At 38.8% G+C, this 288,358-nt stretch overlaps 1 protein-coding gene across 1 annotated transcript; it reads left to right on the forward strand.

Annotated features, from left to right (window-relative positions):
* Window positions 1-7,697: 7,697 nt before the first annotated feature.
* PDGFC (platelet derived growth factor C) lies at window positions 7,698-142,946 on the forward strand. Its single transcript, XM_056326538.1, has 6 exons — window positions 7,698-8,346; window positions 86,363-86,558; window positions 104,998-105,178; window positions 134,634-134,841; window positions 140,445-140,662; window positions 141,289-142,946. The coding sequence occupies exons 1-6, from the start codon at window positions 8,229-8,231 to the stop codon at window positions 141,403-141,405; spliced, it is 1,038 nt and encodes a 345-aa protein (XP_056182513.1). The 5' UTR covers window positions 7,698-8,228; the 3' UTR covers window positions 141,406-142,946.
* Window positions 142,947-288,358: the final 145,412 nt, after the last annotated feature.

The following is a 288,358-nucleotide window of genomic DNA, read 5'->3' on the forward strand; positions in this document are numbered from 1 at the left end:
CATATGTCTTACTATTGATTCCCATCTCATAGTTGTCTTGTAGAATTTGAACTTTCTTATGGAAGTATACTGAAAGGTCTCCTCCAACGTATCCACAGTGTGGATGTTGGGTCTGTAGCACCGACCGATTCACTTCTCTAGCCTGTGCCAAACCAATCAGTGCAATGAAAGCCTGAGTACAGTTGTGGGAAACTCATTCGGTGACATGATAATGGGAAAAAGAGGCTGCCATGGTAAGCAAATCCGGGCTGGAGACTGACAGGAAATAAGACAGGGCAAAGTGCAAAGAGACAAATCTGAATGCTAGGGAGCATCGGAGAACCAGTTATGAAGGCAAGGAGGTGGACCAGGAAAGCTAGTACTTAGAAAAGGGTGGAGAGATAAGATTAGAAAGCCAAGACTTTCACTGAATAATTAGCGCAGTAGAAGTGGTAAATAAATAATTGAGAAGGGTGAAAGGGAAGAGGTGAAAAAGAAGACTAGGGTAGAGGCAGGACAAGGACAAATGAGAGGAAACATAGATGGTGAGTCAGAGTTAGGGAGGACTGATACTCCATGCATAGTCGAAGTACATTTGCTCCAGTGCCTCATCATTCCTGGGTGGTTGTGTCTGCTCTCCAGTTCCCATTACTCCTCTGCTCCTGTTAGGTTTCTGACACTCCTCTAACCTATGGACTTGCTTGCAGTATCTTCTTAGATGGATTTCATTAACCAATTAAACTGTAATCTCATCTTAGCCTTGAAACAAGTCTCCTTGGAGGCTGGTGCTGTCAATGTGATTCCTGTTCTTTTCTGCTGAATTTGAACTTAAATGAAGGCTCATAGCTATATAATTCTCTCAGCATTACTCCTGCTCTGTGTGGACTGGAGTACTGGAAGACTAAAGATGAAGTACCACAGGTATATAAAAAACCTAGTTCAATTAAACATACTCATGAGGCAAAGTTCTTAGTATCGATAATATTCTTTAGTAAACGTAAAACACTTACGACATAAAAGTAAATCAAGAAATGCTATTTTTCTCCTCTGAACTCAATAAATGTAAATATTCAACTTGAATAGCTAATGTGACTGATCTTAGTATCTCTAGGCAGTCTGCATTCAGCCTGTTAACTGCTAGGTACGTCACAGATATTGGTAGCAAAGTTATGCTGCCATCCCATAAATACCTTCAGCTGAGTTTCATTTCTCTGAAGAGTTTCAAAGTTTCCAATAGAATATTCGTATATAAACAGCTTTGAAATATTCAGCATGAAAATGAAAAAAGAAAAATTTTCTAATGCTTTAAGCAGTTTTTACCACTGTATGAAATAATCTGTTTATATCTAGGTGTGTTTTGGATCATACAGTTTACCTTAATTTCACTGAAACCGGATAGAAGCATCCAACTTTCTAACTGTGTGATATATACTATTTTTTGGAACCGCAGTGGTTAGTAATGCTTGGAAATGCTAGTTAAAATTTGTATTCTGATTGCAAACCTACACCTTGCAATTGTCAGTGAAAAGGAAACAGGTAGAAAGACCAAATTCAATAGTAACTCAGAACTCAAGTTATTTAGAGCTGACATAGAGACATGCCACCTTCAGTCGTGATCATGACAGGATTTCATGCATGCTGACAGAACGTAGGACATTATTGATCAATAAATGATGTCATCTGATTAAAAAGCAGCCAGAAAGCTTATCTGGCTTCTGACAAGCAAAGTCAACGTGCACATAGTTAAAATAAGCAAACATTCCTGTCTGCAAGCCTGTCATCTGGGCACAGTCCTTCAGGCACCTACTCCAGTGTGTTCTTAAGAGTGGAAGGCACTTGAATACTGAGGGGCATCTGAATCGGGGTATAAGCCTTAGAGATCATAGGAGTGTTCTACACTGAAAGCATACAGCGTAAAGTGAATGCCTTGAGAGAATACCCTCGTACCCAGAACGCTCCTATAGGCCCCATGGGAAAAATGCCGGCTCCGAGGCTGGCTGCTGCCGCCCTTTTAGGCCTCAGTGTAGTCTCCACACTTAAGTTCAGCAAACATGTTACATGGCCTAAGTGGCTTAGCTATGTTCCACCTTTTACATGTTGACTTTGGAAGCCCATCAAGACCCAGATGAGCTATCAGGTGCCAGAAGTGGGTAGCATTCTTTTAAATAGTTTGGGAGACCTCTAGTGGGCCTCCTTCCTTGTCTCCTGTTGTAGCTCCCACAGCCTACCTAATGCAAAGTTGCATTGCCACATAGCTTGGACTATGTACATGTTGTAGTTGATAAAATAATTGTAATTATTAACTGTGTCTTCTCTAAAGCAATGCTTATAAGTGGAAATCACACAAAAGTACAATAGGACTTGGTTCTCATGATTATTTAAGCTACTCAATGTTGAGCAGAACAACATTGATATGCTTAGAAGTCTGTGTTCAAATGCTTATCTTTAGGTATATTTATAAGTCCCAAGTCTCATTTTAGGATTTGAAAAATAGAAGTGGCACGTTGTTTAAATTTGTGGTTCAAGTGACCAAAGAGTTCAGAGCTCCTTCTTATCTGTTTGTGTCTGAGCAGTCCACACTGTATAAGCATCAACATAACTGAAGCCTCTGTGGACGTCACTCTTTTTCTTCATTGTATTTTTGAATGTAACATGGAAACGGGACCACAAATCTTCAACTTGTTGACAAATTCAATAGGAATGGACAATAAGGCTTAAATAATGAAATTTAGCGCTACCTCATTTACAAGAGTGTTTTCTAATGCAGGAAGGATTTTCTGTCCAATTCCACATGCAGCCTCTTCACCTTACATTAGTAAGATTACAAGTCATGTTTATTTGTACAAATGCCTCTTTTTCTGTTGCTCAGTGATCATGAGAGCAGAATATCGTTTGTTGCTTTCCTAAAAGACAATTAGTGTTTCTAATGTAATTTCTGTTTTCATATTTATCACTCATCCATAAAAGATTTTGTACAAACATAATTTTTAATAACCATTTAGGGCTTCTTTGCACAGCTAAAAATAGCTCCATAATATCAATGTGAGCATTTAAACATCAACTCTGTTATACCACAACCAGTTCTCTACTGAACACCTTGCACAAAAGCAGACACTTGTCTGTGTGTCTGGATAAGCAGACATTTATTAGTTTTAAATTACATGCTAAGCTTTGCAAATACTTTTTTTTTTCTTTAGTATGCTCTCACAAGGATTATACAGGTACAATCAGAATATATGGGAATATAAAAGTACATATCTATTAATTCCTTTTTTTCACCTGTTCATAACAGGAACTGGAACAAGCTGTGGGGAGAGAAGGGAATCAATCTTCTTTTCCTAACAGTGGGTCTTAATCCTGAAAATACAGTAAATGCTTAGCTCTGAGTCTTGTGAGACATGAATTTGATAGAAGTAATTGCATTTGTGGAGCTACACATCTCCAGAAGCATCTTGCTTTGGTTGTACATCCTGCCTAAAAATGGGTTTATATCTCAGCCTTTTCCTATTTTTCCCTAAAATACTGTATTCCTCACTCTATTCCTCCTCGGGAGAGAAATGCTTATCTCCTTGCATACCTTGGGGGGTGGGGGGGGAAGTCTTTCTGAAGAGAGCATATAGAAAAAAGGAAATAAAGAGTATGCTTCCTTGTAGAACTTGCTTGAGATATCTAAAGCCCCCTAAAGTCAGCCAAGATCTCTTGGTATCAGTTCAACTCATAAAGGGCAGTCTGTGAACACTTATGCATCCTGCCAATTCCAGCCCACTTCCAGAAGTAACCGTGGGGAATCATTGTTGTGAAGTGATGAAGGGACAAGTTGGGGGAGTGCATGTAAACTGCTCACCTCTGTCGGTGCTGCGATGATGTTATTTTGATTTTAGTCTGGGGAATTATTTTGTTGTTGTAAGTGAAGTTTATGAAGATTGTGTGATGAATGTGTATTTTAATGGTAACTCTTTAAGTTAATAAAAATCACAGTGAAAGCCTTTTCATTTCACGGATATTTATAGTTCAGGAGTACAAAGGCTATACACCATCACAGTAAGTCTCTGGTGTCCTAACAGGCCAAATTTCCATTGCCTTCTCTGGTGGCTAGGTCTCAGTAACAATAAATTCCTGTGGGATAATCCAGATAATTCAAATTTTATTCAAGTACAAGAAAAACTGCTTCAAAAAGTTCTAAATGAGGATGATGAAAAAACCAGTCATAAAACAATGTGAAAACTTGTCAAATCAGCATGGCTATTCTACAGAGCAAAGCCTGCGTCTCAAACTATTTCAAGATGGCAATTAATGGAGAAATGTCTGTTGCAATATTTCAAATAAAAAAATAACTGATGCACAATTTTATAAACTATATTACAAAACCTTTTGGGAAGAAAAGTCTTTGATACACCATCAAAAAGACTACATAGTGTAAACTAAGTAGTTGTGAGATGAGATATGGCATGGTGACTAATACAAGAGACAAAAGACTGAAGTGCAGTTCTCAGCAGGGAGAAAACTAGGAATACAAAGCTTTGTGTAGTTCAAAATATTTATTACAAACATAGAGAAAAATGTGAACATTGTGGTAGCAAAATACAGATGAGTCTTAACAATATACAGATAAATCTGTACTGGATGTTGGAGTCACCAGAACTCTGAGACGTATTGGGATTGCAGTCCCAAGTGAAATTCAGTATTGGCAATGCAGTGTGCACTGGCAGGATTAATCTGAACTACACATACATTAGTTTTTTATAATTATCTAACCATTCAGAATATTTCTTTAGTGTCAATACTTCTGTGGATGATTGCATGAGCAAATCCAATAAAAAGATAAAAGCATGCATAAGAAATAAAACATTCTATCTCATTCTGTCTTCACTACATATGTTAAGATTAGGCCTTCACTTAGAATGTCATGTTCTGTTTGTCCCACCTCAAATAATACGTAACAAAAACAGATGGGACTCTGAAAAGCTTTGAGATATAGAGGTATTCACATGAAGAATGTGGTAAAAATGCCTAGCAGGGAAGGGATGTGATAAGGCTATAACAGAGAAAATGAACAAGGTAGAGAAATTAAAGCATTTATATTTACCTATTTTCATAATTCAAATACATATATCTACCTGATGAAACTGAATAGCAACAACATTAAAAAGAAACATAGATAGCTGGTAAGAAATACTCAGCATGAATTTCAGAGAAGACTGGACATTTATAAGGATAGGGATTACCACACATGATATTTTGTATGGGATTAACAACAAAAGCATTTTTGAAAAGAAGTAGAACCTTAATGATCACACAATATATGTATTATGATATATATGATACACAAATATGTATCTTGAATTACAGGAGCTTCCTCCCCAGGCAGTGTTATTCCATACTCATCCACTATGTGGGTTCTGGCATTTTCCTTTGAAAAGTCAGAGCCAGGATCAGAGAATCAGGATCTTTTAGGCTGGAAAAGACCCTCAAGATCATCAAGTCCAACCATTAACCTAGCATTGCCAAACCCACTACTAAACCATGTCCCTAAGTGCTGCATCTACATGTCTTTCAAATACTTCCAGGGATGGTGACTCAACCAATTCCCTGGACAGCCTGTTCCAATGCTTGATGACCCTTTTGGTGAGTAATTTTTTCCTAATATCCAATCTAAACCTCCCCTGGCACAACTTGAGGCCACTTCCTCTTGTCTTATTGCTTGTTACTTAGGAGAAGAGACCAACAGCCACCTCGCTTACAACCTCCTTTCAGGTAGTTGCAGAGAGCAGTAAGGTCTCCTCTTGAGTCTCCTTTTCTCCAGGCTAAACAACCACAGCTCACTCAGCCGCTCCTCGTAAGGCTTGTGGTCTAGACCCTTCAACAACTTTGCTGCTTTTCTTTGCTCAAGCACCTCCAGATGTAACACTGGTGTGACAGAGCCTAGATTTTCAAAGCTATGGGAGGTGTCGGATGCTTTACCTTTCATGTACACGCTGGGAGTCATTAGGTCCATGTGTTCCAGAGGGAACTTGTCCTCAGTTCCCCAAAATACAAAGAATCCCACAAAATCTTCAGGCAATGAAGGTTAAGTTACAGTGCAATACTTCACCTATTTGATGAGAAAAACCCACAGCTTGTAACAATCAGGGTAGAAGACCTGGAAAGCAGTACATGTTATATTCATTTCCATTTAAAACTAACAACAGTGAAACCCAGGAAACAGTAGTTAATAATGGTAACAATAAGAAAAGTAACTACATAGTCTGCTTTGTGCAGTACATTTCTTCATGCTCTGTAAGGGAAGGGTTGCTATTTATGGTATGCTCCAAGTCTGCCTTTCAGAAGACAGCTCAGCTTGGCTGGACAGCTTTCAGTTGCTACTAGAAATATGTCACTTATTAGGAACAGAGGGGATGTTTATCACTGTCCCAAGGGTTACTTTGGCTGAGGCAACAAACCGGCTCAGTTATATAACGGAAAGAGCTGGTCAAAGGATAAGAAATTTATATAATGCATACTCAAGACTGCAGCAGTGCTGACTCAGTTTCCCTTCTGTGTATCTTGCACAGGCAGGGAGCGAGGACACAGCTCTTCCCATCCATCCTCACAACCACCTCAGAGCTATGGAGGCTGAAGTCACCATTAAAAAAAACTCTCCCAAAACTTCTCAGCCAAGAGAAAAAGATGTGTCCGTCCTACAGCTTCTTTTGCCCTCATGGCATCTAGTTTGCATTCAGTCTTGTTACCCAGACCCACCGTCTAGTTCGCAGTCTTGTTACGCAGCCCCACTGTGCTGCAACGGTTCAAACCCTCTTCCAAGCTAACTAGAAATGCCAGTTCTAGCTGAGAGGCTCAAACACAGCACCGTCTTAACGGATGCTGAACACCGTCTGTCTGTTTAGTCCTCACCAGCGCTAACGGTGGGACAGTCTTTGCCATAAATTCAGTTCTGATTTCTGGTGAAACTGCAAAAAGAAACCCCAACCCTGTCTAGTTGTGGACACCACCTCACTGAGCGCTGCACAGCACTTCAGCAAGAGGCACAGCTACAGACCGCTCAGCCTGTTCCAATCTGTTTCTGTAAATGCTGGACATCGCATTTCAGCATGGCCAAAACAGCAAGTATGCCACCAGAAAAAACCCTGCATCCAGAGTCTTCTTAAATCCCCCTCCCCACGTTTTAGTTCCCAATAGCAAGGGCATGCTTCAGATGACATGTCTCACTAACCATCACCTTTCCAAGCACGAGCCCAGTTACCATAATAACACCCCAGCGAACTAACACCAGTAAGTCAGCGCAATGCCTCAGCTTGACCACCGAACCCATAAACCAGCCCCGGACTGTGGCCCCCTACCAGCCGGGGATGGAGGGAGGGAGGGTGAGCCCCCTCTGTGAGGCAGCCCGGGGTGGTGGTGGGGTGAGCCCCCTCCGTGAGGCAGCCCGGGGGCGGGGGGGTGGGTGAGCCCCCTTCGTGAGGCGCCCCCTCCGTGAGGCAGCCGGGGGCCAGGCCGGCGGTACGCGGGCTGCCTCAGCCCCCCACGGGGCCGCCCACCGCCGCCCCGGCACCTGTTGCGCCGCCATTTGGCCATGAGAGAGGGGGCAGCGGCGGGGGCCGCCCCGCTCGCCTCCTTCTTCCCCACCAGCAACTTCCCGTGGCCTAAACGGCCGCCCCAGGTGCCGCCCTCACCCTGAGGGGACGGCGGGCGGGAGCCGCGAAACGCGGCCGGAGCTGGCAGCGCGGCTGCCGAGTTGAGGGCGAGGAAGGTGTTTGTGGGAGCGCGGCCCGCCCGCCGCCCGCCCCCCGCCCGCCCCCCGCCGGGTGCCGGCTGACAGGTGCGCGCTCCTCCGCGGCAGCAGCGGCCCCGCTCGCCCCCGCCTCTGCCGGCCCCTCTGCGTGCCCCGCGCCCTCACCAGCCCGGCTCCTCCGGCCCCCGCCCGGCACGGCCCCGGATTGTTTAGTCCTTGGGAAGCTGGTCTGGGTCCAGATTTTGCTTTGATCCTTTTTTTTTTAAAAAAAAAAAAAAAAAAGGAGAGAAAAAAAGAGCCAAAGAAAAACAAAACCTGGAGACACAGACAAGGGTTCTAGGAAAAAGTTTTGGATGGGATTATGTGGAAACTACCCTGCAATTCTCTGCTGCCAGAGCAGGCTCAGTGCTGCCTTCTCCCCAGCGGCGCAGCCCGCGCCGGGCGCTGCTGAGAGACGCCCGGGCCTCGGTGCCGCGCCGCCAGCTCCTGCAGTGCCGGAGCCCCTCGCCCCGCCGGCCCAATGCTCCTCCTCGGGCTGCTCCTGCTGACATCTGCCCTGGCCGGCCGGAGGCAGGGGGCCGCCGCCGAGTCCGACCTCAGCAGCAAGTTCGCCTTCTCCGGCGCCAAGGAGCAGAACGGTAAGGGCAGCAGCTGCCGCCGCCGCCGCGCAGCCCGGGGCAGGGGCAGGGCGGGGGCGGCCGGCCGGCGCGGAGCGGAGCTCTCCCGCCGGCGGAGCTGCTGGGCCCCGCGGGGGGAGCTCCGTGGCCGGGCCGCGGTGAGCGGGGCTCGGCAGCCGGGTGCTCGCCCGCCGCCTACCAGGGGAGCGCTGTGGGTAAAAGGGCAGCGGGCGGGCGGGCAGCCCAGCGCCGGCCCGCAGCCTCCCTCTGCGGCCGGGGGTGCGAAACGTCCCACCACCCCACCCCCCCCCAAAAAAAAAGAAAAAGAAGAAGAAAAAAAAAGCAACGACCCTCTCACCTTTGTACCCTAAATGCTTTTCTGTCGGGGGTGGGGGGGCTGTGGGTTTTTCTGTCTGTGCGTGAATGAGAGGTGTTTTGTATGGGCTGGAAACGAGGTAATCCTGCATAGGAAATGAGAATTACATTCAACTTTCATGTGTACCTGAAATGTTTAGAAAACTCTCAAATGCGAGTTCCCTTGGGCTGGGGCTGCGCAGAGCTGGAGAAAGGCTCCTTTCATACAGCGAGGGCAGCTCCGGGGTGTGTAATTTGCTTAGCCTCTGAACTCCATATGATTTACATTATTCAGATTTTTAAGCGCCTTTCCTCTTGATCTGCTATTATGAAGTCATTTTAAAGAATATTTTACAAACTGAAACATTATATACTGCATGAAACCACACTTAGCATAGAATATCTAAAATTAAGGCTGTTAACATACATTGATGGAAACGCTGGTGCTTAACATATGGGGGGGGGGGTGTCTGTGTGTTGAAAAACTTTGTGCTTCACATGTCAGCTAGAACAAGCTTTCTCCCTGGGCACAAACCAACACAAAAGGCCAAGCTGGGAGCCCTCAAAGCTCTCTGAACTGTAATCAAATAAAGCAGAAATTCAGATTTGAGGCTAATTCAATTCTCTCAACTTTGAACTTGGGACTCCCCAGGTAAAATTATTCTACCTCATGTCTTCTAACAGAAAGCAAAGTTTCAGAGACCTTTCTTTGCAAGTGCTCTGTGAATGGGTAGAATATGCAGTGCACTAGTGAATTTAGCAGGGGAAGATTAATACTGCTGTGGCCTGCTAATGTGATGATATATGGCACCTGCGGACTGCCAGAGCTGCTGATCAAAGAGCAGCATGGGGATCAATCTCTAATCAGAGCAACTGTGAAGGGCCAGAGGAAAGCGATCAAAAGACTCAGAGTCCCGGCTATTCTGACAGGAAACCAATCAGACTTTGTGCACAGTACAGGAAATTATTTGCTCTGTGTGAGAAAAGAAATCACTCACTTTCTACCCCTTCCCAGCTTACCCGGTGTTTAGAGGCTTTAGGGCACCAGTTTGTGACAAAGTGGACTTGGCACTAATATACAAAGTCTCGTGCTCTTATGCTGCCTTCTATTAAATTTGTGTGGTGTGCAGATGAAGCATATCGACACAGAGAGAATTATCATTGCTTTGCTTTGTCAGGACTAGAAAGTAACCTGCTATGCTGTCAGTTTGCCCTAAGACGTTTGTTACAGGATAATGCAGCTGGGCCCTGAAAGGCCTCCAGGGTCCAACAAGGGGAACACAGGAGTGTAAAAGGTAGATCATGCAGCATGGAAGCAAAACTGATGTAAATAGGTGTAAGTATATGTGACAACACAAGCTAGATTCTGTTCACATGTATCAGAAAAGCAGCTGCCTTAGGTCAGGCTTCAACTGGTTTGCAATGCAATTTGGCATGCTCCAAGATACAGTCACTACATCTTAGAACAAAAGCAAAGCCAGGAGTAGGTTGTTTTGGTTTTTTTTATAAATGTGCCCTCAAACTGTATTTTGTGGTAGTTTACACTTAGCAGACCAGGTTCTTCTTGTAGCTTACTTGAAGTTTGCTTTCTGGTTGTTCAATTGCAAAACCTATTTTAAAAATTAGCACAAGTTTAGGTACAGCTAAGTACCAACCCCTGACTTTCCTTAACTGATTTTAATTATTTGGGGGATCAGTAACACTGGTCAAACCAGTTCTTACTTGATTTAATTAGAGTGATTTTTACACTCTGCTGCAATCTAAAGATTGTATAGCTTTTAGCTAGAGGCAGGTTAAAACTCCCTGGAGTATGCGAATGAGATATTGCTGTTCACATGCCAAATAATCTCTGGTCAGGAGAAAGGGAGATTTTTCACTCACGCAGTCTACAAATAAAAATTCTGTCCTCTACTTGTAAAACTGCTAAATGGCCAAGAAGTTTTGCAGTAGAATGGATTACAGTGTTACTCAGCTGTGCACGTGGGTGCTGTAGCTTATTGCTTCAAGGTGATACTAAAGATGTCTATGATAGTTATTAAATCAGTGGGACTACTTGTGTTACAAAGGGTAAGCATGTGCTTAAATATTTATTTTTTCATAATTGGTATTTATTTATTAGCTAAATTACTATCAACTTCAAAATTACAATTTGATTAGATTTATTTACTAAATGTAGACATAAGGCTCTTGTTTCTGCTGCATAGTGAATGTCATTTTGGGTGGCAATTTCCTAGTGTAAATATGTCATTGTAATTATAAATTAAATATTCTTAGAACACACTATTTTGCTGCTCCCTCCTAGGAATTCAGTGTGATGGTTGTTGTGGGGCCAGTGTAGCTCCATTTGAAACCACTTAAAACTACCTCCTTGTTTTTATTGGCCTTCTGTTATAGTCAGATTTTCCTTAAGAACAGGTTTTATTTGTAACTCTGCTTGACAGTAAGGGGTTTTATGTGATTTCCTTGAAAAATTCGTATTTGTCTTTAATGTTTATATTTTATTCAACTGAGTAAATATTCATCTCGAGGATCAAAGAAGTTTATGCAACAATTTTCTGGAAGCTGAAGTAGCAGTAAATGGTGCATGTGGTGATGGCTCCCATTCATCTGTATGGACTTCATTTCCCCAATTCTTTGTCATATTGAAAAACAGATTATGCTTTGAAGGTTTTTATGTACTTAGGTGGCTTTATCAGTTCTGTTATGGCTGTCTGATTTATTTATTACCATTTTTCCATATTGAAGTGAAGAGTCACAAAAAATTGATCACTCCGTTTCTTTTGAGGAATAAAACTGAATCTCTTGCCATATTGAATTTGATCACTTGGGTGGTTTGCTTATTCCTTCTTTTACTTATAGTTCTTGCTACTTTTCCATCTGCTTTTGACTAGTGTCTTTATACAGTATCTTCATCCTGTTTCTGTAGTTTCAGCAATGTCTGGGGGAGCTATTGGTGGACTGAGTAATGTGAATGACTTAATTCTAATGACTTAACTCTGGTGGTCTGACCGCACCTGCCTATGTGATATTATTGGTTTAATCTAGGTTTTATTCTCCTGCCATCTCATGTTGTAATCTGAGGCTGTTTTAGGACAATATGTGATAAATATTTCATTTAATTTTCCTAAGCTATCAGCTGTTACGATTTCTATGAGAAATATGAAGATGCCTTTACAGAAAATAATGTAAAAACTACTACTGGGTGGCATAAACGATGAAGTGTATAGCGTATGTGACATGTACATTTAAAATGTAGTAATGAATGACTTCAGAAGGCCGAGAAACTGAGGTCAGTTAGCAACTCGCCATGACTAACTAGTTATTAACTTTCCTGGGGTCAGTTTCAAGTGTGAATGAACAGCAATTAATAGAGTTGCTGAGGTAAGTCTTAGAAAACCAAAGCACTTAATTGATTTCTGTCAATCCTGCAGCAAAGGTAACGTACTGGTGATGATCTGTCTTTTGACAGTTCTTAATTTATTTTGACTTGTTGTTTTTTTCTTCCTCCACACGAATAGAAAATCTTAATAATCAGTTTCACTAACTGATCACTTCGTAATGTATTTCTTAAACCTCCTGAAACGGACAAGGTTTATGTCACTTTCAGAACAAAACCAAAATTGAATGGGAGCCCTTGAGCTGAGTTTGAGGCTCATCTATCTCAGGCCATCCTCGGGAAAAGCTGGTGGATGCAGCTGGAACTGAGCAAGTATCTGAAGTGCCAGAGGGAGCTTCTCTCATCAGCTTGGTGTGTGCATGGCCTCACAGGCTTCCTCACCACCACCTAGAGGATTCCCCAGTTTGTGTATCTTCAAAGGGAGTTTCCAGCCTATCCGGGGATGGGGACAGCATTGCAACATAGAGTTTCTGATTAAGTTCATTTAACTCTGGCTGAACACCTGAAAGAAGGTGTGGATGTCCAAGTGATGCAGTGATCGAATCCTTGCGGATAGGAATGTCAGTGCTTTTGCCTGAGTGCAGTCATTTGACTGCAAAATGATCTCTTATAAATGAACATACTTTAAAGCAGTGGGAATTGGTGCCACCTCTACTGTCTCTTCTTGAATTGATGAGTGCCAGTACAGTCTGTTGACTACTTCTTGGTAGCAGAAATTTTCTTCATTTTGAGAAGATAAGGAATTATAAAATACAGGCACGTGTCATCTAAAGGGAAACTTGATAGCGATGCAATTTTTCTCAAGTTTAATCTATTTCTGTTTAGTCAAGACTTGTTTTGAAATGTTTTAAAGCCCTTTTCCTGGAGAGTGAAGAATTACACCACATCCTCTTTTGACTTTAAGCAAAAGATCGTGGCAAATTAGAGAAGTTCTTCAACACTGCAATATTATTTTTTTTTTTTGTTTAGAAGAAAGTTTTAAAAACTGGGGGTTTTTTTGCCTTTGTAGTTGACTTCTGGTATATTGTCTGCTACTCAGCAGAGTGCTGTTTTGGACTTCGCCTTTGTCCTGCTACTTCTCTCAGTTTCTTCTATTAGGTAAAAGTAAAGGGTTTTAAAAGCACAGACTATTTGCTATGAGTCCCAAATATGTAGTCATTCCAGCCTTCCTGCATCTTTGTTAAATATCTTGAATGGAATTTAAAGAAGAAACATGTAAAATCTTATTTTTGCAGAAACTGGTTATCATTATGTTTGCAGATCATACCTTAAAGCTTGATGTCATGTTGTTTGAGGGTTTTTAGTTTGTCTTTGTCGGGTACAGAGTTTTATGGTGGAGAAGAAACACAGGACATACCTTGAGACACTGACACCTATACTACCAAAGGGCTTATGCTGAACTTTGTCTGCACATAAACATCATGTCTTTTATTTATTATAACTTTATCCAAACCCTTGAAATCTACTTATTACGTAGTCAACATGTAATAGCAAAGTACTGGTTTGCATCCTACAGCAGTGGTTGCGCATTATAGCGGAGTGGTTTTGGGGGTTTTTATTGCTGTTGGGTAGCTGCTGCTTTTGGTTTTTGCTGTCTGGCAGTTCCTGATTACTAGAAGGAGGATGCACTGTGCAAGCCCACTTCCCTTAGCTGGAAATGAGCCTTTTCAGTTTCTTTATAGATAGCTCTTCCCTTTATCAGAGAGCCATGCCTTTGCTTTTTAGTCACAACGCACATGCCATGGAAAATACACTTCCTGGTGCATAAGCATCTTAGGAATTGGCCTGTAATTAAGTGGTATTTTAACAGGAACCTGTGGCACTTGGAAAAAGTTACAAAACAGAAAATGATTAAAGCTAACACATAGAAATGCAGTTATTTTAGTAGCACTTGGGTATCTGTGTGAGTGCTTAGTTTGTTCTCAGTGTTTATTTTTTATTTATTATTATTAATTTCTGAGAAATTAATTGTATGCTAAAACTTACTCAGTCCTGTCATTCCCTTTTGGGGGAAGCTTTTGCAGCTTGTGTTTTAATGTGAAATGCTTTTTTTCAGGTAGGTGAGTGAAAATTCATAATGTGCCATCATGAAGCTAAAATATAAACTTATGTTTTCTAGAGGCTTTGTTAAATTTTAGGATGTTATTATAAGTTGGCAGCACCAGGAAAATGTATTCGTGGCTCCATTCATAGACATCTTAGCCTTTAGGTTCATCTGTCTTCTCATCTGCTCTTGACAATCTTCTGTTGAGATTTCATAAACATATCCCCAATGTTACATTGTGTTCTTTGTGTTTAAATTCACGATTCCACATGATTTTAAGCAGTTTTGCTTTATGTGAAGGTGCCCCATCTAAAAAAGCATGTGTATGTGTACAGGAGCACCTCTACACGTTTTCATATCAGAATCAGTTTCTACAGAAGCTGGTTGGCTGGGTGAGGCAAGGTAGGACTCGACCCTCATGGAGAAAGTCTTATACACAGAGAGTATAAGAACTATTAAAAAATTAATGTAATTTAAGAGAGAGAGCCAGCTAATTCCTTGGTCTCCTGCAGGATTTCTGCATTAGGCTTAGCAAGGGATGTCTGTCTTCTGGGTTTCATTAGTTTTATTCCAAATACCCCATCTTTGTTAAGCATGCCCACAATTTTGGACTTTGACATGAATCTTGCGTAGGCATGACTGTACGTTTACACTGGGTTTGTAGGCTGCTTGGCTTCTTGTCACTGTGGATTCCATTGAAATCCTGCAAGTGTTGCCACCCCTTAACCCACGTCAGTGTGCTTTTACCTTCTCTGACTAGTCCATCAAGTGAGTTGACTGCAACTCAAGTTGAAAGAACTCATCAGCTGTTTAGTTAAGTCTCTTCGAGCCGCTAGATTATTATTCCCCTGTGTGGCTGTTCTCATTCAAACTGGGCTAATTTTGGGACTATGAAGGTTAAATCTGCAGTGAAGATGTTCACAGTGGTAGTTGCTACTTTTTTTCCTTTTTTTTTCTTTCCTTTTTTTTTTTTTTTTCCTTACTGCCATTTTCATATGCAGGTGTTTGGGAGTGGGGAAAAAGAATATGAATTAACCTCCCATGTACTGCAGTCCAGCATGATACAGGCAGAAGCAGCATTTGCACATGAAATAAGAAAATGTTCAAAGGTTATTTACAATGTAGTGGCATCCTTTTATAGTAGTGGGAATGGGAGAGTTGAAGGGAGTAACCAGTAACACCTTTTTTCAGTGGCAACGTGCCTTTTTGTGAATTAATCCTCATGAATTATTCATTAATCTTGCACTTTATGGTAAATTCATTCAGGGTATCATTATAAACACAGATGTTTTAAGGAGATTCTTCTAGGGCAAAGAGCACCTCTGTTTCTCTGCTTCCTGAAGGCCCCAAACACAAATTTCTCCTTGAGTTTGTTAAAGCTGATTATTAGCTGTACTAAAATAGAATGCAGGCGTGGCTCAGTTTGATCACCGTTGTACTGACTTCATTGCATGAAGGGCAAGGTATGTACAGGTTCTGAATAAAGCCAGGGGAAGGACATGGTGGCAGCAGGGAGGTCGAGGCTTTCCTCTGGTCATGCACCTTGCCAGGACTGGCTGGAAGCAGAAATCTTTGTTTTGAATTTTTTAGTACTCTATTTTCTAGATGAACAATGGCATTAGTTGGCTAGCTATCCTTTTACATTCCTTGTGATACTACAGTTCTACTAAAGGAAAGTGAGGGAGGTCTTCCAAGCTTTCAGCAAAAGTCTGGCGTAGCTGGTGATAACTTTGAGTGCTGGATTTAAATTCCCTTATCGCCCTTTTGTGGCTTTTCTTGAAATGTTAAATCTGTCTGCCTTGGAAAAAGCAAAGAATGTCTTGGGAAAAGGAAACAAAGCTGCTTGTGTTTCCTGTACATTTAATTCTTTTTTGCATTGCTTCTGCTGTAATATTCTTATTATAAATTGGCAATAAATTTTGTGAGAAGGTGGGGGGGGGCAGGAGGTTAGGTGATGAAGTTAATTAGGGAATTGGTCCTGTAATGTGAAAAATGGCCTTCATACTAGGTTCAGGCAGTAAAAGGTAAGGGAGTGGTACCCTTTTTGTAGTTTTGATATTCTACGTCTTTAAACTGTTACTCAGTTGCATATCAGCAAAGTTGTAATTTTCTGTGAAGGAGAAGTCCAGATGTAAAATACCAGGGAGTGTCATATTTGAAGAGTGGTTCACGCTGGAAAAATGGTTTTGGAGATGCTCTTAGCACACCTTCCCTGTCAATCCACAGCTGTTAATGTCTTTATGCAACTTTTAAAGCATCATTTATTTAAAAGCATGTGAAGTGGGAAAATTACTTTGCTGGAAGACGTACTGATTTGTGAAATAATGCATAATAATCGCTTGTTTTAATTGCTGTCTTTAGCTATAGTCATTTCCACAAAATTCACTTGTCCAGTCCTATATTAAACTGTTATTTGGGGAGCTCTGTTGGATGAACCATTGCATGGTAGCAACTAGAATATCTAAGAAGTTTGATTTATTTTGGTTTTTTTTTTTTTAATTATTCCCGCCCCCCTCAGTATACTTTATTGTGTAACCAACTGACTGCCTTCACCCTTGTTCAAAACAGTCAGAGGCATGAGTCCTAGGGGCTCCACGTTCTTCCTCAGATTGACAGGAAACCAGCACTCATTTTATACAATAGTTAAACATTAAAAAAGACATATGGCACAGGAAATTCTTTTGCTGTGTGTGAAGGTATGGCATTTCCAAACTGAAAGTGTTGTTCTGACTATTTCACCGGTAGTGGTGAGTTATATGAGGCCACTTCCATCTGCAGAAAGTCTGTTTCACTTGCTTGTGGTTCTGGGGCTCGTTCAAATGCTCTAAAACAAAATAAAAGGAATGGATGTAATAACTTCTTTATGGAAAAGTCATAAAAAGCTACAGGGCCGTGTAAACAAATTGGGTCATTTACAAGATGTTTAAGTGATGGATATTCAGTCCAAATTCAAAGGTGTGGATTAGGTTTTACAGTCATCTTGACTGAATTTTGCCCTCAACAAGACTTTCTTTTTCTGCCAGGAATGCCTTTGACACTACAGATGACAAATTCTCAGAAACTGTTTTCAAACATTTCAGTGCATTCAGGCTAAAGCTGAGAAACAGGAGAACAATTTGGTAGTATAATTTGATCTTTTTTTAGGTGAACGAGGGGCTTTCTTGATCCGCATGGTTACACTGTAAAGCCGTAGTGGAACTTTGTGGTGTTCATGGGGAAAATAAACTAAAAGATTTTCCCTTCTGGATGCAAACATGCCTGAACTAATTACAAAGCAACCGTTTTGGCTCTCTGCTCTGTTCGTATAAACAGGTTTGCACAGAACAGCAGCGACTGTGATCCAAGTTAAACTGCACTAGTCACAGAAACTTATGTCTCATCTAACTGAAGCATTGAACATTGTATCTGTGGTGCATCAACTCACGAGACCCTTGTGACTCATTTAATCATTTTTTGGAGAGTACTGAGAAAGTGGAGTGGAAAAGAGGATAACATACGTTTACAGATTAAAAAATATTCTGCAGAGTTTATGTGCTTCAGTGTAAATGCAAGCTTGTGTATGGAAAATGTTCTTACGTTCGGGGAAGGGATTGGTGTTAGCTACTATGGGGTGCTTTCCTTCTCATGGGATGCAGTTGCTCAGCTCTGCTACCAATGCAACTTCAACTGCCTTTCATAATTCTCCATGCACTAAAATCTGCAGACCTTTTCAGAACAAAAAAAACTTTACTCAGTGCAAGTTTGGAGTTAGTTGTAATTAACTGTACATGGGTGAGACTACCTGTTTGTATGTAGAGCACTACGTAATGAGCTGTTGGCTTATCTTTTGGGTGCTTGGTACTGTGCCTGTGAAGACAGTAGTTGTTACTTGGGAAGCATATCTGTGTGATTGATTATACAATATTTGAACAAGTCCATCAGAAAGTGAATAAATGAATGTTATATTGTAAAAGTTTTGTTTGTAAAACAAATTGTAAAAGTGTTGATTGTAAGAAGGTTTGTATTTATAGTATTGGCAATTATGTTTAAAAAATATTTTGGAAAGTGGTCTATCTTAATATCTCAAGGCTTCAGAGTCTTACTACTTAGTGTGTCTGTTACTCAAGGAAATCCATACCTGCAAACATTTCTGTTGCTTGTGTAGCTGTAGTGGACCTGAACGTGAAGTAAAGCCTCGTAACTGAAGAGCTAACAATTAATGGCTCCAAAACAAACATGATTTCTAGGTAAGGAGATGAAACTGTTGTATGTGATCTTACCTAAATGCTACTTTTAAAAATACAGCAAAGGATTCTTGTTAGGCCTGCTTTCTTTTGTTTGTGTCATACAAGGATACCCAGCCCCTGGGAGTGCTGCATGTCTATAGTCAGACTAGAGTCTAAACCTTGAAATACTCTTAAAAGTTTCTGCTAAGCACTCATTGTATTTCTCATAGTAGTTGCTGATAACGGAATTCACAAAGTACTACCTCTAGTGCTAATGCAGCCTTGTAGTTACTCCTTCTGAAGCAGAGATTGAATTTGTGATGAACAGCATCTTTACCGTTAAGGGTCTTTGCTAGTACAATCTTCCAGCAATCTTTACCTATTTTTGTAAGATCCTTTATAAAGATTGGCATAAGATGTTGAGAACAGCCACCTTTTTGATTTCTTCATTGAGGATCTTTAATTTATACCTGCAAGAACTACTGTGTGTGTGGGGAAGTGGGTGTCCTAGGCTGAATCCAAACTGGACAGGCAGACAGTTTTTGAGTTCATTAACTTTCATCTCAAGAGAGACCGTTGAGATCATCTTACCTGATGTCTCAAGAGCGCCACACCTCAGTGAAGTGAGTATACCAGTAAGGAGTGCTCTGTTACTTAAATATCTACACATTTGCAAAATTATCTTACTGCTTGTGGGGGAAGAGATGGTTTTGTATAGTTGTCAAGTAGAAATATAAACGTTTCTAAAGCACATGCTTGCCTTATCAGAGTTTTCTAAGATTCTCGCTGATAGGCCTCACTAGTCAAGATGCATGTGAAGGTACTGTGTAGTGATACTACCTAATGAAATAGTTGTGGTATTTTTGTGTTTTGTTACTACTTTTAATTAATTACCTTACCGAAACTCAGACCTGGTTAGTTCTTTGCATTAGGGAAAGAAACTGATGATGCGCTTGTAGTATATGAAACACTTCCGTTAGTTTTACAGGATGCGTAGCTTCTCTTTGAGATTAAGTTTGAGAATCTACATTATAGTTAAGAATACTGTTTCAGGGTAGGAATAATGCCTTGCATAAAGCTGATTTCTCTTGCTCGTTATTGAAAGAAACCCAGATCTTTTTAATGGTTCTGATTAATCTGAAATAGTTTTAAATATTTCACCATAGAATAGACAATTAGTTTTCTTATGGACAATTTTAACAGCACAACTTTTATTTCTAGCAGTAGTTGCTTAATAGATGGTCTTTAATTCCTCAAATTTATATGTATGTGCACTTCTCTGTGGTTTATTCTTTCATTTATGCATGTGGCTGTTTAATGTATGTTCTAATTCTGTTTAGTTAGATATTCTTGGGATAGATTGACTTGTTCAGATTTTTTCACTTTTAGGAAATATTTGGTAAATTTTATGTTCAGTATTTGCATTTCAGATGAGAAATATGTTCTCTGTAGTTTTTTGAAAAGCAAGAATCCCTTGTTACGAGTTGGCTTGGGCAAGCATTAGTGAATATTGGAGCTAAAACTATTTTGACTGAATTAAAAGTGGGCTATAGCATCATGTTAAACAGGTCCCCAAATGTTCAGTAATGAAAAGTGTATAATTTAAATAGTAATCTTGTTACCTAGCAGTAGTTGTTCTTCATATATACATACATGATAAATAATACATTTCACTTTCATTTTCTCAGATTTTGAAAGAAAGGAGTCTTCCCTGCCCTTTACGCATCAGCTGTTCATGCGTTCATTTAATTCCAGGCAGTAGGGGCTGTTGAACATGTGGATCCTACCCAACATGCAGCTTGCATGTGGCTGATGCACTCCGCAGAGGGATAATGCCTCATCTGTGTGGCTGCAACTGGTTCACGCCAGCTGGTTTTGGAATGTGCATGTGCACCCAGATGTTGCTACTGAATGCAGAATGGAGTAGCTATTTATTTCTGAGTCCTATCACCCCAGCCCTTCTTCAGGATCTCAGAAGACAACTCTGGAATATGTTTTTGGTTTTGTTTTTTTAAAGTGAATGGTTTTATTAATGAGTCACAGCTTTTATTTTCTTTTTTTTGTGTGTGTGTGTGCATGTGTGTGTGTGTTTCAATTATTGCCTCTGCTGCATTCCCTCGGTTGGCTTAAGACTTCAGGGACAGCTACAGTATGATGATGTTAACTTTTAGTTACAAGTAGCTGTTTTTTCAGTTATATTTGCTCCTTTCCATCATCTTTTTGTAGAATATTCATTGCTTTGAAGCTTGAGGTCCATCCTAAATGACATTCTGTAAAGTAATGTTTGCGATAATAGATTGTATTTCATTAACTCCTGCCCATGCTTTAGTCAAATCCTTAATACAAAGGCAGCTGTAAACTTGCTGCTTACTATAATCCATGCTATTCTATGAACTAGTGTTTTATTGTATTTACTGTTCCCTTAAGTATGAATAATTCCTTATAAATAATGTGTTACTAGCTGGCTAGCTCTAATCCCTAAACTTCCCCACTGGCAGTACTTTGGATAGGTGTAAAAGATGCAAAGGTATATTGAAGAGTTGTTCACTAAGGTACCCAAAAGTTTTTACTGTGTATGAGGGATTCCACTGAAGTTGAGAAATGATGGGATCTACTTACTAGGAAAAAATCACATGCTGCACATTTGCAAGGTCAAGCTGTTGTCATTAATTCAAAGCTTGGAGAAACGATCATCGGGCAAGGTAAAACTTTTTTCAAACTTTTGATTGTGTCCATAAAATGTGAAATTAAGTTCAGCAATTGTATTCATGTTTGCTATGGTGCTTGTGCCTGTCTAGCTGTAAAAATAATTTATATATTTATGTGCATGTGAATTGCTTTCTTCTCTAAAAAACCATGAAATTAATAATGGCTGAAGTTTATTTATGGAAAGTAGTATTTAAAATATAAAAGCTTATCATACTTTCATAATTTGAACATTATTTTACTTTCTAGTTCTTTCATTAAGTGCTCTTCCTAAGTAAGGAATGCAAGCTGTATGTAGAACAGCAGGACTTACACCCCATTTGCAGTAAAATATTGATGGACAGATATGGAAATCTGTGCTGTTGATAAGAATTTAAAAGTACTTTGATAAGAACTATAACAAAAGAAAAGCTTCTGCCTTTATGCTAAGGGTGAAATGGTCTTTTTCACAGTCGGAGAATAGTTGAATAATGTTGGATGTATTATAACATAGAGAAGTGGTATACATTGAGAAGTAAAGACAGAAAGGTGAAAGGGAAATCAGTGTTGAAAGCCATCTGGGGGGGCGGAGGTGTTAGCAGTAAACCACACTGCTGCATGGAAACTGTCTTTCTGTATATATTTTTTTCTTTCTGTAGTAGAAGGCTGAGTAAAAGGGCTCCAACACAGTAACACTGCTTTGATAACCAAATGTGGTTAATTATTTTGTCATACTTTTGTGCATATATATGTTATTTTATAAGTCTGCTAGATGGATATCACTTGATTCTTATATTATGTAAATGTATTGAAAAGGGGGGGGGGGGTTGAAGATTTTTTGCAGTGTAACAATCAGGACTTGAAGCTTTAAACAGCAAAGACTGCAATCTAGTTTTCAGAAACACTGCAATATACCGTCATGGTTTGTCCTTCTGCAGAATGACAGAGCCCTTTTTGGAGTGCTACTCCTCAAAATGTAGGATATGTGCGGTGGTGGTGGTTGTTTGAACAGGTAGGTCTTTATCTACCATTCAGCTGAAGCTCTGGTAGGCAAGCTTCTGATGCTTCATTAGCTATGTCCTGAGGCTGGTTTGTTACAAAGTAATATTGGAAAGTCATTGCCTTTGTATTTCTGTTATTAGCCCATCATGATCAGTGTGAGTGGAGGTTTATTTTTTCAGAGAAAGACATGTATACTGTGCCGTTTTTCTCTCTCACTTCATGTTAATCAGAGTTCATATCCAGGGAGTGAACAGAGAAACCAATACTTTCAGCTGTGATAGTTTTTCATCATAAAACATTCTTCAGTGTCATGTAAGCACTTATACATCTGATGAAGTACAGATAAATGTAACAGATTCTTAGGCTTTTTTATCAGTATTGGATTCTCAACATAAGCAATCTGTTTTTCCCTGTTTTCTCCTTGTGCACCAATATCAAAGTGTCAGCCACAATCTTTTGAATTGCTTGTCTTTTGTGCAACTAGGAAGTGTGGTTTTAAGAGACGGTTTTGTATCAATAACTGTCATTACTTTAAACGACAACAAATGATAATACTTGTATAAATCAAGATCAATGTGTTTAAAAAATGAAACTTAATGGCAATGGAAAAATCATACATATCTGAAAATTCTTAATATAATTTCTTTTCTGGCACCTGCTTATATTGCTGCTAGGAACTTGATCCTTAAAGCAAGAGAAGAGAACGTAACTATCTGCACAATGGCACCTTGGTGCCAAGATAGATTCAGTGCAACCATTTTTTTATTTTTTTTTTGTTGTTCCTTGCACTTTTGGAAAGAATGATTTCATAATGCCTGAAATGTTTCTGAGGAGAAACAACATTTTGCCACCAAGACTTTTTCTTTCTTTCTCTTTCTTTCTTTCTCGCTCTCTTTCTTTCTCGCTCTCTTTCTTTCTCGCTCTCTTTCTTTCTCGCTCTCTTTCTTTCTCGCTCTCTTTCTTTCTCGCTCTCTTTCTTTCTCGCTCTCTTTCTTTCTCGCTCTCTTTCTTTCTCGCTCTCTTTCTTTCTCGCTCTCTTTCTTTCTCGCTCTCTTTCTTTCTCGCTCTCTTTCTTTCTCGCTCTCTTTCTTTCTCGCTCTCTTTCTTTCTCGCTCTCTTTCTTTCTCGCTCTCTTTCTTTCTCGCTCTCTTTCTTTCTCGCTCTCTTTCTTTCTCGCTCTCTTTCTTTCTCGCTCTCTTTCTTTCTCGCTCTCTTTCTTTCTCGCTCTCTTTCTTTCTCGCTCTCTTTCTTTCTCGCTCTCTTTCTTTCTCGCTCTCTTTCTCTTTCTTTCTCGCTCTCTTTCTCTTTCTTTCTCGCTCTCTTTCTCTTTCTTTCTTTGGGGTGAAGAGCTCTGTTTAGAGCTTGTGTTACACATCATACTGGTGAACTTTAATTTTTTTTCCTGTGTGTACTTGAAAAAGCTGGAAAATAGAAGGAACATAATGTTATGCCCTCTTTCAAGAGTTGTGTTTACAGTTAAGAGTGCCTATGTTTATAAACTGTGGGGAGGCAGTCTTCATGGAAATAAATAATTGCTATTGTGGAGTGCAGAGAAGCTCATGAGATGGTAAACCAAACTAATTACTGAAAATTCTAACAACAGTTTTGTCAAAGTGAGCATTGCATGTCCGCTGCGTTGCTATCCTGATAGGCACAGTACACTGGAGTTTCTAGATATATAGGCAGGCAGTTGGACTAACTCCCTGTATTATTTTGTAATTGAAAGTAACAGGAGTATCTCATATAAAGTTTTAAACTATGATCTATCAAAAGAAGGGCCAATTTGAGCTTGACTTCATGTGTGATTGAAACCTGTCTCCTAGTTGTGTTGTACCAAATAACTGTAAAAGTCAGTGGGAGGTTTGGCTAAAGAGGGAGTAGTGGAAAACAAGTGCATTCCTGTGGTAAGATGATGTGAGACGGAAAATGAAGTAAAAGAAATGCAAGGGGAACCATTCTGCGGCTTTTGGAAAACCAGTGGTTTTAGCTTTAACGAATTCTGCGTTTTTGAGTTTTTTTGCATGGTTTTTTTTTTGTTTGTAGGTTTTTTGTTTGTTTTTTTGGTTGTTTGTTTTTAAATAAACTGAGCCCTAAGGGAAAGGGGTGTGATCCAGGCAGTGGTTAGTGTTGATTTTTGAGTAGAAAGGTCAGCAGCTTGCACCTGCCAGAAAGATTTTGTTCAGAAATGGTTAGATGTTTATTAACGTATGGATGGGGAAAGTGGGAGGAAGAGGAACTGTATGGATGGGGAAAGTGGGAGGAAGAGGAACTGTATGGATGGGGAAAGTGGGAGGAAGAGGAGCTTCAGTAATTTCCCTGTCTCTGAACAGTCCTGGAGCCCCTGGAATCACCTTTTGGAAAATGAAAGTTATAATGGTCAAGGTGAGGCTTAAGTGCTCTGTTGTTATCTGCTTTCTGCCACAGTTAGAAAAGGGCTAGAGAGAATGATCTTGTGCACAGCTGGAATGGTCTGGGATTCAGCTCCTGAAAACTGAACAAAAACCTAAACCAAAACCCAAATCAGTCCTCCTCTTCAAGATCACTTGATCCCGTGATGTTTACAGTGTATTCTTTGGTCTCAAAGGAGCAAGCTGTTTATGTTACTGCTACTTCTTGTAGTAACTAAGACAGTAACTCTGTATGAAAGCTTGTTAAAAAGAATTACAATGATCAGATCAAAACTAGAACATCGTCTTAGGGAAAAGAAAAAAAAAAAAAAAAAAAAAAAGGCTCCCAATCAAATGTTTGCCTTGTTTGGCAAATAATTTTTTTCTGGATCTTTTTCATGAAAGATATTGATGGTTTTCACCTAGGTGATGTAAATAGGTACTTTCTCTGCAGTCTGGGAAGAGATGCTAAGATGCCATCTTCCATAAATGCTGTCTTGAAATAGAAGTGACAGAAGCAAGGCAGAAGTAATAATATTATACAAAATTTAAGGATGTCATCAAGGAAATGAGATCCAACTTGAGGAATCTATTTTCATTCTCGGACAATTATATTTGTGTGTTGCTTTTAAGATGGGTGCCCTTCTCTGAAAATTCTGGAATTTCCTTTCCTTCTAGAACTGAATTCTTCTGCATGTAATTCAGCTTTCCTGAATTTTCTTCCTTTATAAAAAGAGTACCTGGTTTGTTGGTTCTGGGTACGTTTATTTTTAACTTTTTCAAACATCTATTTACAAATGCTGGTTCAAATAAGCAATATTCCATTCAAAGAGATTGTGTTCAGAAAATAACTCTTTAAATAGCTTCAGATACTTTATCATCTTTCTCATAGTGAAAATGTATTTCTGTGTTGTTAATTTCTCAGGCTTGGTACAATTGTTTTCTTTCCGTAGCTTTCTCATAAACATATAAATTACTTAAAGACCTCACTTGTTAGGAATTTAACATCTTAATTTAACTTCAGAGAGTTACCTGATGATGATGATTACACCACCAACAATTGTTTCATAACTGTTCAAGCAGTAGCTATATATTTGGCCTTAGAAAGTGTTACCAACTTTCTTGAAATACCTGCAGAAACCTTCCAGCATCATGAAGACCCTTTTATTGATTCCTTGATGGAAAAATATTGCCAGGGACTTCACTTAATGACAGTCTATCAATGTAACATTTAGTTGTCTTTCTTAATATCATGGCATCATTCGAGTAGGAATAAACCATGAGGAATTGAAAGCACAAGGTCTAGCTATTTGTCCTGTCCTGTTGTAGTTTACTTGAAATTGGGTTTAGCCACTACTTGAGTAGGCTTCCAAAGAAATAGAAAGTCTTAGATGAAGAGGGTTTGGAGACAGTGTGGTAGTTTTCCTTTTGTATTAGTACTGAATATGACATGATGGTGCTCCTCTAATTGTTTGTGGATTTTTTTGCTGTTTGTTTTGTTCTGGGTTTTTGGTTTTTGTTTTGGTTTTTTTTTTCTTCCTCTACCCCTACTCATGCTGGAAAGTTGAGATGGTGTCCGAGGTCACCTATCACTTGCTGCAGGAATAACACCTGCTTTGACCAAATTCACATTGGAGAATTGCTCTTGGTCTCCATAAATTCCTTCCTTAACACTTAATTTTCTTGCTCTACAATACTGCCTTTGGTTTAGAGCAGCCATTAATTAGCTACTTTGTAAGCTGTTTATCCCCTGTTTGGATCTGTAAGAATGTAACTGCCATTCTGTTCCCTGGTCTTACACTACTTTGGATATATGATAGTATTGTTTGGGATCTTTACATTAAAGTTGTGACTAAATGACCATTTAGTATGTTTCATTTTTAACTCCTGGGAACTGTAGGAAGAGAAGCTGTAGCAATTGTGGCACTGGGGTTTGAAAGCACAGCTGAAATCTTTAAGAAAGAGAAGGTAAACAGAACAGATTTATGGGCAGAACAATTACAAAGCTCACTCAGACATGGCTTCTGCTTACCACGAAAAAATTAGTTAAGAATTACAAAATTCCCTTCTAAATATGGAAATTTTTAAAGATGTAAAACTTAGGGTTAATTAGCTTATTAAATATTAGGCTGAGGAGAATTCAAGAAAAATATTCTGATTGTGCTCAAAAAGAAGTACTTTGTATTTGAGATGAAACAATTTTATTAAAGGTAGGCAAGGAGAGCTAATTAAAGATACGGAATAATATGTGCATTTTGAATATCATCAATGGTAATGAGGCCAAAAGGAAGAGATAAGGTTAAGTATAATGCTGTGATCTACAATACTGTAGATTAAAAGAAAGCACTACTAATGTAGCCTGTGTGCCAAGGCAACTCCCTGAGAAATATCTAGAAGGTAATACCAGCCATTCCAGGCCAAATGAAAGGTCTAGTTGGCTCAATGAATTGTGCCTGACAATATCCATTAAGGAACATAATGATGGTTCCCTCATCTATTCTCCTGCCTTCTAGCCTTTTAGTAGTCAGATTTTTTTTTTTTTTTTTTTAAGGTGCAGACAGAATTTTGTGGTTTGGTAGCCCAGTAGCTTTTCAAAACCTTGTAAACTTTTGCTGTCTACAGATTGTAGTGGTGAGGAACTTTGACTGCATAACAGGTAAATACTTTCTTTCAGTTGTCATACACACTATTGGATCATTTTATTCAATATTGTGTAGTTTTTTTGTTTTACCTGTGAGTTTTAGATTGAACCTGCTATTGTGGAGCCTTAACTGAGAGCTGGTCCAGTCTTTGGATCTGCCACATTGTTCGCCTGTATAGTCTTTGTGTGTAGTGCTTAGCGTGTAAGCTATACCTGTGTGTGGGTATAGGAGATATGAATAAAAATGTATGTACCCTCTGGTACAAGTATCAAAAAGTATTGGCAAGCAGTATTCAAGATGCGAGTACATTTATATATACATGTATATATTATTATACATTTATACAGTGATAATGTTTTCTCTGGTTCTCTGTGCTTTTGCTGCTGTTTCCTAAGAGTCACATTTTTCTTTTAGTAGTGTGATCCTGACCCAGGAGGACAGACAGCAGCTCTGCACATGAGAAAGATGCTGAGAAATTGCTTTGTGTTGTGCTCAGATCTGGGAGTAACGGGAACTGCAGTGAGATGAAGCCATGAATTTCACAGAGGCGAGCCGAATATTCCGGTGTTTTGCTTCAAGTATATAATTGTTAATACAGGTCAAAGATGTCATTCAAGTTGTGACTATAAAAATGGGAAATAAACTTTCTTAAGTCTTCTTTCCTGAGCATTAGGTTGTGATGGCAAGTGGTGTTCAAGTGGTGGTGTTTGTTACGGTCTTGGTTTTTGGTTTTCTTCCCATAGGGTGTTTTTTTTTTTTTTTTTTTTTTTTTTTTGTTGTAAACCTTCAGGTCCAGAATCTACTCCTCCATTAGGCCTCTGCCTAAGAAGAGTGGGGACTTTTTCTTCTATCTTACCAGCCTACAAAAGGAACAGGTCTAGCTACTGAGTGTACATGAAGAGCCCTTTTCAGTACTGTCATTGGCAGACTGCAGCTTTCTGCAGACGGAACGGAGGCTGTGAAGACTGTGATCCATTTGCCATTCATGTGAGGGAAGGACATGTACATGTAGGAAAGTTTGGTTTGCATTAGGTCTGGAGATGTTTGTCTGAGCGTCATAATAACAGTAAATTGTCCTCGCTGATAATTTTGGCTCCCTGGCTGAAGGGGAGCCTGTCCTGGAAGCAAGCAGGTTCTTCAGTGTAGCCAGTGATATTTAGATCTTGCAAAGGAATTGCTAGTCTCCAAACCTTTTTCTTGTCCTTTTCCTGACTTTTAATTTTATTTGTAAGAAAGTTTGACACTGGGTTTCACAGGTAACCCCATGTCTTTGTCTACTTGTGTATGATAGTGATTGATTTCCCCTCTCCCCGCCTTTTTAAACAGAATATTTTCTAGGGTTTCTAGGTTATTTCTAAATGAATAAAAACATATCCTTCAAAGTGCCAGATGCTTCACCTGACTGTACCTTTCTAGTTTCTCTTGATCAGTATTTCGATACCATTCTGCATTTAGGAATGGGGGTTTTTGACTGCAGCCAAAAGAAATAGGCTTTTCTAAGAACAGATACTTTTTAAAGAGCGAACTTGTATACCTCTGACTTCTGTGCTCTGAAGTGAAGTTCTGGTTATGCACACAGTAAATAACACCTACTTAGTCAATAATCCTCATTAACCTCATCAGGTAGAGGTGGCAAGATAAGCACTAGGTAGTAGCAGCTACTTGTTTTCTGGCAGTATTTTAAAATTCTGCTGTTCTAGAGGTAATGCTCATGAAATGGCACTGTTATGTTTAAATTGTAGAATTTAAAGTCAGCTTTAAATCTACACTAGGAACTTATTTGGTAAGCATTTTTGTGTTTGAGATGACTTACAAGAAATAGTTTTCAAAATTGTCTTCTGTGTTTGAAGATAGCTTAGCAATTGAACTATTAGTTGTCTTTTTTTGTTTGTTTTGTTGTTTTTTTTTTTTCTTTAATCAATTCTGAGAGGAGGAATGAATTCCGCAGTCATGAACAGCCTAATGCATGCTCTGTTGAATTTTTTTCTTTGTCTTCAGTAGTATTGTATGACCCTGTTAAGCCTGTAGAGATCCAAGCCTGGTTCTTCATGGGCAGCATTAAGAGCAGGGGCTGGTGTCCCTGAGGATGGTGTCAGTGGCATGCTGCACACCAGCAGTTCTTCTCTGAAACCCTTTCAGAGGGACAAGGTGGTTGCTGTGGGATGTGTTTCTTGATTGCTGCTGGATCCAGTACTGATCACCTGGGCCTCTCCCCCCCCCCCCGTCTCCTGCCTCTGCCTTAGGAGGGGCTAAAGGTATTGGAGGAAGAAAGAAGTAGATGTTTGGTGCACAAACTGAAAAATACTTATTTAGAAGACTCCTGGTTTTCTGTATTTGGAGAATATTATATAGATTTATTCACTAAAATAATTAGTCTTTTATTAAAATATAGGCTGAAGTGATATCATGCTAGGTGAAATGTAATAGAAATCTCAGATCAAGTTGCTAATACTTCCTTTTCTGGCTGGCTTTCAGCTGTGCCTGTGAGCGCAACGGAATGGCATGTATTTATACATCTGTAAATAAGATCCCACACATTTTCCGCTTGAGAACATGCACTCGGGCCTTTTATGGCCAGGAAGGGGTGTTTCCCTCCCTGCGCTACCCAGAGAACTACACATTGCCAAGTATGCCGTTCAGAAACTTACAGATAATTGTTAACTGGAGTTTAAATAAAGCAGTTTGGGTGTTTAATGGCAAAAAAAGTAATTTTTTCTCTTTTTTTCCACTAGTAGTATACTTCAGGATAAGCAAACAGGTTTTGAAGTCAGTGTTCTAGTTAAACTCAGTTGCCTCATTCAGCTTTACTTCTAAAAATAACACTTGGATCAGGCTCTCATGACTGTTTCTTCTTTTCAAAATGCCTGTTTATCAACCGAGGTTCAGTTGATGATGTCTTATTAGGGTATCCAGAACTTATTCAGAAATCTTTCTGGATATTCAGTATCATTTAATCATAATGGATCAACATACTCTAGCAATAATTAATCCTCTTAGAATAATTGAATTTGTGTTGTTGTTGGTTCAAGGGTTTTTTGTGTTTGTTTTTTTTCTTTAAAACCCAAAACCTACCTAGGTGACATGTGAAAATACTTCAAAAATAGTAGTTACTCTCAGGTCTACTATTTCACTTATCAAAGAAATTCCTGATTCAATTTGGCTGATCTCCAACCCCGTAAGATGGGTACAGAACACTTAAATGTCACTGCTATTAAAAACTGCTGTTGCATTGAGTAATATAAAAGGCACAAATGTGACTTAAAAAGTTTACTTATGAAGCGGTTTAGCTGCAGAGAGCATAATAACTCTGTTTTCTTTCTTTTATGTGAAATGGTGAACTGTTGTAAGGGAACTGTAGTGTGTAGCACAAAATATATGTCCAGGTGGGGTTTAGTTTTCCACCAACTGTATCAGTTCAGTTTATTTGCAGTCTTCAAAGCTCTGATGATCAGAAGTTAAACAACTTGAAACACTTGAAGTACAAGAGCTATAGTTCTTTTTAGCTACTGAAAAGTGTTTTCAGTACTTAGGCCATGATGCACACAGTACTCCACTCTGGCTTTTATACTAAAAGGTTTTAAGTAGCATTCTTTGAACCAGTTGCATGCTGTCTTCAGATTAAGCAGAAAAAACTTTAATACTTGCTGGAAAAGAAGAATGCCTACAGGAAGAATAATAATCACTTCCTGATTATTAAAAAAGGTAAGTTTCAAAATTTTCACTTAATTTCCCAAAGATGCATTGCACTGAAAGATGTGAAACTTGCCATTGAAGTGTTTTTCAATTTCCAGACTGTTCCATTAGGCCAAAATAAAGTCATGGCAAGCTGAACATTTTAACAACAGTATGTGTCATTATAAGTGATAAGAATATATTTTGAATTATAGCACTTTTATGTTTTACATATTCAGTTACAATTCAAGGTAAGCTTAAAGTGGGAAGCTTGCCTTTTTTTCTACTCAGAAAGGATGATTTGTGTGTGATAGCCAGTTCCCTTTCACTTGGGCTGCCTTTGGTCATATCATTCTACAAAGGCAGAATTGATGTTTTCTTCAGATCACAGAAGCCTAAATTTATTTGCAGTCAGTGGAGATGTCCGTAGAGGATTTGACTCAAAATTTTACGGGAGGATGCATGAAAGTTCTCCAAATCAGTCCACACAAGTAGGAATTCAGACAAGAGTTAAGATTATATTGCAGATACTTTCATAATATGGGGAGATTTGTCTCTAAGGTCATGTTCTTGCTTTAGCCAGTGTTTATATAATGCCTGAAAATACATAGTAAAAAAAAGTTCTCAAGAGTTAGGTAGTACTTGAATTAATTAGTTTCTGCACAGGCAAAACTTAAGTTTTGTGGTGCTGTAGATTTTTTTCTTAATAAGGAATAAAGAATTGGCTGTAAAATTAACTCTTGGCTAATGTGTCCCTAGGGGGAAAAAAGGAGGAGGGGCAGAAAAGTGATGATATGACACAAGAAGATTGAATTTGTCGAAACTGTACTATTGATGCTTTACTTTCTGGTGAACTTTTACCTGCCACTTGCCATATCTTGTTTATGAAAGAGCTGGTAACTCATATTCTTGCCTAATTTGCATTTGTGGAAGTCAGTTTTATGAGTGAGAAAACAGTTGCATGATTATATCTTGCCTTAAGATGAGCCAAGAAAGTAAGTCCTGTTCCAAAGCAGTAAAAATCAGTGGCATAATAGACTTTCTCGGGCACTTTCTCAACTTGGCTCTTCATTACTTTGTGTAGGCCTAGAAATCCCAGTGCCACTAGTTAATTAGTGGCGTAATCCTGAACTTTGCTCAGCCAGAGGCAAGCAAAGCTATTACCTAAATGGAATTAAGTGAGCAGGGTTAAAACAGAGAAAATTGGGCCTCAAGGGGATCAAGTGTATTCTTAGAACTCAATTGTTGTCACTTAATGTGTTTAATTATCTCTTGATTCACAGGGCATGCCATGTGCAATTATCTGGAGTTACAAATAACTAATCTGCAAATTTTTGAGTTAAAGCTGCCTTTTTATTGATGTTAGACTAAAGTCTTCTGTGGTGAAGTCTCTACAAACAAGCACACCATTTTGCTATTTATTTTTTTTTTTAGTTTTTGTTTTTCCTGCCTCATCATATCAGATTAATTGCCTTTTGTATTGTTTTTCCATTTCTGACCTTTTACAATTGTTACTGGTAACCCATTATATGGCTTATTTTCTCTCTTGTGTGATTTTGTAGTTGATGTTGGTTAATGATGTCATTGCTGAGGGCAGGAGGATGACCTAGGTGACTTCTTATTGATCTCTCTCTCCTGTGATTGCACATGAAACTTGCTCCCCAGTTAGCCTTGCACATTGTCATGGAGCTAATTAATGTTTTAGGTGAGGATCACATCCATAACTTACTAGTCAGGAGGTGATTCTCTTGTGTTCGATACAGCAAGCACTTTGATCCTCAGGAAGCTCTTCAGAGGGACTCTGCTAAAAGTTCAGCTGCTGCTCAAGTGCTTTGCTAGATCAAGGGCCAAAGTGTCAGGTATCTTGTAGGTTCAGATCTATTTCTTCTGATCCAGTGACCAGTGATGCTGAAGATGTAAAGGTTTGTTACAGCAAGGTGTTTTGAAATGGAAACATGTACATTACACCCGCATAGTCAAATACATCACAAATTGTGTACCTGTGCAAAGTATCAGATTGCTTATTAAACTAGAAAGCCGCCTTGGTTTTGCATTTTATCTAGGAATTTTTTTTTTTTTTTTTTTAATGGTATGCATGTAACAGCAGTTGTTGCCCTGAACCGCACAAAATTGTGTTTGGTTACTTAAAGGCCACCTCTTGCTTTGAATGATAATGAAGCAGATGGCATCCTCTATTACCACTGAAGCTGAAAATGTGGTATATAGAGAATAAAGGAACAAACCTCTGCAGTTCTGGAATCATCAATGAAAAGCTCCAAAGACAAAACCTTTCTGTGATTCAAAGCCTTGTTAAAAATTCCAGTGGCTCTTTCCAACCTAAGCTGATAGGAAGCTTTTTTATAAGCCTGGGATATTTGTGGGAGCTGTGGTTGTGGTGGCACCGAAGGGTTAAAGTTCAGTCTTTATTTTCAGATCTCTTCACCTTTAAAGCAGCAGGTTATTAGTTTTTATGTTCTGTGGCTGTGTTTTTTACCTGAAATTAGGAAAGGAATAATTATTTGCTGTCAGAGCCCTGAAATTGTTTGCACTATCAAAAAAGCTTAATGCAATTTTTGTGAGGATCATGTGTGCAGTTTTATTGTTCTTTCCAACAGCAATGTGATCTGCTTTTTCGTACAGCTTCAGGATAATCTTAACAGTCTTTTCATTGTCATTGAGGGTAGTTATCAGAAGTCTTGCATTTGAGCCAGAAGGTAATCCAAAACCTTCCTTAATAACAGGAAATATTTGCTGTTTCACCTCCAATACAAAAGAATTCATGTTTGCTGAAAAGCTGGGTCCTTCTAAAGGTCAGAACTGTGCAGTTGTTGCATCCGTTGCATTCATAGCTCCTTTCAGTTTTGTCTGTTTAGAGTCAACCTCTCTGGCATTCCCAGCAGATAGTGATTGGTTTGGGTTTTTGTGCTGTGGGTGGGCTTTTTTGGTGTGTTTTGTTTTTTTCAATAGGATACAGAAGAATGGTATGAAAATAGGATTTCAAAGCTTTTGGACAGGAAAATTGAAGTACTGTTTTTAAAGTGATGAGGCAGGGAATGTGACACTGAGTTCAGGTATTAGTAACTTAGACTCAACTAAAGTAGGTCGTGTTGCCAATTTTATATTTGTAATAGTATCCTCGGTTACTGCTCAAATTCAAGGCTAAGATTTATTAATTTATTAAAATTGTAATGAAAGAGAAGAATATTTTTGAACTGACATAATTCAAAGTTGAAGTAATTGATGGAGGCATTTTCTTTGCCTGTCTTTGTTAGAGTGCATACAGTGCCCAGATTTAACCTTGGTTTAGAAGTCTACTTCGATCTCTGTGTTTCCCAAGGTTTTTCTCTTGTGATCCTGGGCTAGGTATTTACAGTCATTTTTTAATATCACCTTCACCATCATAAAATGACTGTTTGCCTGCCTGTTGAGATACAACCTAACTCTGGAAAGAGCTAACATCTCTTGATACTCTTCTTCTTAGTGGTTGCTGAGTACCTAAAAAGCTTGGCTCTTGTGTATACCCAGGAATGCTCCACTGCTGGCAAGCTGAGGTGATGCTTTGTCATCACGCGAGCTGTCTGCAAATGCAGATGATGTTCTTCTGCCGAACTTCCCAGCTGGGCTTTAATTGGGAATCAGACTGTACTTTATGCACATTTCAATAAATATCCTCCACTCAAAACACAGTGACAGTGCCTCTTGCTCGCAGTAAAGAAATCTGCTGCTCTTTCTTCAAGCTTAGCTCGTGATGGGAGAGGAACAGGATTTTCCCTTTTTCTGAGGGATTTCAAACTTTGTGGCTGACATTCCTGGAGAAAAGCTGTAGCATGGCATTTAAGGATTCCTCCAGGAGTATGTAATTTGATGTATTTTGACATATCTCTGAGTAGAATTGAACCAAGGCTGAAATAGTCCTGGCATTTGTGAAGTTATGAGGCTGTTGCTTAAGAAGTGGAATGGCAGAATTGCAATTTCCTTTTCCTTTCTGTTTGTTTTTAAAAGAAATGAGTGCCCTAGGATCTTCAGAAGGAGATTCTGACTTACAGATCTAAGAGGATCAGCTTTGAGTAGGGCATTGAGGCCTTTAAAAGAAGATGGACTTCTTTTAACCCACCCCACCCACAAAAAAACCCAAACAAACAAACAAACAAACAAAAACCCCAAAAAAGCACATCCTCCTTTGCCATAATGTGCTTTTTGTTCCTCAAGTCTGTCCATCCTCCTTTGCCATAATATGCTTTTTTTTCCTCAAGTCTGTTTTAAGTCTTTCCATGGTACACATACTGATTTAAAACGGAGGGTGTGTGGGGTTTTTTGTTGTTGTTCTTTAAATCCTATTTTTCTTTCCAGGAGCCAAATACAGGTTTCCAGATTGGCTTGTAAACCATATATCAAAGATTTAGGCATGGCAGTGGCCATGGGATTGATTTCAATAATTTTTTTTTTTTTTGGCAGCTGTCCTTTTATATTTTCATACTGTGAAATTCCAATTTTTGTATGGTTCATCTAAAACTTGATAACTGTCTCTTTTAAAAAAACAAAAAAATCTTCCCCCCCCCAAAAAAAAAAAAACCCAACAAAAAAACAAAACCAAAACAACCAACCCAAACCTCAAACACACACACACTTCTGGCATTATTTTGAGTAAAACGAAAATCTACACGTTTCACTTGTATTGCTCTGTAAATTGCTAATCTGTTGAAAGAGCAGTCTGTACTGAGGAAAGAAAAAGTGCAGGTCTGTGGAATATGGCTTTGAGATCTTGGTTTTCAAGGACCTTGTGAAAATATACAGTGGGGTTTATTGCATTTGAAATGTTAGGCTTTGATAACACATTTCAGTATCAATAGTAAGTATTGCTGTTGATGGGCTGCATTTTTGATCATCTTTTTCCGCTTGATAAATACAAACTTAAGAAAACAGCTGTACTCTAGTCAGAGATGGTCACTCAGTTCAGCTTCTTGAATTCCTCATTTTGCCATTATTTCTCTTCCCCCACCGCAGCCCCCTTTTTTCCCTTGTTTGAATAAAGCCTACAGTGAACTGTAACCTGAGGCCCATTGACTGGGAGATATTCAGAAATCTGTTTTACAGCTGACCCTTAATGCTTTATTAAGAACAAAGCCGGAGTACAAAACTTACAGAATTTTGCCTGTGCAACAGGTAATAAACACTACTTAATGTTTAAAGTTTTTTACTATCTTCAGAGCCCCAGTATTTGTCTCAAAAATTCATCAAATTTGCAAGAGAATTTGATACAGTTTTGGTTTCTAGAAGCACACGAGCAAAATAAATCTATGAAGTACAGTAAGTGTATTTATAACTGTTTGGATGCTACTATAAGAGTATGAAATAATCATTCCGTACTTAACTTTTTAAGAGGTATTATAAATTTGAATGTAAAATAATGAAGTCCTCCTTGTTTAGACCTCTAGCGGCGATAAAGCAGCAAATGTAGTCTTGTTTTTCTGTTGTATGAACATATTGTAATGCAATGTGTTAGTCTTGTAAACTCACAAATGTAAATGTGAATAAACAGCATTATGTCTTATCAAAGTCCATATGCATAGCAGCTGGAAGACAGGCCTATAAAAAGGATGTTCTGGAAGCTGTGACATGATGACTTTTCTGTTAATATGTTTTCATTCTGCAGAAAAGCTTTTTTGGCCTTACCTAAGTTGAAAGAAAGTAAACTGAGACGGTTCTGACCAGGGCTTTTGAGTTTTTGATTTTGAAATCCATGTGATGTTAGAGACACACCTGGTTCAACTGAACTCAGCGTTGGGGGTGACTGTGGTAATGTTACCCCAATTTAAAATTGAAGTTAGTTGCCAGAAGTTTTGAAAGCTCAGTAGATATATAAATAAGAAAGTTGCAACTCCTGGCAAAGGTGATGTGTAACTCCCAATTTCCAGTTGTTACTTTAATGTTGTCCAGTTTGCCTTGATGTAAATATTATTGACTTCTAACATACTTCTACATGTTTTTTTCTCCTTTTTTCCACAAATAAGTTTGTACCGATATTGTTGTCTTGTTTGGTCTGTTTTGTAAGTAAAGTTTACTGTTAGTATGGTGGTCCTATTAAGAACTGGAGTGTGAATAAACACGTAGATCTTCAGTGACCACAAAACTCTTAATTGCATGACAAGTATATGAAAAATCGGTGTTTTGTGTAAGCAACTTGTTGAAGGCCATTATAGCCAAGTTCTCATGGAAGCCATCTATTACATAAACTCCTTGTATTATACCATAAAAGGAGACTTCTCTTGCTTTAAACTGGGAAGATGTTAAACCAGAGAAATAAAAAAAGATGTAAAATTGAAAAGCCTTGTAGTTTATCATCAAAGAGGTGCTGTCAGTGCTTAAATGCTGCCTTCACATGAGAGAAGGGTGAATGGTGTCCCCTGCATGCGAGGCAGCGAAGCACTGTTCCATTCAACCTTTGTTCTCCTCTATAATAAAACAGCAATGGGACCCGCATATTTGCGGAGAACCAGCCTCTGATCTTTTGCATACAGCTTTGCACAAGTAGTGGGATTGTTCACAGCCTAGGGAGTTGATCCCAATGAAATGTGTGGCTAAGAGCTTATAGGATCAGTCTTAACATTTAATTGCTAAATGTGTAAACTGTGATCGTGGTCTCTGTGTATCTAGATCTCTGATGTGTGCTGTGCTCTGAAAGGTTGTCTACACTACAAGTTTAGGCAGTAAGTGAAGAAACAGTGCAGAACGCCTGCAGATCTTAAAAGGTCTGATGTTATGTGTGAGATGAGTTTCTTTTTCTCTGCAGGAAGGTGAATACACTGAATTGTTACGTTTAGTTATGATTACTTTTCTAACTCAGTAGGATTTACAGTATGACCAGAGTCCTGAAACAGTCATTTGTTGGTGAGAAACCATTGAAAAATTAGAGCTGATTACAAATTGGGCAATGTTTTTGCATCTACAAAAGTAATTGTAGGACTCTCATCTTCACTTCTGTGTCTGTCTCCCCTCCATGTTTCCTATCTTTCTTTCCCTGTATTTTTTTAACACTAGTTTTATTGCTAAATGTTAGGCTCGCACAGGTGGTCCTGTCAGGCTGTAAAAGTGGTTGCTGAAGCAGTATGAGGAGACTGCCTGAATAATGCTGGTTTTTACATTTAGGGCTGATCTTGCTTAGAAACCCTCAGATAGGATGTATTCAAGAGAGCAATAAATTATATGTAACTTGTAAAACATTCTGGGATATGCACGGGATACAAGATCAGTCATCAGCACAAATTTTCCCATGAAGGGTATGTTTCTAAGGTGGCTGGCAAATTGCTTCATCAATCTTTGCTGTTTACCCTTTAATAATGATGATGGTTTACTTTACATATTATTTCTTTGGGTAAAGCTTGTTGAATGGTCCCCAGGATCATGTAACCAGTGGCTGATGGAGTTCCATTTCCAACCCTAACAGGTTTGCTGGCTTAAAAGTAAAATTTGAAACTTGCGGAGATATAAATTTCTGTCCCACGCATTCACTTTAGACTATTGCTTTAATGAGTAACATGCTTGACTTATAATGTGTATATTCTGTAGCCTATGAGCTTGTGTTAAAAATCTATTTTTGTGTTCCTACATTTTTTACTGTTAGTGAAGTCTATATATTTAAAAATCAGCTCTGTGGAAGAAGCTATTGGACATGTTCTGAAAACTGTTCTTCATAAATGCTGAAAGTAATGGGAAATTAAGAAACTGTGCTGATGGAGTGGTCTTGCAGTGTAGAATAGCTTGGACAAATGAAAAATCAAGAATAGTAGTCTGCAGGTACTGAAAATCCATGAAACTGGTAACATTCCCAGACCGTGCTGCTTTGCTTTTAGGTACAGTGTCTTGTCTTGAGTTTAGGTACATCAGGAGGCACTGCTGCAGTTGCCTGACTATGGTGGGGCTTGAGAGATACAGGCTAGTTTTGAAGCTGACACCCAATGCAGAATAAAGCAAGAGACATTCTGAATCTGTCCTGACCAAATAAACCCATTTTTAGTTTGTTCTTAGGAAGCAGTATTTTGGTTTTGGGCAAAAAGGTAATAAAATAAGGCCTGGATTTATGTCCTTGAGAGTGGGTTATGTGTCTATATACACATATGTGTGTCTAGATTAAAAAAAAAAAAGCCTATGCATGTATGTATATAAAATATTTTTATGGAAGATCCTGTAACAGCAAAACTTGGGGTTTAGCTGATGGTTTTGAAGGAAGACCTCTGAACATGGCTAGAACCAGTGAAGTGACAGGCGATGTGTAACGTACTACAAATGTTGGGACACACAAACTTTAATTTATGCATATGATTGAATCTTTGGCCCTATAAATATAGAAACACACACAATGCTGGTAATGCTTTTGAAATTAAACATTGTAAACCATTCCATTCCAGATTGGTTACAAAATATTAATGTCTATTCCTGTAAAAGCAGGAATTTACTGAAAAAAACATGGACAAATCTTTAGCAATAGAAATCTGAGCAGTGTCCGTGTAATATTGTGCATGCTATTTAAATAATCCATGAATTAGTCACACATTTATCAGCTTAACATTGCTGTATTCAGAACATCACACTGGACTGCAAACATTGAATCCCATAAATGCTTTTCTCAAAAGCTAATATGAGAAGCCTTACTGTGTTGGTTTTTTGTTGTTTTTTTAAGGGAAAAAAAGAAAACAAAAAAGCCCACAAAATCCAGCAAAATTGTGAAAGGTTTGTTAAGAATATTTTGAACTGGCTTTAAACTTTCATATGTCTGCATTAATCTCAGCTTTCAGTAAAGTGTGGTTGTTGCATTATGTACTCCATTACTTGGGATTTAGATCCAATGCTGATTTGATGTGGAAAATGTAGAGATAATTTTTTTCCAGGAAATAAAAGGGTAGGGCTTTTTTTCTCCTCTGCTGCTCTGCTTTTGTAAGATTGCTATGGCCACAAAGCAGCAGTTTCACCATTTACCTAGGCAAATCCTGTAATTCTATAGTTGTATCTGGTCTGATAAGTAGTCTCATGAGCCATGGCAAGCAAAACGGAATTGCAGGTCTGTGCCAGGTATTAATAAAGTCAGTTCTCTCACCAGTGGCTGCAAAGATCGGTTAATTCTTTCATTCTTTTTAGTGGCTGCAGTTGCAGTCCATGTGCATTCGGCATGAGGACCTCTTTATAGCATCAGGATCTTCCTAATGATTTCAGAACACCTGCTTCATCATCAGATAATCATCACAATAGACTATGTTAAGTTTCAGGCTTAATGAGGTGCCCTGACAGTGTAGATCTGAAAAGTGTAGATCTCATAATTACTGCCCGTGATGTAAAATCTGCAAAGCGTGATAGATACAATAATGTGAATTTATCTTTTTTGACCTGGTACTACTGCACCCTGTTCTAGCTCTTAAGCAGACCTTCCCTGAAGGGTTTAGATGACAAAGGCCAGGAAAAGTGTCAAGGACACCTGGCTTAACCTTGCTCTCTCAGCATCTCACAGTGGGCAAACAGCATCCTTGTCACCTTTTCAGAATAAAAGATAGTATGAGTGTCTTTTTTTGATATTTTGGGGATTTTTTTGTCATTTTAAGAGTTAAACATGGTAATACAAGTTCAGGCTTGTTACTAGGACAAAATTGCAATGTTGTTGGGTTGTGGGTTTTTTTTTTGGTTTGGGTGGGTTTTTAAAAAAAAATTACTGATTTGATTTTCTTGTGGAAGTAACAAGCATGATAATTTCAGTGTCTCCCACTGTGACAATGCCTGTACTGTATCTTCTGCTAATGATAAAATGCTCTGAATTGTGTATACTTGGCTGTTGCATTAATGACAAAACTCTGACTGCTGTAACATATACCTCTCTTGATTGTAGGCTGTAGTTCACCTCATAGTTCATATGTGTATGTGAAATTGGAGTTAATGCTCTTTGGAAGACGTGGTAACAGAAGATTGCGTTCTTAGTTGGCCTGCAAAACTGTGTTTCGCTTCACTGGGCTGTGTCTTTTCTTCCCTTCCTTAGCTGCATGTCTGGAAGACCATATATTTTTAAAGCTATAAATAACCTCAGATGAGTAGTTTAAAAAATAAACAAATTAAAAAAAGAGAAAAGACTGTGATCAAGCCATCAGCTGTGTATAGTGATTGTGGACACAGAGAGCCTGTTTTGGTGGCTGCTGAAGTCACTGGAAATGTTTTCCTTGACCCCAGTGAATGAGTGATCCTGCTTATACTACTCTGGACCTCTTCTTGGGACATGGCTCTGACCAAGGAGTCCCTGCTAGCATATCCCTTGGGAAACTGAGATGCAGAAAATATTTCCTGAAAACATTTTCCCATTAAAGATCCCAAGGGGTCTTTTTTATTAAAAAAAGCCAGAAGATTAGAAGTTGGCATTTAGGTCTGCATGTGTTGGCTAGCCTTTAGGCAGCGGTGCTCAGCTCCTCTCAGCAGTGTGTTGGAGTTGACTTCTTTGACCTGACTATTGTAATCAGCTGTTTCCACACCAGGGACCCACCACGTACATCTTAATAACAGGCCTCCCGTGGAGAAGCAGTGGTTGAGTGTTTTAAGCAATGGATTTAATCTCTGCATAAATCTGAGGTTCTGTAGATAAACATTTCAGCTAAAGAGTGTGTTAAGCTCCAGCTCTGTGCTCTCCTTATGCAAACAGAGGATTCCCTCACTCAGCTTCATTCAGCCTGTGTTTGTGCCGTTCCTCACTGGCATGGTCACAGGTCCAATGTTAAGCTGCTAAATAGTTTAATTTGTTGTCTTTCTTCATAACACTGTATTCTCATCCATCCTTGTTCCTGCTGCGAGTTACTCATTTCCAACAGATAGCAGCACAGGATTTGAGGGACACCTTTGCATTTTTGCTATGCTAGATGATGATTTTTTTTTTTTTTTTTTTTAAATCCCAAATAATATATTGGGAAGTTTTGGTCTGTGATAAGGTAGTTGCTTGAAGAATTTTCTGAGGCTGCTAACGGAAGATTTGGTTTTGAATCCCTAAGGGCTTAAGAAGAGCTAAGCTAAATTCACAGCAGGAAAATTTATAGAGAAGCATATTAGCAAGCGGTACCGTGGTGCTTGAGTGCGGTTCCTCTGCCTTTGTGTGCAGGAGGGTATAGACAAGGAGTAAGTGTAAAACAAGAGATGGAAGGGAAGAGGAAAGGGAAGGTTTATAATTTCCTCTTCTGTGGAGGAATAGAAAAATGAAAGAAATGGCAGATGCAGAAGATAAATGCATCTGCTTGGGAAAGGCAAAACACTAGATAAATTGGGGTGGCAAGAATAGAACTGTAACTGATTGAAATTGGATGACATTTAGCCTAAGCCTGTGGTTAGTGTAAGTCAAAGCATTTAGTCTGAAAAAAGAAGGTATGCTGCTATACTGCGAAGCAGTCCATTGTCAGAACCCATTTTAAGCAGATAAAATACTTTGCTGTGCTAAAAAAGCATTTTACATATTGCTTACTATGTCAGTATCTTCATCCTGCAAATGCTATTAAGCGTGCTTTTTCTCTTTTGATCAGACCTTTTTGCAGAAACAAAAGACCAGGGAAGAACTATGAGTGGTTTGACATGTGCTTCAGTTTTTGTTATTGTTGTGTTTGGTATTTTTAAACAATATGTAATTTTCTCTGTATTGTGGTACATAGATAGAATTTTTCTGAATAACACTGATTTAAAAAATGGAATACATCTTATAATTTCCTCAGAATGTCAAATATAAACAAGGTATTCTCAGCAGTAAGAAAATGTTTTTTTGGCACTGTGATGTGTCTGATAAACTTTCTCTAATGCAGACCACCTGCTACTCCAATGTATCTGTATTTTTGCTAGATATACCTGGTATGTGGAGGAAATGTGCTTGTGTAGTGTTGTGTGATTGTAAACTTGAGCTTCCTTCCTTTCAAAACTGCTGTTTGAGATGTGATTATTTCTTGGCAACTTTTGAATGAATCTGTACTACTTTGACATCTGCAGGATCATGGGATACAGGGGAACACGTTAAGTAGTAGTGATATTTCTTGTGAGGTTAGCTGCCCTTGACCAGTGCTCACATTATTTTAACAACACTTTATTTTTTTCTTTTTGAGACACTATAAATATGACTACACTGGGGACAATTTGTGTGATTTAGTTTTTCTTTAGCATGTTGACATTTATTTTTCTTTCTGTGGGTTACGTCTACAGTCCAGAGATCACAAAAGTAACTGCTGTAGGACAAGAATAATGAACATTGCAGTAAAGTAAGAATGTGGAGACCTGAGCAAATTTCTGGAGTGTTCAAGATTGTATGTTCCAGTTGCAAGTCCTGATCTTGGATTATGGCAAAATGTTACCTCAGAGTGGACTCACACGTGTTTTCAGTATTAAAAGGCTCCAAAGTTCAACTAACATAAACCATTCCTTCATCTGTACTAGGGCAAAACTTTAGGCTGAAACATTTATAACAAGAGAAGGATTTGAAAGGTACATATCTATATTTATTTTTTTTTTACATCTAAATTTTTCCTTAAAAAATAAAAGTTGTTTCCATAGGATGACTTTTCTTTTAAAGCACAAGTTGCTATTGAGGATATCAAGTTGTTGCTATATACTTGTACTGTTGGTTTTTTTCTCTGAAGCCCACAGCATCTATAAGAAGAAATTTGATAACCTGCAAATACAGACAATTATGATGCCTTCTGCCAGCTTTTTTGGTGGAACTTTGTCAATCACAACAGAATTTTAAATGCATAGTTTTAAAACTGGAAGCATTTGAGTATTGCTCAGTCCTAATGCCATACAGTTCCATGTAAAGTCAACTGATAAATTTGTATTTGCATAGTTAGGGACATATGAATGAGATAATGACATCTTATGACGCTTTTTTCTTTTTAACCAATTTTTACCCATAGGTAAGAAAATGCACGTGTACCAATTTATATATTTTTTTTTCAGTTAATTCTTGAAAAAGCAAGTTACCTGCTTTAAAAGCAAGTTCAAAACAGTGACTGAAATCACTGAGTGCAGGATTAGATCTTGGGACGGTGGCAACAAAGTTAATGTAAAAGGCCTTCTTTGGTCCTATTAGATGCTGTTTAGAACAGCAATAAGAGGGAAAATTATCAGTGTTACTGAAGATAAGAAGCGGACTTGGGGCTGGAAGGCTAAGTGGAAGTGCATGCATGTGTATTTGTTTGTACAAAAAACCATACACCTACCTGGCAGAAGAAGGGGAGAAAGAATAGCTTTCACAATATGAAATCTCATGTATCCTCTAGATATTTGCCCCCAAAATTCTCAATTCTTTGTTAGAAGCTGTGCATGTAGCATGGCTATGTGGAAAGATTCAAAAGATGTTTATGGCTAAGCCACAGGAAGCAGAATAAGTATCTTTGGTTGTAGTTGTTCAGGGTTTGTTTCTGTATTGATTTTTTGGGGGGTTGTATTTGGGTGGTGGTTTTATTTTCCCCCCAGTACTGTCTGGGGAATTCCTGTTATTCAGTGCAAGATGTCAACTGTGTACAATTTTTATCCAGAAGAGGTCTGTGCAGGTTTGCTTTATTTTGCAGTGGGTCTCCAATAGAAGGATAATTCAGACAGCCCCATACATCTGTACTCCTTAAAAGTTTTAATTAATTTTAGCCAAGTTGACTGGAATAGGAAGAATATCAGTAGGGCAAAAGGGAAAAAAATATTTCTCTTTCAAGGTGCAGTCTCCACATGTATTCTTAGAGCCTTTACCTTAAATTATACCTTGTTTGGGGCAGGGATGATCCATGACACCTTTCAGAATGGTTCCTCATTCTTACTGGGGCATAGAGCAGTAGAAAAAGTATTTCTAGTCAGCTCCTCACTGTTTCTGTGATTGGATGTTTTGTATCTCAATATTGAAAACTCTACAGTTGTGAATTTTAGTGGTTAAAAAGTAGCTTATTTATATAGAAGCAAGGAATTTGATAGCTCAGGCCGCAACGTTTAGAATGAACAGTCTGTTTCATAAATCGGTCAAGATCCATTTTTAAAGGCATCAGGAATGTTTGGGGCCTTTTGTCTCTGAAATTCCTGTTAGAAGACTCGAGAGAGACAAAGTGTGGAGGAGGTGAGTAGGGGCATAAGGAAGTACGGTAGAAGTTTGCTGCTGAGCTGAGTTTACTTTGTGCAGTATTTGAATTAGGAGGCGATTCAAATTCAGAAGTCCTGACATCATTGCACTTGAATCTGAGAAGGATGAGGCAGAATCACAGTGGTAACATTGTATTATGTTTTCCTGAAATTGTTATCTTTATCAGAAAATGAGGTGGAAAGTGTGCTGCAAATAATGAAGACCACAAAAACAAAACTTATGCTAGAATCAAAAGAAAAGAATTTCTCTGATTATTTGTTCATAGGCAGTTAAAAAAAAAAAAAAAGAAAAAAATAAAGAATAGCAAGAAGCCAAGAACCAACAAATATGGATAGAAGTTAACATTGTAACTTTGATACCACTTGAACATGGAAGTTTAATCCAAGGAAGAACTAGTGAAAATAATAGTGTCAGAGAGGACTGTGAGGAGTGAAGTGAAAACCCTTGAGGCTATGTGGTAGCAAAGAAAGGCTCTTTCAACTTATTATATGAAAACCAGAGATGCTGGGCAGTTGTAACTTCCCTCCTCTAAAGTATAGGACCCAATGAGCTTGTTTTTGGAGCTAGATACTGTTATGACTTGGATAAAGCTCAAAGGAAAGTTATAGAGTTATTTATAGGGAATTACGAGCTGAATATGTGTATTTTAGCTAAGCAATACCTAAGGCAAATGTCATAAACCTTAAAACAATTGAAATTGCTTAAGTCCTAAGAAAAAGAAAATTTATTTAGGTGGGTGTGAGAAGAAATGGTAGCTAGACACAAGCATTCAAAGAAAGGGGAAAAAATTAGAAAAATCTGATTATGAGGAATGAAGTGCAATTTGAAAAAATACATGAAATTATATGGTAGTATTCTGAGTGAAGCGGAAAAACTATTTACTGGAGGAATTAGAAGCTCCACATGCTTTTCATCTTCTACTTTTTCTCCTTGCTTCCATTTTGCTTGAAAAAAACAACAAAAAATAGAGGGTAACTGTTGTTTTGCCCTCTGGACTGGCAGAGGGACAAGTTCAGTTGTCTTTAGCTCAGAATGTAATGAAGTATTAATACTTAGTGCTTCACTTCAAGGTCTGTAGAGTGATGCATACCTATTTAAAAAGACCCAGAGAACTTTAGAGATCTTAAACAACTGTAGTTCCTGCTGTCAGTGTTCAGCAGCTTGAAAAGGGACAGCTTATCCTGTTCGTCTGCTGAATGCACCGAGGAAGAACAGACTGTTGAGAGGCAGATTGAAGATGCGTGTCATACATTGTGTTTAGTGGCCTCACCTGACCTTAAAACCTCTTTGATTTCCACTCCCACACCCACTGATTTCTAAACAATTTTTATTCACTAAAATTCAAGCTGGTTTACATGAGTGCACTTCAGTTGTCTCTGTTCAGGGAAAAACTGAACTGGTGACTATGAGCAGGTTTAACTTGTGCTCCGTGAAAGCTTTAAGCTTCCCTGCTTGCATGTTTGTTCCCAAAACACTGCTTTCTCCTGCTGTGTGTGCTCAGAATTGGTCCTGAGTCAGGCAGTGGACCATCAGACAGTTCTGGGTTTAGTTTTCTAGTGCAGGCTTGCTTTTACCCTTTTGATTAGCATTACAAGGTTTGACTGTTGAAAGTTCCTGGGGAGCTCTCCACTAGGAGAACGGTAATTAAGGAAAGTCACAAACAAGCAGAAAAGCTTCCACAAACATATTTTTAAATGGGGAAAATGATAATTTTTCTCAGGGTTGTCTCTCACCTTTTTGAGGTTTGAGAAGTCCTACACTATTAATTTAAAAAAAAAAAAAACCAACCAAGCCCAAACACTTTAAAGAATGTTAAGCAGATGGTGGAAGTTGTGAATGCCACTTCCCACCCACACCCCTACCCACCCCTGAGTGATTTAAAATTAAGACACTAACATGACCTTACAGAGAACTTACTCCTCTTTTAAAGTAATGAAATATACATCATATACCTCCCTTTTTAACAACTGTTGCTTTCAGTGAAGCTGCTGAAAATCATTTAAGGGCCTCATAGTAGGACAGGGGTATGTCATCTAAGAGATTACTGGTTTATGTGCTTCCCTTGATGTTCCCCTTAATAGTCAGAATTACCTAGATTTCTGCATTGGTATAAATTTTAGAAATGCAGAGTGTGAGACGGCTTTCATGAATAAAACCCGTACACAACTATGCAGTCTTTTAAATACCATATTACAGTGTCTGTTCTAAGACCGCTGTTTTAACCATTATCTTCCTAGAGTGGGGAAAATTTAAAATATAGCATTTTTATCAAACACAGTTCTGAATGGTGTTTGCATGTACAATGCAGGCAGTACAGGCAGCTGAGCATCTGTTAAACTCATCCCTTGTAGAGGTTTGGGAAAAGATGCGGTGGAGTATACGATGGTCAGATATTAAAAAAAGAAAACCAGAAGCAACAAGGCACAGTGTCTGAAGAACCAACAGCTTTCCTTGCAGTAAAAGTCACGTCTGTTGGCCTTGGTCCTCAGAGCACCAAGAAAGAATTACAGCCTTCTGTTTAAGCTTACGTCACTCTTAATGTTAGAATACAGTTAATTAGAGAAATGCAAAATATTGTGCTGTTGCTCTTGGTATTGTTTCATAATAAGTCATCAGATTTTCACAAAAATAATGTGAGATGGAGCCATTTTAGTGGTCACTGCAATGTCTGTAGTTATCAGCTGATGGTCTTGGGACTACGCATGACATGAGTAAGCAGGACACTGTCTTTTTCATAGGAAAACAGCAGCAGAGAGAACATAGTTACGTTCAGCCTCTCTCCATGTGCACTGAACCAAGCGTAAGGTGCATTTGAACCACTTGTTGAATGTAGGTATGCTAAAATTCATATCACAAGAAAACTTGTGTTACAGAAACTGCCTACTGAAAATCCCATTTTCTTACTTATAAGATGATTTCAGGAATGTTTGAAATCTCAGTCCATATACTTATGTTGTGAAAGCTCAGCAGTAGCTGAACTAATTTGTACAAACACATTTTTCAAGTGATAGGATACATTGCTGCATGTTTAAAATCTGATTAAGAAGCCTCTTCTCTGACTATAAAAATATTTTAAAAATATCAACATATGCATTATTATTTCTAAAACATGTACAGCTATTAGAAGCACAATCCTTGAAAAAAACAGTTAAGTAATATAGTTAGTGTAAAAACCTAAGGTAGTGCATTGGAATTTAAGTGTGCATTATCTATAGTATAATAAGATTCTCTTACTGCCAAGTAACCTGAAACTTTCATTAAAGAAACTTATGTCAGTACTGAAGACTCGCAGTGTAAGAAATGTCATGGCAAAGCCTATGCTTGTAATAGTAACTGTCAATATTTAGATTGTGTCTTTTTTTTCTTTCTTTTTTCTTTTTTTGAAAAATGTAGTCAATTTCATGATCATTCAGAATAAATTCTGATGTGGTATTATTATTTCAGCACCCAAATACACACAGGGGGTATTTGTATTTTCCTCTTTTGAGCAATGCTGCCTTTAATTGGCTCTCCAAGAACATTAAAATAAGAATTTCTTGGACGCTATTGAGTAATACTATTAAGTAGTAAAATGCATGTGTTGGATTAATTTAGTTACGTGATTTTCAGTCTTATGAGCTGTTAACTGGTGGAGAAAAGGCATTTAATTTTGCCTTTAAAGCTGTGTGTAATTTAAATTATTGTTTGTACTACATGTGCAAGCACATACGTGGATTCAGATTACCTACAAATTAATGGTTCTCTATTTTTGAAATGTGAAGTTTTCAGAACAAGGTGGTTAATAATTAACAAATTGACATGAAGATAGCTTATGGCTAGAACTAGGAGTGTTAGGTGCCTATTTTGACATTGCATTCAGCAAAAGTATTCCAAAGGTTTTCAATTGGAAAGGTTTTTTTAATACTTTTGCCACGTGTTCAGATTCTGATAATGCTAATTAATCATTGTAAAGATGTTTTTGCAAGGGAGTATTTTTGTGAAATACGTATTAAATCGTGACACAAACTTCATGTGTATAAACCATACTGTTTCATTTTCAAGACTTAAGTTTTTGTGTGTTTTATACTAACTTCAAGTGGAATTACTCACTACAGTTTTTTCCTGTTTTTAAGTTGGATCTGGTTACTCTCTTGTTCTGAATCTCTTTGAGACTTAAGAAGCTTCTCAGGCTTATTTGAAGATAGTCTTTTCAACAGCCTTTTGGAAAATACATCCACAATCCCCAAAAGGAAGGGATTAGACATCATTAAGGGTTCAGTGGACCATTCAAATTTAATTTGAACAATTTCAGGTTATCCTACCTTTTATCAGTAAAATGCTTAGATACGCTAATAAGACTGACTTGTAAGACAAATATGACTGCTTATAGCAAAGCAGGAGTTATTGAAATCAACAATGAAGTGACATTTGTGGTCCTCAAACTTCAATGAAAAACCTTTGTCCTTCTCTCAAGATTTAATAACTACAAATCAACCCATCTTTCTTATGTTTTTCTCACAACTGCTCACCGTGTTTAATTATCATGCAGCGGAGTTTAAGAAATTTATCTTGCTTCTTACCTTTTGATTTTCAAAGTGTGTGATGATTGAGTGCAGTTTGGTTAAAACCTGGACTATTGTGAATGACTCCCATCTGGTTTAGAATATATTGAATTTGGGAAAATATTTTGAAATATAAATGTAACACTTTAAAAAAATCAGTCTCTCTCTAAATATATTAGTAATTATAAAGAAAAATATTGTAGTCCTGCAGAGTTTTCTAATGCAAGTATGCTAGAGGGATGAACTGATACTTTTACGTGAAAACAAAACCACTTGGTCTTCTTGATACTTAGTTATCCTGATAATGCTGTAATCCTCATCATTGATAAGTCTATAGAACAACAATGTTTTTCTTTCTATGCATGAGACTGGCAATCATTTTTAAACTGTGTCTCAAGTTGTTGGCTGGAGGGGGGAAGTGTTTTCAGCTTTCCAAAAGACTACTTGGTCTTATAAAATATTTCCTGTAAATCTTGGGTTTCATGATTTTAATATGGGTCTTACAACTAATTCCTGAATATATTTATAGATGCTAAACTAAGCATAGGAGGTAACAGACTTCAGACACTTGGAGATACCGTGCTTAGGGTAGCACTGAAAGTTGCGTCTGTTTGACCAGTGAGTAGGACTGAAAGATCAGTGGCCTCGGGGAACCTGAAGCATTTTGCCAGGATGAGAGTGTGAAACACACTTCTCCCTTGAGAATTGCATCCTTTAAGAAGGAGCGTTTCTTCAAATGTAGATGAAATAAAATGAATAAACAGCATGACTGGTAACAAAATGAGTTGGGCTATAAGCAGATCTGTCAAGAACTCAGTGGGAACAGAAGCAGTTTAAAAGGCATTGTAATAAGGATTTTATGTGATGGTATATAGTTCAAAACTGATAATCCAACTCTAAACCTTTTATTGATACTATATTTCTTTGATTTTATCTGTAGTAATTATGTTTCAACTACTGTGCATGATCCAAGCAGTAAGTCTGAAACTTTTTCCCATGTATTTGGTTTTCTTTCATTCTTAAATGTTTTGCAGATATGCTCTTTATTTCTTCTTTGGAAAGTTCTGTGATATAAATTCAGTATTTTACATAATGCTTTCTTTGTCGGATATGTGGTAAGTGATACAGTGGCAGTAAGGCTCCAGCTTTTAAACTAGAAGTTGTATGTTGCAAATCGTGCTGGTGGCCTATATTAGGAGAATAAGTATGTTTTAAATATACCCACAAACAGCTCTTCCTGAGAGATCTGAAAACTGCCTTTCAGGTAGGTTACAAACCATCTGAAATAAGATGCAGTGATCGCCACTAATTGCAATTTTTGTGCCAGAACATTTTTTTTCTCCGTGTTCCCCCCCCCCCCCCCCCCCCCCCTCAAATTCCACCAAATTTTGATTGTAACAGGATAAAGGAGGAGTGGGGAGGGAAAACACAGTACTTGACACTTGATGTTTTCTAAATTACACACATACATATATATGTGGTGACTAGAACAAGGCACATGTCCTGAGACTTCTGCAGGGATTCTGTTAGGAATTTACAGATATTTGGGGATGAGGAGGAAAACTGCAAATATGTCATATAGTGACTTGGGTTTCTACTGCCTGTCTCTTGAAGAGCTAATGAGAACGGTTTTTCTGCAGACTGGTGCCTTGCAGGCGGAGGAGGTAGAGCTTTCTGAAGCTGTGTTACTGACTTAGCTGGAGGATGTGAGAGTTGTGGGCTCTGTCTGGAGGCAGTGGACGTGACTGGAATGCCCTTGAGACCAGAATTCTGATCCCCAACTCTGGCCTTCTCTGTTAAATTTAGACAGCAGCTTAGTTTTGTCCTCTAATTAGAAGTATCTAAGATGGGCGAGTTTACTGTTTGAAGAGTGTGTGGTAATGTAGTCATCGCTTATGGTGGAAAGGATGACTTTAGTAGTTTAGGCTAAGAATGGATGTTTGTGGTCAGGATACATGGGCTTGAATCGTTAGAAAATGGTATGCTGATCCTTCCTGGCTGTAAGGAAGATGTGTATATTAAATGGCATTGGATGTGTTTACAGCAGCTCTGAACTTGGTGCTTCCTAAAACTGTTTGAATTGGAAAAGAAAATAATATGTTAACATCCAAAATAACTTTTTGCTTTCTTCAGACACTGGTTTCTGTGACTTTAGGGACATGTAGATAATGTTCTTTAAGAGGAAAAAATATCCTTTTAAGGAGACAAGAAAAAATGAAAGTGCTATTTCCTGTGCCTGTTGGCAGGGTTAAATCTCTTCAGTGTAGCTGGATGGCAGAAGGGATTTTGGGGTGTTTGGGAGTTTTTGTTTTGTTTTAAAGCAATGTGAATCTATGGAGCGCTTCAGTAGGGTTACAAGGGCTTTATTTCTGCCCTGTGCAGTGTTATTAAGGAGTCTCAGGTCCAGGACTTTCTGTGTGAGCTAGTTTGCCCTTCTGAGAAGTTAATACAGGGCTCTGTATGCTCAACTATCAGGGCAGACCTAGTCTGTTGTGCATAAAAGGAGCCCGTGTATTCCCGAGAATACTTTGAACCCAGGCTCAAATATTAAGTTTGCACAGGAGACCACCACCCCTATTAGTCAAACACTTGTTGAAAGACAAGAGTTAAGACTGTTTGTTGTCCCCCATCCCCCATTCAGAGGAGGGAAATATCCTTATCTTCAAAGCTTGGAACAGATTTGAGGCAAACTCTCTGAAGAGCTGTATTTCCATCTGCACTCTTCTTCAACACCTGCATTCCTCACATTGCTACCAACTGCTTGGTGCTGCAGCGGTAAAACTGCGGAGGCTGCAAGCCTGTGGGATTTATTTTTAATAGGTTTTGAATTAAATTATTTTAAACAACTGTTGGTTAAAAATACCTTAAATATTGATCCAGGGCCATCTGCCTGAAATTAGTTGGCTATAAATAGTGTGTTTTTTTAAACAGATGTTTCTTAGCCTTGATTTTTTAGGACCTTTTCATATATGGGCTGCTAAATGTCAAAGAAGGAAGCCAGTCATGTGTATTGCATCTTGTTTGTAAATTGTATCTCAATTTCTTGTCAACACTGGATGTATTTTTGTGGTTGAGTAATGTGTTTTGTTTTGTTGTTTGTTTTTTTTTATTTATCATAGGCAGCAGGAAATATGTAGTTAGTTATCTGCATCAAACTGAAAAAGAACAGGCGCAGCGTCTGCCCTGCCTGGGTAAAAATAGGACCAATCAATTACGTCTTTACTGTTCCTGATCTCCTTTATTACCAGAGTAAAAAACTTAGTGCCTTGACCTTCCAAGAATGATATCCTATAAAAAACCTAGCAAGGTTGAATGCCTGCTTTGGCATGTGAGGCAGTCTTATGCAAGTTACCTTATTTCTGACTGAAAGGGAGAAGGCTGGAAGAATTGGCGGTCCTGACTCTTTTTTTTGCCATGGTAGCCTACTATTCAGAGTATTCATCCAAGAATGAGGGAGGTAGTTCTGTGCCTTCCTCAGCTGTTTTTGCATCCCAGAAGATACCAGACTGTTTACAAATGGGAATAGGGGCACTCCTTTTCCCTCTTCCTGGGAGTGGGATACAGGCAGTAAAGAATGCTATTATCATGCTGTGTCATAACATTCTAGCACCTGGAGGGAGAGCAGAGAAGGAGCTCTGTGGACAAGTACAGAAGGTGGTCTTGAGGAAGGGCAAAGAAAGCATTCTCTGAAAGGGACTGTTAGGGGGTTTGTGTTAAAAACTTAGTAGGCTTCTACCTTCGTGTTTAAACATCCTGCGTTCATGTTAGAAAGATTAGATTGCAAGATGTTTCTTTCAAAATACTCTTTCGGAGTCTTGGGAGAGTCTCTGGTCATACAGGTTGAGTAGAATAAACTGTATTCTGTGTCAGAGTATCAAAATGCAAATTCTTGACTTATTACTGCTAGCAACATAGTATTTTGTTGTGTTTTAAATATTTAAATTACTTCACTGCATTGCCTAATTGCTTTTTAATTGCTTACAAAAAATTCATAGTGTGCAGATTGGGCAAATCAGATATTTTTGATAGTTCAAGCCTAGATTGATCTGTGTGCCTTGGAGAAACTGCAACATGACTAGATAGTTATGTCTCTAACTATGCAGCAGTTTTGAAGACATGATTTACTAACCTAATATTTATCCCTTTTCTGAATTTTTCCCATGTTATTGTGCCAAATTGTACTGAATAAGGACAAGCTACTTTTTAATTGCAGTTTGATCCAAAGCAATTGCTACTGTAAAAATCAATACCATCCTTATCCATTATGTTAGTCTGTCATTTAGGATCATGTTTTTGATGATGGAAATGTGGAATATTAGAAGGAATTAAAAGAAAAACCTGCAAATATGTATGTAACTACCGTTACTGTAAAACATGAGCATACACGTGTTCAGATGTCTGTATAGGCCAGTGTTCCCTGTCTGAGAAGTGGCCAAAGGTAAACAGATTAGTAAATATATAAGAGAACATGCATATACTATCCATAAATTCTCCCCCAGGCTGCATTTGTCTGTCATTCAGTGACTTCATGAGTCAGAGGCAGTTTCCATGCACAGTGGACTTCTATTCTGGTAACAGGTCCAGCTTCCCCTTCAATCTGTGTATATTTTCAGCATTCACAGTACTCTGTCATAAAAATGTTCACAGGTTAGCTGTATATTTTTGTAAAGAGTTACTTTATTTTGAGCCCACTTACCTGCTGGTTGCCCTTTGGGTTCCTTAGTGGCTGGAGCTCTCTCTTACCTGCCTTTCTCAGTGAACACTGTGCTATGACAGAGACCTGTGAAACTACCCCTTTGTCCTGGTGTTTCCAGGCTGAAGAGCTGTAGATTATTTTTACTTGTTCCTTGAATAGAAGCAATTCCCTGGCTTTGTCATTCTTGTAGTCTTTTATAAACCTTTTTATGACATTGAAGCATACTGGTAAGACAGGAGCCATAGTGGACTGAGGTGGGGATCAGAATTCTGATCCTGAGGTCCAGAGCCTCAGGACAAGCCTCATGGGAGCATGTACTGGTGTAGTGTGTTACCCTGGCTGGATGCCAGGTGCCCACCAAGCCACTTGTCACTCCCCCTCTTCAGCTGGACAGGGCGAGAAAAATACAATGAAAGTCTCCTGGGTTGAGGTAAGACCAGGGAGAGATCACTCAGCAATTACCGTCATGGGCAAAACAGACTCAACTTAGGGAAATTAATTAATTATTGCCAATCAAAATCAGAGTAGGGTAATGAGAAATAAAACCAAACTTTAAAATACCCTCCCCCCGCTGTTCCTTTCTTTCTGGGCTCAACTTTACTCCCAGTTTCTCTACCTCCTCTCTGAGCCATGCAGAGGGACAGGGAATGGGGGCTGTGGTCAGTTCATCACACATTGTCTGCTGCTCCTTCCTCCTCACACTTCTCCACTGCTCCAGCACGGGGTCCTCCCAGGGCAGCAGTCCTCCATGAACTTCTACAATGTGAGTCCTTCCCATGGGCTGCTGTTCTTCACAAACTGCTTCAGCGTGGGTGCCTTTCATGAGCTTCAGTCCTTTGGTAACAGCCGGCTCCAGCGTGGGTCCCCCGTGGGGTCACAGGTCCTGCCAGCAAACCCGCCCCAGCCCGGGCTCCTCTTCTCCATGGGGCCGCAGGTCCTGCCAGGGGCTGCTCCAGCGTGGGCTGCCCACGGGTCACAGCCTCCTTTGGGCATCCACCTGCTCCAGCGTGGGGTCCCCACGGGCTGCGGGTGGGATCTGCTCCAGCGTTAACCCCCACGGGCTGAGGGCACAGCCGGCCTCCCCATGGGCTTCCCCTGGGGCTGCAGGGGAGCCTCTGCTCCGGCCCTGGAGCACCCCCTGCCCCTCCCCCTGTGCCGGCCTGGGGGGCTGCAGGGCTGCTCCGCTCACATATTCTCACTCCTCTCCTGCTGCTGCTGTGCAGAAACTTCTCTCTCTTCTCAAACATGTTATCCCAGAGGTGCTACCACCATCGATGATGGGCTTGGTCTTGGCCATCAGCAGATCCATCTTGGAGCCAGGTGGCATTGATTCCATCAGACATGGAGGATGCTTCTAGCAGCTGCAGTGCCCCCTGTAGCTCCCCCCCTTCTTGCTGTGCCCACCTAATATAACTAATAAAGACTATGGCTGTAGAAATGGGAGTACCTGAAGGACACAAACCCTGCCATCCTCTCAGCAGCCAATGTAGCATTCCTTTGTCTGGCTGTGCTCTGCAGAATTTTGGTCATTTTCAGTTTAACCTTAGAAGTGGCCTAATGTGGCCTTGGGGGGGGGGCGGGGGGGGGAGGCATTCCTATCATTTTTTTTCCTACAGAATTATTTGTCAGTCTGGTTGGACATGCAGATATAAGTGAATGTTTTTTGTGGCTCATTGGGAAGGAATGTGAGGATAGTGAAAGTATACATTAATCTAAGGGGTTTGATTTGTGGAACCGCAAGTGGAGGTGCTGTGAAGTGATTGAATGTAGGCATAAATGCCCTTGAAAGCTTTCTGCTTACCTTGCGTGAGAACAGCTGAAGCACTGTAGTAGTAATTTTGCAGAGGGATATTCTTGTGTTTGCAATACACAAGTATTAAAAAGTGGAGTTTGTGAACTGTTTGTGTGGATGTGTTGGCTGCTCTGTTTCTTCAGTTATTCACAGCAGAAGATTTGGTGGAAATGGTTTTTTTTCTGCAGTGCTGGTCCCAGGAGAAATGGTCACAGCATGGGGTTTGGGGAAGCATGTTCAGTGTTAGAATCATTAACCTCATTTGGCCATCCCACTGAAGGACAGCTTGGAGAGCATTATACTCCGTACTGCTGCAAAATTGGAGTTTCCGTCACTTTTCTCAGCCCTTTCACTAATACAGTATGAATGCATTGAATGTCTGTGGGACGACAGATGCCTTCCTGCTGTAATCCTTTAAAGTTACCTCACTTTTTCTTTTTTATGACCATTTTGATTTCAAGGAAGCAGATATTTAACAAAAGCTTATTCAATAGAATTAAACTCTTCATGTGTTTAATGAAGCATAGTTTACTATAGCTGCCTCCCTAAGCCAGTTTGTTTTGTCTACCTTTTGGAGTGCTACCCTGTAAAGAAATCTAACGCTTTGCAGTTTCCTGTTATTCATTTAATTTGACTTGGGCTATAAATTACTGTTGGCTCTATTACAAAGCTTTCAGAAGATAATCAGAAGAAAACAAGAGTCAGGAAGAAATAATACTGATTTGTTTTTATTCTATAAATCTGCTTTACTGCTAGCTAGCTGGGCATAGCGTAGGAAAGAGGAGTCCAAAGAGTGATACTATTTCTGGCTGGCAGTGCACACGAGTTAATTTAGTGTGGTCAGTCTAGAGGACTTGCCCAGCCACTATCACCAGAGTCCTCTGAATTGGCAAAAAGAATCTTTGTTACTTGATACTTTTATTGCTGCTGTTATTTTTCTTCAGCCCCGTTCTTTGTATTTTCAGTGCATTTGAGAAGTTGCATGATTACTGATTTAATGGTTATTTCTAATGTTGCTAGCGAGTCATAAAGATGTGGCACCATGCAATTACTTTATAATTTACCGTTGTTGTCTAAAGACCCATTCTTGGAGAAATTAATATTTGAGAACAGTATTATAACAATTGCTGGTAGTAAATGTTTGTTGTGGTAGGTGTTAAATTAGATATGATAGAAGTGATTGGAGGAAATAAGATAAATGGAATGAGGCAGAAAGGTTCAAGAAACTGATTGAGCCATGGAGTTTTGTAGATGTTTCACTTAGAATCTACTGGATTTGCACAGACACTTTGGTCATTGCTGTTTGGAATGATAAGTTAATATCTGCCTGCAGTGTCACTTTCCAATTTCTCAGCAAAATATCAAGCATAGAAAGATGACAGCTTATGAAAAACAGTATTTTTATATCCCCCCCACCCTCCCACCACTCCCATTTCAGCTCAAGGAGCTGCATGCCTGAGACAACAGAGAGAAACAGAGCTATTTTGTCTTCTCTTACATTTTTTGTATTTATGTTTACATTTGCATTTACATGCTTTCAGATGCAACCAATCTCTTTTTGTACTCAGGCCTGATCAAATGCAGAAGCCATGTAGGGAATGAGCAGAAAAACACTGTAACTTCAAGATAAAGAAAAGGCATAATTAGATCACATTTTAAAAAAATAATTTACTAATATTTATTCTTTTGGGTGGAGTTGGAGCTGTGACAGGGAAGGCCACTTTAGATGTATTCATTTCTTCTACATTCTTCCTGAATAGCCATTTATACAACCACCCTTTAGGGAATGTTTTAGTATTGTTATGTAGGTAGAAGTTTTCTGGCTGGTGGAACCAATACAATTGTCCTGTTGTTTCATTAAAACATTTCTGTAGCACATACATTTCTGAATTCCATGTCATGTGGAACTTGTCCTCTTTGTTCTAGCTGCAAATTTTTGATTAATGTGTCTGCATCAGTTTTAAGCAGCCAGCTCTGGGACATTGCTAGTGCAAGGAACACTTTGTTTCTTGCGACTTGCAGTAAGTCTATAATTTCCAGAGTTGTATTCTTAAACAGTGTCATTTTGGCACACTTTCAGAATAACTTTATAACCCTCGTGAGTGTGCTGGTTGGCAAAATTGGTCACAATTCTGAATCCAAGTTGTTTACTTAAAAATTCTGTGAGGTTTGGGCATGAGGCTTCTGTTCACTTTTACGTTGAACATACATAGCAAAACCTGTGTGTAAAATTCTAGAAAATTATTCTTGGCTTTATAAAGAAGAAATTCTGTGGGTACACATTTTTTTACTCTTTCTTTTCTTCTGGATGTGTAAATTCTTTTCTACCTATTTAAGATTGTGAAGCAGATTTCAAAGCTGTTGCATTGCAATAATTTTTGAAATGAATCCATGCATCTTGCTGCATGAGGTAGCATTATCTTAAATGGGAATGACTGTCTTGTAGTTTCAAAAGTTGTCTATGACATCTTTTCCTAACTTTTTCAGTATTTGGTACTATTGTAAATCCTGTTTGTGCAAAATTACAGACACCAATGATTAAGCAGGATGCTATTGATACAGGAAATACTCAGATAGCATAAGCAACACCTGCTTTTCCTATCAGAGGGATAGGTGTATTTATTAATACATATATTTAGCAAAAGCAACTTCCATATCCTTAGTTTATTTCCAAAACCTGAATTCAAGTTGTTGTGTAGAGTTATGCAATAGAGTGGGAGAGTTTGATTCCAACTTTTAAATGAAGATGCCCCTAAGTTTTTTGCCTAAGGTTTTTTTATTTACTACTTTTGGAAAAAAAAAGCCTTTATTTTGGGAAAACTGGACTTGAGGGTTTTTGATAAGTACAGTTCTGTTAAGTCTTCCATGAACATATAATGATTCCAGAAAGTTGCCTTTAGTATGGGCAGAAGTTGTGAGATTTTGTAATTATTTTTTTTAATGTGTGTAATATTGTTGCATACATCAGAAAATGCTTTGCTTTCCATTCTGCTCAGTCTGCCTGTAGAATGAGAAGCTGGAACACTCCATCACATCCCTGAAAAGAAACTGCATTTGATGATTGCTAGTGCATATCGTTAATACATAGGCATACATTTTCTATGTATATGCAGCAATTACATTTTTTTTATTGCTGATAAGGATAAAAGCAGTACCTATGGTAACTGGTACTTTTACTTTTGGGATTCACTACTTGAATTCCCTTAATGTGGGTTTTAAATTCTCCTATTAGAAAATGTCTTGTTCTTTTTGTTGTGAAGTTATTCTAATGTTTTAATATAACACACAAGTTATCAACAAGTTTTATTTTTTGTTGTATTCTGTGTGAAGCAATTACATCATTTGAAGTCAAAACCATTTTAAACTTCATAGGAATAATGTTAAAGTTAATGTAGCTCTATATTAATCTTAAAGATATTTTTCTCAGTGGTTCTGCACACATAAAAAAGTAAGATTTCTGAACACTTTTTTGTATTCTGGATAACCCTCCATGTTCCAGATAGTTATCATAAGGGAGTACACAAGAAAACCACACAAGAAAAAATCTGGTCTTACATACCATCGCTTAACCACCAAATGTTGCAGATCTTTGTCCCCATGCCTGGAGCAACGAGTTTGTTAGGAGCCAGCCTGCATCTACATGGAGGTAATGGGAAGATGTGCCACAGAGTGCAGAGGAAGAGCAAACGTCAAGGGCAGCCAGGCTTGAGGTTCTTTGTTTGGAATATTCAGAGTTTAAAGAAATCACTGTGGTGTATGACAAATCTTTGGACTTGCCATTTGACTGCTTTCCAGCTTCACTGGATCCTAATGAAGCCGTTGTGGACCAGTTGTGCTGGCATCATACAGTAACCTAGTCCGGAGGGGAGCTCTGGAGGTCATCTCATCCAGGCTGCTCCTCACAGCAAAGCTGGGTTAGGTGAGGCAGCTCAGGGTCTTGCCCAGCTGAATTTTGAAAGTTGCTAGGGATGGAGCCTGCCCTGGTGCTTGCCCGCTCTGTGTGAAGGCTTGCCATCCTGACCTTCAGTTGGACCTTGTGTTGCTGCCACTTGCAACCGTTGGATTCTGTCCTGTTACTCATGTCCTGAGTTAGATTCTCATCTACGGCCCCCTCCTTTAGGCAGTGGAAAACCGCTATGAGCTGCATTCTTAGCCTTCTCTTCTCCAGCCCAAACCAACCCAGGTCCTCCAGTCCTTCCTCCTGCCTCGTTTGCTGCAGACCCTTGGGCACTCTGGCCGGCCCGCCACAGCGCTGCCTACAGCTTGCCCCCGTACAGGCCCCTTGGTGCAGCCTCGGCGGCGATCGGTTTGATCTTTTCTGTGGCCATGCAGCCGGCTCTGTTGGCTCTCGTTGCCGCAAGGGTGCACTGCTGACCTGTTCATCTGGCAGCCCACCAGGACCCCCAGGGCCCTCCCCGGGGGGCTGCGGCCTCAGCAGACGCTGCCCCCCGCCCGCTCCGCTCAGGCCGCGCGTTCCCCGGGCTGAGGCTGCCTGCCCTGAGGGGCCGCGCAGGGCCCCTGCTGCAGGCCTGCCCACCAGCCTGCGCTGGCCCCTTCCTTCTCACCTTCAAACACACTGACATTGTGCTTCTTCCTTTTGCCTAGGTCACTGGAAAAATATTAGACAGCATCAACGTCAATATACTTTCAAACCAGTGACCACTACCTTTTGAGCCTGGTGGTCCAGCCAGTTTTTCACCCACCTTCTCCACCCATCCTGCCCATATCTCCTCAGCTTGGCTATGAGGAGAAGTGATGGGTTATTTGATGTTGGGGAGTGTTGAAAGCCTTGCAAAATAAATGAAATGGGCTGGTGTCTGCTCATCTACAGAGCCAGCCATCTCATCATAGAAGATGGGTTGCTGAAGAGCATATAAGTGGTGGCATCTGTATGTCGCCTCTTTGCTCTTCTTGTGTCTGGAGGTAGTTTCTGTTAGGACTTGCTCTGTTTGCTGCCTGAGAATGGAACTGAGGCCGACTGCTGTTCCCTGGATCCTCATACTTGCCTATTTTTTCAGCATAACAATCTTAAAGTTCCATTTCTGATCTCAGCTGAAGTTTGACCTGATAATTTCAAAGGGTCTTTAGTGATACCAGTGCTTTGTTTCTCAGTGTGCTGTGGTTCTTGTTGCAGATCCAGTTTTATCAGTTGCTATTGTGAACTCTTCCCTCAGCTTCTCATGGTTGTTTGTCTGTGATTTTTTTTTTTTTTTACATGTCCATTCCAGTTTAGTTCTCTGTTGTTTCACTTTTCTGCTACTTTCTAAAATCATTAGTATACTAGCAACAGTTGTCCCATCACTGTTTTTTGAGGGACTACATTGGACATAAGGACAAGTGATGGTCTCTTAGTTTTAAAAAAACCCCAACAATAACAACAATAAAAACCCCAAACCAAACCAAACACCCCCAAAATAAATACCTGCCCTTCATTTTCTGTAGTTTACCACTGATTAGTCTTTGGGGAAACCACTTCTGACCTAAGGCACTCTTATAAATGTCATCTAAAAATAATAAAAAAGAAAGGTTTCTACATAAATTCTATTAAAACAGAAATTACTGTTAAAAACACTTCACTCATTTATGTGCATGCTTTTTGTGTAGATGTAAATTTACTTGTATGATTTCATTGACCTTTGGTACTAACTACAGTCTTTAGGATTAAGCACATGAATACGTGTTTTCAAAATTGGGGTTGTAAATAATAAGCTGTTTCACAGGGAGAAATGTGTCTCATTGATGTGGCTTTTTGTTTGTTTGTTTTGAGGGATTTTGTAAATTTACCGTTCACATAAATAACTTATTAAAGTTGCCATTAACATACCAAGGCATTGCAACACTGTTTCCTTATTTCAGAATGATCAGAAATTACAGCAGAATAATCTTCAAAGAACAAAAACCTGCACTGCCTTTTGCTTGTGCAGACTTTAGAGAAGACCTGCAAATGACGATCCCTTACTAAACACCAGACCTCCCCAGCTGCTGCATGCCTTGGTATTATTTCAGTACCTTTCAAAGACATGGTTGAGTATTTTATATAAATAAGTGAAACATTTCCAGTAACGTTTGGTATTTTTGGCCTAACTTTGTGTTTTGGTCTCCTCTTAATTATTATCTCGTATTGGAGAGATTACATGACTGGTTTGCCTTTAAAGAGTCTGATGTTGGCTGCTGGTGGAGGTGCAGTCTGCCTCATGTACTGCCAGCCGTTTTGGGAAATGGCTGTTGTGTTCATGTGCGGCCTCCTGGAGACCATATGTCAGAAGATATTTTCATGTTGTTCAGCTAGTTTGCTAATTCTGTTCTTGACTGTTGATCTGTGCTGGTTTATAAATGCCTACCAGAAATCTTGGTGAAGTAGAGTTAGGGGTGTTGAAATAAGATCAGATTTTTGTAGCAATGAGAGCATAATTGCTGGAAAGTCAAATTAAACTTCTCACTCAAGTTGAAGGGGGAAGAGGAGTAGGAGTAGGAGGGGAATTCTTGCAACCAGAGTGTTGTCATTAACCTTTTTTTTTGTGTAACAGACTCATTAAAAAAGAAATCGCTAATTAATGACTTTTGTAAATCAGGTGCACTTAAATTCTTATTCTGTATGTTTATGTACAAATTCTCAAATATAATATCCAGCATGATCTCAGTCCTTAGGATGGGGTAGTAGTAGCCAGCAATGTTGTCAGTTGTTAATCTTAACTTTTTTTTTTTTTAATTATTAAGCGATTGAATAGACCTTCCAAGAAAACAACCTGAAATCAAGTGCTTCAGCTCTTACCACCTGGCATTCATTCTGCCAGCCCAGTTCCAGTTCCAGCAAAGTGGATTATACTGTTATTTCCTTTGGTATTGAGAACAACAACTTTGAGAGTGCCTCCTTTACGTGGGATATTAACATCCATTCAGTTATGTCCTGATGTGTTGAAAACTGAGATCTGTTCTGCTTTTAATGCAAATGCCTATGATGCTTAAATTCTGCTATTACACTCTGACATTCAGGTGCTCTCTAGACAGTATTTCTGATAACCTTTGGAGAATCTTTTTTAAATAATTGGATGTTTTTCCTTACAATTATGCTTACAAGTCAGACAAAAATTGTAGGTTGAATAAGGTGTTCTTCTGTAAAACTAGAAGCATTAACATAGTTGGCATTAACTTGAATGATCTGAGAACTTGAAGTTTTCAGAGTTGGGACTGGCAAGGCAAGGTGGGAATGCATGTAATCGGCAAGACTTAATTTTCAATTGTGTATTTGTTTAGAATTTTAATATAAATACAATATTGATTTTAACTTATTCTGGCACCTGCCTACATATTAATTTGATTTGAAGGCTGGAGACTTATTAGACAAAACCCAGTCAGCCTTGTGTCACCTCTAAGCACATAACCTTTTTGTAGTGGAAATACTACTTTGGTTAGAAGTAGCATTTAATATGGAAAATAACATTATTTTTTTTTAATCCCATTGAGCCAGCCGGTAGGACCAAGACTATAAGAACTTCTGAATAATGCCATCTGGTGCTCCTAAAGTCTGCCTCAGAAGTATTTGACAGTTGACTTCATCAGGTCATTATGTTATTCTCAGATCAATAGAGTGGAAGAAAATTGGGCTTCTTCCAAATTTTTGTCTTTCAATTTGGAAACAGTATTTCTATCTGTTGCATTTTTTTTCCAGAACTAGTAAAGTAGGATAAAACTTCGTCAGATGTGCCTGCTGCTCTGGTATAAGCTTGGCAAATATTTAAAGATGGATTTTAAAAATTTATTTTTCCCCTTGAATGTGGTGACACACAATAAGTTATGGTCTTTGTAAGTGGAACACCATCTGAACATAATGTGGAAAAAAAAAATTGTGGTGTAAATCTGTTACTGGCTTTCATAACTTAGAAACAAGATTACAAGAAGAGATGGTGGTGGTTCCCTTCCCTTTGCCTTAACAGATTTGCATGGGATTTAGGAAACTGATAGTTCCTAGCCCAAGGAGATCTTCCCAGGATTTTCACACATATCCGTTTTTACAGGAGGAAGGTAGCCCTTTGATGCTGATAAACATGGGTAACGCTTAGTTCTAGCTCAACCGGAAGCCCAGTTTTGGCTGTATAATGCTGTGCTCAGTGCTTGCCTTTATTGAGCTTTAGACAGTGCCCTCCCCGGTGGGAAGGAGCGCTCTTTGAAGCAATCTGCTTTTCTCCCCAGCCCTGTGCTTAGCATGGGTGTACCAGGGCCTGTGGGCATTGCAACGCTTAAACCTACATGGGTCAGTTGGGTAATGCAAGATTGCTCATTGCAGGTTCGCGTCATGGCATTTGCTTTTTTTACCCCATTTCTGATGTGCCTGGAGTCCCGGTGGGCAGGGAGGTGATCTACCCAGTTCACTACAGAGCAGGGGCACATGCAGGAGCTTCAGAATGGGTTGGCTAAGCCTGGATCCAGAGTAGAAAATAATGCTACAGGGTTTAGAGCTGCAGCTTGTTGACCATACCATCCATGATCCAAGAAAGAAATCTCCCCCGCCTTCTTTTTTTCCCTTTTCTCCCTCCGCCCCCCCCCCCCCCCCCCCCCCCCTTTGGGTACTTTTGAACTTGCACTTTTTTTTGTGACTTGAAAGCTTAAAACAGATGAATTACTCCAGTATGCTTACTCTTGGAAGCTTCAGCTGCTGCGAAGTGAATGCCAGCCTGCCTGCTGTTGGGCACATCTGTTATATTTTATCTGTTTTGTAATCCAAATCTTTCTGAGACCATTTCTGTCCATATACAGTCAATCCAGTTGCGCCATTAGTGTTTGAGTACAGATGGCAAGTGTGCTCGTAATAATATTCCTGACTGTAACTAGGATTCTGTGAGATGAAAGTTGACTCTTACTATTTGTGAACCATGCAAACACGGAATTATTTTATTTTGTTAGACTTATGCTGGGCTTCGGGCAGATGTAGTCTGAAGAAAATAGTTTTACAGTGAAGACTTTTTCTTTGAAGATGCTGGTAATTCAGCCTGTCTGATATTCCTGAGGAGCGTATCCAACTAGACTTATTCATTATGAATAATGTGTTATTCTGAGAGTCGTCCCCAGGGAGATGGCAGAAGCTGTCTCTCCGTGCGTCATTTAGATCTTGGTGAGAGTTGTAAATGGCAAGAGTGATTACAGAAATCAGAGACCTCACAAATAGTAGTGAGAATAAATATGGGGGTAGTATTTAGACTGGAAAAGCTCTTGGATATTTTATACAGACTTTTTTAAAACGTGCATTTACATAATACAGCTATCAAAAATTATGAATATTTACATAGAGTTGACAAAAAAGAAGCTAACAGCAGGATGTTAGAATGCTATTAGGTTACCTCCATTACAGCATAGGAGCAGCACAAATTCAGAATGGAACATAAGTATCCTATAATTGATCTTGAAAGTTTGAGAGTTTGGTGGGTTTTCTGCTGGGAACTATTTTATTTTTTTTTAAATAAGTAAAATACAAGGGATATCTATCTGATAGTAGCACAGCCAAAAGAGAAATGACATTTGCTGTATGAAGTATCTACTTAGAGTAGTTTGTCATTAGCAGCAGACGTTAGTTAACATTGTAAGTGCCACTATGATTCTGACTCTTGTTAAGTTTGGTTTAACTACTATAATAGTGATTATATTTATGTATATTACAAGTTTTGGCATAAAAGTGACTGATTTATGTCTTTTATAGAGGAGATGAGAAGTGAAAGCAAAATAGTTAATTATGACATAGGCTTTTCATAGCTTGCACAGCTGTACTAAAAGAATGAAGACAGCTGCAAGAATTAAGCTTTAAGAATCGTTTGTTTAGTTTGCCTGTTCCCTAACTACACAAACATGGTAGCCTGTCCTTCTGGAAGGAGGCATCTGGTACCAAAAGACACTGCAAGATACTGTAAGACATCTATGTTAATATTTATAATTCTTAGAAATAGTTTTGTTTCATTGCATTTTTATACTTGTCAGTAAATGGTGGTAGAGGAGGAAAGCAGGTGAACTTGTACGAAAAATGTCAAAAGCCACCCTTCTGAAACAGACACATGAATAAACTTCGGAGTGTTATTGTTTTATGAGCCATAATTTGAAGTTGTTAATGATAGGCAAAGGCTTTTTGGTCTATATTCTGCTGTTGATTAGATTTTAATCTTCTAGAGAGATGAAAGTAGCTTAAATGAATCTTCTAAAAGAATGGAAAGCAACTTGAGGGGGGGTTATTTTGGGAAATAGGGGTTAATCTCCAGGAAGTAGCATAGTAGAACTCTCCCTTTGTTTGCATAAGTTTGGTTAAAACCAAAAGGCCTTTAACCTCTGCTCTTTAATGAGAATATCTGTGATTTTTCCATGTTTTCTGCAGAAAACTTAATTTGTGCATGTAAGTGGAAAATAACAGTGTAATGAGATTTATACCTAAATTTTAAAACAGTTGTCTTGCAAATCAGAAACGTTTCAACTTGTAGAAATGATTAATTACTTATTAAAAGGTTTCTATTTATTTTCTTATTGATTTATTGGAGGTGGAAGGGAAGAAGGAAAAATATGTTGTGAAAATGTTTTCATAAATTATTCTTCTTTTTAAAAAGATCCTTTTTTTTTTTTTTCCCCAAAAAGAAAGCAGGGATTTCCCCAGAACTGACTACTTTTCCTCCATGTTCACTTCAACATTTTTCAAGATTGAAAGAAGGGGGAAATCATAAACATAATAAAATAAGAAGAAAGGGTAACGCTTCATCCCTGATACTTAAGAAACCTATACTCCTGCCTTTGGAAATGGAAGTGGAAAGTATGAGTAATGGGGTATGAAAGAGTATAATTTAGGGAGGAAAAAGGCCTTTTCTGTAGGACACATGTACTGAAAAGTTTCACAACTTCTTAGCACCACTGTCAAGTGACTGACTCTAGTTGATACTGAATTATGTCATGTAAAATGGCATTTTGTTGTAAAAAGAAATGAAGAATCAAAAACCCTGGAATAATATGGAGTTAAAATTATAAATTATTTTTCACAGTTAGAAATGGTGAATAATCATGAATACAGGATTTTATGAATGTTATGTTTTTACACTTCTGTTTTTTCTGGAATACAGTCATCAGTAAACCATAACTCTACAAGCTGAACTGGTGCCCATTTTGATAACCTCACTTATATTTTACTGTAATGTATAGGGTATAATCCAGTCTATAATCAGTTACATTAAGGGGTCAGTTAGTACTTGTTAAGCAGTGTCCTGGATGGGCACTACCCAGTTGTGGTGCTGTGGTGGGAAAACTGAGAACCCTCAGTAGCTGTGGAGTGGTTTTCTCAGAAGAAAAATCTTTGCAGGCAACTGTAGTTGCAAACCCAAACAAGCCCAGTAAAATTGTGATCAGACAATGGAAAAAAAGAAATAACTTGAGACAAATTATATCTGCGTTCCTTCCACAGTCCTGCTGCATGGAGACCCGTAGAAATGAGAAACTGTCTGTAGGGTTATTACCCTGGCGGTTTCAGCACTGCACTGTCAGCCTCTTTTTGTGCTTTGTGACACACATTTTTCTTAATTCATTGGAAGCCTTTCTTTTCTCTTACATCCCCAGTAATCAGGAGGTATATGTATCTATCAGTTTAATGCTTTGTCTTTTCTTAGTCACTCTTACACTGGTAAGATACTGCAGTACTCCATTTGTAGAAATGTTTTCAGTATTTTCCTCCTGTAATCTTAGACCAATTCTGAGTATTCAGATCTTCTCTGCAACCGCATACTGAGTAACTCGTTTACTGTCCCTTGCGTTCATGCTCACACCTTTATTATCCAGCTGTGTCAGACTGTGTTCAGCTATTATTTGTACTGATACTCTGCAAAGACCACCACGGAGTAAAAAATGGGAACTGGTGGTAGAGTTGGGCAGCTAGTTACAGCGTTGTGGAGAGTCCCTGTATGGTATCTCAGAATTTCTTCTGGGTGCCAAGTGTGCTGCAGGCAGGTAGATGATCCTTCCTGAGCTAGGAACTGTGTGCCTTTCCCAGGAGACAGTACATCCCCACAGGCTTCCGCACAAACATGGTAATTTAGAATTATGTATAGAATAGTTTTATATGTGCGTGTATATATGTATATGTCTGTATGTATATGGATATATAAAAATAAAAATAATAACTCTTAATTTTGTCAAAGTAATTTTCTGGGTTCTGCATCACAAATGGCAGAAAATATTTGCTGTAAATATTTACAAATACTTGCTTACCCTCTTTCCTTGGAAAGATACCATTCTCAGGAACAAGTCTGGTATGACGACTAATGATAAAAATTCACAGGCTTGTACATTGTTAAAAAGAGGATTCCACAGTCCGTTTCAATATGAACTGTTTAATCAAAAGTAGATGTTGTTTCCTCTTCTTCCATCTTCTTTGACAGCAATAAAATTATGACAGTATTTTGTGTGTGTGTGTGCAGAAAAAAATGGGAATGCTTTTTTACTATGTGGTTGTACACTGTCTAATATACCAGATTTAACAAGATCGTTTAATAATTTGTCATCAGTTTACCTTCTAATTCAGTGTTAGACAAATATAATTTTTCATTATATAACATGTGTATGAAAACTAACATTTGATGCTTCATATTCAACTTCACAATTCTAATATTTACATGAGACTAACATTTTTTTCTTTCTTTTCTATAAACCGCTTAATATGGTGGTATTCTATGCACATATTAGTGCTTGAGTTTTTTGTTTGTGTTTTCTACTGTGACCAATCAATAATTCTACTTAGTTTACCTAAAAAAGCATGCTGTGAGTAGAAATAATATGATTCAGAGTTAAGGCAATGGAATGGGAGAAAAATTAGGGCTTTCATTTTCATTAACGAACTAGGACTGCATATTTAGATAAGGCTTTGACAAACCTAGGAGGAGGATAGATAATCAGCTCTTATAGAGTGCGGCTATGTATGTATGGATCAAAATGAAAAAAAGTAAAATACAACGAATAATGTATTTATAGGGGGGGAAAAGCCATGAAACTGGTACACAAAGTAGTACATTTTGACATTGAATGAATAACTTGATAACCAACTGGTATCCAAATTTAAGTCAAGATCTGAGTTTGTCTAGGAGTTCTTTTTGACTTTTGGTAATGAGGCATAGCAGCTGACTTTTTTTTTTCTACTGAACTGATCTCACAAACATTGACAGTATAGGCATTTTCTGTGTATGAGTAAAAGCACTAGAGGCTTAGATAGAAGCACATATTTGCAGCTGTTTTACATAACATCTGGATTTCATCCACATTACCAGCTGTAATGTACATGGAATAAAAGAGGGAAAGGGCAGATGAGAAGGATTCCAGTAGACTGTGTCATCAAATGACTATGGCTAATTTAAAGATTCAGGTAGTAATGATGGTACAGTACTTTGAATTTAAAGGCGGGGGGGGGGGGGGGGGGGGGGGGGGAAACAACTATCTGCTCTCACCACCACCCCCAACAATAATAATAAACAACCATAATAATAATAAAGGAAGTTTTAATGACTTTCTGGTGTTTTGATGTTAAGGTAATAGTAAAATCTGGACTTTAATGAAAAAACTCTTTTATGGGTTTTCTTTAGCTTTGGATGTCATTAAATGTTTTTTGAGGTTAATTTTTTACTTTGACTTATGGTAAGTTCTGTTGTACTAAAGGTGTAAGATTTTGTTATGTTAGCAATCTAAGACTGGTCTTCTAGCCCAGACTAGTTGGTAATACGAGCCCGGTGAAAAGATAATCACATGCTCTGTTGAAAAAGGGGATGGTTCTTATAATCTTTCAGGATTTATCTCCATAAGTAGGTAGACACAGCAAGTATTTATCATAAGGTGCTTTTTAAAATTTATAGTTACACAGAATGCCCTTAAACATGTTATCTTAACTCCTGCCTTTTCGCATGGAGACACAATTATTTTTACTTGTAACCAGAATTTGAATAAATATTAAAACGTAATTTATAACACAAATAAGGAAGTGGCTTTTTCTCTTCTCTTCTTAGAGTAACTGTAAAAGTTAAAGCTTTAGGAGGCAAATTAAAGTCCCTTGGCTATTTAATTAGGAATTGCTGGTAAGTATTGGTGTTGCTTAATATTTATGTAGTAGTATTTTCCAGTAGCACAGGAAAAAAAATGTTGTCCTGTGCAGGGTGTTATTAGAATAGGAAACCTGAATGGATATAACTAAATGCCTTTGAGTCTGAGGATATTGTGTAAATGAACGACTTTAGGCTGAGCTGTGAGTAGATGTCCAGGTTTACCAGCTTCTTATCCCTAGTGATTGCATCCTGCACCAGGCATTAGAGCTTGAGTGGTATGTGCTGTGGCAATGGTGCATGTGTCTGTAAGGGAGTGTTTTTGTTGTCAGCTTGGATTTTGACAGCAATCGCAAGGAAAGCAAGTGATTTTGCAAATGGATAAGGTGGGTTTACTGTCTGCAGGATGTACCAGAAAAGGGAATGAAACCCAGTTTTCCAGCTGTTGGGGGTTGGAGGGAGTTGTATGTGAAAAATTGCCAAAATAACAAAAGAAACTGTGCTTCCAGCCTCTTTATTAATCTGTACTATTTTTACTTTACAAAGGTTACTTTGTTTCAATTGGGCTTTTGCCTAATACTTTCCTAGACCAGTCTGTAGAAGTAGTAAGGATAATAAGCAACACTGGACAAAGTGCAAATGCAGACCCTTGTGGAAACTTCCAGTCCTTGTGGGAAGACTCCCAAAGGAAGTCCTATCACTACAGCAAATGTCTGAAATGCTCTGACATGTATTCATTCTTCTACCTGTTATCTCACAGTTAAGTACCATTCTTCTAATACATCAGATGGTCACGATGTGGTTAAGGAAAATTGCACCCAGAATAGCTGGTTCGCCCTGTGCTTGAGAGAATAAATACATGGGGTGTCCTGGTAGCTCTGCTTCATCCAGCAAACTTAAAGAAACTGCTTTTTACCAGCGTTTGAAAAGGAACTTACTGATCAGAATATTAGTGGCTTTCTGGTGGTGTGCACATATAATGTCACAAAGAGATAGGAACTACTTTAAAGCCAGAAGTCCCCCAGGGCAAGTGGTGCCAGGCTTGACCCTAACGATGATGACATGAGGAAGCAGCAGCAGCAGCAGCGTGGTGCTGAGCAGACTCTCCTCCCTCACCCTAGGGGGGCGGGGAGTGGGCTGCTGTTGGGGTTCTCAGAGCTGCAGTAAACTGTGGTAGAATAATGGAGCAAACGGGAAATTAAATTTGCAGGAAGCAAGGAAAACAGTTTCTATGCTCCTGGTACATGGAATCACTTGGGCTGGTGAGATCTTGATCCATTCTTTTTGTCACTCTCAGAGTCCCTGCTGAACTGGAGTATGTGTTTTACATTTCTACACAAAGACAGTGGAATGATTAAACTGTTTAACGCTGATCGGAGGATATCCTTGGACTGTAATTTGAAAAATTCTGGGGAACGTGCCAGTCTGAATCTGGCTACACTTTGAATTTCTATCCTTAATTGTTTTTTCTGCTACTAACGATTCTAATGGTATGGACTCGTGTTGACACGGCTGTTAGCATTGTTGACTTCATAATGCCTCTGATGTTTGATATATTTCACATCCATCTCTTCTGAAGTGGGCACAAAGACTTTCATCTTTATTAGTTTTAGGCCTGCAGCTGGTCTTCAAAGATATCAGAAACAGTTCTGCTCTCCTCTTCCAATTTGTGAAAACAAGAATCTTTAAGAGGCAAATCTGCATTCCCATGAGCTGAGAGTGTGTGATCACTTTAGCCTTCATCAGATTTGGCCAATTTCAAAATGAGATGATGACTTATTTTGTTGTTGTTCTCTTTAGTTATTTTTTCACTTTCACTGGTGCTGTGAACTCCCAGGATCTTACAAGTAGATTTTATGTTACTTCCAGAAGAGCACTTAGCAGTAATTAGACATGCTTTAAAATTTGAAAAAAAAATAGGATGAGATCTTATTCCAAGAAAACTTTTTTTAATTTTTTTGTAAACCATAGAGTGAAATATGGAAAGACTTTACAGACCACAGAGCTACTTCGGCTGAACTGCAAAGTAACTAATACTCTTAATTGATGGAAGAGGTTAAAGGTTTTTTTCAGTTCTTCAATAAATATCTGTATATGGATGCATGTGGTTTGTCTTTGCAGCAATGCAACTTGGAATGCCTCCTGTTCTTCATTCAAGAATGCTGAAATAGTTGAGGTGAAAGTTCTGTACAAAAGGATATTTTTCCACTTTATAGATTCTAATAATAATAATAAAAAATATCAGTTCTATGTGTATCCTATGGCAGCATGCTCCAGGAAGAGTTAAGTCTAATTACTTTTAATAGGGATCAAACTCTAGTTCTCTCTAAAATATTTTTTTGGTGGAAAGGGGATTTGAAAACATGAGTAAAGTTAGTACCACATGAAGGAAAGTATTTTTGTTATAAGTGCGTATTTATTAGCTTTAAAATAGAAGTCCCATTTTAAAGTGAAATACGTTTTTATACATAGATGTATTTATGTGTAGTATCTCTTGCAGCCCAGCCTTTCTTCTTTTAACAGTGACACCTCAACTCTAAAGGTTATTTTGAAAACTTCTCTTACTACAGAGGAACTGCTATGCTTGCAGTGAAATCAACATTTCAGTAACATTGAGTTCTATGTAAATAGGTAATACCATGAAATATCAATCCTCCTCCTCTTTTGCTGCCTTTCACCCTTTCATGCCCTAAGGCTTGCTGAAGACCGACACCAAAGTCAGGTGAACTTAAGACATTTCTGCATTTAAAAAACTACTCTGAACCTTGCTTGAATATTTTTTTATTATTATTTTTAGCATCCTCAGGAAAATTACATGTAATGCCCATGTTTTAAAATAATCTCTGAGAGAATAACGTCAGCAGTTAACTTCATCATTCTTTCACTACACTAACAAATTGTGTTAATTTAAATTGCAACCAGCAAGAGGCAAATCAGTTACTTCCCTCAAATCTGGTCAGTGAGGACAGAGTCCTCAAACAGTAAAAATGCCAGTGGTCAAGACTGATTTACCAAGGACATCATTTAACTTGTCTGCTTTTTCAGAAGACCAAGACTACTCACTGTGCTTAGTTCCTGAAATATTTAAGAAATGTTAATATGCTGCATTAAAACAAAACCAAGCCTGCTACACCTCCCCCCCCCAAAAAAAAAAAAAAACCCAAACAAAACCCACCACCAAAACAACCCACATACCCACACGTTCTCAGTTGATTTTGATTAGGAACCTTTGCTCTCTTACTCAGCTTCAGAGTGGAGGCAGTCAACATTTGGCATCCAGTGCTTCATATTTCCTTACAGCAGCAAGGCTTTGATGTGCAGATAATACTTTACCTGTGGCACATTATAATCTTAGCTTCAAGCCTCCAGTTTCAAACAGCTGCTATAACACTATGGACCTTTCTCTTTTTTTTTCAATTTTACAAGTTTTTAAAAAAATAGACTTCAGCTAAGGTGCCTAGAAATAAGAAGATAAGATTAATTTGGCTAGAAATTTCAATAAAGGCTGAATTAACAAATTTTAGGTTAATTTTAAATATTCTGTGTGTATTGAATTCTTTTTCATACCATGCTGTGGTGGAATAAGTAAACAAAATTATGGACCATTAAAGTTTGTAGACGCTGATATTACTGATGTTCTGCAGAGGGGAACTGATTAGATGTGAAAATATTTACTTTCTTTTTCAGCCATCCAGCCATCGTGTGCTTGATATGCATGTTTAGCTATTGTAGACCATTTATCACCAAGTGATTCAAATGCCTCATTAACTGTGGTGCTGGATTAGATTATGCATACATTAATTGTTTTGTTCATTCTAATTTGCATGAAAGCATAAGCTTGAGGGCTTGATTTTCCTGTCTTGTATGTTTTGCAATTGAATTACTGGCTTCACCTAGCATTGAAACCATTGATAAATGCCTTGTGTTAGGAACACATTGGAGTTTTTAGGCATAAAATTATAAATGAAATAACCACATCTTGATGCACATTTATAAAAGCTGTTCACTTCTGTATAGTAACCTGCTGCTCTGCCCTACAAAAATGCAGTGCCTTAATATAAGGCACAATTTCAATTCATTGAAATTGCTACAGTTTTCTTCTTTTTTAAAGCATATAATTCTCTTTTACAATCACAGCATGGGGATTTACACTCAAATCATTCTGTAGTGATTCCAAGTGTGTAACTAGGGCAAAATCCTTTTTATTTTACTTTTTTTTAGTAAATAAGTCCTGGGATTTAATTTCTTCCTTACTTTGACAGTCATGCAATGTGATGTGAACTTTGAATTCAACTTGCCTAAACTACACTTCACAAATGCAGTTCTGTGCCTGTGAAATGAATAGTTCTACCTTCCATCTCGAGGAGTTCAAGTGACGATATAGATTCAGTCATAACAGGCATCCAAACCACCTTCTGAAAAGTGTGTGAAGAGACTGTAAAGTGGTTTTCATCAAATATCCTGACCTAGCTTACAGCTGACCTAGGATAAATTATTAGTGAAGCAGCTCTTACTGGTGGACAGATGGACTTCTAATAGCCACCTTGGGCAAGAGACCATTACTGAGGTGTGTCACTGTTTGTGCTACCATTGAATATTAAACCAAAGCCATGTGGTCTGAACTAAGCCGGTCCCCTAGGGGCAGTCGTCAAGCTACTAAGTGTGCTCCTAAGTCTAAGGGTCTGATTTCATTTTATACTGTTTGCTTGTTCTCCAGAAGTACAGGGGTATTGTGCAAAATGCATTTTAACCATTGATTTCCCCCAACCCTCCCATATGCCTGTATGTGTTTTCCAAAGAATTTGAAGAGTGTTATGGATGGTTTGGTGAGGATTCAAGTTTGAAAAGAGGTATAGTGACAGATCTGGCAGTATACAGAACTGTTACTTAACCACGATCCTGAGTAACACTGAGGATAAGGCTTGTGGAAAGCAGCATACCTGGCATGCTGGATTTCAAGCTGAACAGCAGCTTTTCATGTGGTGCTGTGATCGAGCAAATTATGTTAAAGGAATACATCTCTGTACAGCATTGCCAAGATCCTTGGGAACAGCACAGGCAGTTTCCTTAGGTAGTTTTAAAAAGGCTGACAAACGGGAACCTTATCTGAAACAAGGGATTTTGGAGTGACGTAAATTTCAAATCTCACCTTTCATTTTACAATTGTGGAGCTCTTTCAGATGATCCCATGTAAGGCTTCTTGATCTTGGGCTAAACATAACACTATAAGAAGATTTTGATATTAGAGGTAGTCAGAAAAAAAAGTCAGAGTACCTAATGATAAAAGCTTGAGCTGCATGTGTGAAATAAGTAATAAATTCTATGTGAATAAGTAAAATCTTAAATTAACAGGTGAAATAAGGTGAACAATGGCAGCACTGGGGAATGAATCATTATACCAATAGGTTTCTGAAGATCACAGCACTGCATGTAAACTTTTCAGTGGCATAAACTGTGACTGTGATGGTCCTTCAGGCCTTGCTGCTAGTCCTTCTCAAGGATACCTGCTATACTTGAAGCAGTTTTACTGAAAATAGGTGACTGCATTTGCACATGCTACGGGACGTAGGTCTGTTATGGCTGCTGAAGTATGTCTTTGTGGTCTGTCTTTGGAAAAATAGAAAGGCCAGAGTAAAGTAAGGATGGATGGTGTACGAATGTGAGCAGATGTTAATCTGACTTCCATGAAGTCCCTGGTGTGAATAAGGGCTGACGGTTCAGATAGGCCCATACCACTTGCAATTAACTGAAAACGGCATGTATTTTGCTTATCTAACATTAGAGAGAATGGCAAGAGTTCTCTCACTGAAGCTCGAAATGTTATCCTATCTTAAAGAAAATTCTTATCACTTATTCTAAATATTGATTGCTTGCCATTGTGGTCTGTATATAAAAGATATCCTTGGTGTTCACGTACGCAAGTTCAATAACCAGCAGGATCAGAGATGTGTGTTGACAGGAGATTGTAAAATATTATCCCTCCAGACGGCAATTTTATACTTTACGAAACCTTCTCACTTTCTCCTTGCAGAAAGACAGGCTGTCTTTTGTAGCTGAACTTGTGCTTTCTTTTTTAATTGCTTCTAGATATGCAAATCTTCTTCAGAAGAGAACTTTTCTAAAATGTTGCATGATTTAATTGTCCATACGATGATACTAGAAAAAAGGTGTCTCAAGTTTGATTTTGTCCTGAGTTCTGTCTGCTTGAAGTTCTTCCATTTCAATAAAGTTGCATTGTATTCATCTCTGCAGATTGGTATTGATATTGCATGACCACTTTCTGCCACATCATCTTCTCACAACCAAATTTTGATGAGACGAAGGCGTTAAATTTCTTCCAAAAGCTTTGTTTTAGAAGTCTAATACCAGCTAAAATCTTGTTTTGCTCTAATGGATATTAAAGATGTAATGTCTTCTTTGTCTCTGAATTTGGAAGTATAGCATAGTCCCATTCAGAAAATACATAAGCAGATGCCAAATAATTTCTTTATAGGACTTTCTTTGTTTCTCTTGCCTTTTTAACATAGGGATATGTTGGAGGTACATTTTCTGTATATGTAATGCAAGCCTGAGGCAGCTTTAAGCTGGTTTTTTGGATTTTTCAGTAGCAGTGTTATTTCTGTACCAAGAGTTTGGCACAAACATTGCAGTTTGCTTAGGGCCCTCTGCATTTTTGATAGAGAACTGGATGTCAGATTGGTTTCATTGTGATCGTTACTCTTACTGTGTGGTTAAAACTAGCCCTACATGTGTTGCAGTCACACTTTCAATTGTAGTGTACAAAACTTTTCAGTCTTTGGTTTTCTTTTATGTGTCCTCTTACATAACTTGTCACTGTAATTTTCTGAAGAAAAATGTTAATCAGATTTATATTTTCATGTATCTAAGCAGTAATGCTTTTCAGAATTATCTTTAACAATACTTTTCAGAACTTGAAATATGACTGATCGTATTCATAAATGTTTGAATTGCTGTCATTGTAGTGCTCTACTGTGTGAAGAATTAAAAAAATAAACCCCACACAAATAGCAAAACAATGGAAAAAAGCTAACAAAACCATTTCATGACTGTTATTTCTAAAGATTAGGGTAATGTTTTTATTTTTTCTTTTTTTCCTTCCCTGTCTTGAAACATGATCAAGACAGGATTATATTCTTCATTCTAAATAATATCTAAAAGAAGATGTAGCTGTTTAACACATACCGTATCCACAGAGTCTGTTTATTCAGACCGAATTCCATATGGACCGTGGATAATCTTTTCCCCAAATGTTTACTACTATTTGTTCTTAACAAGTGCTGCACAATATAAACTGAAGGAACCATAAAGAAAAGTGGCATAATAAAATTAAGCGTTGCTTTTCAACAGTGTCTGACTTAAGATCAAGAAGTGAAATTTTCAAATGGATCAGATTTTAAAGAATTTTTCTGTAAAGGACACGAATCACATGCATTTAAAAGCATAGATCGAGCCATATCTAGTATTAGAAAATGAGATACACATGGGTTTTAAGGATGGCGTTGAAACTCAGGCTTTTAACTGAGATGAAAGGAGATCCAGGTTAATTTCATGGTTTTGTTGAAATTATCTTCTTGCTTTTCTAAGCACTCTGTGCCATGCAGAGCCTGGAAAGTCAGGGTAATACTGCTCTGTTTCCCGTCCCTGCCTACCTTGGCTGGTATGTACAGTCTTTACAGACAGACTGACTGATGCTATGTGGATACGTGTGTGGTCTCTAGTACTAACACAGCTAATTTTGGATGTAGCTTGTAAGTGCTGTCGTAATAAAATCGAAACCAAATTGGAAGTGCTGGGTTTGAGCATTTATATGTGATGTTTTTCACATTCACTTGAGTTGCTGCTGTTGCCATAGATACCATTTTTAGTTACAATTTCTGTCAGTGTTTGTTTACCTTTAAGAATTTAGTTAATTTGTTTTTTCAAAGCTTTGCTAAATCAGTTTCCTGTAGGAAAAAAATACCTATTTTGAGTAGCAGAACTGGAAAGGTTTACATATTTGAAAATATTCACCATTTTTTTTCTACCCAACCCTCCCAAACACATAAGAGTCTAAAAATATAACCTTGTTATCTCTTAGTAGGTATAAATTTCTCCAGCTGGGCAACTTTTTTCCTGGTTTACTGTTAATTTTTGCTTCGTGGTCTGTCTCAGCATTAACTCTTACAGCATGTCTTTTCTATTGACAACATTTTTCATGTATAGTAAGTTGTACTTTTCCAAGGACACTTGCAATTCCTAATGTCACTGTTTTAATCATGTTTGTTAAAACCTGGGTAAGTAGCTTTCAAAAGCATGTCCCTTTCTGAGCGTAACTCACTGAGGACTACTCATTTTACCTGTTCGTTATTAAATAAGACTGAACCTTCTGCTGTTTTGGTCTTCTACAAGCTACAACTGGAAAATGGATCCGTTGCTGTATGCCGTTAGGATTTGTTTCAACTTTGGAAGTTTTCAGTATCTATTCACATGGTTTGGTACAGAGGGACTTGTCAGTGCAGAATATGTAAAACACCCCTTCCGCAGGGGAAGAGAAAGTAAGATACAGAAAACATCAAAAAATATGTAGTCAATTGATGCTCTGGAGTATAGCAGAAAAGAAAAATGTTGACAAGGTCTTACAAGAGGATGAGGAAGTGGAAGAAGTAATTCTGTTGTAGGGAAGACGATGAAGTCATGATGAGCTCATGCTGTTGATGGGTGAAGGTCAGCTATTTAGGCTGATAGTATCTGTTGTCTGCCCTTGATACTGTGATCACGGAGCAGTTTACTATCTGCCAATCCTTGAAAAGACAGGGGGGGTAATTAACACATAACGGTCTCTTTCCTGTTTTGCCTTTTCCTCTCTTTTTTCTCTCCTTTCCAATCTTTCTGTCTCCATCCCTCCCTACTTGAGAGCTACAGTATTAGTTTGAGTAGTTACACATTTGTTATGGCTCTTTTTTTGTCATCACCGTTCCAGATACTACTTTGGCATTTGGAGACCATACTGTAAATGTAAATGAATTGTAAATAACTTAAAGTGAAGAAAAGTAGGGGTATAAGCAGCTGTTCTGTTGCTGTGCATACAAAAGGTATTTTTAGTTCTGTCTCATTCATCCTGGCTGGTGAACTTTGAATGATTCATCTACTGTTTCTAATACAGTAATAGTATATAGATGAGAGTCAAATGCCCAGCTGTTATCCAAACCATATACAACTAATGAAAAATAAAGAATAAGAGTTATTCTTCTCCTGGATAATATTTCTTCAGACAATAGCATTAAAAATTAAAACTTTGTGCATCAGTGATAGCCTGATGTGTTTTCTTATCGCTTACAAAGTACAGATGTGGAATAAGATTAGCTTCTCAGTGTGTTATTCTGCCTGTATTTGTCAATGAGACTTTTTTATACCCAGTCTGTAATCTTTTAAATATATGTGCTCTTACAGTTATCAATATTTTCGCAATTCTCTATAGCAGTGCATCTACAAATAATTCCATTTTTACTGGAACTAACTATAATACAGTGCCTGCAAAACTTCCACAGCACTTTCTGCTGGAAATGTTATATCCTTGCCTCTTCATTTGCATCTCCAGAACAACCCTTGCTTCTGGATTAATTTATTAAATAGCTAAATGGTTTTGGTCAGGGGAAGAGGCTAGAATTTTCTTCCCTGAAGTGATGCCTTTTCTGTCTGAGGTGACTCAGGTCACGCAAGCTAGCAGTTTAATGGAAGAGGATGGAGATAGGCAGCAGTCCTTGACGAGAGTCTGTATGTTACATTATGCTTATTTACCATATAATATTGTTATTAAGGAAAAAAATGAGGCAAGAACAAATGTGAAAAATTATTATAAAAAGGACCAGCTTGACATTTCTTCTATCCATAAGAGAAAAGAAGGGAATTACTATAATAAGTTTAAGTGCGAACTGTCATATTGCAGAGCTATTTGTTAATTTTTGAATGACTAGAATATGTATTTATTTTATGAATATGGAACATACTAATAATCCTATTTATTTCAGGATAATTATTGGCCCATGACTGAAAGTAGAAAGATTATATTATTGCGATCCATTATAAAATAATTACTGTAACAGCTTTATGTATTTAGTATAGATGGAATTCCTTTCGTATTCAAGAGTCAGCAGGAGCTTTAATACTGATTCCATTGCAGACACGACTTTACCTGTGGACATTGGAATAAATGCTTATTGAAACACTCTAGAATAATTAGATCTTAGAACAAGTGATAACACCAAACAGTTACCTCATCTAACATTCAGCAAAAGGATTTCTTTGTCTTGGCTAAAATGTAGTGTTCATCTAGTTTTAAAAGATATTGAGAAGTTCAGGACCAAGACTGCCTTCCAAAAGACTTTGGTCTGAAAACAGATCTCCATAGAGGTTACTTGTATTGCAAGAAGATTTACCGTGCACGAGAAAGCTATTTAATTGCCATCCTCTTTGAGCAGAAGCCAGAGTTCTAGGCAAAGTGCTGGCAGAATACTTGACGTTTATAAGGTATAAACTTGTAAAGTAAAAGTATAAACTCATTTTTGTTTCTTGATGCAATTTGGAATAAAGAAGGTTTGTTAGTATATGATTAGTCATGATTATCTTCTGCAAGACATTAAGTCATGCAGCTGTTTGGAAACTTTATTAATCTCTTACTGCAGTTCCATGCTTTGCTCTCCAATGATGTCTTCCCCCCCACCCCCTTTTGTCCTTCCCTCTTGGGCCAACTGCCAAAGCTGAGGGTTCCTGAAGATCGATTAGAAAGCTTTTGCTTCTCCGCTTACTTCATCTGTGTCACATAATGTTCTTTACATAGCTTCAGCAGAAAGACCTTTAGCCAGCAGTTAAATAGTGTATGATATTCAGTGCCTAAGGTAACAGTACAAGTTTGAACTCAAAATAGTAACTGAAGAAAAAAGGAATAGATTAAATTGTAGGATTTTAAAAAAACCCACAAGTACAATCCTTTATACATTCATCTTGAGCTGTGTGAACTGGAATTTTTTTACATGCCTTTTCAAGTGTGTGAGGTAAGTATGTGTCAGAGGGAGGAGTAATCTAAACAAGATGTAATATTTCTCGTACATGCTTCTACTTTGTGACTTTGCATAATTAATATATTGTATTTGTTACTTTGCTAATTTGGGTAACAAGTACCTGTGTAAATTAGCAGATTTTTGGGTAGAAGTTGAATTTGCCATGCTGCAATAATTGACAGGTCATATGTGTGTGTGTGTGTGTGTATATATATATATATATATATATATATATATATATAGTGTATATGTACTATGGGTATGTGCACTTCTCTCTGTGTTATTTCTAATAGCTAAAGAATCATGTCAAGATTCCAAATAGGTAGCTATATCAAAGCATAAAAGCAACTCCAAATGTAAAGTCCACAAAAGGCTAGTGATGTAACCCAGAAAAGCCACAAACCACTTTCTACTTAGGAAAGCTATCTTAGGAGTTACAGCAAGTCTGTCTGAAGTTTTCTTTTCTCACTGCTTGAAAAAGCTGCTGATGAAAACAGACACTGTGTGATTCAAAAGGTTTTCTTGTGGTACTTGAGGCACAGTGGTTGGGAAGAACAGACTACTTGTTAGGTAGGTTGAAAACTGGCTGGCTGGCCAGGCTTGAAGACTCAGCATCTGCTTGGTGGCAGGCAGTGAGTGAAGCGTGAGGAGGCTGGGCTTGTTTAGCCTGGGGAAGAGAAGTCTATGGGGCAGTCTAATAGCAGCCCCCCAGTTCCCTGAAGGGTAGTTGCAAGGCTGACCAAGTTAAACTCTTCCTGGTAGAAGCACAGGCTGTAAAACCGAAATGAACCCGGAAAACCTCATGGCTAGAAATTGCAGCTCTAGAGGTTCAGACTGGACATTAGGAAAAACATCTTACCCAGGGAGATAGTACAGCACTGGAACGGGTTATCCCAAGGCACTGTGGAGTTTCCATCCATGAGGAGATGTGAGCATTGGCTAGAAAATGCCAACCCTCAAGTGGGTGACCTGCCGTGGTGTGAGCAGGAATTGTAACCCAGGCAAGAGCTGGGACGGGAGGTCTCCAGAGATCCCTTCAAAGCAGCATTTTATGATTTTGAGTGGCTTTGCCCTATGTCAAACAGTGCTATTTGTCTTCAATTTTCTGCCAATAACAGGCGATTTTCCAGCTTTTCCTTTGTACCCAGCAAAAGAGTTAAATTTCCTTTTGACTGTTACATCCAGATAATAGCTAAGAAGTGCCCGGAGGCAGCTGAACCAGAGGAAGAGGGCAGAAGGAGGTAGCCCTGTACGCCATGAGTTACTGCTACTGAGAGTAGGCATACTGCTTTTTGAAAGTCTGGTGAAAGAGGAAGAAATGGCATGTTATGTTCCATTTCAAAGAATTTATTCTACAAAGTGTCGGTTTCTGTACATATGTGGAGTGTTGTAAAAATTATATGGGAATGTTGTCAGGAAAACCTTTTGATTACTTTAATTAAAAAAACCTGCTTCCCTCTGAGGTTCTGTGGTAATGAACTAGTTACTGTCATCTTTTGTTTCTGAGTTTTAAAGCAGAGGACTTGCACATACTGCAACGTTACTGTATATCTGGAAAAGTTCTAATGTTAATCGGTAAATGTTTAGAGTTGAAACTGTTCATATGTTTGAATTTGGCCGCTTTTTTTTTTTTTTAAAGCAGAGATAGCCATACATTTGCTAATGCTGTTTCTAAAGGCCTGCAAGTTGGTGGTCATAATTAAGGGCTATTGAATGAAATTAAGCAAGTAACATTAACAGTGTGTGATTAGCGGTACTGTCATCCTGTTGTGAAATCCATGTAGGTTTAGGAAGAAAGCTTTAAAAATCAGTTTTAAAGGTACTGTGTGACCTCTGAAGTGAATCAGCCTTTGACATGGCTCAGTGCCGAGGCCGTTCCCGTACCCGTGGTGCGCAGCTCCTCATCCGTCTCTGAGCTGCGTGCGGTTTGTCCGAGTCCCACCCGTGATCCTTACTACAATGTAGTGATTACAATGTACTAAGAAAGAGGTATTTGCTGTATTTAAAAAGTGTCAGTGCTGATCTTTGAAATGTGTTGTGCCCATGGGGGAAGAGACCTACTTTGAAGCAGGCAGGAATGAGCTTGTCTAGTCAGTGGGTTTAATTTCAGTTTACAGTGGCATCTGCTGATCCCTTTGGTGATACTGTGGGGTTTCATCTGTGTTACCACGTCGGCGGAAGGGTTAGGCACTGCTGTGCTTCCAGAATGCCTGGAATCTTGTAATTTTCAGGGGCAGACTTTCTGTATTGATAGATATATAAATCTGGTGATAGCATCTTGTACCACATCAAAGGCGACTGCGGTGGCTCATTCTTCAGCTTAAGGCTGTGTGAAGTGTGTGCTCTCCTTTCCTAATAAGTACAACCATGTTGTATCCTTGGGTCGGCTTAGGGATTTTTCCCATCAAGTGTGCCCTGTTTCCAGGACGTTCTCCTGTGGGTGATCTCCGTTTCCCATCTGCTGATGAAGCTTTTTATTGAAGATGCAACTAATTGTTTTGGTCCTTTTCTGCCCCCATTTACCTTGTGTGGAATTGTTGCCCCCTGACCGCGGTGGTGCCTTGCCTACTTCAGTCCTTGCCTAAACTGATTCTTCAAGGTTGTTCAATGCTGATTGTACAGTAATAATCATTTTTTTCCCTCTTTTTTTTTTTTTTTGGGGGGGTGGGGAGGGGATAGCTTGAAATACAAAGGCACACAGATCATGGCAGCAATGTGTATAGTTTGGAATTATACAGCTGACCGCTGTAAATCTGACTGAACTTGTTACTTACTCCCTTTTTAAGTGTAACTTGGACTGATTTATCCCTAAAAGAAAGTTAGGAATTACAAAGTAATTCCACAAATAATAGAGACTGTAGTCTCAACCACATTCAGGTAGATATGCTCTTCACTCAGTTTACTCAAAAGCAATTTTCATAACATGCATGAACTCAGGAAAAGGCTAGCTTGTTAAGGTACAATGGTACAATTTTTGTAGAAGAGTTAAAAAGGAATATTCCGGCTTATCTGAAGACAAATAAGCAGCTTCATTCTCCAGTGACAGCAATTACTTTCCTTTGTAGTCATACAAAATAATTCTTTTGTAAGAGAAGGAATTCCACTGTGTGAGAGCAAATATTTGAAATGGAGCAAGTGGTGTGTGTGGGAATTTGATATGTTCATGGAACACTGTTGTGTGCTAAAGTAAATAGATATTTTTCCTTTATAAATGGAGGAGCTGAATGTACTGGAGATGCCACAACTTCTGTTCACTAAATTGCTACATGCCTTTTCTTTCTTTTGCCCCTTTTCATTGACTTCTCAATTGATATGCCTGGACTATGTACAGTCCTTACTTGCGATGTTGCTGTTACCATTGTCCTGATGATACAAAAGAAAACACTTAATATTTTGTAAAATATAACATGGTTTGTAATCCTGTGTGTGCTTTGAAAGAAAAAAGGAACCCATGACTATAGTGCCGTCAGACACCACACTTTGACATGTTTGTCTGAAATGGTGGTCCTTTGCATACTTTGGAAATAGCACTCTGGTGGACTAATCTCTGGGAAAGTCAGTTTTATTATTGTTGGCTCGTGTGTTTAGCATGCAGCTCTGAGCTGACATACTATACATTACAGAAAAATGCTTGTGACTCAGCTAACAAAAACCCAGTGAAGTGTCTAAATTTGGAATCAGGTCTTTGTGCCTTTTTTTGTGCTTTTTTTCTTATTACTGCATGCTATCCTCTCTTATTTGTACACAAGAGTGTCAGTGCTCTGGAACTATGTGTGGATACTGGCAAGACCACACTTAACCAGTTTTATATAAGCAGCGATTCCTCTTAAAAGAAAATTCACCATTTTCATCCCGCAAGTATAAGGCACAAGTCCAAAAGAATAGAAGGCAAAAGTCCATCAGACTTTAAATTATATTTAAGTGCAGATTAATTCTTTTAAAATAGAAATGCTGTTTCCATGGCCTTTTTTTTTTCTTGTACTGCATTCATTTAGCTGTCAGCCTTTACGTGTAGCTATAATAAGGTACAATTGCAATGTGTATTTTCATTGTAGACAGAAGCATATATGTCTTACATAGCTTCAAATGAATGTTTGTCATAGTACTGATTATAAAAAAAAAATCAGAAAAATAAGATAAAGTATCCAACTGAAAGAGACAATGAGTAGCTGAAAACAAAGTAATACTGATAACTCTCCAGTACAAAACTACAAGTTTATCTTGTTACTAAAGATTTTAATAAGTAACTCTGAGAAATCCTATGGTTTACTAACTGAAATGTCAAGCCTGAGTGTATACGGGTTTTTTGACAAAGCCAAAGGTAGTCAAAGCCATGTGCTCTAGCATAAGGAGAGTTTTTCCATTTGATGTGCTTATGGAATTAAATTTTATGGTTTAGAGGTCTCATCGGTGTATGTCACAATGTTAAAAAGCATCCAGATTAGGTCAGTGCCTGGTTTTTTTGCAGCTGAATACCCAGTACGAGTCGATTCCAAGCTGCTGGATGTGAATTCCTGTGAACACTGGGCACTTGAGAATGAGGTTCCTTGAGTTACTGTGGAGAGAGCTGTTGGGGTTCTGAAAGGCACAGCTGCTGCTCACCGAAGGAGTCCTTGCCTTTTGGTAACTCCTCACAGTTACGGATTCATAACCTGACAAGGTCTTTTCAGTAGTTTCAGTGTTACTGTGTGCTTTAAAGATCAAGTGTAGTTGGCTTATGTCTTCTGAAATTTGCTGCTGTAAATTCGTTTGCATTGTAAAACAGTCATTTAATTTTACATTTGTTTAGTCTTAACAGTGAGGTGAAGATTTTTGTGGAATGCCCTTGACTGAGGCTTGTCAGTAAATGCCTAATTTCTTACACTTGGTGACTTTCCCAAGCCTGTCCCAGTTTCATTCCTGTATTGGGATAACTTTATGCTGATACGGCCCTCCGGAAGGAGGTAGTCATCAAAATGCTTATCATTGGACTCAATAAATGTAGGACAGTCTCTGTTAACAAGAGACAAATTTAAACCATCCCTTTTGTGGCAGGTGTGAGCAGACCTCTCCCTGTACGCTCGTATGATCCCTGTGCAATCTGAATCCATCGGGAGGCTGCATGGTGTGGTCCCTTGGGCTGCTGGGCTTCTGTGAGCACTCCAGTCTTGCATGCAGGTTTTTGCACTTGAACTTCTGTTCTGCTTTCTGAACAGCAGTTGAGGCTTGGGTTTGAATCATTTTTTGCCAGCAAAGGTACACTTAATAACTTTGGGTTGTTGTCACTATGTAGCTTTTCTGAGCTACGTTCCTTGCAAGGTGAAGAAAAGCAAACAAAACCAAAGTGTCTGTAGCTGTGCGTACTTAACAAAAACTGCAGGAAAATGAGAAGAAATAAGTACTGATGCATCTGTTTTCTGTCTTTACTATAGGTGTGCAGGATCCTCAGCATGAGAAGATAATTACTGTGACTACTAATGGAAGTATTCACAGCCCCAAGTTTCCACACACATACCCACGCAATACTGTACTAGTGTGGAGATTAGTAGCAGTAGATGAAAATGTATGGATACAGCTTACCTTTGATGAAAAATTTGGGCTTGAGGACCCAGAAGACGACATTTGCAAGTAAGTTACTTTTCCCTTAACTTAGAGAAATCTGACGGGAGGTAGGGGGATGGAGCAAAGGTGTTGCTTGAGTTTTGCAAAAGTCTGACACCTGCATGTCAGTATGTTTATAAAATGCATCTATTAAAATATTAGTTTATGATTCTCTTTTGCAGTACTAGAAAAAGACTTTATGCTTGAAATCTTTGGGGTCCCCCCATTTTTCCTTCTGCATTCAGTATCTGGGCCACAGATATATTATGATACAAAAATGTGAAATGTTTTATCTCTGTCTCAAATAACAGTTTTGACATCTAGGAATATACTCTTGACAGAATATTAGAGGAATTAATGTCTAATTTTCCAGGGAAAATTTAGGTAAGCAGGTTACCTGAAGTGGAAATCAGGTCATGACCAGAAAGTACAATGTCCTGTTAAAAAAACCCCAAACAACAAACAAAATAAAACAAAACCCCCAAAAACCAAACCCAAAACAAACAAACAAAAAAAAAACCACAAAAAAACCCACCCCCACCCCCTCCCCAACAAAAAAAACCAACCCAAAACAACAAAAACACCCCCCACAAAAAACTTACCTCCCTACTGCACAATATTTTAATGGCCTTTAATGGTAAAGTTCTCTGTTTTGTATGGAAAACAACACTTACAGTATTGCATTAGTTGACATTATTGACATTCTTCAATGGTATTGGTTTTTTTCTCAGCCTCAGTAAGCATTCTCAATCACTGGCACAGGTTTCTGTGGGACTTACGGAATCTGTAGTTCCTTCCTATGATTCACAGCTGAAGGCTTTGTAGCTTAGGAGAGAAACAACCATGGCGTAACAGGCATCAGGAGGGATGTAGTTTTGAACCAAGCTACCTGATGGATCGTGGTTTGGATATTTTGTGAGGCCATAGGAGCTGACATTATATACACTTCCTGTGGGTGTGTGAAGGGGGAGAGATACTAAACTCTCGTATCCTGTATCTGTCTGCCATCACAGCAACACATCGTTAAAATCCCAGTGTGTGAATAGTGGTACATTGTTTAAACTCTTTTCAGTAAATAAAGGAACAGGTAAAATTTGTCATTTGAATGTCATATCCTCTTTTGTGTTCCTGGAGAGGTATTTCACACAAATCTTTCAAAGTATTTTTTTGTTTTGCTTTTCTGTTTGGGGTTTTATTTTGAGTACCTTGTATACATATTTGATTTGATTCTTGCTTTCATTTCTTCTAATTAACTGATATTCAGCTGGTTTTTTATATCTTGTATCAACGAATTTCTTAGAGGTTACTCTTGCACTTAATTCGGGAGCTGAGGTTCATAACAGATTGGCAGATACCTTTCCTTCATAATTCTGAAGGGAGTAATTGTCAAGGCCATGTCAAATATAATTAAAATACCCAGTACTATAAACATATGTTTGCTCAGATGAGTGCACTGTCTTTGCACAATAATTCTTTTCTTTAAATGAAAACTTAGCTTGGTTTTTCTTCCTTTGCATATGGCAGAGTGAAGCAGCAAGTGAAAGAAAATCCAGGTAGGGTGACTCATTTGTCTGCTTGCAAAGAAAAAAGTAAGATAAGTTAAAATATTTTTAATGTTATAACTAGAATAGCCTTTCAATGGGAGTATATTTATTCAAGTAAACAATGTGCTGAATACAAAAGTACTGGTCAAGTTAAGAAACAGTAATAAGTCACTCGTAATCTTTACTCGGTCATAATCTTACCATGCTTGTGTTTGTGCAGGGGTACCAGGAAGCTGTACGAATGCACTCCCTGATACGTGTGCTTTTGAGGTTGCGTTGGGCTTTTTGGCTTGGAAGATATGACCCTCTGAAGAAGAGGGTTGTATTGTTGGCTTGTTTGTTTTTTGTTTTGTTTTTTTTTTCTTATAAAAAAGCACTATAGCTAGGGTTCCTATGAAATTTAAATTCAGGACCAAACTCGGTTAAAGAGAAAGTGTACTTTGTTGGACATGAAGGGAGTATAAATAATTGACCAGTTGAGGAAATAACTAACACAGGGAGCTGAACTATGTAAAACAATTCTACACAAGCCAAGTAATTTACCAGTTATCAGAATAATAAGTTGTATCTTGCATTTCTTATCTCTTATATTTCCTAATAAAATAATATTTTTTCCAGTACCTTCTGTAGAAAAGCTAAGGGGTTTTATTGACTACATCCCATACTACTTGTTATTCTGCTGTTTCTGCCATCTTGAAACACACAAACCAGTATTGTTGCTGTAGAGCACTCAACAGCCCCTCCAAAGGCACATTTATATGACAAAGGACAGAACATAATACGGTATGAAATTTAATGTATTGTAACTCTGTACCTTACAGTGACCTGATCCTTTAGTTCTGACCTGTGACCGAAACTAGATAAAAAGTACAACCTGGTAACGTTAAGACTTTCTGTGCCACAGTGTACAGTTTGTACCAGGACACCTTTCTCTCCCATCTGTAGTGTATGAGAGGACCTCACGAGTTACCTGCAGTGGTCATTGCCACTCTACCTACTTAAGGTGCACATTCTGTGCAATGCTACAGCTGTCTCCATCGTTGCTGTAGGCTCTAACACCCTGTACTGTCAGCTCATGGGGTCAATGAGAGAAAACACTGGACTATATTAGTTTAAGGTAATTAGCAGCTTTTAAGTCTCATAGTAATTCAAATGTTTCTCACATATTGGAAAAAATAAAACAAAACCATATCCAACTACATAAGACTTTTTCCTTAGCATAGTTCTGTAACAGGAAAACAATGGTGGTGGTAAATATGATGTCCTAGATATATCCTGAAGCTATGGCAAGTTTTTGCCTTATATCTGGCTTGCCTGGTCTCCACACTTGGATTTCTCCAACATCAGTTCTGACATTTCAAGCTGTTATGTGAGGTCTTTTAATCTAGAGCAAATATCCCATTTTACAGATACGTTGAAGGTATCATTCTAGCTTCCACTTTAAATACTTCCCTGAATCTGAATCGGGGTGATCCTGTATGGCTTTTTTCCACTCCATTTTTACCTGCAATTCAATTAACAGTATTTACCAAGGTAGAACATTTGCATTACAGCAAATTCTATGTTTATGACCAGCCATCCTGACCCAGACACGCCTGGAACAACATTAACCAGCAGAGTTCTGATCATGCTGATTCTCACCAGTCTTAAGCACGATTGCTGTGTTCTATATGTTTTCGAAACAAAGTTTAAATTATAGGTGTTTTAGAATAAACTTCTGATATTTTGCCTGTATTTCTCCAGGTGGTTTTTGTCCTGCCTTTACAATTGTGGTGGGCTTGAAATTTATGCAGTTCATCTCTGCATTGCTTGAAATACAGCTAATGATTTTCTTAACAGTGTAGTTCTACTACATCTGCATTGCAACCCTTTCTGTGGGCAGAATGGTAAGAATACCAGTGTCCTTTCCACAAAGTGAACACGAACTCCAATTTACATGGAAACTGTATCCATGCATGTATCTCAGAAGAGATTTAGGTTATTTGGTTGATAATATAGATATATAAATCTCTGCAATATTGCAGTAATTTCAGTCTTGTTTGCTTTTATAATTTCAGTTGTGACTTGTGAATGAAAAAGTTCACAAAGAAAAAAAAAAACCATACCCAAAACCCAGCAAACTAAACAAACAGAAAAGGAGGAGTACAGTCTTCTGGCTGCATTGTGCAGTACTGTTCAGATGATAGGACTGGCAGTGAATTTTCATTACATAAGCTAACAGAGGCTTAGGGGATTTACATTCTGTAAGCCCACCCTTTCTGATGAAGAAAAGCAGCAGCTTTTCTTCTGCTGATATGACAGGTCATTATTTTCATGATGCTAGCCCCTCAATGCTGTTTTAATCATGAGGCCATTAGACTTCTGTTCCTGACAGCTCCTGTCATCAGAGAGATGCCTTAACTCATGACCAGGAAGGACTGATTTTTCTCAGTTGTTGCTTTTGTCCAAATTTGTTGCTTTGTCTCTTACATTCAATGGTAACAGCTTTGTGATAGGAATACATAGAATTAGCTTTTTTCTGGGCAGAACATGGATGCTACAGTTGTCTTTAAAAGTCAGCCTGATGTTGTGAGTTGGTTGTACATTAGAACGTTAAAATGCAATGCTGCAATAGGAAAATAAATAAATAAATAAAATATATTTCTTACGTTAGTAGTGTGTATCAAACTCACTGTCTGCCTGTGCGCAGAATGGCTCTAGTTCATTTCAGTGGTGGTTGCAGCTGTTCTTCCTAATTGTCAGATGATTACAGTCTGACTTGTATTATATGTAATAAACCACAGAGATGTGTCACAAATCCAAAGTGCAATTTCTGTAGATAAGATGATACGGATAAAATACATGAGTAAAGGAATGTGAAACCAACTGATGGTTGAATAATAGGTGCCATTTGACCATTGTCTTCATATTATGATAGCTACACTCATTTTCGATTCTGTTCAGTCCTCTAATTTAAAGTATAAACTATAGTCTGTTTTGTGGTGGGGGTTTTTGGTTTTTTTGCGGGGCTGGAGGAGCTTTTAGCAGCTGCATATGTGAATCTTTGTATAAGTGAATCATTTACCTCTGTTTTGAAAGAAATCCCAAAGCTTTCTAGTTAGTATGTGTAATATGTAGAACTTTTGCCTGAAGAAAATTAGTTAAGCTGAAGGCAGCTGTCAGTGCTAACATGGGGTAAAATCTATGTGAGTAGTTCTGTGACTTTTTTCCCCCCTTCAAATCAAATTAAGTACTTAACTCTTAATGCAGGGACGTTCTTCCTCTGAGGGTTCTTAGGATGACCCTTTATGATACAGAGCCACATGCATTAAGTTCACTCCCTCCCTTTTCCCTAATGTTTCTATATGCTACTTGCTTTCACTTGAGATCTGTTGTGACTGGACTGTGCCCAAGCTATCCCCTTCCATTCGGGGGGCATTAAGGTTCTGTGGTAGAAACTGTAACCCGACTGGCTTCAACAGTCACTTGTGTTCTTAATGAATGTATCGTTAGGAAATCGTTGACAAGGATCTGGCTCATTCTGACAAGACTGAAACAAGTATATTAAGAGGAAACATGCAGACATTGTCCTTAGTGGCTATGAAGAAGGAAAATATTTGCTTAGCTGGTTTTGGGGGTATTTTTTGACATAAATTGTGTCAAATGCATACTATGTAGCGATAAGTTACGGTAAACACAATAAAAAAGGCTAAATGTTTTCTTAATTAATTTTTTTAAGAGACCTTTGGGTGTAATATAAGACACGAGTAACTTGCACCATGTGGAGCTTCACTTCTTGTAATTACTACAGGTCTGTACATCTAGCATGTGGAGTAAACTTGTATAACTGCATCCTAAGCGTCTCGGTAAAAAAGAGGACAGATTTTTTGCTTCTGTTTGGCCCCTTGTCATGGAAGTGTCTTACAGCATCAACAGAGCACCAGCATGAAAGACTAATGTCAACACCTTTTCCTTATAGAAAGGTTAAATTCAACCCCACATCCTTGAGGGGGGGACGGGGACACCCAAAATTTTTGTTTGTTTTGCCTTGAGTGCATTATAGGGGTAATACTGAAGTATGTGTGAAAAACATACTAATATCAAGCATAGATTGAGGAACAAAATGTAACCCTTCACATAAAGTATTCATTCTGGGTCTTTTGAGGGCAGTGAGTTTCTTATCAAGGTCTAGTTCCTAAAAAGATTATTTTCTGGACAACTGATGGGCTGTCCTTACTGTCAGACAGTCTTAAATGCTTCTTGTGAACTGTGATTGCAGAGGGTGAAGTTATCTCTTGGGTAAGTGCAAGTTCAAGTGGGCTTTGAATAACTGGACAAAGACCCTTAAATGAACTCTCTATTTACAGAGGAGCCGGTGCAGACAGTGCTCATGACTCCTCCAGTTGCACAGTAACTGGGCTGCTGGGATTTGTGCTTCTCCCTGCCCCCCGCCTTCTGAAGGGGCAGGGGTTGCTGCTGCCACCTCTATTTGAGTTGTCAGGAAACAGTGAGGAGTCCCCCAAAATTTTTAAGGCTGCAAACTGGAAAAAAAGTCAGCATCACAATCACAGACTCTGAGAACAGAGATGAAAGTTGTAGTGAAGACCAGTCCTTAGAGCTCTTTTCTGGCAGCTGTTGCCTTAGAATTTCAGCATGTTCAATTTTAGCCACCTGCTTTTTTATGAGATGCTACACATATAGGATATAGGTGGGCTGGGCTCCACTTGGGTGACTATATATAATCAGTGATACTTATAAATGTCTCTTTCATCATTGGCTATAACTTCTTCACAAAAAGTGAAATCATACTAAAGTTAAAATTTATTATGTCTCTCTTATGTGACTCAGATCCTTTTGGATAGGATTGATTCCTTTAATGTATGGAATTATAAAAAGCATATGAATTCTCATTCCTCAATACACAATTACCACCCCATCCCCCAATTACTTGTTAATAATTTTTATTCAAAGTCTGAAAGATGGTCATATAATTTAAATGTCTGGGATGAGTTCTAACGTTCAAGTACCTTGACTTATTTGAAATACTGTTAGGAAAGAATTATTATGAAATAGCCAATTTAGAGTTGACGTCCTTAGTAGCAGCATTGATGTTTTGCTGGTGGCAGGAAGGTGGGATGTTTTGCTGGTGGCAGGAAGGTGGCATTTTAGGAGCAGCGTGTAGAAAATGCCATAAACTTTGTGGTGCCATAAATTTATGCATAAGAAAATGCCATAAGACAGGTGGTGGAGTAACTTCTGGTGTTTGTGTGGTTTTTTTTTTTCGTTCTGGGTTTTAGTGCTCAATCCATTTGCAAGACAACTGAATAGTGATATCCATTCAAGAGAGGTTTAAATGCTGAATGGATTTAAATGGATGAGAGGATGAGAGTGGGGATGGCAATCAAATCAAAGTCTTTAAAGAGATTAGATTAATTTAGGACCAGAGTCTTTTGGTTATCTATTATTCCTTTATATATAAAGAAAAAAGGTTAATACTACAAAGGTTATTACTTTCATGTGGGTTTGGTTGTAACAATGTTATTTCAATTTAATGAATGCAGAAGAGTCCAATAGACTCATGCGTCCTGCTATCTTTTTTATTTATTTATTTATTTTATTTAAAAATGAGTGGGTTTTGTATCAAAAGAAGTTTCTGGGACCTGCTTCTTTTCTGTTCTGTTTTCATTGAACAAAGTTCTGGTTCCTTGATTATTTTTTTTTTAATCATTATTTTATTTTTTTAAGAAAGCTCTTTCTTTAGGATTTTCCATGATTCCAGAAAACACTGACTCTGATTACCAAATGATTCAAACACTAACTCATCATTCAGCTGGTCCCATTCTGCTGGTTTAGCACCTGTCCATCATTCATACTGCGGCAGAGCTGTGTACTGTATCCAGAAGTATACACATTCCTTTGGGTTCTCTACTGCTTAGTAAAAGTTGCTTAATTCCATTCTCATGATAACAATTTTGTAAATGTGACAAAGTAAATATTGTGGGAAGTAAAAGAAGGTAAAAAAAATAGAAAACCAAAAAGCAGTACAGTTATTTCAGACTACTCTGTAACACACGCTTCTTGAGCCTCAGAAAGAATAAACTCAGTTCTGCAGAAAGGGTTTATAGCTGCAAAATTGTGCTCTCTAAACAAATCAAAGTGCAATGTAAAAAAGGGAAAGAGAAGGAGATGCTTCTCTGAGGAGAATGAGAGAACAGCATAGCCTACATGATGTGATCAGAAGGAAATGCTGCACAAATTTGGGGGCATTCTTGCCCACCCACTTTTCCTTTCTTTACCATAAACCCAGCATTCATTTTTAGTATCCACTGTTGCTAGGGGACACTATAATGGATATTATCTCACAAGTAACTTAAAATCTATCTTCACAGCCCAGATGAGTGTTAGAGGAGTGATTGCTGATGAGTGGGCAGTTGACATAATCTCCTACTACTTTTTCACACCAGAGACTGCACTCATTGACTTGAAAAACATTTTAGGCTCCTTAAAATTCCTTCCTGGTTCTCTCAATCTGAAGCAAGCTGTTTGAATAAAGTAAACTATGTCCACAGTATCAACATATTTTTGTAAATGGTCCTAATCCTAATTTATTGCTTCTAAAATTGTTTCATGTTACTGTAGCTGGCTGTGTTTCTAATGTTGTAGACTGAAGTTATTTTCTTTGAAGATTGGTGTGGGTCTTGCTTCTGTCTAGGGTACTCCAAGAACAGTTGTTTGGATGGAGTTCCCCTGCTCCTGCCCCACCACTTAGTAAAAGATAGTAGTAAATGTCTACTGTAAGGGAGCACAAAACCATGCTGTGAGCAATCTTCACCTGAGCCCAGGAGTGCAGACAGGCCCTGTAGTCACCTGCAGTTTCTGGTGTGGCTCTCTTCTGTCCTGATGTCAGGACAAATGCAAGCTGCAAAGGCAGGTACAGCAACATAAAGTTACTCTGTGTAGTGTCTAAATATTTGTTTATATGTAGCATGGACTCCCTCCCTGATGTTTTCCAGTTCCTGGAGGTCTAAGTGCAGTTAGGCCCATAGGCTCACCGTCACCTTTATTCTGTTTTTTTTCAGCAGGAATAGCAGACATACCAACCATCCTATTCCTAGACAGACCGTTGTGTTTCTTCACCTGTTATGCAGCTTTTCTTTTTTTTCTTCCTCCCCTTGTCCTCTTCCTTGGCTCTTTCCCTCCCAACTACATGCTGTGGTCGTTTCATTATGTGTATCACCGACGTGTTAACAACGTTGCTCACATGAAATTGTAGTTAAGACAGTATTACCAGCAAATATTGTCAGTCGGACAAATCAGTAACGGTCCTGTCTTGCACTTGATGCTGCTCCATTAGGATAAAGTAGAAGTGAAATGTAATGCAATTTACATTAATCTGTTCTCATCACATCATCAGGTTATCTGAGAGGATGCATGTGCATGAGAAACTGCAAAAAGGGAGATTACTTATTATTAAAAAAAGGTTAAATGGTCATGTGGGAGTATCCTAGGGCTTTTATAAGGTAAAATAAATAGATCTTTTCCTTTTCTGACAGTAACATGAGAAGAGGGAAACCAGTAAACTAGCAACTATTATTAAGAAGTACCATTTCATACTGGCCTTTGATTCATATGCTGTGGTTGGATTAAAAATAGGTTTGCATAATTTTCTGACCTTTAATTTATAACTAGGTAAACTCGAAGTGAGAGAAAACTCTACACTCTTCAGGTGAAAACTGATCTCCTGCTAGGGTTGGGAACACATTTTCTACCTCATGCAGTGTTATACGGCTGCTCGGTTACATTATAGGGATTTTTCGCTCTGTTCAAATAGCAATTACTGGCCTGTCCTGAAGCAGGATATTGGACTTCATGACAAATGGTCTGCCCTGAACTGGTAAACCTTGTGTGCTAGTGTAGCAGCCAAGAGACCATATGTTATTGTATCGCTGAACTAAAGAAATAAAGGTGTTTTCATTTAAATAAACATAGATAGAGCACAAATCCCCTTGAGGTAGGCAGGAGCGAGGGAAGAGGGGAAACTTGACCAGGCGTGTAATGATGCTGTATTATCAGAGGGTGCTTGAGGGGAAAGGGTGCTGCCTGCATTGCCCTGGGTGCATCCTCACACAGTGAAAATGCCCCTTAGGAATTTTGTTGTTGTTTTCCAAAAATATGCTTTTGAATATTATTAGGAAATTGCTTAGCCAGTAGTTTTCACATCGTTGACTGGAGCCATCGCTACATTCTAGGATATAAGGGATATGCATAAAGAAAAAATTACCATTGGGGATACTAGAATAAATATTTAAAGTGCTGCTTGAAAAAACATGGTAGAAACATGATTATGGATTCACAGAAGCTGGAACAGATACGTTGACCAATGCGAACAGTGTGACTAGAGGTAGAAATTTTATAGTGGGGTGGGTTAGAAAGAATGCTTTACAACCTTGGATGTTGATGTGAAATCTGAGCTCCAGTAATGTTTTTGGTTTTGTACAAAATATTGATCTGTACAGTAGGAACATGTGATTTCTTAAGATTTCTGTAATTCCCAAGATAAAATATACTAGACTTTATAGAGAAGTACTGGGAAATAATTTAGTAAGGCATTTCATTCTCCAAACCATGAAGAGTGTAGTACTATATGGTGTAGGTTACTTACTGAGCTGGTGTGCTGTCTGTAACCAGTGGGCTGCCTCTCTATGAAGGGGAATGTGCTCTGGAGAGTATAGTGTCCCGTGCAGCAGGACCCTGAATTCTGATTGCCATTTCTACATGGTGTTGTACTGTAAGTACATAATAATAATAAATCGCATGGGTATTCCTTGGCAGAAGGGAGGGTGGGCAACAAATAGGAGTACGAGTGGGCAGCACAATGAGTACTCCTATTACCGGTTTTGTTACATACATTATTTTTTCAATTCATAACTTGTGCAGGGTACTAAAGAAACAAACATGCAGTGAGTAGCAGAAAGCAGACAGATTGGTGGTGAAACAGTAGAAGAAAATTTTTCACATAGAAGTTACCCATCTTCTAGTCCTTGAGAAATAACCTTTCCAAGTGACTCCTAATTCCGGGGATTTTTTTTTTTTACTAACTGTATTTTATACAGCTACAGGAGAATCTGTAGTCAAATAGGAAAAAAAGTAAGTGTAACATAACCCTGAGCGATGGAAACCCTTGGAGACTTACTCCATGTGTAACTTCTTCCTTAAGATGAAGGCCAAGGTAAGTAAACGGGCTGGGGCATCGTTTGCAAGCTGATTCGTATGTGTTAGTACGTCTTTCCAAGCTCTCCAGTTGTCCAGAGTTCATCTTTGACTTTGACACATAGTAATGTTGGTATGAAGTTTCATATATTTTTTTTGTTGTTTTGTGTCTCTGTTCTACTCATAATGTGCCATTTTTAGACCAAACTTCATCGTTATTTAGAGAGAGCTAAACATTTTTCTTGTCCTGACTGGCATTGGTAATACCTGACACTTTTTGATATAAAGATGATAAGTATAGGTAGATTCTGAAAAATTTAGCAATTGGACTTTTAAAAGGAGGAGTTTGGGAAACAATCTTCATTCTTACCTCCACTTTTGATCTATGGGGTTATAATGTCTCTTTCTGTAAGATTTCTATTCAAGTGCTTGAAATAATCTATCAGTAGAAGTTAACACCAGAATAAGTTAGTTCGCAGCACAGGCTGTCTAGGATTGAACACTGTGGTCGCTGTATTCCTGTATTACAGGGTTGCTGTCTGGATATGGAATTATTTTCTTTTAGGATCTTAAGTACATTTACCAATGTCTCCTCTAGTTAACAATTTCTCATTCGTGTGGAAAAGTTAAAGTTCCTTCCTTCCCACAATGCAGAAGTTACTTTCAGAGACTACAGGATATTCACATGCTGAAGGTGGAGATACTGGTGCACCTAGATACCAGTCATGATGATTTATTTCCTAGAGGTGTTTCTGTGGCAATTTACTAGCCATCAGGGAAGGGATATGTTTCCAGCAGTACTGTTTTATCAACTGACACTGAGGTAAACTTTTGATATAAATGAGAGTTTTGGGGTGAGGGTGAAAAGATACATTTCTTTGAGTTTCTTGATTTTGCATGCAGTGCTCTGACTCTAGTTCACCAAGTAACAAAAGCCACTATGCAACATGTACATGTCTCAGCTTCACGTGATGCCTCAGCTTTTCAGTGGATCCACAGCAGAAGAAAATAGGTTTTCTGGTAGACTGGACAATGGTCATGCAACAGTTAATTTCTCCAAATCAAACAACCAGTGCATCCTTTTCTTTTAATGAAAAGTGTTCAAATGTTTGAAGCATAGAATTTGGGGGTTTGAACTCTGCCATGGTTTTCCCTTTCACTTGCAGTGTTGTAAACCTACATTTATGATCAAAGTGGCTTACAGTGAATGAAGGGGAAGAAAATTGAAATCTAAAGATAAACTTTTTTTTCATATGTCCTAAATAACAAGGTAGAAATATAGAGTTATGCAGTTGTGTTAGAAGCCTCAGGCTGTTACTAATCAGTATGAGGAAAGATTAAATAGAAATTACCATGGCAACCATCTAACATTTGTGAGTGAATCTCTGTTTCCATAAGGCAGTTCCTAACGTACAGTACTACATATTCTAAAATAGATGTATTCAGAGTAGGTTGGCGCAGAAACTACAATCCATATTTGGTGAACGGCAGTTAGAAATGTTCTCTGTTTATACCTTGAGTATCTTTATTTCATGGAAAATGTAGACATGGCATGATACTGGGGAGTTTTACGCTCACTTGCTCTATTGGCTGGAAGTGATGTCTATTGCTGGAAGTGATACTTGTGTATAATTAAACATCATTTTCTGAGTACAAAAAATGGACCTTATCAGTTATTTATATGGATTATATCTGGGTATACTGTTTCTTTCCAGTGACTGTTAAAACACTGTGTGTAGGATCAGGAGATACAGGTAATACTATGGAAATCTATTTCATGTCAAATCTTTGCTGTACCGTCTTTTCTCTGTTTTTACATTAAAACATCAAGCATGACAGAAAACGTAGAACGTAACTCTTTTTCTCAGTTGTTGGGTAATCTGTAATGATATCTGTAGGAGTTTCCTCTTGGAGTGGAAGGCACTGCCAAATCCTCCTGAAGAGGATGAATGCCAGGGGAGAACTGCCCATGCTGCGCGAGCCTCAGGAGCTAAGGTCAAATGACCCTGGGTAATTTTTTTTCAGAAATTCCTATTGGAAAGACAAAATCCAGACTCGGTATTTTAAATATTTAAAACTTAATATTGAGTAGTTTTTGAAAAACAGTTTTCTTCCAATATCCTGACTTTACTGTCGCTCAGAGTAGCCCCAGTCAAATATTTCTGATAACGTTGAGCAGAATAATTTTTATTGATAGTTTACCCTGCATGGATTATTTGCTGGTGCTGTCACAGGGTCACCGTTTCAGCCAAAGTGCCCTCTCTCTTCTGTTCCTTCAGGAAATTTGCTTTCTATATCATTTGAGGTTTTTTCTCTGCTGCCTGGCTGACAAGTGGAGTTACTAATAGCTAACTTTTACTGATGTGCACTGCTAGTGGTCTGTAATTTCAGGAACCTTCTGTCTGCTGGGCTGAATGGAGAACTGGAGCGAATGGGCCAATCTTTCCCAGTATGAGGTTCATATAAATATTGTTGTCTGGCAACAAATACAGAACAGTATGATGTAAATTAATGCATTGGAAAAGCAAAATAATTAATTAAACAGCTGTTCTGAAGCTTGCAAGCTTGGCTGATAGGTAATTGTACTACCTGGCCTGGCCATATCTGAGGGAAAAGAAATAATACCAAAAGTAAGATTTCCTCTTAATGTAAACTGAAAAATAGTGCACAACTACCTGCAGTTTCATTATTATCAATTATTTAATTTTTGTGTCATTTTTATCTCACATGATCTGTCTCTGTACCTTGGTCTTTGAGGAAAAGACTTTGATGAAAACATACTTTACTTTCAGTGAGAGGGGTAGTACTGGTAATAGAAAAGAAAGTTCTCCACCTATGAAATGACTGATACAGTGTGCTCTTCTTTTTACAAGTGTATTGCTACATCTGCAGGAGTGTACTTTGCCTGAAATCCACTTATTTCTCTCATGTAGCGTGTCACTCGCCTCGTCTGGCTTCTTCCTCCTTCAGGCCCTCTCATCTTCCCCCTGCCCTTTGTCATAAGCTTTGCATTCCCCTTGTCCCGCCATGTGTTTTTACTGGAGTCTGTACGGCGTGTTACAACCAGGCTGGTTAAACAGACTGGGTCTGCTGTTAGATACTGGGGGTTCGAGGGCCTCTGTCGTGCTCTGGTGTTCCCCCTTCACTCGGGTAAATGTGAATCTGCCCCTCAGAGCAGCATCGGATGGCTGGGCTGCTTGGAGGAGGCCTCAAGTGAGGGTGACAAGCTTTGAAAAAAACATCTTCAAGCTAAACATTTGGCCTGACTTTCCTCTATATGTAAATGCAGTGCTTGTTTCACAGAAAGCGGTATGATTACTTACAGATGTAATTTGAACAGAATCTAAGAGGTGAAGGCTGTGTAGACTGTTGCCAATACCCTTACAGTTTTTTCTAAACAAACACACAGTTAAAGTCAAATGATGGAAAACCAAAAATACCGTTCCATAGGAAAGTTAAATATTTCAATAGCAAAAATGAAAATTATTTCACGTGGAGGTGGAATAGGGAGAGGAAATTTTCCTTTAGAATGATGGTGTTATAATTTTGCTTAGAAAAAATCAGAATTATGTTTTGGTGGTGACAGGTTTAGTAATTTCCAATGTTTCCAAAAATAGAAGCTGTCCAAATATAAGCTATCTAAGTTCTAGTCAATAACAGTTTGTCTGAGGAACTGCTGGGGAATCTTGAATGCTTTTGGTCTGCAGCTGAGGTAGGTATTCTGCTGTGTTATGCCAGCACCAGGAAAACCTTGGAAGTCCGTGTGCTTTTAAACAAATTGGAAGAGAAATATTACAGCATCCCACAGGACACAGTGGAAAAAAATAATAAAAAAAGGCAGGAGTTGTTATCAACTTTTTCTTCATTTAAAAAAAGAAAAAAAATTGAAACAGGTTCTTATCAAAGGGGAAAGGAAAAATGTATTTCACCTTTCACAACCTGTTTTAATGGGTGTGCTAGATTTTTGTCTAGCATGCATTTATATACAGTTAGAAAGGTCCAATGTCACTGATATGACAAAGTGTTTTACCCTGTGGGTTTCTGCTTCTTACATTCATTGATGTATTTGTGGAATTCGGAAGGCAGAGAGAAGCCACAAAAAGGTCACAAAACTGCAAGCCAAGGTAAACAGCCTGTCAGAATATGTTTAGCAAATGACAGTGTAAACCCCAGGAAAAATATAGAAGGGGGAGGAAAACCTGTTCCCTTGGAAAAGACATTTCCTGGCTGGAAAGGCATTGAAGTTTAGAGTCACTTACATTGCTTCCTTTCTCTCTTCCAACACATTCTTTGTTCCGGTTAATTCAATTTATGGTCCTAGGCACCTAGGCCATAGGGAAGAGTCATACATGTTCTGACACAGGTATAATGGAAGGCATTGTGGGCATCATGACTAAAGACAAAAGCATCTTTCATCCCAGGAAAGATTGGACTACTTCTTTGTCATAAATTTTACTTTGTAATATTTGAATAATGTATTGAACATAGATTTAGTAGCAGAGCATTTCTTCAGTCATTGTCAAAAAGGGTCGTGTTTTCTGCTTTGTATGTTCCACAGAAAAGAAGGATTCATTGTTTGGTACAACATGCATTTTAATTTTTACTCCATTGCAGATGGAAAATAGCTTCTCAGTTCTTGGTTATTTGTCATAGTTATCTTGCATTGCAAGTACAGGCTTCTCTTGATGGGGAAATAATTTTGAATGGCTATGCTGTTGTCCCTGCTGCTCTTTAGCCCTGTGATGTGAAGCTGCAGAATGATGTAGCACAATCTCGTAAATGTTAAAACATCTGAACCACTTTTTGTTACTTTTCACAATAAGTTCAGACTTTAGTCCAGATGTGCAATGCAAGGAATTTTAGTTGCACAGAAGATTATTTTGGCAGGCTCTCACAGCACTTTCAGGCTAGATGACAGGAATAAAGTTACTGGCTAAAAATGTCTTTATGTCCAGGAAACAGGTGAGGGACGTGAGGGACTTTTTTCTGTTGATGTAGACAGGGCTTCTAAAGATTCCCCTTGCTGATGGTGAAATGTCTATATTATGCAGGGAGCTCCACCTACCTCTGTGTTCAGCAGTAAGAAAAAAATACTCTATCTTCCATATTTTCTTATAAAAACAGACATTTTTGTCTACAGCACTAGAATCGTTTGTTCAACATAGAAGAACACAAATTCTTTGTTGGTCCTGAGGGAGACATTGCAGAAAGGGAGTAATCATTATAAACCATGACATATGTACTGTACCATGTTGCCATGAGAAAGTTATATTTGATTGGATTAGAAAATAGGTTTTAGTTAAATCCCTTAAATAATGATATTGATAATTCTTCACACTGCAGTGCAGTACTAGTGAGTGCTATATAATGGTTAGAGTGTTTCCAGATTTATTACTTGGAAACAAGTGGATTTCTGATCAGAATGATGTTAGGGTAGGAGAAAGGTGGTTGAGAAACCTCTCCAGTTAACACCGATAACACACAGGTAATCAGAATGATTTCTGATTTTCAAATAACAGCTTTTTTACAAATACCATATACAAAGATCGAGGAGAAAAGAACTGAATATAGAAGAAACACCCCAACAAACAGAACTGTCTGTATCTGTCATGTGTATCCAAAAGCTGAATTTTATTTGGGTTTTTCAGAATACTTATTTCCCTCTATTTTACCTCTCAACAGATGGAATTAATTAGCATTTATTTTAAGGGTCTATGATTTACACTGTGGAATTTGAGTTTCTCTTTTATTTCAGGGATACCAGGAGACCAAAGGGTGCAATAGAAAGTACTCTGCAAGTTATGTAGAAACAGTAACACCCATATTATGCCTGATCCCCCAGACCTCTTAAGCCTAAGTCAATAAATGTAATGATTAACTTACTCGCTTTTTACAAGTCAGAGAAGTAGATCATTATTTCATGTTCTTAACTAAAAAAATATAAAGGTTACTTTGAGAAACTTCATAAGCTGATCTTAAAATAATAATTAGTGCTTAAAATGATTTTGATGTGATGAGCCCTGAAACCTTAGTACAATTAATGTACACATGGCCTTTGTAATAAGTTGTATACCTGACCATAAAGCAAAAACACTGATGGATCAGTTAAAGGAATTAGTGTTGGGGGGGGAGGGAAGATGGTGATAAAGTAATTAGTATCACAAGTTCAACAAAGATTTAAAACTATGGTACATGGCAGTAATAGATTTTGAACACAGTTAATGAGCATATTCATTGCATTCATCTTTAATTAAGTGGAAAAAATACTGGTCCTTTAAATGGAGATAATAAACATGCAAGTCAGTCTTGCACAAACATGCAACACGAGAATTTCTTGCCTGCTGTCTTAACTAGGGAACTGGGAATCATTATAAAGATTAGCTTTACTGAAAAAAAAATCCAGAAAAAGCTTCAGTAGAAAATATTTATTAGGTAATGATTTTCACCTTAAATACTGCTTGGGATATTTGGTAGAGTATGTGCGCATGTTTTTTAAAATATGAGTATTTCCTGTCGTCAGAGGTAGGACTGTTTGTACCCTTGAAAAGGATTCAACGTTATTTACCAATTTAGATTTACATGAGGTGCATTTAGTGTATGGCTACACATAGAAGAGAACATAAAAAAATCAGAAACCTTGAAGCTTTCTCAGAGGTGTGTTACTCTTGTGGCTAGAATACAAGCTGTGGTTTCAAAGTCAAACAATGCCTGGGAAAGCCGTGGGGATGAACCCCCAAGTGCTGGCTCTGCTTTACCCGCCACGCTCGCGCCTCCACAGCCCACCCGGCTGTGCTGCTGCAGGAGCTTGGGGGGTTCAAGCTGCAACAGGGGAAATCCCGCTGAAACCCCTGGTGTTTATGCTGTCGGTGGGCAGCTGGGGAACTGGCGTGAAACAGGTTAAAGCACTGAAACCAGCCTTACCTTCTAGAGCAGTGGCTTTCAGTGTTTTTGTGATTTGGGAAACATTTCCAGTGGAAGTGAGGACCGTTGTGTGGTGTATGGAAGCTAATTGAAGATAATTGACTGGCATTTCTTACCGAGCCTTCACAGGTCCCCAGGGATACCCAGACCACAGTTTAAAAGAAATGTGAAACTAAATCAACCTTGTTTCACTCTCTCAAAGCTCCCAACCCACATCTCTCTAGTCAGTATTCCCAAAATACCAGGTTCTTTCTGACATGTCTTTGCTCAACAAATGTCTCATTGGGATATGCATAAACTAAAAAACGTGCGTCCAAGTGTCCCTGGGCCACTTTAACCTTCAGGAGCTTATTTACCACTGGTATTACAAGAGGGGAAGCCTTCTGTACCACCAAGACCCTGAGCTTTCACCGGTGACACGCAGCATACTGCTGGTGATGTCGCAGTACAAATTACTGCGCCACGCTCAGGCAATTTTAGTGGTTTTTTCTCTGACTTTGTTCTGCCCTATCCGATATGTTGTAATTGCTTTCCATAAAAGGAGCAAACAAAACCATACTCATGGGTCTTTTAAGAATGCTAACTCCACTTTTTTTTTTTTTTTTTTAACCTCACTGCATGATTTTATTACGTATTTAAGCCAGTAGCAACTTTGAAGCTAAGTTTAAAATAGCTGACTTTGGTAGCATACTTTTAGCATTACAAAAAAAAAAGAAAAAATTGTAAACTGCAGAGACAGTTTATGGATTAAAGTAAGAAGTTTATATAAATTTTATCAGTAAATAAACATTTGATTTTTCTTTTCTGCTCAGGTACGACTTTGTAGAAATTGAAGAGCCTAGTGATGGCACTGTTTTAGGGCGCTGGTGTGGTTCCAGTAGTGTGCCAAGCAGACAAATCTCCAAAGGAAACCAGATCAGAATAAGATTTGTGTCTGATGAATATTTTCCTTCTGAACCTGGATTCTGCATCCATTATACACTTCTTATGCCAGTAAGTAACATGTTTCAGATTGGAACATTTCAGGAAAACAAAGTCTTTGAAGTGGTAGCTCAAAAGAATCTTATAATAGCTTAGGATTAATTACTGTTTATTTCTTAATAATAATAATAATGAGCAATCTGCCTTCCAGAATTGTACATTTTGTTTCTGTTTTTTTAACTAACTGAGTGTTCTTGTGGTTCTTCTTGGATGGCTTGGGACTGGGAAGTTGTGGGTTCAGTTGTTTGTGTGGAAACTTCAATAAAATGTTTGCATTCCTGATACAGTACTATGAAAAAATTTTTTTCTGGCTTTGAGAAGAAAAATCAGTGTAAGAATCGGCTGTGTAAATGTTGAAAGAGCATTGGGAAGTTGCAAAAAAATTGAAGAAATTAATGTTTTCATTAGTCAGCTGACATACAGAGACAAGTGATTATACCTAGTTCAAAACCAGAAAAGTTCTTATGCTTCTGGGTTGTTTTATTGTAGTGACAAAGCAGACAATGCATAATACTCATTTTCCACTGTATTTTCCCTGGAAGCTGTACTTTAGACTTCTCTTGAATGTGACTTAATGCTTGCAAATTGCAGGTATTAAACAATAGACATTGTCTAAAATGTGACTGTTTTCATTGTCAACAGATTTCTTTTACGTTTTTCACTAAGTGAAAGATCTGTGATAGCAAAACAATGTTTATAGATTTTATTTTATTTTTTTAAGGACGAGATAATGTTCTGAAACATTAGAGTGGAGCAGAACAGGGATTGACTTGTTTTAGAATAGGTATTCCATATTTAAAGAGAGTAAGGAGCATTTTTGTGAAAATTCCTCATAATTCACTTTGTGAATCTCCAAAGTAGACTTGTGGTCTGTGGTATTTGGTTGGTGGAAAATATCTGCAAGCTCAATAAAAAATTGATCAAAAGAATCCATTTTGTAACCCCACCAACATGCGCTTCACTGGAGACGCGTTCGGCTTGCTCATTGCTTTTGCCATTTTTGCCTTCTCTCCCCATCCGCACAACTTCAGTTACTGTGAAGAAGCCAAGAACAATTTCACACATCTTTTCAACAACACATGATCTTCTGCTTAACATATTTAGCATGCTGATAGCGATGTCAGCGTAATAGTGTGTGTCTGTACATATATATATATGTACATTCTGTTGTTTTCCTGTAAGTATTTTTAAATATTTAGGCCTGACTAAGAACTCTTCCTGAAGTGAATAAATGTTTGATCTGCATCTATGACTCTTACGAGTTAGACCCTTTTGGTAGTAGAATAGTATGACTCGATAATGATGAATCTTGAAATTAAATAAAATGTCAATCAGTCTCCAAAACAACTTGAAATATGGCCACGTTTAAACTTTTATACACTCAAGGGCGGAATGTAATAAGTATGTTTACTTTCAGAAAATGGTAAAAGAAAATCCCTATTTGCATGCTGATGCCAAATTTCATTGTTGCAGCTCTAGTATTACATCCTACCTGCTACCTATCGTACTTATGCATGATCCAGTTTCTTTGGAATGGATTAAACAAGGGCACCTAAAAAACCAGAGTGTATGTATAATTATCTTTATGCCATGTGGTATAAATGGACTGAGTTTATTCCTTGACATTTGATGGGGGAGATGGTTACAATATAAATTATCAACACTTGCAAAACAATTCTTTAATCCTTGATATTTTTACATCACTTATTCAATAGACAAAACCAGAGCTGACATCTTAGGATGCATTTTTAGTCCCCCATTTTTCTCCACTAAGATTGTATAGCATAAGAAGTAAACATACAAATTGTTATAGAAACCAAGCATGTTCTCTCTCACATATGTAACAGGCAAAGCAGATGCCTTTGTCATTAAGAATTCAGAACTAGCCTCAGAATGTGCAGTATAACAACTGCTTATTGGTTTTGTGAGTATTAATTTCCAAATGTCTGTTTAAAAGGGCTGTGTGATCTTTTTCATCAAAAATTACCTTTGAATAAGCCATGCAAAATACAATTTCAGACTGCAGGTTGTAAATGAAATCTATATTGCTGGGTATCAGGATTAGGCCTGCTTCTTCTACCTAAAGCAGTTGAAAACTGATGCCAAAAAAATGTGGTTTTCTTTAAAACTATGTGATCACATCCAACATTTCAAAAGAAACAAATTTACAGCTCCCCAACCTCCACACAAAAAGGTGTCAGCTATAGAAAATAGCGTAAATTTTAAATAATTCTTGCAAAAATATGATTGATTCACTTAGTGATTCACTTCAATGAATTGGTCCTAAACAGTTAAATATTTTTTTTCCTCATTTTTTTGACAAGAGGGGGAGGGGGAGATGGCTGGTATACTAGCAATGAGAGATTGTCTGGGGAGAAATGAAGCAAAACTGAAATAAAACAGCGCAAGATTGTTTCTGTATTTGGGGGCCACACACAGAGAGCGCCACCGGACACATTTTCAGGTCTTTTAAAGAGCAAGAGAAATGGCTTTGTCTAAATCTGCTTTAATTTATCGTGTATATATATAAAATTTACTTTGTATATGAGATTTCAAACCAACCTTTCACATGATGAATAAGTATGGGGAGAATGGCTATTGATCTGATTACTTTATTTCTAAGATTTAGTCACTCGAAAGGATTCACAGCAGTTCCAATGTCAATAGATGCCACATTATTTTCTAGAAAGGTTTATCATGGGATTATAAGGCACCTCATAAAAGCAGCACATGTACTGTGTAAAAGCAGAGTGCTCCCCAAGAAAAAACATGAAGCTTTTCTTCAGATTGTAGCCAATTACAGTTTAATAATTTGAATTTCTTCCATTTTAAATTGCGTACCCTGGGTGCATCTAGTACTTTTTATAATTCTGCTGTAACTCAATTTCCCTTTCCTCTGTTCTGTAGTTGCAAGTTAATTTTGCCTGGAATACTGTAAAGTGGAAGGAAGTGATGAAAAAGCTTATTCATACTAAGAAATGTAGTTTGTCTTATTTCAAAATTATTATGCTAATTTCAGCCCAGATTTCTTGGTCACTCTTTTCATGCTCTGCCCTGTCACTTAGTCTGTGCTTACTGGTGAGCTGCTTTTATTTGCTAGGGGCTGCTTAGCGGTTGTTCTGCATTTTGATGGTTCAGCTATGCATTTATTAAATGTCATGGGGTTTGGCAGCACTATACCACTGAAATCCTCCTAGAACTTTATGGCAAAACCCATCCATATTTCATTTCTTTCCACGGCCTTCTTACCTGCCCCCGGTTACAGCTCTAATCCACATAATAGCACCATGCAACTGAGGGAAACATTATAAACTCTATTAATAACATATTTGGGCCTCAGTCTTCCTAGTGACTTGTTTAGTTTAAACTATGTCAGTTACAAGTTTGGCAGAGAAAACTTGATGTAATAAAGTCCATTGTTACTTGGGGAGTGGGTGAATGGGATACTTGATGCCTGAGGTGCCATTAAGGAATGCATGACTGATTGCCAAAGTAGTTATTAATTATTCAGGGCACTCAGAACAAAGCAGCTCCAGTTAAAGTTGAAGCTGGGGGTGACTGTATTCCCCTTCTTTTTTTGGCATATGGTAGCATGTCTTTTGTCGCCAAAGATCTTTGCAAAGAGCAGACTTAACCCTCTTCTATGCAAGTGAAGATGAAGAGGAAAATCCAAGTTTAAAGACTGACCCAGCTTCAAAGGGACTTGGCAGGTGGTCTGTAAATTCGGTGCGGTACCTGTGTGGCTACCTGGACTTCAGTCATAGAGAGGTGGGTTTTTTTTCTTTTGATGCAGAGATGCTGTTAGTAGTTCTCTTGCTCTTAATGGTAATGAAGATTAAATTTAATACGGATAATCTGTTTAGAGCTGTCTAATAATTGTTCCTTTATTGCATCCAAATTGACTGAGCTTTGCTCTTTTAGACTTAGCTTTTTGACTTAGCTTTGCTCTGTTTGTGGAACCTTGTAAACTGAGCTTGTTTAATGAAAAAGACAAATAAAATCTAAAGAGTGCATATACTAATAGAACAGAAAAAGGAAAGCTCTTACCTAGCACTCCATTCCTTTCAAAAATCCACAGATATCACAGGTATCAGGTGTGTGTCTTGCATGTCAGTACCAAAGCTCGAGGAGGGCTTATCTTTGTGTGTGGCAAAAATTCATTGTAAATCAGAGAGGTTTGGGGGCTAATTCTTTCCCTGGAGATTTCTTTTTGCATTAAATTTGTTTGAGATCTAAAGACAAATTTTTTTGACATTTCTTAAATGAAATGTTAAAGATCACCACAGAGTACATAGATAAGAAGGACATGCTTCAGATTAATGAAAAGACTACAAAAAGTACAAAACTGAGGGTGGCTGTTATCCATGGGACTACAATGAGAGGGAGGAAAAAACCACCCTAGCAAGCAGAGAGAACATCTGAAGGGTATTTTCTAATCAAATCATAACATCTTGTTTTCCCATGACAATATTTCATTCTGTCACGTGGACATTTAAAAAAAAATAAAATTTTGTGTATGTGAAGCAAAGGGTTAGAAATTAATGTAGCAAAACTGTTATAGCAAAACTGTGGGGCAGCACACATGTCTGTGACAGTGTGTCCTTGACCTGCACAACCTGAGATGTCAGTGTGGATTTTCTGACACTCAAAAAGGAAGAGAGACATTGTGAACCTACTTGGTTGTCATTTAGCTCTTAAAAGGAATGACTATGCGTATATGACAGCAAGTTTTTTACTCTGAAGGACTACGTTCCTTTCTGTCTGGCTAAAATGCGAATGTAGTTTCTCATGTAGTATATATAAATTATTTTGTATTTTTCTGTGATGCTAGTTTTACAGTGGCTCAGGCTGAAAAGAATCAGAAATCATTTCACTGGTTATTTGTAGGACAAAGTAAGGACAAAGTAATTTTGTTTTCTTGGACAAACGTTTTATTTTATTTTTTTTAAGATTTGTTGTATACTTAAAGAAGATATAATTTTTTTTATTTTGGAAGTTTATTGTATATCCCACCCAGTTTCAGTGTGGCAAAAAGTATAAAAAATTCAGCTGATATTGTTTCTAAATAAGTAACAATAATTTCAAAATTAAATACGAGTATGTTACCACACCTCAAATGTCATGCTTTGCTTTTTTTCTATTAAAAGAAATCAGTATAATTTTTTCCTGAAAGCTTCAGGAGTGTTCAATAAGTAACATAACTGATTCTGGTTATGGAGCATTCATATAAGTCTTACAATTGTATTTTTGAAAGACAGTATTGAGGGGAAATCAAAACAAGTGAGGTGGAGAAGAGCCGGTGAAAAGTGCTGTCTTTTTAGTTTTCAAAATAGCATTATGTGCAAGTTAAATCCCTCTGGCAACCTGTTTCAAGCAGAAATTATTGCCATAAACAGGAGATGGGGTACTGCAACTGTCAAGAAGAAGCAGGCTTTTTGCTCCTTTCCCAAATTATGTCTTTGGTCACGTATGAGCCCTCTCCTCCCACTTGAAAGCAGACAGAAGGATGATTCAGTGCAATGTTTTACTTCTTTAAATGCCCTAAAAAGTGAAGAGGTTTAGAAAACATATCCAGAAGGTGTTTCAAATACATGAGACCATATTTTTTTCTTTAATTTCTTTAAGTTTCTAAAGGTTTTACTAAGTTTTCATTTAGTAATAAATGTTTATACTGTCAGGGATTCTTTTATTATTTGTAAACTTTATTAGTGTGTCTCATAGCATCTCCATTGGAAGTTTGTATATGCATATTTGTTTAATTTGAAAATGAGTGTTGCTTTCACATGGTCTATCATTTACTTTATTGTATTGCTCTGCAACAAATCTTGCATGTATGTTTTAATGTTGTGTGCTCAGTTTTTTCAAAAAGTCTACAACAGAAGTTAAACATAGGAACAAGAGTAGTTTTTTTTCTTGTCTTGAAAAATTTCAAAAGTCTGGAATATCATGACTCTGGGAGTGGTCTCGCTGGTGTATGTGGTATCTTAAATAAGATTATTTCTGTTTGTGAACAATCTGAAAGAACAATATTTTTCCAACTAATGAGAAAGTAAAACATATATATATATATATATATATATATACACGTGCGTACAAATCCAGGAAAGACAGTAATGAGGAAAATCCATATTAAAGATGCAAGGAAGAGAATACATGCTACATGGGGAAGATGGGCTGGGGTGAATTACCACCCTTGTGGATTACCATGTCAGTGACCTTTGGTGTTGTTTTTGTCATTCAGCTTGATTTAATAGGCATTGATGTTGACACCTGCTAATAATCAGGGAACACGTCATTAAGGAAAATAACTTTCAGCCATATGATATTTTAATACTGTGGTCCTGAGCATATTCTGGGAGTCTCCATGAGAACGTATCCCTTATATTAAAGTACAGTTGAATATTGAAACTCAAGATTTAAAAATAAGTATATGTCATTTACTGCATTCTGACATCAGAGTTTGAAGGACATTTCAGATTGGTTTTTTTTGTTTAATGAAATGGACCATTATACTAACTGATAAAGTTTTTTTCAAGTAGTATTTGAGTCTTTCGGTTGGGTTTTTTTGCATTAAGTTCCCTCAGGAAGGACTGAATTATGTCTAATCAGAGCAAATACACAGAGGAAATTAACAGAAGAATAATACTGCCACTCTAGCAACTATAAATATTAGCCTGAAATATATTATTCTCTACTTGTACCAACTTTCCTTTAACTGATCTTCAAAAGGATTCTCTTTTCTCAAAATCTCAGTTCTAAAACAGTTCTTTACAAACCAATGAGGATTAGATCAAGCTGGTTAGTCTTTATCAGTCAGTAGGAATGCATTAAAGCACTTAAGATGTGTTATGTATACTGGCACGGGAATTTGAAAATTTTATTACTCAGCAGAGTTAGCAGCAATGACGAGTTTCTAAGCCTTTCCAGTTGCCTTCCCTGTTTCCCATATATCGGCCTGCCTTGAATCAAACCAAAGGTTGTCTAGCCCAGGAGCGTGCAACCAGGGGTGGACATAAAGGGGTGGCAGGGAGCAGTAGGAGGAGGGCAAGCAGATGAGATTCTTCACCCCTCCAGTACTCCCCCACCGACCAGCTATTTTCTGCAGAAGAGACGGATTCCCTGAGCCTGTGTGCTTTGTCTATTTAGTAATCTGTAACAGATGTTCCTTGCAAATAATTGTCTGTGTACCTCTTGAAACCGGGTAAACTTCATGCCTTCACAATGTCCTTTGCTAAAATCAGATTGCATAGGCACCTCATAGAAAAGAAACTTCAAACAGCTCCTTTACTTGAGAGGGATATGTACATATATTAAAAACGTGTCACTCTTAAACTGTATACTTACTGATCCTGCATAGTGGGAGTTGTTGGATGCTACCTCAACATAAATATGCCACATTGATGTCCAAATGTTCCTTTAGTCTTTTACAATAATTCTGTAGTCATGGTTCCAATTTATTTGTTCAATCTGTTTGATTGTATCTATTCTAGAGTGCAGTGTATCAATTAATTATGTGTGGGTTTGTGTATGTTTGGTTTTACTCATTTAAACCTTTCCTAAATGTTATCTAAGTTACTTCTTACTTAATATGTTTGGTTAAAAAAAAACCCAAACCACCTCCCAACCCCCCAAAAAAACAAATACAAAACCCCAAACCAAAACAAAAAACGTAGACAAAAACCCCCACCACCTTTCTGTTCTCCTAGGTCCCTTTAGTTCTGCTGGGCTTTCGTTTTGGTTTGGTTGGTGTGTGTTTGTTTGTTTTGGGGGTTTGGTGTTTTTTTGTGGTTTTTTTTTTGGCTACCTATATTTTTTATGTTTTAAGTATTACATAATTGTCTAGTTGACTATCCCTTTTCCAATTTCCAGGATCAACATGTTATTCACAGCTTTTTGAGAAAGCACGCTGATGGCTTCTCTACAAATTCCAAAGCAAAGTGACTCTGTCCCATTCTCAAAGTAATCCCCTGTGTAACTGGCACAGTCCTAGATTTTTTGTGCTTTCAAATACTGAGGCGTTGTGTCTGACATGCTAGTGGAAAAAAGGTAAGCAAATGTACATTTGATACTAGGTTTCAGGCAGCACCGTAATTTTCAGTGATGCTATTGTCGCTGCATTCATGTTGTGTCCCTATCAATTATTAATCTGTCAGTCATGGTGCAGTCCTATCCATTGCCTTACTCCAACAAAACAGGCAGGAACTAATTAGTGGTGTGTCCTCCGCTAATTTTTCATACCATAAGGCTGGTAGGAAGAGATAAAACAGGGATGAAAGGAAAGAATTTGGGACAGAACAGAGTTACTCAGTGTGACTTCTCTACTTTTTTCCATATGGTCCAGATCTGAAAGGCTCTTAAAAACAGCAGAATTGTGTGGGGAAAAAATGCAATAATGGGTGCAGCTCTAGACATTTGAGATCAATGAGATGACTGACTGCACAGTCTAACTCCACAGTCTGGTAGAAGCACCTCTTTAAACTCAGGAAAAAAATTCTTGACAGAGTAATAACAATATATAGTAGCTTCAGGGTAAGAGTTTGCTTGTGGAGAGATTAATGTGGGGTATTGGTAGTGGTGTTCAGAGAAATCCTTTTGTTTCTAAAGAGGGATAGATAATAAGCACTATGGGAATACCAAAATTTGCACCTGTCTTGTCTTTGCAGTACCTGGCCTCTGGTGTTACAGATGGGGATTATGAGCTGTCATTTGTTAGCTGCTCATAAGCACTCAAAACTTTTTTAAATTATGATGATGAAAGGTTTGGCTGAAGGAGCCATGATTTTTGTTGAAAACATTTCGGGGTTTTTTTCCTTGGGAAAGTCTAGATAATCACAAAGCTGTTGCATCTGTTCTTTCAATTATTTCTGACTAGGGTGGTGGAGAAGGAATTCAGGAGGGCTGCTTCCACGTTCGCTCCTGGTACCTGCTGTATGCTGTTGAAGAGCTGTAATTGTTTAAAAAACAAAATTAAATAAACAAAACCTTGCATGTGAAAATGGAGGGCAATTTGTTTGGCAAAAGACATTTCCAAAGACTGGAAGCTCAGGCTGCTTGAGGAGTCATTTCATTCTGCTTTTGAGCTGGGCAATAAATCATAGGAAGAAAAATAATAAGAATCATTTATGAGGAGAAAAAAAAAATGCTGGGCTTCAAATTGAAGGGAATGATTTAGTGCATGAAAAGACCAGGTTCAAAGGCACTTGGAAAGTGGAGGTGTGAAAACAGATGGCACAGCCTTTGGAAGAAATTTTGCATGTAATCCTACAGACATTGTGAAGTTGGTCGTTCTGAATAACCTTCCCTTTCAGCTGCAAAAGGATTCCTTGGGTGAACTCCATAATAACTCTACCCTGACACCACATACCACAGTTCTCGGGTCTCATCTGAGTCGGTCTGTTAGGTGGTTAGGGGAATTTCAGTGCAGGGGTGTAGACAGCAAAAGCAATGTGATGCTTTATTCTCCAGTATGTAGCCCTGGTGTCTTTTGATAGCACGTAGATAAGAGTTTCTTAGTAGACATCTCTTTTTCTAAATGTTCTCCTAACAGTGTGACAAATACCCTTTAAGCAGCATGACTGTCTTTAACAAGACAGATGCTGTGCTAAGGTAATTTTGTTGGAAATCAATATCATCATGGTTTTATTAATAGTTGGCGTAGTCAATACAATTTCTTAAATTTGAATTCTCAAATGTTTTATTTTCAGTATTTTACTTATTGTGCCTGCATGTGAATGTAAAAAGGTTACTATTTTTGAAACTTCAAAACATCTAAATTCTAAAATGGTTTTGTAGACAAGTTTTACTAACTCCGTGCAACTGACCTTGAACTTCCCTGCTGGCTGACGTGACCAAAATGATCGGGTAGCCAAGGAGAGTAAGATAACTGAGTTGAGCCACATTATCAAAGTCACTCGGTCATCATCTGTATTTCTTGGGGGAAAGGGCCAAATGCCAAATCCATAGCAGGATAATTAGCCACATACATGTAGGCTTTTAATATGTAAGCTGTTAATAGGGTTGCCCTTGCTTATCTTCTGAAAATCACTCTGATCTTCTGAACTCTTTTGATTTGTGTGTGCGTATTTGTCTTCGGGCTTTTCAATGTGAGGTGTTCTGGGTAGTCAAAAGTTAATAATAAAATACTTCCCATTCTTGAGTCATCTGTGTAATGCCTTTTTGGCTTCAAATTCTTGTCTTTTGGTCAAACTAAATCCTGTCATTGATCCCTTCTTGTTTGCGCTCTGTCAATATATATAACTTTAAATACTGTGTTTACTTTTTTAAATTGCCTTTCTGCTTAAGAAAGTCATAGGCACCTTTCATGTAGAGAAAAACCCTTGGGATTAGGTGCCTAAAATAGCAGTACATCTTTTGACGCAACATAAATGTAGAATTAAGGTTCATATGAGTGCTTTGAAACTGCTAGTATAAAATACTTCCGAGGACAGCACAGCTTTTCACCAAAAAAAAAAAAAAATAAAAAATCAAAGATAGATAGTCAAGTCAACAGCACAAAGACAAATGAAAAATTGGCAGAGGGTTTTTCAATTATGTACCCAATAATCATTAAGAATAAAAAAATTGAGTTACTTTTACAGCTAGGTATTTAGATGGATGAAAGGCAATATAAAATTTGGAAGCAATTTACAACTTCGCTAACACATTATATCTAAAAATATTGGAATTTATGGACAAACCTGCACATCTTTGACGTGATAGAGGTGATCGGTGTGACTGCCCAATATTTTGCAGATGTGAGACACAAGTGAATCTGAACCTTGTGCAAAGCCCTCTGCACAGAGGCAAAGCACAAGGGCAGGTCTTTGGGCAACTGTCAACCCCACAGCAGCCTTGTGCTGTGCCATAGTAAGCCCAGCTGTTCTGATGATGTACTGCAGAGCAGCACTATATTCCTAATTAATTTAAGGCCTAAGAATACCTTTGAGGTGACGTCCTGACAGAAGAGCAAAGTAAAATCAGCTGTTACTTTTGCAAGCTCCTAGAAGGTATCTCCATGTAGGATTTATTTAAATATATTTTCTTAGAATTAAGACTAAACAGAAGAAGAGAAATTAACAACTAATATTTGTATGTAACAGTGCTAGTAAATAGGAGGATTTGCAGACTTTCATTTAGATAATAAGTATATTTACCGGGACTGTTGTGATCATTTTCTGAGGCTGTGGTTGCTGTCCATTGTTTTAAGTAGGCACCCATTACATTTAGTCATGTATTGCCTCCTTTTCTATGAACTGTGTATCTCTTACTAGTGCGTCTAATATATTTTTAAAACTGTGTTGGGAAGGTGTTTCATTAAATTGGAAAATAGACTTGCCATACTGTTAAAGAAGGAAAAAAAAATCGTAACGTTTCCATGATAAGGTTTGATATTTCATTTTCTAAAAATGCTAACAGATTATAGTGGAATTTGGAGAATCAATAAATTAAAAGCTGCCCAGTGTGAACGGAACTGACTTTTCTCTGCAGTCTGTTTAAAAAGTTAATGACAATTTAAAGAACAATTCTGTGAGCTTAAAGAGCATCATTAAGCAAGCCATACAAAGTTATACTTCACAAAGCTAGTGCTATACAAAAATGCCAGTGGATAATTTATAGATAGGAGCTTGCCTAAATTTTGTGGTTAATACTTGGAAGAGTGGCAAGATACTAAGGTGATGTCATCGTAAAAATCCGAAACCAGAGGAAAATAATTTCAACCACACAGTTTTAAGAAAATGTTACTTTCCATTCTTCATTTTCCTTTAAATATAATTCCCTAATAAAGTAGGCGATTATGCGTGCTTACAAAAGACTTCACACCGTCCTCTCTTTTTAATTAAATACTTGCAAAAAGTAATCTCCTGATCAAGCAGTTAGAGAATCCCTAAAGAGAACCAGGAAGAAACACATCTTGCACTGGGCACAGCAGGCGAACTGCTCCATGTGGATATTTCATATACATTTTTTATGTCATGTACAGTGTTCTGCCTCCAGTGACAGTCTGCCACAGCCGTGGCTTCCCTGCAGGAAGGCACTTGGACCTTTCACTGGTATTTTCTGCTGCAGGACAAGGGTGCAAGCTCTTTTTTTTTCTTTTTTGTCCTGTATTGAGGTTTACAGGAGAAAGAGAAAAGAAGTCAGGTTACCTGAGGGGGGGTAACTGGCAGTAGATATAGTGCCAAATTGTCGTGGTTGGATCATTCTGTTTACAAATGGTATTACTGTGTGGTTTTGTCAGGAGAATAATTGTATTTCAAAGTTATTCTAACTGCATCAACTTTGATTTATTATTGCATGCAATTTTAGTGTTCATTATTTCTACTCCTATAATGATAAGCACACTATTGAAATTGCAATAGTAGATAATCTTATACTTTCCAATGTATAGGCTTTTGAAATCTTCAGGCGTTTTGATTCTAGTTCTTTTTCGGTCATACAGGTAATGTCACTGGTGACAGATTTTTAGACAAGCAGTTTCCGTTGCCTTCAACAGGAAATATTAGGTATTGAAGTCTGAAAAACAATAACCACATCATCAAAATGAAGTTTAAATAGTTTATTATTTTTTTAAAATATATTGATAAATTAATTAGCAAATAATTGCTTCTCTATATGCATTTATTACGCTAAGAATACTGTTCTGCCCGTTGAGATCGTATTTCACAGTTGCTACCTATTCCTGTAATTTCCTAGTTGTGAATTATATATACACATGGACCAGTTTCAGCAATGAAGTAAAGATTGCCTGGAAGAATTTAACTTTGATCGTAATTGGGTTAAAAGCGGTATTGATGTTATCATTCTGAGATCATAATCAGTGTTATCTCAAAAAATTGGTTTAATTTTCTGTAGGAGAAGTGGAATAGTGGGAGAGAAAAAGAAAAGGTGTCAAAATTTTAGTTACTTATTAAAACATCCTAGTTTCTCAGAATTCTCTTACAACATGTAATACTTCCTAAGGTAACCCATATCTAATACTAATATATCATTTGAGGAGAGACTCTAACCTTAATTGTCAAATAGCAAAATGTCCTCTTCTGACTTTTTGACTGGAATATAAACTTACAAAGGGAATTTTTACTCATCTAAATTCAGTCCAATTATATTAAGTTTATGGTGACGTACCTGAAGCAGTTTGTCTCCCCTCCCATTCCACAAGTGCTCACGCATCCCAGTTTGTTCATTCAAACACTCCTCTTTGTCCAGTGGGATTGCACAGGTAATCTGAAAAATGCAAAGCAGCTTCAAATTAAATGGTAAATAGCGGAAGAAGGCTAAGAACATGATAAACTATCTTCTTGGCAATTAGGTATCTTAAACGTATAATTGTTCACAAACCCAGAAAAGATTTTCCCCAAACACTAGATTGACTCTATCTTCAGCAAAACATGGCAGTCATCACATCACACAGGCATTCACCCAACTTGTTTGACATTGCTTTGTAAGTGTAATTTATGCTGTACATCTCAACTACATTTCATTTCTGGTGTTGAGAAACTTCAGAATGGGTTTCTATTCTTATTTAAGCAAACAGTCATCTCATGGGGCTTCAGTGAGTGTTCTTGACCAGTGTTTCCTTGCAAAGTTGCTTTTTCCCCTTACTTCTTTTTTCCACTCTTCTGCAGCAGTTTGTAATGTCTGTCCCCCATGCCCAGGAAAAAAAAACAAACCTAAGATATGTAATCGGTGATCGATGCTTGTAAATAATGCCTTTTTAATATCATCTTAATTTATCTTTTTATTTTGCTTATTTGTGAAACAGTGCTTTGTCAAGCATTTAAGTGAGCATTTTCAATCATATGACTTTGAAGCACTCTTTCTGTCTTGATCAAAGGATAAACTTGCGGTTAGCCAATATCTTTCATTCTAGCAGGCTAATGCAGCAAATATTTCTGTGTAATGTTGGGGTCAACAGAATGAAAACAATGTCTGCAGTTCACAGAAAATCATACTTTTTTTTATGGGCTGGAAAGTTCAGGTGGAACCAATGCCTCACACTTTGTCTCTTTATTTAAACTGATAATAATCCCCACATCTAACCACTTCCTAGGTTGCAATGAATAGCAGCCTGTGAAACCACAATTAATTGAAGCTAGAAAACCACAGTTTTTGATGTCTGTGTTCTGTAATTAGTTCCACGTATTCTACATGAAATCATCAGAAACACCCTGTATTCCTGAATCAGTGAACAGGGAAGTAAGAAACTGAGGGAGAAAATATTTTAAGTATAAACACAAGCAGAAAAGTATGTTTTGGTGTGTAAATATTAATTTTCAAATGGGTGTTAAAAAGCCTTTTATAAAAAAGGTGGATGTGAGAAATAGAATGAGCAATGACTCTGTAGAAGGCTTTGCAACTCTTTTAAAATTATGCTTTTGAAATAATAATTGAAAAAAAACCACTTACCAAACTCACCTTCTTTAAATGTAGGGGTAGAACAGCAGTGTGTAAATGGGTTAAGGTTAGTGCAGCGTTTTTCTTTTCTTGTGCAGGTAGGTGTCCAGCTTCCCAGCACAGTGGGCGTGCAGGAGCAGAGAAGTGAGGTGAGATGGTGCGCAGCTGTGTGCATGCGGGGGGAGCCCTTTGAGTCCGTGTGATGGTGCTGGCAGTTCTGGTTGCAGGATTGTGGCCACAATCGATGCCTGAATAGACTTGGTATTTAAGACATTACAAGGAAAACTAATGGCCTGGTTGAGAACATAAGTCAGCATCATTTTTCCGTTATTTCTGCTACAGGCTGTGCCACCCTTACTTGTGTTATGTTAGCAAGCCCAAATTAATGTGATTATATTGCATTGGGTCTGGCTGAGCCCCGTGGCAGCCCTCACAGCGCTCTGCTTGTGTCAGTAGCTGGAAGGGTGCTGAATACACAGCGGTGTCTGACCACTGCTGAGCAGCGCTCGCACAGCATCGGGGCTGTCCCTCCAACCTTCCCCCTCCCTCACCAGCAGGCTGGGGGTGGGCAAGTTCTTGGGAGGGGACACGGCCAGGACAGCTGACCCAGAGTGACCAAAGGGGTGTTCCGTACCCTATGACGCCTATTCAGACATAAAAGCTAAGAGAAAGGAGGAGGAAGGGGAGGCATTTGTTACTGTCTTTTGGAGCAGTTGTTACACATACTGAAGCCCTGCTCCTTGGGAAGTGACCAAACATCACCTGCTGCTGGGCAGCAGAGAGTAACATCTTGTGTTTTCCTTCACTTCTGTGTGTGCACAACTCTTGCTATTGCTTCATTAATCTGCCTTCATCTTGACCCACAAGGTTTTGCCATCTTATTTTCTGCCTACCCTGTTCTGCTGAGGAGGGGAGTGATTGAGCAGCTTGGTGGGCACCTGGTCCAGCCAAGGTCAGCTCACCACACACACACACACACACACACACACACATGTATATATATATATGTGCATAACAAAAGACTTGATCAAGGTGACTGTTCCAGTTAGAGATATTTTGGCCACATTTGTGGACAGTGACAGTGTTATAACTGAAGCTCTTTCAGGCTTAATAGCAGTTGATTGATTTACTAGCGGTCTTCAGGAGAATAAGATTTGCTCTACAACATACTGGATTTCTTAATACCATGGGTTTATTGCTTGGTAGACTTCATCTTTCCTTTTTCTTTTTACATGTGTCAAGGAAAGGGCTGAGAAGGAATTGCATGTGCAAAGGAAAACATATTTCTTCATTATAAGAAAAGTCATTATAGGAAAATTCATTACAATTAGTTTGTTTGAAAGTTGTTGTTTTTTTAATAACACCAAGAATCAGGCTGAGGCAGTTACTTGTAGTCGTGTCGTTAAAATTCAAGCTGTTCTATTTTAATAGATTTGTTCATGCTGTAAGCAGCACAATTTCATGCAAGCCTACTAGAAATAGAATGAAGGAGTCCGCTTTGAAAACATCTTTGAAAGATCCATTTTAAATTGCAGCCACAGAAACTGAAAAAGAGGAGCATGGCAGAAATGCATCTACTTTTATTTTATAACTGATGATAAAACCATCTTCTTAAATGGGCTATATTACATACTGTTTTGAGGCTTCAGAAAAATTGTATATCATACCACCAAAGAAACTTCTGCTGCTCCCAAGGAACCAACTTTCATTAAAACCTGTGACACCTTACTTTTCTTCAAGAGAAGGTAGATACATTAAAGTCCAAAATCGGAATAATTTCTCTGATTTACATATTCTCACGTGAGTTAAGGGCTTGTGGGTTGACAAGCAACAAAAAAAACAAAACATATTTTACTACCAAATATTCTATGTTTAGATATACAGACATGCAGTTACTGATTTTTATTACAGCATTAATAGAATAAATCTGAAGGGTACAAAAGGAAATATAATCACTGAAGAAAAATGTGTAATAGAGTTTGGTTGTGTATACAGAAGATCTTGAGCCATAGCTAGTCAATAGTATAGATATTAAGATTCTTTAGAATTAATTTGTTTCTAGAATTCAGCATTTCCCTCAGCATGATTTTACATGTTTTCTATAAACAGCAAGGTTAGCACATAGATGCTGTGTAATGCAATCACAGAAATGCAGGGTTGAAGGGATCTCAGTGGGATCTTTTCTGAGGTGTTTTCCTGCCCTAAGCAGGGAGCAGATAGACCAAGCTCATTTTTTCTAGATATTTGTACTGTTCCTTAAGTTCAGGAATGAAGATTTCGGAGATTTCCCCTATCATCTATTGCACTGCTTTACATAGTATGATTTTTTTTTTCTAATATGTAACATAAATCTTTGCTATCGTTGATGGACTAGGGAACAGCTGATCATCTGATGCTTTCTTTGATGTTTGTTATCACATCTCCTGTCAGCCTTGTCTTGTCAAGATTACAGGAACTTGTATCACTTGCTGGGATTTTTTATCCATAGTTCATGTTTTGTTTTTCTTCTTGCTCTTTCCTCTGAATATTCTCTTTCTCTGCCTAATTTTACAAGTGCTGGAGATAAATCTGAAGACATTATTTCAGCTAAGACCTGTCTGGCAACTCAGTAGTCTGGGTTTATGGTGCTGTTCTGAATAGATCTGAACGAGATTTGCCTTTTCATAACAGGATCATATTGTCTCCTATTCAGGTTTTGTTCCCATGTAACACTGTTTATTCTACTTCAAGACTTCTGTGCTTACAATATTGCATTTATGGTTTTCATGTTTTACTCCTAAATGCAAGGGTGTGTGTGTGTAAGCGTTTTTCTTAAATTTCTCTGATTTTGCCTTTTAGTTGTTGTGTAATCACATATACTATACATGAGTGCCCAATATATTTGAAAGCATAATGAAGTAACGAGATGGGAATTAAGAAGAGATCTAGGCAGTGGAAAATATGTAGGTAGAAGTGATCCAGCTGAATGTTAAAGAGAATGTCAGGACAATGTTATGGTTAGCAGTATAGAGCTATAAAAGCTAGCTCACAATTTACAAATCTGGCTTGTTCAAATGGTGTGAGAGTGTTTCTGTGGACAATGCAGCCATAGCCTCCACCGCACTTTTTGGGTTGTGACATGTATGCTACATATAAAGTAAATTTATATATGACGAGTAAACAATACAAAATGTTTTCTTCATAGATCTTAAAATAAGGTAAACCTGTAACATGTTTGATGGCACAATGAACAGATATATGAGGGCAGAGCTGAGGTTCCTTCCCTGTAATGTAATGTTTTGTTCAAGGACTTTCTACCTCCAAGGCAGGACAAGCTCTGATCTGCAGTGTCTGCTGTACAGGAATGTTGGGTGTGTTCCTTTATTGTGATACGAAATGAACAGAAACCTGTTGTGGAATGCAATTTAACATGTATACTAAAGGATCCAACTAAAATTGCATCTACTGTAGAAGTAATTTTCATTGTCCTTGCCAAACACACTTTGCAGTTGTAATAAACCGTCATTCCTAGTGTTTAATGTTTGATGAACCTCCTGTGAACCTACTGGGATAAGTAAACATTTTCTTAACAACAGCTAGTCATTTCTAATACCTAGAGGGATGTTAAAGAGCAGTTCGTTCCCTGACTCCAAACACTTGCTGCTGTTCCATTTGGTTAAGCTTTTTATAAGTATTCATATATTTTGAGTAAAATGAGTCATTTTAAAAAAGGTCTGCAAACATGATGTCCTCTAATTACGGCTGACCACATCCCCTGTCATAGAAGAATGTACGAAAACTTCTTTCTATTCAGAACAGCTGCACTTATGTTGATGTTTATTCCTTATAAAGTACTGTCTGTCAAGTAAGAGCTAGAGCTCTGTGTACTGAACAACAACAAAAATGCTTCCGTAAATCATAAATGTAACAGATGCAAGTGTGTTTCCTGTATAAATTTTGGGTGTGTCTGTGAACACAGTGATTAATAATCGCAGGAACCCCATTTGCAACAAGATCTGAGCAAACATTTGTTGAACTGTATCCACATGCTCGTTGCATTCTGATTGGGTGATTCTCTTTTTGCATTGACTTGTTTGTGCACTGAGTCTCTTTACTCCTTGTCCAATTACAATGACATTCCTCCTTTTAGATGATAATTTCACATTTTAAGCATAATTCAGATTGTTCTTCTGCAAATCCTTCTCCTAACTGCAGTAAAAGCTATTCTGCATTTCAGCCTACAACAGGTTTCTTTTTTCAAGTTACAACAGGTTGTACAGGACGTGCATAATATCAGAGTTTCAGTGAAAGAAGTTAATCTGTGATGGGATACTTTTGTCCTTCCCTTTCTGCTAAAATCGGTTAGATCTTGTAGCCAGGGGTCTCTGTACACTAAATATGACTGTTGAATTGAACTGTAAAAAAAATAAAAATAAAAAAATTAGGATGTCATTACAAATACTGAGAAGGCAGATTGTCTTTCTTGCTCTCAGTATTTGGTATATAATTCTTTATTAAAATGTTTCCCTTCCAGAAAGGAACTGCAGGTGTAACACAACATTCATCAAAATAGAATGTTCTAGAAAATATCATTTAGTGAACAAAAATATATCAATTGCAATGCTACTGTCTATATATATAAAGAAAAAATAATCAGGTTCATCCAATACAATTAAGTGGTGGATAGCATATACAATATTTATACTTCTCTTTTATTGACCCTACACATATTTTCACAAAATGAGGGAAAGCGTTTGCTTATACCAGCATGTGAAAAACACTTATTCAGCTGTCTACTCATACATGCATTCACGTATCTTTGATCTGTCAAAGGATATTTTGGTCCAAAGTGGTGTTATTAGTGTTAAAAGCAGCCATGAACTACCCTAGTGCCTTAATCACAAGCACAATTCAAGCACAAACCAAAAAACAAGTTACATTCAGAGTTCGTAGCTGAACTGTAGAAAGGCGGTAGTGGATATGTACAGAAAGCCATGAAGCGACGCAATAATGGACTCGTTTTAGAAGGGTCTCTGTAGTGTTGTATGTCAGCTTTGTATGAGGAGAAAACATCACCTTTATTGGAAAATACAGTAAGAAATCAGTACGGAGTTGTGCCCTGGAGCTGGGCATGAGCCTGCAGATGGCCTTCTAACCATGAGTGAAGACTGATGGGCAGAGGATAAACTTTCATTGTCCTTAAATACGATGATGAGCAGTTTGTATAATAACGAAGAGTTGATAGGAAGGAAGATAGGGAGGACACGGTTACTATTTCAGAAAATACTTTGTGTTTTTAAACCTTAACGCCCAGGAATCAGCAGCAGTGCCACATGACGTGATTAACCCGCTGTCCTGAGCAGGGGCCATCGAGGTGGGAGGGTGCTGCCAACCCCCGCTACAAGGGCTTCAACCAGGCCTCTAGCAGGTGCTTACAAAAGATGTGTGTTCCCTCACATTCCATGCATTGAAATGGCTCACTGCCACCGTTTATCTGTTTAGGACAGTTCTGTGAATATTAAAAAAATAAAAGTGCTATCAGACTTGGAGATGATGATTTTGTAGACATTGGGGGTTTTGGTTGTGTTAGCGCCGTACTGCGGGACAGCACATTTGCAGGACTTTCTCCAAACAAAGATTTTTATGAGTATCTAGTGAGAGAAACTGTACTTCAATCAATTATTTTGGGATTACACAGTCTACTGTGTATTGGCAATTATAGAGTCTACTGTGTTTTGGCAAATACACAGTATTTTCTGTCATTTTCATCAGGTACTTTGTATCAACACACAAGCACAGACATCATATTCTTTAAAATGTGTATACAGATACTAGTATATACTATATATATACACACTAGTGTATATATATATACACTATATACTATATAGTATATACTGACCACATACAGATACTGTGGTCTGAATTAAACTAAATATTTTTATTAAGCATTCAAATAATACAAGAAAGAAAATTATCTACTGGGTTTTAACTTTTTAGAGTTGCAGTTATAGTCCTATTCGCTACGTGCATGAGGTAGATAAACGTCTATTTTTAAATGTATCACATATATTTGCTTTGAGAATGTTATAACGCGAGTTTCTCTGAAGGTCAGAAATGAAAATATTTTGCAGTTATTGCTAGGATACGGAAGGTAGACTTACTTTTTCTTATGGCATATATATATATATATGTGCTTGTATGGGGTGGGGAGAGCTCACTGTAGATTTTGTTCAAAGTCTCAGAAGAGAGAGATGTATAAACAAGAAGATGGTGCTCGCTAAAAAATAAGGGTTTGGAAATCGTTGCAGTTTAGATAGTACTCTGCACAAGTGTACTTTACAGTAGCCATATATACTGTATATAATAATTAGGGATTATATACCTAAAATTAGTTTGCATATCTACAGTAATCTGAAAACAAAAAAAATCATTTGAGGGACTCTTGATGAAAACTGACATACTGATTTCCCTTTAAAACTTTTTGTCATGGTTCTGACACAGCGTAGTATAACTTGTGCTGTACTATTAGACCTGATTAATCACAGACTTAAGTGTTTGCTTTTAAATCATAGAATCCTTTAGGTTGGAAAAGACCTTTAAGATCAATGCTCCCTGTTAAACTTGGTACATGTTTTAGGGGGCGGCTGTTTGGCTACTGGGTCACAATGTGTCCGAGTCGTGAGAGGGCTTGCCTTTCTTTGAGTCTTCTATCTAGAATCTTCTCGTTTAGTACTGTCTCCACAAATTCCTAATGTAAGCAAATATAGTAAAAACCCATGGCAAAGGTAGAAAGGCATCAAGATTTTACTTCTCTTGCAGTTAGGCTGAATCTGCAAGCTTTATGGATTCTAGGGGTTGCAGGGATTGCATGCGTCGTGGTTTGAGACCTCCACGGTCGCCACAGATGCTGGCAACACAGCTTTCGTTATACCTCTTCTCTCCTTAATTAACTGAAAGAACAAATCAGTGGATGAAAATTCTTGCCCAGAAGAGCAGAATCACTGCATCATTTTGTAGAATAACAAATACTTTCAGTAGAGGAGAGACAGGAGAGAGAAAACTGGCAGTTGTGTAGTGTAGTGCTTATGAAATCCTTATGAAGTCGTGTGCGCTGTTTCGGTGAGACTTACCAGATGCACTGAAAAAATCAAGAATTCCATGCAACTGCATCCAAGACAGATAGTTCTCTGTGTGTATATATTTCCTAGGAATAGAAAACACAACTATCATGATGAAGTGTATTGACAATAAGGTCTTCCATACAATACATTACTGTGAACGTTAGTTTTCTTTTTGCACTTAAAAATGAATCAGTGTGGATTATTACAATACATGTGATCACAGGAAAAAGCAAAATTTACTTTCATACATATGAAAACCCACATACATATGTCATATGTGTACACATACATGATTATAGATATTTATGAAGAGAACTAACCAAATCACTGAAGTTTTTTGGAAATGGCTTCCAAAGATTATTGCTGTTGATGGCATCTTCTGAGAGTTTATGAACTTTGCTGTCTCGGTGTGTTTTTGTCTTCACAAGAGTGGCTTTCACACCTATGCTGTGTATTTCAAAGGGTGTCAGTGTGCACAGGATTCAGGCAAAACCTGCAATTTTCTGGAAGAAAGCTGATAATTAGTGACATCCTGTGCTATTTCCATGCTGCTGATTTCCTTGAGACCACCTCCTAGTTGTTTCCAGCACAATTAGAATTCCAGGCCTTCTCTGTGAACTGCAGAGAAACTCTCTTTGGGGGAATATTTAATGCTTTTCAAAAAATACATTTTATCTCAAAACTTTAACCTGATGAAAAGTTAGGCTGCTCCTAGTACTGCTTCTACATGTTCACACCTGTGTCAGGCAAAGACAGAAAGCCACGAACGGATTCACTTTCCCTTGTGACCTTTCTCCTGTTGACAGTCATGGGAAGAAGAGCAGAAATGATGCACAATTTGGGAAGCAATCCTCAAAGTGCCGTAGTAACAAAAATACCGATGTAGAGTCTGGAAAGCCATCTCTGCTGGCTTTAAGATGGAAATCGGTGCAAGGGCATGAATACTCAGCAAATGAAGTCCTTGGTGAGATAAAAGGAAAGCCTTGCATGTAGCCAGCAAGAGAGGCTGGACAAGCTTTTGATAAGTGATTGTAGCACAGTGTAAGATCAGAAAATGTAGGGAGCCTGTGAAAGGCAGAGAGCTGGAGGCACAGTAAGGAAGAGGGAGGCTGTCACCCTGCATTCTGGATCTCATGTGCAGCGGCTGATTAAACTGAGGAGGGTTGGTACCCCTACCTGTGTGTCATTTGACTGGCAGAAGTTACGTCCCTGAAGCGAAGATAGCTGAACGAGATGCATGTTTACTTCAGTGCCATTGGAGCTTCATTTACCAGACCTACCTACTTACCAGCCCTGGAGCTGCTGTGTCTCATGCAACCAGCCTCGCTGCTGTGACGGTAACTTCAGCTAAAAAAGTACAAAGTGCACAATGGATGGGAGCTGCGCCGGCATTCCTGGCTTCCATCTCTGTCAGATGCAAGTAAACATCCTTGCCTTATTCCCCGGCTTTGGCAGTCTAAATTGATTATCTGCCTTTGCTCCTACTTTTTTTTATTTCTTTTTTTTTCTTTTTCTTTTTTTTTCTTTTTTCATTCCTTTGCTGGAGGCACTAGAAGAGAATCCTGGAACTTGAGTTCTCTTCTTAGGTGGTTGCACACAACCCCAACTACAGCCTCACTTCCTTCTACATTGCTACTTGAACAGACTAATTTGAACAGGACTAATATTTTGCATAGCCATGGTGCAGGTTAATGTCGCACAGGGATGTCTTTATAAGTGACAGACTCTCACAAATGGATTAGCTTTTTTGTACTGCATGCATGCAAGCAAGTAAAAGCTTTCAGGATTTCTAGAGGCTTTTCACAGTTATTACTGCATGTACTCAATGGGAAAAAAGAAAGAGCTGTTGTTATGCCAGGAAGCTTCTATGTCCTTAGGGCAAACTCAGGAAGAGCTGGATACCTACTCTCCCTCATATCTTCTAACGAAGCTAATAGGAGGGCTACCTGTGATTATAAAGGAAGAAAACAGGCTTTCTTTATTGTGAGCGTTACAAGAATGTGCATGTACTATTAGTTTCAAGAGCATATCTGTAAATCTAAGCAGGACTTGGAGTGTTCCTGTATAATAATTAAACAAAAAGCTGTACATGTATTTCATCAGAAGAAATATTTTATTTCTTTCAAGGTACTGATCCTAGTTGGTTTTTGGAGGAGGAAAAGAGGTTCATCTGGAGGTTTTCCTTGTTATGGAGTCCCTTCTAGTTTGATTAAACCGTACTGATGTTTAATAGTTTCTCCAAACTGTGCCAACTGATGAATGGGTTTTCACTCAGAAACTGCTTGACGATGTTTCTTCAAGACAAGAAATCCAAAAAATGGGGATTTTTTTTGTGGGGAGAGAATTATTTTAGAGATATTATTCACTACTTGTAACTGTCCTCTCGTGCCAAGTGTTTGACTCACTTGTTTTTGTTGCTGCAGTCTTGACCTGGTGATTGCGTTATTAAACATGAAATTCCTCGCTCCTGGCTGCAGCAAAATAACAAAATTACTTCTTGCCTCTCCTTTAACTGGAAGAGGGTAGTGTCAGTACCTTGATAGTCCTGCCTAATGAGCCAGGTGCAAAAGGAAGGCTTTCCTTAGATTGTGATGGTGCTTAAGAGCTGATCTTGTGTAGATTGTAGGCGAGTGCTGTTTTGTTTTGAACTGTTTATCCTTGAAGCAGGTTCAGTGGATGGAAAGTGGCAGGATGGGAAAGGTTATAGCATGCAGTCTCATATCCAAAGTTTTACCCTTTATCTCTAAAATACTTCTGGATTCTTCAGATAACCCAATCATGAGCATCTAATAAATGCCTGTTGTATTTGTTCTCTCTTAGAACTCGTGAGGTCAAGGAATTGCCCTTACGCTGGCTTTACAGGTTTGATAAGGCTGTGTTACAAACCTATATGCTAAGAAATTCCTGGTGCCAGAGTGAATCTAAAAATGTTTGTGTTAGCCATCACTGCACTCCTGGTTGTGCTGGCTTAGCTGTTGGAGGTCTGTGCTGTGAATAAGATTGTGGTTAAAGAAAAAAGGAAATGAGAAATACTCTTTTTCAGAAAGATTACTTTGTGTTTGTGATGCAGCCACATACAGAGTCATGCTGGTGTAGCAAGGAGATGCTGCTGCCAGATGCTTTACCATGAAGCTGTGGCCTAAATGCGGCGCTGAGGATCATACAGGAAATATGTGTCAGAACAAAAAATTAATCACAAATCTACATACTCAATCATTCTTTAGCTTTGAGCTTCAACTAGGTAATTTCAGATGCATTTGTTGCAACTTTTGTTCAGACTTACTGCTTCACTGGTGGTTTTCTTCTTTTCTACTTAGAGGAGCGTCCTCCCCTTTCCCCCTGGAGAAAGAGGGTAGATGGGGCAGCTTTGATTCCTTTAATAGGGTACAACTAATGTTGTGAGCACACTAAAATGCATTTTACTCCCCAAGTTTCTTCTGGGGTACTGTTATGTATAATCTTCAGGGCTGGGTAGTTTTGTGAAGTTAGTCTATATTATTTATTTCCTTCCTGTTTTCCAAGCCCGTATCTTAAACTGTTGCCTAAATTTGGTCAATTTGCCTGTCTTTTATACTTGTGAATGCCTTTAGGGATTTCTATAAGGTATTTGTTTTGATAGTGATGTACACATGGAGAAATACAATATAAACTGACCTAATGAAAATTCAGTTTGATCCAACACTAATTGTCATTCTTGGCATTCTACAGGGCAGCAGAAAGCCCTGTGTTTTCTTCTCTGGTTTTCATTCTGAATAATTTTAATTAAAGTAAAGATGCAACTGTTTGGCTCTATCTTGGTTTTAAACATGTTTATTCTTATTAAAGTAAATTGAAGTTGTTTCTTGGGCACAAAAATAAAAACAACAGTGTGTTTTGTGTACTAAAGGAATCATTTTGAATACAGAACTTGGTGTACTTTTCAAATCGGCCTTGACAGAAATTATTGATGGTCAGGAAGAAAAAAACCCCAAACTTAAAAAAAAAAAAAAAAGGGTGGTCTCAAGCCTAAAACATTGGTATTAATTGCAGATCTGCTGTTATGACAGAAAAGGTATTAACTGTCAATTAGCATTTATTGTAGAAAAGCTTAGAGAACATCACTTCCCAGTAAGTGGTCTCCATCAGGAAAGCTATCTTGGATAGCTGCTATACCTAAGCAAGTGTCTGCTCTCTTGGATAATGTCTCCTCTGTCAGCTAAAGAGGTGTCTGTTATATCGAAGGTTGGTTATGTGCTAGCTGACCTGTTAGGGGAGACGTGATATAGTTCCGTGGAGTAAGTTAGGTGATGTCAGCTGTAGAATAGATGTACAGTTGACAGGGAGCCATGACAGTAGCAGAAGAGACATCTTCACTGTCTGCCATCAACATGGTGCAGCAAAGCTGCTCGAGCTCATCAGTGGTCCTCCTGTGAGGCCTTCACACCACTGGTCTGCACTGAAATTGCATCTCTGGGACCTGCTGAGTACTGCTCTCGGTAGCGCTGCACAGGCTTGACAGCACCAGTTCGTGTCAGGCTTGCAGGTGGAGGCAAGGGTCACAGAAGGAATGTCAAGAGAGATGTAGATTAAATTCTAGGCACGTCGATTTTCATCTGAGATTATTTAATGGGAATGAATTATAATAGAAGTGATGGATTTGCTATAAAGTGGGGAAAAGCTCCATTTAAGGAGCATTTCAGCATTTTGAAGTTGCAACTATTATGCTGTATTTCAGAGTTATACTAAAGATTTGTATTTCCTTGTTTTAAACCATATGTCCCACCAATGAAGTTGAGTTTTAATTTCTTGCATTAAGTCATTTTCCTGTTACTTTCTCGAAAAGTAAAACCTTACTGCAGTTGTAAACAAAGGACCCATGACACACACCAGCAGGTGTGAACACAAAAAAAAATTTGTGAAAGCAAAGTGGAATTATAAATTGCTTAAAATTGTCCAAGATATAATTTCAGTCAAAGGAAGGAGTACCATTTATGCTGCCCTGGATGGTCTAGCTAAAAGGTTTAAATGATAAAATAAGTAGTATCTATTACCAAGTAAAAGCAATGTATAGTATAATTTGAATTACCATTTATATTAAACAATTTATTGAAATGAGTTTTCATAAAGGTTATTATGTTATAAATATAACTTACAGCATTTATAGCTTAATGATATCAAATATCTTTATTTTTTGGTGCATTTTAATTATTTAAATGGTCTAAATTAAGAGATTGGGAAAAATGTTCTTAGTCTTGAGATTTTAGCTATTCTAAAATGTTCATCTTCAAGGTTGTACATTTTTTCTGTTTCAGCTGCCTTTTCTTTATGTTTTGGCTTGCTCTGAGAACGATTAGAAAGTGATGACAGTTTAATTGTGTTACCATTAAGTGCAATGCTTCGCCATATCCTCATTTAACATTTTAAACTGAGGAAAATGCCTACTGAATCCAGAAAAATGTAAATTGATGTGTTAGTTCCTATGTATGTATTGCTGAGTGTGCATGTTCTAAGTTGTAAATGTGGAAATAGATTTTAGACCAACAAATTTTCACCTGGAATCTATCCATTGACGACAAAAAATCGCAGTAGAAGTGGGACACTGAAGTAAATTCTTCAGCTGGAAACAAAATAAAAGATAGGTACTAGTTCTACCATTTCATCCTTATTTTGTTTTTCACCTTAGCCAAACCCTACACCTTCAAACCAGGAAATGTGACTGTTATGAATACATCACCGTGGAGAAAAACAGGAAGAAAAATTTTGGAATATTTATTTTTTCAACCATCTGAATTACAGTGTCACAGCGCTATTTTGAAACTTGCTGAGTAGCATGTTTTGCTAAGAGCAAATATTTAAATTATAGACCAGAATCTGTTACTTTATTATCCTAACCTAATAGATGGATCAACATGTTATTATTTTTATTGTGGACAGTGGAGAGAAGAGGAAAAGAAATATTTTAACTTTTTTGAAATCCTCATTCACTGAGAATGGGAAGGAACTATTTTGTTTGCTATTAGATTAGCAAGATGAAAATATGGTAAATTTAATGGTAGCAGCACACTAGATCTATGTTTTGTATTATTTTTGCAAGACTGCCAGTTAAAAAGCAGTATAAATTATTTTAGTGACTGCATTTCTTGAAGATGAAGAGAGAAGAAACCTTGAAGCAAAAAATAGGAAGGGCATGGTGGTTACTTCCATTTGCTGCCCTTTCAACCACACATTTAGCTGAAACCAAAAATGCATACTTAATAGAACTGAGAGCACAGAAAGGAAAATATAATTACTGGTATGAAATACAGCTATCACAGGCATATGTATTTTAGAAAACTGCTGTTCAGTAATCAGTGTTGCAAGGATTATTTTATTTAAAAATGTTTCCTGCATAACTTGCATTTCTCATAAATTTCTTTGATTGTTTTGAAAAAGTAAGTGAATTCAATTGATCTGACATTATAGATGTAAAAAATTACAGTATGAACACACATTAGAGTACTGGGAGTGCCATTTTGAGGCTAAGTGGTATGAGGATTTCTAAATATATAAATATATACATATAAAATAGAAATAAATATATCTATGTGTAAATTTTGTACAGTACTAACAGGTACTGCACAGGGAAGGGACAAGAAGCATGTTAGTTCACTTACTGGAGGAACATTCAGTCCTTCATTCTTAATATTATGTTGTAAGATTGTTGTAGGAAAAATCAGCAAGTGACCTCAGGAGGTCTCTGGTTTAACGCCTGTTCAAGGTAAGGTCAGGTCCGAGGTCAGACCATTGCTCAGGGCTTTATCCATCAGGTATTGAAAGCCTCCAACGATGGATACTGTGCAGCCTGGCTGGGGAACCTTTTCCAAAACCTGGCTGTACTTACAGTGAATCAATTTTCCCTAAATCTTCTATGGACTACACTTGAGAGCAGTGATGCACGTAGTCCTTCACATTTAAGTTCAAGATTTCTTGTCCTTCCCATCCCATAAATCAGCAGTATGTTCAAATCTTTCTTCATCCCTCTTATATGGTCCAGATAAACGCTCTAGCGCAGTGCTGTGGACATAATGTCTGTAGTGATGTCTGCCCATATAAACCCCTAAAGAAACGTACGGTGCTGCAGCAGCTTCCTGCTTAGGCTTTCTTTCCTGCCTTTTTTAATTCTTTTGAAAATACAAATCAATGCATAATTTTTAAGCAGATTGTAGAGTGAGCAAAGCCAGAAGTCTCACTGTGCTTGAATTGCCTGTGACTGAGTACCCCTGATCCAGCGAATTTGTCAGTGAGATTTGTGCTGTGGGAAAGTACATAGACATTTTCAGTACTCAATTTCAGCATTTAAGTACTTTTGATATCCTTGGGAACATGGGTTTTTTTCTTCTTAATGGAGAAATAATTATGGTAATGCCAGATGTTGTTATTACTCTGTTCATTATTGTTTAACCAGAAACATAATTCTTAGTACTGTATGAGACACAACTGGAGCATTTTGTCTATAGATGAGAGCAGGAATATTTGCTGTCTTTGTGCAAGGGTATGTTCCTATTTTACATTGAAAGACAAGAAGACAATGACTGTGGCTAAGTTTCAGAGGAAGGGCAGCATGTGAAATGTGTGTTTCCTCAGATTTCTACAGGGATACAGTAATTGCCTGTAATGGGGCCATATTTTCAAGTCACTCTTTGTTCTATTTCTAAAATCTTGCCCGTCATTCGGTTAACTTCAAAGAACAGGTATAGTGGCATGCTGTCCTCAAGGCTAGAATGTAAGAAGTGGGAAAACTGTCTCGTGGAAGTTTGTTTACAATTATTGCTGAAGAATAATTAGGTACTTTTTGACTCTTGTCGTTTGTCTTATTAGGTAGACTGTACATTAGAAACAAGCTAGCCACTTCCAAACTTCCCTAGCTATATTAACTTCATAAAGTACAGCACTTCATCCAAGCAGGTCCATTAACCTTCTGACTGGTACTCTTCTCTTGGCTTTGGTTGCAGCACCACACAGAAGCACCTAGCCCATCATTGCTACCACCATCAGCCCTACCCTTGGATGTATTAAACAATGCCGTTGCTGGATTTAGTACTGTGGAAGAACTTATCCGATACCTTGAACCAGATCGGTGGCAACTGGATTTGGAAGATTTGTACAGGCCGACGTGGCAACTTCTTGGAAAAGCATATATTCACGGGAGGAAATCAAGAGGTAAATTACTCTTCTGTCTGGCCTTGCAGCTTCCTATGGGTATGTTTTCTTAACAAAGAAACAGTAATTAAGAGTTTCTTCACCTTGAATTTTGGTTCCAAGCAAGGAACATGTTAGAAATACATCAGAGATTATTGCTGTTAGCTATTTTCACTGTTATATATATGACAAAGGACAATAACTAAACACAAAACTTAAAGGAATTTAGTAGGATAAGGTAACAAACGGAAAAAAAAATACAGAAGCAGCCAGGGTGGTTTTCTGTAGGGAACCTGGGAGACCTTTATTTACCCAAAGTAGCAGGGCACCTTGGCTGGGTGACATAATCTGACTTTGTGGGTTTCTTATTTTTTATGGAGGACAAAAAATGTCTTTTTTTTTGAGGTAGGTAATTTCTTACACTTACTGTATCATGTGAACAGTTGGTTTATTGCCTTAGAATTGTTCCAGTCTCTACGCCATCTCTCAGAATTGAGAGCAATTAGCCAAATGTTTCTCTTCCATGATACCTCATGAAGTCCCTGTGCCCATGTCCAGTTTGCACATGCAGTTGTCAGTTTAATCAGATGTAAAGTACATGATGTATTTCAAGACTTGTGGAGTTCTTTCTTGTTCAGCAAGGCATTTTCTTCCATCTACATTAGACGTTCGTGAATTTTATACCACATATCACCCAGAGGCTGCCCACTATTTCATGTGTATGGATTGCATGTGGATGGATAGCATGCAGGCAGTACCTCCTTCCTTGCCCACCATACAGCTTGAAAATGAAAATATATGAGCATAACTGAATAGACTCCTCTGTTGACAAACATAAACTAGATTATCATCTGATCAGCAAGAAAAAGGTGGAAGAAGAACCTTTTCTAACTCAAGTTTTTGATGGCTAATTCTTGGATCAGAACCTAAAAATCAACACTTCTACCCTACCTGTATTGCTACACTCATCATGCACACAGCAACTAAGTCAGAAGTCAGAGGAGGAAGTGCCTTTAAAAGTTTTCAGCAGTATACCATGCCTTTCAGATAGTCATTTAACACTTTCTTAATTAAAAAGATTCAGTATTTGCCAAATATATGCCATAAGCATACAGTAAGTGGGAGAAAAACAAAATGTAATTTGTGAAACCTTACGTAAACTAAAATGCAGGTGTTCGATAACATCTGTATAGACAAAAGCAACTCCCTGCAAGACATATCTTAGAAAGAAGCTATCAGAGTAAATCTTTTAAAGACTTCTAATTAGATGCTGAAATAGATTTTTCCACTGAATAAACATATCACAGTATTGCCACATTTATCTTTGAGACCACCCTCAGACTGCATTACCGAGTGTAATGTAATAGCCTGAGGTGGAAAATGTGTCCATTTGAGATGACATAGTATTAACTGTTAGGGCTATTCGATAGATAGGGAAAGCAAACCTCTCTTTTTTCTTCTTCCCCCCCCCCCCCCCCCCTTTTTTTAACGTTATTCCTTCTAGTAGCATGTTTGCTGTATTTAAAAACCTTTTTAAGAAATGTTTGGGAGAAATACGTGCCCTAAAATTTCTGTTTTTTTAAAACTCTTTGATTCTGTAATTAGATGAAGTTTGGGTTTTTTTACAGTATTTCTGTGTGAAACCTAAATTACTGTCCTGCTTTCATAGACAAACATCAGTTTATGTCTAGATTAAATGAAAATGTAATTAAAAGTGTATGTTCCTTTATGTAGAGAGGAGTATTGTCCTCTACTCCTACTTAATAATTCATATGAAAAAGACTATATTTAGACAACCTAAATTCCACAGAACTTCTGTGTCTGATGTTTTCTCTGGATAAAATGCTTCCAAAAACTTCTAGCCAGGAAAGAAGAAACACCAAGTTCAGAGGCTTTGATGTCTAAATATAGTCCTAAATTCTTTTATAATATTAAACATACGTAAAAATAAAATATATTTTGCTGTGCAAAAAAATGATCCCATCACTTCCCACAGAAATCTATAAATAATCATTAGACCATATTCTGAAGTCTGCTTAAGAAGAGCCACGATGCAACCATAGTCCTTAGTAGATGCTTCTCTTTTATAATTATTTGGGGGTTTTATGGTTTTTTTACTCCTTATTTTGGGCTTTGTAACAGCTCTGTCCTATTGTAGAAGCCAGTAAGAAACTCAGACTCCCAGGAGCATCTCCAATGTGCTTGGGCATGAAAATCATCCTGCTGCTATTTGTGCCCACACACAAGTGCCCTAACCAGAATTTAATTTTTCATTGACTGAGAGCAGCATCCAGCTGGAAAAATGTTTTGGGAAAGAGGATTCCCCATGGTGCTTGATACATGTCCCAGAAGGTGTCAGACAGTTGCATTGCCAGTTGCAGAATATGGTTACTTTCAGGCTGGTGTGAACGTGGATTACTTCAGTTGTTTGTGCCAGTGAAGGCGCACTTTTCAAATAGATTTCACTGTAGACCTGCCTACATCTATATATTTTTCTCCCTGTTTTCCTTCTCCCCTCATTTTTATTTTAGTGTGTCCCATTCACGTGCTACTGCAGAGCCTTCCATTCCTCCTGAGCTAGTGCTAGACAAAAGAACTTTGACTGTTGTGTCAAACATGATACATGAGTGGAAGCCAGTTTGAAGGAGTGTTTAAATGTTCACATTATAACAGGTACAGTAACTCAGTGCACTTGGGAAATCCACATAACCTTTTATTGTGGTTAAGTAAACACTTTTAAGGGAATATATACATTCTCTCATCTAGCTTCATGCCCACAGTGTGTTAAAGTAAATTTTGGACAGACAGATACTCTTTGAAAAAGTAACAGCTTCATTCACACACTTCAAAGAGGTGATTATATAAGCACTAGATAAATTTGCCACAGACCTTTTAATGAAATTGAATTACATAAGGTAGGGCAAGGGTTCACTGTGAGGTATAATAGCAATATACCTTCACAGATTGTAAAGCATGGAAACCAAACATGACATTGTTAATCTCTCCTGAAGCCTGTTGTAACAGTAAGGCACACTAAAAGATATCTCTTAAGAGCTCACTGCGGTATCTTCCACAGAACCCTTTTAAAGTTTGAGTTTGCAGGTCTGAAGGGATCAGTTTAAATTAATTCCAGTTTTGTGACAAAATGTGTAATACGCTGCTCATTTCAGCGCATTGCCCTTTTCTCTGTGTTGTAACTACAGCTAGTGCTGGGAAGTGGATGCCTTCCTCTGCTGCTGCCAGTAGGCAGGAGGTGATGGAGGAACACAGTGCCATTCGGTCATCTCTGTCCCGCTGGCCGGTGGGCTTGCTGGAGGAGGCATCCGTCTCCAGCTTCTGTTTTCAGTTTCTCATTGTGGAGGGCTGAGCAGCAATTGTGTTAGGTTGCATAAGCTTAGCTCCTTAAAATTCCCTGTATGAAGCATGTCAGTCTTCTCTGTAGAAATCTACCAGTAGAAAGTATTACCAGAACTAGCATTTCTGTCATTGTGCTTTAGGCATTTTATCCTCATTGAGACAGTTCACTTATTACGTGTTTGAAAACATAACAGGAAAAAGAAGTATTCCATTCCTATCCGTAGTCCTTGATTAATAGAGGTAGACATGTCCACCCTCTAAATGACTGAGCCTAGAGCTATTAGCTGATCAGAAGAGCTTAAATCATTTCTAATTTCTCACAGTGATTCTCTCCCTCAGAAGTTTTGTCTCTCTTTTCCTTTGCTCACTTCTCAGCTTTCTCCAAGGAATGTTCTTGCAGTGTGGGAGGCGGGCTGGCATCCTATCAGTAACTTTATTGGAGTTATTACACACTCCTTGCTTTTAAAAATCAGATTGTTTATTTAGGAGCCTATGTTAACCTGATAGCGATGGTATGAAGTGCCACAGCTTGGCATTCACTGTAAGTACAAGCAGAAAAAAGGCTTCAGTGTGTTTAACTGACCTTTCACAACCATAAACCATTACTTATGGATGCCAGCATGTGGATATGGTCTGCAAAAGAAATGTTTGAACAAACATGGAATGAAGTTGCTGCAGAAAGATTTGCTCCTGCGACAGTACTAGTGAGCATTTCTACCAAAGAAATGCAGCTGCTAAATTCACTTTATTTCTTAAGTGTTGAAATGGAATTGAGGGGTGTTATCTTGCCTTGATAGGCTGAAGTTCTTCTTGGTGACCTCTAGAGGCTCTTTACACAGTCAGTAGAGGGGAAAAAACCAGTATTTCTCTAGAGGGTGAATCAGATCAGGAATGTATTTTAGCTTTATTTTGTATCTTTTTGTTTATGAACTCCTCACAATAACTCTAAAGTATTTGTCCATTAATATCAATGCACTGGGATATTTTTTCCCTAGTTTCTTTTTGATTTAGCTCTAAAACTAGTTGGTTTAAAGGTCTTTGCTGCTTTGTTTGAGACCTCTATTTCAGTCATCTCAGGAGCTGTATTATCATAGGGTTTTCTTTTTTCCTTTTCTTTTTACTAGATAGCGTACCCCTGTGAATTAGACATTACTTCAGTTCCTTAGTGGTGGTAGGTGTGAAGAGAAACATCTCAGACAAAAGATCTCAGATCATGATTGTTATATTCTGGCTTTTCTGATATAAATGAAGTTACATTGCTTTTCACCAAAGTAAAAGTTGTATTATTTTTTTTCACTAAATCAATCCCCCCCTTTTTTTTATTTTCTTCCCATTCTTAACTGCCTCTTTCAAGGCATGTTTTTTCTTGGCTATGCAGCTAAGGTGAACCTGAAGGAGCTTGCCCTGTTTCAGGTCTTTTCATGAGCTTGCTGTTCAGCCATTGGTGTAGTGGAACCGTAGTGTGATACAGTGGAACCAGTTTATAAAGAAACTGGTGCCAAATATTAATTATCTTTAACTTGCACTTCATGTAAGGTGCTTAAAAGGAGGAGCTGTATTTTATTTGAGGCACCTCAAGTGAAAATGAAACCTAGAAAAGCAACAGAATTTGATATATGTGCTGCTATGAAGGAGAAAGGGAAAAGTGGAGCCTACTAACAGTTATATAGATACACATACTTGTGTGCTTATTCATTGTCTGTACAGTATTCACTGATGATGGCATAACTTTTGACATTCTTGGTCCGTAGAAGTGAGTTCCTCTTGGATACAAAGGATTTGATTCTTTCTTACGCTTCCATTGCCCTTGCAAAGAAGCAATAATTGAAATTTTAGCAGAGAAGCAGTTTGAATGCTTTATGCAAATGAATTAAAAATGTGTTTGGAGATTTGCAGGATTCTTAATTACTCTGTGTGTATCTCCAGTGCAAAATTAATACAGAATAACAACACTAGAGCTCAGAGTATGAGCATGAACAAAGGGAACTCCATTAGGGTTGATTTAATAAAACACCAAAGTTTGCTTTGTTTCATTTGAACCAACTCTGCCAGAGTTATAAAATAATTGGTGAATATTCCTATACAACAATTGTTCTATTTAGGTTTTGTGGTATCCATATAACTGCGTGATTACACTTGTGTGCTGATCCTGTACCACTGGCACAAAAATGAACTTTCCTCAAGGGTTCTGTACTGCTGAAGTTGGTTTGCGCCAGTGAAGTTGGATTACGAATCAGAAAAGCACCAGTTTGTTTGTCTTTTTGCAGTGGTGGATCTCAACCTCCTCAAGGAGGAAGTGCGGCTGTATAGTTGTACGCCTCGCAACTTCTCAGTGTCACTGAGGGAGGAGTTGAAGCGAACTGACACCATCTTCTGGCCATTGTGTCTTCTGGTTAAACGTTGTGGTGGAAACTGTGCCTGTTGTCACCAGAGTTGCAATGAGTGCCAGTGTGTACCAACAAAAGTCACCAAAAAATACCATGAGGTACGTCATTTTTTTACATTTGCAGGCTTGAAAATACTGAAAGCCAATTAAGGAATTTCTTTTTACTATAGGAATGCACCACTGTATTGCATTTGTAGTTAATATATTTTTACTGTTTTAATGATGTGTTACATAAAAAAGTAATATCTATTAAGTCATTCCTAGGGTATTTGTTTACTGGTGCAGTTCAGGCATGTCACAACCACATCTCTTTATTCAGCTTTCTCTAGTGGTAGATGGGAATTTTATGAAGGAACAGCTATCTGTCCGTTGCCATTGTTATAAATCTGTAGCTAAAATTATTTATTATAGAATTATCTAATAATTCCATTGAGCTAACTATACTGTTGGCACTTAATAAAATGAAGTAGAAATATAAACTAGACGACTCTCTTTGATAAAAGCAAGTATCAGTTCAACATTTTTTAATTGATTTTATAAAGGGCATGATGTAAAAGCAAAAATAATAATTAGTGGGCTGAATAAATTAAGAAATTCAGCTGAGGAAACCCTATTTCTTTTAATATGCTTCCTGCCACCCAGTGTGTTTCCAGTGCAATCCAGCTCATAGTCTAGGTGTGTGATTAAGCACTTGCTGTTTTCTTGATGCTTGGCTTCTTCTTCAGGTTCTTCAGCTGAAACCACGGATTGGCGTCCGGGGATTGCATAAATCATTGACAGATGTACCTTTGGAACACCACGAGGAGTGTGACTGTGTGTGCAAAGGGAATACTGAAGGATAAACATGATTCAGTTATGCTGTTTTCTTTCAAAGCACATTCAATCAATGGCTGATTCTATTATGGGGCTTGTGCATTATCTCCTTCTGTAATCTCAGTTGTTTGCTTTGGGGATCTTCCATCTTCAAGATTTCCAGTGAGCTCTAAAAAGAGGAGAAGCCAAACTGGGATTATATGTTGTATGACAGCTCTGTTTGGAGGCCCAGTGAAAGGATGGGAGAAAGGCATCAATGAGGGATTTAAAATGTATGTATTGTTTGTGTTCCCCACAATTTTCTTGACAATACATGGATTTATAATTTAGGAGTAAAAATAAAGTTAGAAGGCTCACATCATGGAGACTTGATCCTGCTGGCTGTCTCATTTCTACAGCTCCAGTACATCTGGCCTCTGGTTGAAAACACCTGAAATCTTTCTTTCTGTGTTCAACTACTCCTATGTACTCTAAATCAAAGCAGTCACTGTTGTATAAACTTGGGTTAAAACAGACTGTCTTGTTCTGAATTAAACTTAAATTGTTTAATGCTGGTAGGAAGGACTGGATTTTTCCATATGCTCTAGTAAAGCTCCTGCCTTTTAGAAAGAAGACTGGACAGTAACATGAGCTAAGGAAGCAAACGTTGAAAAGAACAGCGCCTTTGTTCTTACTACTATGGCTGATGATTTTTTGTTTGTTTGTTATTTTTTATCGTGTACATTTTTATACTCTCCTTTTGACAATATAACTATTTGCTTTTCTAAACTTGTTAAATATATCTATTTTTACCAAAGGTATTTAATATTCTTTTTGTTTTTTTATTACAACATAGATCAACTATTTTTTAGTTTTGTGAGACTTTAAAGCCAGATTTATACAGCTGGAGGAACAGAGATGTGGTTACAATGGGAAAGGGGGATGATCTCCTTGCAGTTTGTTGCTACTCAGTGAAAAAATACGATCTTTTACCTTGGATGCACAGTAGTAATAAACAGAGATGTGTGGGTGAAGCTCTAAGCTTGCTAGCTCTGTGATGCTGAAAATATGAGAGACAGACCTTACTACAAGTGGTTTCAGAAGCTGACTTTAAAAAATCTCTCTCTCCATACTGGCCTTTGTTCAGGTAGAAAAGAAATGAGCATAGATAGATGCGTTCTGGCTTGTTTAACTCTTTAATTTCTTTAAAGTAGGATGATCTACAACATGAGAAAAGAAGCCCAGTGGCTTGCAGCCTTCATGATGCATCATGGTCCTGGGAAGGCAGCCTTGTTAATGTTGAAGTGTATGGTTTTCCATTGACAGTTATAGCTGTTTTAAGTACTGGTCACTCACAAGAACATAACACTCTTCAGTACAGTTTGATGAACTATGGTTTTGTTCTTATGTATGTTATATTCTTTAACCAATACACTTATCCCACCCTATGCAAATTGAAAAAGAAACAGTAAAGTATTTTGCTTGTAAAATGCTTTAACATTATGCCTAGTTTATTTTTTTTTGACTATTGGATTTGCAGATTGTAATGAATCACCAAATAAAGTAATAATGCTAATTTTGGGAGAATAAATGTTGCATATTTGTATCTGTTCAATATACAGTAACAGGAAGAGTTACAGGGTGATTTTCTAGTTACTATTTTGAAAGTCAGTTATGCAAACAAGTGTCTTCTGTTACCAGAATTTCCACTTGCTTTATTAATTCTGCTTTACTGTAGATCAACAAGAAGAAAAAGGGGAAAGAAGGAATGTAATGCTATTTGTACAAACACTCAGAGTGTTCAAAACTGTGTGGATGTGAAGCCATCAAGTTGAAATAGTATCTTCTGTTATTGTTTCCATCCTGCAAATGAGTTCTAATGAAAATTTGGAGGTTTTTGCAAGTTGGTATGACTTTATGATATCAGTTCTGGAACATTTTTGGGTGGCTTCTGATTTTGTCTTAGCTGGTCTGTTTTGCCCCACCTTCAATCTCCTACTGAACAAGAAAAATACCTGGTGTAAATGTGGCATATAAGTATCCAGTCCAAATATTAACCCTGTATCAGAATACAGAAATATGGTCACAGAAGAAAGCTGGTTTACTTGAATTCTGAGTCTTTGACCAGAATAAAGAGTGTTTTGCAGGTATTTTGGGGATTTTTTTGCATTAATGTTGTCCTTTTTTTGTGATTTAAAGGGCTTTTGAAAAGCAAGTTGAGATAAAAGCAGAAATCATAGCCTGTGGTATCATAATTCAGCAGAGGAATTGAAAAATGGAATTGCATTACAGACATTTCTGCTGCAGGAAATGCAGGAGGTCTTGTCCTTTCCGTAGACTGGCTAGTGGAAGAGGGCACACCGTGCGTTTCGGTGTAGGTTTTTGCTGACAGCAGAGAAATGGTAGTTTCTGGAACCATGCAGGGTATGGAGGGTAATGTTTTCCATACCTCACAAGTATTTCTTCTCTTGCCCCCACTCTGGCTTTGGCTCGCTTTCTTCCCTGCCAATTCCCTGCACCAGTTTCCTTGCTTGCTATAGACCTGCATCTGAACTCCTTATCCCTCTGCTCTTTACATCGCTGTTTGCAGCACTGCCTCTCTCACCTGGTGCACTATTGCCATCCCTCCCGTTTGCCGCCCTCTTGCCGAGCGTGGTTAAGCTCTTTCCCTCCTCCTTGGCTCCGTGCTGAAGCTGTGTCATCTCGCTACTACTGCCCAGACTTTGTTTTTCCATCTCCCCTCAGATATTCAGGCGATTTAGCACTGTGCTTCTTCCCTAGCATAAAGAATATGAAGGGACTTGGTTGTTTTAAAGGACAAGGTTCGGGGAAGACACCAGCCAAGCGAAGCAGTGGAGGGCACAGGTCTCCCACCTGGCGCCGTGGGCCCGCGGGGCTGCAGCCACGGGCTGCAGCGGGTGCCTGGGGCTGTTGAGCTGGGGGGACGCGTCCCCACCGCCTCCTGCCTGGGCGCCACCAGCTTGGCTGTTGCTTGACCACAGCAGATGTGGTCGTTGCATCCAGAGGAGTCTTGAAGTGATTTGAAGCTTCAGCGTGGAGGGGCTGCTGTCACAACAGTGAGGAACGCTGGTGACCTCCCGTTAGCGGGAAAGCGTGACGTGAGGTAAATTGTGTGGGACGAGGCGAAGAGGGGCGAGGGGTGGGCTGGGCCAGGCAGAGGCGTCTGGGGGCAAACACATCAGGAAAGAACAAGAGAGAAATGGTGCTGAGGGCCACAGTCTCCTTGTTTGCTGACAGGACAGGTCCCCCACGGTGAGGTCTGTGGCTCCCTGGCACCGTCCTCCCGTGGGATGTTCTGTCAAGGCCGGCCTCAGCAGGCAGTGTGGTGACGGCGACGGCCGGGGGAAGGGATGAAATGGAAATGCATGGCACTGGTTTAACTGGGATGCCTTGAACATTGCCAGTGTTTGGTTTGAAAAATATCAAACTTCAGAACTGCATGTAACAACTGTGGTAATTTCGATAGCTACAATTTTAGCATAAAGGGATTCTGTCACATTATACTTATAGAAACAGTTGCCTAACTCAGCCTCTTCTAATTTGCTTAAAATTCCCCCCTTGAGATGTTTTCATTTCTCCCTCTGAAGATTTTCTTGCCCAAAGATGAAATTTTTCAGGCAGGTGTTTCTGAGGAGCGTTAACTTCTTGCAGCCTGGAGGTGAGCTGAGGCTTGTTACACCTACGGTTACAGGCAGCATTCAGGCAATACTCCTCTGAGGGTTTTGTTTCATTATTGTTATCTATGTTCTGTTGTTCCTAAGCAAAATTGTGGTAACAACTAATTAAAGATACTAATCATGAACTACTAACAAGCAAATAACAGTGCCTTTCACAGTTACAGGTCATCGCAGCTGAAGGCCAAGGATGCTGTATATGTAGAAAAAGATTGACAAAAGTGGGTAGAAAGCCTGTGATTTTCAATGTGGGATAAAAGTTGCAAGCTTTGATCTTAGTCTTTGTGGAGATTTTTTAAAATTGTTGCCCTCTATTTTAATCTGTGAGTTGCTGAACCGTGTCAACGTAAGCATCAGTGTTTGAGAATAAAGAGGGAATTTACTGTTTCCAGTGGGCCGAAGCAGTGGAAACAGCTAAGTGGAACAAAGTAGCTCCTGTAAACAGACAAAATCCAAATAGGATAGGCTGCATTTTGTATGTTTTATCATATTCCCAATAAATGGCTTCAGCTAAAAGTAATTATTCCCCCCAGAGTAATAGGTGGAGAGCTGCTGACCGATGGTGAGCCTTGTTTTTATGGATTCTGTAGATATTCACATTCCTGGAACCCTCCTGTCAGCTGTGGCCAGCATGGGAGTGATGTGGAGCAGCACCAAAACTTTAGTCACCAAGGGCGTTAACTGCAGATCTGTTGGCTCTTAAACTCATTTTAAGTTTCTTTGCACTTTTCCTGCCTGGCTGCACAGGCTTACAGCTCCTTTTCAGCAGAAGAGGTGAAAAAAAAAATTGCAGATGATACAACAGAGTGTGTGGAGAGGAAAGACAGACAGAAGCACAAAGTCACCTTATGTAGTAGCTACTGCATCAGCTAATGTATGCTGTTACCCAGTTTCCTTTCTAACAGAGGACTGTGTTGAAACCATTAAAAATTTGCAATTCAGATACTACCTGATTAAATAGTCTCATTTTGATTGCATCAACCTCTGGAAATAAAAATTGGAAACATTTACTTTCTGTTTGATTCCTGAAGTATTAATAGTGCTACTATTAAAAGCTCTCTCATAAGACCTCATGCAGAGATGCTAAAAGAATCATGATTGCAAGAATCTCATTCAAACTAAGCTCTGAAGCTAAGTAGACCGACTTACTTTTCTGACACTGCTTGTGATATTATATTAAAATTAATTTGAGTAAGTTTGCTTTTCATATAATTTTTTTGCATGGGCTGATTTATCAGACAACTTGCTTTTCAAAGTCCTTTCATGCACCTTTTAAACCCAGGCACAGTGGTTTTGTTTGTTTGTCTGCCAAAATCACTAAGTAAAAATATGGCTACGTTTTTCAGCATAAATTGGACAAACCTTTTCAGAGAAGGCAATTTATTGCCTCCCTGGAACTCCCCTAGATTGTTGAAAGAAAAATAAGTTTACAGCTCAGTCATGGGAGGGAGAGATGACTTTGAAAGTGTGATTCAGAGCTCGTCAGTCTTCATCAAGTACAAAGTCTGGCCTCCCGGCTGAGGCAGCTCTGTTAGGTGCGTGAGGTTAATCCATGGGAATACCCCATTTACAGGCCTGTTTTCTGAACAAAACATCTCTTTCTCAAAGAAGAGTCTCAAGAAGTTCTGCAGCCTGGAATGGTTTTCCATATAGCCTATTTGGCAAGTTTTATTTTACCTAGTGAAGTAAAGACAGAAGTGCCAGTTCGACTCAAGCACAGGCAGCCTTCCTCCGATTCTGCAGTGCTGAAAGCAGATCCAAGCCAGCTTGGTTCTGGTGTCTCTCCTGTTCAGAGTGAGTGACAAACCACATTTCTCTTAGTAAACATGCTTTTCTCTCACTGTGCAGGATCCCGATAAGTTAACAAGGTTGGCAAGGAAACTTGTTTATCTATCTCACTTTGTCCTGCTTCAGTCGTATCTGTGGAGTGTGCCTTGGGATCTCAGGCAGCACCTATAAAACTCACTTGAGAGAGAAGGCCAGTGAAGGCCATGATGTTTAGGTTCTTTCTTGAAGAACAGCATCACACAGTGATCAGTACATTTGCAACTTTGTGAATCAAAAGATAGTAAAATTAACTACACTACTTTGAAAACCTTCATTTAGAGATTGATGAGAAGAAAATAATGCTTAAGCATTGATTTCACTCTTTTCAAGGTTTTCCACAATTTCAGAAGAGGGGCTGCTTTTCGCCCTCACTAACTGCTTTTTATTCTGTATCCTTTTGTCATAAATTGAGTAATTTCCCTCAAAATTAGTAAAATAAACGCATAAGTCTATCTCCTCTGGTATTAAAAGGCTGGACACTCCCCTCAGCCCCCACCCCTCCCCGCCACCCCCAATTCTTTCTGTCTTCAGGGTGACATCTTTTATTGTGCCTAATAGACTCTTCAGTGAGGAAAAGTAGGTGACATGTCTACCACATAGCATCCTTATGCTTGTGTGGCTGAGCAGACTTTTGGTATATTTACAGAAGGGAGGTGCTAGGCAGAAATTGGCAAATCGGCTTTTTGGGGGGCTTCACAGAATTGTGAAGTCATAGCAGGCTTGATATTGCTGAAGGGTGTATGGCATTCAAATGGACAAATTTCTACCACTCTTCTCCAGTGGATAGGCATGTGGATATGCTCCACATGCAAAGCCTCAAAAATCAGTCTGTTTACCTGTGACCTGCTTAGTTACTTTTCATGTCTCATGTTGAAGGTAAGTGTTGAAAGACAGTGTAAATCTGAGCTATAAGAAAGGTTTTTCATCCGGAGGATTAAGCAACTAAAGCTCTGATTCATTCAATCGATGACAACAGTCTAATTCCATGTTATGTTGTGTAGTTAAATCTCAGAGCTTAAGCACACATTTCTGATACGGGCAGAAACATTCACTTCTTGGTCGTGGGGGTACGGGGAGAGGGCATCCTTACTTGACTGTTTTAAGGCACCTGGCTCTTTGGGAAGCAGTCTGTATGTGTTGCTGAGGGAGGTGATCTGCGTCTGGTCCTTGGTCACAGGCTGGCTTCCACTTAGAAAACTCGTTATTGATTATGAAGAACTAGGAGTCTGTGAATAGTCTGTTGCTTTAGACTAGATGCTCATCTGGTTCAGCGTTCTTGTCTCTGTTCATGAGGATGGTCAATGAAAGCGTACAAGTACACTGCGCTTCCCAAATTCCACAAATCAGTAGTCTGGGGCTCCTTTAGCCAGAGTTTGAATTACAGGCCATAACATCCTCAGCAGCAGCTGTGAAACACAGCCCATTTAAATAAATGAATGTGTCTTTTGTATGATGTGATTAGAGAGAATTGAAGTTCAGCGCCGGCCCTGCCTAACAGAGAGATGGTTATTTTAAGTGTCATAAGCCTGGTTTCCTTTGCCACACCTGAGCTTAACGTGTTCAAAAGGGGCAGATCAACTGTTTCACTACCAAAAAGGGATAATGAAGTACAGATGTTTTACACAGGAAAAGCAACATACTTCTTTACGTGCACTATGAAGTATTCAATAAAAACAATAATGTGATACAGGCTATTTGCTTGCTGGAAGAATAAAAAATAAGTTACTAATTGTTCTTTTACAAGGCGTTGTTAATGTGCTTTCCTTCTATACATTTCACTATCCCTAAGGCATTAGTCGGGCTGGACAAGCTTTTCGCATACATTTGGTATACTCACCAGTTTCAGAAAAATTAAAAATTAGTAGCTATTTGAGGCTGAAGTTTTCACTATTGGTAACAATTCAAGAAGTATTAAAGACAAACTTTAAAGCATAGCCATCTCTAAACAGAGATGAGTTGTTAACACCTCAAATAAAAGAGACAAGTTTATGACATAAACTACAGTGGAAATCTGTGTCTGTGAGGCATTCCTTTCACTCACCTTGGCAATTTTACATTTCCAGTAGTTTAGCAGTTGATGCTAAGTTTAGTAGTTTAGCATGTTAATGCCAAAGTAATACAGCTCGTTTTCTACTTGTAAAAATAAGGATTTATTCTATCAGTTAATGAAACTAAGCTAGACGGCTACATTAGAGAAGCTGATGAAGCACAGGCTGGATGAGCAGGCAGTGAGGTGGATTGAAAACTGGGTGAAGGAGCCCAGAGGGTAGTGGTCTGTGGATCAAACTCTAGCTGGAGACCAGTAATTAGCGGTATACCCCCAGGATTGTTAGTGGGTCCAATCCTGTTCAACATCTTCATTAATGATCTGGATACTGGGGCAGAGTGAGTGCACCCTCAGCAACTTTGCAGATGACACAAAACTAGGAGGAGTGACTGATATACCCAGAGGGTTGTGCTGCAATCTAGATGAACCTTGACAGGCTGGAGAAATGGGCTGACAGGAGACTCATGAAGTTCAACAAGGTGAAGTGCAAAGTTCTGCATCTGGAGAGGACCAACCCCATGCACCAGTACATGCTGGGGGCTGCTCAGCTGGAAAGCAGCTGTGAAGAAAAGGACCTGGGGGTCCTGGTGGACACCAAGCTGAACATGAACCAGGCATGTGTGCCTGTGGCAAAGAAAACTAATGGTGTCCTGGGCTGCATTAAGAGGAGCATTGTCAGGAGGTCGAGGTAGGTGAGCCTTTCTCTACTCAGCACTTGTGAGGCCACACCTGAAGTAGTGTCCAGTCCTGGGCTCTGCAGTACAATAGAAACATTACAGTAGAGACATTGACATACTGGAGAGAGTACAGCAAAAGTTTACTAAGTTGTTTAGGGGACTGGAGAATCTCTTATATGAGAAAAGGCTAAGAGCGATGGGACCATTCAGCCTGAAGAAGAGAAGGCTTAGGGGGGATCTTATCGATGTGTACAAATATTGAAGGGAAAGTGCAAAGAAGATGGAGCCAGGCTTTTTTCAGTGTTACCCAGTGAAAAAAAAACAGAGGCAATGGGGCACAAAATGAAAGGCAGGAGGTTCCCTCTGAACATCAGGAAACACCTTACTGTAAGGGTGACAAGAGCACTGGCAGGGTTTGCCCAGATTGTGGAGTCTCCCTCCTTGTTGATATTCAGAAGCTGCCTGGACATGGCCCTGGGCAACTGGCTCTAGGTGGCCAAGCTTGAGGAGGGGGCTTGGACCAGATGATTTCCAGAGGTCCCTTCCAAACTCCGCCATTCTCTCATTAGCACACATACCATTTCTACCAGTGTTAAATCTACATCTTAACATTGAGATATTAAAATCATAGAACTAAGAATTAATAAGCACAGAGCCAAGCATTTTCTTACACCATAAAGGATACATCTAGGCATCCAATTGCCTTGTAATGTTTGCTATCTGATAGACGACAAATTCTTTTACTTCTGTTTCTCCCAGAATAGGCTTCTAAAGGTTCATATCTGCTTTGTTAATCATTACTTTCAAGTTAAAAACTGAAGATAAGGATGTGAAATAATGGTATGTTATGTGATAGGAAAAGGCATATATCTAGGCCAATATCCTGTGTGAAATCACACCTTTATTTTTCAAGTAAGATCAAGTTTCTTGTACAGGCGATAGCCTTTGAACTCTTACCAAATATCTTACCTTTACATAGCACATAAGAACATAGCCATTTTCCTCTCAGACTTATTAATGGTACCTTGCCCTGACAAAAGGTACCTCATAAGTGCAAATAGAGAGTTGCTAGTCATTTAGGAAATGACATCAGAGCAATTTTATGGCATGTTGTCCAGAGGCAGCAATGCCAGGAACAGTACCACACAGGATGATGATAACCACCAACTCACAGACATGCCTGTATGTAAATACCCACAGGATGCAGGGTTGGGGAAAAGTACCCCTGGGAGTCAACTGTGGAGAGGATCCACTTCTTCAAAGGCTGTCTTGTCCCTGTTACTCTGTTTGAGAGAGTATGTAAAGGCAAATGACATCATCCTAGTCTCTTCCTGGAAAAAAAGGAATGAAGAGCTAGTGAAACTACCCCAATACTTACAAATTCTTTTTGCCTCATGGGAATGTGAAGCAACAAATAGAGTATTTATTTAAGCAATGCTGCAGTTCCCCCTACCCATGCTCCAGGGTGGCATTAAAATCAGTGAGGGCATCATTCTTTCCGGTGCAAAAGCAGTGAACAGGATTCTCTATATAAATAATCCATTCTGTAAAGTACCTGCATTAACATATCACTGCTATATGAACCACACTCAATCATATCAAACCACTTTTGTGGTGGGAAGCTTGGTTTTAACTATTTTAAGCAGTCTTAACGGATTTTAGAATTTTGGCTGCCCTCGTGGTCTCTTTGAAGGTCATTCTGAGTGATGGCTACAGGGAAAAATTTCTTCTGTGTGACAGTTTTAAGCAGTGAGGTCATGAAAGCACTCTTATTTAAAGGCAAGAGAAGAGGCCAGGCACACATTTATTTTTAAGTTTCAGGAAATCATTCCCAATTGGCAGAAAGGGGGCTACCATTCCTCAGCTAGGATTATTTTGTCTCTTAAAACTTAAATGTTCTTCCCTCTCATAGGAAAATGTAAGAAGATTAAAATAAGGATCCTATAATCTAATATTTGGCTTTATTCACTTTCTTATATTTGTTTTCATACAAGTTCTTGTGCAATACAAGCAGTAAATCTAGACTGCCTGAGCCTATGCATTTTCTCCCTGCCTTCAAGCTGGGCTAATAGGCCCCAGAAAGTAGAAACACTCGGTCTTTTTGGATGTTTCAGGTCAGCATCAGTGTAGTTAAGCAACAGAATTAATAAACAGAGAAGAGCAGTTAGTCCCTGCAAATAGAAAAATCTTAAGATCTCTACAGATGAAAAAATGAAAGAGCCAGAGGAACTCTTTATGGACACAAATTTGAGGTAAGCATCTAGCATCCCTTGGGAGCCAGTGGACTGTAAAGTCTGACTTTATTACTGCCTTTGAAAATCTCCCCTTTGAGCAAAAGGAAAATGAGGGCAGAAACTTATCTTTGAAAAGGGATCCGGGTTTTGGGAAGAGTGAAGAAACTCAGAGCAAGGCTAAGGGTGGTGTGTACAAAGGAAGATAGCCATGTTTGGGAACTGATGGTGCTCATTGTTTGAGGAGCTCTGAAGAGCTAGGGTGTGCCTCTCAATTGCAGGCAGATGAGTTGTTTTACGCTGCTCTGAGTCTGCCTGGAAGTGTAAGATGCCAAAAACAACCGTGGCAGAAACCTGCCTGTTAACAGGCACCTTGACTCTGGAAGGCTGAAGGGGCCTCACCTGCGCCTATGTAAGTCTCCACAAAGGCCACTAAGGCAGGCACACTCCTGACTGGCGTCGTGAGGGTATGCCCTCAGGGACAGAGATATGGCAGAGGGTGTGCTGCGCTGTGAGAGACCCACCGTGCCTTCACACCTGGGTACCAAGTGCATTCTCTTGTGCCACGTTGTTGTGGATCTGTTGTGAGGTATGGCTTCTCTCAGGCTGTCAGAAGGAAACTCAGCTCCCACAGTTCTCTCTGCTTGTCATTGCTTTGTCAAGTCAGAAAAGAAGTGGAAGGTTTTTTGGAATATCTTCCTGTCCTTTTCTTATTTTCACCGTATGTTTTACTGTCATTGTCACTCTGCCATCTGGAGCACACCATTGGCCCGAGCTGCAGTTAGTAGTGGTATGCTTCAGCTGTAGTGGTGGCTCAAGCTAGTGCATTTCATTTTGCTTCGATGCTAGCTCCACGTGCATACAGGGCTCGTTCTAACTCAGTTGATGGGTATAAATCTGTCCATTGGTAATTTTCTTAGTTGCCCAAACCTGATTGTTTTCAAAGGCAGTGTAAACAGAGTGCAGGAGCAAGAGTGAGCAACGTGGAGTGTGCCTGTCCATGCTACCCACTGTTTGCAATTGCAAGCTTGTATATGGAGGAACTGAACTCTTGAGACAGTGAAATGGAGCTTTATGGTGTGCTTCTTGAGGGATGGAAATGTTCAGAGATCTGTCAGGAAGACAACTGCTTTTGGAGTCGAATGGCAAATTTTGTAGCTCAGAAACACGGTCTGTAAAATTGGACTGTGGAGAGTGCAGAAAGTAAGGCTACAGCCTGGAAGTGCCACCCCATATGTGAAGCAGTGGATGGTTACTTTCACCTTGAAGAAATGCAGTAGTGGGAGTACACCCGGGTACTTGAAAATACTTAATTTTGTCATGTTATGCAAGCTTCTGACTCTGGTACTACACAGTGGGATTATAGACAAAATTTATTGTTTGATTTTTGGTTGCTGCACCTGGCTTTTGACCAAGCAAATTAAAAAGTGAACTTTTCTATAGTTATAGCAACGTTGTTTGATCCATGGGTCTTATTACTGGTACTGTTACGGAGGAGGAGGTAGAGAGGGTTCATGATGTCTTAGGCATAAACCTTTCACAGCCTCTGAGCAGTAACATTTTGTCCTGTGCGAGCAGATTTACTTTGGAGAGGGTAAACGGTAATTCTTGGAGGCATGGCCAGCATATTGTTTCTTTAGCTTGAAAAGCTGTATACTGGGTACCTGAACTGCAGCAAGGAAAAAATGAACAGCTTTTGTAGCAGATTCAAGCTGACTGTGGAATGTGCATTTAATAGATTAGAAAGAGACATGCATTGTGTTTAAATTCAGTGAACCAAATACTCCAACTGTTCCCATTTTGTGGTGTGTTTTGCCTATTATCTGCAAAGCACAGAGGAAAACATTACAAGGTGGAGCAGGGATTTGGAGAGGCTGTCTGCTGTTTTCTGAAAAGCCATTCAAGAGTGTAATGACAAGAGCTGGCTGTGGTTGCACACAGCTAAGGAAGACTTCAAGAGACTGACCATTTGCTTAAAACATACAATATGCATGAAAACTTAGGATCAGGCCTGTGATATAAGTTTACTGTGACTTGAGCAATTGGCTAATATTTAACTTTAAACAAAAACCCCCTCTTTTAATATATTGGGTATTTCCTAATTATTCTAGCATGTCTTCTTCAGCTCCAGTCTTTTACTATTGAATTCAAGAAATACTAAACCTCAGCAGCTGGACTGAGTTTCTGCAATTGCTCTTTATGTGTCATGAGCACTTTGAGACTCAAGTGTAGCAAGCAGTAAATTAATTTTAAAAAAAACTAGCTTGAGTACATCTCTTGGCAGTTGTCTCCCACTGTGCAATCAAGGATAACTTTACTTTGAATGTTTAGTCTTCTGTTTGCTGTATTAAGTTCTTTGGTCTTCCCCTAGCTTATCAAGCTTGATTTCATTTTTACTGTGGGTGTAGTAGTTTTGGTAATCAGAGGCATTATATTTAATTTTCTACTGTTTTAAACTTTTCCTTTTTATTGGATCTCCAGCAAAGTTGCTTACCAGAGGTACATACTGTGAAGTACATTTTCCTGAGCTTTCCATGGGTGAAATAAATTGCTTCATGTGGGAAGAACAGGGAAATAATGTGATGCATTCATTCTGCAGGAGATGTTTAATATTTATTTTTTTTATTCTGGAATGTTCAGCTTTTTACCTAAAGTTAGAAAGCTTTTTGACATATGCATTATTTTTTTTAGCCTAATACATTTGTCCTTTTAGAAGACAGCAAATGAGAACTTCAGATCATGTTCAAGTATGTTGACTGTCAGTTTAGGTGTATCAACCATACGAATATGGATTCATTCACCCAACAGCAAACACAAGCAGATCCTCTTTCCTGCTGGGACGGCACAAAGGCACACGGAGGAACCACTGAGGGAAGGGCTGTGTGCTGTGCACTGCTGCCTGACCCATGCACCTCTTCACCTCTGCTGCAGGACACCACTGAGGCAAAGTGAAATTTTGGTGCTATTACCATGCACTCTTTCAGTCTGGGAGAGCTGGGCTGGACACCTCTTATCTCCATTTTTAATGCTTTTGCTGGAATATTGACATTTTCCTTAATGTGCAGATATCCAGTTCATCTTATCTTCTTCAGTTTGTAAGGAGTGGATAGGGTCCCACATCAAACAGCTGCTCAGTTTCCCACATGGTCTCCTATGGATGTGTTTGCACAGTGTTTAGAGCAGGAGTGCATTTTTGAAGCAGGAATGCATGTAAATATCTAAACATACAGATTGTGTACAGCAGATCGTATTTGTTTACATTATGCTACACCTGTATAGCTCCTTCACAAATGTATGTGCACAAAAGATGGAAGACTACCAGTATGAATATCCGTTACAAAGAGCTCTTTTTAATGGTAATCTTTTCTTACCAGCATGAAAAAGGAAGAATTGTCCAAATTAATGCTGCTCTTTGCTCAATGTACTCTCTGCCAACGTTGCAGTTTGATTATTATGAGCTCTAAGTGATATTAAAATTGAATTTTCTTTGATGACAGAGGCATACTCTAAACTATAATGTGTGCATATTTTGTATCTTGTGATATTCCAGAAAGACCTTCAATGAACCAGCAGATAAATAGATTACACAGTAATTAATTTCCTTTTCAGTTTACATGGGAAAGCTTCTCCTCCTTTATTCGGACAAAATGCTAATGATTTCACGCATTACAAGAAAGCAGAGAAATTGAAACTGTGATTCTGAATTACAGATTCTGTGCTATTATAAGCAAAGTCTATGCTTCCAGGTTTAACATAATAATGTCACCTCCTCCACCCCTTCCTTCAAATTGGTAACCTATCTAACTGGAAATCAGCATTATACTCCTGGCACTGACACTGATGCCTGATGTAGTGCTGAGCAAGTCACTCTCCCTTTCTTAATTTACCCTGTTGGATGTAGATGACAGTATCTTCTTTTTACAAGGCACCTTGAATTCTGAATATGGAACACAAAATGCAATTTTAAATACAACTTCATTTGTTATAAGAGGGTTTGGAATAATACCTTGCAGATGAACCCAGGAGTATACAGAATGAAAAAGAAATGGAATTGCAGAAGTTTTTGTCATATAATTGCATTGCACATAAGGGGAGGACTGTGGTTCGCCCAGGTAATTATTCCACAAAGTTCTGAGACGATGGATACAGCATTCATAATGTTGAAACTCCTGCTTTCTCACAGTAACCCAGGCATGTATTAAAACAGAAATATAATGCTTTTTAACACATCTTCATTAGTTCAACTTCTTTCCCAAACCAGCAGGACTAGTGTTGTGCCATTTGAAGATTACAATAGATTCCACAATTTGGTTTTTTGTCTATGTCTCCATGGCTTTAGAAACAATATAGCCCAGCAAAGATTGGATATCACAGTGTAAATTACCTGAAAAGCCAAGACTTCAGGAATAATTATTCTTTCAGCGGCTGTGCCTTCCTTGCAGTTCTTTCTTGCCACCTATAGCTTGAAGGATAATAAGAAAATATTTTTACTGTCTATGGATTATTTGGACATGTGAGGTTAATGGGATTGAAATTAGTTGGTTTTCTCATTTTGTCACCATTCGTATTCCTGAAAGAAGCCAGGTCAGCTGTCTTTCCTCCACTTTACCATGTATTTTATATGTTAGAAATCCATGTTCAATATTTTACTAGCAGCCATTTTAATTTTCGGCTGAATTTACTAATGGTGTTTATTTCTGTTTTTAAGGGCTGCTTCTGAAGTAACTGGGAGAATTTTATACATCTTAGTCTTCTATACAGACACAACAAATGCTTCTTTCTAACCTAAAATATTCAAATATTATTCAAATGCTTTTCTGAATATCTTTTTCTTCTTTCTTACTCCTCATATTGCAAGATATCCCAATTTATACTCCTTTTGGCAGCTAAAAATCTAAAAACTTCTCAGTAAGAATATAAAATTTGAGGCTGATTGTCTAAAGCAGTGTGCTTTAAAAAAGGCCTAAAACTACACTGTTTAAATATAACATGCAATTAGCAACATGGGTCCAGATTGGCACTGGTTTATTGAAAATCTCTGGGGTCTAGTATTGATAGTTCAAAATTAAATTTGATACTTCTTTATATGTATATGTGCATTTCCTTATTTGTGCATTCATGGGCTAAACTTTGTTCATTTAATTAATTAAACATCCCTGGTTGCATATGTGTCTGTTTCAGCTATTACCTTTCATATGAAATTAGCTCTGTCTCTCTACCATATATTTTTGTGTGTCTTACACTTAATTTTAATAATTTGCTATGCTGTCATTCCTATCACTTTGGTAGTTTCATGAAAACAAACCCCATAAATATTAACCAAAAAAAAGAGTGGCAAAGGGTGCAAATTACATAGAAAATAATGTCTCAAACATAGCAGCCTTCCACATTGTATATTACAACTTACACTCAGCAATAACAGGAAAGCTGTTCCCTACCCCCAGTCTAATTACTATGGTCTTTATAGTTCTTAGAGCACCTGGTTTCTTCTCTCCTGTCAAAGTTAGTATTTCTGGAGCAAATCCATAAATCCAGCAAGTATTAACTCAAAAGATTTGAACACTGTTTTGTTCCTGTGCAACGTCAGATTTCCTGTTGCTGCAATGAATAGAAGGCACATAAGGGAGGACAGGGAAAGGATGCTACATCTGCTGTCATACCATTTATGCCATTTAATTTGCTCCTGCAGATATATGAGGGCTCTTTTCTCCTTCAGCTCCCACACTAACAGTAGAATTTTATTTTTCAAATTGGGACCAAAACATAATTTTGTAACAGGCATGTTTTTTGGAAAAAAAAACCCAACAAACAACTAAAAGCAAACCTAGTGTTTTTCACAGAAAGAATCTGAGTGGCAGTATGTTAAATTATAAAAGGAAATAAAACAACAAACAAAAAACCTACCCCAAACCAGTGTTACATGTTTTAAAATTCAAATGCACTGTTGCAAAAAATAAACAGTTTAAGGATAAAGCAATAAGGTTATTTTCCTATTTTCATCTTTTGTTACTCATGACCTTTGTTTATTTGAAAGCAGTAACATCACTGCAACAATGTTATATTGTGAGACAATAATATTTTGACTTATTCAGAAATAAAGTGGGGCATGCAGTATTTATAGACACAAGTTACGAACTCTTAAAACCAAGATTTTATAACGGGAGTGTTGACACAAGCTTAATTCTGTTGGCATAATAAATTCCATTATAGTATTCATTATAGGAATTTCCAGTCCTTTTATAGAATATGGAGTCTCTGGAAAGCAAATGGAGTAAAGAATAACTAGACTATCACACAAACTTCTCACAGTAATTATTTTTTGAAAGTGGCATATGTTTTGAGATGTTACTTTTGTTTCCAGGAATCTTCTCCTTTTCTCAGGAGACATTTCCCTCCCCCTGCTTCCTTGTTTTGCCTTGAACTCATTGTCGAACAGACATATATAAATAAATTTTCTAGGTGATTTCATTAAGTTGCAAGAAAAGTAGAAATTTCAAGAACATTCAGGTGAGTCTGCTAAGTTAATATGGTGCCAGTCATATATTTTTCATCCCTTGTTATACTGAAGAGGCTCACACGTTTGTACTAGGAAACCGATGAAAGTTAAATTCCAAAGGCTGAAGTGAACCAGACCACTTTCAGAAGTTGTATAAGGCCACATCTACAAAAGGATTCAGCATCGGGTCCCCAGTATTAGTTACTTGGTGTTATCCATCCATGTTGTGATAGGGCGTAGTGTAAAAAGCTCAGTTAGGTCTAATGTAGCACTGCATGTGGCACCTGGCCCTATGATGTCAGTGCAGTCACTGGCTGGGGTCTTGAAACAGTGGAACTACATTAAAGTGACACTACGCTTATATGGCCAGAGGTGGGGCTTATTAACTAGGAACAGGGCCAGGATGATATGGCTATATTATGTTTGACTAAAGGCAGGTCACTCAACCACATCATAAAAGCCTAGCTCCCACATCTTCCTAAACGTCAGTGGTTTCAGCTTCCTTATCCACCTGCTTTTCTGATGCTGCCCTAAATCCCCAAGCTAACGGCAGAAGCAGGGTGAAGTTGTACTCTATTTCAGCTGAATCTATATTCCCATTCACTTAAAAAAAGAATTCATGGGCTACAGGGTAAAACTAAGCACAGGAGCAATGCTGGTGACACTTAGCTAGGAAGACGGGAGTCCTGGGTTGGGACTTTTGCTTTCAGCCTTTTGTGAAATCACTCTCTCCTCAAAGCAGGCTGTGTGCTGAGCCTCCTGGAGAGCAGAGGAGCCAGAGCCCCTCTTTGTGTCTCTGGTGTGGCCCGCGTGAGCGAGGCACCTGCAGCTCTGCCACTGTGTCCCCCTCACGGACTCCTGTGTAGGCTGAACTTCAGGTCTTTGTAGTCAGTGGGGATGCTGAAATACTGAGGTTCTCCAGGCTTTCCCCTGCCCAAGTAGGAGGCAAGCTGCTTTTGTCTGCATTGCTGTCTTGTAGTCAGGTACTGAAATTCTGCCTAGTCCATGCATTTAGGAACCCAAATGCTTTTGTACACCTGAGTCTTCAGTATGTCAAAGTCTCTTCAGCATGTCAAAGTCTAAGAACATGCCTGAGTCAGAAGGGGTAGAAAGCTTTGAGCTGATCCCATTGAGCCGCTTTAAACCTGGAAATGAAAGTGCTAGGAAAAGCTGGGAGAAGACGGTGTAGTTGATGGGAGATATAATTTGAGCACATTTAAAAAGTGTTGCAGGAGACTCTACCGGATGGTGCAGAAAAAAAGATCGTGTTTATATTGCATCCAGGCCTCAGCTAGTACATCTGTATGGTGCTGTACAGATTTGTTGTATAAGTCTCTGGAAGTTTTGGAATCTTGGACATGTTCTTATGTCTACTGAATTCAAATCAAATTAAGGGTGGGATGTCGTATAACTTGATTTGTTTGAAGTTGTCTTTGTTTTGGCAAAGAAAACAAATTTAACATAATTTTATTGTTAGGGGTTTTTTTGAATAAAGCTGCAAAAGCCTTCTCTGAATGGCAACTTTTGTTCTATATAAAAAATGTGTGAGACCTGAACTATGTTTCTAATATTTGTTGTTTTCTGATTCCAGTTGATGCAGCGTGTGAGCCCTCTTCCTTGTACAAATCATGGTGTGCCACTTTCTTGAAGGGATTATAAGCTTATTCACCCACAAAGAATTTCACTATGTGTAAAATCAACTCCTACATATTAGCCCTCTGTACAGCTTTAACTCCTTGTGTTTTGGATCAGTCACTTGCTAGAAGAACTGTTGCTTATCTTGTCTGAAAGCAGTTGCAGAAAATCATAGACAACATTCGTTGACATGTCTTTTACTTGGCATTACAGGAAAGAGGCTGAAATGAGTAAGTTTTATTATCCCATATTTTTCTGAGGGTTCTTTTTAGTTGCTGGACCTGAGCAGACTAAAGGAGAAGCTATATTTTAAGGAATAGAAAGTCTGAATCCTCACAGAAAATGTGAAAAAAAAAACCAACCCTCAGGCATCTCACAAATATGAGCAGGAAGATCAAGGTGGACAGGTTTTATTGTTCTTGTATATAGTTGTATATGAAATTTCTGTTAAGTAACGGTGCATTTAAGATATATACTTCACAAAGACTCTAGCTTTAACTTTTCTGTAAGTGTCCTTGAAGTAATTCAAGCATCCACCTAGATCAGGTGGACAAGGCAAGATATTAGCACAGAGGAACTGTTTGGATGCTCTTTAATGGACCTAAAAGTATGTTCTGGCTGTGGTGACAGCCCTGTCAGAAGACAAGGGGAGGGTACTGATGCTGAACACAACAGTGGGTGACAGTGCAACAAGTTGTTGTCCTAAGGAATTCTATCGCAAGCTTCTCTCTTCAGGGGGAATTCTGCTTTTTGTGGCTGTTGAACAAGTTGGAGGGTTAAGTTTGTATGAACAGGGGAGATGGGCGAAGTGTCCTCTGCTGCTTTTAATTCCCAGAGTTTCCTTTTTAGCAGTTATTCCAATAAATTACTCAGGGAGTACTGGGCTATAAATAATCTTTTACACTTGGGATATGAGAGGAGGGAAGAGGGGCTGGATGTTTGGATGATTGGCCTGATACTGGAGCTGTTCAAGCCTTCGTTTCCAAGCTGTGAGAGCTGGATTAATCTAATTACGGACAGACAGCTGACAATTTGTGAGTTGTACATGCAGGCCATCTTTAGCTCACTGAATAGCAGTTATACGTGTTCGATTTGGCAAATATAGTATTCTTTTCACCATTCCATAATACACATCCCTTGCCCATTTATGCGTGCAGACACATTAACTGAACAATGAAAGGACACCATAAGTAATATGACGTGTTTACACTGTAAAGGAATAATATCTAGCAGAACATCCAGCAAATGTATTTCCATGGGCCTTTCTGCATGTTCATTTTTTATTAACTGCTAATATTATAGTCCAGAAAATTCAAGGAGCAGTACTTAAACATGTGGATTTTTGGTTTAACATGTTCTGAAGCTCAAAGGTCACATAGCATTTTCAATCAATATATTCAGTTAAATTAATAAACACAGGGATATTATAATGGTACACTTCAAGCTACTTCAGACCAGGCCTCTGCAGGGACTGAGTCATTGGTGTATTGTGTCGTTGTTGTGTGTGAGTGTAATACTGCCAGATTTCTTAAGATATATTGCTCACCTGCCTATATTTTAGGAATTTATAGGTAATCAGACTGAAAAGATAAAATCTAGAAATGCAAACTATTTCAGGGGAGGAAAAGTCTCAGTGGAATGTTCAGGAAAGAAATGTAGTTCTTAAGAGAAGTATTTTCTTTGACTTGGTGCTATAACCTTGATACATGCTGTGGTGCATATTTCAGTGAACCACTTAAAGGGAAAAATAACACAGGAAGATGACTGAATAAAACATAAGTCAGATTCTGTTTACTTGTTTGCCTGTTTTGAAGAGATTATCATGAGATTACGGGGGACAGGGAAGATAGATTAATACCTTAAAACAACTGAGAGAAAGCTTAAATGACAATAAAATATATAGGACAAATTTTACTCATGTACATTACATACTAATAATTGATATGATCAGTGAACACAGGAATTTTTAAGAGACATTCAGTAAGTTAGTAGCTGAACAGATTATTCAGGTGAGCATGTGTATGAACATGGTTTTCAGAAGTTTTTATCACTCATAATTTTATGTTCAAAGAAGTGAATCCCTTTTATAAGGAATCAGAATAGGCGGCCAGTATTGAAAATCATGCACATAATTTATGTTGTAATTGTGATCATGAAATAAGGATTTTAGTATTTATATTTGATTTAATTACATTTCCCATTTATTTACCTATTAATATATTTGATATGTTTTTCTCTATTTAAAATGGAAAAGTTTCTCAGAAATAAAATACAGGACAAGTCTTAAGAGAAATGGAGGATTATTTTTTTTCTAAAATGACTCACATTCAATTAGGTTGTAAAGAGATTGGAATTATTATAGACTTTGATCTGAAAACTCTATTTGCAAACAAGAATTTTATAAGAACTTATGATGGATTTTTGCCTTTCTTCTTGCACTTATTTTTATCACTCCTTAGGGGTAATTACATTTAGAGAAGAAAAAAACTTAATTATAATTGCTTCTAGGTTCAGGAGTGAAACTACTTTAACCATTCTCAGTTATGATTAGATTCTGCTGCGCCTACATGAGACGTCAGTGCCATGCCAATGCCTTTTTCGATCATGGATTGTACCACAGACAACTGATTTCTTCTGACTGCAGTATTTCAATATGCAACTCAGACACTGAAAATCCCTCCTACACCAAAGACTTAATAGAATATCTGACTCGTTTGTAACCACAAACAGCAGGCATTACATGCAAATTCTTCCCCCACCGTTCTATTTACAGATTTAAATTGGTTTGAGAAAATTGGATGGAAGGCACATGATCTGTACTGCAATTTCTTGAATTTCTGTTTGAGAGAACATCAATATGTGACATAAGTAATTAGGGCCACATAATAATTATTGTATTTGTGCTTGTATCCCATTTGATGCTCAACAGTAGCATCAAATTAAGACTGTATGTTTGATTGTTCAAGTAACAATTATTCACATACCTTTAAGATGTGATGTGTCATCAAGTGAGTCATAAAATCTGTGTGGTTTTACATCTATTTTCTACATTGAAATTTATTAAAATTATGTGTGTCAGAGTGATAGTGGTATTGTTATTTTGTAAGTCACTGAAATGGAGTTTATCTGAGACTGTTTTGAGATTTTTATTGTAGCTGACCCCTGTAACACCCAAGCATCTTGCACAAAAAAATAATAGGAAAGTCTTATGTGGACCTTAATGTAATTCAAATAATATTGACAGCTCCAGAACTCTACTTGTTATATTTTGCTTCATTTTCATAGGGAAGGGAGACAGCATTGTCACATGGTGGTAATAAATGTTGTACTTGTGAGCATCACTGATGTTGGCAAGGCTTTTTCAAAGAAGGCTGTGCAATGTTTTCTAAAGATGGTCAAGTCTACATCTGTTTGCTGTCCTCTGAGAGAGGCATTGCTTTGTCCTCTGCACACAAGAGTACTGATAACAGTGCTAACAATGATGAATCCACTTTGATTTGTGGTACAGTCCAAGGATGACAGTTCCAGTGCTTTGCTGATATATTTATTGGTTTTCTTCAAAGATTCTGCATCTCCTTATCCTGAGGTGGAAGAGATTCAAAGTAGCCACTGACACAAAACTTCCCAGATCGGTTTTAAGTTCCATGTAAGTTTTATATATGGGTTTTGGTGAGACTCTTTATATTGCAGAATTCTTGCAACTCTATTAGGTCTATAAAGTCATTGCTAACAGAATAATGTATTTTCAAGGTTGTCTACTCTATGTCCTTCTCTTCTGATATTTTAGTCTGCATGCCAAATGATTGATGCTACAGTAGTACTTGCCAGATACCTATCTTTTGTATGAAGTGTTGGCTTTTTCTGTGTCTGTTAGCTTCTAGCAAATTGTGAAGGAATGAAAAAAACCTCTCTTATGAGGTCATTGCTGCTTACACAAAAGTTCTTAGAACTTCTCCTGCCAGTTTACTTCCATGTTTTTGCTACCTGCGTCCCCATTCCTGCTCGAGTTCTAACTGTAGCATTGTAAAAGCTGCTTGGTGTGCCAGGACTGCTACCCATCTGTTGGTGGCAGCTGGGTCGTATGGCATGTGAGCACCAGTCCTTTCCCCAGGGAATTTCTCCTAATGCTCAGTTCTGATCTGAGTTTCCCAAAGAGTTTCACTGTCAGCAGGTCATTGCCAATGGCACGTTTCACGTATGTGCCAAGAGCTTTCTTCTGCAGAGGCTTAGACTCAGTTTAGCATGCGTGAGTAGTCCTACTATCATCAATGAGACCTCTTATGCACGTGCAAGTGCCTGTATCAGCTTTTGAAGAAGGTTACTTTAAAAAATATCTTAATACACATACTTTTATACACAGCGCTTAGCTTTGTAAGGACTGGTGCTGTGAGGGAGCTTATCTGGCTCATGTTGCTTACTGGAAGATACCCAGACCCCTGCATTATCCGTCTGCTCTTTCATGCAGATCTTTGTCGTGCTCACCCATGGAGATAAGTGAGGTGTGCCTCCTTGCTGTTCAAGTATTTCGGTGAGCTCTGCGAGGTGGATGAGCATTGTTAAGAACTATTTTCAGGTCACACATACTATGGGCCTCCATGCCCACAGGTCTGGGGGATTTCTAGGCAATTACACCTACTCACTCCATGTTAAAAAGCCAACATTCTGCTAACACACATGATCAGTAGCACTGTCCTACCTCATGCCTGGTGTCCCCACAGAGTTTGTTAACGAGAAAGTATGAGTATCTTCTGCCCCATTATTTCTTGGGAACCAGTGGGTTTTTGTTAAGATTTAAATATTTTCCAATTCTTTCCCCTACAAAAGTTTTGTAACCCTTAATTTATTCAAAGATAGTTTGACCCATCTTTCAGTCAAATCCTCAATTGTTCCTTTTGCTTTGGAAAAAAATGTTAATGTCACCTAGACACTGCCAAATACAATTATTGCCTGCTCATTAAGTAAACAGAATGGTTTGGCTAAACTTAATTTACCATTTCTGCAGCAGAATATTCTTTCTAGACCAGATGTAACAGCAAAGAAAACACTTTGTGACGAAAATGTAGCCAAACCTTGGTGACCCCTAGTTCTGTCTTTGGGTCAGTGAGTTTTTCAAGGAAGCCCCTGTGGTTTGCTTGGTCTTATTATTGCATTGTGCTGTAAATGCATCTATAAAAATACCTATTAATAGTAATGATGAAGAGCAAGAATATAACTGTCCTCCAGTGCTTTCAAATATTTATCATACTTCTACACATCTGCTGAAACACATTCCCAGAAGCCTTTAATTTTAACATGTTATTGGCAGAAATCCATTTGTTGCCTCCTTTTGCTGTCTCTGACATCATTCCTTTAGTACTTTTATGCATTTCATCTTTATGTATAGCTAATAAATGTCCACAGATATGTTCAGGCCTAACCTGAGATGGCTGACTGCTAAAAAATAAAAGCTACAGGTAACAAATTAGGATAAATAAGGAGGAAAGAAAGAGGGAAGCAACATTAAGCCAATGTTACAGGCACAGAAACTGAAACTGCAGTCCCATACACTGTAGCTCTCCCTCACTTAGAGCTGCAGCCATTCATGTTTGTCTTTGCTGGCAAACCAGCAATCCTCTCTTCACACTAGCTCTAATGTTTGTCCAGCCTTTGCTTTGGGCTGTTTCAGTGCCTTAAAGCTATAGAAAGCTAACCTGAAAAGCAGGAGGGGAGAACAAAACCCTTTCATATAGCTTTTCATACTGAAACGGCTCAGCCAGGGTCAGAGCTGAGGCAGGGAGGATGGCAGGACTGAGGCAGCCAGCAGGCAGATCAGCTCTAGGAACTACCATCTCGGGCAGAAAGGAGATTAGGTAGCTTGACCCTTATCAAGTCTGTGATAAAGCCAAGAATGCATCAAAATCTGAGTCCAGGCTCAGTGCCTAACACATACAAATAACTCACCTCTTGATTTTTCCATTTAGTGTTCTTTTTCTCTGAGTTGACATTTTAATGTGTAATTGTGCCCAAGAAAAGTATCTTATTTCTTCCTCTCTTTTGTTTATATTTGTAAACAGCTTTGCATGCTTTTGATTTTTCATTTGTGTATGTACATCTTGAAAAATTAGATTACAAAATAAGACAGGAATATAGATGTTCAGGTGAAAAATGCAATGTGTCAGTTTTCAAGCACACAATAGACAGGCTGGGTTTAAAGATATTTTTACAATGCTAGACAAATATGATAAAAATATGTAATTAAAATGGTATAAAACCTGGATGTGTTTCAGTCTAAAAGGGCTATTTTTTTGCATAGAGAAAGCTTATGTTCAGATACAAATAGAGTTTTGTGTGGCCAAAAGTGCAGAGGCACTGCATAAATGGTTATATATCAAAGTAAACATACTACATAATGTACTTGTGAAAAATAAAATACTATCACTAAAAAGCTGATAATAAATGGCTGTCTGGAGTGTTTAAAAAATGGCAAAGTCTAGACTTCAAAAATACGTTAATTGAAAAAGGTCTTTTTTTTTTTTTTTAAATACAGACAAATGTGTAAGAAATAGAATTGGCATTTACTTGCAAAACAATACTAAAAAGTATTCCAAGTTAAGTGATTTAAAAGACATGGCTCTGGATTATGCGGCTATCAGAATAATAAAAGGAGAATACTAATTAGCATGCCAAATCTTTAATACTGTACCAATCCTATTCTCTCCTTTGATAATTCTTCATTGTAGCCATAGTAACAAAAGAAGGAAACTTAATTCACCAAGGCATTTGCAGTTCCTTTTATTTTTCTTAAATAAGTTGTAATTTCTCTATCTAAGAAGCTGTGTTTTCTACTTGTAGCACTTGTAATTATACTCTCCTACATTTAAATATGACAGAATATCCTTAGGCATTAATTCATTCCTACGTAGCTCATCCAGATTTAATTTTAAAAGACTTGGGTTTGCTTTCATTATTTTATGGAGTGGCCTTCAAAATAAGCTGCAGTATTCAGAATTTAAATATATATATATAATGAAAATACTTACCTAGAATATAATAGTTATTTTGAGGGATGTACTTTTAGAACTAGTTTAAAAGATTTTTGTGCTAAAGGAAAAAAAAAGCTATTGATTAGAAAGCACCAGAAAAGGTCTTAAAACTATAACGAATCACAGATTAATTCAGGTTGGAAATGCCCCCAGGAGGTCTCTTGTCCAAGTTGCTGCTCAAAGCAGAGTCAGTTGTGAGGTCTGCCCAGGCTGCTCAGGGCTTGATCCAGTTCTGTCTTGAAAGCCTCCAAGGCTGGAGACTGCACAGCTTCTTTGTCAGGATGTTCCACCGCTTGAATGCCATCATATGAAAAGAGTATTTTCCTACTTCCAGTGGGACCTGCTCTGTTTCATTTATGTCTGTTGTCTCTTACCCTCCTGCCATGGAGTGTTGTGGCTGTGTCTTTTTGCTAAACTTACAATGGACACTGGGGGGCTGCTGTCGGGTCCCCCTGAAGCCATCCCTTCTCCCAGCTGAACAAGCAAGCCTCAGCCTTTCCTCGCAGGACACCTGCTCCAGCCCCCAACCATCTTGGCAGCCCCCCACTGAACTTGGCCCAGTTTATCAGTGTTTTCCCTTCCTGTTCAAGAGGCCCAAAACTGGACACATTATCCTAGATATTCTCCAACACGTGCTAAGTAAGGAAATAGACATCTGCCCCACCACCGTGTGTGTTCCTGATGGTACAGCCCCAAACACTGCTACTCTTGATTACGGACAGAGCATGTGCGTCTTTAGCTTATGGTCCACTAGGGTCTTCTCTACAGAGCTGCTCCACAGCCAGTCAGTCCCCAGCCTGTACCAATGCAAGGGTGTCATCCATTCGAGGTGCACAAATTTGCATTTGTCCTTGCTTTGTTTCTTATGGTTCCTGTCAGCCCATCCCTCCAGCCTGCCTTGCTGTTTCTGGATGGTGGCCATGACTTCAAGCAGACTGGCTGCCTGCACCAACTAGGTGTCATCTGAAAATTCAACGAAGGTGAACTCTGACCTCTCCTCTAGGTCACTGAAAAAAGATTGTTAGACAAGAGAGGTCCTAGGGTAAACCCCTGGAAAAATCCTAACTGGCCTCCAGGTGGAGTGTGCACCATTAGTCACCTACCTTTTGGGCCTCAGGGCCAAGACAGGTTTTCACCCACCAAGGAGACCACCCATCCAGACCCACCACCCGTAATGTTCCAATTCAGATACCATGATACTGTGGGAAAGGAAAGAGTCCTTCTAGATTATTATTCTTTTTTACCAGAGTCCATATTTCTGAACTACAGAAAAAAACACTTTACTAAACAACACTGCAGTATTTTAAAGTCATAGATCTAAAAATACTTACTCTGACAAAAGTAATTTCACTTTTTTGCACATTTTAAATAATGCAATATTAATGTAAGTTTGTTGATTTCTATACAGTAAATAGTATAGTGTTTCTTCTCATTCTATCTAGTATAGCAACAAGAGTGAGAAACGGCTGAACCATACTGAAAGAGCACGTCATTATCACGTAACAGATGCATCATACTGTCATTGTTCATAGTTGTTTTAAGAATTATTTCTATTACAATCTATTTATTTTGTTCCTATCACATTCTGTGAAACTGTATAGGTGTGTAGAACTGTAGAGGTTAGGGAATGACAGTTTTGGGTTGGGACGTAACCGGGGCAGTTTTTAAGTGGGAGCCCTACAGTATTTGTTATGAGAGGCAAGATGGGTTTTCCAAGCTATGAAGAGACATCTTTCCTTATCTTCATGATGGGTGGCATCCCTAACTGATTCGGTGTCAAGGATGCACAGATGTGTGTTCCTATTCCATCTCAGGAAGCATCTCCATCCTTATACAATTTTGTTCACTGCCACTGTTAAAGGCACTTGCAGTTGTGACTCAGAGCCAGGCTGCAGCGAGTGGCCCGAGAACCAGCTTTCTCAGTGCAGATAAATATATTTGGGCCACTGGAGGCTGCCAGACATTCATACTGAGCCACTTGTGCAATGTCCTTGGTTTAGAGCACATGACTGGAAACCTGGAAACCAGCCTCTCTTCGCCACCCTCCTCCTCAAAAAAGAGCTGGTACCTGCACAGCTCAGTCATGTAGGTTAGCAGCAACCCACAAATGACTGAGAAGCAATGCACAGCTGCCCGCTCACCAGGGGTCCAAGCTCACCAGCCTTAGATTTCAATCACCCCAAATATTTGGCTGCAGCAAGCCACAGTTAAATTCCCAGGAGAGGGATTTCTGAACATTGTCTACACTTCCTTTAATACGTCTCTTAGTCCCCTTTTTTTTCCAGGAGTTTTTTCTACATTTGCACCATTGTTTCCCTTTTAAAGCTTTTCTTTCTTTTCACATAATATATGTTGCTACCTGAAATGGCTTTTCTTTTCTCATCAAACACTTCAACTGGGGGAGCATAGCATATCTAATCTGGCACAGATTATGTCAAATTGAAGGAATGCAAAATGACATAAGGAATATAGGTATACCAACTTAAAAAATCCTCAGTTTGAGGTAAAAATGTCTTTATATGAAAAGCCCTAAACAGAATTTCTTACTATCAGCTTAAGAACTATATCAAAGAAAAATCTCAATTTACTATTTACATACCACACAAATATTTATGTGTCTGTCTGTTTCTTTTTTAATGTAGAGAATCACTTCATTATTCTTCCTTAATACCACTACCAATCATATATTTTATTTCCTTAAAAAAGCTTTCCAAATGTTGGCATTGACTTTTTACACAGGCAAGTCCACATAAATGCTTCTACTGAGACTTCAGCAGTGTTTCAGGCCTTTTCCTGTAAATTAAGACAGTCTAGACTGTCTCTTCATTGCAGAAACATGTATTTCTCCATCTTTTCCATTTTTTGCTTACTTCTGACAGGTTATTCTCTTCTGCACCACCATCCTTTGCAGTGTGATTCTTTCCTCTGAGTCTTTTGAAGTCCTCTGAAATCATTTCCTACCTAAAAATTTGATTTTTTTTAACCATTATTTTCCAACAAATAAATAGTCTGAAGAAAGTCAAAAGAGGACAAATCTGAAAGAACAAAGGTACCTAACACTTGCTTTAAGGCTCTGTGTCCCAGACTAGCCTTCGTAACTCCCCTGAGTGGCTGCATAACTTCTGAGCCATTTCAATTCCTTAGTTGTCACACATTTTTCTGAGCCCTCAGCATGTTGCCACACTGGTATGACCGTCCAGCTTCCCACATGGGGCAGGCTTAGGTGGAGCTGGGCTGGAGGGAAAGGAGACTGAATCTGCAGCTGTCTTTAGCCACCCATCTATGTAAAAACCCCAGGATTTCCTGAAGGCTTTAAAGTCTTTTTTTCTTGAGCATCCCAGAACTAGCTTAGTGCAGAGTGGCCCAGCCAAATTTTACATTTAAGCCTAATTTGGATTTATAAAAAAGGCATTCCTCAGTCTGTTTCACCTGAGGGGCTCTACCCAGCTGGCGTGCTATTAGCAGGACTAATGGTGCAGGCTGTCCATGAAGCACAGCAGCAGCAGGAGGTGATGGGAATCCTCATTCATTTCTCCAACAGGAGTAGGAGTAGGCGATGTGGGCAACCTGGGTTCAGCCTCTGCCTGGCAGAAGAATTTAATGCTCACCTTTCACCCCAATCTTCCACTTAAAAGCTGTTCTAATATGGCTTTCCTCTGTGAAACAGCTCTGCGTTTTAAAGGGATGTGCACTTATATCCATAAGTAAATGAGAGGAGGTGGGGAGCAGCGTGCAGAGAATTTGTGCCAGAATAGTCATGTTATTTTGATGTCCTGGGGCAGTTAGAGCTCTTGCCTGGGAACAGAAGAGGGATGACTTCTAGTCCTTGCTAGTGGTTATTTAAAAGCTTTACCTGATGACTGATTAACAAAAAATTCATGAACGTTTGCCTCCTGGCTGTTGTAAATCTCAGAGGTTGAAGAGGAAAGGGATGTACCTGCCTTGGTAGGAAGTGCACTCGCCTGTTTGCCTCTCTCCCCCACCCTCCCCTCCTTCCTTCTAACAGGTCTTTTGTGTCGTTTTTCTGGATTTAGACCCTGAATTTAGGCTTTAGTCCTTGCATTCCCAAACGATACTAATACCAAAGAGCATAAAATGAGATTTGCCCGAAGGCACAGAACCCAGCGTATGTGTTTAAAAAGCTTTGTGTGCTCACAACTGGCTATTACAGTGGTATTTGAAAATGAACAAAAAATGGATGTCATTATGCACATTTGACAGCAGTGTGTACAGAGCATGCAAAGAAGAACAGGTCTTGTAGGTTGTGCCTCATTCAGAATGCAAAGCAGTGAATAGGAGAGGCTAAATCAAGATAATTTGGACACTTCAGAGTGCTTGCATGCCATTTGGTAGAATCACTTTCTTAAGACTTTTTAATGTATGTGTTCTTGAAAGGCAAAAGGTACTTAAATTACTGGTATGTGTATAAATGCAAATTCTTGCTTAACAGAATGTGTGTTGCTTGTTTTTTAAAATGTTGTGTAATAAATACTCTTACTAAAGATGTACACTCAGGACTTGGAAGAAAAAAGAAGTGCCTAATCTTTATAATTTTCCCAGTATAAAACTTAAACAAGTAAGATATTATTGCAAAGCAACTACACCAGATTAAAATTGTAGGGGTTAGGGTAGTATTAATCTAGCTCTCTGAGTAAGGACTAGCTCAAGTTGTTCTTTACACTGCTCAGAGCATTATCTAATCTTTATACCTTTGACTACAGATATAGTTGGGATGGGTGTGTGGTGGCTGATAGGCTACATCACATGGTGGCAAGTGATGGGCAGATTTTTGTGCTGTTTGTGCACAGCAACATCAGTATGTGGTCTAGAATTCTAGTGTTCTGATGAGACAACTGTCAGGGACAGAAATAACATTTTTAAAGGAGACTATTTTTCATTAAAGTAGGACTGAACATGCGAAAGACTCAAATATACAGGATATCAGTAGGTTGTAACAAAGTAATTTAGCCAATAGGTTGTGTCTAATCAGGTTAAAGCAGAAAAGCTGTGAATTGTGAGGCAACTGGGGGGAGGATCCAGATGTTGAAAGATTAAGATTTACCACCAAAGTATATTTTCCCACATTTGAAAGAAACAGAGAGGTCCTTTTTTTCACATGTTACACACTGTAGAAGTATCTAAGATAGTCTATTTACTAGATTATCTTGAAACTTCAAAAACCTGAAAGCATATTATATGGGACGCATAGTACGGCAAAAGCTCTCAGACTTCAGCCAACAAAATAAAAGGGAAATTTAATACCCCAATAGTATTAACATTGTATTTACAGCTGCTGCTGCTGCCCACATGAAAAAATGTTTCCCAGGGGCTGAGATCAAAGGTACTGCCACAGTGTGACATACTATGGGACTACACTATAATAATTTTACAGATTTAACAGATTGTTTCCAATGAAAATGTGTGTGATATAAACTGCAGGTGTTCATAAACAGAGAATGAAGGATTTCTTTTTTTTTTTTTTTAATACAGGCTAATTTTTAAATTAGCTACTTGTTTCAGTTGTGCAGCAACCTCATGTTTGATCCTAGAAAAGTACCTCCTTTATCTATAATTTTCAAGGAGGACGCAAATCTAAGTACTCTAGAATTTTGGTGGGATCATGACTCCTATGTAACTGCTAGCCTACTCTTTCATAGTAAACCAATAGGTTGCTAGAAGTTTGTTGTCTGTATTTGCTATGGTTTTGGTTTTTTTTAATTAGTTTTTGTAACGCCGTTGGATACCTTATACATAAAGAAGTATATACGCAAGTGGAAGAAAAAAGTACCTATGAAAGTGGAAGGTTCTTTATTAAAATTGAGGCAAACCCCCCACAGTTATTGTACTTCGCAGAATGTCTTAGCTGAAGGAAACTAAACTGTTCCTCTTTGTTTTATTTTGCCACCCTGATATAGACAAGTGAAGCATCATTTCCAAAAGGACTTAATAATAGCAGCAGGCTACTTGCTAGACATTGTGGGTACGTCACCAGAATGGTGCACAGGCATTTAGCCTCCTGACTCTATTAATGTTAATGGGAGTCAGGCAGTTCAATTTCCATATACCATGCTACAAACATATCCATTGAAGTCTGGCAAACAAGCCCTGAGGCTTCCTTGTAAAAGTCTTTGAAACTGCTGCTCTTCTCCTGTAAGATTTGTGATGAAAAACAAGCCAGAAAGCTGCCCACTATACAGAGATTTCCATGCAAAAGCTGTGCCTGAATATCGATAGGTCTGATGTTTTGGCATACTACTAAAATCAAAGCACTGTGCGGGGAAAAAGGGCGGCAAGGCAGGTACCTGCTTCCCATGGAAAAAGAACTGGCTGGCTTTGTAGATGCTTCTTTAGGCAGGCGTTTTCTTTACACATTATATCAAAATCTGCTGAGAAACACCTGAACCAGGCACCACAGTTCACATCCCCAGCCCTGACAAAGCATTGCTGATTTATTGTGTTGTTCTGGTCTGGTGCAAAGTGGCTGTACAGCCAGTTTATCTCTCTTCTGGGAGCGTGGAAGGATATTCATGTATTACAGAAGGCTGACCATAAAATTCTCCCTTTCAGTCCCTCTTTCAATAGGGACAACAACTGCCTCCTTGCTGCCCCCAGTTATGTGGGGAGCAGGAACTGGTGGAGCTGCCCTTACAGCAGCTGATCAGCTCATTACCTGTGAAAGGAGGACACCCAGCCACATCTGGGATAGCACCCCAGGGAGCTTATTCTTCATGCCTTCTGCCATGTGTGGTCTTATCTAGAATAAAGTCTGAAGGTAATATTTATTCCCACATAGATATTGCAACAGGATCACAGATGGTGCAAAAATGGTTTCTGGAATGCAAATGAAAAGGGGCAGGAAGCCAGCCTCCATTGCACACCGTAAGTTTGAAGTAGTATTGCTCCCATCATCAGAGCTACTCACAATGAAGCTCCTGGGAGAAAGGAGTCCAGTTCTTTCTTACTTGCAAAGACCCCTTAAATTCCTGGACTATTCAAATGGATAAGCAAAGATAGATTGTTCCAGGTTAAGCCAGTTTGCAGTTACTCTCTTACATGCTCAGAATCACCAAGTTTTTAACAGTGGTCTATTTTCTAGCTTCCTGTATTCCTGCAGTTGTGTGCTCCCCTGCAGACTGGGCTGCCTTCCACAAGCCATAAAACAACTTGAGGACTGCCCTGATTGAGGCTCTGTTTAAAATTTGCCTTGACTGCAGTCGTTGGCCAGAAGTGCAGTAGTGCCGGGTGGCAAAAAGCAGTGGTATCGCAACTGAGACTCTGCCCCAAATTATTTGATTTTAATCAGGTGCAGTGCAAGATGTGTCATGTAACAGCTTTCCTGTTAGGAGAACTTGTTCAAATTTTTCATGGTAGCACTGAGGGTATTTCAATTCTTTGTCCTCATCAATACATGGTATCTTGCAGTGAAACTATGTGGCTGGCCAAGGGACACTGAACTTCATGCTTTAGGCTATGATGTGATCCCTCAGAGAGGTCTGTTTGCACCGCTGCCTGTGCCGTTGCGCAAGAAGCTGTGCTGTGTACAAGCAGCGCTGTGTGTCTGCTGAGGCAGGAGTCAGCCACAGGTAGGTCGCCGGTCCTTTCACATCACTCACTGATTGCAACAGGGAGCTGGAGGATACGTGAAAGCAAATGCGTAAAGGTCTGCATGGCACACGTGGCAGGCCATGTTTCTACCTCTGCTACCTTCACCTGCAGGATTTGTTTGTCTGTCTGTCACTTAGAACAGTCTTTATTTAATGCACCAGCAATTCTGCTCTCTGGAGAAGCACCATCTGCTTCCACTCAATGTCTCTGGGAGTAAGATACTGCCACTCTTTTACATGTAAATAGTCATACTATTTTTAACTTTTTCTTTTTTTCTTGAATCAACACATAATTTGTAGTTTTTATTTTTCTGCTGCTTCATTCATGCTTTTTTTTTCTGGCTCATACAAGAAATGTGGTGAACTATATTTCAATGAATAATATTTTTAATTCTTCAGGAAACCAGTTAAGCATTTTCAGAGGCCTCTAAGCTTTACATGTGGCTTTCAAGGATGGTGTATAACTTTCTGTGCGTGCTTTAGAAGTGTAAGCTTTCTCTTCCACGGTAAATAAAATGCAGTTGAAAAAAAAACCCAGACAAACACTTTATCAGCAAAAGAAACCACAATAAAACTCTTTATGTGTCTTCCTAATGTTTGGATGACTGAAATTAAAATGGAACATTACAGAAACTTAAAAATTAAAAAAATACAAGGCTAACAATAGACTATGTATTTGTTTGTGCTGTTTTTCAGCAAACTGTGATTATTCATCTGAGAGATAGTAGTATGATTGTAAGATTGCCTTCAAAATAAATTTGTGCTTTTTTTTTTGCTAGGGATACTGGTTGGCAAGGTGTACAGATTCAAAATAATACTAATACCTTGTTCTTGCAGCAGAGAATGCAATAAAAAGCCACCTGTGGTCATATGTTGTGTGTCAATCCACTTCCGATTTAGAGATGGTACATATTACAGTCTGGCCCCAACTAGGTAAGATTAATTTTTAATTCAATGCCTCACAGATATGATGACAGCAGAGATTTTTAAAATGTTTTCCTCAAAATATAGCGCTCCCTAAGCTGTGGATCATGCGTTGATCTCAGCATTTTTTCTTAATAAAGCTTGCTACTGCCATCACCGTGCCTTACAGGCTACTCAGGTCTTCTATTTGGTTCTGCAAGATTTTATATTGTTTTCAGAAGGTTTTCAGTTGGTTGGGTTTTTCTTCTGTTTGTTTTCCTTGCTGGCATATTGAAAAGGTGAAGGAATTTCCACTGGCTTGGTGACTCCAGATTTTTTTCCATCATCTTTGAAAACAGGTACTGTGCTGGAAGGGTTCATTCCACTTGATTATAAGAGAAGGGTTTCAGAAATGTGTAACTGTGTTCTGCATGTGGTTTTTTATGTGTCCAGTTTGGCTTACTGATTAAGAGTTGGGAAAAGGTCAAGATCCTGTGATCAAAATGAAAACCTGCTGCTTATTTGTGCTAAGCAGAAATTCATTGCTAGAATAAGATTTTAAAAATCACTGAAAAACTGAAGAAAAGGTTAAAAGATTCCCATGTTCTTAAAATCATAGCAATGACTGGAAGAAAAAAAAAAAAACACCCAAATTATCTTCTTGTTCTTTCTGGCAACATACAATAACAATGTGAAATACAGTTACAGTATGCAGTAACAGTTCTGGGTTTTAACATTTTCTTGCATCAGCTCATTTTTTAAGCTATTATGACTGATGTTTATACAAACTAACTTTTTTCTTTAATACCATATTTGTTTTCTTTTACTGTTTTATCCTGATGAAGCAGGAATTTTCCTGTATCAGATGTTTTACTTTGCAAAATTTTATGATCTTATAGCTGTCATGAGAATAACAAAGCATGTTAATTTACCAAAGTTGTAAGATGCAGAATAATGTCATTTTAACTATCTTTCAGCAACTATATTTTTCAAACAGAGAATTGAACCATGAATCAATGCCAAAAATTTATCACAAAAATATGCATCTTCTGCAATTCTTAGAACCTATGAAACTAATAGTTATTAATTCCACCACTTATAAGCTGAAAACCCACCTATCTGCATTAAAATTACTGGTTAATATATGGTATAAGAGTTAATGGTTCTGAAACTCACCTCTAATTTAAATACTGGAATATTAAGCCATTAATACACTAATCTCATGAAAGGTTGGCACGTAGGCATTGGGATTTTCTAATATGTAAATGGATCAAAGTTGCATTAAACTCTTAAACCAGCCACATCTAGTAGTCCTACACAGAGACACGAGGAACATGTAAGTGAACTGGCAATGGAGAATGGATATAGAAATACTGTTTGCTTAAACAGTTCACGAAATGGAGAAGGTAACAGCGTGATACAAAATATTTGTCTTTCTATCAATAATTTATTTGTGAAACAGAAATCCCTCTTCCCCAATTTTTATTTTAACACTTGCTTGTTACATATTTTCAGGTTTTGCAAGGTATAAAACCACATAACTTATGTAAATCACTTCATTGTCTGTTTAGTAATAAAATGTTGTGGGTAAATCTTCTCATATCTCTGATAGGTAGGAGTGTTTGTGTATCTATTTTCTGCAGTTCATATTTCCCCTTACCTATGTTAATTGGAAAACAAATTAAGTAACACCACATTTTCTAACTGTGGCCCACTCTGGAGGAGACCTTAAAAGAATTTAAGCCTTTCAAAGCATTTATCAAAATCTAAAAAATCCTCTTTCTATGGCACCTAAACTTGAATTTGCAACACCTGGCTGCTCCTCCAGGTGTTTCTTAGGGCCCTGCAGGTCTGTTTCTGTGCTGTGCTGGGCTCTCTTGTCCTTTTCTGGGGGATGGGTGCAAGCAACCAGCCTCTTCAGCTGCTCTGGAGTCTGGGCATCGGCTCCGCAGCTCCTAGCAATCCTGCTGGCCTGGCGCACACCTGGGGAGCACTTGCAGGCACCGACAGAATCCCCAAAGGGCTAAGTTTCTTATGAAATGATTAATGTCACTGCAGGGCAGAGGTGTATGTCATTTTTTGTTGCTTTGGGAATATTATTTTTAGAACAAAGGTGTCCACCTGATATAATAGTAACTAATACACTAATCTAGAAAGAAAAGATGTTGATACTCAGTCCTTATGCTACCCTCTTCCCTACTTCTTTGCAGGAGTTTATTTTTTTGAGGGCCTGCTCTTTTAAAGGCCGCCAGACAGTGGCAGGTGGGGGTTCTGGAGTAGTTATTTAGCAGCTGGGTGTAATTAGATTTTGCTGCTGGTCTTCAGCTGATAGCAGTTGAAAACACCTGTTGTGTTTTCTGCCCATGCAATTTCTGCAAGCTGAGCCCTCAATGTGCATTTGAGTGTGCTTGCACTGGCTCAGAGGTCTTCCACCGTGTGCAGTTGTGAACTTCGTGTTCCTCTTTTCTTCTGTGTTCCTGTGACAGTAAGGTATTCTTCTCAAGAAGCAAGCTGCTGAGCTGTGATCTTCATTGTCACAAAGGGTAAGAGTATACTTCAAAGTAGAAAATCTGCAGTGTGTACGAGGCTAGGAAAAAACATGGTAGACTACAAATGTTTAACAGTATTTATGTAGCCTCTGAGGAAAATTAAAAGGTGATTTAATGTTTTTGTAGTTTTGATGTCTAATAAGAGCAAAAGGACAAAAAATATTATTGCTAAACCTATGGATAGTCCACCTGTGTCGAAAGTCAGTAATTGCTTGTGTGCAGCTACGTATCTCTCTGGCTTTTTGTTTTCTCTCTGTGTCCCATATCTGAGTCATCTGTGTCTATGGCAATTTTGAAAAGAATGTTCTGTGGCCAAGATCCAGAAAGTTTTGAAATGGTGATTTTGAAACTGTAGCAACCCAGTTGCCCTTAAGGAGGAAGCATTGTAAGACAGGTACTGTTTTCTGGCATTCCTTTTCCAGATTCCTTTGTTTGGTTTCATCAAATTTAATAAATCCAGTGTCAGTGAATGTGATAATCTGGCAAGTACAGCTAATCAGATAGTTAATGGAATACTGAGCTGTGTTTAAATCCAGTTCTGTTCCCGAGCCACAAACCACTGATGCTTGTTTTAAAAGAACAAATTGTTCCCACAAAACGTGGCTGCAGTATATCCATCCCATCAGTAGTTTGTACCCCTCGTAAGTTCTCAGGAAGAAAACATTGTTAGAACTCTTAAAAGAAAAGTAAATATCTAGTTAGAGGTTAGAATATTTGCTCAGGTTTTGGAAAACTAAAGCTGAAGTCCCTTCTCTAATAGAAAGGCTTAAACACTGCTTAACTATGTCTAGTGGGTATGCTTTAAGCCATGAGATAGTGTTCTGTGGTGGAGCCCTCTCAGTTTAGCTTGTGGAATAGTTCAATTAGCTATTTAAATGATGGCACATTTAATGTAAAATATGGAGTGTATTTGGCCATTGTCCCTATCCTGAATAAATTTTGCAACTCTTAGGTTATGCAGTTACACTTGCACTCTCTGGACTTGGTTTTCTAACACTGACTATAAAATGGCTTCTGATCTCTTTCTTTCTCACTGACCTGGGAAGTAATTTTTCCACACAAGCAGAGTTACTTCTGTAGAGAAAGATGACAGAGAGCCCTGTAAACCCGTAGGGTTTACTTTTAATGTCCTATCACCTTCAGCAGAGGTGGGAATTTAAAGCCACACTTTGTTCCTTGGCCAGGTGCTCCAGTAACTGCCTCTGGGGTAAAGGAGGCCCCTCCTTTCTCTCCCAGATAGGTGGGCTTTGGAGTGAGGATTGGTGGCTTGTTTGGTTGTTGGGTTTTTTAAGAACATAAATAAGATTGATAAGGAAAAAAGAACACTTCATAAGCTGAGAAAGCCTGGCAAGCAAGGGGATCACCTCCTTCACAGATCCTGCCAGGGGTTTTGAGTCTATGCTCTTTGTTTAGCTCTGCCAAGGCTGGGGCAGTTATGGGCAAGCCCAGAAGCAAATCTTCCCCTTTGTGCAGAAAAAGTCTCAGCCAGCAGCTTAATCCCTTCAAGAAATATAGGTACCTTGGAGGGTGGGTGGGAGCCAAATGAGATTTCTGAGAATTAAAGTTTCAGAATGATGTGTTCAAGTTGCCTGAATACCTTTATGCTGTCATAACTAATTGTGGTTTTCTAAAATTAAGCAAATGCATAAGATTAAATGAGTAAAACATTGTTTCTGCAAACTTTTAGTCCTTTGCTATCGTCGGGAGCCTTTTACATCTCAATAGGTATTTTTCATGTTAGTTAACTGGTTAAGCATAGGAACAAGTGTAGTGGTTTGGAGCCTATAAATGCACAGCTATTTCTAAGCTGCTTCTGTTCTAGAAGCAAAGTACTTTTGTCTCTACGGTTTTGGTGTGCCATGTTGTGTACAGAATTTGAGTACCTGAAATGATTTGTCTAATAGTATTTCAGAAGAAAGTAATCAATCACGGGTTGAAACTGTAAATGGGTGCTTTTTCAAGTTTAGTCATTTCAATCCTTGTCTTCAGATTGATCTGCAGATTCGTATGTTTTATTAGACAAAGTAAAACTCCATCTTTTCAATGTGCAAAATTTCATGACTTTTTGGACACCGCAGCAATATTACAAGGATGCCAAGAAAAGCTGATTACTTTAACACTATTTAAACGAGACAACTCAGCAAAATTTGTTTTCCTGTATTTTTTTATAATATATTTTAAAAATATAGCATGGGTCAGCCCCACCAACACCTGGGCCTCTCTGTTTTTCAAGTCACCTAACAGTTCCCTCACTCTCATAGAGTCCACTTCCAAAATGGAAAATGTCCAGCAACTGCTCTCACATGGAAGTAAAGGTTTTGATTCTCTAATGTAAAAAAATCTGGGAAAATATTTCATTGTAAATATTTAAAAGCAGCACTTGAAATCTAAGAATCCAATTACTGAGAGTAAATTCATCAGGCATGCGTTGTGTTTTTTTGTTTGTTTTTTTTTTTTTTTTACAGTAGGTAATTAAGATAATAACTATTTCCAAGTAAGTGGAAAGAAAAATGAGTTTTCCTGAATTAGTACTTCTTGCAATTGTTTCAACCCACCTGTACATTAGTATGAATGTAATTGCCTCAGATGTTATTCCCTTTTAATATGGTAAAATTGGGTGCAAAACTATAGGGGTTTTCCCTGTTTTTAACATCCGCTGCAAAGTAGGTGCATGCATCTGTGTTTTACTAAAAAGAATATAATGACTGCTTTTTCAGTGTTTCCTAAGCAAGCATCTTTCCTCTGTTATATAGATGCTTTTGTATATGCCTTCTATTGCTTTTCCAACCAAACGGGTTTAAAAAAAAAATACATCTGTTTAAGTGCTTGAAACACAGGGTGATGAAGTGGGGTGTGATTTGCCCTCCACCCCCATGCTTTAGTAAACATAATGATATGGTTATATACTGTTGGCGCCAACATCAGCATTGTCATAGTATGTATGAAAAGTCTGCAATCTTATGTGACACTGATACAGTCTTTGTTAGGATGGAAAAGAGAAACTGATTGCCTTTTTTCAAAAAGTCTTGCATGAGTAGTGTATCCATTCAGTGACGTATGTTATGTACAATCAAACCTCAGATGCTTTTGCAACAGTAGAACAACATACCACTTGAAAACTATGAGAAATAGTTTCAATTCCTTTTTACTTTTTACCTTGCTTTAATTAGAAAGTGTCAAAATGCATGAGAAGAGAAAAAGCACTGCTAATCCTTTAAATCTTTTAAACTTTTAAAATAATGTTGTGGTCAACTGATATGTCTAATGCTGTGCTCTCCTGAATGAAAGCATTTGGCAATGCCAAAGGCCTGGGCAAATTAATCTGTCTTCAGTCTCTGGTTTCTCTGGTGTCAAGAACTGATGAAACTTTTGCTGTTTAATTCCAAAGCTATGCTGGCAGCGGAGAGTGCAACATACCTTTTCTTGACTGTTTAGAAATAATTGGGAGCTTTGCTTCCTTCCTTCCTCCTCCTCCTGCTTTTCTCACACCTCCCCTGCTGCCATTTATGCTACATCCACATTTTATAAGAACTAAGACGCAGCCTTTTTGAGTGAAACTCCCCAGAGAATCTGTCTGTGTGGTAACAATATAAAGGTGCAAAAGTGATGTTGAAATATATTTGCAGCAAATGGGATCAGATCTTAGTGAGTTGACTTATTTGTCCCTGGCTTATTTACATTTCTTTTTGTTTAGTATTTCTTCCTTGTCTACAATATTTTGTTTGATAACTGGATGCTTGCTTTTTAATAATAAAATGCATGGTACCGTCCTTGATAGTTGACTAGTTACCATGGCCATGTTTTCCTATGACTTTTAAATAGAAAATTCCTGTTCTTTAACGGTGTGATTGAGGGGAGGAAAAAATCCCCTGTGTTTTAGCATAAAGCTACCAGTGTGGGAAAGTAGGCAGGGAGTGCACTGCTGGCATGTTGGGCTGCTTTTCCTGTGGTCCCCTGCTCCAGGATTGTGTGTGGTGTATTGTATCTGGTGCTTGGCTTCAAGTAGCCCAGGCTCCATACAAATATACTGATCAAAACCAGGTGTGAGGGGAAATGGAGGGCCACTCTGATTTTTGCAGCAAGTAAAATTTTGCGGTCTATTGTAAACTTCAACCCTGGCTATATTTGATAATTGTGGTATTTATAATGAAGGGCTAGGATGGTGGTTTCCATGCTCTGGACTGTGAGGCTGTGGTATGTGGCCTTCATGACTGTGTTAAACAAAATAACAGTTATTGATTCACAAAGACTGAGTTTAGTGTGACCACGTGGCTTCCCTGACACGCTCACGTGCCTGCTGGTCCATAGGAGATGCTGAACCATTAGGCTAAACAAGGAAAATGTGTTTAGTCTGTTGGTAGCTTCAAGAATATTAGACACTTCAATAATGATCCTGATGAATTTCAGTCCCATTGAAGCGAAAAGGGCAATTGCTGCACCTTGTTTTCATAGAGCCTCAATGTCACTTATTTCCTTTCCTTGACTTCTCTTTTTTCCTGCCAAGATATGCAGGCCTTATATTAGCAGTCAGGTTGGGGAATATGGATAATGAACACAAAACCACAATGAGATGTCTTTAGTTTGGCACAAAATATGATTCTCTTTTTTTTTTTTCCTCAGGCTGCTGCAAAGCTAAACATGTATGAAGACTTATCTTCACTTGTGGAAATATTCATTTGGGGAATTTCATTAACATAAGCATATGTTTTAACCTCTTTCATTCCAGATAAGACATTGTATGTTGAAACAGAATTTCTATTTTGCAACACATATAGCCCTTTAAGCCACCAGGTAACTTTCCTGACAGAATAATCAGAGGTTACCAGTGATCTGTTAACAGGGAAGGATAAAAAGAGGAGGAAGTCCTATTTTTCTGGGAAGTCTTTATTCTGTTGCAATGTACTCTGAAAACATTTCTCATGCTTGACTTGTTGTCATGGTTTGTGCCTGTCCGTCTGTCACCCGTCACCCTCCCCCCTCGCTTCTGGGGAGAAAAGCAGGCTATGATGTGTTTCTAGTGGCACTAAAATGGCTTGTATGCATATTTTTTTTTTTTTAAATAATCCTGAAACTATAACAGTGCAATTCTTGTACCTAAGTGCTAAGATGACACCACCCCTAGAGGTTTTGCCAGAAACTGGGCATGGGACTTTCCTGATGGAGATGCCTGCCCCTTAGCTGCTTGTCAAGGTACATTATAAATTTTTTTGAAAGAAAAAGAAAACTTCAGGGTGTGATCCTTCTGACCTGTTTCAGGTGCATTCTTCATAGCAAAATGAGTTATTCCCTAGAAATATTTCTTCTTACTGTCTACAAAGGGAGATTATTTCAAATCTATACAGGTACATTCAGTGATGTAGTTGTAGCCAAACAGGGTCCTTCGCTACCACTTTAAAACTCCACTTAAAAAAAAAAAAAAATTTAAACCACTTTGGCAGAGTAACTCTATGTTAATGCATTACAGTGGTAGACAAAGCAACAGTATCGTTATGGTCTCTCAGCTGTAAGGGGAGATCTATGCTGCAGAAAGATTAAGACCAAAACCTTTGCTGATTTTTAAGGTGGTTCAGCATCTGAAGAGGTCATCAAATACAACTACAAATGTTGAGGGACTACTGAAAGAAATGGGATTTCTGTTTTCGAGTAACTTCTAAATATGCTACTCATGCATATCGCTGGTAATGAGGAACGTTGATAATATGAATCTAGAAAGTTCCTTACAAAGCCAATCAGGTTCAAAAAAATATTTTGTTTTCATATATTATCTGCTACCACTGGAAGTAGGGTGTTTACATAAATGGTTTAATTAGAAGTTTGTCTTCTGACTAACTGAAGTGTTTTTGTTGTTTCCTTATTCTACTCTCCATAAAAACATTAGAAATGGTTAGAATCATCTGAGCAATTAAGTAGTTTGTTACAAAATTCTAGATATTGAGTTTTGTTCGGTTTTCTTACCTTCATTCTTTGTCTTATACATGCACACAGGCTGTTACAAACTTGGTTTTAATTTCTTTTTTTGTAAATTGGAGAAAGGAGATTTAACTCAACATTTTCCTCATCTATGAAGCTCTGAAGAAATCATTGATCAACAAAACAGTTTAACACATTCTTGAAACCCTTAAAAATTAATAGGATTTCACTTAAACGTGTTTTGTTTGTCTTCTCTTTTTGGAAGTTTATTCAAGAACTTACTTGAAATCCTAACATTTTTGCAGAGGACATCTTTATTACAACATCTTCATGAACATTATGACTTGAATCTTAGCTGAGTTGCGAACCTCCAGACAGCTTCTTAAACAGCTTTCAGTATTTTGGGTTCATTCCTACCCTGTCCCCGTCAAGCTTCAGTGTGCTCTTACAGATATTCTGTACGAAAACAGATGTCAGTCAGCATCTGTCTTCCTAGAAGAACTCCTATCATTGCTAATCCACGAACTTGGTGGGTGATAGAGATTAAAGCCTCTCTGTAGTTTATAGTTTCCTGATAACCTCAGGCAAGTTTCAGTAGGACCTGTTCCAGAGGCTTTTACTTTTTGTGCCATGTACGCCACCTCTTTACAGAGGAATCCAGATATATTTCAGGCTTTGCAGCAACGGGTGATTAATTCCAATAGTACAAGTCAGATGTGGGCACACATGGTCACAGCTTGTATGGATCTGCAGCATTTGGTAATAAATTATGCTTTGTAAAATAAATACCCATTGCAAGTGTGCTCACTTGAGCGGTATCTGAAGACCTGCATCTCTAACTGCTATTTGGTGCATAGTGTAGGTGCGCCAGGAGCGTGTACCATTTGTCTATAAAGACTCAGTTAACTAGACCTGTAAGTTTCTTCACTGTACGGCTCACTTCCCCCCCCCTCCCCCCCCAACTGGTGGGATCTTTGAAGTCAGGTGTTATATATAAGATCGGCATGAGCCTGATAGGTTGTATTAATTATTTGCACTGTATCATCAATATGCAGGAGTTTAGAAGACTTTACAGACATCACAGTAGATTGCCCACTATAAGGATGAGAATTGTGCAGTTATCATTACCAGTGAGGCTTGTAATTTATACCTGTGATGTAAAGGTAATGGCAAGGACAATAAAGCAAAAAAAGGCAAGTCCAGAGCATTCCCTCTGTGTGTCTGTTACTAGATCTGATAGGTTCCTGCAGCTGAATAAATTTCATTTTATTCTAAGTCTGTTCAAGAGGAAGCAGTCCTGTTACAAAAATACTGTATTTTTGCTTTGTATTAAAGCTTGTATTGTATTAAAGCCTTAAGAGCTTTAATAATTCTTCAAGTATAATTGTTTTTATGCTGCTCTTGAATTTGCGTATGTTGTGTAACATGATGGTTGTCCATGTCAGAGAAGCACTGAGCATCAGTTGAGGAAATCAAGGGAAACTGGTATGTGATTTATTTATTTATTTTCTTCTTATGGCTGGTATTCTAAAGCAGATTAAGAAAGGAGATGGACTGTAAATATCTTCTTTTTTCTGTTACACAGGAATACTTGTTATTTCACATGATGCTTCTGAGAGTAGCAGTGTTAATGCTCTGTTGTAATGTCAGCCTAAGTGTCTATGCTGATGACTGATTTAAACCTCTGACTCGGCTTGGTGTATTTCCAAAAGCTGAGCTTGTCTAGAGTAAGGTACTTTCACAGCTGGTCACTTCAGCGGAGTTTTGCTGGGCCTGTGGTGAGACAGCTCTCTTTTCCCCAGATGCTCAGCTTTGCTGTATTCATAAGCACTCCTGGGAGTAGAATTGGGAATTTTATGAGCTCAGAGATAGTGGGTTTGGTGCAAGTAAGCGCACAGGGTTTAAAAGAAAAAAAAAAAAAAAAAAATCTTTTGGGTAGTTGCAATATGCCTTGCACACAAAACTTCAGGTTTTCGTCCCGTTAGAAAGAAAAGCAGAATCACTCTTATACAGAACTGAAAATAATTACCAACAAATTGTTGTAACTTTATTGACAAATGATGTGTTACCAAAAAAACAGAATTTCATGCAGCTTGGTCAGAAACTGAATTTGCCATTCTAATACTTCATTATTTACCTATTATATCATTATTACACTTACATACACATAGAATCATAATGTTCTTCTGATTTGTTTGGTCATTGGGTAACTTCATGTTAAGTACCAAACTGGGGGGGGCGGCGGGCAATGTTAAACCATGTCCTCCAGCCTGAAGAGTAATGGAAGAAGGCTGCTGTATTTCTGAGTTCTTTACTTCTAGATTAAATCAATTATTTCAGCACTATAAAGGAAAATCTTGTGTCTCGGACAATAATTACCAAGTAGACACTCTTTAATACCCAGAACAAACATCTGGATCATTTTGACTTTCTTTTCACCATGGTGAAAAGGGTGAATGAAATATAATTCCTGCTTTCTGATGTCATGAGGATTCCTTCATTCTCACAGCAGCTGGAGCTCTCAATCCCTAAGCATTTATATATATTTTTTTAAGTATTGCAGTTGTTATGTGCTTTTAAAAAGAAATTACTGCTATGAAGTGATTTCTGTGTCAAATGGAGTAAATAAATGAATCAGTCTTTATATGCAGTCTTTGCTAGTCATTATTTTGAACAAAATATAAAACACTGATGTCCTTGTAGGATATATTAGTAGCCTCAGAATAAAGTAATTGCTAATTGCTTATGAATACATTAAGCTGTTGCATTTTCAACATAAACGCATGCAGAAGATGGGGGTTTTTTGTATTCATAAGAATTTCTTGGATCTATATGCATGTTTTACTTTCCTATGTATTTCTAATGCTCTATTATTTCTAGAATAATATTTGTAATACAACATAATCTTCTGTGGTAAACTGTAGCAGATTTGCTCTGGGATAGAAATAAGCTACGCTAAATTTTGGTCTGAATTTTTAGGTCCCTTGTTAGGTTTTTAAAGAAAGAACCTGCATTAAAAATAGTTTGACTCCTTTATGTGGTGGATTAGCCTGGGTTTAGCTGCTTTGAAATCTGGTAATCAGATAAAGTTCTGCACAAAGCAACCGTAGTGCTCTGCACTAGTGCTTATAGTATGGACCAGCTTGAGGTCAGTGATCAAGATGAAGGTACATTTCAAAGAATTTCTCTTGGGAATGTGTGCCGAGCACTGCTGATGGATCAAAAATGCTGGTTTGTGGCAATGCAAAGGAGCAGAGAAGCACTGGCTGTCATGGAAGTACAAACCATGTTTGCAATAGCACTTGGCGTCTTTCATAGAGTGCATGGCTATCAGGGCAGCAGAAAGCATGACAGCCTGCCTTACATACTTAATCTTCTGAGCACAATTATTTAACCAGCTGTGGCACTTCTCTTTCATGTCTGGACAAGGAGGCCTAGGCACTGGTGTAGGCTTTCTGAGTGAAACCAGTCCGTTTTCCCTGACAGCGGAACTGATTCAGTTTTGCTGAAGTGAATGTCTTCATCAAGGGGGCTGTCCCTGCCCACTCCGCCGTGGAGTGCAGGTAGAATTGTGATGCACACAGGCAAAGGGAGAGGGATATTTCTCAAATAGTGAAAACAGAGCTTCTGCTGCCACTCTGGAGCAAGAGGGGAGATTTTCCTACTCGCCTTCTCTGTTTTCCCCAAACTACAGGCATTCCTGTTGGCTGGACTCTGTATCCTGGTAGAGGTGAACGTGAATAACTCCATCACGCTTTCTTTGTGATAAAATCATACGCATTCCAGCCTAGGGTCCATTGAAACTTGCAGACAGGCACACACAAGCAGAAGGCAATAAAGCTGTTTAATTTGATTTTTTCCTTCTTTACAACAACTTAAAGAGGAGAATTGGCTTACCATTTCTTGCAGCTCAAAACAAGCATATGAGTTTGCTGGCATATATATATATATATATATATATATTCATTGAGAACGCAGAAAGTCTTGTTCAGTGGGATTGATGCACACCCGTAAAATGAAAGTTTTGGGTAGCTTTTGTTATTGCAGCTGTTAGTTGTAGAAGGAGAGAGTCTGAATGCCCTCTCCTTGCTGCCTCTGAAGTTTTGAGTGAGCATGACATGCCAGCAGAGTTCTTACCCAGAACTCCTGGAACTGCTATGAGGTATGTGAAGAAGTAACTGCTGTTTTTTGGCAATAGCACGGGAGAGTTAGGAATTGTACAATATAGGATTGTGTTCTGTTTTTTCTCTTATTTCAAAACCAGTTCCTGGGTGCTGTATAATGGGTTGTTGGGATTTCCCCCCCTGCCTCAAACGACTGAAGGGATCACACTGTCATATTAGTGATAAACCCCTAGCTTTCCTAGAAATTCTTTTTTCATAGGCATTCTGAATTTCTTACCTTCACAACATGTTCAGTTGTGGTATTATATTTCAAACTTGTTCTGCCATGACAACTGTGCATAATGACTGCAGACTTGCGTGATCCAGAAATACTCTGGTAGTTGATCTATGGCTATAATGTTTTAGGAAGATGGGTACTAACACAGGATGAGCAGTAGCTGTCCTTAACAAGTGTAACAATAGAGAATGTATTAAATGTAATAAGTCACTGGAGTAATTTTAGGAGCAAATTGCTTTGATATGTCTTATGCATGCAGTAGACCCAGGACGACAGTCAAAAAATAAGAGCTGCCTGGAAAGCCTTATATCAGTGAGCAGGAAGATGATTACAAGGAGCGATTCATATCTTGGGACTATTAAAACTTGTGGTTATCTTGCAGTTTCTGTGACTGTATTGGAAAGGAGAATTCTTGCTGTATGGGATGTTTGTGTTCACTTTACTCCTGTATTTGTTTTGATGGTCCTTCTTTCCTTATGACTACGGCTAATGCTGTGTGAGGATTGACCTCACTGGATTTACAGACTGACTTCTCAGAAACCACTTGGAAAGTTACACCAAGATTGAATTAATCTGTAAAATTGCAAAAATCTCTTTTTGTGTCTGAAGCACTGATGAGAGCACTACAAATTAACAATGGGAACATTAGTATAGTTATGATGTCTCAGTTAGATCAGTTACAGCTGAAATGTTTTCAGCTAATGTACGCAGCTGCTGCTGCTGTTGTCATGTTGATCTCCAGAACCAAATGGAGAAAGAGGAGACAGAAACATCATGAAGGGCAAGAAGATATGGGCATTAATTATTTAAGTTAGGCTGATATTGGCACTCTCCTTAGGTGGGGAAAAAGTGATGGAAAAAAAGGAGGCGGGAGAGACCGGATGGTAAAACAGACAAATGGGGTCTGATGGTGACTGCTCCCCAAGCAGACATGCTGCTAGTGCAACAAACTACTTAAATTGTTTGCAAGAATTTCTTACAGTTTCTCTCTAGTTTTTCCTTTAGAGACTGGAAACTCATTAATCTGGAAAGCAGCTCGTAGCTTTGCTTTACCTCATACTCAGGTATGAAAGTGCCAGAGGTACTTGGCAAAGGGGCACAGAACAGAAGTGATTAGGGTTTTAAGTGCTGAAATACTAATGGGGCCCAGGGAAAGTCTTCTTTTGTGAACATGCCATTCTGTAAGTATCAAGTTTATACCCTCCTCAGAAAAATCCAGTTTTAGTCATCAGTAGATAAAATATTCTGACTACTAGCCTGATTCATGAGAGTAATGTTTGTTAAATGTTGTCTGAAGTTATACTGCCAGATACTTTCAGAATATGGTTAAGCAGGTACACAGATTTAAATGCTACTCTACTGGTTTAAAGTGCAGGAGAAAGCTCCTATCCAATCTCCTGTAAACCATTAGCCTTAATGCAAAACATGAAAGAGTAGGTGAACTAAGATGTTCACCTTCTTGTTTTCACTTGTCCTTGGCCTCTGTGACATTGTGACAAGTCTGTGAGCAAGCGCCAGCAACCTACTCGCACTCCTTTGCTGCCAGAAGTAAGAGTATTCCTGAAAGGGCAATGCTTGTATGCCTGCCTTAGTTTGCTGAGGTATCTTCAATATCATGAGGTATATTCATGTACATCACAGAATATGCCTGCTCCTGGTTTTGCTTCGTGGCTATTTGATCATAAAATTAAGAGGTAGGTAATGGAACAGCGGTGGCTGTGCTTTCTTGGGTTTCTGAGTTGGTTCGCTGTTATTTAAAGAGTACAATTTTGTGCTCTCTAACACCTTTCCTTATTTTCTTACAGCCCTATCTTATAATGGCCCTGATGCTGATGGGATCTGTCTTTGCATTAGCACTTTAGCTCACATCAGGGATGTGCTTTTGATGCAAATCTCTGGATCATTCTCATTTGCTTTAGATTATATTGTGGGTATAGGGGTCTGCAAGAACACAAAACAGTTTCCCATCAGATTAATGTGAGAAATGTCATCGAAAAAGATGCATTAATTTATGTCCAAATGTTAATTGAGAATTAGTTCCTGGGACCAGACTTGCACTAAAGCAGATGCGAGATAAAATGTTGACACACATATTATGTGGTTGTCAAATTTTCAGTACTAGCTTTTGAGAACTATACTGTGTATTTTTCCTATGTGCTTATGTAGCTGATGAATTAAGTCTGCTCATAAAATGCAAGAAATTATAATCTGAGTTATAATTACTGGAAATGATGGCTTTTTTTTTTCCACAAGGTTAGCGAGTTAAACCAACTCTTGGAGTTGAATCCAGTGAGTACTACAGCCAGCACAGGCATGTTGTGGAAGCATATATCTAGTAGGGGGAAAAAGAAAGAGGAACTGTTATGGCAGCTTCCCTGTATCTTGCCTTAATTTGGGGGAAAACTGAAAGTGACCTCTGTTACATAACGTACAATAGGGTGTCTTGCCTTTTCCTTCCCTGTATTACATGGAGATCTGTTAAATGCTTGTTGTCCAGTGGCAGCACTTTTATTATTTTAAAACTTTGTATTGACCTCTTTGTTTGCCGCAGACAGTGACTAACATAGTGAACATAAGAGAGTGTTTTTTCTTATTTAACATTAGGTTAATTAAAATATGTAATCATTTTGTAACCCAGAGAACCATACAGAAGTTCAGGATGTGGAACAGAGATGGAGTTCCAGCAAAGGATTGTGCTTATTCAGGTATAGTGGTGCACACAGTGTCATTTACAGGAAAAGGTTACTGATTTTTGTGACCTACTTACAAGGAATTATATTCCAGATCAGCTTTTAAGTGGAAGAGAATGTATCTTCTGTGGCAGAGGTGTTTTTTATGCTTCAGTAGACACCATCAGTCCATGATAAGGCTTCAGGGAATGTCCTGTGAATTAAGGTTTCCTGGAATGCGATTTGCCAAGGTGTATGTTCTCCTGTATTTTATAACTGTTTTAGTAACTTGGATAGTACAATGGTTAACTGACACGCATAAACTTATAGGAAAGAAGAGTAATTGCTGAAATTCTGCTGTTTCATTGGGGAAGGGAAAGGGTGGTAGCCACCCATTACCCAAATGTCAGTAACATGAGCCATCTTTTTTGACAGTTAAGAGCAAATTGTAAGAAACTGAGGAAAAAGGAAACATCAGTAATAAATGGTTGCTAAGATGATGCAAATAATTAATGTTCCTTGAGAGCTTTGCTTCAGCCAGTAGCTTTCAGCTTGTCAATTTTTGGATTTAGCCATGTCCTCCAGTGAAAGTGCACTTTTTTTCTGCATAGGTCTGCTGGCAATGAGTTTACAGAAAAGCTATGTTTCCAGAGTGAATCAGAGCTTACTGAGGTTGTTATTCTCTCTTTAATAATGTCACTATGAGAAAGTATCAAGACATAGCACAGTGCTGGTGGATTTTCTCTGAATGCTCTCCCAGATTTGGAAAACATGTGGCTCAGGAACTACTCAAAGGAGAGGGAGTATTTTTGTATTTAATCCATTTTCTTGCACAGATTTTTCCAGCTGAGTGTAAAAAAACAAAACAAACAAACCACAAACCAGAACACAAAACACCAAGCACAAAAATCCCCACAAAATAAACAAAACAACAAACGTGAGTTTGTGAGTAGTTGCAGTGTTTGGTGGCATTGAGCTTAATTGTACCACATTGTATGAGGAGCCCCGTTTTGGTTTGTTCCGACTACTCTGCCCCGGAGAGCCTCACCTGGTGTCTCTAACGCTTACTTTAAAAAAGGCAGTGAACGGTTCTTCCACTCAGTTTATCACAGTACCGAGGATTTTATGAACTCCTGTCAGGTTACCCTTTGATCTTATCCTTGCCAGGATGAAAACAATTAATCTGGTTGTTTCTTGCGTGGAAACAAATTCTGACAATCCTTGTTGCATTCACTTTATCTCTTGCTAATTCTACTATTCCATTCAGATTGTTACACTTCTTTTGTACTCCCACTTTGAAATGAAAATTTAGGCTTCTTTTATATTGAGCTGATACTTTCATGCGTTTATTTCCTGTACCCTTAATCTGCTGGCTTGTTTTTCTTCTCTTACTGTATTTTAAAAAATTATACCATGAATCAATTTTACTGCCACTGTAAATAAGTGCTGCTTTCATTGCTTGCCTGTGTCAGGACTGGGGCATAAACCTCTCCTGTGAGTTGCTTTTACTTGCTAGTATGACACAAAACTAAGCCAGAGAAGTCATCTTACACAATACGTGACAGCGATTCATGGAGGGGAGCGATGGGAACCCCGGCTATCCAAAGGGAAGGAGCAAGTCCTTTTGATTGTAAACTGGGCCAGAATAATGGCTCATGCACATAAAACTGCAGCCAAGATTCTCTTGCCTGTCTTCGGTCCCTAAGTTAGGGACTGTCAGCGCTCTGTAAGCAGCAGGTTTAAATTGTATCAACAATACAAGGGTGCACAAGGGTGAAATGATGCTATACAGACTAAAAAATATGCTTATTTTACCACTTTCCTGTAGTTTGGAATTTTTTCTGGCCTCAGTTATGCTGCTGTGTTTCAAAGTACATGAAAGGAAAAGTTATTTTAGACAGAGAACACGGGATAACTGAGGTTTAGAAACTTTCCCCGACTAAAAGATCATAAGCCTGTAGCATTTTTGCAAATGGCTCTGCAACTGATGGCTTTAGAACGAGGCTGTTTTGACTGGTCAGTGACAGTGACAATTGATTCATTCAGTGGATGTCTGCTAGTTAGGATGGATTTGCCATGACTGCATCATATTTTTCTTGAAAGGACAATAATAATAAATGCAAGGAAGCAAGAGACAAGCTAAGTTTAATGTTAAAATTCTAATGATTGGCTTTCTCAAAATAATTAATGTAAGAAATCCTGAGGTACTTCAAAGGTTTCTTATAATAAACCCTTTTCTGTGTGGAACAGAAGCAAAAAAGGCAAAGATTGCAAGAATTTTAGGTTTAGAGTGCCTTGAGAGTTCAATGTAGCAGCTTTTCCCTTTAGACCTGGGGAACTTCTGCCAAGCTGAAGTGTGTTTGAATAGCCAGATTTGTTGCAACTTAAATAGTAGCTCTTGGATTTTAGAGGTACATAGTGACTGCGGAAAGCAGTGATGACATCATCAGAGTACATGAGTGTACATCTGTTTATTCCTCACAGTTTCTATTGGTAGTCTCTTGTCAAAAGCACGTTATAAAGAATAAAGACATCCAGGATAGAAATAACCTTAGGATGTAATGATTGTGCTTTTTCTTTTTTTTATTGATATTTTTAGAGATGGAGTAACTTCTGTGGCAGAGTGATTCTGCATGGCCAGTCATGTTATATGGTGTCTGTCCCCCTCCTGTTCAAGGATCCATACAAATAATGAATTATATAGATGTCTTCAGTACAAAGTTTATTCCCCTAAAAGGAAAATATATATAAGTTGGCTTCTTGCAAGGAAGGGGCCTAACTGAAGGCACTTTGAACTGCCTTTGTAAAAAGGTTATAAACTGTTGAATGGCCTTAGAGTTTCGGTGTTGGGTTTGCTTTTTTTTTTTCCATAGAAGACCTTATAGACTGAGAATAACTATTACATTAAGGTCTAGCCCATCACACATTATACTCTGCATGGATATAAATATGGGTAAGTTTTGCAGTTTCTGTAAGTAAATGCTTTGAATTTGATGAATAAAAGTAATCTGACTGATAGTAAGAACAGAAGTCTAAGTAGCTGACAAGAAGGAACCAATGCTGAAAGGGACAAATATGTTGGCTGGAGAACAGGATAAGATGAGCAAGCTACAGCTGAGTTTTCTTAAAGAGAAACTGATTGTCTGGGATGGAAAATGGCTGGTAGTTTCTGAAAAAAAAAAAAAAAAAATCAGTGTTTTACATTTAAAATATTTATGTTGACAAAGTCCTGACTATTCCAAATAGCAGTAGGTAGTTCTGAGATTTGTAGGTCATATCTTGTGTGTTAAAGAGCTTATTAATTCCTGGAAATCTGTTATGAATAATTAGTATTGGCCTAAAAGCTGATGTAGATTTGTTTAATATTTCTCTGCTTTAGTGTAAATAATATTTGCTCACCAGAAGCTGTCACTGCTGTTAACCAACTCTATATAAAGCCTTTTATCAGAGTCAATTCATTGTATCCTTTGTGTACTCATAGTGTCAGTAGCTCTCTGTCAGAAATGTTGTTCATTGATCCACCTTAGTAGTGGAATGTAAAACAATCTATTATGAGGAATTTAATAGTCTAATGAAAGTTCATCACGTTTAAATAAATTTCTATCTGTAGTTCTTTCTGTTGTAGGGCTGGTTGTGAGGCGTTAGCACCTGCTGAAATCTCACTAATTTTTGCATATTTTTGAAAGAAATTGAAGTGGGAGGAGGAGTAGATGATAAAACTGAAAGAAAGTTTGGATTTCAGGTGGCCACCTGGCTAGGTTAACCTCTAAGAACAAAATATGACATTATACTAAGTCTAAGCGTTGAAGACTCAAGACAGTTCCATACTAATTTGACACCTGAAGCAAGTCTTTATATTAAGTTTGCTTTGAGGTTACTGGAAAACACTAACACTCAACACAGGATTTCTTCTTTTAAGCTGGGGAAAGCCTGGGAACCATTAAGTGCCAAACGCTTCCATCAAACCCATAAACAAAAGGGAATTCTATAGAAAATCCATTTACTCTCAGGAGCTTTCAACAAAACACATTTTCACTTATTCAAAGTTGAAGAATAAATCTGTAGCTCTTTTTGAAAAGACTTACTTCACCGCCCTAGGAGGCAGACACAGTACTGGATTTAAAACAAAAGCTGTAACAAAAGCATCCTCACCAGGCTCAGTAAATTGTGGTAAAGTTTGATAGGTCTGCAATGCGAGAGCTATTTGGTTACTGCCCAACCTAGCAACATAGATAGTCTATGAGGAGAAAAACGTGCTGTAGGGACACTGATTTTTGATTAAATAAAGTAACGTTGAGTGAATCAGCTTCTGACTAAAAGAAAAAACTGCTCATGAGACAGAAAATTACTTCTACAGCAATGGAAAGCTTAAACAAACCACCTGGTGTTTTACCTGTGTTTAAGCACACTGTACTTTTCCTGAGTTGTCTTTCTCATTGCAGATAATCTTTATACATAAACACACTGGTAATTAACCTTGCCTGACTCATTTAACAATGACAAAGTTGCTGCTCCAGTAGAGGCTCCTGCCTCAAACACAAGGCTGACATTACTGGATAAATACAGTGAAGGGGAGCTGGCTAGCTCTGGGGGTTGGCTCCTGTACCCGTAATAACCCTGGATGGCAGTTAGCAGGGAATGTATCTATATGCATCCATCTTTTGTCTTATGTCTTGGATATATGGACTTCTATATGGCTTTCGATGGCAGAGACTACTTCTGCATGTATTTATATCAAGCATTAGGGTGTCAGAAGCTAATAACTGCTAGTTTATTTAGCTTAGAATATGGAAATATCTGCTTGTGTGTGTTCTTTGAGAAGACTAGGCTACAGCATCTATCAGAGTTCCGTTTGAGGGCTTTTAGTCAGGTAACTTCTGGACCAGCATGACACAAGCATCCCTGTCACCACAGCAAAGGGAGCAACTAACATACTCCATAGAGACATACATAATCAAATCCATACCGCTACAGTCATCTGACCGGTGATGTGTGTGTGAGTTGGTGATGCAGAATGCTACAGCAGTACAAGCAAGTCTTCCATGGGGTGATCAGTGTTCCTCCTCCTCAGTGATAGCATTTGCTAGTAAAAGTTAAAACGTTCTTGCCATTGTGATCTTACTGTCTAGGAATATATCATACTCTGAAACGGCACCAAAAAACAATATGAGAACTGTCTGGGTTTCTTTCCCTTCTGTTGTTTATAAATTAGATTAAAATAAAAGCCTTCTAGTGTTTTAAATTTCAGCTATTTTTATGAAAAGTTATTTTGTAAAGAATCACTAGAAACCAAAATAATTATCATTTAAAGACTGTATTACTTGCAGAAAACACACAGAAAATTGGGGAGTTTTTGCATTGATTGAAAGAGATTGAATCAGTATTTTGCGTAGTGTGTGAAAAAAGGAATGAACTGCAAAGTTAGCAGTGTAATCTTTATACATAAAATTACTTTTAACATATAGTACATATGACCAAATAAAATTAGCAGTGAGAATTTCTGGTTGGTTTTGTTTGGGGGGGTGTGTGTGTGTGTGTGTGTTTGTTTATTTTGTGGAGTTTGGTTTTGGGTTTTTTTGTGAAGCTATGGTTTCCAGATGTGTGGGATCAACAATAGTCGTGTCAGGTTTGATGATGTGTTGTGGCTGAAGGCTTGAGGATTTTAAAGATGCATGTTTGCAGCAAACAGAACAGCAAGGAACTTGCTAAAAATGGTTGAAAACATTGATGCTTAGAGCTTAAAAATCAAACTTACAAAGGTTTCTGACAATGGCATAGGAATAGTTATGTTTATTGTAAGGAATATTTGAAGCTGGCAACATTATCAGAGAAGACAGTATATAAAGATTCCATTTCTTCAAAATGTGTTACACCAAGTTCATTTGCAGTATGTAGGCTGAACTAAGAGGACAGGGACAGGATACTTAATAGATATTCATTCATTGAAGTTCATGATTTCCAGTATTTGCACTCTATATGAAAATGACTTCATAGTTTCAGCTGGAAATAAAAATTGTATGGTTGGAAAAAAAACCCTCTCAATATGATAATATTTCGAAGATATAGCAAATTATGTAGGCATACTAGGTTTGTAATTCAGCCAGATCCACAGAAAATGTTGTAGGCAGTTTTGGTATAATTGTATGATTCTTTGTTACACAGATTCTGATAATGCAGCCCAGTGCAGTCATTTTAAGAATGAGAATAGGCACTGTATTCGGGGTCAGTTCTTGTCCAGAACTGTGGCTTCCTTACAGAAGTCACAGGCACAGCACAAGGAGCGGTCTTTCAATAAGAAATTATTCTGAGTCCGCAGCCAGGAGCTAGGGAAGTTTAATGAGAATGGAAATAAGAAAGAACAGAAACAGATTAATTGCTTGTGTCAGCACTAGACAAAAAAAAAAAAAATAAATAAGCTTCCACACGGCTTCAAATTAAAATTAAATTTATTCCAAACAGTAGCAATGAATTATTGAGTAAATGGTTTAATTCTTTCTTAAGCAACAAAAACATTTTGACAGTGTCTTTGAGACTTGAAAGGAAAAAGCATTACTTAACTCCAGCAGTGATAAATAACGAGTCGGAACGTAAGTTTCCTAACTGCATCTACAGAATATTTTCGCTCGCATATTTGGTTAGGAACTGTTTCTGAGGGAGATAAGTTTCCTTTCCCCATCCTATATAATGATGCTATTTCTTCTTATACAGAAACTGTACATAAACAGTGCTCAGAACACCCTTGGTATTACCTTCATTATTGCGGATAAGCTTCTAAATGTACTTAGATTTTTGTGCTCGTCACCTGTACAAAACTAAATGAACGCTTTTCCTCTTGAAAGAATACAGGTTTAGGACTAATATAGTAGGTCATTACCAATCCCTAAGAATCTGTCTACCTCTGTCTAAGGACCTTCTGCATACACCCCCACTGAAAATCAGTCCGAGTTTTCTATATGAATTTATCATGCTGACTTGAAAAACTCAGAGACTGTGGTGAATTGAATCTTCTGACTCTTCCTCACAGTAACTGAATGAAAATTGCACTTCTGGCTTTTGGGCTGTTCAATAGATGTCACTGAAGCCTTGAAGTCATGAACCTTGGTTGTGTACAAAGAACAGCTGGAGCTTGAGCACCTATAAGATCATCAAGTCCAATCATTAACCCAGGACCGCCAAATCCATCACTAAACCATGTTGACCTATGGAATTAGACTCTATAACTTGAAAGTTATAAAGTAGGTATGTTTATTGCGCGCAGATGCACAGGGGATCGCTCCTCCACAAGCATGCATGCCCGAAGTGACGAACCATCTCACATTTATATAATAAAACAAATGAATATTCAATTAACGCCTATACATATTCGTTACCTAAACCCGCTTACTCTCGCTTCGTATGTTAATTAGCTTATCAGTCCCTGCCTGGAATGTGGTGGTCTTGCAGGTTTGTAGGTGATTCATGTTCTTGTGACCATCCGATCTTCTTCAGCAGGGAGACTTAGCACTCCCTTCCTCTAGATAGCATTGGAATATCTCTCATCCCTTTCTCATTCTTTTTTAAAATAGCCCCTTTGTTAGAGGAAGAAGGGCAGGCGTCTCCTCAAAACTGTAGGCGTCTCCTCAAGGCTGTGTGCCTATGTGACCAGACACCGCACCCATGAGCAGTCACCATACCCACATTCCTTGAGCAGACATACACAATCACAATCGATGTCCATTGTCCCCATTTCACACTATTTCTCCATATCAATGTCACCAAGCACCACATATTACACATTTTAAACACCTGCAGGGATGGTGAGTCCACCACCTACCTGGACAGCCTGTTCCAATGCTTCACAACACTTTCAGTGAAGATTTTTTTCCCTAATATCCAATCTACACCTCCACTACTGCGACTTGAGGCCATTACTTCTTGTCCTGTCCCTTGTTACCTGGGAGAAGTGACCAACCCTCACCTGCATACAGCCTCCTCTCAGGCAGTGTAGAGAACAATAAAGTCTCATTTAGGTTTCAAAAGACCTTTGAGATCCAGTCCAATCGTCAACACAAGACTACAAAGTCCATCGCTAAACTATGTGCCTAAGCACCACATCTATGCATTTTGTAAACACCTCCAGGGACAGCGATTCCACCACCTCCCCGGGCAGCCTGTTCCAATGCTTGACCACCCTTTCAGTGAAGAAGATTTTCCTAATACCCAATCTGAACCTCCACTGGTGCAACTTGAGGCTGTTTCCTCTTGTCCCATCACTTGTTATCCAGGAGAAGAGACCTACCCCCACCTGCCTACAGCCTCCTTTCAAGGAATCCTAGAGAAGAATGACGTTCCCCCTGAGCCTCCTCCTCTCCAGGCTGAACACCCCGGTTCCCTCAGCCCCCCCTGACAAGACTTGTGCTCCAGACCCCCCACCAGCCTCGCTGCCCGTCCCTGGACACGCTCCAGCACCTCCCTGTCCCTCTTGCAGCGAGGGGCCCAAACCTGAACTCGGTACCTGAGGTGCGGCCTCACCAGTGCCGAGCGCAGGGGGACGGTCACTGCCCTTGCCCCGCTGGCCACACCATTTCAGCCACCAGCCAGGACGCTGCCGGCCTTCCTGGCCACCTGGGCACCCTGCTGGCTCCTGCCCAGCCGGCTGCCAGCCAGCACCCCCAGGCCCTTTCCCCCCAGGCCCTGCCCAGCCGCTCTCCCCCAGCCTGGAGCGCTGTGGGGGGTTGCTGTGACCCAAGGGCAGGGCCCGGCACTGAGCCTGGTGGAACCTCGTACAGTGGCCTCGGCCCATCGGTGCAGCCTGCCCAGACCCTCTGCAGAGCCTCCTGCCCTCAGGCCGACCAACACTCCCGCCCAGCTGGGGGCCGTCTGCAAACTGGCTGAGGGTGGGCTCCATCCCCTCAGCCAGGCCCTCCATAAAGACACTGAACGGGCCCCAGCACGGAGCCCTGGGGACACCGCGTGTGACCGGCCACCAGCTGGGTGTAACCCCACTCGCCACCACTCCTGGGGCTCACCCACCCAGCCAGCTTTTTACCCAGCGTAGAGTACGTCTGTCCAAGCCACGAGCAGCCAGTTTCTCCAGCAGAATGCTGTGGGAGATGGTGTAAAAGGCTTTACCAAGGTCCACACAGACAACATCCACGGCTTTTCCCTCATCCAAGAGGTGAGTCACCTTGGTGTAGAAGGAGACCAGGTTTGTCAAGCAGCACCTGCCTTTCATAAACCCAGGCTGGCTGGGCCTCATCCCTCGGTTGACCTGCACGTGCTGCACGATGGCACGCAGGATGACCTGCTCCATAACCTCCCCCGGCACCGAGGTCAGGCTGACAGGCCTGTAGTTTCCCAGATCCTCCTTCTTGTAGGTGGGCATCATGTTGGGTAACCGCCAGTCTGCTGGGACCTCCCCAGGTAGCCAGGACTGTTGATAAACTGTGCAGAGTGGCTTGGCGAGTTCCTCCACCAGCTCCCTCAGTACCCTCGGTGGATCCCATCTGGCCCCACGGACTTGTCTGTGCCAAAGTGGAGCAGCAGGTCACTAACTGTTTCCTCCGGGGCTGCTCCCTGCCCCTGTCCTCCAGCTCAGGGGGTGAGTACCCAGAGCGTAACTGGTCTTGCTATTGAAGACCGAGACAAAGAAAGCATCGAGTACCTCAGCCTTTTCCTCATTCTTTGTGGCAGTGTTCCCCCCTGCATCCAATAAAGGATGCAGATTCTCCTTGGCCCTGTTTGTAAACAGCAGGTCCAGTGGGGCAGCTCCCCTGCTTGGCTCATTGACCACCAGTGTCAGGAAGTGATCTTCTATATCCTCCAGGAACACCCTAGGGTGTTTCCTATCTGCTGTGTTGCATTTGCAGCAGATATTTGGTAAGTTGAAGCTCCCCATGAGAGCATGGGCCAGTGATCATGAGACTTCTCCCAGCTGTTTCTAGAATATTTCATCTGCCTCTTCATCTTGGCTGGATGGTCTGTAACAGACTCCCACCAGGGTATCCACCTTGTTGCCCCTCCCCATGATTCTAACCCATAAACACTCAACCCTACTGTCACCATCATTCAGCTCTAGACAGCTGAAACACTCCCTGACATACAGGGCTACCCCATCGCCCCTCCTTCCTTGCCTATCACTTCCGCATAGTTTGTAGCCATCCATGCAGCGCTCCAGTCATGTGAGTTATCCTACCGTGTTTCTGTGATGGTGGTTATGTCATAGTCTTCCTCCTGCACGATGGCTTCCAGCTTCTTCTGTTTGTTGCCCATGCTTTGGGCATTGGGGTAGATGCACTTCAGTTGTGCTGTTGATCTCTCCTTAAGCACTGGCATGTTGCCCCCAGGCTCATCTCTAATAAGCTTGGTTTTATTCCCTTCACCCTTTGAATCTACTTTAAAGCTCTCTTAATGAGCCCTGCAGGCTCCTGACTATACACACATGCCAAGGAAAGTAGGCCGCCATTACTACGTGGTAAAGGGGTAGCTGGAGTCTCTTCAGTTTCACAAGGCAAATTTGTGGCCAAGTCATGTGAAATACAGCTAATTTGCATGGTGACAACTTCCTAACCATTTATCCCCTCTTTCTGCCCCCTGCCCTCACCCCCACCATCACCCAAACGAGGGAGGTTCTGATGGAATGATTTGTAAATCTTGTGGGGATAAGAGGGCTTGGAAGACCAGATAGCTCAGAGCATTGAGAATAGACCAAATGTTGTCATATTTAGATTAAAATCTGCTGTTACACTTTTAAGTCTATATGCCAGCCATGTAAGAGGGAAAACATACGTAACAAATGTTGACCTATTTTTGCCTATATGTTTGTTGCTATTAAATTTTGGATATGTTGCGGACTTGGCATAGTTAAGTACTTAGGCCATCTTAAAAACTGATAATACTACTGCTTTTTAAAATACTTTTCCTGCCATAGGAAACATCTTAGCCTTTCTACGCTGCTGTCTATACCAATTGATTTTATTTAGCCTAATTAAAATCTCATGACTGCGTCCTGGTTTCAGCTGGGATAGAGTTAGTTTTCTCCTTAGTAGCTGATGCAGTGCTGCGTTTCAGCTCTGATGCGAGAACAACGCTGACAGCACACGGATGATGTTTTTGGTTGTTGCGGGGGGATGTTCATACTAAGTGAAGGACTTTTCTTGGGCCCTGCCAGTCAGAGGGCTGGAGCGGGGCATGGGAAATTGGGAGGGGACACAGCCAGAGCAGCTGACCTGAACTAGCCAAAGAGATATTCCATACCATATGACATCATTCATGTTGTGACTGGGGGAAGAAGAAGGAAGAGGGGGACATCAGGCATTACGGCATTTGTCTTCCCAAGTAACCGTAATGTGTGATGGAGTCCTGCTGTCCTGGGGGTGGCTGAACACCTGCCTGCCCATGGGAAGTAGTGAATGAATTCCTTGTTTGCTTTGCTTGTGTGCATGGCTTTTGGTTTACCTATGGAACTGTTCTTACCTCAATCTTCGAGTTTTACATTCCTTTCTGGTTCTCCTCCCCATCCCTCTGGGTGTAGGGGGAGTGAGCGAGTGGCTGCGTGGTGCTTGGTTGCCAGCTGGAGTCAAACCATGACAGACTGTAGCTTTGAAGAAAATAAAATCACAAGGTGAACTGGCTGTAAAATATCTGAGGTGAGAAGATATGGCAGTAACTGCAGAAATTTAGGTTTCTTCAGATTCAGTGAGTCTATGCAGAATATAAAAAGGAAGTATTTGTACGAAATTGGAGCTTAACTGGAGTAGATGCTCAAGACTAGTGGGAAGACTACTAGGAAGCTAACTTGACTCCAGCAGAAAATACTTTGTCCTGAATGATGCTGATAAAAATAAGCCTGAACTGAGTTCAGTACCAGACTTACAAAACCTTCCAGCAGATCAGAAGAGATCATCATTGTCCTGCAGCACAATGTGCAATGAGGTAATGGAGATCCAAACTCTGCTGATGTAAGTAAAATTCCAGGCACTGTGGTGAGATGTTCAATTCAGGCTTTTAAGTACCGCCGCAAAGTGTTCATACATGATCAGCCAGGATATAGCTTTAATAAAATGTGATGTGACTAAAGCTCTTGAATTTAAAGTCCTCCTTTGTCTAGCTTGAAATACAGATATAATAACAAATACATACTTTTTCTTTAAAGTTTGTCTGATTCTATGTGCCAAGGAAGTCCCGTTTGTTATAGAATGGTGAACATACTTTTTTTTTTCTTTTTTTCCTCCAGAACACGATTATTGGTATCACTTTACCAACGTTCACATGTAGACCTTTGTTTTTATAGGGAGTCCTTCCGAACTTGGTGATAAGCAATGGAGAATTCATATCAGCTACCCATAAGCTAGTCTTTACCATCTGCTAGCAACTTGCATTGTCTCAAACCATTTAATTTTTTTTTTCACAGCAACATTTTAAAATATAACTTGATTTTAAATGCACTTTTTTTTCTCAGACAGATATTGCTTCATTCTTAATACAGTAGGTGATCAGCTAAAAGTCTTTGTGAGCTTCTTCTATAGAAAATAAAGAAGAAATCTATAGCAAAATGTAAGATCAGTGTTGTGACTGACAGTTTTATTAATAAGATGATATGAAAGCAATCTTGGAATTCAGAGCAACAGACCACTAGGGCTCCTGCTCCCTGTGGACCAGACAGACATATAAATCTTAAAAATTAAATTCTTTACATTCTTGAGACTAAGTTGAAAACAGCACTTTGTATTCAGGTCCAGTTTGGTTTTTACCAATTAAACAAATGTTGCATAAAGTATCATGTGAATACATAAACCAGTAAGCTTTTCTCAGTCTTATATCCTACTGACACCAGTCTCTCATATGAACTTTGTCAATATGACTCACTAACAACAATCAGATCAGCTGTGTGCAGCAATAAATAAAGATTTTATAACAAAACACAGAACTAGATAGGTAAGGTCTTTGAATATGATGGATGTGGGCATTCTGTAACCCTTTGTGCTCCATGTTGGGCAGCAAAAAGCACTGTCGTGGTTTAACCCCAGCTGGCAATTAAGTCCCATGCAGCCGTCCCCTCACTCTGTGGCCACCCGCTGCCCTGAGGGATGGGGAGAAGAAGTGGAAAGGAATGTAAAACTCAAGGGTTGTGGTAGAGAACAATTTAAAAATTGAAACAAACCCAATAATAATAATAATAACAAGAACAGTTATAGTGAAAAGGAGGGAGAAGGGGAGGGGAATGAAATCCAAAGGGAAAGAAGAAAACAGGTGATGCACAATACATTTGCTCAAACTCCAAACAAATCATAAAAAACCCTAATGAATCATAGGCAAGACATTTTGGTTTTATGGATTTCATATCCAGTTTGGTATCGTATCTCTCATGTTAAACCTATACAATGTAGATAGTCACACCTATGTTGAAGCAGTTTTATATAAAACCTAGTATTATAGTTACTCAGTTAATCCAAGAAATCAGGGGTGGTTTGTTGTATTTTTTTTTTTAAAGAGGTTTTATTTTTGGGAAGGCCTTATCTCCCCTCATCCTCAGTACCGTGTTTGCTTTAGAGGAGAGAGGATCAACTTCTGCTGCGTATGAGATCTGTTAAATGCAGTTTTGCAAAAGTTCAGAAATCAAGCTGAAAATTATGGGTCTTAGGGATTGCTATTGTGATCAGTGCTTGCACAGCCGGGAAGAAGAGATTTTTTGTCTTAATCTGCACAAATTCATTATAAATGGTTTGAACGGATAATCAAGAGCAGTCTATGCTTTGATTCAAGAATAGGGAAGTACAAAAATACTGGGAGGAATATAATGAATTCTTTCTCCTACATCTCTGATAGCTTCCTTTCAGCTATCAAGGGGCCTGTAAGCCATCCTTTCACAATGTGGACAATTAAACTCCATCTGAATAATTCAGATGCACAGCATGGATTCCAGTATAGACTTTTCTGAACAACTTCAAATCAGAATGGAAACCACTAATTTCTTTTTTTCACTGTAACATTTCAACAATAGAGTGTGAAAATCACAGTAGAAATCAGCTGTGCGTTGCACACCCTACACAGTTTCTGGGGGTGAGCAGGATTGTGATACTTATCTTTGTTCAACATTTCTTCAGTGTCGAACTGCATTATTGCAAACTGGACTGCTCCATCCGTAATTTTGTATTATTTTGTACAAGGAGTGCAATCAGAAACAAATGGTATGATTTGAATGTTGATTTTTATTGTTTCACAAATAAAGGAGAGTTCCCAGAGCTTAAAAACAGAACTGAGGAAGAGCTACATACGGTCATCACAGCATGACTAGAAGATGGCTAGTGCTGGTTTTGAATGTCTCAATAGCAGCATTGCTGCTGGATTTCTTTGATGCAGAAGTCTTGTTCAGCCAGAAGCCTGCAGCAGGACTCTGCTCCGTGCGTGACCGCTCTGCCCGGTGGTAGAGTGGCTAATGCTGTCACAGCCCACTGGCAGATAGAAAAAGCAATGTGAGTAATCAGCAGAAATGGCCCATGGAAGAAGGAAAATATGATAACTTTCTTTCCCAACCAGGAGGACAGCAATTTATCATTTAGGAAGGTACGATTTATACCTTACTAAACATGATCTTTGATGTCTGAATCTGTTTTCCTGCTTTGTTACTGCCTTCACATTTACCCTTCCGGTTCCTCATCTTCTGCGTTTGTTTCTTTTGGGTGGGCACCACCTTGGGATAATAGGTTATTCTTGTTTTAAAAAAACAACCAACCAACCCCACCTGTATCTGTTGCCTTAAGTTAGATAAATTTCCTACTCAAAGTGTTACAGTATCCAGCTGCTGCTATTATTATTTCTTCCCTCGCTGTTGTGGCTTAAGGTGAGTCACTGCCATCCACCCACTTAATGACTGAGGGAATTACTGCTTAGATGGATATTCCATTACTTGAGCAAATAAATAGTCAGGGCCCTGTAGACTTCTGGCCTCCTAGGTTGCATCATTGTCCAAGTAATGTATATGCATTGCTCTTTTGAAAACTAAAGATGGCTATGCAGTATGTTTCTTTGTGGGCTGTTCCAGCACAGTTCATTGGCCTCAAGTTTATATTTGTTAAAACTTAAACATGATTAAAATATAGGTGCCTACAGTTCCATATAAGTTTGTATGCTTTGAATACCTAGTTGGAATTGGGTATGTCTCAAGACTTGCTTAAAAAAGCTTGTTTGATTAGTTTTTGCAAATAATCCTAGAGTGTGTAATTGTTCTTAAAGCCTGCTCTTCAGACAAAGATTCCTTATAGCTTAACCATTTATGATGGAGGGAAGAAAAAAAAAAAAAAAAAGATCAAAAGACTACAGAGAAAGTACTTTGCTTTGTGGTCGAAGTATTGGACTGAGTCTCCAGAAACCTGGAGGTCTTGCCTGTGCCACAGACTTCCCGTACGGACCTTGTATCTTGGTTCCTTCTGTAAAATAGAGGTGAGAACATTTCCCTGTCACAAGATCTGGGAAGAAGTATTTTTGATTTAAGGACATAGTGGTTTCAATGGTAAGGAAAAGGGGTTTATGGTAAATAACTGAACAGTGAATTGAACACAACCAAAGTTTGAAATTAGTAGTTTAATAAAGCATTTGTCCAACTTTGTAACATACTTTTACTTGGCTGTTGCTGTAGCATGTAAAAACAAAGTCAATGGCCATAATTTGAGTTTTGTATTAACTGTGTGGCTTAAAAGGAGGAAAAAAGACAGTTTTGCATCCCTAGTTAAGGCTATTAATGAGCTTGCAACAGAACTGCAACTCTTTGTGCTTTAATCATAGCTAGGGTACTTGCTTGTGAAAATTTGCTTCCTGGCAACTCTGTTCTTTTCTTTCCTGGCTGATGTTCCTGAATCAGAGCTAAAATCTACGGGTTTTTTTCGGCTTTTCTTTTCTTTTTTCATTTTTCCTTCTGTTCTAACAGGCATCCTTTTACTTTCAAAGCTCAGCACCTTGAACTAGCCTTCATTGCACTTCATCTTTATACTTGTAGAAATACAAATGGTCTTAAGTAGTGTCAAATCACTGCTACAGTATGTAGAACATGACAGCGATTTGGAAGGGAGAACATCAGAGTCTCAGGCAAATAAAGACAGAGGTGCCTGACAGACAAGGGATGGGTCTGTTCTGGTTCAGCCCTGTTTTGGGGGGCATTTCATTCAAGCGGGAGAACGCGACAATCGTAGCCTGGGTAGTTCGCTTTCTTAGAGGTCAAAGTCAGAAATGAATGGTATGTTTATGTGATGGTCTAGCGTTATTTTAAAATTAGAGGAAAAGCAGTGGACTGCTATATCAGTGTAAATCCAGAGATTCCAGATGGAGATTGGCTTAACAAGGTAACTTTGAGAGACAGTCAGTAAAAGCATAGTGAAGCTGAAGTCGAGACGAAGAGTGAGCTTCCTAGGATGGCTCAGGCCCTTGTTGGGAGTCCGAGGGTGCAGACACACTGCAGTCAGGAAACTAACATTAGCTCAGACAGGATGCATGAGTCAAGGATATTGAAAGGAGATGAAAAATGGGTATTTGGGCATCTGTAACTCGCCAGTTGCTGGGCACTATTTATGGTTCATGCCACTGATTGGAACGTACTGGAAAAGAAACAAAAATAGTTTAAATTGGGTTAACAGTTAACATCTGTCATGTGACTTACTGAAAGAGAAACTGCTCAGCTGTGAGGACATGACCGGAAGGAACAGTAAGGAAAAAGCTCATAGCGGTGTATTTCCCTTTTCCACCACCCCCAGTCCCCCTGAGTCTCCTCATCTTTGCTGATAAAGTTTACCAGCCTGAAATACTGAGCATAACCTTACAAGCAAAGCATGTGTGGTCCAAAACCCTCACTCTACGTTTTGCTCTTTTCTTTTATAATGGGTTGTCTTCTGAATTAACATCCAGAATCTGTAGGTATTCAAAACAGACATCATAACATGGCCCACTTGTATGGTTTCATTTAGGCTGGGTTCAAAACAAAAGATCCTAGTGACCTTGCTCAGATCTAACGATAGTAATTCCTCTTTCAGACCATGGTTTGCTTTGGTTAACAATGCTTACAGGTGTTTGCATGGAGGGATGTAGTCAAAGAGTTCAGTGGTACAGAGCAGAAACTATTTCATTTAGCGTATCTTGGCCACTGTGCATTTGGTGTGAGCTTCAGACTGAAGTTATATGAGTAGCTGGAGACAAGTGCTTAGGCGTGAATCCATTCTGAGCAGTCGGTTCAGATAAACACACAATATGTCTTGCTCTCACTACCTTCCTAACCCACAAATCTTTGCCTGAAAACTAATAGCAACTCTGACATATATTTTAATTGTGGGTTTTTTTTTAAAAAAATACTGTGACAGTCTGTATTCAAATACCTTTGTTTCCCTGTATTTCTGGGATCTGTCAGACAAGAAATCTGACTCTTCTTTTGTTATAGTGTTTCTGTATCAAGAATAAATTCATTGATATTTTTTTTTTTCTTCTGACCTCTGTAAGCTGTTTCAGCATCTCTGGCATTTTCCAGAAGCAAGGAGTTCTCCATCTTCGAGTTATTGTTTATTTCTGTGACATTTTTAGCCTACTTAAATTCTCTTGGATATATTAGATAATTTTAGACAATGATAAGCTGATACCCTGAATATGCTGTGGCTTGTCTCTGGTTATTGAAAAGACTTATGTAGTGGGGTAATAAACTTTTCCTTGCAACTGAAATTTATTGTCTACAGAGAAGACAGATTTCAAAAGTTTCCAAAATAGCTTGGAAAAACAGTGAAGTAAACCTACAAAGTAAAACTATCAGTTATTTTAAGACCTACTGCATGCATTTGTCTAAAACCAGTCCTTGTGTTTGCCATCCAGAAATGCTCCGTTCCGTGGTTTATATTTTTCTAAAAGATAAAGCTATTTATAGTTGGACTCTGAATTGTAGCATTTGCTTCTGCTTTACTTTTTTCTTCCTTACAACAAAGTAAATATAGGCACTGTTTGCATTTATTTGGCCAACAAAGCTTGAGGCTGGAGGGTAGGATTGATAGACTGGATGTACACGAAGACAATTTGAATGCATTTATACATATTGTCTCAAATTTACAGGCTTTCAGTTTCTTAAAGCACTTTTGCCTACTGTTTATATTAAAAAAAAGGCTTATCTGACCTTTGTGTTTACACAGTACAAATGGATTTGCCTTTCAAACACTGATCAGTGATGAAGGTTATCTTTGATCTCCCTAACTGTATCGTTATTTTTATCTTGTGAATGAATTGGCCAGTTTTGTTGCTAAATTCCCTGACTGGGAACATCACATTAATACAGCTGAGGGATTGTTTTGACTGTCCATGTCATTAAGTCAAGCAACACCTCACAAATACTTAAAAAAACCTCAAAAACCCAACAACAACAAGAAACCAAAACAAACTGTGAAACTTGTAGCAGAATCACATTTATGTTTATTTTATCTGAAAAGCAAAACTTAATAGTACATGTTTGTTGCTTATTGCATATCGTAAATTGAAGTATTTTCTTTGCCTTAAAAGACAGATTTTACACTATAACTGTCTGATGCTTACTTTATTTAACTAGGCTGGTGCAGCCAAAGGGTGTTGCCAAATTACAGTTAGGACATCTACTGTCTAGAATATTTATTGTAGTGCAGCTCAGTTACATGAAAAACAACCTTTAAATGATGTGAGTCTGACTGTTTTATAGTGCTCTTTTACGTTGGGTAGTAGCAGTGTTTCTTTGAAGACTTCTAAGGTTTCCTTTTAATTTCTTCTAAAGCACCCAAACATCCAACCCTTGAAATGAATAAACACAGAAAATGTGTAAAACATTATCCCCTACAGTTCTTTCAATACTGTACTAATTTGGGAGACACTTCAATGTTCTGAAAGGCTTTCCGTCTGATTTCTAGGTATACACATTGGTTGCTACATGCTGTAATTAATTTGTATTAAATATCTAAATATGCTTTGGAAGGAGCCAGTCTTTGGCTACGTTAGAGTGATGTCTGGCACATGTGAGGCATGAAGGCAAAAGCAATATGTTCAGCTTATCTGCTCATCCTTCCAGTCACTGAGGGGAGTTTGTTACGCTGTCTCCAGCAGTGCAAGGGGCTGTGTACACCAGCTGACAATCAGTAGGCAGCACCATTGGCTCAGTGTGCTTCTTTTCATTCTGAACGTTTTTCCACCCCCTGTTTTAAGGAATCCTATCTAGCAACTGAATGAAAATCCTGTATTCTCTTAAATCCACATCTGACAACTGGGTCATACTTTTTTTTTTTTTTTTTCCCCAGAAGATGAATACACCCATAAGTACGAGAGGAGAGGATCTGAAAGAGGGGTGAAATTTATTACTTTAGAATTTGCTGCTTCTGCAGAAGAATAAACTGATGTAATGCAATTCAGTAAGTGGTTATGGATGTTAGCCGCCCTTGCCTTCAGTTAGTTCACAGCTAAAGATAGGAACTATGGCTGCTTCATGGTACCTCTGCGTAGACGATGTCCCCCTTGGCTGACAAGCCCATGTATCTACAGGATCTGACCCTTGTTTGATATCAGTGGACTCCTATGGTTTTCTGAACGACTTCTGAAAAGACTTCCTGGAAATAGCGTGATATGCATCTAATATGGCAGCAGTAAGCACAGATTAAAGCTTGGATGCAAGTGTCAGTCGTATCATCAAGAAAAAGTCACCTACAGTGATAATAGACTGTCCTTGGTTGGGCCTGAGACCACCCTCTCAGACCTACAGCCTGCGTAGTGGTCCATAGGGCTGGGCTAGAATTTGGGTCTAAGACTTTTAGTTACTTGTCAAATGTGTTTTCTTTTGTATTATTAGTTTCTTCTCACTGATTTGCGTCGGGTACTTGTAAGAATTGTTTTGCGTTATATCCATGAGTGGCTGTGCTTAAAAACTTACTTTTGAACTGATCCTGCTCTAGAAGTCCTTGGGATGATGAGTGGGAAGTTTTTTGGTTGGTTGGTTTCGGTTGGTTGGTTTGGTTTCCTTCCTCCAGAACTAAGAAAAGTACATTGCTGCTGCTAGTACTGTTATTACCACTATTTAGTATAGTATTCAACTCAAAATGTTTAAGACATATATTTAATAAGCATCATCTAAGAAAGAAAAAAAAATAAATTTGAGACGTTTTAGTGGATCTGTTCAGGTGTTTGGAGAGACCACTGTGTATCAGCTATCTCAGCTGGTCATTAATATTTTTTTTATTTATTGTTATGGAGCCTTTGAGTTCTGTCCCAGCCTCCGATTTAAAAATGCGATGTACATGTTTGCCTGTTTTTGCTGTGAAAAGTCTGAAGCTAAAGGTTCTGGTAGATGGACTAGGCAAAATACAAGAGTGAGTGCTGACAAAGGAAAAAATAAGAAGTGTGTATTTGGATTCCAAAGTGCTACCGCAGTGATTAAAAAATAAAATACAAAACTCGAGCCCTTCATTTGATCTGAAACATGAATACAAGTTCATTTTGAGTTTACAAAGCTGAGAACACTGGCATCCTTCAAACCTCTTTGGAAAAGCAGCCAATTCAAACTTCCTGAGAGTGAGGTCTGTGGGAAGTAGCTTAGCGTATTAGAAAAGTGTTTTGAACTCCAAACAGAATAAGGTATTATGCTCAGAGATTATCTTTATGCTTAGTAATGGAAACTACAAATTGTGAAACATTTGGTGTAAGGTTTGACTTATGCCACTGTTACAGAAAATGTATGCAACTCTTCATAATATTCTCATCATGGGGAATGTCTCATTAAAAGATTATTTTTTTTCTTCCCCTCCCCTGTGCAAATAAGGAAATGGGTAAGAGCTTTTAAACATTGTACTCAAACATTCATCCTTATGGACTCTTTGGAATAAAGTAAACTTTAAAGATTAACCTGACCAAACTAAATTTTAAAAGAAAAGAATAAAACATACAGCCATGTCCTTGGAGCCTTACACAAACCTACATAAAAGGCCCACTGTATAACGTGTGCTCTACAGGGACATGTAAGGTATGCAAAACCAAAGAGTAGGGCAGGCCGGAAAAGTGATTTTTACCTTAGACAAGCATCAAGTTAGCAGTCAGGGTGCCATCAATCAGGTGAAATTCCATGTCAGAAATGGAGCTTTGGACTCCCTCTGTGTTCCTGGTACACTGTAGCCCCAAATGGTGGGTGAGCTCCGGAAACTCAAATCTTACAAATGTTACTGTGCGCTCATTAATATTGCAATCAAGCCGAGTCACCCCAAACAGCAAGCAGAGCTGTATTAAGCTTCCTTCCCTTTTTTAAATCTTGCACTTTTTTTTTTTTCCTTTTTTTTAAATGTGGTTTTTAAAGGCTTGTTGTAGATTTACAGTGGTATAAATTAGATGGGCAGTAGGTCGTAAACAGATAGTCCGACCATGGAGGTGCTGCTGTTGAGCTGTAGGTGTGATATGTTACTATGTATTTCTCTATAAAAGAAGACTGCCTGCACATGATAAATCATCAAATATTTCCCCAGCTTATAGTGAGTGAAAGTATAGTTAAATCTCAGAGAAGTTTCAGTTTTCTTCAGAAAATTATTAAGAGGCTACTATTTTATAACATCTTTTATATGGTTTACAAAATAAATCATGGGAACAGACTGCTTGGTGTTTATTCAAAAGCTAAAAATTGCTAGAAGCACTAGACTTCATTCTGTCTTGTGCACCTGTGCATGTGCAAAAATGTATCCAGTATAGATAATGTCTGTAATGTTATAAAAGGGATTTATTTCTGAATATAAATGACTTACACAGTTCATTAGCAAAAGCTGATGTGTGTTGCCACATGTTAATTTCTTCTTGAGTGAAAGATTTCAATCTGCCTTAAGTGTAGGGATGGTATCCCAGCAAGCCCCCGGGTCTGGAAGTCTGGCTGTTCAGAAAAGAAAGCCGTGAAAGATGTAGAGAAAACAATAATTTCTGTTTATGAATTCTTGAGGATCTTTCTTGTATCAGTTCTGTGTTATGTCTATTTCTTCGGCTTGCTGGTCCAGAAGGTGAATCTATTTCTCTCCCTCATAGTGTGTTTAATATTTAAAGCTACAACATACATTTTCTGAATTGTTTTTCATTTCATGCATATAGCCATAAAAGCCTCTAAAAGCAATAATTAGAAAGAAGTATCTAATAAATGGTAGAAATATTAATATTCAGAAACTATTATAGGTACAAATGAAATAGCTTTGTGCATTGGCTGTACCAAAAGATACACCAGTTAAATTTGTAAGGAAATTCAAATGCTTCTAGGTTTCTGAAGTTTTTTGGTTGGTTGATTGTTGTTTTTCAAATGTTATTTTCAGTAGTTAGGGGAGTTGTCTCTATTTTTGCAGGTTTTCTAGACCCCACAAGATGTAGCAGTTTTTTCAGTAAATATACAAGACAGTGGAAAACAACATTGTAATATGCTTCATGTTACCCCCAGGTAACAATAGATTTTCAGGTAGTAGCAGAGAGATACCAATTTCTCAGATAACTAAATGTAAAAAGGACTCCAGTACAGTGAACGAGAACTAAATTATCTGCTAGAGTGGGGAACAAGATGTGAGCAGCAGTTAAACACAACCATTTCTTGCCTTTCATATCGTATTTTGTTCAGAATCAAATCTCTGGAAGTTTTGATTTGTCCTTTCACTAAATCTAGACAAAACTTTAATTCTTGGTTGTGGACAGCTCTGAATGCAGGAACAAGAGTAATTTAAAAAATTTTTTTCCCCCTACCACTTTGAAATGCAACACCATTGCATGGACAAAAATCAGATAACAGTGTTTTGTTCTCTGATACTTAATTGGATGTGAAGGGAAGATTTACCATCATTTTTTTAAGTCCCTCTACAAAAGTTCTTGAAATAAGAAAGCCCTTTCTAGCACCTCCTCTGCTGAGAGCAACATGAGTATGTTCTGTTGCTTTTCAAGTAACAGAATTTATGGGGCTTTGAATGTGATGAGGCTTTATTGGATCAATATCAAAGGGTTCTGTGACTTTGTTTTCCATTCACGGAGTAAAGGCCCTTCATAGCTCTGGAGCAAGGGACTGTAGCACTCCTGTACTGTATCAGTATATCAGTAATGCACTTCATGGGGCTCCCAGAAATACTTAATTGTGACCCGAAATGACAGTTTAACAGGGTTCAAAAATCTATTACGGTGTCATCAACATATAGTAGACTGGCTTTGTTGTCTGTTGTTTGACTGATTTCTTAATATGGAAAAAAATATACCAGAATCAAGACTTTTTCAAAATTAGGTGTTCGTGTTGTCTGGGGCCAGGAGTGAGGGCAGAAGCTCAACTGAGAGCTGATGAAGACTTTCAGAAGCACTAGAATAAAATCCAAAAGGATTTGCTAACTTGCCATTCTAAAGGTTTAGAAAATGCATATAGCAATAGGTCTTGTGTGTATTGAACAGGATGCTTGTTCTTCCTCTGCTTATACCAAGGGTGCAATGTAAGGACCTTCTGTAAGATGTGGTAGATGCATCTTCATGTACTCTTCTCTCCAAGATCCTTCACATCAGGGAAACAGCTTATCATTTGCGCTGTTAGAGACGAAGCTTTTCAGTATCTTTTTTTAAAATCTTTTTGTTAGTATCTTTTTTTTTTTTTTTTTTCCCCAGTATGTTTTCAGTGATGAGGGAAATGGTTCTTGGGATTTGTGTGTGCATGTGGTAACTATTAACCCAGTGCATTCTTAGTGCCTCAGGAGCAGTGAACTGGTCTGTTCTAGCCTATGCCTATACCTCCTGGAAAAGTACGACTTCCCATGGAACTAATTCAGCCTTTCAGAAAATTAACTGTGAATTCAAAGACTAAGAATCCTGTAATTCAAAATCATAAGGATCTGAGCAAAAGCTCCTTGTGTGGGTGAGGTATGAGGCTTTGTTTGATGTGTTTCCATCTTCCCTGCCTGGATATGTCTGGCACCAAGTGCACTTTCCGTGACACGTTTCAATCTCTCTTTCCAGCTCTGAAAGTCACTGTTACTTGCCTGCTCATGCCTGTCTGACCAGTGGTTGCTGTATAAGAGGAAGCCCCTAAGGTTGCTGGTAGCAAATCTTGGCTTCTTTTCTGCCAGCAGGGAGGATTGGGAAGGAAGACACTAAACTCATGTCCTTCCTTGGGCATTGTAGCTTTAGCAGGCTCTACAACAGACTTAACAGTTGCATACTGGTCACCAAATGCAGCTTGTAATTTCTGTTTGGGTGCTCAGGCTTCTGTCATCAAGACCTGTCCTATTATATGCTGTGAAGGAAAATTTGGGGGTTGCATTTGTAGCCAAAACCAACAAATAAGATAAGAAATGGTAAGAAATGGCTAAAGAAAAAAGAAAAAAAACCCGAGAACATTGCTTTTGTTAAAAGCTAATGCATTTGGATGCAATCTTTCACTATGAGGATGGCAATAAAACATTTTTAATCCTATCTGACACGTTCACATCGCAGGAAGGTATTTTTCTGTCTAAGGTGAGAGGAGACAGAAATAAGTCATGCTTCTAAGAAGTCTATCAGTAAGTAGGTGCATTTTATTTTTATTTTAGAACTATCTGCTAGCATGAGAAACAGTTCTGTGTACATGTATTCTAATGAGAGAAGCACTATCCTTATATATCTCTATATTAGCAAACAAATGCCTATGGGGAAGTTCTGTTCTCTTACACGTTGCATCTTTAACGTTACTTTGTGGTGGGTTGCTAAAAGGTAAATTAAATCCAACTGTAAATGTAGCATATGCCTAAATTATTGTGTTATTGATTTCTGAGAGATTACAGACATGTTTAACTATATTCGCATACTCCCTCAGGGAGGTCATTCTTTTCCCATAGTCTATTTTCCTGTGTGTGTGATCTCTTGGCCTCCACTTGTCATGGGGCATGCTAACGCAGTGTAGGAGGTTCTTAGCTTGACAAGGAGCAGACTTTCTCATTGTGTGATTTTCTGACTGAACTGGGGAGGAACAGTGACTCTTTTCAGCCATTTAGAAAAAAGTTTGGGGTGGAGGGAAGCTATGGATAATGAGAGCACCTTGCAAGTTAGCTATCCTGAGATACACATTTTATGTGATATGCTGCAGTATGACAGATGTTCAATAATATTACGGCTTAATTTTTTCTCGCAAAAATGCTATTTTTAACAACACAATGCATCAAAAATGAAATCATCGCTGTTTACTCTGCAGAACTACAAGGAAAGAAATCACAGGTCACCAGAGCAACAATTAGTTGAATGGCCAGAGGCTTTAGAGCAAGGCCTGAAGTCTCTAGCTGAGGGGAAACGTTCCCCATCAGCTTCCAGAAGAAAAGTTTGCATTTTACATATAGATTAAAGCTTTGGTAAGAACTTTCATTTCAGTCTCTTTCTGCCATTTTTACTGTCCATTGCAACAACAATAATGACATTTAGGTTTTTTATATAGTACATCAGAAGACAGCTAGGCAGGTGCGGTACTACACAGTAACAGATGGTGTCATGAAATTGTTCTCTATGCTTGCAAAGAACACCATGAAAATAATTCTGTTGAGGATGAAAGAGTAGTGATCCCACTGGCAATGTTTTGATGAAGAAACCTTCCCATATTTATACATCCATAATAAAAAGGGATAAATGAAAAGAAAAAAGATTTGATTTGAAAAAAAATCTAGTACTGAAAGCAGTATGTAGAATACATTTCCCCTCAAAGGAAGCATTTTAGTGGTTTCCATGGGGTTGAGTTGTTATTTAGACTAATATTCTCCTGCCTGTGTAATGTGTATAGTCAAAATTATCTTTTCTAACTCTTGTTTCTATTTGCTCTTTGACTGTAGAGAACTTAGTGCTGCGGAAGGTGCACCAGAACAGATTTCTGTTTTTTCACAGTCCCATAACAGAAAGGTGTTCCATTTACCCTGCTCAAAGCCACAAAACCTCTCACAGGGACAAGTGTCCTGCTTACTGCAGTCAGTGTGTACACAAGTACTGGCTGTGACTTCCTCTACCCTGCTCACATTTTTCTTGGCTTAGCCATCCCTTACGTTACGAGCTTCGTTACAGAGGGAGATATTTTAAGAAATAAAACCTCCCAAATAACATCAGTTCCCAACAACCCCAGTGAGGCTGAGTGGGAAAGGACAATGATGTGCCAATACAAATATTGTTTGAAAGGATGGGATTCACAAAGGACAAATATCAGCCTATAGCAATACTTACTTATAAACCAAATTTTTATGTGATCATTTATTTTGGTACTTAATTTTAAGTATCATCCCTAAAGGGTCAGCTTCCTCTACATTTAGTCTCAATTTGAATAACCTGGGCTTTGTATTTCAGTGTCAGTGTGGGTATTTTAAAAAAAAAAAAAAAATAAGGCAACAATTGTAGTTATGATAATTACCCATTTGCAACTGTTCCTGTTTTATCCTTTCAATGAATAAAGTAAGGCTGGAGCTTTTTAATTCCTCCCGCTTCAGAGAGTGAATGAGCGAAGCTCATTTTAGTGGCAAGCCAAAGAAAGGAGTATACTCCTAGTTGATGTTACAGCATACAGAGCCAGAGCATTCAACAGTAAACAGGCACAAACGTACAGCCCCAGGAAAGGTGCAAGTGGGAGCTAGATATTGTGGATACTAGTCTGGCCTCCTCCTGTTAAATCGATATTGGATAAAATAGTTTCCCAAATAAGTGACTGTTACTCACTTGTTAATCCTTTTTTTCCTTGTTTGTCCCATCCTTTTTGAAAAGAAATATATAAGCCAAAGCCCATAATTTGCCTGCGTTTCAAGGCACAAAATACTATTTATAGGTTTTGCTGACTAAGCTGGCTTTATTTAAAAAAAAAAAAAAAAAAAAAATGGTTTTGTGTTTTGTAGCATTGGCCTGAGTTGTGTGTGTATGTATCAATAACCATAATTAAATAATGTGGAAAATACTGCATGCAGTATTGGTTGATGCATCGTAGTTATTTTGCAAAGTCCGCAGTACGTGTTTCTGCAGTTTCTTTTCTTAGAGGCTCATAACACTGAGTCTCTTCGATTTTTCTTTTTTAAAGTAACTTTTTACTTAATTTTGCAGTTCCACTGCATTTTTTGTGCTAAAAATGTTTTAAGCTTCTCAGCTACATATAGGATCCTTCCATTAACAAAATGTGTTACAATAACCAATGTAAATGTCTTTACCCTCATTTTTCTCTTTTTCTGCTGCTGCTGATTCTAAGTCATAATACTTGGATGCTTAATAAAATTAACTAGGGCATGTGAATGAATGCAGTTTCCTAAAATACTGCTTGAGTAAGAAATGCATTTAACAGTTGTCTCTGACTAGGAAAAAGATGAGAGTATTTATAAAGTTTAAACTTGAAAATAAGACTTGATTTTCATATTGTACTAGTAGAATGCTGATGTTTTGATCATAGTGAAGCAGCCAAATCTGAGAAATCATCTGAGTGGATGCTAATGTGCAGCTTGTTGCAATTTGCAACAATGTTGATGTGTCTGCAGGCTGCAGGATAAAGTTATGTACACAAAGGGATTTAGATGTGTTGGCACATACATATGGGGCCTGAAATTGTACTTGGCTACTTTCTAGTGTCAGAGGGCCCAAGTTTTTGCCTGTATCCATCACCAACCTGTTCAGCTGCCCTCCACCACCAACCAGCAAGAGGTGTGCATTTCTCAGGCCAAATCCATGTGGCAGCAGTGGCCTGAGACTAGTACCTGGGCCCGGCTCTGTTTCTAGGGGATACCTTAGCTCTGTGTGACTTAAAATCTTCAGTAATTACTCATGTGCAGATGTTTTATGTAAAACTGTGAACAAAACTGACAAGAGGAAGGTAGCTCAGGCATCTTTGGAGGAGGAAGGAAAGGAGACCCTATTCCCAAATTAGGGGACCAGATAGCTGTATTCAATTAAAATGATTTTTGGCACAGAATTTCTTAGAAGGATTAAGGATTATACTTCTCAGTGACTGTGAAATATTCAGACTTTCCGAGTATTGTGGGTTTTCAATCCAAAAATCCTGCCCCTTCTGTTCTTCTGAAAGCTTAGACAGCGGCAGGCAGATCATAAAATTGGTGCTAAAGTGAGTTCCTGCAGTGGATAAGGCTAACAGCAGCTGTAGTCTGTCTTTGTTTACTGTTGTTCAAATCCTATGTGAAATAGCTCCAGCTGTTGAAGCATACTTCTGCAGAAGGAAAGCTGCAGGAAACCTACTTTCTTCTTGCCTTTTACTACACAAAGGTAACACATTGCTCAGGATGGTATTGAGAATGGAATTAATATGAAATAATATGTATAGTGACAGTATATTTATGTATCATTAATACTAAGAATTGGTCAGCTATATTTACAAAAAGGACCTCAGAATAAAATGTTAGAATTTTGTTCCTTTATACTCTCTTGTGGACAGCAAATCAGAATATTAAGAGTACCTAACATGGGTAAGCCTAGCGTGCCACGGGGGACTGCAGTGAAGCCTGGGATGCAAGTCCCTACTATGGAATTCGGTGCCCGGGCTTCTCTTTAACTGTGTGTTGCCTTGTCACTTCCAGAGCCATTTGCCAGACCTAAATTTGTAAGCCAACTAGCATTTGGAATATTAACATTTTTACTGGATTACTATAAATTTTACTAAGAATTTAATTACACAGTAATACAAAGGAAGGCTGTACACCTATGATGAAGAATTCTTCTGTGCTCACCTAGCTTTTTGAACACCAAAACTGCATTTCTGGGTCATCTACTTTTCTCTAAGCAAAACAGAAATTAATTTAAGGCCTCATAGCAGCGCTTTCACCATAGCTGCCTATCCCCAAAAGCACAGATGTTGACTTTACTAACCAGAAGTAACTGACTTGTCAGGCACGCTTACCTGGAGGAAGGCATACTATCACATGAAGTGTTCTGGCCAACAGATCACTGCCTTTACAGACCTACTCAAGGCACTGCTCTTCTCTCTGTAGGCTGGTGAGCAAACAGGCAGACGATAGCTGCCCCTGACCTACATTATACTGATTTCTAAACATGGAGAAGGATTAATTTACATCATCTTTGAAAACACCAGTTCCTGCCAATGGCTCAGAGCAATGATTACCTGAAGCACTACAAAAGTCTTCATTTCTGTCTGCAAAGTATTTTTTTTAATGTTAATTTGGTCCTATTTATTTTTTTTCTAGTGTTGTAGACTATACTAAGTGGAAACAGAACTTCAGAACTGGCATATACTTACATTTTAAGTATAATATTCTTATCAAATATGGCTATTTATCTTCTAAGAATGAGAGAAGCCATATTAAACATAAAATAAGACTTTCCAGATATTTTTGCATTATGTACTAAGTCTTCTAGTAAATTGTGTCAGTAGTAATTATAGCAGTGTGGTTAAATTTGACAGTACTGTTTTGGGGTTTTTTTGTTTGTTTTGTTGTGTTTTTTTTTAATTACATACTATTGAAATAGAAAAGACGAAGAGTAATAACTTGTTTGAAAAACGAACTACAGGCTCTCTCTAATGTGTCAGAATTATTTTTAAACATTTATAATAAGCTGTGGGTCATTTCCAATGTGACTTTAAAGAGAAGTCACTATTAAGAAATGAGTTGGTAGAAGAAGGATCAGAAATGGCATAACCTTATTTACTATCACTGCAGTAATAAAAACACATGACAAAAAAAGGTTCCCTGGGAAGAACACAGGTTCTTCTCTGGGCAAGTTCTTTTCCATTCCCAGTTGTTATCTGTAAATCTGTGCCACATCTCCTGTGTGCCCATTTATCGTTCAAAATAATCATGTCATTGATGTTAATATGAGAATCAGTGAGCAACTGTATAATGCTGTTTCGTGGGTAAACCCTAGATAACAGTCCCACTAACAGTGACATGCCAAATGTCTTTAAGCCTGAGAATGAGCTAAGCCATGCAGTAGTCACTCTAAGTAAGGACAGCTACAAGCTGAACAGAGGATCTCATTTCTTTGCTCTTCCTTTTAAGGTGGTACAAGTCTTCCTTGCTACCCTTCAAAAATGAGAGCATTTACTCAGCGTATACTTTGTTCTTATCTGTACAGCTACTACAGTAAAGAATGCTGGTACACCACTGAATATTTTGTGCCACAAGCAAATATTCATATTATCACACTTCTCATCTAATCCATGGCTGAAAGAAACTACGTAAGTGAGGAGCAGCAACACAGGTAAGACAGAAGTGAGGTTAACAAATCTGAGGAGAAAAATAATGCTGAAGAACAAGGGTTCACTGAAAAACCTGAACAACATGTGTTACCTGTATACCAATTAATTATAAAGTTGTTTAGAAGGCTGATGTATAAGTACTGCATCCAGACTCCTTTCCTGCCCTGCCCCCACCCAAACTCCAGAAAAAGTTAGAAATATCTGCTGTTTCTGTTACTGTTTGAATGGTCAACAGGTTTCTGTAGGCTATATGCCACTGTTCACATCAAGACGATTTCTGCAGACAGTAGATTATCCCTTGCTCTTCTGGTCAGTGATTAAGAAGAAGAAAAAAAAAAAAAAAACAAACACCTGAAATAATTCTCTTATCCTACTACTGCTCAAGCACAAGCAAGTCTGAGCCAGGATTGTCTCAAAATAATGGTTCATTTTTGTAGATGGGCTAGTCTAGCTTCTAGTGCACAACAGTCATAGGGATTACTGTTCTTGTGTGTCCCATTACTGAGTCTGGATTTGATAAGGAAGCTAGTAGTAAGCCTCCCAGGTATAGGAAAGAATTTACATACATTTTTCTCCATTAGTATCTATAGCACTAGAACACCCTGAACCATAAGCTGCAGTGCACTTGAGTCCTGACATTATAACGCATAGAGAGTAAGGCTCCTCTCTCTAAAACAGATTCTCTAGGAATGGAAAAAATGGAGAAATACAGCAATGTTTCTTCACAGAAAGCCTCACGTGTGAGGCTAGCCAAACAGCTAAAAGATTCCTTTCCAGCTCCTGTTGATTCCAACTTGCTGGCATTACTTCGCTTTGTCTGGGAAAGGGTAATTTATTTTTGCCTTTTTAATAAAACTATTTTCCTCATTCTACTTCTCCAACTACAAAAGGGAACAAACAGACCCTTTATCCTGCTACCCTTGTGACACAGCATTTGAACCCAGCAGTCTGGAGTTCAGAAGTGCAATTTGGAGAGAACGTGAGGAAGGAGAAAAGAGCAGTACCCCAGTGCTGCCAGCCCCTGAGAAGGGACTGCAGAGCTGCACAACCTAGGCTAACCAAAACCATGCTCAGACAAGGTATTTCAAGAGAACCCCACTAGCACTTCTGTACAAAGCACTAATCCTTGCAAGTGTTAAAATAAACAACCCATGAATACTTTCTGATTACTATAATGCATTTGCAGTTATTTTTTTCTACTCAGCCTATTCTGAAGTATTCTGTTCTTCCCCATATAAATATGCATTACTGTTCCTACTGGAACTTCATGCTTGTTTTCATCCCTCTTTCATGAACCAGGTTTCACTAGATTGACTAGTTTACATTTTACAGTTAGATTTTAAATTGCCCCCCTTCTTTAAAAAAAAATAAATTGCAGCTTGTCAATCCAACAAACAGGAAACCATCACTGAATCAGATCTATACTATCTATATTTAGATTCCTTTGGGATTCCTAGTGAAAAAAAACCAAAACACAAAACCTCAAGAAACAAAATAACCCCCAAAAAACTATCAATCTGTGAAGAGCTGCTGCAAAGAATGCTTTTCTCATTTGCTTACTCCAAATCCCCTGGCTGCAAATAATTTATTTCACTTGAACAAACAAAACCAATAGAATTAGCAGCCTTCAATGCTATTGCTTAAACAGTTACTTGCCATTGTGAAATTGAAACTGATCCTTAATGCCCTATGTCACCTAGCCAGACTTGTCTGTGTTTTAGAAGACTAGTTTTCCTACTTTTTGGTCAAACTTGAGTCAAAACTCCTAAGCAGCATCTTTAGGTGGTTCAGACATAGCACATCCACTTAATCCTTTTAGCATACCTAAATGCAGATGGGAGCTTCAGCTCCTATTCATAGGCTGATCACTTAGTGCCCCATTGTTTATTAAAGTTTTTCAATATATATATAAAAAAAAATAGTTCTGTGCCTTTTAAACCAACCCCTTTTAATCTTTCCTTACATATGATGCTTTCCATCCTTTTCTCTCCCAACTTCCTGAAGTGAGATACAAGCAGGCAGTTCTGGCACTGACCTGCTGGTTTGAACAGTCTTCCATCTCTAACTCTTGGCATCATATTTTAATAGCCAGTACACAGCAGAATGGCTTGCTTTGAAAGCTGCATTATTTGTGTCTCTTGTTCCAATACTTGTTCTAATTCACCAGGAGCTTACAGTACACTGTCTAAACGTTTCTGTTCAGCACAGGATGCAGGATTGTACTCCCAGCTTTCTGGGAGCTCCTCTTTGATCACTCAGTCTCCTCTCTTCTGGTGGGTTTTGGCCGATGACTGCCATTGCCAGCTTGTGATTTCTTGCACCTCTGATTCTTGCCACAGCTCCTTTTTCAGAAAGCTCTAAGTTAGATAATAATTTACCAGCTACATTACTGCATTTCATGATGGGATGAGTGCTAGTCTGTGGCCGCCAAGCTACAGACTCGGTTCTGAATTTAGGTATCTGCATTTTCTTATGGGAGAGAAATGTCTCACATAGCAGTGGGGCTACCTGAACATTTTAGTGCAAGTCAGTATGAACAGTATGCACATTTTTATTAGAAAGCTACAGCTTTCCAAAAGTGTAAAGGAACTGCAGTTCAGAGCTTATTATTTTTTTCTTTTGCTTTGTGCTTATTTACTAGGTTACCAATTACTTCCCACATTTCACAGTGATTATTGTGATTTTTTTCATGAGCACTAACAAAAGGAATGGTTGTTGTCTTTACAAGGAGCACTTCCATAGATGATATTTGTAAAACTGAAAACAAACCTAGTCTTGATGAATAAATCACACATGCTGTTTCTAACATCTTAAACAGAGAAGGTAAAGGCCCAGAACCCCCTTTTCATAACTTTTTCTGTCGCTGCTCTCCCACCTTCATTCTTGTTCTTTATGCTACTTTACAGAGTGCTTCTACAGAAGGACAACACGTCCAGTTGTGTGGGAATGCATTTCAGCCTTATCTCAACTGGACAAGGTAACGACCCCTAAACAATGCTCAAGTACATGCAAAATCATGAGCATTACAATGTATGGACTCAATAGGTCCAGTATTAACACACAAATATCTTCATATCATATCATGTTTTAAAATTCAATACCAATTTAAAATTTAAAAACCATTTCTTGCTCCAGGTAAGGAAAGCAACTTTTTCTTTCTTTTCAATAAACCCTAGAAATCTATATGTAATATATTACATATCCCCAAAGCTTAGACTAGATGTTCCTAGTTCCCTGTAATCCTCAATTTTTAGGGACTAAACACTTAAGGTGAAACAGAGAAAGGGATTTAGACAGCCATGCTTCACATATGCAACATGCTTATTTTCCATGTTTTGCTGCCTAATAAATTCTTCATCCCTGACTGAGATCACGCTCATCCAAGCCAGCAAGCTGTTTAAGACAGGAACTCCAAAAATCATTAGGTTGAATAGTACATAGCCCAGAGTTAAATTCTTACTCTCAGAAGATAATGCACTTACCCCTTCTTGATGGGGAAAGAGGGTTGGGGTTTTTGTTTTGTTTCTTCTCCAGTCCCAGTGAAAAAACCAGAACCAAGGTCAGTGTAGTCTTTTGTAAGGAAAACCTGAGGGAGGAAAATTGGCACTACTATAACTAACCTTACCACTTAAGCTAATAGTCTGATGTCCTGGATGCCAAAATTGATCAGGAAGATCTATTTTCTCCTTCTGCAAGATAACCTTCACTGTGGGACCTTAAAAGTCTACAAAGACAGACAGAACCTGAGACAGAGCTTTGAAGATATAATTTCTTTGTGCACCTGAAATGATAGCTACTAAGATTTTGGGGGAATCTAGGCTTGGTTATGGCATTCGGATGCTTTGTCCAAAAAGAGATTCTTAATTTCTTACAAAGTTTTTTACACTAGTATTAAATGTGCTCAATTTTACACATTTTTTTGCACATAATTGCAATAATAGAAACTTGGGTATATATAAAAATACTTGTTAAAAAACTCTAATGTTTGTTTAAAAGAAAAGGAAAAAGCAAGACTCGCTTAGGTGTCTAATGTGAGCATGAGATGGAATTTAGGTGTTTGAATCCAAAACCAATTTTTTTCAAACCCCTGTATTACTTTGCTTAACCCTGGAACCTGAAATCCTTAGTCCTTAGCTCTCCCCTTCAAAGATTTTGTCTGAATCCTGGCTTTTGAACATTTCCAGATGCATCTCATTTTCCTGGGGTCTGAGTTTCCCAAGGGTAGGGCAAAAGAAGATGAAAACCAGCAAACTAGATAACAGCATATAAAGTCCAAGGCAATAAAAGCAGTAACTGATATGTTTAAGCAACTAGGAGTCACCACACACCTTTAGTTTTTTACTAGCAAAGCTAAAATGATGACTAAAAATAATTCTATAATTGAGCTTAGCCAAAAGCATCAATATACTGTCTGAGCTGCAAACCCTCTTGATTATTTCAGATATGAGATGACTTGGGATTCACAAACAAGTTTTCGCTGAATCTAAGACTCTGAAAGTTTGATTTGGTGTCTGAGGTCAGACCATGGATATCACTGTGCGAAAATGAGGATGGGGGAAGATATTCTGTTCCTGCTGTTCAGACGGGTGTCTTTGCAACAGTGAACATTAGATGCACACAGCCTGAGGAACCGTAAGCAAAGGAAATTGAGCGATGGATTGTCACCTAGGAATGGTAGTAGTGTGAGCACTAGTTTTCAGTTCCTGCTCCCAACACTATTACTTTAGCTATTTGCTACAGAATGCTGACATTGTTGGAGTATTCTCCATCCCCGAGAGATGACAACCAATAAGCTAATAAATTGTCACATACAATGATGCTCACCCTCGGGTTCACCGAACAATGCATTTTTTCCCCACCCTGCAGGCTGGTGCAGCTTCCAAAAAAAAAACCCAACAAAAAAAAAAAAAAAGGGGGGGGGGGAGGGGGCAGGCAGGGGCAGGCAGACAGGGTGCCCACTTTCCAAGATAGCCTGTATCCCTTGGGTTCAGTCACTTATCAGGCTTAGGAAGACGTTCCCCCACCTGCCAGACAGGCAGCCTAGTCTAAGCAGTTTTTATATACAAAACAGATTTCCATTTTCCATAATCTACAAAAAGGTAGTTCTAGGCTCTGGATTCCGGTGAAGAGAAGAGATGCCTAAACGTAAGAGAAGGGAATTATTAGATGCAAACAAAGAATTATGACAGCTTATTAACTGGCTGCATTTAGGTGCCTGTTTTGAAACCTAAATGCTTGGATTCCATTTTAGTCACCAAACCCTCCCAAGTACTCTCCACAGCGTACATGGGCTTGAAGGTAGGCTTGGAAGCCTAGGGTTAGTTGTCAAAATTACTATTTACATCAATACAGAAGTTCTCACAGGTTAATAGTTACCAGTTATTTTCTCAGAAGGCACATAATGTGCAGACCTAGAGATTCTTGAAGAATCCTAATCCTTTTTCCATGTTTACGAATATCTTAGTTCCCTTGTTCATGTGCTATAAAATAAGGTTTAAGAATGAAATCTTAGGTACAGGAGGATGCTGGCTGTGGGCAGCCTTTAAACCTCAAAAAACAAGCTACCAGAATTCAGAGCCCTGAAATTTCTAGGGCAAAACAGTACATTAAAATTAGCCAGGTAAAGAGAGGGAGAAACAGAAAAATCCTTAATATAAGTTGAAATTTGCATATCTTTTTCTTTACCTTCACATTACAACAGCTTTCTGCAGTCTGAACTTTTGGTTTACACACACAACTATGCTATTATTCTGGAAAAAGAGAAGCTCATTTAACCAATAACAGCATTTCTAAAATAGCCAATTCAAAGAAAAATAAATGAGCTTACTAGTATAACAGAAGGGAGAAGAGGGTACATTTTTACACCGTCATTACGGAAAATCCTGGCACAGAGTGCATAAACAAGTACATCTTGGCAAAACTATGAATAAAAAAAATCTGCTAGCACACAGCTTTTTTGTTTGTTTGTTTGCTGTCAGTATAGGTCTAGTGAGCACAAATGAGATGCCAGAACTGCATCTACTTGTCTGCCAATATAGAGTGGAAGTCCTCGTACACTGCGAGTTCTTCCATGGACATATAATACAATTTTCTCACTCTCAAACCCAGAGGAAAATAGTAAAAAAAAAGAGGGGAGGGTGAAAAAAAGGTGGGGGGTGGAACTGGGGGAAGAGGACAAAGGCACACTCAAAAGCAGAGACTATGTTTGAAATAAGAAAAGTCCTCAAATACCATCACTCTTTCTAGCTCAAATAGTCAAGTTCTTGATCTTTAGAAGTAGTTAATAAGCACATTTACCTCTAATCCTAATTAGAGATAATATATTCATTTTCATTTCCCGTTTTCTCAGGAACAGGTGCAACAGCAGTCAGTTTCTTTAGTCACAAACCAAAGTCTATTGCTAATACTCTGGACTTTAAAACTTCCTCTTTTGGCTTCTTCCTAATGGAGAACTAAACACTTCCCTGACTTTTCTGTGTGCTCAGCTGCACTTTTCTGCACTGCCAGTATGCAATTGCTGCCTCATTTTGGAAGACAACCAGCAAATATATGTATCAGCTTGATAATACATTATCATTAACTTATATAACTTCACAGACATAAAAGAACTATTGAAAACATTAGACATTTACCCAAATGGACATAAATAGTTATAAGTACCTAGTTTATAAACCATAATTATAATATGCTCTATTATAAATTACATGCTAGTACTATAACTGGGTGTGTTTTTTCAACCATGTTACTGTTCCGTTACTGTCTGTTCAGACAGGGCACATACCGTACAGATTTCAGCTGGTTATCAACAACCACCTGCAATGCATCCCGTCAGATGAGATCAAGACTTGCAGGAATGGAAATTCATCATTTCCACTGGTATTTTATAATCCAGGCTGGATGACTGGAGACACTGGTCCCAGCTGAAAGGCAGCAAGCGGCAGCAACCGAAGCCTTGTCAGTTGTGGCAGTTAACAGTTAAGCACACTGCACCGTACTGAAGCTTGGAAAACAAAGACAGACAACTTGCCTAAGATGTTAGTGCCTATTGAGCGGTGGTTGGCAGTCCCACTAACTTCCAGTGGAAATTGGTATGATGTCCTCCATTACACTGCGCCTCACCCGCAGTTCCCAGCATGTATGAAGACCCAGGCTGCAGCGCAGTATCACACTGGAGAGCTACTATTGTGCGTAGTAGGAGATGTAGGCCACAGAAACGGTTTCTCATTAGGAGCAAGAGAAAAACCTAGACATAATCTTTACCTCTTCCTCTCTATAACTTACTTTAGAATGGAGAGTAGAGATTCAGATGCAGGGCTGGAAGTAAAAGCACGTGCTTTTCAGACCCAAGGGTTACTCCAAGTTTGGATGGAGTCATCCATTGGCAAGCAACTCTACATACCTCAGCAGGATGGGAATCAGATCTAATATTCTGGAGTTTCTTGAAAGTCACAAACTTTTCAGTGGGGCCACTAAACACTGACCTGTAAGTGGAAGAAGGACTGAGCTCAGCAAGTTGGAAAGCATACCATTTTCACTTGGGTTTCTTTCCCCCCCCTTTCCCACAGGTATGTCTGCAAGACAGAATTAATTCTAAACTAGCATAGCCTTTTCCCCCCTCCCTAAAGGCTGTCAGTCATCTAAGTACCAAAATCTTTATTTTGGGGAAAACAGAAGTTGTTTCTATTTGCCTATGTATATTTATCACTAAAAATTCTGTTGTACTTTTTCATGGGTTTAAATAGTAGGACTCAGCATCCTAGCTAAGCCAGAAAAGGAGGGGGTGTGGTGAAGCGGCACAAGCAGGCACATGCAAGCATCCCCTCACAGTTCTACAACATGCATCTGATTCTGCCATACATGTCTCCACTGTTCTAATACAGAGATTATCTTCAGTGACCAAAATGTACAACTGTTTGCTCAGTAACAATATACACAGATTATTTTTAGTCCAAACATGTGGCACTACTCATTGTGCAGCTTCTTTCATGCATTAATGCATTGTGATACAAAACCCTAATTGCAAGAACCCAAATTAACTGCAAGCAACAAGACATTTTGGGCTGAACACCCTTTCGGCTAGATTGGGATAGAGTTGTTGACTTTTCAAGCTAAAAGAGATATGAATCATGGAAAATATTTCATTCTTAACCCCTCAAAGTACCCAATATTCCTGAACTAATGCAAAATGCAGTTATGTGTTGGCTTAGAAATTACAACTTCTCTGCCAAAGGTTAATTTAGACTATTCATCCAAGATTAGTTGCAAGTTTTTAAAACTGTAAATAAATTCTTGTTCCTAAACAGCACAGGTTTTCAAAGCAGGGAGTATAACCCACAGCCTATAAAAGGAAAAGATTTAAAGCAGAAATGGGACATTTGACTTCTGCATATTTGGAACATTTAATCACCCTCTTGGTTATATGGAATAAGTTAGACTGGCAGCTTTTTTGTCAGCTCCTTAGTCAAAGTACATTTTTTTTTTTTTTTTTAAGAGAGCCTTAATGCTTTATAGGATGATTTAGAATCTAGTACTGCATCTTTTACAGACAACTGTAGAAGTTGTCTTTGTTTCAGGAAGAGGACCAAAAATTGTAAGTGCCTGAAGGTACAGACCATAATTTATTCTCCTGTTTGAACGATGGTGTCCATCTTTTCACATCCATAATACAAGATATTTATGTATGCATAAAACCATTAATATCAGAATTAGTAGGAGCGGTTTAATCTCATTCTATTAAACAGAGAGAGCCAGGCAAAACTTAAACTGGTTTTAGCTGTAAGCACTTCTTACAAAAAGTCTAAGGTATAAAAGGACTTTCTAAGGACTTACACTGCTATAAAGAAATGCAGCTGTGGAGGCATAGCAATTTTTGAGATCTAGGTCTCAGACAAGCTTGGGCAGATTTGGCTATGACACTTCAAAACACTGATGCTATTGAATCACCTCAAACTCCCCTTTTGCTGCAGACAATTGCCCACATGAAATTAGTATCCTGGGTCTGCCTTACATTATTATAATCTTAGCACACATTTACATTCAGTGTTGGTTTAATTCAATTATTCATGCTGATGATTACCATATCAAAATAAGCATGTGAGGTCTGTTGTCCTGACCTGAGGAAAAAAAATAGATAATTCAGGTCACTAAATTCTCAAAACCACTATATCCACCAGAGAAGCTTGTGTAATTTAATCTCATTTTCACATTTCTTTTCCACCCCTGAAATCTCTGTGGCTCCACATGGGAACATAAAATTCTAATCCTGATTAGATTACAAGCAAATGTGGTTTTGATAGGTTCACCTCTGACTCAAGTAGTCAGAAGCTTGTTATTTACAGTAAGATGTAAGTTTAAGATGTGAGTCAATGTAAAACTTGACATCACTAGGGCAAATTCCTCAAAGCTGAGGATGGCAGCGTTATGAGGCATAGGTGAATCAAGGTTAGGTGAGCACACAGACCCACAAGTAGTAAATAACCTGCACTGCCAATCGGTATGTGTGCCAACGCGCTGTTCCTGCCAGGTGCATCCTTTGACTTGAATGCTTTTCCAGTCTAAGAGTTCGGCTAGACATCTGTCTTCCCTCAAAATGGTGCCCTACTTCCACTGTCACACATGGCTGAGATCCTGAAGAGTCAGGCACTATATTGCAAGCAGTCGGGAGCCTGTTTATGGCCTCAGAACCCCTCAGGCAGTCACTGTGCTTCCTGCAACCCCATCCAACCTCACTGCACAGGAACTGGGTGCTCATATTTAGTTCAAATGGACAATGCCTCTGCTCTGTCGTAGTTGGACTTCAGTCAGTAATGCCTTGGTGAACATGCAGTCAGAACATCGCCACTGATGAACTCGTCACAGTGTCCTCCAGAGCAGGGAAAGCTGATATCTCCATAGCAGAACTCCTCCATCCCACATCTTCTGTCCAGCTCCCAAAGATTTACCCTGCATGACCAAAGAAGCACAAACCTTAATACGCCTGGTGGAGATCCAGATGCCAGACTACTATTTTCTTGAAAGTGCCTGTCAGCGATGGCTTTTTTTCCCCTGAGTCCATGTCTCAGTAAGCATTCACTATCACTCAGAAACATCCCAAAAATAAGCAGCTCTCAAACAAGGAGTTCAGTTCAGAGGGGCAGCATTCTTTTTTGTTGTTCTGACAAGCAGCCCTAATTTTTCATCTGACAGCCAAATCAAAAGCAGAATAATATTTCTGTCCTAGCAGCTGTGAATCAGAAATTGGAGGGGATAACCCATGTATAGCTATAATCAAAAATTATTGTCTGATCAGTTTAGCCTTTTTAGACCCACTGGACTACCTGGAGAGAATAAGCGACACTCCTGAATTTCAAAAATCAAAATGCTAACTTTAAGGTCTCAGTGACCATATACATTGCTTTACTGAACAGCATGAACAAGACTAGTTATAAGATGTACTCTCTGAGTTGTCCTATGCAAAGTACCATTCTGCTGAACTTCATTTTGTTCTCATATGAAGCAGTTCTAAAGTATATTGTAATTTTCTTAAACAGATAAGGACTTCCTGTGAAGCTGCAAAGACCACAACAACTTACCACATCCAATGCTTTTGTCAGGTTGATGAAAGGTTGCAAAATATCAGCTTCTGCATATTTGCCTTGATAAAGGTTTTTGACCAGATTGTTCCCTGGGACTTTCACAATAGTCTGCTTCCAACCTGCACTACGATTCTGCCATTTTTCTTCCTGTATCACGCAGAAACAACAGTCTGGTGGTGGGAAAGCTAACTGGCCTAGGCTACTTAGTGAGGATCTTTCAATCTTCCTCCTGTCTGGGCCAGGTGCCCTTCCATTCTTCCTGATTGTCATCGCATGTGAAAATGTCATCTACAGCATTGCACAGCCACAGCCCTTTCCTTATCCTGTTTAGAATAGACTAAATTATTTCCATTGGAAGAGACCTACGACAACCATCTAGTTCAACTGCCTGACCAATTTAGGGCTGACCAAGTTCAAGTATGTTATTAAGGACATTGTCCAAATGCCTGTTAAACAGGCTCGGGGCATCAACCACCTCTCTAGGAAGCCTGTTCCAGTGTTTGACCATGCTCTTGGTAGAGAAATGCTTCCTGGTGTCCAGTATAAACCTCCCCTTGTGCAGCTTTGAACCATTCCCGTGCATCCTGTCACTGGATACCAGGGAGAAGAGCTCAGCATCTCCCTCTCCACTTCCCCTCCTCAGGGAGCTACAGAGAGTAATGAAGTCAGCCCTCAGCTTTACTCCAACACTTTTGCACCTCTAGCACATCCTGTGATAGAAATACCGCAATTATATGACACACAGAAGTAGCCCTACTTTCTCTTTCTGAATTCAGACATTTCATGATCTGAGAAGACCACCCGGGGGGCTGGCAGTAGTGGTGATGGAAGAGAAGTTCTAATGCTTGAACCCAGCTACTGTCCTACTGCTCTAGCTTATGTATCAGTACAACCTTGCACTAATACACTAGCTAGTGCTGGCCCTACGTGGGATCCTCTACTGCTTTCACACCAAGTCATTTACAGCCAGTTTTACAGAAAGGGTTGGGTTTGGTTTTATGTTTTCCTTTCATGCATTTCAGCCATTTTCACTGGCTGCAATGGTTTTGCTTGTAAGCTGAGACAGTACATGGCTACCAGGAAGAATAATCATAAAAATATGAGCTAGATAAGAGACCCTCAGGTCAACTACCACTTTAGTTGAATGCAAAACTCATAAAATGAAGATTCTGCTGGGCTAGTAAAGAGTTCCCTGTAACTTCATGTCACTATCCTAATTGTTTTGGCAAAACCCTCCAGCCAAACATGGGGGCAAGGGGAAAAAAAGAAAGTGCTGCATTTCCTTCTTATCCTAGGAAAATGTTCCTTTTTCTAGTGTTGCTTCTGTTACTATATTCTGTAGGCTTTTACTAATACTAGGAAAATGAGGTTTGAGCTGCCTTCAAGCATGCTTCTTCACATTTAATAGCACACACTGAAATTATGTTCTGATAGTTACTTGGTTAGCTGTGTTTCGTGCCAAACACTTATCCAGTCAGTACAGGAGACCTGGTAGTCTAATCTGTAATAATACTTTAAAATGGGAAACTATAACAATTCCCTTTTCCCTCTCTCTTTTACACGTATGGTGGGACTATTCTACTTGGATGATATCCTCCTTTCTCCTCTTACTTGGGGGGAAGCTGCTGAACATTTTCAATGTTTGTTTACTTTAAAATAATCAGTGCATTTAACAACAATTAAGCAGCTGTCCTCACAGTTACCTTCTGATATCTCCATTAACCCATGCCCATCTACAGCTATTTATATAGAAACAATTAGCAGCAGTGGTTGTGCGCTTTAGATCCTGCTTTATCCTGCTATATAATTTAAGACAGCAATACTTCTCTGACCTTATTCCCCTCTAAACAAATGTGAGAGCTTAAATTAGAAGTACTGTGATAATGTAAGCCACAATGGAGAAGCAGGGATCACAAGGACAACTTAACAGTTGAATAATCTGATTTGTCGGTATTACTTTGGTGCATTCAGGGTGTCCTAAAGCACAGGGATATTATACAACTATATCAAGCGACATAAAGCTCATTAGCAAAATGAGGTTTTCCAGGACCAATTATTTTGTAAGTGTGGCCCTAACGTGCACTAAATAATCAATTCCATGGTAAATGTGTGTTTTACGAGACTCAGCTAAAGCAGCTCAGGACAGGCCTCATACACAGCATGGTTAGTCACATCTTTTGTAGTAATTATTTTTGCCAACTCTTAACTTACTGGCGTGATGTTGCATAGCAACAGATTATTCTGTCATTTGCTTTCTCTTCATTTTTAAATAGATAAAAGTAGTACAATCGCTAACATTTATAATTAGAAAGCTTTTCATCTGATGATCACCCATATATTAAGAACGGAATAAAACACTTCTCCAGACCTATGTTATTCGCCTACTTCCTCAAAACAGCTGTTCCTCTACAGATCTGAAACATGCTTTGTGACTTAGAAATACTAAGTACTAGGTCACCATGACTGAATCATATTAAGCAGACTTCAGGTGTCACTGAATCACTAAGCGCAGAAGTCTAGTGCAGATTTTATACCCTACACAAATTTATTCTAATTTCTGTGAGTGGCTAAAGGTATACTGCTTCTTAAATGAACTTTGCTCATAGGACTTTTCCCTCAGTGCTACTGTTTAGGTTACATCACTTGTTATTTCCTACACATCAACAAGTTTCAGCAATCACTTACCTTCCTGGATTCTTCATTATCCATTTATTCTCTTCAATTAACAGATTTCAGGCACTATTACTAGCAAATTCCTTATCTTTTGGCTACACATCCAGCAGCCAACTACTACAGCTTTTCTGATCCACTCCAGATGCAAAGTTCACTCTACAGAATGGAAAGCACCAGGATTCAAGAAAAACCTACTCCCTCCTATCTCCTTTCTCAGTTTAAGTGGTTAAAGTTGCAGCTCCAACAGAAAAATCTGTCCTGAGCAAGACTGGAGGGGTAGCTTGGCACCAGGGAGGGAAGGGGGAGCATGAGCAAACTGACTTCGAGATCACAGAACTTAGATTTAATAAGTTGAGCAAGAACTGGCTACTGCTAATAAAGATCTTTGATATTTACATCTTCTGCAATTGCAAATTTAAATGCAGATTTAGACATTTTCTCCTGCTACATTCTTTCCAGAAAAATGTAATCGGGCAGATTGCAGGAAATTATCTGGCATATGCAATAAGATGCAGAAACAAAGCCTACCTCTCAGACCTCTGCCTCACTGATCCTCATCCTTGACTACACATATTGATACCGGTACATTCTATTACTGAACTGACAAAAATAGACACCGGTATAGTATATGATGTAACCACGATTTACTCAGAATGTGAATGAGGCAGGCTTTCCAAACAAAGACATTGAGTCAGACTTGGAAAAACTGAATTTGCCAGCTCCTGTTCTGATACAAGGCCTAAAGGCATAAGATTAAAAGCTCTGGTTTTGTGTATTCACTTGAGGAAGTTCTAGCTTATGCTCAGAGCTAACTATGCAGTAGTGCTGCAACCCACCAGTTTTAATCTTTAAATCTTTTAACATTAGGGATCCCAAAGAAATGCTCTGTGTTTGGGTTTTGAAGGATCAATGAGAACTTAGCTGTAGCATCCTGCAGCAATATGTATCATCACCGTAATTTTCTCCTGTTTTCAAAATGCCTGGTAAATCAATTGTCCTTGCTCATGCTCAGAATCTTGAGCACTACTATCTTTGCTGATAAAAGATCAGAATCTTACAGTACATTACAAAGGTATGTAAAAAATATTCGTTCTTCTATAACGACCATATTCCCTTTAGAACTTGTCATGCCTCAATTCCAAAGATATGACATAGCACACTCAAATCCACCCAAAACATCCTCTCCAAAGGGTAACCTAATGCAGATATGGCTACACAGCCGTTTCGTTCAGACCACTGTCCCACATGACTGCAACAATTAGCAGCTGCTGTACGCATGGAGCCTGCTTTTCTCACCCTTACATAACCTTAATTACTCTTTCTTACATTTCTAGTACTGCATCTGCTAGTTCATAACATAGGTCTTGGCAAGATGGGGTGATGATTTAGCTAGTCCTGTGCGAGTATATTCAGTAACAAAGAACATGGTCTGTGATCCATAGCAAGGATTTTGCCAGCTCTCACGTTTTGTGCTTTAATTTACAATGTTATATGGGACCTGAAATATTGCTTAAGTCCTTGCCACTCCCCTCAACCCACAGGGAAGCTTCCCTACACCAGACATGTGACTTTTTTTTGCAAAGCAAACATGAGGCTGTTAGAGAGTGTATTCTCAAAAATAAACTTCTTCATTCACTGAAAATTGCCCTAGGAGCATATAAACAAAAGTGATCCCTCCCTCTCCCACCCCTTTCAGTTGCTAATTTAGGAGGTCAATACAGAACATTTTGGAATACACTTCCCGGGTCTAGAAGAAGAAGAAAGACAATGAGCCAATATTGCCAATCATTCTTCAGGGATTAAAGACATTTTTAGCCTTTAGTGAGATGTCAGGTAAGGGGCAACACTTTTTTCACAATATTCCTGGAAATTTTTACACAATAGACTCCAAGCCTTGTTTACTATTTCAAAGTGCAATGATGATGTCAATTACTCTCCCTTCACTGCTGAGATTTCTTTCCCAAGAGGTAGATTTGCCTGCCCTGTTACATACTCCTCTCCAAATCCAGGCTTCCCATAACAGTGACTTCAAGAACCATGAAATATGGTGCATCCGCTTGAGAGGTGGAGAACAGGAACCTTCCACCTTTCAAACTTGCCCTTTTCCTTTCTCAGTTCCAGGGTCTATCTAGCTCTTTTAAGAAGTGCTTGTAGCAGAGACCATTTTAAAAGGTCTCTTTTTTTCCTATGTTCCGTATTGAAACAAAATCTAGATGGTTTTCCATTTTGAAAACCATTTTAACAACTTCAGAACTGTTGTGAAAACTCCAATACAAGTTCATTTTCTGGGAAATTAAATGAAAAATACCCTAAATTTTCAACTTTATCAAGCTGAATGGAGCAGATTCAGCATGTGAAGAACATAAATAATCCCAGAAATACATGGAAAACTGACAGCAAATTCCCCTTATTACTTGCTGTCCATACCTTTTTTTTTAAAAAAACGCTTTTCACTTTTTGTACTCTTTTTGATTCAGGGGATTTTGAGCCTCTCCTACCACCAGCTTCTTTCACTACTCTGTTTCCAGTCATCCTTCCCATTACATTCTCTTTGAGGATTTCCTCCAACTTCCCTACCAAGTTTGCTGAATGTAAAAGACGTCTTCAACTTTCTTCTACAGTGCAGAGCTTACAACATCCTTTCAATTCCTTGATGTTTCTGTCTAGAAACTGATTTTAGTACATATTCTCCAGTAACTGACTTAGTTCCCAAAGAATCAAGGTGAGTACTCCATTTATTAAAAAACACACCAGAAAAGAAGTATAGAGGAGTATATGGAGATAAAAGTAGAAGGACTGAACTGTTTGAGACCACAGAGTTTTAAGTCCTGACTTTAAACAGTACTGACAGCCTTGGCATAGCCTGTAGCTCCTACGGTACTGACAGATTTAGCACATTATCAGCAGGTCAACACCAGTTTTAAAAGAAAAATGTATGCCAGCAGAGCTAAAGATCCTTGAAACCCTTAATTTCACTCATGTTGGTGCTTCTTAAATTTAGCAATGGAGCACATGGGGGAGCAGTCTCCCCCTGGCTTCAACAGAAAAAGGTCTCAATTCAGGTCAAGAACTAGGTTTGAAATCTCCTGTGTCAGTCACTTCCTGAAGAGTTCACATTTATATCATTTCAGTCTTTCAATATTCACCCACCCATGCAGTTTACCTTTTGGGAATTATTTGCTTACCAGGTAACATCAGTGGAAATCCAGGTTGCAGTAGCATGAATAATTAAAAAGTTCAGAAGAGGCAGGGAACCAAATAGATGCACGTCTTGATACGATATATTAACATTTTCCAATAGAACTGAAACACACAATGAATGCACCCTAACATGTCTGCCAAGAGTCTTCAATAAATTTTACTGCTTAATCTGTATCAGACTGCACATACAGTTTTCCCTGCTACAAAACAGACACCAAGGCTCAGGCCCTCAGCAGGTGCTAGGCGCCTGCTGCTGTCTCACAGGATCTGATTCTACCACGTAGTCACCACTTCAGGAAGACCAGGGCACATCCAAGGTGTCATCTAACTACATCGGAGCTGACCAGGTACTGCTGATGCCCTACAGTTCAGGCTACCTTGAACACCCTTCAGGTTGCATCTGTGATGGGTCAGGTAAGACTCAGAAGCGAGGTGTTCCTCTGCTTGTCTTACTGGGGATATTCCTCCTACCCAGACACATCAAAGCTGGCTGCAGTCTCCTCAAAGAGACAGGTAACACAGAATGCATACAGCCGGGTACTTAAGACACTACATGGAATATGATAAGCCCAGGCTCAATTCCCTATTCCACACAGATCTAGATTCTCACTGCTAAAAAGAGATTTACCAAGCTAGAAAAACAATTATTTTTGACATACGAATTGGCTTAATGAACGCTGCTGTGTTCAGAGACATGGAGACAGGAGACCCATGGGAATACGCAAAGGAAAGTGATACCTCTTTCACTAGATGCATGGCCTTAAGACTATATCTAGTACTATGTTCTTACATAACTGTACCCAATATCATTTTATATACAAAGGCAGTTGTAGAATCTTGCTCCTTTTCCCTGCTCCACCTGCCTTATTTTTGATATTTCTTAATATGGAATGCCTGATGTCCAAAAGACCTGACATTAATATATTTTTTGCATATATGACCTTAGCCCTTCATGCTACTTTAAGCAGAAAATGCTTGCATCCCCATAAAACCTTAAAGAGTGTATCTTTAGAGTGCCTACAAAATATGCTTCGCTACCTGCAGAATGAAGGGTGAACTATCAAGTGAGTATTTCAAGCATTGTTCCTATGGGATGTGATCCTTATTTAATGCCACAGCAGTACACTCTATAGATTTTAGTGCAGTACTTACCTGTACTACCAGCAGAACTGTCTCACTTTTATCAGTACAGAGTTATGAGACTAAAATAAGCACAGATCAATAGCTATATCACATACTTGGATCTATCTATCCAACTATTTGCCAAATCCTGTTGACACTATTCTGCACATACGAGATTGAACTGTGGTGGAGTCTCACACTGTCATTTTATACAAAACTATTTATATAGAGATAACAAAACTGCAGCAAAATCAGAGCATTTATACATAAATATAAAATTTGAGTTACTTCCATGTTTATACAAAAATCCAAACCTTTCAAGCCTAAAAATTTTTCACCTTAGAAATGTCTTCCTTCACTCCGAGAAGTGAGGGTAGCTTTTCAGTTGGGTTGCTCAGAACAGCTTCTCTCTAAGCCTTTTCCAGGTTTCCTAGAAACTTAACCACCCAGTTGATCAGACCTTCTCCAAGCAAAAGGTTTAAATTTCCTAACAGTGAGTGAAGATGAACAATTCTGCTGCAGCATCCCCTGATAACTCTAGTTTTAAACCAGTTTAAAAAGCAAAAAAAACCTTCACTATAGCCCCCAGCTCTGTGCCCCTTGGTTCTTTGCCAGTAACAGGTCACCACAGGTCCATCTTCTACCAGAATCTGGTTTCTTTCTGCTGATTCTCTCCCATCTATGAAATAAATAAAAAAAACCAAACAAACCAGGAGTTGTTTTTTTTTTTGCTTGTTCTGATAACATGAGGTCTACTTTCTGTGGTGATGTAATACAAGGGAAGATGCAAAACTTAACCGTTTGTGTATTTAGCTTGGTTTCGATACAAACAAATGTAAACATTTCTTTCCAGTGACCTCATGAATTTAAACAAAGTTTTTGCTGAAAGTTGCAGTTATATACTGTGCTTAAAGAGTGGTTTTGACAAGAAAATTAACTTTGTTAGACACTGTTTTAGAGGCATATTCCTAATCTGACGAATAGTTTAGGGTCACCCCAAAGACATGGACTTGTTATATTTTTAACACTCACCTGTTTACATCAAATTGTTTACTATGAGTGTTGTCTCTTTTTTCTTTTTTAATAGCCTCACTGCAGAACATAATTACGAAAGCAATGCTTACAACAAAAGTGCACTCTTACCCTGAAACATAATTGACGCTAAAGCACACCTTGAAGAAGAAAATTGCAAGATAGGAAGGAATCCAAGTCAAAATCTAGCATAAATCCTAATGTGCTTAAGTACTAAAGATCTAGCATAAGCTGAAATAAAAAAAAGATGTGGCTTAATTCCTAGGCCACAAGTCCAGATGGCTGTGCATTGCTTTTACATGTGAAATGTTTGTAGAAAACACAAAAGGTTTTTACTCCACGCGCCCCATTCCTCTTCATTTGTATGGTTAGCTCATAAATTAGACCGGGGTGATACATGCAGAATTTTCAAAGCCTAATATTTGCCAAAATATCAGTTGTGTATAATTTAACTCTCAAAAAAACAGAATCAGGACGTGTAATGTCCATACTCTTTGCAGCTTACCCATCTAAGAATTAAAAAAAGAAAAAACATCTGGTTAGTAACTGAGGGAGAAAGGAACTGATTATGATTGTTTTTTCAAGGCATGAAATTCTAAATCGGGTCAATTTTTTTAAATAATCCTATGAATATGCAATATCCAATCTGGAACAAAACAAAAATTTCTCAAAAAAGAATGCAAGTAGACAACTGTTTAGGAACAGTCAGAAAATCTATTTTAGCTGATCTAAAGCAAGCCTTACAGTCTGCTTTCTCCATGAAACACCATGAACCACTATTTTCTTCTTTTTTTATTCAATTACCTTTATTTTACTTTTCTTCAGTTAAAATAAAAGATTGCCAAGGAAAATTTATGATTTTATGTAGGTTTTATAGCCTGTGGAGATATTCTAAGGTATTTTCCTGAGAAGGAATCTTTTCAAAACTAAACAGTAGGCAGTATTCAATATTTTCCAGGTCCATATTTTGTTAATCCTTGATAAAACCAGATAAAATTAATAATGGAAAGAAGAAAGACTAATAGAAGTATAATTTTAAAAAATACATTGTATATAAAAATCATGTCTTATACAACTTGTTACAGTGAAAACTCATTTGGTACAGTTGAATCTATGAAGTTCAAGAGCTCTACACTCATATCTATTGGGGCAGAGTTGGGGGGTGGCTGCAGCAACCACTAGCCTGGGTAATTTCTTGAATGTAAAAAGTAAACAATCCACTAGGAATCTGAAAAAGGAAAATCAACAACAGACACTGTATTGCACAGGCCTGCAAAAGATTCACTAGGGCGTACTAACCTTATTATGCAAGTATTTTCCAGGCATGTACACTGCTCTTGGGTTTAGCATTTATCTTAAAAGGAAAAAATATAGAGTAAGTCATGGCAAATCTACAATTTGGCTACACAGAGGCCCAAATACTCACTTTTCCTACTTGGATGCACCTAAAAGAAAGAGCCAGCAGTAGCTGCTACCTTGGAGCATGTGTGCTCAAGGTCATCCTACCACAGCTGCCTTGAACTTCCTGGCTACCCAGGAAAACCAGCTTGCACTGCTGGCAGAAATTCCTGTGTCAGGTGCATGTCTGCTGCATCCAGAGCCATCCATCCAGGGCTCAGCTCTTTACTGGTTTGCCTTTTGCAGCTAGCACTGGTCGGAGTACATAACTCACTTCTTTTTAACTATTATAGCAGCTCCTGCTGCTCTGCCCTCTCATGGAAATATACCTTCTTCTGTCTTATATCACTATAAATCTCAAAGCCCCAGCTTCTAGTGGATGCACAGACACATATCCTCCCCTTATTACTGTAGGAGTGGTGTAATAATTGACCTAAAGGGGGAAATCGATGCTTTGCTCATAGTGACAAGAGAGATGACTCTGGCAATGAAGTAAAAATTGAAATATAATGCACGCATGCAGAAGGTAGAGGGTGGATGGCACATTCTCAGCTTACAATTGCAGCATTATTTTCAGATTTTTCCTGAGAAAAGATACAGTGTGCACACACCACATGGTGCTGAGAGGAGGAGTATATATAATAATAGTTACATGGGAATAGTGAACTAGGAGAGATGCGATATAGGTGTTTAAAACTGCAATATGTAGGTCCACTTTGTCCTTTTATAATATGTACTTTGAATATTCAGTCTGACAGTTTACCAGTCATTCAGACTGCATAGAGATATTAATACAATACCCTGGTAGTAAAGATAATTGATATTCACAGAGAATTCAAACAAAAAAGTATTTTGTGTGATTACAGTACAGAAACATGCAATCAGTTTAAGATAATGCACATAGAACCAAAAGAAATCTCAAACTAATAAACTTCTCTAGTCATGACTCATCAGCTTTCCCAGAGCACTTGTTTGCATTTCTAGCATCACCAGTGATGATGACAATTAAATAATCTTCAAAACAGGATTTATTTAATATAATAGGACTGGACTGATAACACGGATGTTCAAAGGTTTTTTTTCCTCCTCTCATCTGGAATAGAACAAGTTACTGATAAGCACGGCAACCAGAAGTGCTATCACATTAAAACTAGGATATTTATCATCTTACTCTGAAAGATGAAGCATCCAATTATAATGGTGGGCTATAAAAAAGAAAGAGTTGAAATTCAGGTTGTCAAAGTGGTCTAGAGGAGGAGGTACAAGCCACAGCAGTCGCCTGCAGCTGAGTGCCTGCCTTCCTTTAGACCTTAAGAAAAGCAGCCTAGAAGTGGCATAAACCTTAGCGAAGTGATCAGCAGCCTCTAGGAGGCTTGCATGAACATCCAGGGCCTGTGCCAAGAAGAAATAAATCATAATTGTCCCTTTTGGAACTCACACTTATGGATTATCTGTAATGGAAGAGTCTAGAAAAAGAATAGCCTGGCAAAAGCAGTATTTCACATTTGTTGTATCAAACTGAAGCTGAAAACAAACAAAAAAAACCCCACCCAAAACATCTAAAAACCTACCCTAGTTTTCACAAATCAGATACAAAAACACGTTTTGTTGTTCTTCCCACTGGCTTGTTTTATGCCACATGTATTTCTGGTCACCACAAATGTATCATACATGGGTGTATTTATGAACATCCATACCTGCACATTCAGCTTCACAGAGTCTCTTCTGGATAACAAGAAGAATTTTCTCTGATCTCTATAAAAGTTTTCCAACTATCCTAGGATTTTTATTGCTTCATCTAGCAGAATAGAATTGTGTGTGTGACGCTTACTCTGAAAAAACCTTATATAAAAGGCTTGGGTAAAGAATAAACTATTAATTAGCAACCCCAAACATACACAATGTATTACAAAGGTAAGTAAGCCAAGGGTATTAAAAGAAAAAATCATGCCAAGATTTTTGGATCAAATCCCAGGGACTTCTCTCGCATTGTGGTACGGAGCTGTAAAGCTGCTGTGATTTTTCAGTCATATAACTCAATCCCCTGTATTGTAAGATCTTTGTCTTGAAGTTTGCTATCAGCAAGCAGAATCCCAGTTTGGGCACAAATACTTCTCCCTCCCCACCTCTCCACTTCCTTTGTTTTTCCCTCCTTTCCAAAAGCCCAAACTCTCCCACAAGCCTCCATTAGGAAAGAGGGGTACCTACCTAAAAATGGTACCAGTTATTTATTCTCAAAAGAGTTTGAATTCTCCTTTGGAATATAAACTGCTTCCACCTCCCTAGAAATTATAATATCCCATGGCTGTATGAGCAGCGATCATCTGCTGTCCTCAAACAGATGTTTCACTAAGCTCCAAATAAATCATTAGCCCACAGTGAGATAAAACGTTCTTTTCTGCATCACGCAGCGGTGTTCAAATTTCAGGGTGAAGGCTTTCCACACAATTAATCATGTATTTCATGGGAGCATACATATTGAATCATAATTTTACAACCTTATGAATATGATAAATGCACACAGCTTACTACAGGATCTGGACTGACTTTTGTTTGGTTCCAGTCACTGAGGGGCAGGTTGGTCTTTGAAGGAAGATTTATCCGTAAATTTTTGGAATAACAGCCTAAGTATAAAACCCCATATTAAGGGCATATTTTAACTGTTTCACTTTCCTGCCTAATGAAACCATCAGCAAATAGCTGAGCAAGATGAGGCTCATGCATGTTCCTAAGCGAGAGGGAAACTTTGAAATAAGCAAGAAATACTGGGATTTTATTGTACAGTAGGAAATTAATAGCCATAGTACCCCCTTCCTATCACGATTCTATAGTTATGCTCATATAATTTTATGTTTTTCATTGAGAAGGCAGTAAAGTATGAAATAGGTGTGGTCTTTAGTAAATATTCATAACCTGGGGGCACTGCACAGTGCAGGCAGAATCCTGTGCTGCTCATCCTTTCAGGTCCAGAGATTAGTTCAGGATACAGAGAGAGCTAGTACTCCTCTGTAGCATTAAATTCTGCCATTGTGATAATATAAAGAGTTACAAGAGTCACAAATCACTATTTCTATTATATAAAAAACTGTAAAATCTGCTTTTAAGGGGCAGAGTTTACAGGTTTGAGCCCTGTTTGGCAGCGTTGAATAAGACAACAGATTGCCCTCTTCTGGAACAATGTCATGATAGGTCTGCAGTAATCATAAAATGTTTCAGACATCATCAATAATTGTTCAGGTTCATTTACTGTTTTTTTTATCCTAGTCTGCCAAACAATGAATAACTTATACCATTTTCTGACCTAATCAGAAGCAAGTAGAATGAAAGAAAACTGCTTTTTAATTTTCTTATAATCTAATCTCTCACAGGGTTCATTATTTATGTTCTAATTACAAAAGAAGAAGATGCCAATAATTTGTTCCATCTTGGTGAACATTCAAGCATTTCAGTTTCTGATTTTGGCTTTACTCTACCACAGAAGTCTTTCCCGCTATCAGAAAAGATATAATAGCTTCTATTTTAAATGAACTGAAAAAATGCTATTAAGGAAAAGAAGCCATGAATAAAATTACACTGAGATCTGATTTGAAGGCAAGTTAGAAAAAGAACTAGACGTTCAACATGTTTCTACAAATATTTTGGCCCATGTAAGTAATAAATATATTCTAATTGGAAAGTAAATTACTTAATGTGTTTCTTCCTGACAGCATTTTTGTGTCAAACTACATCAGGATTTTCCTTTGAAGGACCTTTCATAAATGGAGACATGTCAGGTTGAGCTAATCCTTGCGTACTATGCTCTGCTTACTGCACTCATGAGGAAAAAATTAAAATATCTAACTTCACACTGAAATGGGATCACCTCCTGTTAATCTTGTCCTTGTAAAAGGACCCATTCCATCAATTTATGCAAATAAAGAATATGAAAGAAAAAGGTTAATTGCTATTCCACTATATTGCATCTGTTTAACCTGTATAGCCCTCTCATCCCAAAGAGCTTTTAAGTGCTCGTTAGGAAGGCCATTGGAGGTCTAACACCCTTCACAGCTGTGTTTATTGCATTCTCCAAACACAGTCCTGTGCCCCATTCTGATTTCCCAAACATTTGAAATAAAATTAGTTCTATTTTTTTTCCTAATGGGACGAGGTGGTAAAAAAGACTAGGAAGCAAAGCCATTAAAAAAAAATTAAATAGTTTTGGCAGGTATATCAAATAAATAATTAAGTGCACTCTTTGCTCAAGTGGAAAGAGATGTTAATTCCTGAAAGTTTTTGCTAGGAGGCATTGTGTAGTATCTCCAAGGTATGTGGGTAAGGGTGGGGGCTGGGGACAGGAGTGATCCAAAGAGGCAGGGATTAGATTCCTGAGAGATTGCAAGAGTCATCTAGGGTTAATAAAAGGAACAAAGTAAGGGAAAACATTGCCGGTAATGAAGTCTATTGAGTATGAAATGCCAAAGGGAGTAGTGTTTGCCTTTTAAGAACACAACCAGCCAAAGCACCAAAGACTAGCTTGTAAAAGGACACAGCTGTACTAACAGAGAGTGGGACTTGACCTGGGGACAGTTTTAGCTTTTTAAATTTTTTATGCATAGTGTGGTATTGGTCTATGAGTGCAAAATGTAATAAACATTTTTACCTGTCCCTACACAAACTGCCAATGTCATTCTCTGCAGGTGCCAGCTGGTATCATGGTTTGCATGAGCAAGCTACCCATCCCATCAATCAAATGTTGCAGCAGCTGTAGACAAACTCTGTGTTCAACATGCATTTTACTATATTGAAATAAGACTACTGTAGAAAGCTGCTTTTTATTCTGAGAGCCATAAGTCACTGAACTCCAGATTCCCTGTATCTGACATTGTCATAAGTTTCTTTAACCAGTCCTAGAAATGACATTAACTTACAGAAAAATATCAAGCCTACCCTGGCTAGGGGGTATTCATGTTTCTACATCCACCTAAACCAAACCTTTTTTTATTCCAATATACTCACAGAAGTTTTATCCACAGAATTATTTAGTTCCTTCCAAAAAACCAAAACTAACTTCTTGGCCTCATTGGGAAGTTACAAAGACTAATTCTGTATTGTAAAAGACAACTGTGTGGGCTTCCTTCCTGTTTTACCAGAACTCGTATGTAGGAAGTCAAAGCATGCATCACTGTTAGAAAAATTTATAGCTTTCCAGAGAGAAAGGGTAATAATTCTGTTCCTTCCCTGCATATACCCTCTCCCCAACACAAGTCTACCCACTCCTTGACTGTTATTCTCCCAAAAGAGTGATTTGGGGGTGTCCTCAGCAAAGACTTAGAATTTTAGCAGCCATATGACCTACTCCTTCAACCAGAAAAAAGTGTTATATGCAGGTACAAATTAGATGGAAGAAAACAATGCTTATCTCAGTATTGTTTCAATAAAGCAATCCATGATGTTAAAGAACACATTTTGTCTCTGCCACAAGTGATCATAGCAGGACAAAAATAATAAAATCAGAAATGCATGTGGCTGCATCTCAAGTCTCAGAGAGCTTCCCAAAACGGCAGTGCACACAAAAACCTACAGGCCCAAATTCTTTCCTAATGAAGCGGTGACTTCAATAAAGAAACAGGTTCAATGAAGAAATCTTCATCAATCCCATATAACTGTGTATTTAGTTCACTATTTCAATGTCATCAATTCCAGCTACCTTTCTACACAACGTTTTGTGGAAGTCCTCCTCCACCCTCACTCCTGTATATATTACATTACTGGTTTACATCTGAAGTTTAAAAATGAGTGGTCTGCTCAAGCAATGTGAAGAAACATCTGGTTCTGTAATGGGATTTAGGCTCTTCACACTTCAGGCACACAAATTGTGATGATTTGCAACCAGAGCTGCAGGAATCAAGTCTTGTCTAATTAAAACATTTGGTATGAGGACATGATGTTTCTTTGTAGGCTGCTAGAATGTAATTTAAAGAAATGTTCCTGGCCTTGTTTGCAAAGAATTATAGCTGACCTTATGGGTGTGCCATGATTGTTGCATAAACTGCCAAAGCTGAGAAAACTAGTAGGATTTTTACAGATTGTTGAGAAAAGTCAAGTCAGTGAAACAGTTCAACTGAAACTCTACACTTATAAGGATAATGAAATAGAGTAGATATTTCAATAAACTGACAGAAAAAGGTGATGTTACAAAATAATTACAAATCTGTAATCTTCTCAAAGAAAAACAAAATGAGTACCACTCACAATTTCTATGTTGCTAGATAATTAACACTTAAGTCAAAGGAGATTTGCACGTACCCTTAATAAAACTTCACTTAACATCTCAAGAGAACTAAATCAATTACTAAGTGGGAATTACATGTAACTGAACTTGTTGCCTTCCAGTCACTCACTCTTTACAAATATTGCACAGTGGGATTAGGACAAAATAAATCATAGAAGACATGAATTGCACAACTGTGAAGCATGCTGATCTCTTATTATTGCTATAATCATATCAGGTCACCGTTAAGTTTCTGTGTTGGAAGTGCAGATCTGATGATATTACAGTGTATACTGATTCTGGCTGTTTGCTGGAGATAGAATTGAAAGCTTTGGAGAGAGTTGGAGTGAACTAAGACCATACAGAGTAATATTTACACTGAAGTAAGGAGATTTTCATATCTTAGTTAATTGTTGGGGATATTTACACAGTATTAATTATTACTAAATGCAGCTATTTTATACACTATCTGAAAACACCTTTGGTGCATATGTTCATTAGCTAACTTTTCCTTAGTTTGTACCTGAAGGGAGACAAAGACTTTCACCAAATACTGATTTCCAGCAAAGTACAAAGCTCAATGCTTTACTACTCAGTTATGTAATCTGAGCATTGTCTTCTGAGGTAACAGAATGAGGAACAATTCAGTTTTAATTCTGTTAACTCTGGAAATTCTCTCAAGTTCCAGCTCTTAAAGAGTTACCAGAGTTTATCATTTGTGGCTGACACCCCAAAAAAGAGCAAAAGGATGGAGCAAATCTCCTTCTGGCATTTATTAATCTTGTTTTCCAAATAAGCGCAGGTAGTCACTGCTGGATTCAAGCATTTCCATATTTAGAATCACAGAATTGTTTAGGTTGGAAAAAAACTTTGATATCAAGTCTAACCATTAACACAGGAATTCCAAGTCCATCACTAAGCCATGACCCTAAGCAATGCATTTATGCATTTTTTAAACACCTCCAGGAATCTAGGAGTCTATCACCTCCCCGGGCAGCCTGTTCCAATGCTTGACCACCCTTGCAGTGAAGAAGATTTTCCTAATACCCAATCTGAACCTCCACTGGTGCAACTTGAGGCTGTTTCCTCTTGTCCCATCACTTGTTATCCAGGAGAAGAGACCTGCCCCCACCTGCCTACAGCCTCCTTTCAAGGAATCCTAGAGAAGAATGACGTTCCCCCTGAGCCTCCTCCTCTCCAGGCTGAACACCCCGGTTCCCTCAGCCCCCCCTGACAAGACTTGTGCTCCAGACCCCCCACCAGCCTCGCTGCCCGTCCCTGGACACGCTCCAGCACCTCCCTGTCCCTCTTGCAGCGAGGGGCCCAAACCTGAACTCGGTACCTGAGGTGCGGCCTCACCAGTGCCGAGCGCAGGGGGACGGTCACTGCCCTTGCCCCGCTGGCCACACCGTTTCAGACACCAGCCAGGACGCTGCCGGCCTTCCTGGCCACCTGGGCACCCTGCTGGCTCCTGCCCAGCCGGCTGCCAGCCAGCACCCCCAGGCCCTTTCCCCCCAGGCCCTGCCCAGCCGCTCTCCCCCAGCCTGGAGCACTGTGGGGGGTTGCTGTGACCCAAGGGCAGGGCCCGGCACTGAGCCTGGTGGAACCTCGTACAGTGGCCTCGGCCCATCGGTGCAGCCTGCCCAGACCCTCTGCAGAGCCTCCTGCCCTCAGGCCGACCAACACTCCCGCCCAGCTGGGGGCCGTCTGCAAACTGGCTGAGGGTGCGCTCCATCCCCTCAGCCAGGCCCTCCGTAAAGACACTGAACGGGCCCCAGCACGGAGCCCTGGGGACACCGCGTGTGACCGGCCACCAGCTGGGTGTAACCCCACTCGCCACCACTCCTGGGGCTCGCCCGCCCAGCCAGCTTTTTACCCAGCGTAGAGTACGTCTGTCCAAGCCACAAGCAGCCAGTTTCTCCAGCAGAATGCTGTGGGAGACGGTGTAAAAGGCTTTACCAAGGTCCACACAGACAACATCCACGGCTTTTCCCTCATCCAAGAGGTGAGTCACCTTGGTGTAGAAGGAGACCAGGTTTGTCAAGCAGCACCTGCCTTTCATAAACCCAGGCCGGCTGGGCCTCATCCCTCGGTTGTCCTGCGCGTGCTGCACGATGGCACGCAGGATGACCTGCTCCATAACCTCCCCCGGCACCGAGGTCAGGCTGACAGGCCTGTAGTTTCCCAGATCCTCCTTCTTGTAGGTGGGCATCATGTTGGGTAACCTCCAGTCTGCTGGGACCTCCCCAGGTAGCCAGGACTGTTGATAAACTGCGCAGAGTGGCTTGGCGAGCTCCTCTACCAGCTCCCTCAGTACCCTCGGTGGATCCCATCTGGCCCCACGGACTTGTCTGTGCCAAAGTGGAGCAGCAGGTCACTAACTGTTTCCTCCGGGGCTGCTCCCTGCCCCTGTCCTCCAGCTCCAGGGGTGAGTACCCAGAGCGTAATTGGTCTTGCTATTGAAGACCGAGACAAAGAAAGCATCAAGTACCTCAGCCTTTTCCTCATTCTTTGTGGCAGTGTTCCCCCCTGCATCCAATAAAGGATGCAGATTCTCCTTGGCCCTCCTTTTGTTGCTAATGTATTTACAGAAACATTTTTCACTGTCATCTACAGCAGCAGCCAGATTAAGTTCTAGCTGGGCTTTGGCCCTTCTAATTTTCTTACTGCATAACATCATGACATCCTTACAGTCCTCCCGAGTTGCCTGCCCCTTCTTCCAAAGGTGGTAAACACTCCTTTCCCCACCCTGAGTTCCAGCCAAAGCTCTCTGTTCAGTCAGGCTGATCTTCTCCCCTGCCGGCTTGTCTTTCAGGCACACGGGGACAGCCTGCTCCTGCGCCTTTAAGATTGTGTTCTTGAAGAATGTCCAGCCTTCCTGGACCCCCTGGCTATTCAGAACTTGCCCCCAAGGGACTGCATCAACCAGGCTCTGTAACAGGCCAAAGTCAGCCCTCCAGAAGTCCCAGAAAGTGGTTCTGCTGATCGCCCTCATTACTTCTCTGAGAACTGAAAACTATCGTCTCATGATTGCTGTTCCCAAGACGTCCTCCAACCACCATATGAGCGCCACAGTCCTTCCCTGTTTGTAAACAGCAGGTCCAGTGGGGCAGCTCCCCTGCTTGGCTCACTAACCAGCTGTGTCAGGAAGTGATCTTCTATACCTCCAGGAACACCCTGGGCTGTTTCCTCTCCGCTGTATTTCCAGGGGACATCCGGTATGTTGAAGTCCCCCATGAGAACCAGGGCAAGTGTGCTTCATAAAACACACTCTTTTTCAGACATATTTGAGCAGAGTTGAAATGGCTAATACTCAAAATACTGCAACACCCTGGATTACCAAGTACATCCCATCCCATGCAACAGTAAACAGCAAATAGAGTTTCCTTCAACCGAGGAAACCTCAGAAACTTCTGTCTTAAGAGATCAGGCCCTGCATGCACAGCTGAAGGGTCTCCGTTTAGAATCATTACCAAAATGAAAACAAGAAAGTGTTTTGGAGCTAGAAGGTAAGACTCACTTTCCAGTGCTCCCGAGAAAAAATGGTGTCTAAACCTGTCAATTCAGCCATAATGGGGCCTGCCTAGACTCCCTCCCTTATTCTGTGGTCTTTGCAGTACCTAAGTATCCAGGAGGAAGATGGTATCACTGTGGAAGCAGCAGATGTTTCTCTCTCTGTGCCTCCATAGGCAGACATTTGCAGAGAGTATTCTTTTCCGGCAAAACTATGATTTTTCTTTTTTCCCCTTTTCTAAACATGTCCCACATTCAAACAGTAAAATAGAAGAGTGATGAAATTCAGCCTGGTAGTACCCAGCTTAAGACAATGTATTAAACCCTTGTAGTTCTTAAATATTCAGCAATATATTCCTTTAAAAAGAACTCAAGATCCAAACTGAAAACCAAAAAGTCATGGTATTTTTTTCCCCATTTCGATTGCTCAACATCATAAAAAAGACAACTACTAGTTAAGTCAGACTTGGTAACTAGATGTCCTGTGTATGAATATATACCCAACCTAAAATTAAAAGCAAACTCTGCAGCAGCTGCAATATTTTAAGCAGTTACCACTAGATCTTTTTCAAATATATCTTCTGAGTCTCCCAGTAATTACTAGCTTTACACAACGTACCATTTTTCTGTCTCGTTAAGAACCCAATAATATAATTAGATCTCATGCAAACCCCAAAACTGTTTATTGTAACTTGTTATAAAAGATATAAAAATAGAAACAAAACCTTTGTCTTCAATACAGGACTAAGATGACACATTGGGAACACACTTGCACAAATCAAGACCTGATCTCACAAATACATCTAAGCTGAAGAGTATGTGGCTAGATCAGTTATCTGTCTCGACAGGATCATGTGCACTCACAAGACAAATCTGGTGATTGCTCAAAAATCACAAACTTCATAGAATATGCGTGTGGTGACATCCAATATAAATAAAACTACAAAGCCTAGAAAGTCAAAGCAAACAGCCACTGTGCAATCCCTTCAACTGCCTAAAACATGAGTGCCTCCTAAGGAACCAAACTATCCAGTCAAAGAAGTGCTTCACTTAAGTCCCAATAAAGTACATATCAGTTGAGGTAGCAGCAATCACTGTAAAATATCAGCTTTTCTACTTCTAGCTATAATTTTTCTTCATGGTATTTCATCTGTTTCCTAAAATTTACCACCAAAGCTAGAAGAGGCACCAGAAGAAAATTCAGAAGTGACTGCAACACCGGGGAAACAAGGTGCCACTGCACACTGAATTCTACTACTGATGCTGTGGTAGAAAGCAGGTTAAACAGATCCAAGCTATAAAACACAATCCTAGCTTAAAGATTTCCACATATATCTTTGTTTTCAGTCCTTTACCTAAAATCTTAACTGTAAACGCTTATTAAATAGATCCTTTTGTTTCACTGTTAAGGAAAAGGGGAGATGAATCAGAAGAAAACTGAGGTTCTTCACAACATCCAGGGGGTAAGGAGTGTTTCCTGTCAAGGCTCAGCCTGCAAAGAGCACAGGTGGGACCTGTACCACCAGTGACAGCTTCTGGGAAGAAGCTCCCTCAGGCAGGTATAAATCAATGAATACCCTGCTGCAAAGGAAGGGTGATTGAGAGATATATTAACAGTTCTGGGTGAACTGCCTGTTTTTACAACCTCAGGAAAAAGGAAGGTGAACAAATAATATCACTTCCACTATCACTCCCAAATGAGTGGCACAAACCCAAGGGGACACACTAAAATGTTAAAGACTCTATAAGGAATCAGAACACCACCATTTATTTTAAAGTCTGAAATCCACCTCCAACGTCTGTGCCTAGCCACTGAACGGACATGGCTTATATTTTCTTCATCATATTATCCCAGTAAGCAAGTTTATTGGCAATAGAAGTGACAGTCTTTAAAGCAGTGATTAGAAATGACATAGAAGAATTTCTAATAGAGCACTGAAACTTGAAATATAGCAACAGTAAAATCATTCACAATCTCTGATCATATTGCTTTTGCCAAAGCAATACTTGAATGACTTCAACTCTTAATTAAAACCAGCTAGTTGAAGCAGAGGAATATGCTATCATGCACAGGAAAGGATTTGGAGGAGTTGGTAGCAGAGTGCTGCACCACTTTTTAAACTGCTCAGCCACACTTAGCTGATTCAACCATCTCTCAGGTTTCACTGATATTACACTCCTGCTTAACTTGTACATTTAACAGTTTTTCTATTTTCTGTTGTTAGGAGATAGCACATCACCCAGCTGGGTTTGAGTCCCCTGACACAGAAGATGGCCAAAACCCTCAGAAAGCAGATTCTAGCCTGAAGAAAAAAATATCAGCATCTCCTCATCAGCAACTACTTCAAGGAATGCCTCTTTCAAATTGAGCTTTCACACTACTTCGGCTTTGCCATCTCTTAACACCCGCACAGTAGCATGTGTACGTAAGCCCTTTCAACCATACATACAGAATATAATATATTGCCATTCTCTCCCTGGAGAAAAATTTTGGGGTGGGGCAAGAGAGAAGAGAAAGGAAAGCATCATGTGAGGGAGTAGTCACCTTGATTAACCTAATATTGGTAGATGCTCACATAGAACGGTAGAGACAATCAATGGTGCAAAGCACACAGAACAGCAGGTGAACAACTTTCTGTCTGAAATGTGGGTTTAAAAAAGGACTAATTTTCTAATGTAAAAACAGCTCAGATTAAACAGAGTTCTTTGAGAGGTCTGACCATATTCTTCATGGAAGTACCTTCACAAGAAAACTTACTGGCAGTAGATGCAATAGCCTTTAAAACAGCTATTGGTTTGAAAAGAGGCAAGTTTTCAAGTTCTGACACTACTCCAAATGCAACCATAGTGGAAAACCAAAAAATTAATTGTTCCTGTGTCTGATCCAATCAAAAGAAAGTTTGTATTTCAATTATCTGATAATCATAAGTTGTCCAACTGCTTCAGATCTTTAAATCCATCCAGGTTTAAGTATGACATTCATAACAGAATTCCCACACAGTCAAGAAAAAAAGATTGCCAAGTTATGAGTAAGCCAGGCTGAGACTGATCAGAAGCACAGAAAACAAGTACCATAAAGATTTCTTCATTATTTGTGCTGCTAGCTTTTGCAGCCTGTCCAGTTAATGAACATTCTTCAGTTGGGAATTCTAAATATGAGAAATATTCCAACTCTTAAGATGGCAGTAGAAATATTATCCTTCACCAAAAGGACAAACGCATCCACCTCCCTCTACCCAACCCCAAAAAACACTGCATCATATAAACACACCATAAAACTTGCTTTTAACTTAGCAGGAAGTTCAAATATATTTGCTCCCTGATAGGTTCTTGGCATTCTGTAGGTCAAGCTGGAGCTGACTGGTCTCTGTGTGCCATCTATGAAAAACACCATTTAAATATTATATATATGTACATGTAAACATACACAAATATATTTAAAAATTAAACACCAAATATCTTTGTTAAGTGTTGGGTAGCAATGGGAATAAATAGGAACTAATATTCCATAAAGTGTATGCAATCATTATTATTTTTTATACATCACATGCAACACGGAACAGCAATTCCAGGACTGTCTCAGATGCCGGTACACATTATACACAAAGCTTGAATATCAGCCCATTCCCAGTTTTCTTGAACAATTTCTCAGCAACTTAGTAGCATTCTCCAGAGATCTCCAGATTAATTCATCTGGGTTGACACTAATGCAGCTATGCTAAGCTGAAGACTAACGTACACACACATGACAAAAATCCCTTTTTTCCCCCCTCTCACTCCAGTATGTTGAAAGTGCTCTCTAATATCTTAATTATTACCCCTTTGTGCATCTCAGTTTTCCTCCAGTGCCCTTCAGCTTTAAGTTCTGGCTTCATGTCTTCACTTTTAAGGCTCCATAAATCTCTGTCCTACCAAAATCTGTCCTTATTGCCTAGTGTACAATGGACCTTGCTCCACTTCATTAAACCTTTCATCTCCTTTTCTTCACGGGTTTTTTTTTTTCACGCTATTATTCATGTTCTTAAAGATATCCAGTGCACCTATTTGCTCATTCTCCCACATAAACCACTCGTAAAAATTATTTAAAACAAGACTAGCAAGATATGTTAAACACCGAATTTAGCAAGCTTTCTTCAGTGTAACACCAGCCTGACCCCATACTGGTGGTGCCTTACATGGTGCCATGGACCTTCTCTAAGACTTCCCTCTTTGCTGGACATGAGGGGGGGGACGGGACCCGAAAACCAGCAAAACAGAACTTGGAAGATGTTACTTGATTCTGTCTCTCCGGTCCTCCTGCACTTTAATTGTAAAATGTCCATCATGTACAAATTCAAAACAACTGCTAACAAAGTAATCATTAGAAATAGCTATTAACATCTTCAGAAATGGTGTATTTAAGCTCGTGCAAATTTGATGTGCAGATGCAGAAGTTTCACTAACTGCGTATGTAGCATTTACAGAACATCTTAATCCAAATGCCTTTAACTCCCTCAGTATTTTACGTTACAACCCAGTATTTCACATTCTGAATGTAGAAATGGAAAGTAACAACACTGTTTAGCCTTCAGAATATTAAAAAATAATAATAATAAAAAGACACCAAAGGTAAATAATTACTCCTTTAGAGTCTGATTTGGTGCAAAGCACTTACTACGCGAAGCCTCCAGTGCTGCTGCCATAGTAGTGCTCCCAGGCTGGCCAAAGCCTGCTCTTAGCATGACACCCGGTGGCCACAGGAACGAACAGCAAGGCACTGCCTTCCCCTCGGCCTCCCTGTTCTCAGGGGCAGAAGCCATCACCCTCTTACAGCCAGGCATCAGCTGGAGACTCCTCACAGGAACCTGCAAAACACAGGAAGACTCCGCGTGAAATTCAAATAATATGCATTCAAATTTTGAGGAAGAAATACATACTGTTTTGGACAATTATACACCATCTGATTATTTTATATATATATATATATAGTTGTATAACCATAACAGTTAATGATTGCGGAATTCTCAAAATTAAATTTCGCATTTTTACTCCACAGTGTGTCATTCTGGAAGCAACTAGCAGTAGGCAAGCAACATTTCCAAAGTATGACTGTGCAGTTTCAGGATTAAGCCATAAGCTGCTATTCCAAGGCAGGGAAGATCAGTTTATCTATTCTTAAAAGTTACAGGACTAAAATGCGTTTTAAGTTATAGGATCAGTTTTAAGTTATAGGATGAAGAAATCCAAATTAGACATACAGCATCACACTTAAAATAGCTTTGAACAAAGTAAAACAGTAATAGTGGTTCAATAAATCATTGAGTATCAAGCAAGGCATCATCCTCTAGAAAATTAATTTGCAACTGAACATCAGTGAGAGTTAAGACCTTCTTGCCACATATTTTAACTTGCTTAAGTATCATATGAGTCAGAGTGGAGCTTTTCTTAAGCAATAGCCTAGCCAAAACTGATTCAATAATAGTTTCTAAAAAGTAGTAAGAAATGCACTGTTTTAAGGGAAGCAAGCAAGAGCACTTCAGCACAGATTTTTGGTGCTACATCCTTGGACTTTGGGGAAGTGAAATGGAAAGGGAATATTTATCACTTGGCAGTTTTCATTTGTCTTATTTTATTTCTCAGATCAGAGTCAAAATTCCTGGTGATGCCATAAGCCTCTTTATAGTAGCTAGGGATATCATACAAGACAATTGACCTTTTTTCCTACTGAGAAATATCTATTTTTTTTCTCCAGTAAGTACAAAGCCAAGTAAATAAAGTTTCCCAGACACCCTGGCACAATGGAAATTCTTACGGCGGTTGTAAATCTGTGCTTCATTTGACAACTCTTGCGCCGTTACCCTCGCTGGGCACCAGTGTCACGGAGGCGGTGGGTACGTACCTAGCCGTTATGGCTCCCAGCCCTGAAGACTGGTTTACCGCTTTCTCATCTCAACTGTGCCCTAACGCCTCTGCTTAGAACGATAAGGGCTAAAACAAGAATAAATGTGTTTATATAGGCAGAGTGAAATTATTCAGGTACTTTGCCTGAAGTAACCGTTTATTAAGCTACCATAGCATACAACATCTGAAAGAGATTACCGCTAAACACAAAACGGTGCACACAAGGCAAGCATTACGAACTACAGCGGTCTGGAAACAATGACAAAAATGTGTCACTTATCAGTAAGTTATACACATGCATTCACTGACCAACCAAGTTATACAAGAATTTAAAGCTTGTGGCAGATCCACCGACTGAATGAAATCTAAACAAATAAGAAGCATAGCAATGGGAAGAATGACCTCCTGCTGCATGGAGTTTAAAGCTAGATATGGCCAAGAAACATGCAAAGCTGCTGGAGTATGCACACGGCTAATCCTTGAGATACCATGGAGCCAGACCAAGGATAGCACTGGAAAAGGCAGATGGAGGGTTAAAACACAGCACTATAAACTGCTGCCAACTGCCAGAGCTGAGCTGGGATCCAAAGCTCTGTGTTCCAACAAGCAAGGCTGGGACACAGCAGCCTTCCCAGAGAGACGAGTCCAAGCACCTCCTTTGATCTCGTTCCTCACTGGATGCAGTCATGTTTCACAACAGTTGAAGAGTTTTAAATGCTTTTTGTTTGCTTATAAGTTCACTTGCTTTTTGTTCACTGGAGAATAAAAACTCATTATTAGCTGGGAAATATAAATACTAATTGCCAACCTGCTACTAAATTTTTGTACTCTTTCTTCCACCTGCTCCCTCATGCTAGATTTCAGTGTTAAGCCAAATTATGGTTTAAATGTGCAGGCTCAGGTATGGGAAAACAACAGTTTACAGTATCAGTGTGAAACACGTACAAGGCACCCAAAGGCTAATTGCACAGCATGGTGTTTTACACTGTTGTATTTATATCCACAGATACTACCATTACACATATGATATCACCTTTATACAACTCTGTGCATATACATATACACACACTGTATTAGGGCTGAACGAGGTATGATTGTGGACTAACAACCTGATTTGAGGAGGCTGAGCAATCCCATAAGGAATTAAGAACAATCTCGATAATAGTACTTCTGAATGGCGTTTTCTCACCTGTATTAACTCTAAGCCTGCTGTGGAAAAAAAAACATTGTTCCATGTGACAGAAGTGCTACCTGCATGTTATTTTAAGTTCTACCTTTCTGTCTCCCGCCCCTCCTCCTCTGAGAATCTCAAAAGTCAGGGCTGTATTTTAGAGGAGAAAATCACACACGCATGCAAAACTCTCCCACCCTCCTCCCCAAACCCTAATACAGACTTCCAGGTTCCAGAAGTGAAGGTGTGAAAGCAGAGAAGCAGAGGTAACCCCATCCCCGAACCCATCAGAGGTAGGCAAACACAAAACTCACACCAGTCACATCCCTGCTGTGTCCTGAACTCATTCTTAACTCCCAGGTAAGGGGGAAAGGAACTGTAACAAGTCACTTCCTAGCAAGCGTTAGAGTTAAAATCTCTACCGATGTTCAGTTGCTTGCTCATTTTTTGCTCTTAGCAAAAGCCTTCTTTTGTTAGAGGCATGAGAGCAACATGTTTTGATACCTTACAGGATAATTCCGCATCATTAGATTTGTAAATTCTGAAAAACATTTTCTTCATTTTCCTGCCCTCCTCTCTCACATTTAATTCCAGGGTTTTTTTTAATATGATCATCTTTGGCTGGAATCCCTTTTCTGCTTTGTACATTCACTATCTCCTGCCCTTTAAAATATTTTTACTAACAGGTGCATAAACTCATTTGCAATTCCAAGAGGCATATAACCCCCCTGCCCCCATCACCAACAGTATGCAATGAAGATCTGCCTTTATTTTGCCCACCAGGACCTGATTTTATTCTGTGCTGAGCTGATGCATTGCACTTACAATAGTTGATTAAAACAAACAAACCAACCTCTTTTAATGGGGGGTGGATGAGGGATGGGACGGGACACAAATGAGTCAAGCAGGGATAACAAAGGAGAAGTTCTCAAGGTCTGAGAAACAGTAAATCTGCAGCAGAAAGCCCTCCCTCACTTCACATGAACGTGGCTGCAATACATGGTTACCATAAACATTGCAGCCAGCTATTTATACACTTTTCTGTGAAGAGTCCAAGGACAAGAGACATCTAAGTCACACAAGGCTGACCCTCAAGTAAATAGATATCAAGAATTAAAATCCCTCTACCATGGTACATTATACCATTTGAAAACTTCACATTCATTTGTGGGGATGACAAGACTATTAATTCTTCATTCATTCTACATTCTTGTTCTATATAATTTTCCAGTATCACCTATTCCTACAAGTAAACTGGAAATGAATAACATACCTTTTATTGAACAGGCATTACTTTTTTTTATTATTATTTTTAACTATTATTTTAATCTTAAGATTTACTTTTACTACTGGATAAGCAGACGGTTGTTAATGCACTGTAAGCAAATCCTTAAAAGTTATACTCATTTACAAACCCAATTACAAAAGAAAAGGTGAAAGAGATTGTGCCCCTTGTTTGGTAGAAACAGAACGAAAACTCTTCATACAGCCATTGGAACTGCTAGCACTCTGGAAACAGGGATGTAAATGCTGAAGAAACTGGCTTCTCACAAATCAGCAGAATAAGTCAAATGGAAAATTACAAAAGTCAAGAAATGTTACTTATATAGGAAATTACATTCTACCAAGCACGTGGACTGTGCAAATAACGTTTTATTTAGTGAACATACTCGTTTCCTCTATACTAGCAGCTCAAATGACTGTCTAAATAGCAAGTATTGGTAAATGCAACTACTACTTTGAAACGGACCAGTGTTACCATGGCAACTCTGCAGGAAAAAAATCATGTGAAATCATGATCAAGAAGGTCAGGAAAGCCAGCCTGACATTATGCTCATTTTTCCAGAGTAGAAGAAAGAGGGCAGCTGTGACATTTGCAGATAGGCTAAAAATGCAACTGGGGAGGGGTAAACTGTAATAATGGGATGCTCAGCTAGCAAATACAATGCATAATCCAAACGAGTTAGTGAAGGCAAAAATCTTTGGGCTGTTATTGCTGTCGTAAATTCTGAGGATCAATAAGAAAAGAAAAACAGTACAAATTAATCATGGGATTCTAGGACAGGGGCTGTTTAAACAGCCAGCTGCGATCTATGTTGGGCTGTGAGTAAATTTTGCTTTCATACTCCAGCTATGTGAATGCATAACATCTCCCTCATTCCTTTGTGAAGCCTGGAAAGTCCATTTTCAGGATGGATACAGCACACCAGTTCAGCTCCTTGTTGGCACCTGGGACCTGGCTGGTCCGGCAGGTCTGCAACAGGCACTGAAGAGTTCTACAGAGCAGGAAAAAAATTCTGGGGCTTCAGAGAAGGGGAAGAAGTGTCTTGCCTTGTTCTAAGATCTTCAAAAATATGGGTTAAAAACTTCCAACTCAGCTTTCTTGAAAGCCCTATTGAAACCAAAAGCTTGTTTCCCCCAAGGTGGGCATCAGATGTCTTTTAAAGTCTATAGTCTTAAGTAATAAAATATTCCATTATTCCATATTGCAGCACCCAATTTTTTAGTGTCTTTGGTATGTAACAGACCTTTCAGTCATTACAGAAATGCTACAGCTGCCTATAAAATTAATGTAGAAGATTTTTTTTTAAATAAATAAATACAGACAAAAGGAAAGAAAAAAAACAACCAAACAACTCTGGAAAAGATGTACTGTGAACCCCAGAGACTGATTACCAGCTCGGCACCAAGAAAGGTGGTACTATCAATATACATAAACTGAAACATTTAAGCTTTTCTATAGTTTGCCCCAAGAGCAGCCAATACCCTTATTTTTAGAATAGCTTCAGAGGTGGGACATCGATGGCCCAGACCACCTGCAAATATTCCAACCAGGCCCTCTGCAGCAGGACAAACTCCCCCTTTCCCTCTTCATCTTTGGAAAAAGATTGGTGGTGGTCCTGTCCACAGCCACCTTCACCTCTCCTGAGGCACGAGGCACAGGCGCAGTGTGAAAGCTCCCCCTTCAAGCTAGGGGGCCAGGGCATTACTTAAAACAGTTTGTCACTTGGTTATTAGTGGGCCACAACGAAGGCGCCCAGATTCATGTATAGCAGCACTAGCTGGGTGTCTCTGCAACCATTTTGAGGCAGTTGGTGATATCTAAATGGTGGCTCTAGTCATTCACGTTCCTTCAATGACCTCATGAATGACTGACCCTTAAGTCATTCATATATAACTTCAGAATACACAACAGGTCTGAATAGATATGATCCATGTTTCTGCTGCTTGTACCAGACAGAAGTCAGAGATTTGTCCCAAGCAACTAATGCTGGACTTCAGTGTCTTTTTCAGAAGGCACATTATCCCCATTTCCAACAAGGAACAACATGTTTAATCCACAGAGACAGAAGGAACTTGTGGTTGTTGACATGGTTAGAAATAGAAAAGCTGGTTCTTACTGAAAAAAACAAGCTGCCTTCACAAATACTTTCCCTGATGAAACAAGGCCATGCTCTAACCTTAGGTAAGCTTGTGCATACCGATCATCTTAAGCAGGTGGAGTTAATATCAAAATGTATACTTGGGCATGCTCAAAGCTGGATCTGTGAAACATTAAATCTACCTTTTCTCTGTAGAAAATACCTAATCTAGAATTCTGATACATTTTCTCCAAGATGTGCCAACTTGTAAATCAAGGTTGACTTAAAAAAAAAAAAAAAGGCAAGGAAAAAAAGCTTGCTTCAGTCTTCTTACAAATTCTTACTAAAAGTTTCCAAGTACCTTTAGAACTTGTTTAGACATGTTTTGGCAAACCTCGACAAGAAGTCATAGTCACTTAATAATAAGTTTCCATACAAATGGAGCTCTTTTCACTCTCAGGACATGAAACTGAAGCAAACTTCTTACCTACCAAATAATTTTTCCATGAAGATCAGTGTCTCCTTTAAAAGTCAGAAACAGTGTACACACCATGAACTTCCACTTAAGCTTTGTGATATTTTAGTCATTCAAGTACTAGCATTTTAGAAATAATAAAAAAAAACAACAAAAGAGAAACACCACCACAACACAGCAACAAGACGCTATAATAGTTCTAAATAAAAATAAATTCTGATTCCTAAGAATATTATCAGTTTTAACATGGTGCTTTTAACCTTTTATTAAAGCCAAGATGAGGGCCCTAAAAAAGGAAGAAAATACATGAAGTCAGCAGATCTCTGCAGACCCCAGGAAGGTTCTGTGTTTACTGTGGATAGACAGGGCTTTATTCACCACGGGTATTCCACAGAAGAGGACAATAATACCTGCAGGACTGTCTCCCTCCTCTTTTTAAGTGGAAAGACATGTTCCTCCTGGTAAGAAAGTCCTGTGACTTGGCAATAAACTGCACTTATCTGACAAGAGTCCTGCCATTTTATGAATACTTTTTAATGACAATTTTTCTTTTATGGGGAAATATGTTTCTCAAAATAAGACTTTTAGAAGTCATAACTTTCATGAAAATTTAGTTTTCATAACTCATTTAAAAATAATTGGACATTACACTAAAATATATAAACTTGATGTATTGCTGTAGTACCTCTAAAATATTTTAATATGCTAAGGACGACCGATGATGTGTGATGGAAGAGTCAGTGCAACCAACACGTCATCCAACAGGGCTGAAGTACCCCAAATTAAAAATTCTATGCAAAAATACACCACCATTTAGATCCCTAAAAAGTCTATTTGGTAAACTACTGAATGTTACATTCTAAGTGTACACGGAAACCACCAATACGTGGCTGAGTATTACTCCAGCTAAAATTTGCATACTGAGTTTTAATAACATCAGTCATCACATAGGAACCACGCTGATTATTACAATTCCTACCTTAGATGCATCAGTACAGCAAAGTCTTCTCAAAAACCAAACAAAACCACCACCCCACCTCCAAAAAAGCAAAACAAAACAACCAAAACCCACTCTTCCAGAATATGAACTATCACAATTCTCAGGCAAAAGCCTCTCTCCTTCAACAAGGGCAACAATGTTAAAGATACGACATGAATCATGTCTGTCTTCATTCTCCTTAACACACTAGAGAGAAGAATTAGGCATTGTGTCCAGAAGATGCCACTTTGGGGAGGAGAGGAAGCAAAAAGGAATGAAAAACACACTGGCTTTTTGGTTTGGGGTTCTTTTTTACCCCACAAGTAGTTTTAGTGACAGTGGTCTAAGGCAAGCGTGACAAATCTGTAAACTTTGTTACGGCAATGTCACTACATGCCATGGTGTTCTACATTTGACATTCATTGAAGTTGTCTTCCTGGAAATGGAGCAAAAGATTGCAGCAGCTCACATGAAATTGCTACCCTTCAAAGGAAGATACAATTAACTTTATTTTTGCTTTTAAAATCAGGTCTTGTGGGCTTTCAAATAATAATAATAATAACAACCAAAAAAAAACCCCCAAAAACCAAACACACAAAAAAAACCCCAAACCCACCAGATTGTTTAGTAAATAGTAACGCACATAACTGACTAATTAAATGAGATTATGGGTTTAAAGAGCCTATAGCTTTGGTGATGTAAATGTCTTCTAATGTAAACTACAAAAATACCCAGGCATAATTTAAGAACATGTTATATTGAGCAGGCATGTAGGCATGTGCCAGGAGAACGGGTTTCATACATTCTTAGTACTTGACTGAATTGAGAGGTTAACAGTATTTCTCTTTAAATAAATTACCACCTGGTTACAGCTTCATTTGTAGGAAATGAGTCATGAAGCAATGATATCATGGTAGTGGCTGATGATCGTTCAGGTTATTTAAGATGCAAAATGCTACAGAACATATGGAAACATTATGCTTAAATGCTTTGCGATAAAATAAAATTTGGGAACATTCCAGAGGAATGTCTTTCGTATTCCCCCAGTCACTTCACTGAAATACAGACAGTGCCTATAAACTACAGATTTAAAATATGGTGATGATCAGGTGAATTTATTTATGCACAAGTAAAAGCACAAAGAAAAAAAGGGTATCATCTCAGGCATTTGTGAAGAATACTGCACCCCCTCACTAAAATCAGTTTCTGAGTTCTGTCCTATTTTCCAAATTTAAATTGATAAAAGAAGTATTTTGTTAGTGATTAAAAACTTGAATTCAATCAAAATCTTTAGAGGAGGAAAAAAGAATCTATTGTAAATTCAGGTCTGAATTTTCCAGTCCTGGTCAGGTTTAAATATTCTGCTATAATACCACAACACATTGTGGAAAGCTACTTTTATATATGTGTGCTAAATATCTCTCTATATATTTAGCATTAAAGGCATCACACTATAAACTCAAGGGTAAGACAAAAATGACCGCTTCTTTGGGTATGGTCATGCAAGAGTCTTAGAGGATCAGTTTAGCCAAATTCTTTTTCAACAGAATTTGTTCAGCCATAATTACGTTTATCAGAGTATCAATCCATTCTGGTTTCCTGGACTTCCATATCCATTTTTATACCAGTCCCACTCCATTCATCGCTATACATCAAGCCTCAAGTAACTGTAAGTCAGATCAATGACTCAACCACATAAATCAACCAAAGTTACACTGCGGATCATGTAAGAGGTCTCTTTTATAGTTCACTTGAACTATAAAAACTATTTGAATGAGAGAAGGACAGTTACGTTAAGACATCTATGACTCCTGCTGAAACCAATGCATAATACTGACTCTACTACGAGATGATACACACCATGTCTGCTAACTGTCGTGTTCTGACACCTTAGCTAGAATAAATTCACGCAACTTCGCTAGCTTCCAGCTCAGGGGTTAGTTAATTCAAACTCGCACAACAGAAACTGTAGGAAAGGCAGTTGGGGTTGGTATAAAAGGATTTGATTACCACATAAGCTCTTTTAATTAAGGAGGTTATATAGCATTTCTTTTTCTACCCTGACATTACTTTCAGCCAGGTATGAAACTTCTGTACATGCAGACTACATTCAGGGACCCCTTGGTAAGAAACCAGACAGTACTAGTTTCTGCACAATTTTCATCAGAAAAAATAGATTAGAAATAGCTTCCAATATCCAAGGAGTGCATGTTTATAAATACACACACATACACACACACAACCCTTCCCTTCCAACTCTTCAGCACACATCTTAGGAAAGACTCCTAGAAGCATCTAATCAATAGTGATTATAAAAAATGTTATGTTCCTGCTTCTCTTTATCTCTTGTCCTGGAAAACAAATCTTACAATTCAGTCTTCTTGCCTACTGAGCTCTTGACCTCTTTTCAAGCTGACAAAAGATACTGCATTAACTGGGCAGACATGCAAGCACAGAAAAGCATCCTACATGAGGAAGCATTCCTGAGTCTTTGGAACACAAATACACTTATGAGTGACAAATGCACTCAGATTCCATATTGGTCCGGGTCAACCCCTGTCAGGTAAATAGCCACACATAGACACAGCTTTGACAACAATCACACAGCATCTAAACAGCCCCAAGGTTCTCCCTTACAAGGAATTGCAGGATCACATCTAAAATTTCTGAATGATGGTGTAGAAGATCAAAGGTTATGATTAAATAAAGCAACACTGAACCGTGGAATACAGAACATTGTCAAGCAGCAGCTGCCTACCACACTGCATGTTCACATTTCTTGTTACATATCTGACAGCAAAAAGAATGATGTTTCAGTGAAAGTATATTATGGTTGATATTAGCAGTGCTGGCTGTAAGATGTAATAAAAACATGAGAGACACTGATATCAATCCAGTAACTATTACTGTGCTATGCAACCATGTCATTTCCACTCAGTAACTTCAGAGTTTAGGAGTAGATCCTAAGTACGTTGTTATAGAAAGTGAATTTTACTTTAGGAAAGAGATATTAATAATTGTGGCACCTCCTGCCCCCCACGCTTCCCACAGTTGTGTTTGCGCTAAAGAGGGTTTCAATTAGAGTTCTGCTAAGAGGAAGTTGTCGTGTTATCTGCCAGTTGCTACTTGAAATGTTAGAATTAATCTTGCAATATCAACTTAAAGACACTCTTAACAAAGCAAACTTTGTGCAAGTCCATCTATAGATGAGCTGCACGAGCACCTTAAGACAGAAGGGATTCCAAATGTAATTATTTGTTTGGATCTGTACCAGTACACTCCAAAAGGACAGTTCCAGAAGCATTTACAGTCCAAAAATAAAATGCCACTATGTGAGTGAACAGAAGCGGTGGGGTGGGTGGGCAGAACCTCAAACCAGTAATACAGCATACTGGTCAGTATAAGTATCAAAGGCCCAGCCACCTCCATGAGCCAGTCACAGTTAAAAGTACAATCAGACGTGTGAAACAACTTTATTTAAAAACACATGGACCTGTTATGTCCTTTAAATAAATCCTCAGGAACCAAAGATGTTCAACACAATTCATAGTCTCCCAAGTGCATTTGTTAACTAACCAAACAATTACTTCTGTATCAATTTTTGTTGGAACTAATGAGCTGAACACTGCCAGAGAAGAAAAGAGAACCCTGACATAGCGCTTTGTACTCATTCTACAAGCAGAGATAAAGGCTCAAATAGTATATAGGGTAGAACACGGCAGAAACCAGGGACCACAAAGTACTTCTGTAGACTAACACAGACTACACCAATTAACAGGAAAAGGATACACTGTACTTAAGAATAACACTTTTTACTGAAAAGAACAGATAAGTTATCAAGGCCGTAATACAAGACCTTTAACTTGGGCTCTTGAATGTCCAACCCAGTATGTTAGAACAATCTGCTTATAGCTGTTCCATTCATTTTACAGTTGGGGAAACGGTTATTGGTGTAATTACTATTAATTCATAAATACTCATAAACTACAGGGTCCCAAGATATCAAAAATATCCTGCAATTTCTTAAACAAAGCAACATCATAAAGACACCTCTGCAGCAAGTCTGCCAGACATGCTGGAAATAAACAATTTGCCACAGAGAGCAGCTAAAATTCTACCACCTTCCTCTGAATATTGATAATATTACTTAATAGGAAGCACTGAGTCACTGAAACTTATTTCACATCCAGACACTGAGTCTGTGGTAAACAGGTAGGTCATCTGTTTATGTAGCCAGCCACTTCGGGTGGGTGGGGGAATCCTTTAGAACTTGTGTGGCAAGGGTGAGGGGGTCAGTGTGTTCCCAGTACCCAACCTGCTTTTTCCAAAATTCATTATCAAAGAGAAAAATAGAGTACTCCACTTGTGAGAGGCCTCAAAAAAAAAGCCCTACCTAAAAAAAGCCTTTTTTTTTTTTTTTTTTTTTGTGAAAGAACTGTGTTCACAGCTTTACAATGGCCCTTACAGTTAGTAAGAATGAATGGGATAAAACTGAAGCAGCCTGCCCTCTAAACTGAGAGTGAATTAGAGGGTGAGATACATGAATATTTCCGTCTTAAGTATAATCTCTTTTCATACCAAAGCAAATTAAATGACAACATTCAAACCCAAGAATGTTAACAGATCTATTCAGGGTAGATATCAAGTCCCCAAACTCAGTTATTATATAAAAAAGATAAATTTGATCGTAAGTAATTGATTCTGGTATACAGATAAATAAGATGCAGCATATATATCCTAACAGCATAATCAACCATGTATGTGTGCGTGCACACAAATCCAATAGGTAGAATCAAGACTGGTAGAGCAATATGCTTCAGTCACAAAAAAAGTAGTTTTCCAGCTTTTCTATGCAGTTACCTTCAGGTAAGTAGAACATCTACAAAACATTCTAAATAGCATTTACTGGTAGTTAATGATTCTGCAGTACAACATCACACGCTGCTGTATCTCATGTGGCCTCTCTATTCCACGTGGTAATTTGCAGGAAAGGGGATGTTTTGTATCTATTGAGAGAAAGAACAGGGAGATGGGTATGCAACATGAATAATTATTTTGCATAAATGGGGCCCACCAAACTAACATATTTTCTTAGTGGCTTTTGCTGTAATTTACGTGGGAAGAGACACACTAGCCCCTTCCTGTCTCCATGCACCTTCTTCTAGACAACAAATCTGTCATATTTACCAGTGACAATGGAGAGTGCCTTGGGGGATGGCTTGAAGAGTTTTGATGGCTGTGGACAGCCTCCGTTTCCACACAGAAATGGTAAAATGCCACGAGTCATAGGGACAGCAGTAACGATAAATTTAGTATGGGGAAAGGTACAATCAAATAATTCCCCATGTCATGATGTAAATTTGTCAGAAAACATTACCACAGATAAGTCAAGGTTTCTTGAAGGACAGAGATGGTGCTGTAATACAAACCGCATAACAACAATAAAAAGAAGATGCTGTCAGTGCAAGTAACCACGCATTTGAATTGGACCACAGGGTGGGAAAGAGAAGTGTAGCCCCACAGCTGTTAAAGAAGGCACAAAAATCCCCAAAAAGAGAAATCTGAACTTTAGAGAAACAAGTATTTACACTTGAATCAAGGCTTAGTCGGAAAGCAATCGTTTGTTAAAACCAAATTTGTTTTGCAGGAACACTACAGCTCCCCATAACCAAATTCCACTGTGCACCTGCAAGAGAGACTGCAGCATCAAAGCCCAGCCCCTGAAGGGAGCGCAACCTTCAACGTTCACACCATGATCTACTCTGGTAGGGAGTGTCAATTAATATTTGGCCAATACAGGAGAAAAGAAAGAAGAATTTGGGCCGGTTTAGCAAGGTAAGACTCACATATTTCCTTTTCACTTGTTGACAATGGCAGAAGGCTAACTCTCTGAAGAATTAAAATGAGACAAACCCTTTCATCTTTATTTGGGAGAAAATGGGCAGACGCTAAACACCAGTGAGAGAGCTTCCAAGTTCAATTCAGCTCTGTCAGTGACACTTGCAGCACATGCAGCAATAACTTCTAGAAAAGCTTGACACTACTGTAGTACAGTCACAGTTTGCCAGCCACTCCAACCAGAATAAGTAATACTGTTGGGACAGGAATTATTTTAAGAAAGGAACTAGAGTTACACAAAATCTAGCAGGAAGAAAAGTGGGTATTCTTCTCTTAGTTACAGAATAACATCAATTAAAAAAAAAAAATCTAGAACATTGCATCCTGCATTCCTCCTGCCTTTCAGCCTTTCTTCCCTTATCTGGGTCTTAAATTTCAAACTCTCATTTGAGAGTCAAGTTTTATACCACAGAGGTAAAAAAAGCAAAACAACAACAACAACAAAGACATTAAAACCAAACCAAACAAGCAAACCCCCCAAACAAAACCCCGAAAGCTATCAAAAGCCTTCCCATTCCAGTACAGACTGAAAATGATGCCTTCTGAGCTTGCTGTCCCCACCCTTCCAAACAGCCAAACACCGCCTGTAATGACAGCTGCAACTAGTGTTTCTGACCATAGTACTCGTGCAAAAGTGCGTCGGCATTTTTACAAAACTCTGACTGCCTTCTACAACAAAGAAAACAACACATTTTCAGTTGTGTGACTCAGTTTGCACGGTCATTGCTCTAGCGTTTCTCCCCTTCTCTAACTAAGGCTTGAAGAGTTTCATATTCTTTACAGTAGGCTCCAACCCTCCCATTTTTACAGTAGCTATTCATCCTCATCAAAAGAAATTTGATTTGCACATCAAATAATCAGCACACTTACAGCTTTGTGAGTTGGCCCTACCAAAAGGTAGAATATATTGTCCCCAAATGAAACCACAAGCACCCTCTTCCACTTACAAGCACATTCATTCCCCAGTTGCCAAGGATAACAATACTTTGTGTCAAATTCTGAACCCTCCCTCCACATGGTTGGAAAGTGATCCTATATATCCAATGAAAAGATATAGGATACAGCAAATTTGATTTCATTTGTTTTTTGTTTTCTCTTACTGAGACTGGTGCATGAAACTTCATAAATCTCACCTGGACCCTCACAATTCCACATCTTATTTCTCCCACCTTGGTGTCCAGAGGGGCTTCTTCAGATTTACTTCCAAGTTTTCTGTGATATTTAACCAAAATTCAGATTTACTTAAAAATAAAATAGTATTTATACCCTCAACTAGTTTCCTGATAGTTGCTAAGTGCGTTTGGTTAACATGATGAATTCAGTCAAATATACCTGGTTGTAAACAAAATGCAATTATTTATTAACATTCAGATTAAGATTGTTACAGAAAACAAGAGCTGGATCTCATTTGCTTCAGGGTAAATCTGTTAATGAAGAAGTCATAATAAATTCTATGAAACAAACCTGGGAAACAAAAAATTCGTATACCCCAATTAGAATTTCCCTCACTCCAAGAAGACCGTTCCTATTAATCTATGAATGCCTCTGCTACACAGCTACTAAAGACTAAATATCCAGCCAGACCCCTCACACCGTCTCAAATATTTTCTTTCTATTTAGACGACAAATAGGATTTTAGATATTTATCTTTACAAGGATTAATTCATCTCTACTATAAATCTAGCTCCTGTACTGCAATGCAAGTTACTCAAGTGCTCCATAATCAAAACTTAAGTATAAATTGCAACCGATTGATTCAAGGTGCAAAACTGGAGAATGGACTGTAAAATCCTTCCACAGATTTAAAAATTATAGCCTTTCAGATCCACCCTGCTATACCATCAGTCACATTGCAGAGTTCAGATTTAGATTTATTATGTGCTTATGCGCACTCAAAAGACTTACTCATCAGCTTTTCCTTATAAAAGCCTCACAGCCCCAACTTCATTAAGATGCAGAGAGAACTGAGCTTTCAGCAAGACATTTGCCTTTTTCTGATCCATCCTTCCAAGGTTCTGTCTGTTCAGAAAAGGCTTCCTATTCCAAAAATCACTTAAAATATTGCATAGTTTCCTCAGCTATCATATCTGTATGGCAGGTGGTGGAAGCCATACTAGAGCACAGACAGGAAGATTTGTGCTCATCTTCTTTATTCAGAAATTCTCTATTCCATGCCAGGGATTATTCCCTTCCCCCTCCCCCAAATTAAAGAGCGATATAAAAAAGGGCAATTGTACAAAAGTGAGAAAAAAAGATCACCCATCTACATTAACTCTGATGTTTTCAATTTATTTTATTTAGGTAGCAAGAATGCAGGTTTCTAAACTTCTGTATTTCAAATCCATTAAGAATTCCATCAGGACTGGTAATTTGTGTTCAGCAGAAAGCAGATTTTAATCAGTATTGGGTCAAGCCCAGAACTCTTGGCTACTGAGTTGCCTCTCTGCAGAAGCAATGAATCGCAGGATTTAGCCCAAAGTCTGGTGCCTAACCCTTGTCATTTATCTCAGTTTACATCTGAACTTTACAGGAAACTCTTCCTTAAGACACAAGTGGTAGTCCTGATGCACTATTACCTGCCTCATCCATTAGGTACGTCTGCCCGTACCTTGGCACTGAGCCTCTTCCGAGGGGGAACGCAGCAGACACGCAGCAGCTCATCTGTCTGGTCCACAGCTCAGCTACGCTGCAGCAATAGTTTCTGCAAATGTTTCTCCCTCCCTTTCTGGATATATTACCAAGCCATCTGTCTGTGTCCCTCCTGGGAAACCACTGCAGAAGCTACGCTGTCCCAGCGATGTACCCTTTGGGTGCAGCACTTCCCTTGGCGGGGCAGGAAGGGTTACCGCCATGGTTGGCACAAGACTACCCACCCCAAAAGGCTGGGAAATGATCCGAGGATTAAACTGGGTCCTATGATAACTGAAACTAGAACATTTTTGCATTGAATTCAGCAGGGTTGAAAAAAAAATGTAGTTTGCAAAAAAAAAAAAAAAGAAAGAAAAAAAAAAAGGTAAAAACCCTAGTAAACTTTTTTTTTTCTTTCATGAAGGTGATTTTTACGTGCAAGTGGTCAGCTTCCAGACTTGAAAGTGTCTAACCATTAGTGAAGTGGCAACATAAAAACCAAAACAACCTCCTCATACACCCTCCCAGCATTAAAATCCTGGTAGTTTGCCACATGTAAAATAAACATCAAGTTTAATAAAATAGCTTAGTAAAGCATTGGCTTTGGATGATGACTCTTTAACTTCCTTTCTACAAGCCAAAGACCATGCCATCCTATATTGACACGTCATGCAGATTAGTCTTTTAATTTGCAATCTTGGTTTCTGTTAAAGAAGATAAATCTGGAAGGAGAGAACATGTTTCACATCCTTCAGTGTATTTGTTTTGACATGCGTTTAGCTCTCCCTTTTCCACTCCATCCACAAAAGTACAGGCTTGCATTGTCCTGCACAGCCTTGTTGATTTTTTTTTCCACTCCTTAGATGTTTCATAGGTTTATTTTTAACTTGGTTTTACATCATACTGCATGCACTGGAGCCCTTTCATCATTACATAGCTTTCATGTGAATGCTGCACTGTGAACATTGTAAACGTGAGCACATGCAGATGCTGTAACGCAAGTAGCATGTGGCAACTTCAGCTACTGTATACAAGATATTTCAGAAAGTTTTTCTAGCAGAGTGCGTGCACTTTGTCTCCAGCTCCCAGACAACCTATCATATAGCACTCAAGGCAGCCAGGGATTTTATGGGAAACACATGGTAAGCAAAAGTCACGACCTACTTAGTAACTAGAATGAAAAGAAACTTTCTAAACACGGGGTCCAGCTCCTTTTTCAGTTCCTCTGAGAAGCAGAAGTCATGCCACTGAAGTCAATTGAACTACAGCAGTGAAATTCTAATGTTAACACCAAAATTAAGACTGCTGCATAGCCTTGATAGCGATAGCTGAACAAGCAAATTGTTTATTTTGAATCTTTTGAGCACTCACGTGAACAGACGCATCGCAACTGCCCTATCTGCAAGTCAGACAATATTTGTCATCCCTCCCCAACAGATCTAAGCCACAGAAGTTTGCTGTGATTCAGAGAGATGTTATAAAACTGTATCTGCATTAAGACTGCATTTAATGGGATCACACCTCCAGCAGCGCTGAGCTCTCCTGCATTTGCCTGCTACTGCCCTGTTCCAGGGTTCTGGTTAAAGGGCTAGTAGTGGACACTGGTGGCACTAACAGAGAAAACTACAGGCTGTTTTACTCCAGGGAACTCACTGGATAGCCAGTCCCAGGTTAGGGGAACGCAGAAGCAACATTTGAAGTTCTCTCTCCAACGCACCAATCTTGACCTAGCCATTAAGAGCGTCTCCTAAAATATGTAAATTCTAAGCCTTTCAGGTAGAAGTCAGCTTTTGAAACATCAAGCAGGCACTAAGAGTCAGCTTTTAGTTTCAACTTGATTAAACGCTCACTGAATATAGTTTGGTCCCCAAGTTCTAGGGTGCTGTACCTCCTTGCAGGAAAGGTGCTCAGCACTTTACAAGCTTTTGCACAGAAATAACTACTTCAGAAATGCTGGAAGAATACATTTTGTAATTAATAGCTTAGCACAGGTGACAAAGTTGCAGAACAAGGTATTTCTGCAATTTAAGAAAAAAAATATTTTAAATTCTTTGCAATCCAGTATTAAGTGATGATGAAAACATAAGGTGGGGGCTCAACACAGACAAGTGTAACTCCCTAAGCCCAGGCAGGAGAGAGGTCGGTACTGGCACTGGCAGCATCCCTCCCTCCATGCCACATCCTGTGCTCCTAGCTGCTTGTGAAAAAAACAAACACAACCCCCCACAATGTGTATTACTGGAAAAGGTCAAACACTGCACATGATCATTCTGGGGGAGGAGGAAGCTTCTTACTTCCCCTTGTCTGGGGAGAGAAGAACGTAGACTCCCACCAAAACCACTGGCTTCTCCACACAGAAAAAGAAAAAACACTTCCAAACATCAGACTGTTTTTAGCATAGCAGAGCTTACTCAAGGTAATGCTTTGCAGAAGTGAAAAAATGAAAGGTTAAGAAAGGGCACCAGTAGCACAACCAACTTGAAAATGCCTGAAGCTTAAAACAGATTTATTCTCCTTCCCATCTTTATTCCCTGGCTACACACTGAAGATTTGCATTTGAAAAAGACTTGCTCATCCTCCCCAGGGGACCAAAGCAGAAGGAAGTCTGACTGTAGAACTTCATTAGTTCCCACAGCAACGGACCTATCACACACACACAGCCCATCAGCTCCAGGAACAGCCTAGCAAGAAAGTCAGACCTTGTTTGTAGTAACTGCACATTTCGAAGTGCACTTCACACACTGCTGCTGCTGCACAGGAGCGATTCCTCCGGAGAGTCACCTACTTTACGGTACCTCTCACTAACTGGAACAGTCTACGTTACTTCATTGTTAAGTATTGTAGCTGGAAATTCATCAGCATTGCTTTTCAGGCAACAGAGCTCCACACCTTACAGAATGAGACTCCCTAAACACAAAAAAAAGCAACTGGAAATATTCCCTCAAAAAACTGCTTCTCAATAAGCATCACTGTCCCATCATCTCGAGGCCCTGCAACGGTTGGCTCTCATGTTTCTTCTTCACCATGTGTCCCCAAGGCTCTAGGTGCTTTGGTTGACATGCATGAACCAGGTGAAACTGATGCTGACGCAGCTGAATGTGAACTTACAAATGTATTTGCCCAAAGACAGATGCTTATTTCTGTATGCAAACTCATGATATCCCACCATGCCTTTTATCAACGTTTCAGAAAAGACCACAGCTTCTGGCATCTGGTGCCCTTTTAGTTTTTTATTATTACTCTTCTGGGAAGACAAAATATATATATATTTGCACAAATAAGGTTTTCTGGTAAATAATGTAAATGGCCCCAAGAGAGAAACAGCTTTGTCCCAGATGATCCACACAACTCACAGCTGAAATAAGACAGATGTGAACACAGAAGAAAATCAAACTTTCTTTGGTCTTCAATGTATAGATTCTATTGGTTAATAATATCCTTTGGAGCTGAATGTGTTGGGCAGCAATCACATTTACTGAGTAGCTGTGTAAAAAATACTGGAGGCCGTATAAAACTATTTTTATAAAAATATTGCGCAAAGAGGCAGTCTGAGAACACAGTAGGAAGGAAGAAGGCATATTTATGCCTGGAGTAGTAGAACTTCTCTGAAGAGCAGCACTGGCATTTTTTTCTCCTGTAAAAATTTCTTCCTTTAGGAAGGCACCAAACGCTTGCTCCTCTGAGCAAGTCTCTGGAGATGTTGCATATGAAAGATTTCAGGGAAATGGTGAACAAAAGCATTCAATGCCATTTCCTTTCCTACCCCACACATGTAAAGACTGACATTTCCAGTTGGAAACACAATTATCATTTTGGGCTTACAGGTTGTGTTGATTTTTCTGAAGTCACATCAAGAGATCCTTACACTGCCAACTTAACCTGATTTGTTCTTTTAAAATAATTTCAGTTGCTGGATGGTGGCATGTTTGGGGAGACTAAATCAAATCTACTCTGAGACAAAGCAATCCATGGAAAATAAAAAATACAGATAGCATATTTGATTTATTATGACTTAGAAAAAAAAAATACTGTCCTACTCACTGATGCTGTGTTGAGCTGACTACCACAGAGAACAAAGGATGACAGATATTTTTTTTTGCTGAAGGAGCTCAGCCTGTGACACCACACCCTGCCCAAACAGTCCTGTATGGAAAACTCTCATAATTCAGACCAGCTCAAGACAAGCAAATTCAGAAAGTAATGAGGAGGAGGAAATCAGAGGGAAAAAGACTTGCTGGGAGGTGGAACCATGCTCTAGTATTCATCCTAATGCCAATGTGTCTATTGAACTATTTTCACGTGCAAAGTATATTTCTTTCACATTTTCCCCAAAGAGTTATTCCCTTTTGTGTCCTGACTGAAAATAGGAGGGAAAACGTGTTGTTTTCCAGTGATTTCAAAAAAACCTGAGAAAAGTCAGCTAGCATTTGAGTTCTGCTCTTAGACTGAAAGGGGTGTTCAGTACCATAGCCACGATGCACAGCACCGAGATACTCTTACTGCCAGGCTAGCTGCTTATCCACATCAGGCATCTCTGCATCACAGGCTAAAATGCCGACATGCAGAACATGTAGAGACATACAGATTTTTACAGAAAGAGCACTGGGATAATTTTTATTAACAACGGAAAGAACAAGGTAACTTGTGATACAAAGCAAATCTATATCTCTTCAGGTCCTCCAAGCTCCAGGATGTGATACGACTCACCAAAGCAGTGCATCTGGAAAAAATACCAACTTAATGGAATTTCTATCTGCATTGGATGAAGAAGGGTCACTGATTTTAAAGGTTTGTCTTCCAAGTGATACTTAGTCCAGATGTCATGAGCCTGAATACACTACACTTGACACTGTGTCTCAGGTTATCCAAGACACGCTGTCTTGTATGGAACATTTGTGATGCAGAAAAAGCAGTTTTCAGACTGCAATGTCTGCAAAAGCAGCAAACTGTTTTAAAGCCTGCAGTTGCTGTTTTGTTATTCTATACAGTTTAAAGTCTCTGCGCTAGCTATGTGTTGCAAGCCACTTGGATTAAATCATAGATCACTTCTTCCCCGCCATCTCATGGCTCTCCGAAACACAGAGTTTCTTTCTAGCACTTGGTCACAGCTTTGCAGAGCTGGGAGGAGGCGAAGGGCAAGTGCAACAACCTGGAGTAAGACAGTCAGAGCAAATATAGCTACTGGCTTCAGTACTGGTAACTCTGCAAAGGACCTGCCAGTTACTCCTGTTTTCCTTTCAGAGTATTTTGGCTCCGTTTACTTCATAAAAGGTGATCTAAGCACACTGGCTGATGGAGCTTATGTTCTTTAGTAGAGCTAACAACTGAAGGGGGTACTTCTTCACTACAACAGTAAGAATACTTTCCATGGCAAGGATTTTTGTCTTGAACTATATTAGGTCTGTTAACCTACTCACCTAGAAAGCATCCCGACGGCTAATTATACTACTTTGCACTTCCATCTCTTAACAGCTAACAGTAATAACAGCTCCAGTCTTTTACTCTGTGAGGTTACTTGAGAACCCCCCCCACATACAGTAGCAATGTTACCCTCCAGAATTTAGAATAAAGTGGTAAACCCACATACAGCAGAGACGAAGTAATTTTAACATTTTTCTCCAAAAGACTTTACAGGCCCCAGATCAAGTTATGTGAAGGACACCACCAGACTCTGTAAGGACAGTGGGGTGACAGCCGTCAAAACGTGGAACGTGCAAAATAGCTTCTTGCCATCTCTTCCCAGAGAAACAGATTCAGATATCATTAGAATCCTGCTTCCACTACTGTAATTTAATATCCACAAGGAAATTCAGTCGCATTTCAAATGTTCACTGCTGCCTTCCTTTCATTTTTTTTTTCAGTCTCATTCTCTCAGAAATTTCATTGTCAGTTGCCTTTGCTGGAGAATGAAAGGTATAATTACAAGAGGACCTTCATCCCTTAATGCCAGTAATGAAAGTGTCTAAGGTTCTGCAAAAATATTCAGTCTGCCCTTCCTTCTCAAGGAATCGTTTTAATTATTTTCTTCCTGTCACAGACCCAAACTTCTGACCACAGTCTGATTTGCTGCTCAAATGTTTATAGGTCTACATAATTTTATTGAACCTTCAAGAAAGAATTTATAGGCTCTGTGGAAACTAAAGCAGTTCAAATAAGACAGACCAATGACTAAAGCAGTGTAACACATTTCTTTGTCTCCCTTCAGCAATTTTTACTTACCCTGCTATGATATCCTCCCCAGACTGTGGGCATACCTCACTTATCAGTGAAAGGACCTCTGTTTTATAAAGCCTAGCAAATGGAATCTTGCCAGCCCTCTATTGGCTTCTTTGCATCTCATATAGCCTCTAGATGGTCCACTGGAAAATGTATGCTTTTTGATTGTTGTATCAGTTTTGCTTGTATCTATCCTTTAAAATTGTTTATGACAAAAAGTTTTCATCATGTTCCTTTAATCCAAAGTTTTGCTGGTTTTTCTACCATATTAACACCAGAGAGATGTTACGGCAACTGCAATCTTATTTGGTGCTTGGTTTGCAAGTCTAAAATTCAGTCACTTACTTTTAAAGAACCCTGTCCGAAAATAACATCCGTTTGCAAGTGATTTGAAAGATACATTTTGACGACACAGATTTAAACTTTAAAACCAAATAATAGGACTGTCAAGAACTTTACTGGCCAAGATACTTAAGCTTCTCTGAATATTCGGTTGAAGGCTATTATTCTTCCTTAGAGTCAGTCGGGTTTTTTACTTTTTTTTTTTTATACCATTTACCTCTGTATTTTGCCCAAAATCTAGAGGCGTCTTATAGTACCTCCAAGGGCAATAGCATTTTTTTCTTGCTGTTGCTTGGGCCACCAGCATATCCATTTGGAAGCATAGCCTGATCCTAAAAATTCAACTCAGAAGACCTGCAGTATTAAATCCGTTCTCATTTCTGCACAGAAGTTAACAGGGTTCAGATCAATGATGCCCGTATATAGCAAAATGCTTAATTTTGTACGATTTTTTTTTTTTTTACTTCCAACGATTTTGCAATGCCTTGCAAAACAGAAGGTTATAATGTACTTGGCACTTAGACCAGTCAAGCTTCATTCAGCTTCCAAGCTCTCTGCATTGTTTTGATGAAAATTTCAGCCAACGTTGATATAACTAGTAATTCCAAAATGAAGTGCTCCAGATCTCCACAAACTGTCATCTATCTTTCTCCTTAGGCTGCTTGTCATAACTCTTTCTTTGGGGCATGAACCATGACATGGTTTCATCTAGCAGTCACAAAAGTTGTTGCCATTTTTGGTGTTACACAAGGGTTTTATAATGTAGAAACGTACGAGAGTTAATATTATTTCCATGTCTTGATTTGACAGCTCTGGAATTTAGTTTTCATGATGTTCCATTCTCACTCACTAAGCCCGCTGAGATTTACAATGCCCAGCGTCCTAACAGCACAGAAGGAAAACTACTGCGCAGTGCAATCCTGTAAGATCATCTACCGCTGTTGTGACAGTTCGATTCATGCTGCTGAAATTCTTTTGAAAGTTTAAGTAAATATGTGACTGGTTGGTTCTTACATGCTACTGCAATGATTTAGACAGCATGAACATTCTTAAGACTGTTCCACACCAAAGCCTACATATGCCGCATTTGACTGAAAATTGTCATTTGGGAAAAGTTCCTAGAAGCCTCTAAATAAAACGTATGATATATTTATATTTGGCTGCCACGGGTAACCTCCTTGTTCTTTTATTGGTCTTTCCAATAAATGGCAAAAGTGTCATCCACCCCTGCTACTCTGAGGAAAATTCATTATTACTACATGTACATATACATGTAAGTGTGTGATATTGGTATGCAGATATATCCATACACACACTACTATACTTTTCTAGCACTTATGTATACTTTAACAAGACAAATAAATCCCCCACCAAAACAATTAGTTTTATTCCATTTTTTCTCTTTGTTGTCAGACTGCTTTCCCTTTGGAAGAGTTTTTGTTTGTTTGTTTGGAGGGGTTTTTTTTGTTATCTAAATCAAAACAACTCAAAGCAGTATTGACGAGCTATTTTAAGTATAATATGCTTCCCACATCAAAGCAGCACACTAGTTAAGTCTTAGTCCAATGTGATCTCTAGAAACACACTCTCCAAAACTTTGTTACTGCTCTTAGCAACCAGGTGCTGGTTATTGTTTTTGGGCTGTAACATAAAGCAAAACCACTAGTTAAAATACAATGCCTCATAAAGCGACAACAACCCCCAATTCTCCATCCTGTACCCAGGTCAAATAGTCATGTAGTCTAGAAAGTCTGAGCAGTGTCTGGGGGAGCAGAAAAAAACCCCACCTCCAAAACCCGCCCATCGCTATCCTCGCTCTCAAAATGACATGGCAAATACCTTCTCCGAGCACAGCAGACACTCACCACAGAACCCTCAGATTACTTTGCACAACCAAATTAAGATCATAAAATCATGAAGGATGCCTGAAACTACTTTCGACTTCCGTCCCCAATCCTTGGGCTACAGCATGCTCTCCCCTCAGCCGGTATTAACAACTGGGGCCTCGTTCTTTGTTTTCAGCAAGCAGTCTGTAAGCCACATCACCTTAACGTGGAAAATGCATGAAATAAACATGTCTGATTTCAATTGCCCAAAACCAGACTGACTGAGAAAAGCTCCCTGGCAGAGAACCAAGGAATAGCTGGGGGTGGGTGGGGGTAGAAAAAACATTGCAAGGGGAATTTTCTAGCAGATGCCTTCACTTACCAACTACTCAGATTCTGCCTGACCACCAGGGCACACAGAGACAAGGAAACTAGAAGACACCATTCCCTGGGCTTTTTCAGCTCACGTTATTTCCCCATGAAGATGATCAGTCTGGTTTTTTAACACCTCTTAAAAGACATTAAAAGAAACCTATTTATTTGAGAAAGCTTAAGAAAGCTGTGATTATGTCTTGAGGAGGAGTGTTGCAGTGGTTTTGGCTAGACGTACGGAGTCACAAACTATTGAGAAAATGCCAAGAAGATTGCAGAGGTCCAGAAAGTCTGGAATGGTGGAAGGGGAAAGAGGTACCTGAGAAAATAAGTATCACTGGAGGCAAACTCATTACTGCATCTAGATCCAAATGACATAATCAAACTGCAGCTAGACCTAGTGCAACTTTATCTTCTAATTATAATGTCATCACTATATTCTCAATCACCAACAGCAAAATACTGTTATAATGAAAGACTGAAGGCAGAAACAGAAAAGCAGATCTTAGACAACACAGTTACATACAGCACACACAGCTTCTGTGGGCATTTAGTCTAATTCTCATTCTTCAGGCTCTGCAATAGGTGTCCAGTGACGAGCAATACAACTTTCAAGGAACATCCCTGTTTGACTTGTTAAAACCAAAGCACATATCAGCTTTTCTTTAACACCACTGCCAATAGCATAAATAAAAATCTGTCTTTTGTACAGAAAAAGAGTTACAGTAGTACCAAAACAATAATCTGCTAGCCCCCGTCTGCCCATATTTTTATTTTTTTTTTAAATTGCGTGCATGCAAGCAGGAAGAAAGCAATCACGGTACAGCAAGGAAGACACCAATAGTACTAGTTGACCGAATACAAGCTAACACATCCCATGCAGCAGAAAGGGAAGTTTCAGAACACTCCATAGGAAAAACAAGGCAAAACCTTGCTAATTACCATTCTGTGGTGCCATAGTTACATAAATAAAGACACAGCTTATATAGGAACAAAGAAATTGCTCTGTTTTAAAACAAGTTGCACCTAGTACAGGGATAGTCCTTTATAACTTGTATCCTCTAACCCTAATGACTTTGACTGAAAGCAGAATTTGGATCAGAAGAACTCGTTTTCACAAATCCAAACATATATGAAGATTTTTGTGAGCCAGAACAAGACATGTGCAAAAGCTAGAATTCCTATCTCCCAGCCAAGCTCCACTACTCCAGCTATTTACAGTATTGCCAACACTTGAGCACTACACACACCAAAACAGAAAGTCACTTTCCTCCAGAACTTACCTGCCAAGTATAACCTAGATTTACCTTTCTTCTTACCTATGGCATTTTTATTACAAGTCTTGAGATGTCTCTCCAACACTGACTCCCTTTTTCCCATTGCCTCCTAGGAAAAATACAAGCTAACAGCACCATCAAATGTAAGTAAATAAATCAAACTTACGACTTTTCAACTGCAAACACTTTGACACTGCAACTCTTCGTTCCTGTTAATCCAAGAAGTGGTATAAAAGAGGAGACTGAGGAAAAAAGCCTTTCCCAGGTCTAGGCTAGAACAAACTAACTCCAGCCTGCAGCCTAAACCAGCAGGAATCACTGGTAACTGCTGGCACCTGTGCTTAGACAAAATGGTAAATTAAAAATACTTTAACCCTTCACATCTTTTCAAACTATGGTATTTTTTCTACATAATTTCTGGTTCATAACTGTATGAAAAAAATAAGTTAAACAGCTTCAGGCTGATAAACTTTAAAAATGGCTCTCACATTTCCATTGGGACGTTACACAGCTCAATATTCAAATTTATTGAGTTTGGTGAGGAATACTGTTCATTTATTAAATGCTAGGTATTCTTTTTATTTTGGTTTATAGCAAACCCAAAGAGACTGTAGGGAGTGTTTTGTTATTTTAGAAATAAACAGAATTTGAAACAAGAGATGTTCAGTCTAAGGGAACAGGTAAGGTAATGCAATAGATCAATGTAAAGCTACAGCTAGAATAAGGCTGTAGTGATAGCTAATTTATCAGAAAAACATAGTGTTTTTATTTTAATTTATCAGGCAAACATACAGAAAAACGCTAACACTGAGGATTCTTTTTACGTGAATTCAATATCACACATTCTAAAAAAAAATTGATTCACTATTGCTTAGGAGTAAATGACATCACTAATATTTTATGAATAATTGCATTAAATTATAAATTAAATTTTCATCATACATTCACAATGTTTTTTTCTCTTTAATTTAAAATACATCAATGAAAGAACAGAAGATAGTTGTTATCTACTACAAGTGAAAAAGAAGAATATTATTAAAAGCAACAATAACAAAAAAAGGTAACATATCATAGAAATTTTATCATGATATTTAGAGACAAAAGCATTCACTGGAAACCTTTCCTAACTTCTGTGGCTTAACAAGGAATGAATACAGGCAGATCACAGTAGTGATTGCAACGTGCTCCCCTCAACAGAAAAAATTACTTTGCAGAGAACCAAGTTAGAACATTTATTATTTGGAAATCTTAGAACGAGGTATGGCAGCACCAGTGAATCTGGTAGATTAGATCATAGCTTCCAGATTGTCACCGGCACAGGTGTGCAAAGGAAGGTCAGCATGCACACAAGCACTCCTTCAGCTGTTACAAATACATATAAAATGACCCCTGTACACATAACCACTGAAAGCTCAACTCAGCATCTTTAGTATTATGTAGCAAGTTTCCATTACTTACAGCAAACAATAACTGCATTATCTGGTCACATATTAATAAACTATTATTTTCTATGCTAATTTAGGAACTCTACTACCACTCATTGTTAAAACCAACATACAACCACCTCTTTTGTATCTATCTATCACTTGAAAGCCAGTTGAGGAGACACTTGTCTATCCAGGGTCCTTTGCAAGCACCTGCTCAAATACCAGCTGGGATACCTAATGAGATACAGGCAAAGCTCATCACCTACCGATTAAAATCATTTGTATAAACCCGGAGTTCCTGTTTGCATACTATTAACAAGCATTAAAACTTTTGGAGCCTACACTATTTGATTAGGATACACTCTTTTCAGTGATCTGCTTATTAAGCCAGGTCTCTCCTCACCACACCGTTAGACCTATAAGATTCTATAGGTGTCTGTAGGTCTAGAGCTGAGCCCTCCACAAGCTTTATTGCAGTTTTTCCTCACTACAGTTGTGTAAGGTATGTGAATGCTGCTGAGCCAAGTTTAAAGGCTGCCTTTGTGCTTCCAACATACGCAGAATGCAATGAATAAAGAATTATTTTTAATCAAAAAGTTTCTAAGATAAAGTCAAAACATATTAGTAGTTTATGTTCTTTTAATAAGCCCAGAAAAAGGTATTATTTGACAAATATCTTTCTCCCAGTTTTCACAGCTTTTTATGTTCTATGGATTTGGCTCCTAGTGCTGTTTAAAAACTTGCTGTATTATATACTGGCTCTCTTCAGTTAAGAACTGAATTTCACACCTTATACACTCCTCTATCAGAGTGAACCAAATTAGAATTTAAAAAATTAATATGAAATTTATTGCCATACTAATGTTTAAGAGTCTGTGTCTTTCCAATTTTCATTAATGTAGCAACATGGAACAGATCAGCCATAAACTTAAGCTATTTCTTTCAAGTCAGACCAGCAGCCTCTTGAGTTGGTTTGTCCCACTTTAGCAGCAGGATCAGCACTGGTTTTGTGACGTGGCAAACATACCCGAAATACCAAGTCTGAAGCATAGATTGTGTCATGCAAAGAGTGAACACAAAGATGAATGCTGGTCTCTACAAAAGAACTATGTGAGGAGGGAAAACTGACTTTTCCTTTCCCATAGGTCTTTTTTGCTTTATCCAACATGTGAGTGACTCTGCTGAGGGAAGTCTCATCCTCATATCATTACCTATGGCTCCTATTCAGTGATCATCATAAAATTGGGAGAGAGCACCTCGGAATGCCTGATTGGAGGAATTAGCATTAGTGCATTATTATTCAATTGGGAAAGCCAGAATCAGAAAAACAGGCTCACAGCTATAAAAATGTCACTCACATTGTTTTTTGGCAGCTGCACTCATTTACTTGATCTCATTGCTTTTTGGCAATGGGTTCCTTATGCTACAGCTTTTCTTTTTCCTTTAGGGACTTTCATGGTAGGCCAGTATTTTCCCCTGGCATAACAGTTTACTACCAATCCATTATCCATTACCTTCCTGGCACGTGCAGACTTCAGAAAAACCTTGTCTGGGATTTGGCACTCTACCCAGTGCCTGATAAATGTTATAAATTTTATTCCTTCTCTTGTGGTGCAAAGTGAAAAAATATGGCATGCGGTTATGCCAGCATTACATTGTCCTCAGCCAGGGCTGTTTTTCACTATAAAGTCCTCCAAAAAGAACCAAACTAATCTAGTGTCTCTAAAACCACCACAAAAGAAAAGTGGAAAAGTTGCAGTTCTCTTGGAGACTTTTGCTTCTCTGAACACACCAAAAGAGCTTATATTTTGAAAATAAAGCTTCTGATTCTAGAAACTTTTAAATGTTCACTTTAAAACAGTAATGCATCATCCATTTCTGAGTGGACTGAACATCAAAACCAAAGAGGGTTCTTTGAAGACACAAACTTTGTTGCAACTTTGCCATAAGTACAGAAAAGTAAGAGAAATGAAGATTAAAAGATAAAATCAAAGAAATTATGGATTATAGATGGAGGTGTCACTGTCAGCATCTGACCAGATCTATATGCACTAACCACAGGACACTTTATTCTGATTAGTTTGCACATTTTTTGTTCTGGATACTGAATAACAATCATATTTCTCCATGAATAACAGTAGAACAGAACTGAAATTGATTTCAACAAGGTCTATTTTAAATAAAAAATGTGCTATTGAATTTCCACAGGCTAACGCTGCTCCTAAAAATCTCTTTGATGTTGATAAAAAGTGTGAAAATATTACTGTTTTCATATTTTGAAAATTGCATCTTAGTTCCTGTAAGTACAGTGCCTAAACCTCATGTGTACTGAAGTGAAATAACATGAAATAACAGTGAAATAACCTGGTGTTGCCAGGTCTCAGTAACAACAAAGACTGTGAAGACTCGGTGTCTCCAGCCTGTTCCATGCTGATTGTTTCCAGCGTGCAAGGATTTGCTGGCTTAAGCACTTACTATCATAGCTAGGCTCTCCAAAGTGAAATTAGGTTTTTTTTCTCTTCCTAGAAAGTTGCCCCATTTTATTGCCAACTATTGTAAAATTTCATGCATCGGTCTTCCAGATCTGATCTTTAGCAATCAACTTAGTTTAAAGGCGATAATTTATCATTTTGGTTTGGTTTTTTTTTCCCAGTAAAATCAACATTATTTTGTCATTGATTTTCATAGGACTCAAATTTTTAAGTACTCCTTCCTGTAATATATGTACCACATTATTTTCCCTTACAAATTATCATATTTTATTGCTTTATCCTGTTATATTCAGAGAAAATAACAAAAACCAGTTGATCTCAATGTAGGATGGCCCAAGGTTAATCACCTATTGTGATTAAAACAGCTATAGTAATCTAATACCGATGCATCTGTGAAGAAGGCAATGAAAAAAATATCCCCTCTGACAGAATTGCATTGATGTTAGTAGAAAATTTGGAGAACAGGTACTCTGGAGAGTAAATACTTCGGTTCCCTGTGATCCAAAATGGGTGCACTTGTCTAACATAGTATTTGCTCCATATGCCACCTTATGTTTAGAGTTCTCAAATTCTGATGCCACTGAGGTGAATCACACCAGAAGTTTTCTGTACTCATCTGTCCTGTTGTGTACTGAAGATGCTCTGAAAGCATACTCGCTACTGATACTTTGGCCAGCCTTACTCGCTACTGATACTTTCACAAAAAAAGCTTGGGATAAAACCAGATTTGGGATTTTATTCTTATTTTACACAACAATTCAGTGTTTTAGTACTGATGCATCCCTTACCACCCCTCCTCTGCCCAAGTTTACAAGTGTCATTGAATGGTGGCGGCAGGAGACAGGCACAGACACAAACACCCACACCAATAAATACAAGAAATTGATTCTTTAGTTTCATGACCATGACATTGACATTTAATAAGGCCATGGAAAAACAGAGGTTTAAACCACTCCTGAAATTAGCATTTATTTCTACAATCCAATGCAACAGTTCCAGTTTGACAGACAGAAATAATCCTCCCAGACTGCCCACTTTCCCTGCCACTTTTTAGCACATGAAAGACATAACTTCAAGCCTTTATTCTAAATCAGACAGAAGGTAAATTAAAACAGGATCGCTTTCATTCTAGTAAATATCCCCACTGCTGAACTTCTGTGAAAACTAATCTTTTCACTGAAGAGCATAGCGCCAGAGCACTATAATAGCTAAGAACTGCCTTCAAAATCACCAGCTACATCCCAAAGTAACTGAGGTGCAGGAGAGTGACCGTCTGCTGAAATCTCATATTACTCCTAGTTTAGCTACAAGGCTACATCCATTCAACCTGCTGGTTTCTACAGACGTCATTCTGATGCACTTAATTTCACTCTAATCCAGGATGCCGGTTTCTATGAGAATAACAAAAACATACTCAGATATATTTTTATAACTATTTTGTACCCTAAGATAAATGCTACACAGGTTGTGTTAAACCACTGACAAGATTCTAAAGGGAAAGGATGCCCCATTCTGAAGACTTCTGCTTCGTCCCTTGAGTAACTAGATACTCACTTTGTTTCTCTGACATTCTGCACAGGGAATCACTCATCTGTCTAAACCTGGATGTGTACGGATCTCCTGATCACTGCAAGAGCTGTAGCTTCTCTAGGACTCTGTAGCATGTTCATGCTCTGCGATTTGGAGCATGGTTCTTCTCTGAGCTGGTTTGGGCTGCGATAGAGTTAATTTTCTTCAAGATAGCCAGTGTGGGGCTATGTGTTGGATTTGTGCTGGAAACAGTGTTGGTTAACACAGGGATGTTTTAGCTGCTGCTGAGCAGAACTTAGACAGAGTCCAGGTCTTCTCTGCTTCTCATCCCACCCCACCAGCAAGCAGGCTGGGGGGCACAAGGAGCTGGGGGGGACACAGCCGGGACAGCCGGCCCCAACTGACCCAAGGGGTATTCCAGACCATATGGCGTCACACCCAGCATATAGAGCTGGGGGAAGAAGCAGGAAGGAGGGTGGGTGGGTGTGTGTGTGTGTGTGTTCGGAGTGACAGCATTTGTCTTCCCAAGTAACTGTTACGAGTGATGGAGCCCAGCTTTGCTGGAGACTGCTGAACACCCGCCTGCCGGTGGGAAGGGGTGAATGAATTCCTTCTTTGGCTTTGCCTGCGTGTGCGGCTTTTGCTTTGCCTATTAAACTGTCTTTATCCCAACCCACAATTTTTTTAACTTTCAGTGTTATTCTCTCCCCCATCCTGCTGGGGGGGGGGCTGAGCGGGCGGCTGCGTGGGGTTTAGTTGCTGGCTGGGGTTAAACCAGAGCAGCTCCTAAAACAAGCATCTAAAATAGGTGAGATAAATTACACCTTGAAAGTGTCACCCTCTCTCCTACAACTGCAGAGGAATGTAATTAATTCAAATGCATGTCTCTACACAGCTGAGGTTCAGATTTACAGGAAATGTGTCCCAGTCTGCTTAGGCCCATCTGATTAAAACCTCCTCATTAGATGTTTAACTTTATGCTGAGCTGATACATTTTGAAAACTGAGTTATGTATAAATATTGTAAACATATTATAAGCTAGCATCATAGGGTAGCTTTTGTTTGATTTCCTTTCATCCTGCCATCATAGAACATGTGAATTTGCCTTTGGCCAGCCTTACCCAAGTCCTTTGGTCAGTCCCTTCATGTGTATCTCATATTCTACGACTCAGGAATGGTGATAGAGCATGACTGCTTTTGCATATCTTTGGAACAAAACCATTTTATGGCAAAGGTAAAAAAATTACCCAACGTTAGCAGACTTAAGGAAAACATTTTCATCACAACATACAAACCAGTATACCAGTCCTAATTCTGAGATTTACTGGAGATACAAAGAAGGAAATAAAGATCACACAGGTGGATCACTCGACTGGAATTAAAAGTGGTAAATTGACAACTAAGAAAATATACAACCACTCCACCAGTCAAAATCATCCCAGTAGCTGCCAAATGTCCTGGCACAAAAGACAGGAATGTCTAAGTAAACCTTAAAAAAAAAAAGGCATTGCATAAAAAAGGAGAAAGAAATCAGGAAAGGGATATCTTAATGCAGCAAGCTTA

The sequence above is a fragment of the Falco biarmicus genome, chromosome 1 (assembly GCF_023638135.1).
Source record: "Falco biarmicus isolate bFalBia1 chromosome 1, bFalBia1.pri, whole genome shotgun sequence".
Taxonomy (NCBI): Eukaryota; Metazoa; Chordata; class Aves; order Falconiformes; family Falconidae; genus Falco; species Falco biarmicus.

What these genes read in the sequence shown, in the direction of transcription:
- PDGFC (XM_056326538.1), top strand. Translation starts at nt 8,229, where the DNA reads ATGCTCCTCCTCGGGCTGCTCCTGCTGACATCTGCCCTGGCCGGCCGG. An exon ending in CGGCGCCAAGGAGCAGAACG is followed by an intron (nt 8,347 to 86,362) that starts GTAAGGGCAGCA and finishes TCTTTACTATAG; the next exon opens with GTGTGCAGGATCCTCAGCAT. An exon ending in TCACGGGAGGAAATCAAGAG is followed by an intron (nt 134,842 to 140,444) that starts GTAAATTACTCT and finishes GTCTTTTTGCAG; the next exon opens with TGGTGGATCTCAACCTCCTC.